We start from the raw sequence: 288,358 nt of genomic DNA, 5'->3' as shown, positions 1-288,358 counted from the left end.
GATTGGAGGAACAGTCCTGTCGTCTTTGCGGATCAGGAAAAGAGGATCTAATGCATATAATCTGCATCTGCCCAAGCCTGTTTGATATAAGGCAGACCTTACTTCGACCGACATTTAACCAGAAGGGCATAAGGTCCTGCAGGCAGGCAGTAAAATTATGTTTTAACCCAGAGGAGATCCCATTAAACTGCTGATTCACAACGTATGTTGACAAAGTGGTAGAAAAACTTAAGCTCTTGATACAAGTGACAGCAGAATAGAAGGCATCTGGCTCACCCTGATCGAGCACTTTAATAGTAAATAATAATTGCACTTTTTGCACAAGCACTTTATTTACGATTTTTTATATATGGTATAAGACTTGATCAGACACTGTGAAGCATTGGAATTTTGTTCATATTTTCATACATTACAAAAAGGCTGAACAGACAAAAATATTGAGACTTATTTCGACCTCTACCTAAAGCACAATAGTTGAAAGACTGGATTTTAAAGGTTACAGTGTAAACTGTGACAATGGCTTTTATCTGCCTTTGTTATCTTTTAACTTGTATTGTCTCAATGGGTTCTTTTTTGTCTCTTTTTTAAATTGTGAGTTTTAATTAACTGTACAATAAAATTACCTTACCACTGGGTTTGAGACCACATATTTTCAGAAAAACAGTACCAGAACCCAGTAAAAGACAAAAACTAACAACCTATCTAGAACATGTGTAACTCGCTAACAGAGAAAGGAATTTGATTTAACATTGACACGTATGTATGTGATGCTGATAAATAGAAGTATGAGCTATCACATAATCAAATTAGCACAACAAATTATGCTTGCTGCATAATATCGCCATGGCAACTAAAGACATACATCAGGCTTAGTTCTTTCAAAACCTGCATCTCAGATTAATTGCTCCTCAGTTGTTTCAGGAACAAAAAAATTACGAATTGAATTAGTAAACTATAAATTGAGTATTCAGAATGGATGTATTAATCTTCTCAAATGGGGCATTTCATAATAAGGAATACACATATTGAGTATTCACATACAAATATGAGCGAAGCATGTGCATTCCAGTATATGTATATCAAAAGTAAACTCAGTAAAAATGTTAGCTTGGATTTTACCACATTGAGTATCAGAGTAATCTGTGGTTGCTTAGGTAGCAATGGAGCAGTGTGAGAATCCCACAGATTAGGCACAAATAGCACCTGTTTAAAGAAGTACTCATATAAGGCAAATGCAATTCTCAGGTTCAGAACTACTGAGTTGGGAAACAAGGCTTTCCCTACAAGTTCAAAAACCACAGTTGATGGACAGAATGCAGAACAATGTCATACATTCACCCCAGTACAGAGATATGGGCCTAAATCCATCGTTTTTTTGCACTCCACACCACCCCAGTTCAGACATGGCCATATGCAAATCAGCCTGACCCTGTGCCTCATGGGAATAGTCCAGCCCGAACTGCTAAGCCATGCCTTCCCTGGACCGGAAACAAGCTTCCGAGGACCGGTTACTGGCATTCCAGCCGTCTTCAGCCCGGCTTGCTTGAATCCAGTGGTGTGGAGAGCATGGGACTCACGTCTGAGCATACCCATCCCACTGGGGGTGACAAATGCAAAAAACACAGTTGATGGACAGAATTCAGAACAATGTCATACATTCACCACAGTACTGAACTGGGGTGGTGTGGAGTGCAAAAAAACGATGGATTTAGGCCCAGATCTCTGTACTGGGGTGAATGTACGACATTGTTCTGCATTCTGTCCATCAACTATGGTTTTTGCATTTCCCTACACGTTAACACAGAAAGTACCAACAAAATATGTGGTGGGGAATCTGTGGGAGTAACAAGAGATGTCTGTCTTTGATATCATTTAAGTTGTATGCAGTCCTGGGTGTGTATCAGGCATTCAGTGAATTGCTGACAAAAACCTATAACTCTCCTGAAGTTTAAGATGAAGATAGGTATTGTCAATAAACATGTGGTAACCTAGTATATTGGTGTGTGTGATATTGGTTAGTGGGGACACATAAGCATTGAAGAGGTTTAGTGACAGAGCAAATCCCTACTGAGCTCCACGTGCTGCACTGGCTATTTTAGAGAGATATGTGTCGTGATGGTGTATGAATCAAGAATCAGACGAAGTACTAGGTTTAGAAGTTTGTTACAAGTAAAAGATAGAAGCATATGCCGAGACCCCACCAAGAGCAGTATGGTACTTGCTAAGCCCAGCTCTCAACTGACTCCTAGAGTCCAGCATCCCAACATTCCTATACATTACATGAATGTCAACATTCCACAGGATAACTAGACTTGCTAAGCAGAAATGCAAGGCGCTACAATATATTAACAAACTAATCCAGTGAATACAATATTCCAAGAATGTGAGAACCATTGTGTTGCATACCATGTGATGTTTGGGTCACACTCCTGAGCTCAAAGGTAAATTCTGATGTTTTTGAAGAACAAGTAAACTGGCAGTTGTCCCCCACCCCTCCTGCTGTGTTATGCACATGGAAAATAAGTGATGTTAGGAGTCAGATACACCTTTCAAAAATTCTCTTATACTTGCAGTTGATAACGTAGATCCCCAGCCTGAACTCTGACATAAGTGCCCATACAATTAATAACATTTAGTAATGGGTTAGAATTTGTTGTATATTATTCTTGCAGAAATAGGGTGAATGAGAATTACTACTATTATTTTAAGCATCTCACCAATTAAAAAAGACTGAAGGGTGAAAGCTAGATACACCCCAAACCTTGTTCATATTTGTGATACAATCCTAATTCACTAACTATATTATATCAGTCTTGTTTGCAGCAGGCCTAATAATTTAGCATAACAGTTTCCTAGTCATATAAAGCCATCTGTATATCTGTATGGCAGAAGGTGTCAATTTAGAGCTTGGATTTTCAACATATCTCCACAGCAACTGGTCCAGCTGCAAATCCTGCTCCGATTGTAGGATCTTTGATATCTCTTTTATAACATAAAGGCTTCAGGAGCAAGGGTGGAGTCCTGTATTTGCTACACATGCTAAAACAATGCCTCTTTTAATTTTTAGGAACCTGCTCTCTTGTGCCCTTTTAGATCCATTTTTACAGAACTTTGTGCAAGGTTAAATCTGCAAGCAGATTCTTTGGCCACTTTGCAGCAGAGGAACTGAAAAGCAAACTTCACAAGCAACAATACTGAAATCCTGTGCAGCAACTAGCTTACATAAGAAATGAAACTACACAGCTCACATTAGTAAAGGCCTGTATCAAGCCTAGGAGCCGATGTTGTAAAAATCTTAAGAGATACCATTGGCTCCCGATAGAGTAAAGAATCACCCACCTAATAAAAGTAATAATCTTTTGACACAGATCGTTGCCAAAAAAACTCTGGGGCATATTTACAAGCCAAATGTTCCACCCGTACAACACTTTTTTCCCATAGTAAAAGTGACACACCGGCTGTGCAAGGGGCTTCTAAATAAGCCTCTCTGTACTTAGCTAAATAAAATTACATATTCACCTGTACCCTAGAGGGGTTATAAATAATGATTGTGTATTTCAGTATCAATCTTAAAGTTATGGCACTTTCTCCCATCAGTAATTAAAACTGTACCTTTTTCTACATTGCAACATCCGAAAAACCTGCCTGTTTTGATTCCTCAAAGGTTGCCACTCACTGTGTCATATGTCATGTTAGATATTGTCATGTTTATACTACACATAATGTCCTGAGTTTATGGTATATCTTTAAGCATTTAATCAGACAGTGAAATTCAGGATGATAAGTCTTCGCCACAGGATGTCTATCACAATTTTAACCCTGAACCTTTGATTCAAGACCTCCAGTAAAACATCTTTACTCCAGTGACTGAGCTTTACACTAACATTTTGGGATATTCGAAGGCAATTGTCCATGAGATTCCTGATGAGAGAGTATTGACAATAAAAACAGAGACTTTGAACAAATATTTTTATTTGTTGGGCTGTAATCAATTTCTGAATGCCAACAGGCAAGCCCTAGTTGTGTCTTTCTTTATAGCAAAAGATGAGAGATTTTACAGGATATACTAATGAGACCTCTGAGTTAATGCATGTGGAAAAGAAAAGCAATGATGTGTTTCCTCCTATGATGAATCAACCACAGAAGTTTGATATGTGTGTATGTGTTCCAACACATCTTCTGGCAAGCTCGAATAAAATCGAATAAAGATCATTAATGCAACCCATGATCTTCTGTTCAATTTCTAAGCATGACAATTCTTTGGCCTCTACTAACATGTCAACAAGTTATCAATTTTATCCGTAAATTATGTTTTACTAAATGTCATCTACTTTCTTTGCTCCATTAGCTCTGGCATTAATTCAACATGAGGTTAACAAGAAATCTTCGCCCAAAATAATCCAGACCCATGCAATGAGACAAACATCACTGGTAACATAAAAGGCCACTTTATTCGTAAGATCAGGTAATTTCATAAATATCCATAAAACCTTCAAACACTTATATTTATCACTTATCTTCATAACCATATAATTTGCATATTGTACCAAAACCATATCATTTATTTATGAACTTATTTGTTTATAACTGTATAGATCCAAAACCAATATAACTTCATTTTTCTTGAATTCACCCCATGTTTCAAAATCTTTCCCTTTCCATCTTTTCTTTTCTTTTCCCCCATCTCCGCCGCACCAAGATATAGGATACAAATCAATTGCCTGTCCTACCGTGGCATATTGCAGGTATAACATCTCTGCTGAATCAGACAATAGTTTATTAACATCATAAACAAATTTATTTAAAATCTTGAGTCCAAGGGGTGGGTGGGCGGGCCTCGCCTAAAACGCTCCTACCTCCTAAAACTGGAAACTAAAATGGCGCCTCTCCCCTGCCTAACGCCTATGCAGCTCTCTAGCGCGCGCTGCCCTGATCTAACGCGTCCTCGCTCTGGGTCTGCCCATTTGGGCAAAAATCCGCGGGGGGAGACTGCTGCGCTCGCTCCCCCCGAGGATCCCATCGCCCAAAATAATCCAGAGCCATGCAATGAGACAAACATCACTGGTAGCATAAAAGGCCACTTTATTCGTAAGATCAGGCAATTTCATAAATATCCATAAAACCTTCAAACACTTATATTTATCACTTATCTTCATAACCATATAATTTGCATATTGTACCAAAACCATATCATTTATTTATGAACTTATTTGTTTATAACTGTATAGATCCAATACCAATATAACTTAATTTTTCTTGAATTCACCCCATGTTTCAAAATCTTTAACTTTCCATCTTTTCTTTTCTTTTCCCCCATCCTGTACCTCCCACCACCCTCTCTCAAGAAGGCCGATCAAGTCCGCTCTAGACCTTGACCTCCCCCTATTCCGCCACTCAGGAAAAACCATGGATTTTTCCTGACCCCCACCCAAAACCAAAAACCTTTCTTAACATTATTGTTCTGTGGCAAGTTTTTTTGTTTGTTTGTTTTTTATTCTTCCCTTGCGGAAGATACCCACAAATCCACTTTCAAAACCTTCAATAACATGTCTCTTATTTCGAGTATGTAATAAGCCATCCCCAATTGGGTTAGGTGGACACTGTCTTCTCTAAACAAATGGCCTTCCTTTCCAGTGATACTGTTGTGTGCGATGGTCTGAATACCCAATCCCACACAGAAAATCTTCATGGCCCTGTTTAGTTTTTTCCTCGCTTTTTCCATAGCACTGTGGCTCCTGGCATTCCTCCACTGTTGTCTAAAAACAAATTCGGTCCACACTAAACTGGTCCCTAACCAATTGCTGGAGATTACAGCTAAAACTAACTGCATGGCTTTGATCAAACTTAAACCTGATAATGCCACCAGGTCATTTTCACCAAGGTGGAGTATTAACATATCAGGGCCGCCTCTGTCATACCTGATCTTTGCTAATAAAGGAAACAAATTCTCCCAGCGCATGTCCCCTTTACTGCACCAGTAAAGTTCATGTCCAGCGCTGGGGATGCCTAAATTCCTTCCATAGATTTGATTATCAGCAAAAATCGCAGCCCACTTCACAAATGAATGTCCTACGATCCAAATTTGTTTTTTGGCAGGACGCAAACCCCGAATGTCACCTGAATGAAAGAAAAACATTCTATTAAAAAACTCAAAACAACCATATAAACATATGCTTACAACTCATGTCTTGTTTGTTTATTTTTTATTTTTTATTTTTTTTATTTCTTCACATAGCGGGCACAACAGTTTGAACTCCATCTGCCTATCCTCTTGATTACACTCCACCCCAGCCCCAAACAAGCTGCTTCTGATGCCGCCCCTATACAAAAGGAATGCGTTACATATTTCATGGGATTTAAACCTAATAATAAAAGCGTACGTCTCATGATCACCAGCAGCTGGTGGCTCGAAAGTTTTTCACCTGACTCATGTACAAAAATCGGCCCACCAAGAAAACCTTTAAAAGACTTAAAATCCCTCCACTCTATTACTGGGCAACAACCTTGTATTTGTGTCACATTTAGGTGTATCCACACTCCTTTCCCCATCTGATTCGTTTTTGATTTGCGTAACCATATTTTTAACATGTCACCCTCCAAATAAACATCTTTGCTACATAGCCCACATTCATTCTTCAAACCTAACAGTTTGGAAACTCTAAATGCTCCAAAGAAGAGCTATATCATAACTAATCTAAAGAGCCTAATTTCATGAAAATTGTAACAGGACTCAGGTAACGACCGCAGCAATTGCTGTAACAAATCAAAAGTTATTGGTGCTCTTGTATGTGGAATTGCAGCCTTCTCCCTCTGCAAACCTTTCAAAAGTTTTTTCACCAAGACATTATTATTTGGATCCCTTCCCCAATATACTTGACCGTAAAAGGAAATCCCTGCTAACTTTCCTGCTATGGTGTTATGGGAAAGCCCTTTATCAATTAATGTTAAAACAAAGCCAATTATTAATGGGATATACATCTCTTCTCTTTTTACAATGTCGAAAGTCTTGACATAACTTAGAAATTCATGCCATGCCAGCATGTAACTCCATTGGGTGGATGGTGCTATTGAATTCTCCACCAGCTGTAGGATCCTCAGTCCCCTATGGCCCAGACGCTGTGAGGCACAGGTGTTTTCTTGGCTGCTGCTCCCGGAGCCAGCCCACGAAATCTGTCCCACTGGGAAAGAGAGAGTGCATCAGCGATTGTGTTATTGATACCTGGTATGTGTTTTGCTCTGAAAACTATGTTCAGACGCAGACTCAACAACATGAAAGCCCTCAAAAGGCCCAGCACTCTTCTGTCTCTTGCTTTCTACCTATTTAGCAGGTTAACTACTGACATGTTGTCTATGTGGAAAAGGATCGTTCTGTTACAAAGCTCCTGACCCCATACCTGCAGAGCTACCAGAAGGGGGAAAAGCTCCAGAAAAGTTATACTACGGCCCTGAGACTTCCACACCTCTGACCACACCTCCGAGCACCAGCGCCCGTCCCAAAAAATACCGAATCCATTTGATCCTGACGCATCTGAATAAAGTTGCACCTGCCATTTCATGCCTTCTTCGATGAAAAATAAAGACACGCCATTAAACTCCTCAAGAAACAATAACCAAATTCTCAAGTCCTCTTTTTTGCTTCTGGTTAGCCTGATTCTATGGTGCGGCAGAGTTGCTCCCGACATAACCATGCCTAACAACCTGCAAAATGTCCTTCCTGCCCTCACCACTCTGCACGAGAAATTCAAATATCCTAATAGCTTTTGCACTTGCCTCAGCTGTAATTTGTCTGCCTGTAGCGCCTCTTGAATACATGACTTAATTTCTTCCAATTTTTTCTTAGGAAGTCTTGCCACCATCACCACAGTATCTATTTCCATTCCCAGAAACTTAATCTGTGTACTTGGTCACTCCTTCTTGTCTTGTGCCAACGGCACCCCAAAGGATTTGGCCATGTTCTGAAAAAATTGAAAAGCTTTCTCACAATGCCTAGACTGCGCTTGCCCCATGAATAAAAAATCATCTAGGTAATGACACACCTTACCTTCGCTGCACTCTTGTTGAAAAATCCACTGTAAAAATGAACTGAATAACTCAAAGAGGGCACAGGATACTGCACACCCCATTGGTAAGACTTTGTCAAAATAAAAATAGCCATTCAACTGCATACCCATGAGCTCAAAATCTAGGGGGTGAATCGGGATCAAACTAAACGCAGACTGAATGTCACATTTGGCTAACAGAGCATGATTTCCCAAACATTTTACCATTCTCAAAGCCTCATCAACTGTGGTGTAAGAGATCGCCGTGTCCTCGTCTGCAATAAAATGATTGATTGACCTACACTCTGGCCATGAGAGGTGCTGTATCATGCGGAATTCACCTGAAGCCTTCTTAGGAATGACCCCTAATGGTGACACCATAAAATGAACAAACGGCATATCCTCAAAAGGGCCTGCCACTCTACCTAAACGCACTTCATCTTCCAGTTTCTTTCGCACTACCTCCGGGAAGTCGTTTGCCGAACTTAAATTCTCTGCCCAGCGCCTACCTCTGGGGCCCCGGTAACCAATTCTAAATCCATCCCTAAACACCCAATATAGTTTGGCAGCCGCCTCCCTGTCCGGATACCTGTCTAACCAAGGAACAAACAATTCCCATTTAATTGGGGTAAAAGCCTTTTGGTATAGTAGGGAGTGGAGCTCCCCTCCCTCTTGCTGCTTGGCCTGGTTCTTGTGGTTTATGTGCAACTGCGTCTGTTGTTGGTGTAAGGCACTGAAAGAGCATGTGTCTACCTCCACACTGGGAACATTCATGCTTAAACCTACAGTATGGCCTGAAACAATAACCTCTGTTGTAGTTCCAACATGAGCCCATGCCGCTTGGATGTCCCCTTGCAAACGACACCGCCCCTTCCTGGGCGGCGCGCCCTGGAAAGGGCCGGTACGCTACCGGCAACCTACTAGCTGTATGTGTAGTTTGTGTATGTTGAGAGGATGACATCCATTGTAACCATAATTCCATATCTATGTCCCCGCATGGTTTATCAGGAGACATACTCATCCTGGCCCTGAACTCTTCGTCGCAGTTCATCCAGGAAAAGCCACCAAAATGCATATGTGCCTTCCGTACCACATCCATGTGTTTGAAAAGTGATACTGCCCTCGCCGGATATTTCTCGCAGTAAATGCTAGCAAAAATTAAAAAGGCCAATTACCAATTATCTATATTTCTAGGCACTCTAGGGTGTCTCGCCAGTTCCATCTTCTCCTCTTTTGACCCCTCTCTCGCTTGCACATCTCGATGCAGCAAGCAAAAAACGTCCACATATTCATGCTGCCATATCTTTTGTTTCGTCTTTTGTGACAAATGTGTGCCTAGCGGCATCGACATGCCCATATACGGTAACCTGTTTGGCACAGAGGATCTATCTTCCGTGCCTTCGTGCCTAAGACTGTGTGCAGTCTTCCCACCCTTCTCACCTGACTGTGAAACCACCACTTGACTTTGCCCCGAAAACATCCTGCTCCTGGACCTTTTTACCAGCAGCCTGTGAAGCAACATCCCATGCCCCCCACCAACGCGGCTTAGCCTTTGGAAGCTGTTCTTCTCTTCTTCTCAAATCTTCCTGAGATATCCGCTCAAGATTCTCCTTCTGCAGTCCAGAATCTGCCTCTTCGTCTTGAACCTGAAATGATTGAACAGATTTTGTTGTCCCCCTCCCTTTGCCCTCTGTTCGAGTTGTGCCCCTTTTTGTGCAAACTCATCAGTTGTTCCCCCGCACTCCGCTCCTCCGAACTTTGCACAAATGCCAATTTCCCTGCCCCTGTAGCTTGTGGGCGAAGACTTGCTGGCTTCCTCCTGGACACTCTCCATCTCCCACGCCCCCATCATATGTTGCCCAATTAAAAACGTGCCCTCGCTCCAAAGGCCTGTCCGCCTGGTGTGAATCCGCCAAAAATTCCACGTTACAACCACTCTGCTAAGTGGCCACTGCCATATGCTCGCCTGCTGCCATGTGCTGCCATGTGCTCGCCTGCCATATGCTCGCCTGCCTCCTGTCTGATTCCTACTCTGAACCTGCTCAACTATTGGACAAATAGGCACCCTATCTGCCTCCTCCGCTAGTGGCACCCTGCTGCTTGTAGCCCCCAACCTCCCTTTACTCTGCTGCTCTACCCACACCCATTGGCCATCTAAACTAGTGCCCAAATCCTGTTCCTCAGGCCCATAGCCTGTTGGTGCCTGGCGCGCAGCCGGGAAAATGTACTCACGGTTAAATCTGGTATGTTCCAAACCATTGTCATACATATAATGAATAAAGTCTTCTTGGCATTGTCCTGGCAGGCCGGCTGCCCTCCTCTGAAAACTCTCCTCAAAAACCTGCGCCTGAAGCCTCTCCTGACGGAGTACTTGTCTGTCTACAACATCTTCTGCAGTATTTTCAACAATGCTGAAAAACCCCCCTACCTCCTCAAACTCTGGCTCCCTGGTCGTAACCCCTGTGGACAAAAACCCCCTCTGTCCCCTGGGGTGCTCTTCCTGATGAGCCATGACCACTACATTTCTTCGCTGCCACTGGAATAGTCGACTAGTGGCTGAGGCTGTAACTGCTGTGCCTCAGAAACTGCTGTTGTGGGCAGGCGCTTATCAGCCCCCTTTACTGTATTGCCTTCTACAAATTGAGGCACACTGAATAAAGGCACTGGTCTGGGCCGTATTTGCCGTGCTGGGGCTGCTCTTGCTGTCCTGCCCCTCCCACTTTCTTGGAGCAGGGGACCTGAGCCAGGCCCGCCCTCTGCTAACCCCTCCCTCGAACCCATGGGGGTAGCCAACTCACCCAGCCACCTGACGACACAGCCAGACCCTCGGAGCAACGCTGGTGATAGGGAGCGTGAAGACTAACCTCTCCACAGCGCCAATTGACGAGTATGCACCATAGACTGCCTTGCTCCTCTAGCGGAGCGCGCCCTTCTTGTGCTTCTTCGCGGTGACGCTGGTGGCCTGCACGCCTCAATGGCCCTCCTCACACTATTCGCCGCCTGTCTCCTCGGTGGCCTGTGTGGGGGCTCTGCTGCACCGTCCACACCGACCGCTAATAGGTCACTTCTTCCCTCTGCCGCTATGACGCGGAGCGCCTCCTGCAGTGCCTCCTTTGTCACCATAGTCAATGCAGTGAGCTGTAATGTATAATAAATACCTAACTATTTATTTTTTGCCTAAAATGCCCCAGCCTCGCCTAAAACGCTCCTACCTCCTAAAACTGGAACCTAAAATGGCGCCTCTCCCCTGCCTAACGCCTGCGCAGCTCTCTAGCGCGCGCTGCCCTGCTCTAACGCGTCCTCGCTCTGGGTCTGTCCATTCGGGCGAAAATCCGCGGGGGGAGACTGCTGCGCTCGCTCCCCCCCGAGGATCCCAGTGTGCAATAGTGTAAGATAAACTGACTACCACATTTGTAGGAACGTCGATCTATATATATATATATATATATATATAGGAGTGATTAATAAGGCACTGATCACCCTTCTTTAGTCGTACTCCCCATCTGAATTATGTTACGACAGAATGATGATGGGACAGGGCTATAGTAAGGTTGGTTGACTTTGAAACTGAGTACTACTCAGGGGAGATGAAACGTGTCTAAAGTTATCTATGCTTATGTCTATTCAGGATGATACTCGGTAAACTACTGAAGTGGTGGTAAATCAGCGTACAAGCTCATGGAATATCACCAAGTTCGAGAACAACATGCTGAAAGAAGGTTTTCCTGTTTCCTACCCTGAGCAGAAGAAGCAAGAAGACCATTTAGGTAGCATAAAGATTTTCAGATATTTATGGGCTGACTGTCCATTTAATACAGTATTTAATAAAGGATTGCGTTGGTTGGACCTGAATCATTTTGCCTGAGGTCCATTTCCACATACTAAACAATGACAGTCTATACTCCAGGGCCCATATGTAGGTACTAGCAAATTACCGAATGGTAAATACCGAATTTTACTGATTCGGTATTTACTATTCGGTAATTGCTATGTAGGTAAAATATTCTGTAAAAATGCCAAATCGGTAAGATTCGGTAATTACCGATTCGGTAATGACCAAATCTGTATTTGCCATTGATTCAAGGCCCATAGGATTCCATAGCAAATACCGAATCGGTAATTACCGAATCGGTAAATTTACAGATTTTACAAGGGCGACAGGGTGTCATTTTGACACCCTGTTTCACCCCTGTTTCTGGCTTGTGTGCCATGTGACACACATACATGCCCTTAGGGCATGTCTGCTTGCCACATGGCACAGGTGTACATGTACACATGTACACTGGAATTCGTTATTTACCTTGGAATAGTATTCCATGGTAAATAACGATTCAGTAAGGGCCTGTGGCACTGATTACAGTGCCACCTACATATGGATTTACAGAATCGGTATATTTGTCGATTTGGTATTTTACCGATTCTGTAAAATTACTGAATCGGTAAATATACCGATTCTGTAAATATGAGGCCCCCTACATGTCAAAATCCAGATACCGGTAGGTAACGGCCAAACGGTATTTGGCGACCTACATCTGGCCCATAGTCTTTAGGTATTTATTTAAAGCTAGTGTGAGTTTTTGTATGCGCTAACCATTCAGAATTCTTTGCTACAACTCTATTTATTAAGCAGACTTGAAGTATGTACAGATATGTTTTGTATTATTACAGAAATTAGGAGGATGCAAACCAGGAGGTGTGTTTTTGTTATTACCAAATGTACAGGTGAGAGAGGTAAAGCAAAATATGGCCATAGGGAGAATATTTTACTGAAACATCTTGTAAATACCATCATATTGTTAATGTATTCCCCTAAGACTAGAAGTATTGAGCATTGAGTTCACTGTCCTGGCAAATATCTAGTTTTGTAGGAAATTGAACATAAAGGAGGAGACTTCTAATTTGTTCACGTAGTGCAACGCACAAGTCACATTGCCGAGCTGTGTGAAAGGGAAAGGGCAGGAATTTACTGTATTTAACATTACATGGTGCATTACTGTCCTTTCCTAGCGCTGGCGCACTGTTGGATGCCTAGCGCCAATGCAGGTACCCTTGCGTCATGGTGCAAGGCTTTTGTGCATGAAGGGACACCTTCCTGTACAAAAATAATCCTCAAATGCATTTTTCTTTTTGTATGTGTGCTGCGGAATGCAGCACACATCCCATAGAAAAGTAAACAATAAGGAGAAATAAAGATATTTCTTCCCGTTATGACTAAGGAGGCATAGAATTTTGACAAATCCCCAGGTATACCACTAATGGTTCCTCTGGGAATGTGCCAAAATCCATAGGTGGATGCATGGATACACTCACGCTCCACCCATGAAACTCCTCCCTGGGGCAGAGTAATGCAAGGCAGCGATTTGCGCTGCCTAGCGTTACTCTAGATTTATTAAGCCATGCAGAGCCACACAAGGTGGCCTTGCGCGGCTTGATAAATCTTACTTAGGTTTTACGTTGGCCTTGCGCCTAGTGTATGGTGTAATGACAAAGTTATTTTGAACTTCGGATTCTTGTGTCTTCATGAACTGTCTTCTCTCTCTTCTTGGTTAATTGTTCATATTCCCCGCATATTCCACTCCTTGTTCCATCAAAGTTACTTCACCACCCCCTCTCCTAGTCCCTCCGTCTACCCTTACTGTTTTCCCTACTCGGTCTGTTCTGCACATCGCCTCCTTCATATGCTGCCCTGCTTCCCTTTCTCTCATAACCGTCATCTAATCTGATGATATATTACCTAATTCCCGCTATATGGCTCCTTGTTATCTGATTTGATTGTCATTTAGTTTCCTCGGTCATCCCTGACCCTCCGCTCTTTTGTGCCGCTGTCGACAAGCACCCATTACTCTTACTGTTTTATCCTGCTCTGGACTCATGTCACCATACTGTCTGAACCTACCTAGATCTAGATCTAACCTCCCACACCCCCCCACTCATCCACATCACCACCCTGTACCGTTATTTATTTGGTCAAACTTATCTGCTCCTACTTCCTACACCTATACTTTTAATCATGCCCCCTCGCACACACCCCCTGCTGTCTCACCCTCACCTATTTCTAAATCCAGCCTGTTCTCTTAGTCTATCCTCTACCCTTCTCATCTCTCCAAACACGGTAAAAAAACCCTCAAGCACAAACTTCTCTGTCTTCACCCTGAAACCCTATTTGCAGACCATCATAATACCCTAAACTCCTCCATCATCAACAACTACATCTTCTACAATAAACGCACTTCTAAATGGAAAAGCCTTTTTCTCCGCCACCTCCCTATCACTAATTCCCGCAATATCCCACACGGTTTAATACTCTCCACGTCTCCCTCTCCCTCCTTTCCGGGTGATATCGATATCTCTATCTTTAATTCGGGGAAAATTCTTATCCAAGCCTCTGAAAACCACCTACTCATCTTTGAGCTCCACTTCAACTCTCTATCACAATCCCTCTCACAATCTGTTCCGGCCCCCCTGTCTCCCCTCCCCACCTCACCTTCAACACCTTCCTCTCTCATCTTCACTCCCACCCCACTCTCTCCTCCCCTTGATACGCCATCCCCCTCCCCCACACCCTACCCCATCGACCCCTCCCAACAACTCCTGACCTCCCACACCCCTTTCTATACTTCAATTAACAACACTACTCCTCCCCTCATACCTCGATCCCCTCCCTCCATCACACTCACCCCCGCCCCCAAACATGTCGACCTCCCTCAACCACCACCTACCTACTACGGCAATCCTGTCCCCATATCCCTTAACATCTCCCAATCCCCAAATATCGCACAATACCCAACTTTCTCCTTATCTTCGAATGCCTCCCAGCCCTCCAATGTTCTTGTCCCCCCTTTCTCTCCCACAACTCTACCGCCCCCCTCCATACCCTTGAATTCCCCTAAATCGCCATTACCTCCTGATGTCTCCACACCCTCTCAGGCCTCTTCCCTAAACTCTAATCGTCATTTCATGACTATTCACTCACCGCCTGTCGATCTCCCCCCGATTATTCCACCCTCTACCTCCGCTCTCTCCACCACCTCTACCACACCCCCAGCGTCGACTACCGACCCCCCTCTCACCCCCCTTCGCTAGCAATGCTTTCTCCTCTACCCTACCCCCTCCCTCTGACTCACCCCTTGTTCCCCCATGCTTAACTATATCCCCTAATACCCCCACGCCTGATGATCTCCTCTCAACCATTCCCCCATATCCTCAAGACCATCCAACCCCGCACCTACCCCTCCAGTCTCACCTAACTACCCTCTTTCATCCCCCCCTTTTATAATATTTCGCTCTCCCTTAATGCCATCTCTCCAACATACTCCCACTCTCCCTCACCCTTTGATCCGCCTCATTTCCTATCCCCCCGAAAGCCCCCCACCTCTCTACCTCCTCCCCGAGCGACGCCCACCATGCTCCCTCCTCTGTCCCCTCCTTCTTCCCACGTGTCTCCTTATTCACCATCCCTTACTGACTCTTCACCTCTCCCACCTATTGGTCCTCCAAAATATGGTCATCCTATGCCTACCTCTGATATACCCTCCTCCTCTATTAACAACCATAGTAAATTGAATTCCCCACTCACACCTACTTCTAATATATCCCTTACCTCTATTAATACTCGACCACCTCACTACATTCCCCTCTCCCCTCCAGGCTTTCCCCCCTTCCGCCCCATGCTTCCCCCCACCCCAATAACCTGTACCCCACCAATCTCTTTAATTTATCCGATACATGTTACGCCTCAATTCCATCCCAATCACTCCTTAATGTTGAACTTTTACTTTTGTCCCTCGTATCAGAACTCTCCGCACTCAGAACTGATATCTCTCTCCTCCTTAAAACTCACCCGTCTATTTCCGACCACACCTCTATGACATCAGAGGGCACCGTCCCGCTGCAAGTTGACACTCTCCTCATACCACCCCCTAGCAAACCCCCTATTATATCGACCCTCACCAACCCCCCTCTCCTCCCCTGTAAACTCACTACCCGAGTTAAGCTGAACGATCACCCCTTTAGCACCCCACCCAGCAACTGTAACTCTTTCTCTCCACCACATTCTGTTACTAGCAACTTAATCTTGGGAACCAACTCTCTTAATAACTCCCCTGACTCCCCCTCTCCATCCCCGCCTACCATCTCCTGCTCATCCACAATACCTGTTCTTGTTAACTCGAACAGACTCCCCCCTCAAACGACATCTCCCAGACCCCCCCAACTACTTAGATCTATCCCCCCTGTCCTCCCACCCCTCCTCCTATCCCCTCTCCCCTTCGCTGCATGTTGATAAACTGCAGATCCGCCTCCTGCCATGCAACTGAGATTTCTGAAACCATTCTCAGTGAAAACATTGACATCGCTTTCCTTACTGAAACCTGGCTCACCACCCACTCCACCCCTATCCTCGACCTGCTTATCCCTCCTGGCTTCTCTATTATCAGGAAGGACAGAATCAAACAACTAGGTGGAGGCCTTGCCCTCATCTTTAAGGAGAATCTCGACATTTCACCCGTCCTACTCCAAGACCATTCGTCTTTTGAATATCTCTGCGCCGACCTCTCTTTCCCTGGCTTTCCCACCACTCGGCTACACACCATCTACCACCCCCCAGGAAATTGCCTCCCCTTCACAGAAGAGATGACTGATCTTATTATCCAAGCCTCAATCTCCCACCCCAAAAATGTCTTCCTGGGTGACTATAACATCCACTGGAATAAGAAAGATGACCCTGCGGTCTCCCTTTTTAATGAAACCCTGGACATCACTGACCTGACCCAACTCTGCCTTGCCCCCACTCACATCAAAGGCGCCACCCTAGATGCTATCCTGGTGAACAAGAATTCGGCCTCTCTCTCGAACATAACACCTGTTGATTGGTCTGATCATCACCTCATCCTCTTCACCCTAAACAGCCCCTCCACTCATCCCGCCCGTATCAACACTTTCCCCAGTAAACCCACTCGTAACCTTCACCTCATCCCGCCTGAAGAACTGGAATCAGCAATTAAAACTTGCTTACTCCTCCCCCCCCCTCTCTTGGCACCAATGATCTCACCGATCACTATAACAAATCCATCCTTGATGCCCTTGACTTAATTGCCCCCATTAAGTTAAAAAAACAAAAAAACATCCCTCCAAAATCCTGGTTCAACGTTGAACTCAATAACGAAAGACGGACCCTCAGACAATCCGAACGCGCCTGGAGGAATCATCCCTCCTCTGAAAACCTGGCCCTACTGAGATCTAACAGAGCTCATTACAAAAAACATATCTTTAACGAAAAAGCCACCTTCCTCCGGTCTCAACTTGACCAGGCAAGAAACCGTCCCCGGGAACTGTTTAACATTATTAAAAAACAAACTTCCTCTGACCCTCCTAAACTTGCTGCCTCGGTCAAAAGATGTGAAGAAATTGTCAGTTTCTTTTCAAACAAAGTCAACTCCATAGAACAATCCTTCTCTTCCCCTCCTCTCTCGCTCCAACCTCCCTCCATCCAACCCACCTTACCAAATAGGCCCAACTCACCTCCTTCCCCCTCCCGCTCTCCTCCCACCTATCAACCTCCCCCCATCAAAAGCTCATTCCCCAACTCTCCCAATTCACCTACCTCCTCCTCCCTCACTCACCCCGACTCCACCCTACCCCTCCCTTCTCTCACCCCGCAGGACTCTTCCTCCACATTTTCCCTCCCTAAAAATAACGCTTCATGGAATGTATTTATTCCTACCTCGGAAACCACTATCATCAACATCATTGCCAAACTCAAACCATCCTCACATTCTAACAACCCCCTCCCCTCCCACTTAATCCAACAACTCAAATACATCATTGCCCCAATTTGGACCACTGTCATCAACTCCTCTCTTTCTTCTGGCTGCGTTCCTGCCTCCCTACAGCTAGGTCAAATCTCCCCTATTCTAAAAAACCAGAGGCAGATGGGGCAATAGCCCCTTACTTGCCCCCTCAGGGGGCAGAAAGTCCGCTAGGCACCAGTGATTTAAAAAAAATCTGAATTCAAGGGATGAGGCTCCCTAGAATGGCCAATAACCCCATCCCTCAAAAAATGCCACAGTCTTTCTGCCCCCTCCATGAGGCAGATGGAGGCAGTAACCCCTGATCTGCTCCCATGGGGAGGCAGAGAGCCCACTAGGCACCAGCGATTATGCTGGCTTTTTTATACGAAGGAGTGGGGGCTGCCCAGAATGGTCATCCCAATGCCCCAAACCCTGCAACAAAATAGCCACAGTCCTTCTGTCCCCCTTGGGGGCATATTGGGGCAATAGTCCCTGATTCCCCCCCATTCCAGGGAGTCAGAATGCCCACTAGACACTGACTTTTTTTCCCAATGTGCCTACCTGTGGATTTTGGGTCCTATCAAACCCGCCACCTAAGGAAACATAGCAAACATGTACATTTTTGTTAAAATTAGACACCAAGGAAAATCCAGGATGGGGTGACTTGTGTGCCTTTCACCAGGTTCTGTTACCCAGAATCCCTTGCAAATCTCATACTTAATTTAAAAAAAAACACATGTTCCACAAATTTCTGTGATGGAAAGTTCTGGAATCTAAGGGGAGCAACATACTTCCACGAACCAAGCATTCCCTCAAGACTCCTAAGGAGGTGTCACTTACGTGGACCCCCCAAGGTTTTCCTACCCAGAATCCCCTCCAAACCTCCAATTTTTCTGACAAAATCACTTTTCTCAAATATCTGTGTGGAAATGTTGTGGGATCACCAGGCTGACACAAATTTCCTTCCATCCTGCATTCCCCCAGCACTCCCGATAAAAATGGTACCTCACTCGTGTGCGTGGGTCAAGTGCCACTCACTCTAATAAATCTCTCCCCAAAGCCTCCATTGTAGGAGGTTTCACCGCCAACCAGCTGATAGCTATGTGCCTCTTTCACACTATGAGGCCTAGCATTGTGAATCTTCTGCTCAGTTTTTATCTAGGGTTGTGAGGTAAGAGTCCCAATAAACATTGATTAATTGTATGCAGAGCTTCCCACCCTGACACACGCTAGAGTTGTGGCAGCACCTTCAACCAATATGATGTGAAGATTGGGCAGTACCATACCATATGTAGGAAATCTGCAGCCACCACTCCACACCGGGGACATCTATGGTCCCTATTGAGATAGATGGCATGTAGTCTCTTGGAGGAGCTATAAGCAAATGTAAGACTCTTGAGGGCCTATCTGCCACCCTTTCTCCTTTGATCCTTGTAACTTCTCAGCCAGCACAGATGGTAGACCAGCCTTGATGTCCTAGAGGTAGGCTCTCCAAGTAACCCATTTCTTGTGTCAGTTCCATTGAAAATAAGCAATGGACAATGTTCCTTCACCATGACCTAAGGACTTGTGCTGCCTTCACATGATGTTGTTCCTCATTCATATAGCTGGTGGATCTACCCAGCGCTAGGGTTGTCACAGATGTTAGGTGACAGAGTAACCCATAGATATCAGTGGGAGAAGAATCGGTGGGGACTCAGGTGACTTCCTGCTATTGAGTAGCCAGTATTTCATAGAGCCACTAGAGCTGTTTGTGTGGCATGTTCCCTCATATCACTCTTTTGTGATCTGCATCGATGTCAGAGAGAATAGGTTTATATGGTGTCTTACAATACCTAACAGCCTGAAACAATATTAAGTCCACAGTATCCACTACCACTATAACATCAAGGTAAATAGGTGTGAAGTTAAGAATAGTAAATGTATACTTCCATATCAATATTTTGGCATCTGATATTGTGTCAATAATATTGTTGCAGGTTGTTATTGTCACAGTCGATATTGTGACATTCCACCTTGGGTGGGTTAACTCCCTAAATAAGGATCCATAGAATATTTATTACTGAATGAGAGAATCCCAAGCCCATGTGTGTATACTGATTTGGAGTGTGTGTGTATTTTAGAAGGAAGACATTATTAATTATTTCTGAGCTACTAATCCACTAGATGGAGGCAAAATGTTATGCTCAAGATTAGTGGGGAGAACCTTGTATGGAGAATACTGCTTCTGCATACCCCCTGTCTTGCAAACAATACCTCACTCTTGTTCACCATTACAGGTTGGGCCAGTCCAGGGGGCATATTATCAAGGGGGTTTATCTCTGCTTTTTTGGCTTTAAAAGCCAAGAAAGCGGAGATAAAATTATCTCCCTATTACCTAGCTGTCGCTAACACCAGTTAGCGACAGCTAGTAGGAGATAGCGACCATCTTGGGCCCCACTTTGCATGTCAGTGATATTTATCACTAATGACATGCAAAGTGGGCGTGCCAAGATGTTAGCGACTGAAAACAGTCGCTAACATCGCTATCTCCTATTACCAACTTTTGGAGATATTCGCGCTAAGCGCAAAGATCTCCAAAAGCTAACACCTGCCCTGAGCAGTTCTTAGCCATGTTATCCAATGGGAGGTGGATAACATGGCTAAGAGCATTAGCTCGGTAATGCATGAATATCGCGGACTTTTCAGCGATACTCATGCATTGCGGCGATTTTTATCGCTTTTGCGATAAACATTGGTAATACCAAGGTTTATTTGCGGTAAAAATCGCCGCAGCTCTGCGGTAAATTTTTGTCTCTAACCAAGCAATAACGATAATTATCGCTATTGCTTGGTAATATGCCCCCCAGGTTCTTTTGCAGAGGGCACATAAAACAGTGCCCTATCATGTGGAGCTTTTACTCAGAAGGAGGAGGTACCAGGACTATAAGGAAAACAACCAGTTTACCTATTTCACCATATCCATTTTCTGCTATTAGATGTACACGACAGGGTGGTCCTCCGGTGAAATCCTCTTGCACTCCACCGTTCAATATACAATTCTCAAGAGACACTATGCTATCTGAGTTCTCAGAAGGAAGATTTAGCATTTGTGTGCCGGCTAAATTCTAAGTTTCCAATAGCAATGGCAGCGTCAACAGGAGAGCCTTAACATCAATTCAACATATTTTGTATAAGCAAAGATAAACTTAAGATACTAATTCATGAAACAGATTTTGAGGCAAAAGCAGTGGGTCATTTTCAGAGCACTGAATTGCATGATAGCCGCAGTTAAGTGACGGAAGATTTAGTGCCAATTCAGTCTGCGTATTCGAATGCTTTGCATGAGTTGTACTGCCTTCATTGTAAAAAAAAAAGGCACATTTCTCTAAAAGAAATAACCCATCCTCTTTACTTATGTCTTAAAGGAGTCAGGAGCTCCATTATTTAGCAGACAGCACTTAAAAGAAACAAGTAACTGACTTTTTGGAATTATTGGGTTAAAATCAATTTAAGTATAACACATCACAATACTTAATGCTCAAACGTGCTGTTGTTAAATGGATATCAAGGCAGCCTCCTCTGCTTAGTATATCAATCAAGTTTGCTCCTCAACTTCAATTAACTCTCTTTTCAGATTTTGTTCATAGTGCTCACTTTTATAAAGCCTTCCTTTCCAATGTTCCGTCTCAATCCTGAAGTTCTTCATAAATTCGGATGACATTGACCTATCTCATCATTTCTACCATCAGCATAAGTGGCTGCGTCATACCCCTGGGTCTTCTTCATCCCAAAGCACCTGAGGCCTCATTTCAGATTTTGGCAGACAGCGTTCTCCATCATAATTGTGATCAATTTCCTGCCTCCAAAACCTGTGTAGTCTGGGACAGCCATGTTTCCAACAGCAAAAAGAAATACACTCTTTTCACTAGCAGAAACCTTTAGGCTACAGCCAATTGCATATTAGGTGTTATTCAAAGTATTGTTTTCTTTTCTTTCGAACTTCTTTAGAAAGCCTACATTTCTTGAACAAAGAAAAAGATCCCGCACCTTGGGCAAGAACTCATAGCATGTCAGGTACATATATTTTTTGATTTTCAAAAACAAGTTCCCACTTTGGAAGTTTGTTTTTAAGGAACAAAAATTTACTGAGCAGACACATTAAACATGGTGACCCCTAAGCAAAGTGTTAGTGGAGTTGCCATGACTCTACGTGCCTGGCAAACATTGCTAACTATGGCGGTCAGTCTTCTATTGGGACAAGAGAGTAAGTACATCCCTCCCATGCCCTGATAGATGTATGGGCCGGGTACCATATTTTAAATGAGACCTTGGTTTACACCAAGAGAAACACATTTGGAACAGGGTCAAAGATTGAAGAACACAAAACTGACTTGTGTCACTAAGTATGGTCCAGTGAACATCAGACTGTGCACATTTATCCAGAAAGAATGTCATCTGGTGAACAACATAGCAGGTTTAGGAGAACAACCCACATTTGAATGCCATAGACTTAAAAACATTAAAGAATATGTTATGGGTTCATCTACCAAAAACACAGAACAATCAGTGAATTTGTGAGGTATGCTCAGCCTTTCCCCAATAGAAGGCCATCACATCACCCTCCCACCACAACATCTCCACCACCTACAGGCACTAACCCACTTTCAATGGTCATGTCATTCCATTCAGTACCCAGGCCTCACAATTATGAACTCCTAAGAGCCTGGACGGAGCTAATTGGTTACACTATCGTAAGGCAATACTTGAAACCCTGTGGCGCTGGAGACCACTCCACATTTCATTGGCAGGTCGCTTCAATGTGGTAAAAATGGACGTTCATTCCTTGCTCCTATGTGTATTCCAATCACTGCCCACTCTCATTCCCTCCAATGATATCAAGCGACTGCAAGGGGATCTTCGCTTCTTCACATGGAAGGAGAGGTGACCATGTGTTTCTTCTGCCTTTCTTACGCTCCCAAGAAACTGGAGGGGCTTGCCTGTTCCCACCTCCAGGATAACTACTGGGCTACCAATCTACACTACATCTCTGAGTGGGTGTTGCAAGAGAGCAAGAAGCATTGGATACGCATGGATCGAGCCATCGCCTGCTGGCTACTTTGTGACCTTGCTTGGCTTTCGAAGTGGCTCTGCCCTCGCAGTGCTAACATTGCTACCCGGACATGAACAAAACTGGAGATATGGGATAAATTGGCCATCAGAAGGGGTCTTACCACATTCCAATCCCGAACAGTTCAATTATGCAGAACCTCGACTTCTCTCCTGCTCTCCCCCAGGATTCCTTCCCAGATTGGGTCAAGGGCGAGTGCAGACTCCTACTGGACCTATTTCAGTGCCAGTCTATCAAACACTTCGACGAATGCAGGGAAGAACTCCACCTCCTTGAATCTTGCAGTTATCAATATTTCCAGCTCTGAACCTCAGCCCTTCACCCCCATGCAAAAGTTACCACCCACCCTCTTACCCTCTTGTTCGCAGATTTGAAGGCACCTGCTGTCTCGTGTTTAAGACGTATGATATCCTACAACAGTCACGCCTCCTCCCCTGCCATCCACACCACTGGAAAAGGGCTCAAGACAATACTCCTGACATCATTCAGAAACAATGAGAGCTGATATAGAGAGAGATCCCATGAACACATAGAAGCATCTATCAGCAAGAGGCAGCCTACAAGGTAATGCTCCAGTGGCACTATACCCAGGCCCATCTTCACTCAATGTTTCCATGGGGCCCCAGCCACATGCTGGCACTGTGATGTGTGGGTGGGTGACTTTCATCACATATTGTAGGCGTACCCTTCTCTTATCATTTTTTTGGAATGAGATTCTGAGTCAAATAAAGGGCACCCTGGGCTATCCTATACCAGCAGATTATCTCGCAATTATTCTGGGTATGCGCCCCACATCATTAGCTGCATTGAGCCACGCAGACTGGTATCTCTTTGCCATATGACGGGTGTTGCCAAAGAGCTTATAGCTCGATCCTGGAGGTCTTACTTGGCAGTGTCTTGGTTCACACAGCGGTGGCATCCCATTGCCATGGAGCAGATAACACACAAAGTGTCCTTCACAGGTAAAATGTTCATGTGCCTCAGGACACCTTATTGATTACATGTCCTGCTTAGCATGCTTATGTTTCTAACCAAAGTTCAAGGCCCTATGCATTGCTTACAAAGCAATTCACGCTTCTGGATCAGCTTTTCTGCGACATTCTTTTCGACCCTACCAGCCAACACGAGCTCTCCGCTCCTCCACAGCTCGTTTCATAGAGGTCCCAAAAACTAGGAAGGTCTCATGGGGTGACAGATCTTTTATCATTTCAACGGCCAAACTCTGGAACAGCCTACCTTATTAACTTAAGACCAGCATATCTTTGATAATCTTTCGCAAACAGTTAAAGACGTGGCTTTTCAATCAATAAACTTTACTTCGCAGTCGATGTCTATTCATAAATGCTGAGACACCCAAGGGTATTTGTGTGCTCAATACATCCCCCCCAAAAAATAAAAAATAAACACCTAACTGCATGCCTCTCATCTGTTTGACACATCGCGGTATGGGGGAGTCTCCCCACACCCCCTCAGGGATCTCGCTGCATAGAAATTGCACTGCAACCAGCATCCCCATCCTCTTACACTTCAACAGCCAAGAGTGACCCTCTCTCCCTGTCCCTGTTTGTTGATCAGTTTCATTCTTCATATAGGCATGCACCAACAAGGAGCAAAGCACGCCGTCCTCACCTTACGTTCTCATGGTCTTGCTACCGGAAGCAAATCAGCAAACGTCAGGCCCTCCCCTTCACAGAGGGTTAGGAAAGCTTCAATGTGTTTCCTGCATATCTTCCTGTATGTGCTGCTACAGCTATGCAAATTCCTATTAATTGTTCTTTCAACTGTAAATGTGTTGTAATGTTATGGAAAACTCAATAAGCAGATCTTGAGTAATGGCCACCACACATATGGCAATCGCTCTGTGTGTGCACAAACTATAATAGGAACCATATTTCCGTATAAAGATCTACAAATCACTCATAACGCATTTACCAAATGCAACACCAAAGTGGTGGTATATGCAATACTTTGCACCTGCAATGTGATGTATGTATTACAAGGAGTGAAATCACGAATCATCCAACATAAATTTTGAATCTGCTGCAAAATTGTGACAGCTCCATTGATGTCACACTTCAAGGAGAAGGGGAACAAAAATAGTGATTTTAATGGATAGTCCTGGAAAACATGAGCTGCTCCACAAAATCTGGACCATCATTCATTGTAAGGAGAGGCAACAACAATACTGCGATTACACTCAGTAGAAAATGACCTGAACAAAATGAGCGGGATTCATAGTATTTGACCTTTTGATGAGCTCATACATCCAATACTAACAGGTAGCGACATTTCATCTCACACCACAGAAAAACCACAAAGTAATCTGACAGATCTGTGATTAATGACAGTTCTTATAGTATAATTATCTAATGTGTGGTACAAGAACGTACTTTTGACATCAAAGTTTGTCAAAACACTCTACTTGTCAAAGTCATTTTAGGAATTCTGAAATTTGTCTAAAAAAACATACTGGCACAGCCGATTTCACAATCCACAAAACAACCATTTTATACCTGCTGGCCCATCCCCCAGCCTTCTTCTTTACTAAGAGCGAAGCAATGACCTGTACAGCATCTTCATTCACAATACTGATCAACTCCTGGATGGTCTCTCAGACACAAATTATGAACAAGCTCAACAATCTTCAGTTTTTTGGCCCACTCATGACAATATTTAATCTACTTACTTAATTACTAAATGCTACAACTTGCACTTTGCCTTCTACCATCACAATCTAATAAACATATATGTTTGAGAAACTGTCTACCCTTATTGTCAAGCCAACACTGCTCTTGAAATACCCCGAAACCGGTCCTTGGATGCTTGTTTCCGGTCCATGGAGGACTTGGCTTGGCAGTTCGGACTGACTGTTCCCATGAGGCACAGGGTCAAGCCTGATTTGCATATGGCCAGTTCTAAACCGGGGTGGCGTGGTGAGCAAAAGAATGATGGATTTAACTGAGATCTCTTGACTGGAGGAGAATGTTTTGATTTGTTCTGCATTTCATCCATCAATGTTGTGTCTTTTGCTATTGCTATAACTGGGCAGATGTATTAAGAATTCACACAACGTATTGCAGCAAAGCAAGTTGGTGTGCTGTGTTGTGTGAATGAGAGAGAGACGAAAAGCACCATATCTACTAAGATATGATGCTCTTCAGTTCTCTCCCTGTATTACTACACCTGAGGCTGCCTAGCACCCAAGCAGGCACCCTTGCACCATGCTGTTTTACATCGACTTTCCTGCACCAAAACAACCCTTAAAGGCATATTCCTTTCTTTGTGTGCTGCACAATGCAGCAAACAGGCAAAGAGGAATCAACGGGGTTAAATAAAGCTATTTCTCATTGTTACTCCTCTGTTCTTTAGGCGCTCCATTTTGGGTCAAACCCAGGTTTACAAGTCTTTGGAAATCTAGGTTTGGGTCAATGTAACATGGGTGGATGCATGGCAAGGCAGATGCTCCACCCATGCAAAATAACACAAGGCAGTGCTATGTGCTGCATTGAGTTATTTTATATTTACTAAACAACGCAACGCCATATAAAGTAGCTTTGTGTGGCTTAGTAAATGCCAAAAATGATTTGGCGTCTGGTGTGAACCACAAAAGTGACGAAACCCTGATGCAAAATCTTAGTAAATCCATCCCAACATCCATAGATGCTAAACATACATTATTATTATAGTTTAATAAGCATCATGCTTTTGAAAGGGTAGTTTTACAGCAAATACAGCGCTGCATCGCTATCTGTCTACGACTCATCAGGCTGTCCGCCAATGAGTGGTACCAAGACTACCCTCAAAACAGTTTAAGAGGACCTTCTGCATCTCATTCATGTGTCCATCACAATCTCCTTCCCCTCTCCCATATGTCGAAAGCATTTAAAATTGCAGATCTCTCTATCTGCCTTTAGTAAGTAGTTTTCTAATCATAATTTTAAAATCGAATTGCATTTCGAATCAATATTTTGAAGAGTCCCCGGGGGAGGTGAGATACTGAGTTATCTGAGCCAAGTGTTTGGGACAGCAGCTAATCATGGCATGGAGTGCTTGGCCATTTTGGCCCTTCAGAGGAATGGACAGGGGAAGTAACATGATGTGGGAAAGAGATCATCTCAATGACTGGATCCTTCATGTGAATGGCTGAGCTAAAGGGTAGCAAGATGTATTATGGCCATTGTGGGTGACAGACAGAAGAGCACAGTTGACAGACTGCACATGACAGAGGGGGGTATTAAGAGCACAGTTCGAGCGTGCAGGTGACTACGCAAAAGGCACAATAAACAGGATTAGTGAGATTGCTGGGTGATGGAGGGGCACATGGTCAGGCAAAGACTGGTACTGGGGGCCTAGAGGAGGAAGATGTAAAGATATTGATGAGAGGTTTGAAAAAGGAAGAATTTTGGTAGAATCAAAAAATGGCAACTGGGGGTATTGTGAAGCCCATCAGATTTACAAGGGGACAGAGTGGAGGAAAGCTTTTTCAGCACCATGCATGTGATGCTGTCTGGCAGAGTAAGGAAATAAACGTTAGACTCAGTTGACAGCTTTAGGAGGATATCAGCAAAATTGGTGGCATGTGCCTCTTTCTCCCAAGAGGGTAAAAAGTGAACAAAAGGCGATCAGGGGAGGAAATACAAAGATTGGAAAAATGGCCAGAAAAGGGTAAAGACTCGAAATCGTTAACAGAAAGAGAATGTGGGTGTAGTGCAAACATTTCAAAGGGCTGGGCCTGAAGGCCACATGGATCCACACAACTAGGGCCCTGACTTAGTGATGTGAGGAACAGAAAGGTATTTTCAGCTTAGCTGGGAATGTGAGAGGGAGCACTCAGACCTGTAAGATGAAGAGGAAGGGGATGGGTGACTTTTCCCATCAGGTAGTGTACATAGGATGGAAAGGAAAGTAGCAAAGTGCGGCTGAAATTAGAGAGGCTGCTCAAGAAGAGAAAGGGACCCAGAATGGATGTTGGCACTGTCTCCGAGGATGAAACTGGAATTATGAAATATGAGTTTGCAGTCCACACTTGAAAGAAGGTATAAGGCAGTTGGAGGTGCAAACCTGTAACAAAGGTGGAGCTCCATGAGAGAGACAATTGGTGGTCAGCACGTGGCAGCACACAGAGGAAGGTTTAGTAGGGCAGACATAGACAGGACTAATTCCAAACAGGAGAGAAGGGTAAAACATGGTTTCAGAAATATACATATATAAGCACCTCCCACTCAACCAACACTAATTCAATTTCGGCCACATCTAGCTCTATTGGGCTATCCCTTAATTATACAGTATGAGAGAAAAAACTTACAGAGAATACATACATTATTTTTTCAATTATATTTCCTAAATAGTGAAACCATCATTTTTTCTATATCTGTATGTACAATAATTCAGAAGTGACAAGACATTGTTATACTTCTATTAAATGTACAGTTCTAAAATGATTAGTGTAATAAATACTTACAAAACAACTAATTAAAAAGTATCCTCATACCAAAAGCACATTCCTACAAACCTCACATACAGTCAAAGCACACCGACCAAACTCATACAAACATCACATAACATTCATCATTTTCCAGCTAGGAGTTGGCTTGCAACTAAGAACTCATGGTGAAAAAACCTTCGTTAATGTCCATGGTTATGCTGCCTGCTGTAAAAAATCAGGCCGACGCACGTTTCAGTGGATACATGTGATTCAATCCACCTTCTTCAGGACTGCTTGCTCTTTTAAATTTCAATGCAGTGGAAGTTGGGTAGGGGATCTAAGAATAAAACAGGGATGAAGATAATTCATAATGCACTGAGATAATTTCCTTTACCGGACAAAGAATTGGTTTCTACTGCTCTACAGTAAGTTGTCTAATAGTAAGAGTTTCCATATCCAAAGCCCCACACTGTGCATCAATAAGAAATATTGGGAAAAAGTGAAAAGGAAATTTGAAGAAAGGAATTTTTAGAAAATGTTTTTGGGGAAAAAGAGATGAAATGAAGTTTCTGCTCTCGGAAAGGCCATAATTCCTTATATCCCTACTGGAGCTATAGTGTTTGGCACCTTATAGCCCACATGTTTTATTTCTGTTTTTATGACTGACCCTTTAGTCTTTATCTTGCGTTATTATTTTCCACACTGACATGCCCATATTAATATTTCTCTTTTGTTTCACATCGGGCATTGGCTGTCCATTCTCAGTTAGTGCTCCAGCAGCAGTGGTCGCTATAACAGCAAAATGGACAGCAAGAAGTTGTTCTTACATCTATTTGTTTTTGTCTAGAGTGAAGATACTTCTTATGTTTGAGTGCTTATATATGTATATTTCTATTTTCCCCTTTTCTCCCAGACCACATAATCATAACTAAGGGGTACCTTTTTACTAGCATGTAAAACATGGTTTCATGTATGAAGACAGGAAGAATGGGAGCTGGAGTAAACTCAAGGGGATGATGAAAAATGGTAGCTAGTAGACAGCAAATGCCTCACTTAGGGGTCTATTAGGATGGCGACCGGGAAACCACGCAAACCGCCATGGTAGTGGTAAAACACCACCCACTAGGACCGTGGCATAACCACCGGCCCAATTAGTATGCTCCGCATTCGAAATCCGACAGCGGTGGTCGGATCGGGTCATTTAACATTGCGGCGGTTGCTGCTGCCAGCAGCACAGCCGCGATGTCCAAAAAAGCATGTCCTGCATATCCCTGCATGGCAGGCACTGGAACAGGGACATAACCCTCCCTAGTGCACCCACACCCCACCCCCAAACACATAGGGGGCAGGCAATGGGCCCCCAGAGACATTCTCTGCATGCCTTTCCATGGAGGAAAGCTGGCTACCGCCAGCATCATAATCATGCTAGCGGAGTCTGGCCCTGCACCAGCCCCATTTTAGTGGTCCAGCTCTGACCACCAGGCAAGCATGCAGACTGCTACTGGTGGAAAAGTGGCGGGCGGAAAACCTCACCGCCGCAGTCGTTACTGCCATGCTAATTATACCAGCGGTTTTCTCGGTTGCAATCGCGGGTGGGTGACCACTGCCGGCCCGGCGGCTGCCACCAGCGGCGGTCATCCGACCGCCATCCTAATAGACCCCTTAATGTTTACTATGAAATAACATATTTTGAAGAAGAGGGAGCTGGTATTGAGGCTGAAGTTGCCAAAAAGCATCAAAAACTGAATGTCAGCATACCACATTTATGCCAATGTGCATTTTCAGAGACTCACTGGATGAGATATCACCATGTTCAAATGTATGAATTGAATCGAAAAAGCATAGATGTTGTGTCCCTCAGATATGATGACAAGTTTAGGACTAGGCTGTGTGAAGATGAAGCACTTGTGTGAGGTGAAATTAATATGAACATATGTATGCATTGTTTGGCAACCACAGGGAGAATGTCACTTCGTGAATTACGCCTTTCAAGGGCAGCCCATCAAGTAAAGGGTAGATGGGTATGTTAAGGCCGGCCAGGACTGGTCTGTGGAACACACTCTGGGGAACGCATCCTCTTGATTGAAAAAGATTATATGCAATATGTGGTTGCCCTTTAACCCATAGGAATGTGGGCTGATAATTGCATCTACAGAGAGGTCGACACCATACCTATGCAGGGCCGACGTTATCTGCCAAACTGCCATAAAACGGCTGCATCAGGACTATAATGGATGCCAGAGAAGAAGATCATACATCAGAGTTGGTTGTAATGATCACCCCTTTCTCTGTGATTGGTCTATATAAAGGATACCACCAGTTGAGGTTGGATGAGCAGTCGCGGATACATGTGCCTCAGCTTCAGAGTCTCTTCAGAAAATGAGATCTTCTAAGAAACTTTCAGGAGAGGTACCTGCCCATGGTGATGACATTCTGGCGTTTTGCCGATTAAAGAAGAGCATGGAAGAGCTTTATCATAACTCTGTGTCTGAATGGAGGAAGTCGGGCTTATCAACAACATAGACTAATGCGAGTTACACAACACTAAACTGATGTTCTTTGGCTACGTAGTCCCCAGTATGGCATGCAACTAGATCCAGAAAAGATACCTCTCTGAAGACCATGCACAATCTGCATATATCTCTGACATGTAATCCTTTCTGGGCATGGAAAACTGTTGCTCTCAATACACTAGTTCCTTTTTGAAGGAGCTGCCAATATCAGAAAGGTCATTTTCCTGGTCACAGTTGTGTGAAGCTACCTTCTGACACATCAAAAAAAGATGCTGCCTCAGCTTATCACCTGGTATAGCTTGAGCTCGCTCTGTGCTCTGTTAATGCTTCTCCAGAGGTCTGGAGGTTATATAAAACAGCATAAGACTGGAAGAGAGTGCCCAAGACCCAATAGGCCTACTCGCAGTCCGGTAAAAAGAGCCTGAATGTGGTGCTCGGCTACAAACACCATCACATATTTTGTTTCTAGTTTGAAAAGCTCTTCACAATTTTAAATACCTTTAAGCTCTCCTAACGATCTATGGTAACTGTCAGGCCGTGATTCCTACTCACATATAATGGTGGGGATGTGTGTGAATGATAGGATTTCAGTTCAACCCAAAATAGCCCGATTTGAAGCCTATTAACATGAATGTGCTTTGTCCAGTTTAAACTGAAATGCACTGTTCTGCAGTAAGGCCATTCCAAGTTGGCCCCGGATATGCTCACTGTGAAGGGGGTTATCAGGTGAGAAGGGTCTGTAAGGGGCAACTGACACAGGTGCAGCCTGTGCGGGTAAGAGTGGTGGGGTGGTGGGGCCGGGTTGGGGGGGGGGTGTTGACAGACGATCTAGAGGGAAAATTAAATAAATATTTTCCTGCATGGATGTCTGTCGAAATCCCACCCGGCCACATCGCCCACCGCTCTTACCTGCATAGGCCGCTGCTGAGCTGACAGCAAGCTTGGGCTCTAGGAGAGGACAAACAATCTATTTGACTCATTCTCAAAGAAGCCGGCGCAATGGCAATGTGAGTGCCTTTGTTTATAATAGATGAACAATCCCCCTGAGCAACCTTCAAGCTGTGCTTTCATGCTTCTCAGTGGCATTAACAAAGGGGAACGGTGCAAGTGTGGCTTCTGTCTGGATGCTTAGGGTGCCATTGGGAATAGGAGTGAAGTAACAATTACTTCCTAGGCACTGTGCAATAATCACACCCATATCAAAGATCCATGCACCTTTTCTTTAGTTTGATTCTTGAAGGGTTGCCAAAAAACAAACAATATTTTTTGCTTTCTGCTAAAACATGACAGAGAACCAAACACCGATTATTGCAACATGTAATTTGAAACAAAAATGTAACTTGCGTCGGGAGAGGTCTTCTACAGAAATTAATTTGACACAAAACAAACATTGGAGAAGCCAATAGATCCCTTCCTTGGGACCTATTGGCTTTGTCAGTGGTTTTAGCTATGCTATATAGTGTACCCAAAGCTGTGCAGCATGGATAAAAAAAGAGAAAAAAATAGCTTATGACGCGCCAGCCATGTCATTTTGTAGGCTCATGCACCAGGCTTGGGCATGCTTACAACATTATGCAATCACTTTTTTAAAAGTAGCTCTAGAGGGTAGTGGGAAGCAATTTGAGTGGAGGGAGTAAAATGTATGAGAGAGACAGCAACATGGAGCTTGGAGGATGAAGCACACAGGTAAGAAAGCAATGCGGGGAGAAGCAGAGTGAGCACATCACAGAGGGGTGTGTGGTGAAGCACAAGGGCAGAGAAAAAGCAACATGAGCACATCAGCGTGGCGAAGAATACAAGAGAAACAGCGGGAAAACACATGCACTCTGGTGAAGTGCTTTGACAAAAAAGAAAAAAGCAGCAACTGAAAAGTGAGCAGTGGAAAGATACAAGCTCTAGGGAAGGAACAACTACATGAAGATGAAGTAAACCTCACACAAGCTAAAAAATAAGAGATAAACACGTGAAAATGAAACCAGCCAATGGTAAAACAAATAGGCGTGATCTGAGCCCACTGTAAACCGACAATACATTTTACAAACTTAGCACATGCGCTGTCTAGTAGATGAGACCTAAAAAGAGGGAAGCGGTATCCTACTCTGCATGTGTTAACATGTCTTACTAAGCACATTTTCTTGACAGATCAATAGAAAATATGCCAAATCACCTAATCTGTTTCATTATGGTATCAAAGCTCTCTTATTTATGTATTTATTTGAGTTTCCATATAGTAAAATGCATGCCTTTAGCAGACGTAATTTTATTTGTTTTTTAGCTCTCGTCTGATCCAGCTCATGCACTGCTCTTGCGAGACTTTTAGTAAGGGCTTCAGAAAATGCTACCACATGCATTTGGTGGTGGCCTAGAGCGTGCACTTACGAGCACAGGTGCCATCTGGTGGGCACCCTTACAGCGGCGAAAACTTTTACTTTCATGGCTGCGCGCCGCGTCAGTTTCACATCCGCACAGCTTGTTTAACTTTTAGTGAGAGGCGCGTGCGCTTGTCTCTTCCTAATGTTTAGAGTCGTCACAGAAAGGTAAGAAGTCCGAGGCCTTCCTTACTGGTCGCCATGTGGACCAATTCAGAAATTGCAATAAAGTATTGAAGGAAAGCTTCTCGTTGTTTGAGTATCTACTTCCTAGTGGAAGTAGTGCTGTTAATACCAGAACTGACTCGCCTCCTTTCTAGAGCAATTCACTTTACTACAACCCGAACACCAAAACCAGTTAACAACATTACTTCCCCTTCGCCTGCCTTCACGTCAAGATTTTCTGCTTTGTAATTCTTATCACTCCCCCACTCCCAAACTAGCCCGAAATTCCTAACGCAGGCAGGAAGGGCACTCCTAGCCCAGGGTGTTCTAAGGATCAACACTTTTCACAGACCTCACAGATCCTTTATCTCTTGTGTTTGGGTGTCTTATACTGTTTTTGTGTCTGCTACATATATTGACTCTTTGTCTCGTGGAATTTTAGTGCCCTATGCTACCTTACCAGCTGTTGCCAGGTTAACCTGTAGCTCTATCTGTGGAATTTGGGTGCTTTCTAATGCCATCAACCGCCACATATTCTGCAGCTATATCCTCCGTATTTGAATGTACTAAACAATGTCACCAACTGCCCAGTGTTTGTTACTATTATCTTTTGACAGTGGTTGCCTTATGATGTGACATTACGGTACGAGCTTTATTTTTGCGGTTTATGCCATTACTTGCTGCCAGATTTAAGATTTAATGAAAGAAGTAGAATATCCATACACAAGTATAGACCAGTTGGGATAGTAAATCGGACAATATATGACATCAGTTTGTGGTGTTACTTCACAGCAGCCTCAGGGTGGCGAGATAATAGGCCAGGCATATAGTCTGGATTCATTGAGAGGACTGGGCTGGGCTGCACCTTCCCCCACCTCCCAAACCTCCCGCCCCCTCCCTAAGCAAGAGACATTTTTGTATTTTGTTTGAGTTTTTTCGGTGTTTCAGTTGATGCGCACTGGGCAATTGACAGTGATTGTGCTGTATAACATAGATTGTTGCACACAAGTAACCAGAGGCAGCAAAACACCAAACGTTTTAATGCATGGTATTTATATTAGCACTGTACACAACAGAGCCATGTTCTTGAATGTTATGCAGAAACGAATAGTTGAGTCACTGATATGGGACCGCCAGTGGAGTTGGGGAATTTGCAGAAATTGTGCTGTCAGACATACATTTAGTAAATGTCCTCTATAGCATTTCTGAGAGGAAGAAAGGCGCCTTTGAAGATAGTTGTCAAAAAAACTTCCTCAAAGAATAGTGTTTTGTAAAGTTGAATGAAACTTCAGCTACCACATTATGCAGATGGAAAAACTGGGATTACTGGAAAATAGAAGTAAACTTGCTTCTTGAAAGACACTGTATTACAAATCTGAGAATACATAGTGCTGTTAACTAGAAGGCCAGGTCTCGTTAAAAGTATGAACCACTTTTCATCACTTTTAGTCTGATCTACCAGTATCCTTTATAAACTCGGATCACAACTGAAAATATGTGATGGCTAATCAGTGTGGACAGCTGGCCACCACTGTTTGCTTAATGTACTGCTGTTGACAAACCTCACTAAGCACTAAGAAGAGCCCCCCATCCCCTCCCTGCTCCATTAAGGAGTCCTGCCCCTCCTTTTGTTGGCCTAGCTCTGCTTTCACTTCCGCTATTTTCTTTCTCGCCTGTTTTCCGAACAAGCATTTGCAATGCAATAGGTCTCACATTTATGCGAGTTTGAGCTATTGACATTGCAGATAACAATGCCTTTTATTTTTGTTTTCTTTATTAAAACATAAATACAAAAACAAACCTAAAAACCATTGTCATTTACAATGCCAATAGCTAAAACTTGCGTACATGCGAGACCTATTGGCTATGTCAGTGCTTGTTTAACTAAGGGTGGGCAAGTGCGAATTTACATTCTCTATGTCATCCTCGTCCGCCTTTTAGCTTCTGTCTGACCCCTGACATGCCTCTGTCTGCTTCTGCCTAACTTCTGGGACGCCCTTTGCTACTAGTAAAGTCTTCATGAAAAACACAGAGTTGATAAATCTCTACCTGGGTTTCCCAGTCACCCTCATGACTCACTCTTGGATGCGTCCCTTATCTCTCCTGACCCCCTGTGCTATTCCTGCCTACATGTCCCTTCATGAGTCCAGTCTGTAGTTTATTTCCTTTCTACCCTAAACCCCTTCCTGCTGCAACCAACCTCGTGTTCCCTTTGTGCCTGCTAACCACTAGAGTGTCTCCTTTTGTTCACCTCAAATTAGATAGAACCTCAAATGCATTTCCACCCTACGTCCTGACAGAGAGCAATTTTCGATAAAAGTTTGGCATAGCAGCCTTTGCCACGTGGCTCTTTGCAATGTCTAGCACAATTATCGATCTGGTTTTGTAACCAAAGAACCCTGCAGAGTGAAATTCATAAGAGCACACTTAACATGTTAATCGTAACACTTCAAAGGGAAACCCACAATGTAACATTTTGCTTAATAAATATCCAGAACTGGCTGAAAGAACCACACATAACTTATGACATGGGGTACTTGGCTGTTGTGACTTCATCCACCTTCTAAATAGGTGTTTTGTGCTGTTTTTTTTAGACAAAACAAATGTAACGTGCAACAATTTTGTGCACTTTTTGCCTTATGGACAATATATATATGTATCTGTCTCAACAGTTGGTGCATTAAGATGCTCACTCTGTGGTTGTAAGAGAGTAGTTATTTTTGGGTCTCTATGAATACAGGGATTGCAGAGAAATCCTCTCTAGCTTCTTTGTGCAGTTAGAGTCATAATCGCTCGTGCTTACTATGTCCCTCCTCCCAGACCTGTCCTGATTCCTAAGAAGGCCAACGCCCCTCTCTGCACTAACATCCACACAGTCTCCTTACCTTTCCCAAGCACTTTCTCCACCATCACATGCCCTTATCAGCACTACCCGGTGCAACTAGAGTAGGACTGGCACTTGTTTTTGCTCGACTCCTTAGAAAAACACTGTCCAGGCCGTTAAAACCGACTAAAGTGGCAACCCTAATGTCGAGCCACCATTTACTTCAGACAGATACGGCAGAAATAGCCCCGAAACCTATTTGGCCCTCAACATGTGTGTGATGTAAGAGGACTGGGAGATTGAAATGTTATCTGTGAATATGTTTTGTAAACACTTCAAAAACATAGCCCAAGGGTCATTTTGTGGCACCAACGCTTATAAACACAATAACAACACAGTAAAAACTGTTTTTCAAAATTTGTGAAAACACTGTAATTCCCCAAAAAGAAACACTGGAAACAGTTAACCCTTCAGATAGAGTATGATTTCAGAATTACGCACAAGCCTGGGAAAGACTGGAATCCTTTAAAATCATTATTTATTTATTTAGTTTTCAAACTTTCACATGATACCACACAAATGTGCCACGGACATAGTGCCCATACCGCCATACGCTCCCGCCCGCTTGTACTGTACAACACATAATTACACTTCCCACCCAAAGGAAACTCAGGAGACATATTTGTGGGAAAGAACTGCTGCAGGTTTATTTCATACAACACAGGTATGACGTTATGGTGGGTCATCTTACAGGCAATCCAACGCAGGCACACCCAAAGGAAACTCAGGAGACATATTTGTGGGAAAGAACTGATGCAGGTTTATTTCATACAACACAGGTATGACGTTATGGTGGGTCATCTTACAGGCAATCCAACGCAGGCAGCCCCTCGCTGTCCAGCATGCCTAAGGAGCCATCTTGCACGGTGAGTCGATGCTCTGACGGTGCAGCACATTACCATGTTCGTTATACTCCCGCCCCCCCTGTCGGGGCGGAGCGGTGTGGCACACCCCCGATCGGTTCAGGCCCCCCGACCGCCCTAAGGACTAATGGGACGCCGTCGCGGTTTTCCGGAACCTCCTTTGTCTCCTGGTCCTTGGCTCAGGCACCCTTACTGTGCCAGGCAGAGGTACCCTTACTGTACCCTTCTGCCGCAGAGGTACCCTTACTGTCCCCGTCTGCTTCCAGTTCGCCCTGTAACTCCGCCTGCAATACAAAACCAGACCATTACATCGTTCAAAACTTCGCCTCGCCGCTCTAGCTGCTGGGTCAGGGTTCAGGGTGGGAACAGAGAAACGCCACGGGAGAATCAGGAAGGAGAGAGAGGCCGAGCTATGGCTGCTGCAGAATAAATAGCGAGGCGCCCCTCTTCCCCTTGGTGAGCCCTCCCCTTTGGCCAATGAGAGGTGGACGCGGGGAGGGGCACCTGATAGGTAGGCTCGCGCTAGCCGGGTGGGACTAAAGCGCTGCCCCACCCATGCTCCCCTGCGGGTCATGCGGTCAGCGGCAGTCTTTCAGTCAATAAACTACAAACAAAATCACTGTGACCCTCTTGGTAAATGGTACCTGTGGTATACGATTTCTGCTATTTTAAGTATCAATATTAGTGCCAACCCCCTACCTTCCTATAGTAACACAGGGCATACCAGCCACGGCCCGCACAGGTAACAGCAGTGGGGTGGTGGGGCCTGGTGGGGGAGGATTTCAACAGACGAACATGAGGGAAAATTAATTATTTATTTAATCTTCCCTTTCGGCCATCTGTCGAATCCCTCCACCGGCAAGGTCCCACCATCCCACCGTTCTTACCTACATGGGCCGCTGCTGAGTCATCCATTTCCAACCCTTTACAATTTCAGCCTTGAGTCCAAATCACCCCCGCTTTTAAAATATTAGATCTGTTTACTAAAATCACCTTCCACTCATTATTGTGAACCTTGTACAAAAGGCTTCCAAGGTATCATTCAACATTCTATAATGATATATAGACCAATCACATCCATTAAGATTTTATTCATTTCACCCATTGCACTCTTCCTCCCATTCCCACTTCAACATCATTCCATGAAAACCCCAACACTTTACAAAGGTCCATGAGGAAAGCGGTTTATTATTAACCCTGGGTGTTGTTCGCGGAGTTGCACTAGTCGGAACTCCGCGCAGTGCAAACCAAACTCCGCTGTAGTACGAGGAGCTCCACAAGCGGCGGAGTACAATAGAAAAATGCTGTTCGTGCTGATTGCACAGTGCCAGATGCTTGTCTGTTCTGTGCAATCATTGTGAACAGCACCTTGCACAGCGCAAGCGGTCCCTGCTTTCCTTTTCTGCCGCTCAAGTAGATTTTTACTTGAGCTGCAGCTTTCTCAACGTGAGCAGAACAGTTTCTTAACACGACCAGTCGTGAGCATTCGCAATGACTCGCAATGAGAAACCTGACCCCAGGGTTAAGAAATCTCGCCGTAAGGATGATTTTCCGCGCTCGCGTTCGGCAACTTGATGTTGACGATTGCAAATGAGGAAAAATCTCGCCTGGAGGTTGATTTTCCTCGCTCGGCAACTGGACGTTGAAGAACGGGAGCGAGGAAAAAAACTCTGCACTGCGAGCTCCGCGTAAAGTGGAGTTTGGAAAACTCCGCAAGCTGAGATCATCCCCCAGAGTTCTTTATTATATGGTGTGGTTGCGCAACCTCACTGTGTAATAAACTCACCAACCCATATCAGGCCAGTCAGGTTCGTATGATAAAACCTTAGCTCAGTCCTGGGTAGGTGTGACTCAGAGCAGTTAGGCTATATCAAAGGAACACGTGTAAAGCATTTAGATGTAAGAAAACAGTTGAATAAGAAGAAAATGCAACAGAATAAACATCTTACACCAATTTATAAATATAGGCTGTATTTTACTTTTTAATTAGACACCACAATAACAAAAACCCGCTGGATGGTTCCAAGATATGAATTTTTCAAGAATCAATAAAGCAGAAAATATCACTTAGCCCAATAAATCATTGTAATCTACAGTAATTCACAGTTTAGGATAAGCCGCGATAAGCAACTTGACAATGGCTATAAAGGCATTCTTGTATGAACAACTCCAGCAGGGAGTTAGTCACCTGGACCATTAAGGTCGAGTAAAGCAGCTACCACACGGTCAGAGCAATTTCCAGCCGAGTTCCAGGCTCTATAGGGGAACTGCCATAGACTTTAATATAGCAGTCCTGACACAGGGGATACAGGATGCTGAAAATGCTCTAGGATGCTGAGGATGCTGAGCCAGTAACTGCATGTTCTTGTGGCCATGCCTTGTTCCACGAAAAAGGTGGGGCAACTTTGGCCGCAAGGGTTGATATCCTTTGTAGTCTGGGTGAAGTTCAGCCAAAAGCCAGTTGCTACTGCTCTCTGGTTACAGGGAAACCAACAATTCCCTTTAACTGGTGATAACTTCGTTGTTTTGTGACCAAGCTGCACTCGGATGACTCTCCCAGGCCCATCTGATTTGGGTGCTGTTGGACTTGGCCATTTTTTGCAGGGTCATCCCTGAACTTTTTGCCTTCCTCCTAAATTTTAGCTGGCCTGTTGTTGGTGGTTTTAGGACTCTGGGCACTTTACCACTGCTGATCAGTGCTAAAGTGCAAATGCTATCTTTTGTGAATTGTTGTAATGGATAAGTGACTCAGTGATTGGCTATTTGATTTACTTGTCAGACCCTATGACAGTGCACCATGTGTGCTCAGGGCCTGTAAATCAAATGCTGCTGGTGGGCTTGCAGCACTGGTTGTGCCACCCACAGAAGCAGCTTGTAAAATGTGGCTCAGGCCTGCCATTGCAGCGCCTGTGTACAGTCTGGGACTGCCCTGTCGACTTGGCAAATGCACCGACTTGCCAGTCCTTAAACCTTCCCTTTTCTACATGTTAGTCACCCCTATGGGCAGGGTGTGTTGTATGTGAAAGGTAGGACATGCCCTGGTGTGTGTGGCATGTCCTGATAGTGAATTACAGCCAATTTCGTTTTTCACTTTTGCAAGGCTACCTGTTCCCATAGGCTAGAATGGGCAGTTTGATTAAAACATCTTATAATCCTAACTGATCCAGGGAACTAGGTAGAAAACCGAGTTTAGAATGCCAGAACTCAGAATGATAAAATGCATCTTTTAGTGTGGGTGATTTTAACATTCTGTGTTTGAAAATACCATTTTTAGAAAGTGGGTATTTTCTTGCCTAACTATCCTGGGTGCCTCTGCTAGGTTTGTGCTTCCCATGTCTGGCTTGTGAGTGACAGGAGCTGGGAGAGTGCTGCGGCTCCAGCAATCTGATGAGTCAGGGCTGGGCTGAATAGGACCTGCATTGAATAGAGAGTAGTGGGAGGAGAATTCCTTTCACTTGCCTGAGCCTTCATAAAATAGAGAGTAGAGGGATGGGATTTCCTTTCAGCTACCTGGGCAAGGTCTGCTTTCAACAATGCTGTCTCCACCTCATGCCAGGAAGCTGCGCCAAGGAGGACAGAACTTGTTTTGACTAGGTGCAGACACTCTCTGCTTTCAGAGAAGAACAGATTTAGTAGTTTAAATATTGGGGCCCAGACCCCAGAACTTTAGATCACTTCTGGGAAATCAAGAGGAAACCTTTGCCAAGGAGAAGAACCGGATAAGCTGAGGAGGAATACTGCCCTGTGCTGTTTGCTGTCTGGAGCTGGCCTGCAGTGGCTTCTTGCTGCCAAGGAAAGGAGAAAGAGGACTTTGCTGTTTTGCTTTGTCACCTGTTTGAAGAAAAGATCTCCAAGGGCTTGAAACTGAGAATGCCTCCTGTTCTCAAGTCTCAGGAACACAAAGACTTCACCCCTTCTGTCTGCCTGTATCTAGAACTGCTGTTTTAGCTGCTCCGACGCCGGTGAGCCACAACGTAACCTGCACAGAAGCCGTGCTGCTCCGACTCACAACATAGGCTCAACACCAGCTGCCGTGCCACATCGATGCCAGCAAGTGACGCCGTAACCTGCCCGAAGCCGTGAGCACTGCTCCAACTTGCAATGTGGGCCCGACGCCTGCTGCTGTGCTGTATCGACTCTGAAGCCGACCTCATCATCGTGGAGCCGATCCTAGACGCGAGTGGCCGTGAATCCATCGCCATCGCGCCATCGTAAGGAACAGTAGTTTCGGCGCCCTCGTGATGTCACCTCCCCAACGCAGTAAGGAACCGTAGTCTCGCCTCCCATGCGCGGCAGTAAGGAACAGAGGCTGCACCTCCCCTGGGGTCGTAAGGAACCAACGCCGCGCAGCGCCTATGAAGCCACACCTCCTCGATGCCGTGAACTATCTTTGTTTTCATCAATTCCAAAGTACTGTTCTTTGGAGGTCTGCTTATCTCAGGGCCCGGTGCAGCACACCTCGCGGTCAGAGCCGTTCTTTGGGATTTCCACAGGCCACGACGTTGTTATAACTCCAAGTGGAGTTATTTGTTGCTAGACACTTGATTTAAGTGAATAACCTAATTTTAAGGATAATTTGTATTGTGGATTGTTGTCGTTTGGTCTTGTTTAGATAAAGATTATTTATTTTTCTAAACTGATGTGGTGTCCATTTGTAGTGTTTTCACTGTATTGCTGTATATGTGTACACAAATGCTTTAAACACTGCCTCTGAGATAAACCTGTCTGCTCATGCCAAGCTACCAAGGAGGTGAACAGGGGGTGAGCAGGGGTTATTTTAGGAGTGTATCTCCCTTACCCTGACCAGAAGCAAGGGCCCCTATTTGGACAAAGGTATCTAACTCTGCCAACTAGAGACCCCCAGTTCTAACATGTGCACTTTAAGGGTCATGACTTGGTCTCCCAGACTGCACTTTAGCAGTCACTGGTGGCAAGTGTTCTTGGCTACCAACTCACAGTGGCGGGCCTGTTGAGCTTGTATGGCCTGTAGCTGTAATAGGGAGTCAGCCAACTGACCCTTGGAGTCGCCTGCTCTGTCTAGGGCTTAGGGATGGCTTTTCCTCTAGTAGGATACCACAGGCACAGTCCTTTCTTTGCTAGGCCGAGGTGCAGCATGTGTAGTCCAGTCGTTGATGCAGTCTCTCTTTGCTGGGTCCTGGGTCCAGCAGGGCAGTCCTTTTTTGTCCCCTCTCCGGTACAGATGTGATCAAAGGTGTGAGTGCCAGGGTTGCCACTTTTATGCCCATAGCGTGCCCTCAGTGGATGCAGTGACTACTAGCCAATGGGCTACCAGGCCCCCTTTGGCCTAGTGATGAATTCAATGGAAGTGCAGCATCTAGTTAGCCCAGAATGCACCATTCTGCCCACACCCAACACAGATGACCCCACTCTTGGCATGTGAAATTCCCTAGCCTATTCAAGAGGTGTGGCTACTTAAGGGGTAAACACCCATGGAAAAACTGGTTTGGCAATGGCTTCCTCCTCTCTATCTGAATGACTGCCTGTCTGCTGAAAATAAACAGCACAGCCCTCTCATGTGTGCATCCCATTTGCCCTTCAAAGGTGGCATCCACTTTGAAGCTCTGTTTTTGGTCTCGCACCCTGTTTGGACTTTCTGCCAGGAGGAGGTTACACCCCCTACCTTAGCAAATCCGTTGGGTTCCTTTGTGAGAGCCAGTTAAATCTTCCACTGGAGGGCAGAAGGCTCCTGGCCATCCTTGTAGCGCTTCCACACTCTGTGCCCCCGATCTCGCCTGTGGTATCGTATTTGCTGCTGATCGTATTTGCTGCTAAAATTAATTTGCGTGCCAGCCTGTGCATCGCGCATTTGCTGCTGATCACATTTGCTGCTAAAATTAATTTGTGTGCCAGCCTGTGCATTGCGTATTTGCTGCTGATCGTATTTGCTGCTAAAATTAATCTGTTTGCCAGACTGTGCTTCACGTTTCTGCTGCTGATCGTATTTGCTGCCTGAATTAGTTTCTGTGCCCCGATCTCGCCCTGCATCACCTTGTTGTTGTTTGGTGCCATTTTGTTGTCCCAGCCCGTCTCTCCTCCCCACTCCCAGCCGCTGCTCCCCTGCGGCCCCACACCAGCTCCCTACAGCACCTACAATCAATCCCCTCCCCACTCGCCACCCCGCTCCCGCCTCCCAGCTGCTCCTCCCTCGCTCCGCCCCCTTCCACTCTCCACTTATGACAGATGCACTTGTGTGCAGCGTTCACACGCAGCGTGCGTGCCCTATGCGCGCCGAAGGTGCGCCAAAGGTAATCCCGTCTATGCCCGTCCGCGCCTGGCCCGCGCCCAGCGCCAGACCCCTGGCCCTCGCAAAACCCACTCCACCCGGCTAACGTACGACGCCGCATCCCTCATTGCACTCAACACCGGTCGAATCCCCGACTGCCACCAAGCCAACCCTGGACCCACGGACCCTTCACCTGCCAATCCTGCAAGTTCTGCTGCTTCAGAACCCACACTACATCCACAAACGCCAAACAAAACTCTTACAACAGCCACCTGAAGTGCATCCTTTTCAATACCCGCTCGGTCCACAGACACGCCATTGAACTATGGAACCTACTCGACACCACAACACCGGACGTCGCCTTTCTCACAGAAACATGGATGAACGCCTCACCAGCGCCAGACATCGCCATAGCCATCCCGGACGGACACAAGATCATCCGAAAAGACCGCATCAACAGAACAGGAGGAGGTATCGCCATCGTTCACAAGAACACCATCCGCATCACGACCACCACCGACAACACCTTCTCAGCCACTGAACACCTCCACTTCCAGATACAGACCAACCCCAAGACCACACTTAGAGGCACCCTCATCTACAGACCCCCAGGACCCCGCACACAATTCAGCAAAGACATCGCTGACTTCATCAGCCCGCACGCCCTCCCCTCCGATGACTATATCCTCCTAGGAGACCTCAACTTCCATCTGAAGAATAACAACAACAGCAACACCACCACCCTGCTGGACAACCTCACCAATCTCGGACTCAAACAACTGGTGAACACCCCACCCACTACGCCGGACACACACTCGACCCAATCTTCACCTCCAGCAAGCACATATCCTTCAATCACGCCACGGGACTCCACTGGACAGACCACAGCTGCGTCCACTTCAGCTTCAGAAAGACCACGACCCACCACCACCCGCAACAAGTTCCCCGAAGAAACTGGAACAAAATTACCACCGACCAGCTCACCACATCTCCAAATCAAAACCCTCCCGCTAGACCAACGGACCCAAACCAAGCACCCATCAAGCTCGCACAAACTGTGCTGATGAACTAGCACCCTTGAAAAACCCTCCCAACAAGCAAAAAAGCCTCTTGGTTCAACGACGACCTCAAGTACTCCAAAAAGAACTGCCGCACCCTCGAGAAAGCATGGCGAAGAAACCCAACCACAAACAACATGACTGCCCTCAAGAACGCCACCCGCAAACACCACCAGCTGATCAGCACCACCAAAAAATCAGCATTCAAGGAGCGTCTAAACAACAAGGCCCACAACAGCAAAGAACTCTTCAGCATTGTCAAAGAGCTCACCAACCCCAACGCCGGCAACAACGACATCACTCCCTCTCAAGACCTCTGCGATTCTCTTGCCTCATTCTTCCACAGCAAGATCGCTGACATACATAACAGCTTCGGCGACCTGACCACTCCCCCAACCACAGAACCGAAGCCCCCCCACCACCCTCCGCGCCTGGACCCCGATCAGCACCAAAGACACCATCCGCACGATGAACTCCATCCACTCCGGATCGCCAACTGACCCATGCCCCCATCACATCTTCAACAAGGCCGACTCCATCATTGCCCCCCAACTCCGGGACATCATCAATTGCTCCTTCAACACCGCCACCTTCCCGGAAAGCTGGAAACATGCCGAACTTACTGCCCTCCTGAAGAAACCTACAGCGAACCTCACCGAGCTGAAGAACTACCGTCCCATCTCGCTCCTCCCATTCCCCGCCAAAGTCATAGAGAAGACCGTCAACAGTCAGCTCGCCGCCTTCCTTGAAGCTAACAATGCCCTAGACCCCTCACAATCCGGTTTCCGAGCCAACCACAGTACCGAGGCCACCCTCATTGCAGCCACAGACGACATCCGGACACTGCTCGACAACAGGGAAACAGTGGCCCTCATCCTCGTGGACCTCTCCGCAGTGTTCAACACAGTCTGCCACCGCACCCTTGTACAATGCCTCAGGGACGCCGGGATACAAGACAAGGTCTTGGATTGGATCATCTCATTCCTAGCCGGAAGAACCCAAACAGTCCGTCTCCCCCCTTTTAGATCAGACGCCACCGAAGTCATATGCGGAGTACCACAAGGATCCTCACTCAGCCCCACCCTCTTCAACGTCTACATGAGCCCCCTTGCATCCATCGCACGCCAACACAACCTCAGCATCATCTCCTATGCAGACGACCGACACCCAGCTGATCCTCTTCCTCACCAACGACCCAACCCCGCCAAAACCAACCTACAAGAAGGGATGAAAGACGTAGCCGAGTGGATGAAAAACAGCCGTCTAAAACTGAATTCAGACAAGACGGGAGTGCTTATCCTAGGTTCATCCCCCTCTGCCTGGGACGACTCTTGGTGGCCCTCGGCCCTAGGCAGCGCACCCAAACCAACGGACCATGCTCGCAACTTGGGATTCATCCTAGACTCCTCCCTCTCGATGACCAAACAAGTCAATGCCGTCTCATCATCATGTTTTAACATCCTACGCATGTCCGAAAGATTTTCTGCTGGGTCCCCACCGAAACAAGGAAAACGATCACCCAAGCACTCTCTACGCCGGAACCACAGCCAAACTACAGAATAGACTTCAACGCATTCAGAACGCTTCCGCTAGACTCCTCCTAGACATACCTCGCCACAACCACATATCTGGTCACCTGAGAGACCTGCATTGGCTCCCCGTCAACAAGAGAATCATGTTCCGTTTTCTCACCCACGCACACAAGGCCCTCCACGACCTAGGACCCAGATACCTCAACACTCAACTGACCTTTTACACCCCCACCTGCCAACTACGGTCGTCCAACCAAGCCCTCGCCACGATTCCACGCATACGAAGAGCCACCATGGGAGGAAGATCCTTCTCCTACTTAGCGGCCAAAACCTGGAACTCCCTCCCCACCCACCTCCGCCTTACACAGAACCATCTCTCCTTCAGAAAACAACTCAAGACCTGGCTGTTCGATCAGTAGCGAACCCCTCTCCCTTAAGCGCCTTGAGACCCTCTGGGTGAGTAGAGTGCTATACAAATTTATGACTTAACTTGACTTGTGAAACACCGTACATGGTCACTAGATTCTTTGGCAAGCAAAGTGGCAACTTTCTAAAATTGCCATTTGTTCAAAAGTTATATTAAATTTGACTTGAACAGCAAGTCGGGTTTAATGCACCGATTCTTTGGATATCTTGAAGTACCGTATTTTGTAGTCTCATCCAGAAGTTGACACTATTGAGTTGTCAGCATGTAACCCTTTACTTGCCAATGGGGCTACTAGGCTTTCTATGTAAAAATGAGAATGTGGGGTTTTTACTGTCAGGACTTGTAAACACACATGTACTACTTTTTAATATACAGCACCTGTTCTAAGTGTCCCTATTTGCATGGATATTCCTAAACTTTTGCCTTATTTCCCCTATTTTTCTTGACCTGTTTTTGTTGACTTTAGGACTCTGGGCACTTTACCACTGCTAATCAGTGCTAAAGTGCTTATGCTGTCTGTAAATTATGATTATGATTGATTATCCATGATTGGCATATTTGATTTCCTGGTAAGTCCCTAATAAAGTGAACAGTGTGTGCCAGAGCCTGTAAAACAAATGCTACTATTGGGCTTGCAACACTGGTTGTGCCACCCACATGAGTTGCCCTGTAAATGTGTCTCATACCTGCCACTGTAGTGTCTGGGCACACAGTTTTAAACTGCCATATCGACCTGGCAAGTGAACCCACTTGCCAGACCCACACGTTCCTTTGCCTTACATGTAAGGCACCCCTAAGGTAGGCCCAAGGTACCCCCATGGGCAGGGTGCTGTGTATGTGAAAGGCAGGACATGTACTGGTGTGTTTTACATGTCCTGATGGTGAAATACTGTGTATTTCGTTTTTCACTATTAAAAGGCTGTCTGTCCCATAGGCTAGCATAGGAGATGCACTCTAACATCTTACAAGTGTAACTTTCCATTGGGGCAAGATAGATAAATGAACTCAGAATTTAAAACCATATCTTTTAGTAAAGATGTTTTTTAATTTGTGTGTTTTAAAATTCCAATTTTAAAAAGGAGGCATTTTCTTGTTCACCCAGTCTATGTGCCTCTGCCTGTTTGTGTATTCACGGTCTTGTTTTGGAGTGATAGGGCTGGGGAGGTGCATTCACTGTAGACACTCCCAAGATTTGAGGTGCCTTTCCTGGGTGACTCATAGCTGGGCTGGATAGGCCTGTTCTTCATTTAGAGGGATGGAAGGAGTTTATTAACACCTGAATGTCTCCTATGCACAATGTTGTCTCCACCTCCTGTAATGAAGCTGGGCCAGAGAGGACAGGACTGGTTTCAACTGGGCTCAGAGACCCTTGCCACAAAGAGAAAAGGGGCATACATATGAGACCTTTGATTACTTCTGGAATGAAAAGGAGACTCTGTCAAGAGAAGAGCTGGAGAGCTGTGAGAAGGAGTGCTGCCCGTTTGCTGTATGTGCTTTGCCGGGTTGGCCTCAGTTGCTACTTCTGGGGCTGATGTGGGCTAGCCTCCTGTAAAGAAATCTCAGGGATCCAAAATACTTCCTGTAACTCTGCAGGTACTGCTGGACTCTGCCATTGTTGTGTAGTTCCTATAAACCTGCAAAGGATTTGCACGTTTAGACAACATACACTGTAGGATTGGTGTCCAGACTGATTCTAGACACCCCCACTGGGTATGTTAGTTTACATACCAGCTAGCTCACAGTGCCACTAGAAACCCTTCTTAACAAGGAGAGAATAGTTCTTGACAACTATCCAACATGACAACTCTGTCCTATCAGGGAGCATGGAAACAGTGCTATACTATTCGCTCAGTCACTCATGCTCACTTTGGGGCACATGCATCAAAATCAGAAATTGCGATTCCTAATTTGCGAAAATGAAGGATTTGCAATTTAGGAATCGCAATCTGCAATGCATGGCCTTCATAGTGAATAATCACTGAATCAATCAAATTTGCAATCACAATTAGCGAACATACGAGAGACGCCCAAATACCGATTTACCTAATTAGAGATTTAGCAAATAGCAAAATCACTATTAGCGAAATCACAATTAGCTTGTCGCATAGGATTCATGCTGATGACATCACAACCAGGAAATCACCTAGCCCATGTTTCATTCAGTACCCAGAGTCAGTGAGAGGAGGAAGCTGAGTGCAGGGGCAGAGCAGAACTAGCACCAACTTGGCTTGCAGACCTTTCCAGTGCTTAATAATGTATCCATCAGCATCAGGGGAGAGTGCAGTGAGCAGCAAAAGAAAATTAAAGTTCATTGAGAAGGAACTGGAAAACCTCATAGAGGAGGTGGCCAAGAGCCATGACAAGTTCCTTGCTAAACAGTCACTAAAAGTGCCTGAGGCGGTAAAAAGGAAAATATGGCTTCGGAACAAGAGCAAAGTCAATGCAGTGGGGGTCACACACCGCGCCATAGACGACCTGCGCAGCTTTGCCAAGGAGAGGATTGCAGACAGGCTAAAGGAGGCCAAGAGGATTGGAGGGGGCCCATCAACAGTGCCTGATAATACACCCATGGAGGGCCAGGTTGAGTCCCCAATCCAGCCAGAAGCAAGGGTGGAAGTGACCCAGCTGGATAGATCTGGAGCGGCCAGTGCTTCACAAGGTAAGATGCTTGCAACTGTACAATACAAAATACAAAGCAAATGTGCACATCCCCTCAGTTCAACCCCAGTGTACAGAGGCAAACTCCAGTCCACCTTTTCCCTCCAAACCCAGATGCATTATGGGAGGTACAGGCAGGTCAGGCAAGTGGGCAGTCAAAGACAACATAGGAAAGTAAAACACGTAAATAATGCATGTTAGTCAGTGATTGAAGTCAGTGATTTAATGAGACCCAAGTATGCCTAATGTGACACAACATTACCCTCAACTCAAATTAACATTGCACCATTTCACATCACAGATGCAGCAGAAGGAGACACTGAGGACAGTGAATGTGGTGACATCCAGGATACTCCTGCAGATGCTGTTGTGGAGACACCTGTGGTGCCACCAAGCATAGCCCCCGCACCCACAAAACACAGGGCCCCAGTTGCATCACTGTAGCCCATGGAACCTGAGCTGGAGCCTGAACCAGCTCCTGAGTCAAGCGAGCCTTGTGTTAGCCCCACAACCACACCCCAGTCACAGGTCCGGCAAAAACGGAGGCGCAGGTCAAGGTCCGACATTACATCACAGGATGACCAAACTCCAATTGTGTGGGGTGGCGTCGAGGCCCACATGTTGAGGGTGCAGCACTTGCAAGTGAAACATATGGGGTCAATACAGCTGCAAATGAGCAAGTTGGCAAGGAACATCACAGTCATGACTGACTGTGTGCGAGAACTCACTACAGCTGTGGTGGAGGGCAACAGGCAGACAAACGCAAGCATGCAGGAGCTGAGCCAGATGATTCAGGAGGACCAGGACATACAGAGAATTTGATGGTGTGCTTGGCTGGCTATACCAAGTCTAACCATCGCCTTAGCAACACCTCTGCACTGCTGTCACGTCGGTCAATGGCCATGCAGATTGACATGGGACATTGTTGTACGGATGTGGCCAGGGCACTAGCCCAGGTAGCCACTGCCGTGGAACAGATCCAGGCTGCTACTGCTGGGGGCAGCAATGTTACAGAGGAACAGGGAAGTGAGGAGGCATCCAGCTTAAGCAACCTGTCAGTGCCAGGTCCCAGTAGCAGGAGGCGCATTACCCGGAGCACAACACCTTCCAGGGCCCAGTGAGGGAGGGAGCTGATGCAGCCAAAAGGCATTTGGGGGTGCGTGGAAGGAAGCGATAGACTGACTTGCCCATCTTGATTAGCCCATGGTGACGTAACCATGGACAAGACCCAAAAAGGGACTGAGATCCAAACCCAGACAATGATTATTTTGGTCTTACTGCGTGATATCACTGTGCTACATTGCACCTTCTATGTGTGCCTAAACACTACTACAAGGTTTCATGGCAGTAAATACAATTCTGTTCAAACATGATGTGTCGTGTCTCATCATAACATACCTCAGAAATAATGTTGTATGATGTCTGCGGGTCTCCTTTGCCCTTCTGCTGTGCTTGCACTATGCGCCAGTCGTAGTTGTGCCGGTAGCTGGTTGTCCCCCTCAGACTCACAGTCGGACAGTTCAATGGGTATGCCTCCCCTGGTTGCAATATTGTGCAACATGGCACATGCAGCCACAATCCTGCATTCCGTGTGCTGATGTGTGCTGCATTGTACCACTGTTCACGTGGACTGGCTGGGTTAAGGTATGGTGTCAATATGTAGTTCCACACGGCGTATGCGCTGTCACCTACAGGGTAGTAAGCAAAGGGTTAGCAATAGTTATGCATTGCCATTTGGCCATTTAGTTTAGCGAATGAGTATATGTGTTTACCAAGCAGATGTCCTTCACCAAAATCACCCCTAAGCAGACGGGTGTGTATGCCACTGTGTCAAAATATATAGGAGTCATGTGTGCTTCCAGGGAATTGCGCCACTATGTCTGTTATGATATACTTAGCATTGCACACTAGTTGTACATTGATGGAATGATAGGATTTCCGGTTCCTGAAAATGTATTCATTACCGGCTGGGGGACAAATGGCAACATGCATACAATCTATGCAACCTATCACATGAGGGAACTGTGCTACCTGGTAGAAGTCCAGTTTTGGTATACATACACCATATCTTTGCTGAGGCGAAAGAGGAGAAAAAGGACTTCCATGCTGACACACTAACGCGAGACGCTGAGGTTCCTGCACGCAGACACTCCAGCTCGCAGTGGTCTGACATCCCTCACGGGGTGTCTATCTTGAGACCAAGACGGGTCCCATAATCTCTTACTTCAGGTAATGGGACTGGCTTTATCCTAGAGGGGTTCTTGGCTTTACACCTACATACATGCTGGGTACACTGAGGTACATCTAGTTAGGGTCGCATCGTAGGGGTACGCATCTGATACTGTCATGTATTTTACATATTTGCCTGTATTCATTTTTTTAACACGATGGTAGAAATCTACCATCGTTTTACTCTGTTAGTGCTTCTAATGATTTATATCTGTTTCTGTCTAATGGTTGTTTCAGCACACCTATTTTACACTAGAATGACGCTGGTTCACTAATGCTTATTGGAAATTGTCCCCATCATTTATTCTGTGTATTTCTATGAGACAAAGTGAGCATGATTGACTGAACAAAAAGTATAGCACTGTTTCCAGGATTGCTGATGGGACAGAGTTGTCATGTTCGATAGTTGCCAAGAACTATTCTCTCCTTAGTAAGATGGGTTTCTAGTGGCACTGTGAGCTAGCTGGAATACAGGCTAACATACCCGGTGGGGGTGTCTAGAATCAGTCTGAACATCAATCCTACAGTGTATGTTGTCTAAACGTTCAGATCCTATTGTAGACGACTCGGTTCGACTAGAGGGGACGCACTTTTGGATTTATCTAACGATCGCTGGTAAAAGGGTGGAAACTTATCAGGGTTCTCCACGGAGTGGAGCGTTGTCCGACAGGTTTACGGTGGAAGCAAAAATTACGTGACTTGGGAGAGACCATCCTTTAGGAATACCCATGGATGAGACAGTGGATCAGTTGGATGTGAGTGTGCACATTGGGGGTTGTGCAGATTCAACAAGCCAGCTCAATACGAAAGCTCAATAGCGATCTTGCGGAAAACTTAATATTAGAACAGAGACTGCTCTGCAATATAAGAAGTGGTCTGGATACTGGGCTTACTCCAAGCTTCATAGACACCTGTGGGGTCATAGATTTTATTGCTTGGACCGGGGTACTATCAATTGACAACCCTTTTGTGGAAGATATATTCATTTTGGACTAATCTTCAATTAATAACAAATGTCCTTGGATACTTGGAGTCTATCAGGATTCCACAAGACACAGCTGCGTGAAAGTATACTCTAGGAATATCCTAATTACCTCGTAATATCGCCTTGAGAAAGTCTATGAGTAGACGAAAACGTGTTGGCAAATACCTAATTCTTTGCTGGGAGTACCATAAAGAATAAACCAACAAGTGGAACACCGAAGTTTTGGACTTTTTGTGAATTTTTTAATTTGATATCAAGATATCATTGCCCTTTTCTGGAATATTGTTTGAAAATTATTGTGTACTAACATAATAACTTATGATGGTTGGATTTATCCAGTACATTTTGGATTATTGGAATTGTTGAGGGGAGTCCTGAATGAAGCTCTATGTTTACATATAAGTATAAATGTTAGGTTCTAATGTGTGAATAGCACCTTTGGCAGTAGGTGAATCGAGCTGTATTAGCACCGCAACAAATTGATTAGTTGCAATTGGTTGACTCACACTAGACTGAAATACTTTGATACATACCTTTTTTCTGACTGTGCAGTAATCTCCCATTGAGGGACCACTATTTCCCACCTTAACCTAACACTTCAGGTATAGATAGACCATATCTTTGCTGAGGCGAGAGAGGAGAAAATGGACTTCCATGCTGACACGCTCACGCGAGACGCTGAGGTTCCTGCACGCAGACACTCCAGCTCACAGTGGTCTGACATCCCTCACGGGGTGTCCATCTCGAGACCAAGACAGGGTCCCATAATCTCTCACTTCAGGTAAGGGGCTGGCTTTATCCTGGAGGGGTACTTGTCTTTACACCTACATACATGCTAGATACACTGAGGTACATCTAGTTAGGGTTGCATCGTAGGAGTACACATTTACTACTGTCATGTATTTTATATAATTGCCTGTATTCATTGTTTTAGCACAATAGTTTAAATCTACCATCTTTTTACTCTGTAGTGCTTCTAATCATTTATATCTGTTTCTATCTAATGGTTGTTTCAGCACAACTATTTTACACTAGAATGATGCTTGTTCACTAATGCTTATTGGAAAACGTCCCCACCATTTATTCTGTGTATTTCTCTGAGACGTACAGGCACATGCATCTAGCCAATCCCAATGCATGAACCCAAAAAGCGAAAAAATAGTAAATCACTAATATAAGGAATCGCAAAAATTGCGATGGCCAATTTAGAGATTCCATATTAGTGAGTTCCTTAATTGCGATACCAAATAGTGAATCGCTAACAAAGATTCACAAACCAATGCATGTAACATTGCAAATAGCGAATCGCTAAAAAAAAATCGAATTTTTGCGATTGCTAATTAAGGGGAAACACAATCAGGTGGTAAACATGAGTTAAAAAAATCACACAAGTGCAATCCCACAGAAACCTATTTAAACTGCCCCAGGAGGCCTCTGAACCTTTCCACAATGGCAGCGCTCTATGCGATGGCGAGGAGGATGAGGATAAAGTGGTACCCTCAGGGGTTCTACCTTACTGTGTCATGTTGGGCTCAGGATGACGGAAGGAATGACCCTTATGCATAGTTATTATGCAGGAGATGGTAGTCCTGCTGAGTTTCCAAAAATCATTATACATAATGGATGAAGCTAGTTTTCAGGGAAAACCTCACGTCCTGTAAGTAGTACCGTAACTAAGTAAAAGTTCAGTCCCAAGAACCGGTATGCAGTGTAATGGTAGGGGAGAATAAAGGTCAAAGGTTGTGATGCTACCGGAGCCTTTATTGGGATACCTATATGGAACATACCACCCACTCTCTATCCGACTAGAAGACATACTATAATTTTAACATACTTCTAGGCATTCGTATTTAAACAACTAAAAAGTTCAAAACATTAGTGTGTTTTAAAAAATATTTTTGAAATGCTAAAATTGTGTCTTAAGCAGTAGACGTTTTGCTGAAAATTTTTTCATAAATATAGTTCAAACAACCATTAGTGTCAGAAAGCCATGCAGTTCATAAAAAGTTTCTGTTTGTTGAAAATTCCAAATTTGGATCTTTTTGAAAAAAGGCCAAATTGTTCCCAGCACACGATGAGCCAAATGTTTGTGTCCTGGCTCGGAGACGCAACACCATTGTTGCTTGTCATCGAAGATGACGATCCCTGCAACACCTCACAGATTAGGTCAATCGAGCAGTGATGATCTTCTACTCTTTCCACAGCTGATGCTGGGGAAGTCTGTGTGACATCCAAGGCCTGAGTATTTGTTGAGGAGCCAGTATCTGTTCCAGCCGGAGCTGAAGCATCTTGTGGTGGCTCTAAGAATGCAGACATCAACATTGGAATATGCTGAAGACACAGCAGAACATGGGCCGTTATTGGGTCCAGTAAAGCATCAACAGCCCATGGCACAACCGATGACAGTGTTAGACAGAGATCCAATATGCATTCTTGTCTGCAAAACAGGCATCAGAGGACAGGCAGAATACAGGCGATCCAAACTGGTCTAAATGAGAGGAAGCAAGACTTGCTTAGTTCCCGAAGGCAAAGGTGTGCTCACTCTCATTATGAGATTACGGTAGCGGCGCTCCAAGAGTGTTTTTTCCATTTCCTTGGTGACTGGGCTGTCCATTGCGTTGCAGAAAAATGAAAATCAGGATTCCTGCTATTAGGAACAGGATCAGCGGAAGCCCTCCCAAAATGCTTTAGAATACAGAGTGTATGAAGTTCGGAATAACTCTGAAGATTGTCTGAAAGGTACTTAACAGTCCAGAACCTACGGTCTTTAATAGGTGTACTATACCCGTCTTATCAGACATGTTAAAGATACGTTGTCCTATTTCTGTGAAATGAAAAGGGCAGTTTGTTTGCACTAGTGCCACTTTCTCAGCTGAGGACCTTGCGACCTGAAGATCGTAAGTCGTTCGGGCGGACGTTAAGGGCACGGTTTTCTGTAAAAGCATGGCTTTCATTCAACTCAGAGTATCAAACCAGATAGAGGAAACTTTCAACGAAGGCCATAACAGCGTCTCCCTCACTGTATGGGTCAGTGGAAACAATACTTACATACAACAAATAACCACGGAGCTTAAAGTGAAAAGATATGCGATGCCCAGGAACATCCCACAACAACCTTGATTATTCAGCATCAAGTAACTCCCATTTGAAAGTAACTTAAACACTGAATTAATCACTGCTGCTGGGGGCCCTTTCAAGTGACAGGATAGGTTAGCTGCTGAACCAATACAGGCCTCATGAAGCATGATATCCTGGCATATGAGAGATCCACTTAAAGAATTCTCACAGTTTGTACCGATAAGAAACACTTCCTTGTCCCCACTCCTGCACCGAAATCTGTATGGCAATTCCCAAGATTCCTTGATGAATTCCCTACCCATTGCTTTATATCTGCCCGCCTGTTGTTGTTCTAGGCAATACTGAAACTGGAAAGTTGTGACTGGTAATGTTATATGTAACTCTGGGCATAGTTCGCATAGTAGCGCTATGCGAAGGTACGCGAAGTGCACTAGTGTGGTAGGGAAAATGCTGTTCACACTGATTGCACAGTGCCGGATGCTTGTCCACACTGTGCAATCATTGCAAACGGCATCTTGCACAGTGCATACAGTCTTTTTCTGCCGCTCGAGTAGATTTGTGCTCGAGCAACAGCGTTCTTAACGTGGACTGGTAGTTTCTCATTGCGAGCGGTCACGAGCATACGCAACCACTCGCAATGAGAAACCTCACCTCCCTGCGTTGAGAATCTCGTTGGGAGGTTTATTTTCCACGCCTGTGATCAGCAGCTTGATGTTGCTGATCGCGAAAGAGGAAAAAGTCTCGCCGAGATGTTGACTATGCTCGCTCGCGGTCGCCAACTTGACTTTGAGGACCGCGAGCAAGCAAAAAATGGTCGCTACACTACGCGCTATTGCACTGTGCTATGTGCAATTCGCGTAGCACGTAGTAGCGCAAACAACGCACGCTCCGCGAGCGAAGCGTAGGACTACGTCCGGGGTTAGTTATATGGCCATAGATGAACCATTCTGTGGGTGCTGACTCAGCCACAGTAAAAGGTAATTGGTCCAGTTTTTCAATACACAGCATTGTATATTTTGCTCCCCTTTGTGCCATTGTTATCTGCTTCTTAGTTAGATTGTATGCAGAAAATAGGGACGTACTGTTGATAAATCACCACGTTACATAACCAGCGTGCAATGATTGGAGTGTCCACCTTAATAACATAATAGAACGTAGTTAAGGTTGTCCGGGTTGTAGTATGGACAAGTCCTGTTCCAGTATATCCATAGCAGAAGATACAATGTTGCCCAGTGAATAAATCCTGGATGTTAATGTAGTCATACCATTGCCAACTACGGCTAACTCCTTTTCTAAGTTAATTTTATCTATTTCACAAAGTCTTTCCACAGCTTCTTGTTGAGATATTTTCCAGATTTCATCATAGACAGCGTATAAGAAACATTTCTGAAGTGGCTTTCGGGCGACCTAATAAAAAATCCTTTACATCCTCCTCATCTGAAAGTAAAGATAAATGCTGTCTCACCTGGGACAGTGTCAAGGTTTTAACCAGTCGAGGAACAACTTCCCAACACATCATGCAATGCTCTCTTTGTACATAGCATTGGTCCGGCCTATAGATACCAAACCCTTCGGTTTTACCCTTGATTCTTGATTGACATCTGTTTGTGTCTGTGGGCCAACCTAACCATCCCTTCCAATTGCGGTCTGAAGTATTGTACTGCATGCTGTAATCTATTGTGTTCCCTGCGAGTGATGTAAAATTGTTGTGTGATGGTGATGGAAACCGAGGTGTGTTCAAATCCTTGTTCTTGGCTCATCCAAGACAGTAAGTCTGTTGCACAGTTTCATTCAGAAATATTATCTGCTATGGAATGAGGCTGCTCTAAATAGTGCTTCTGTTCCCTGAACTTGCCATTCCTTTGAACCACAGACTGATTTTATGTTTATAGTGTCCTTCCATATATTAAAACCCTGTTCAGGCAGTTGGGAAATACAGGATGCAGAGAAAATCTTTTTGGTGTTAGTTAGCATATTTTTCTCTGCAGGTGTAGGTGCAACCCTATAGTAATATGAGGTTGGGTCAGAAGTTTTGAACCCTGAAAAGTAAGAACATTTCTGTGCAAACATTTTTTAACTACCTTTTGGTGGTGATGGGCAATGTTCCCATTGGTGGTATTTTAAAATATTTTGTGGGATACGGGATTTGTGTAAAAAGTGATGCCCATGATGGTAACATCATGATATATTTGTAAGCTCCATCTAATTACAGGGAGTCGCAGTGGTCCAAATAGACACAAGCGAGTTGTCTGTCTGATATTAGTAATGATGTCTGCGCTGGACGTGCTATGGTGGAACCCTTCATCTGCTGACAGATGTGGCATTTTAAGACAACATTCTTTGTCTGTTTAGTTAAACCAGACCACCACTACTGTTGTTTCAGTAAAGAAACTGTTGCGGTAACCCCTGTGTATGCAGTACCTAGACCCTTGTGTGCAACTAGAATTAAATCTAATTTGCGATCCATATTTGGTATTACTCTATCACCCACGCCTGGAATTTGAGCATACAGAATATTATTTGCATCTAACTTATAGGTCTACTTGAGTGGAAAGTCTTTGGGTAAGGCTGTGCTGTTTTATCGTGAAGCAATGACTGCTACCATTATCTGTCCGTCTATTCTCGTTTTAGAACGAGTGTTTGCAGCTACGGCAGCAGTCTTTACTGCCCCCTTTGTGGCTTCATCAGCCAATGTATTCCCTTCAACATGAATGCCATCACTTTGATGACTCAGCGTGTGTATTATGTGAGCTCTTGGTAATTAATTTTTCAACTGAGCTACCTGTTCCCATTGCATTCTATGCTTAATTATGCCACCTTTTGAGTCTTTAAACCCATTTTGACCCCAATAGTGAAGATATTCATTGTAAGACTGGACACAGTAAAAAGAATCGCATCAGTGTGGGGAATTCTCGAACCGTATTTATTAGTGCCAGTAAAAGGGCTTTTAATTCTGCCAGCTGAGCCATGCAGTCCCCAAAAGACTGTGTCTTAGTACTGCTAGGATGAACTTGCCTTCCTGCATATGACCCTTCACAATTGTACAAGCTGCGCTGTATTGCTGTTACTTCCTATAGCCGGCTGAGCAGATCCGTCAGTGTAAAAAATGTATTCATACTGATCTAGAGGCATTATTTCATTTGGGAGAGGATATCCTTGTTCATATTGAAGAAATGCTTGTGTTTTTAGTGTAGAGTTAAATCTGTATTCTACTTTGTTGCAGTGAGAGAATTGGCCCAATGTATCCATCTTGGATGTAAGGCTTTAGCATTAGGACAGCTAGCCTTTGTAACAGCCTCTAAGTCTGGTACTGGAGTTACGACAATTATTTGTTTCCCCTTAGCAAGTGCTCTTTCTCTCACTAGAGTGGTCTGTACTGCTGTCAGAATTTTTTTCTGTAGAAGCTAAAAGCATTTCGACATTTGTGTATAAGTGTGATTTGTATGCTATGGGTACTGTTTCGCCTTTATTGAATGTTAGGTAAGTATACCCATATTGACCCACTATAACATGGAACACCAAGTTGCAGACATTCATGCGTGTCTGAAAGTGTTTTGATGCTATCATGTCAGCTTGTAGGGACAAAGGGTATGTTCCTGTTTCAAATGCCTAACTGAAAAATCAGGTTTTATTAAGTCGTAGAAAGGTTCCATTTTACTGTGTAATCTAAAATGTATATTCAGGAATCCCAATATGGATTGTAAGTTTGTCAACAATTTAGGCGGTGGGAGCAGCGCACACTTTTCTAAAAAAGATAGCTGCAAGGTTTTTTCCTTCACTTGAAATCTCATATCCCAAAAATAGGACATTGAGGTGGGCTCGTATCGATTTTTTAAAGTTGAATTTGTAGCCCTCAGAGGCGAACCCCATAATTATGTTGCTCAAAAGTGATCCTTTAAACCAGCATCTGTCAGATAGATATCATCTACATAGGACAATGCCTCTTCATCCAAATTCTGAAGTAACCCTGTTACCCTAGTGGAGAACAACTCAGGGCTTTTCTTATACCCTAGGGGAGTCGACAACATTGACCTCGGGAACCGAGCACTGAGAATGCTGTCAAATATCTGCTCTCAGGCACTATATTTTTGCAGAGGAATCCACTTGAGATATCTAATATTGTTTTATATTTTTTCTGCACAATGTTATTCATCAATGCGGCACTGTGTGCATTCTGTACTGCAAAAGTTTTAGTGCATGTGTTCAGATGTCTGTAGTCTAAAACTAGACGGTATGAATTATCGGGTTTCATTACAGGAAACAAAGGATTATTCATTGAAGAGGTGCAAGTTTCAATTACACCCTGATATTCAAATTGACCTAGGATCTCCCTGACCTGTTTTTTTGCATCTGGTTATATTGGGTACTATCTCTGTGCAGTTGAAGTAGTTTTTACTGGGATTGTATGGTGAGGTGACTCAGCATCCCACCCAACATGGTTGCGATATAATGCTGGAGCAAGTGCTACTGTCCACTCCTGCGCGTAGGTATGTTTCAAGTATATTGGAACGAGGTCAGAAAAAGTTGGTAAAATTACCTTTTCTCCCTTTGGACAATCTATAACAATTTCAGGCGGCTAGTCTTTTTCAGCTAAAAGTATGTCATAGCAGTAAGTCAGGTTCTCCCAAAAGAGACCTTTAATTATTTTGGGTTTGTCCCTCTCCATTTGGAGTGTTATTTCATGTAACCTATGTGGACACATAGGTTACATGAATCAGGTATCAAGTGTTTCCACAGTGATATGCTCATTCAGCTCCGCTGTCACCAGAAATTCCATCAAGTTCTGCTGAGCTATTGTTACTTGCATCATCAGAGCCCATTCCCTGTTCAAGAGTTGAGTCCTCAGAATTCTGGGCATGTCTAACTTAAGACCTGCTACTTTCTTCTTTTTAAATTGAGGTTTTGATTTTGGATTTTCTTCTTTTTTTGAAGTATAGTCTGAAAGGCGTTGCGTATCTCTGGACTTTGTATGCTCTCCTTGTCTGTGTTCTGACCGTCCTTTCCTCTTGGAGTGTTTTGATGAACCTGAAAGGAATGAGAGGAACATGTATGAATATCCTGATACCTGTCAGGTTTTTTAATGTTGTCACGGTTCCTAAGGTTGTACCTCTTTTCGGAGGGCTCCTGTTGAGGAGACCCACCCCTGGATTGTGATCTATTCTCTCTATTCTTTTGTTGTTTATTGTTTTCCCATTTTTTCCTCGAAGAAGCAGGTGCTTGCTTAGTGTTCTCTTTTTCAGGACCACCCATGAGTTGAGGTTTTACTGTTCTAGCTCCCAAATTGTCTTACCTAATTCTGCATAGGTGTCTTCGATAATTTTAGGTAATTCATATACCTGTTGTAAAGGAGTGAAGTCCCTCATACTTTGGTATATTGCCACTGCTGCTGCCTCCCCTTTTATGTAATAATAAAATAATAGCTGATATCTGGGCAAAATTACCTAATAACTTTATCCCTAAGTTCAGAGCAGGTTCTGCTCCATTTTCATTCTGTATTTGTCATAATACTTCTGGTATTACTGCTAATGAAGGAATACCATGAGGTCTGTTAGATAAATGGCAGCGAAAACTGTACCCCAAGAGGTACAATCCTCTCTCAGGGGAGCTATCCCCATTGACAAGCGGATTGTTAGCATTCTGTGTTTTTCTTGAGGGCTATTGAGTGGAAATACTGCATCTAACTGTAATTTTTTGAGCTATCCAGAATGGCATTTGTTCACATTTAGTGGACATTTTACCCATAACTGCGTTTAGCGTTTGCGATGTTATTTTAGTTGTAGATCCCTGAATTTGTCCTGCTGGTGTAGCCCTTGCTGGCTGAAGTGTGAGTGTCCTCATCACAAACTGTGTCACGTTTCTGTAAAATTGTATTATTTCTTTATGAAGTGGACGTAAGTCTGCTCTGACATTGTGTCAATGTCTGGATGTGGTGTGAGGCTGCTAGGAGTGGCCAAGTCGCTCCATCTCTTCCAAGCGGACCGAGTCTCACTTTTTCTTTTGTGTGTGGGAGGGCACCTTTAAACCAGTTTATGTGCTCATGGTACGTGAGCGGAATCTCAATGTCCTCATACAGACGGTGTTTGTCTGGTGTTTCATCCTCATAATAAGAATGAAATGTTTTTGATTGTGCATCTGCTTGTGGAAATTTAACCCATGTCATGTTAAGTATGTTATGTTAAGTAAGTATTTATAAAGTGCATAGCTACTCAATAGAGTGTCCCGGTGCTGAGTATTATGCCTTGAATAGAATACCTCTGTTCTGCATGATTTGTGTGCCTCAATCACGAATGTCACTGTCCCAACCCTAGCTGAGACTCCATAGTCTGCTAGTTTTAGAGTAATTGCAGTTATAACATTTTCTGAAATGTTTATTCCTTCTTCCTCTTCTTCTTCCTTAACTGTTGCACGTTTTGCTCGCATAGCAGCTTCTTTATCAGCCATTGTTTTTTGAAAGAATACATTTTCACGGAAACTGAGATTAGGTTTTGTGCACAATAAGAACTGTTTGTCCCTCAAGCTTGATAACCATACAGCCAATACATAGGATATGCCTACTCAGCTGTGGCAGATTGTTCCCTTCCCACTCCAGACATCTCTGGGGAAATGTGGATAGGTGTCTCTGAGAATAGCACGACTGAACTACTCAGATTTGATCATTAAGTAAGTACCAAACCAATGTTGGTGCCGTCATGTTGTGTATTTCCTATAAACCTATATAGGATCTGCACGTTTAGACAACATAAACTGTAGGATTGGTGTCCAGACTCATTCTAGACACCCTCACCGGGTGTCTAGTATGCCACTTGCTCACAGTGCCACTAGAAACCCCTCTCACCAAGGAGAGGATAGTTCTTGGAAACTATTGAACATGACAACTCTGTTCCTTCAGCGATTGTAGAAACAGTGCTATACGTTTCGCTCAGTCACTCATTCTCAGTTTGTCCCAGAGAAATACATAGAATAAATGATGGGGACATTTTCCAATAAGCATTAGTGAACCAGCGTCATTCCAGTGTAAAATAGGTGTGCTGAAACAACCATTAGACAGAAACAGATATAAATGATTAGAAGAATTAACAGAGTAAAAGGATGGTAGATTTCTACCATTGTGCTAAAACAATCAATACAGGTAAGGATATAAAATACATGACAATAGTAAAAGCATACTCCTACGATGCAACCCTAACAAGATGTACCTAAGTGTACCTAGCATGTAGGTAGGTGTAAAGCCAAGAACCCCTCTAGGATAAAGCCAGCCCCATTACCTGAAGTGAGAAATTGTGGGACCCCGTCTTGGTCTCGAGATGGACACCCCGCGAGGGATGTCAAGCCACTGCGAGCTGGAGTGTCTGCGTGCAGGAACCTCAGCGTCTCACGTCAGTGTGTCTGCATGGAAGTCCTTTTTCTCCTCTCTCGCCTCAGCAAAGATATGGTATATATATATACCCAAAGTGGTACCCTCAGGGGTTCTACCTTGCTGTGTCATGATGGACTCAGGATGATGGAAGGAATGACCCTTATACATACTTATTATGCAGGAGATGGTAGTCCTGCTGAGTTTCCAAGAATCCTCATACATAATGGATGAAGCTAGTGTTCAGGGGAAACCCCATGTCCTGTAAGCATTACTGTAAATAGGTAAGAGGTCAGTCCCAAGAACTGTTATGTAGTGTAATGGTAGGGGAGACTATAGGTGAAAGGTTCTGATGCTACTTGAGCCTATTTTGCGGTACCTATATGGAACATAACACCATCTGTGAGTCCTACCCTTACCTGAGGTGCCTTCCTCCAGTTAAAGGGCCTCAGAGGTGGGATTTGCAGCTGATCCCTGCCAGAACTGGCGCAAAGCATTGCAAAACCTTGCAAAGCCTCTCGGAACTGATGACCTGAAGCTTTGTTGAGTCCTGTTGCATGGCTGCAAGTCTATCAGAACCGACGCTGGACTACGTGGAGCCTCGCTGAGTCCTGCCAAACAGCTGAAAGCCTCTCTGAACCGATGCCAGATGAGGCACAGCCTCGCCATGCAGACCCAAGCATTGATGATGGTGCGAAGCCTCGCAAATCGATGTATCACCTCCGGTGTGTCCCGCATTGTACCTGAGTGACAACCTTTTCCATGTATCACCGCAGACCAGAACAACCTTGGATGTCGACGCCTCACTTCCCCCTACAGTCCGGATGCGAACTATAACTTCTCCTGCGTGCAGCAGAACTGTCGCATCACCTCTCCAAGGACCTCTCTAAAGACTCAGAAACTGACGCATCACTTTGTTTTCCATTGCTCCCCTTTTTTGCGGCTGTTTGGCTAATTTTGATGCATCTACAGGTACATTGGTGTAAACACACGCATCCATAGTTTTCTATGGACCAAGTTGCTTGAAACCTTTTAAAGTCATATTTTGAACTGTGTATGTTGAATTTTTGTCGTTTTGGTCTTGTTTGGTTTGGATAAAGATACTTTATTTTTCTAAACTGGTGTGGTGTCCATTTGTGGTGTTTTCACTGTGTTACTGTGTGTTTTGGTACAAATACTTTACACATTGCCTTTGGGATAAGACTGTCTGCTTGTGCCAATCTACGAAAGGGGTGAGCAGGGGTTATCTAAACCGTGTAATCCCCTTATCCTGACTAGAAGCAAGGGGCCCTACTTGGACAAAGGTGCATACCTCTGCCAACTAGAGACCCCCATTCATAACAGCACTCTGCCTTGGGGCTAGGGGTATGTGAAACTCGTATAGGTTCACACTGCGGATTTCCGCAGTTACATAAAAACTCCACAAGATTCCACCATTCGGGTGGAAAATTTGGGAGGAAATAAGGGTGGAAAATATGCATGTCATGGAGTTTGTGCTACAATTTAGTGACAATAGCGTCAGCAACGCTGAAAACGCAGCCCAAATAGCACCATGTGGTGCGCAAAAGTGCACGCCCACTCAAGTTGATTTTGCAGTCATCTCAAGAAGAAACTCTACACGAGCGACAGCAAATCTACTTGAGAAGATTCCCTGTACTTGCGACCACTATCAACCAAACGTGACTGGCCGCTTTAGAAAATGGCACTCGAGGATGCCCAAATCTTGCACACATTTTGGTGCCTCATGGGAAAAAAATTGCGCTATGAACCAATTGGAGGAATTTGGCTAGAAATTCACGTTACAAGAGTAAAAATGTTTGCTACTTAGGGGGAGTTTTACCTGCCTTTGGAGTGTCATATATAAATTAAAAATTAATGTTTGGACTTTGCTATTACTTTAAATGCAAAGTCAAGTTAGCTGTTTAAAAATGCTCTGTCAGCCTGCAAACGCGCCTGCAAGTCAAGCTTTGCTTTGAAACACTCTAGGTGCAGTCCAGGAAGAACACTTTAATGTACAGGCCCAGGGTACCATTAGAACCGACTGTATGACGTTAAAATGCTTGCCTTTATCACACTTGCCTTAACGACAAATCGTTTACCACAAACACACCTCAAGACATCAAGGTGGGATTGTATTGTTTGGATTTGTAACTGCCATTAGGGTATTATCTGCTTATAGGAAGATCTTTGTAGAGCCAACACTAGTTGGTATGCTCTCAATCTCATCGGAAGCAGCTTTTAAAGCAATAGCAAGAGGCTCCAAAGCTATAAAAATTAAGAGCAGAGGAAGAGAGCAGCACTGTTTCGTGATGCACGTGATACTGATAGAATGTGATAGGAAGCCTCCGCAGCTAATCTGTGCAGTTGAGTTATTATACAACCATTTAAGCTCCAATATAAAGTCTGATCTCAGAACAAATCTTTCCATTAATCGGAAGAGGTACCCCCCCCCCCCCCCCCCCCCCACACACACACTCCACTTGTATCAAACGTTCTTCTGCATCGAGAAAGATGACAGGTAGCTCTCCATAACTGCCTTTGGAAAGTGACAATACATGTGCAATCATTCCTAAGTGATTTCTTAAACATTTTGCTGGCACTAGTTGGCATTGGTGTAATATAGATGGTATAACCTTATTGAATCTATTGGCCAAACATTTTAAGAGCATTTTAGGATCTACGTTCAAGAGTGGAATTGGCATAAAAATCTGTATTCAAGTGGGTCATTCACTTCTTTGAGCAAAGAGTTATAGTAGCAGCATAAGATATAGGGCCAAGTGCACCAGCTGTTTCCACTTTCTCTAATGTCTCTTGAAGCCTAGGGGGCCACCTGAGTTTTGCATGTTTTATAGAGTTCCGCTGCAATCCTGTTACTCACGTGGAGTTGGGGCTCAAACGCATGTTTTGCCCCTATGTGGCACACAGCCATGGGCTTTTTTAAGGATGCAAAGATAGTGTTGTACATTTAGGTATTAGAAAATAGAGAGATTTCGGCAGACAATGCATATGCATGTTTAACGAGTGATGTGAAATATCATGCTCTTCATGATGGTGCCAGCCGTGAATTGGACCCAGTCATTTGACTGGGACAATCAAGGACAGCAAACCATGAGCACTGCACAAGTGAAAAGTTGATTTGAAACTGAAAATACTGGCACCCTATGAAAACAAACTTGTGTTATATTTATTAATTTGTTATGCTACTATGTAATTTAACTGGGCATTTACCCAAAATACATTTTTTGAAGTGCTTGCAGCCCCTCTCTTATACCTTTCCTCAGGGGATCTGTCCTCCCCTGAGGATTAAAATTTAGGCAGCAATTATATTGCTTATTCTATCTCCTCTAAAGATATACTGCTGCTAAGTAGGACCCAGCCCTCATCACTAAATCTAGGTAATCTGTGTTTGCACATAAAGGTTGCTTCGTTCTGTGTCTCATCCCCTCCCTGTGTAGCATAACGTTCTAAATGGAATTGGTGAAATGAGTTGGTGATATCTTCCGCATGTATCAGTTCGAGCCCCCCCCCCACTCCCCATTACTGGCTGCTAGTATGGCCAATTGCTCCTTCCACTGTTTCAGGTGGAATGCCAGCATCCTACCAGGCTTCTCTCCCCTCTCATAGAGGTTATGCTGTCGTTTAAACAGTGCTTTCTCAGCTGTCGCAGAATACAAGGTAGACCAGTGTTTTCAGGTAGCAATAGCTGCCTTGTGTTTGATCTATGAGTTCCTCATCATTTGTCTCCTCTTGGTCACTTTTCCTGTCACCAATTGCAACTAAGCGGCGTTATTGGGGGTTGTGTTCTCCTTGCTAGAAACATAGATATGTGAACTCAAAGTTGTATTTTCCTCATTTTGTCTATACTGATGAACTTGCTTCCTCCATTAGGATGGAGGGGGATACCAATGCCCAGGAGGACCTCTAATAATACCGGGGTGTGAACAAATACCCTATCAAGATTGATATCTATATTTTGCAGTTTAAGTAGAGTGGTTCTGTCTCCCAAAAGGTAATCAATATGGAAACATGTCCTCTGAACCTGCAACATGAATGTTAATTCTCTGCTCTGCTGGTGCATCAAATGCCATGCATCATTTGAGTTGTGATGCTGGACCATATCTTTCAATATCGCCTTAATACCTTCATTATTTCTGTCTAGAGGCCCAGTCCTGTCCATGATCCGATCCATAGTTGGGGTTCCAGTCCGCACCCATAATGAAACCATTTGTAACAAATTCTGCCAAAACACAGTACGGCTTTATGAAAAGGTTCCTTTCTGTGAAATAGGCATGTATTCCAACCCCACAATAAATATATAGGTCATCACACTAGGTTTGGCAAAAATGCATCTGCCTTCAGAGTCTGACCATGTTTTAGACACCTCATGTGGAAGGTTTTCACGTTTTAATATTGAACTCCATATCACCTAGTGGGAGTGGTGTGAGTTGTATGGAGGTGATCTCCAGTGTCTAGTGGGCTATGACTGATTGCTCTTCCTATCCCCTCCCTATTCAATTTATCAGCCTCTTTCTGGGGGAGGTGTGTCTCCTAAAGTAGTGCTATGGCAGTCTTTTTATTATTGAGATAGCATAATACTCTCTTCCTTTTTATATAGCTAATACAGGGCCAGATGTACGACCCTTTTTTGCAGGCGCAAACGGGGGATCCTCCCGTTTGCGGCCACAAAAAAAGATAATAAAAATAATAAGGAAGCTTGTAAAACGCCTGGTTACGCCCACAGGCATTTCCCCACGCTGTAGTAAGTGAGAGATGCTAGAGCCCCTTGCCCAGACTAAGACGCCCAGGCCCATCAATGAAGAAACAAGTATGTTTTAAGCTCTCTTCTAAACCTGGTCTCGGAAGGTTCCAACCGAAGCTCGAGAGGGAGTTTATTCCAGCTCTTGGCCGCCAAGAACCGGAATGATCTGCCGCCCTTACTGGCCTTCTTGACTTCAGGGACCACCATCAGGCCAGTCCCAGTGGATATAAGGGACCGTACAGGCCTGTAGATAGTGATGAGATTCTGCAGGTACCTAGGACCATTGCCTTGGGTTATGCGGTGGCACGGGCAGAGGGCCTTAAACACAATTCTCTTCCTGACAGGAAGCCAGTGAAGAGCGTCCAAGGCCCTTTTGGAAGAAGCCCTTCTCGGTAGCCTATGGACCAACGAGCCGCCGCATTTTGCATCACCTGAAGCCGGTCAAGACTCTTGACCGTGGCACCCAGATACAGTATATTACCATAGTCTAAACGTGAGGTAACTAGTGCATGCACCAGCGTCTTCCTGGCTTCTATCTGAAGGAGGTCCATAGTTTTGCGTAGATCTTTCAGCACACCAAAGCAAGTCCACACGTCTGATATGAGGTTCAAATGTGAGATCAGAATCTACCCATACACCCAGGTTCTTAGCCTGGGAGCATAGCATAGGGGCTGGACCTAAGCTGGACGGCCACCATGCTGATGACCACACAGATGGGCCCCCCACCACGAGCACCTCTGTCTTGCTAACGTTCAGCTTCAGGCAGTTGTTGGCCATCCAGGAGGCAAGCTCCTGCAAGCATGCTCTGAAGTTGGATGCATCAAGACCCGGTGCCCGCGATAGCGAGATAACCAGCTGTGTGTCATCGGCATATGACACAATCCTGATTCCAAAACCCTCCACTATACTCGCCACTGAAGATACATATGAATTATATAGGGTGGGGCTCAGGGCATAGCCCTTAGGCACACCCTGATCCAGTTTCATAGCTTTGGAGTAGTGGGCGCCCTGTCTGACCTGAAAGCTCCATTCCGTCAGAAATTATTGTATCCATTTTAGCGCTGCGCCTGAGACACCGCCCTTGTTCAGACACTGTAGCAAGGTGAAATGTGCTACAGTGTCAAAGGCGGCGCTCAGGTCCAAAAGGATGAGAGCCATTGTTTGCCCCTCATCTGCTCCCTGCCTAATGGCCTCCGTGGCCATTAGTAGAGCTGACTCCATAGAGTGGAGTGACCGAAATCCAAATTGTGTGGGGTGGAGAAGATTGGCTTCTTCCACATGGGCCATGAGCTGTAAATTTACAGCCTTCTCAGCCACTTTTTCCAAGTATGGTAACAGCGAGATAGGGCGGAGATTATCCAATTTCTCAGCACTGACATTAGGTTTCTTCTGAAGTGGAAGAACCAAAGCCTTTTTCCAGTTATCAGTTACTAGGAGGAGAGGGTCCCAGTGTAAACACAAAATAATTTAAACATTTTAATGAGTGAATCAAAAAGCAATTATTATATCCACAGAGTTTTATTTCACTGAGGGATCAAATGTAATGAATACATATTGCGAACAATCAACTGTATTAATGGTCATACAGTGCCCCGGGAGGGAGAGGGGAAGTGATAGTGATAAGGATAAGGGAGTGGTAGGGTTAAGTGACAGTAAAATCAGACATTTGAAAAAACACCTTATAGCTATAATTTAGATAGCAGCGTTGCCATGAAAAATGGCGACCATAATTTGAAAGAGGCATACATCACAAGGTACAGTATATCTACATAATATTGGCGTGAGGTTGCCACACAAATAACAACAGTCGACGTTTCGACCCTCTTAACAGTGCAGGAAATATGATCTTTGCTGCGGGGTCTTCATCAGGACCAGGGGTAAGGGGCAGGTGGACCTAATAAGAATGGATATAAGTTAGAGGGGTACTAATCCAACCTCTCAAGTTTATCACAATGGTAGTATGACAATATGATTGTTACTGGTAATGACTAAATAGTTGATGATGAGTGTAAAACAATACCTAAATACACTATAAAAATAGGGAGTATAAGTAGGTATGATTGATCCAAACATGTTCAATAACATGGGGAACATTGGTACATGGTATCCAGTTAATTAAGAGAAGGCACCCGAGCATCCAGGTTAGAGAATTGGCACGCAGGTAGGTAAAACCACTCACAGTAAAGGCAGAATGTAATTGAATTACCTGAATTAGTACAAACGTTGCCTACCAGTCAGGCAACAAATTTTGATTGAAGAGCCTGGAATAATGAATGAAGCTATTGCCGGCTATGCTGATACATGGTGATATGACACATGATTAAAATAGGGAACGGGACATACCACAAGGTTGGAAGTTCTCCAGATAATCACTGTTAGATAGAGGCCTCGTGTGTGGAGCGGGGAACACACCTAGGAATTAATGATACGTATTATTTTAACTTTCTACAGAGAGCGGCAATCAGGAATGGACTTAATCTAAAGGGAAACAAACAGCTGAGGTCACGCGAGGTTAAGGCGCCTGAAAGAATGAGACTGTCACAGGCTGTGGTCCTACATGTTACACCATAACATTACAAAATATGGTTGAGTTGAGAGCGGAACATACCATGAAAGTTGAGGTCCTCCAAATAATTAATGGGTTTAAACAAGGCGACGTCAATGTGGAGACAACACCTGGGGATCAATATCACATATACTATTCCTTCTGGATAGATGGACAATCAAGAGACATCTCAGCGTAATTAATACACCCCCCGATTTCCATGCTTGTAATTTGCAATCACTACTAACGTTAGTCAGACCACAGTCTGTCTTCGCGCTCCACGGTTCATTCACGCACCATGTGACCGGTTACCCTGGTTACTTCATTAACCAGAAAGCTGAGCAGACACTGTTTGCCCACGCACGGAGCTCCTCGTTGACAATTGATTCAGTAAGTACTACTCCCTCCTCGTCCCGCATTACGCCCGATTTCGTGATTATTCACGTACTTATTTTGGCCTCTTCACTTTTATCCACCAGACGGACTGTGGATTCATTCCTCGAGATGTCGACAATTTGTTTAGCACCGTGTGAGTGCCTTACGTAACGACTGGTAAGCGCCATTAGCTTTATTTCAGTCTTAGACACACCGTGCGGAGATGTCTTTTTATTTGTCTCTCCAGAAGCCATACTAAATGTAACTATTAATTTCTAGGTGCTGTCTCCTCACTCACGCCATTTCATTAAAAATATTGATTATTTGGAGGACTTCCAACCTTCGTGGTATGTCCCGCTCTTATTTCTATATTTATGGCGACTCATAACATGCAATAGCACAACGTGTATTAATTAACGCCAATCTTTTTGTATTGTAGTTATATTAATTACGCTGAGATGTCTCTTGATTGTCCATCACACACTGGGCCTCTATCTAATAGTGATTATCTGGAGAACTTCCAACCTTGTGGTATGTCCCGTTCCCTATTTTAATCATGTGTCATATCACCATGTATCAGCATAGCCGGTAATAGCTTCATTCATTATTCCAGGCTCTTCAATCAAAATTTGTTGCCTGACTGGTAGGCAACGTTTGTACTAATTCAGGTAATCAAATTACATTCTGCCTTTACTGTGAGTGGTTTTACCTACCTGCGTGCCAATTCTCTAACCTGGATGCTCGGGTGCCTTCTCTTAATTAACTGGATACCATGTACCAATGTTCCCCATGTTATTGAACATGTTTGGATCAATCATACCTACTTATACTCTCTATTTTTATAGTGTATTTAGGTATTGTTTTACACTCATCATCAACTATTTAGTCATTACCAGTAACAATCATATTGTAATACTACCATTGTGATAAACTTGAGAGGTTGGATTAGTACCCCTCTAACTTATATCCATTCTTATTAGGTCCACCTGCCCCTTACCCCTGGTCCTGATGAAGACCCCGCAGCAAGGATCATATTTCCTGCACTGTTAAGAGGGTCAAAACGTCGACTGTTGTTCTTTGTGTGGCAACCTCACGCCAATATTATGTAGATATACTGTACCTTGTGATGTATGCCTCTTTCAAATTATGGTCACCATTTTCCATGGCAACGCTGCTATCTAAATTATATTTATAAGGTGTTTTTTTCAAATGTCTGATTTTACTGTCACTTAACCCTACCACTCCCTTATCCTTATCACTATCACTTCCCTCTCCCTCCCGGGGCACTGTATGACCATTAATACAGTTGATTGTTCGCAATATGTATTCATTACATTTGATCCCTCAGTGAAATAAAACTCTGTGGATATAATAATTGCTTTTTGAATCACTCATTAAAATGTTTAAATTATTGTGTGTTTACACTGGGACCCTCTCCTCCTAGTAACTATTGAACCCAGGTCCCAGTGACTATAGTTGGGTAACCCACTTATCTATAATCTTTTTCCAGTTATCAGGCACCGTGTGCATACTAAATGATACATCTAGAAGATGCCTGATATAAGGCTCAGAGTGGCAATACTCTCCCCAAGCAATTTTGGTGAGGCAGGATCCCTGGGTGAGCCAGACTTTATAGAGCTGCAGATTCTGGGGGAGGGGTGATAAAACTATCCAGCCTCTGGTTTTCCCCAACACCACTGATTGGTTCCACAAACTCTGCACCCGTTTTTTTTGGCTCCCGGAAAGGAAGAGTATATTTTCTCCACTTTCTCTAAAAGAAAACCGCGATATGGTCACAAAATTCCACTGAACCTTCAGTGGGAATAGCAGACGCTGTTAGGGAGGAAATCTCCTTATAGATCTTAAATAATTCCTTAGTGGAGTTTCCTGCTGCTCCAATTCTCTCTGCATAGTAATCGGCCTTGGCCCGTCTAATAAGTCAATGGTATTTTCTCTGCTTTTTTGATATTCCAACTTGGCCTGACTAAGAAAGCCTTTCCTCCATTGTCTCTCTAGACATTTACACTCTGTCCTAGCCAGGCGCAAATCGTCACTGTACCAAGGTGCAGATTTCTGTGGTCTATTCAACGTTTTATTCAGACGTAGTGGGGCTACAGTGTCTAGGGCTTCACTTATACGTCTTTCTAGATTACAGCAGGCTGTTTCGGCATCGGTACCCCGGCGACCCTCCTTGGATCAGAGCTTCATTAAACTTCATCTGTGAGAAGCCAGCCCATTTGCGACACGGGTGGTTTAGCACAGGTTGCTCGGGGGCTCTAGGTTCTGGGATCTTTACCACAAAGGGAACAAAGAAGTGGTCGGACCAGGGGATAGGGATGGGAGGGGACACTTCAACTCCCTCCCAATTAGTGAATACTGGATCCAATAAATGGCGATGCTGATGGGTAGGGGCATTGGAATTCAGGCCTAATTGCAGTGACTGTAGTTCCTGACATAAGTCTGCAGCCCCCCTATCGAGGGAATTCTCCAGGTGAATATTAAGGTCCCCCAACAATAGGAATTTGTCATTCTGAGTCCGTAATTCCTTCCAACAGGCTGGAGACAAATCGTGCATGTGGACCAGGAGGTCTATAGACCAATAGTCCTTTCACCGTAAGGTGCGAGCTGACCCCAATTATAAATGCGTCTGCCTCACTATCAGCTGTGGTCGTAGGTTCCAGTGAGCAGCTTAAAGGATGTTTAAAAACAATGGCTATCCCACCGCCTCTACGAGACGTCCTATCCAACCTAACTATCATGTACCCTGGGGGAGGGCCTCAATAATTTCTGGCTCGGAATCGGAGTCCAGCCATGTCTCCGTGAGGAATTAAAGGTCAAGTTTTTTATCTGCGAGTAAATCAAAGATGTCCAGTTTATGTTTGTGCATAGATCCACAATTCAGCAGAACACAAGACAGCCCTCCCGCCCCACGCCTTATCTTACCTACAGCGCTGTAGCTAAACGGACAGTGATCACATCCCATATCCTGATAGACCTTCATACTGAGGGTACACGCGCTAGGTATCTTGGGGCGGAGAGCATGTACAAATGCTATTTTGCGAGTCACTGGCTCGCAAAATAGCATTTGTGACTCTCGCTATTAGGAAGGGGGCATTCCTTCCTAATAGCGAGTCACCATGCTATGTGCTAATGTTTTGCAACCGCATTTGCGGCCGCAAAACACTCACCTTTTACCACCTACTTCAAGTAGGTGGTAAACCACTCACAAAGGGGGAGGCACCACCAAGGGACCACTTCCCCTTTGTGAGTATGTGAAAAAATATGTTTTAAGAGTAGGCAGTGGTACCAGAGACCACTGCCTGCCCTTAAAAAAAATGGAACTGAAAAGTTCAATTTTTCTGTTTTAAATGCATCCTGTTTTCCTTTAAGGAAAATGGGCTGTGTTTAAAAAGAAAATCTGCTTTATTAAAAAAGCAATCACAGAGATTGGGGACTTCTGAATCCAGCAGGCCACCTTCCCTGTGCGTGCTAGCCATTCCTAATGGGGTCGTAAATTGCGCCTGTATCAATAATATTAATGAGGCATGCAATTTGTGACTCCATTAGGAATCGCAAACAGTGTCTGAGACACTGTTGTGCATTCCAATTAGTGAGTCGAAAACTAAGAGTCGCAAATGCGATGCAATTTGTGACTCACTAACTAGCAGGTCGTACATCTGGCCCTAAGCCATTAACATTCATTGTTACTAGCTGTAGTGCCAAAGAATGTCATTTTTCACCACATGGGGAAGCCATTATAAGCAAAGGTGGTGTATAGAGCTCTAGTCTTTGCTTAAGTCAGGCTACTTATAAATGCCTGGTATTTTGTAGTACTACTTAATCTCTTAAGTCATTTTGGTGAGTTGTCTACATGTAGAGTTCCACCCACTGCCTCTGTTGACTCCTATCTCCTTCTATTAGGTTGACACCTACTTCCAAACCTTAAACTGTGGGCTTAAATACCCCTCAGTTGACTTAGAAGCCAACAGGCCCAGCAATGATACAATCGGGCCAGACTTTTACCAAGAGAGTCCAATAAGACTGCACTCCCCTTATAACATCCACCCCAACTTTGCCCTCCTCCACATATATTAGCAAACTGGTTTTAAGCCAAGTTATCAGTCCCCTATGTATTTCGCAAATGAATGGGGGTTTATGAATGTCTGAGTGGTTAGATAAAGCATGAGGTATGCTACACTTCTATACCATTTTTCAAAACTAATCAAACCACCTCTTACCACCCATACACTGACAATCAAGTAACTTTTTTCTGTCCATAGGTTTGCACTTAAGGGGAGAGCAGGATTTATCCCTCTGCCCCCTAAGAATTCACATTGCTTTATTGTGACCATACCGATCAGCCTTCCTGTTGTAAATGTGATGACCCCTGCTTCCTCTACCTTGTCTCTTGGTATCATCATGTTCTGCAGAGACTGGTCGAGTTGCACCAGTATTTTCAGTTACAGTTGGAGAGGCATCCATTGAGGCCACTTTTAAGTTGTCCAGAAGGTTACTAAGCTCCTCAGGCTTTAAGAATTCTAATGTTTTCCCTTCAACAGTAAGAATCCTTTCTGCAAGTTCAATCAAGCCCTATTTGATATTGCTTTAATGAAGTTTTGTCCGAAGGATTAGGAACTGTTTCCTTTCTACAGCTATATTATGTGAGAAATGTATGTGTATGTGTGTGGTTATTTCCTTTATACTGAAGGAACCAATATGTGGCATAATAGTCCCACAATCACTAGTCTTTGCCTATCTAACCTCTTCATGCCATTCCCTTTATTCTACGTGCTCTTTGAAACTCTAATGGATCCTAGAAAGTAATATTCAAATGGCGCAGCAAAAAGTCTTTCACAAACAATATAATATTGTCTTTCTCCATGTTTTCAGGAATTCTGTACATGCAAATATTATCCCTCTTTGATCAATTATACATATCTTTGAATTTCTGCCAAATTTCTGTTGTATTCAACAAATTTCTATTCCCCAATTATGGTGTTCAGTGAGTTGCCTCTCCACCTCCTCCATTCTACGTTCCGCTGAATCAAGTTTTTATGTACTAATGCCCCATCCATCTTCATGTTTTTCATTTCCAAGTAATATATCTGAAAATGTGGTACTGAAGGAACTCACTTTGTAGCTAATGGAGGTTTATCTCCCTCATAATTATTTCAAGAATAATTTCCATAATTACTGAGGAAGTGGCAGAGTGTGTTTGCTGCTTGGAGCACTTCCAAAATGAGGAGCTGCCTGAAGAACTTTGATGACATAATGTGATTGCCCCTTTATGTAGATAGCATTCAAAAGTGAAGGCGAAAAAGCCAATCAAAGGTGGTGTCCTCATTAAATGGCCTTGTTGATCTTCATGACAGTGTGTAAGACTATGTATTATATATTGCATGCACTCAGGATGGTGAAGTAACTGTTTCCTCCTATGTGCACCGTGGTCCACTAAGCAATACTGCAAACATTTTAGTGCGTATTCTCTTCACCATTGTTCCCCATCAAGGCTGCTCGCCTTTCTGCCTCCTCTCATTCCTCACATTTCAGTTTTGTCACATTCAACACCTGAAAGTTCTTCTTATCAAGCTTATCAAGCTGACTCGCCTTTCTACAGTTGCTATTATTCACGTAGAGTACCCTCACACACTTCTATTGCTATGGAAGCCAAAATGTTATGGCCAAAGTATTGTGGTGCCCGGTATTAAAAACTGTTCATGGAAGCCACAGGGGAATTATGCTACAAAGGAATTTATGGTATGAAAAGGTATGGCTCCAGGGACTTGATGCCCTGGATGATGCTTCAGTTCAGATGTGCCATCTATGCCAGAGCATTGACAAAAAACCTTCAACTTGAATAGCATGTCTCAAATGCGTGAACCTGTCTTATGGGCAGCTGCAGTTCACTTCTTTGGGCAGTCGGACTCAAGACACTATCTCCAGGCAGTGGTGGATGAATACTCCGATTTCCACTTGTCAGGTGATTCCTGTTAGTAGAGTTTCCTGTTAGTAGATGTTAGCCTACCTTTTGGATGCAATTTTTTGTACATGTGGCCTGCCACTGATTTTTTAATCAGACAATGGTTCCCCATTAATGGGAAAAAATGTGATTGACCCTGGAAGTACATGGGCAGAACACACAGAAAGATAAGCCAGCTGTGCCCTCAGACAAATGCCATTGCCTAAAGTTTTATCCAAGATAAAGAAAACCATTCAATGAGAAAAGCTATTGTAAATAATGATAGACCAATCACACCACATGGCCCCACTGAAAAATGACCTCAAATGATCTTTCTCATGGAATTGATCCACTTCACCTTATATCACAGCTACTTCAGATGGTGTGACAATTATTATGTGCAATGCTCCGGAACATCTAAGGGGAATTGTGCCGCCCCAACATATGCTAACCTGTTTATGCATCGTTTTGAGCTACCACATCCTAAACCAAGACGCATGGATACCCGATCTCATCTCATACAAGAGGTATATAGAAGACATTTTCATCTTATGGCCAGGTACCCAGAGGGAACTGACAGAGGCCATTGACTCATTGAACCTAGTAGATGAACGCATTGAATTTACTTCCACCATGAGCACACAACAGATTACCTTCCTGGACACTTGCATTGTCAATAACAAGGGACAACTGGTAACTACAGTTTACACCAAACCCACCCACAGGAACAATCTATTACATTTTTAGAGTTTCCATCAACCATCACTTAAAAAAGACCTACCATACTCACAAATACTCCGGCTCAAAAAGATTTCATCCAATGAACGGTTGTATAAAACAAGCATGGAAACATGCATTAAGAAATTCAAAGACCGTGGTTATCAAGGAAGAAATTTTACAGTTGACAATTAAAAAAGCAGAAACCAAACTACAAGAAGAATTACTTAGCAAAACTCGCCAAAATACGGATGAGAACCGGAGTGTATTTGTCTCAAGATTCTCGACGAGAAGTTATCAAATCAAGAGAACCATCCTCAAATTTTGGACTATGTTAAGCACTGAAGTTGACTTTAAGGGAATATTCAGCACGCACCCAAGGTTCGGTTACACAAGATCAAAGAACAATAAACAAATATTGAATAAACAGCCAAGTACAAAAGAAACAGAATACAAAGGCATGGTTCCTTGCTTAAATTGGGGGAATTGTAACTCAATAATTAAAGGAAAAAATATCAGACATCCGACCCAAGGAACCCCAATGAAACTCAGAGTTACAGCCAACTGTAACAGCCAAAATGTAATTTATATGCTTAAATGCCCACGTGGCTTAAATTACAGTGGTAAAATAGAGCGAAAGGTTCACATCCGACTCAATGAACACGAAAGTAACATTCAAACACGGAACCAAAAATCCACGATCGTAAGCCACAATATCGTATAACATCAGCCAATAGGGTCCCAAGGGAATCGCAGCACGAGCTGCTGTCCCCTTGGGGAAATTCGCGTAGTGGAACAGTCCACACAGCGCGTGAGGGATCTAGACAGGCAGGGGGCAGGGCTTATCAGCTCGAGCAAGGCAGGAGGCACTTAGGGAAAAACGGAGGTTAGGTGAGGAGATGGGAGGCTGTCTTTTTGTGACACAAGCTTTGTCTTTAACCCCTCATTTTCTGCTAGTTTTTGGTGGGTTTTTCTTTCGGCTTTGCTTTATGATGGCAGAGTCAGAGGCTGTGAAGGAGGCACTGCGCATTATTTATGATGCAGGTCGTGAGGACCTATTGCAGCCTGGCGTTTCAACAGTTTTAGCGGCGGTGGGGAGACGCCCGAAGCGGATGGCAGCTCAAAGAGTTTCAGAAGCAGTGGCAGCTTATTTACCTGCGAAGAGCTGGTCGCAAGGGGCTGTGGGTCGTGCTGAGGTGGAGCCATTGACGCTGCAACATAGAGGTCGTGCGGCACAACACAGTGGAGCCAGCAGGTCACAGGCTACCAGATGTCACTCGCTTCCTGACAAGTCTTCAGGTTGGTTGAGGGCAGTATCCGCTCTCCGCATGGGTCGTGCTAGGAGGAGAGTACAGGGGAGGGGTGGTTCTGTCTCCAGAAGCCTTACTACAACAAGTTCCCTGTCAAGCAGGGGGAAGGGGGGTTGTTATGACATTGGGGTGAAGGAAAATGTGTTTTTTCCGGCACCTCCATCAGTTTTTAGGGGAGCGCATGTCAGTGGTAAGGTGCTGACAAGATTGCTAATTGTGAAGGAATGTCTTCCATTAATATTACGCCTGCTTTGTCTTTTGAGGGACGCTCTGCTGTTTTGATGGATTATTCAAGTGACAGTGGTGATGACAGTGACGGGGTGCAAATTTTGGCAGCTGGAAAGCACAATAACCCGAACTATATTTTTGCTCAGGTGCAGGTTTCTGCAGGGGAGGGAGACGTTCCTGAGGTGTTTTTGGCTCCGGTCCCTAGGGGCCCGCCTTGGGAGTATGTCAACTCATATTTACAAGACAATGTGAACAATTTAGCTGATGATTTAACCGATGCAGCTTTTGAGGAGGTTCAGGATTTGGATGGAGTTGACTCCCTGTCTCATAATATATACCCTACGTCACGCTCTGAACCTCCTGGATATTCTTCAGAATTGGAGGCTATTTTTCCGGAGTCTCGTTCTCCTCCTTGTTTCTCACAGATTCACGTCGAGGGCAATGGGTCTGGGTGTATCATGCCACTCCTTCATCTTCGACAACGGGCTGTGTCACGCAGGTTCGGGATGGTGGTAAGTTGGTAGTGGCGTCTGGCACGAGCAGCTGGAAGTCTTCATCTTACAAGGCCCAGCAGATGCGTTTCCAAGTACAAGAAGGTGAAGCAGGGTGCGGCTGATGGTAAGGGTGTTGTTTCACAGAGCAGATCAAAGGCGCATTTTGCTGTGACCAATTGGGATTGTTATGATGGCGGGGTGGGTGATGGGGAAATGTGAGTGGGAGTAATACTGATTTCGTCATACCTGATGAAAATGCTGATCAAGGTTTGGTGGATAAAAATATGCAGGAAGGTTTTCTCGTTGATGATGGTATTTTTGATTCAAGAGCTATGGGTCAAGAACAAGTGTTGTCAAAAAAGGGGTCGGGTCAACTGTTGTTGCTAGTATTTTTCAGAGGTCACGAGTGGACAAGACAGCGGAGCAGGAACGGCTTTTGGGGCAACAACGGCGAGAAGATCCAAAGGAGTTCCAAAAGCAGGCTACTCAATTGACATCAGGTAGGCCTCAGTGGTGGTCTTCGTGGCCGCAACCTTTGACAGTCAAACCCAGTGTACGTAAAGTGGGGGTGGGTGATGACTCCGTGAAGGTAGCTTCGAGTTTCGGGGAGGGGGAGACAGTTGGTAAATCTGCAGAACAGGCGAGAGTGGGTTCAGGTGCTGTGGGATCAAATAAGGTGACAAACACTGATAAAGAGGTTAGCACTGATAAGCGGGTTTTGGATGGGTCTGAATCCTCATCTTGGCAAGTTTCAGGTACCGTTCACCCCATACATAAAAAATTACCTTACATGGGTTTGTCAATGCCCTTGGGAACGCATTTGGCTGAGAAAACAAGAAGAGGACTTGGGACCATGAATTTGTTGACGTATTCAAGCTCCTTCATATGGATATTCAGGCAAAGGAGGGATCCAAGGAAGAAGAGTGGGAGCTTTAGAGACGTCCTAGGGTTCCAAAAAATATCAAAAATTGGACGGCAGCATTTTTAATCTATGCAAGCGTCTATTGTGAAAAACATCAGGACAGGGCTGTCGCAATGTTTAAGTATATCGATATCATACGCAAGGCACACTTACAGTCCGGGGGGTTCGCATGGCTCAACTATGATGAAGAGTTTAGGGCTGGAGTAATTTTCTTTCCATGATAAGCCTTGGGGGGATGTGGATCAGGAACTGTGGCTTCAGTGGATATCCTCGACTCAAACGGCTGCGACAACGCATACTGCATGCGGGCTCCTAGTTACTTATCGGCCCTTTTTGCCTCGCCCCGCCCACTTTGAGGCGGGTGTTGTGGGTAGAGGACAACTACCAGTTACGGGATCATGTTGGAACTTTAATGGAGGTTCCTGCATCAGGAAATTTTGCAGGTTTAAGCACGAATGTTCACAGTGCGGTGGGAAACATGCCATCATCCAGTGTTTTGCCAACCAAAGGTTTGAGGATCCAGGAAAATCACCAAGAGGTAGGAGAGCTTTTCCTCAGTTTATCTCAAACGGTGCATACTCCAATTAAGTTATCGGTCATGACACAGTGGTTGGAAGGGTATCCTGATGCGGAATCCTCTTCAAAGCTCTTTTGGGGTTTCAAGGAGGATTTTAAGATAGGTTACCAGGGTCCTCGTTATAATAGATGGTCTGACAATTTAAAATCGGCTAAGGAGTTGCCTCAAGTGGTGCAAAAGAAATTGGATTTGGAGATACAGGAGGGCAGGATAGCAGGCCCATTTAAGCACTGTCCTTTGAAGAATTTGATGATATCTCCGTTGGGCTTGGTTCCCAAAAAATTGGCAGGTGAATTTAGACTAATCCATCATTTATCGTGGCCAGAGGGCCAGTCTATTAATGACTTCATTTCCCCGTCAGACTCCAATGTGTCTTATACATCTGTTGATGATGCATTGAGAATGGTACGCATAGCTGGGAGTGGTGCGGAACTCGCTAAATGTGATATCCAGTCAGCGTTTCGTTTACTGCCCATTCACCCATCGGACTTTGAGCTGTTGGGCATGTTTTTCAATGATGCTTTTTACATAGACAGAGTCCTACCAATGGGTTGTTCGGTGTCATGAGCACTTTTCGGAATGTTCAGTACTTTTCTTCAGTGGTGTTTTTCAGGAAAAAAGTGGTCACAAACAGGTATGTCACTATTTAGATGATTTCTTGTTTTTTGGCAAAGCCCAGTCACATCAGTGCTACAGATGCCTGAACATTTTCCAGGAATTGGCTGAGGAGTTCAGCGTTCCTTTGGCACCCGGGGAAAACTGAGGGTCCGGGTACCAAACTTACATTCTTAGATATTGAAATTGACACAGAATTTATGATGGCAAGGTTGCCAGCGACTAAGGTGAGTGAGATTAGGTCCTTTTTATTGGAGATCATTGACAAGGAAAAAATTCAGCTCAGGCAGGTTCACCGTCTTTTGGGCTATTTGAATTTCGCTTGCCATGTGGTGCGTGCTGGCAGGACCTTCTGTTGATGTTTGGGGATGGCGATGTCAGGGGCATTTCTTTCTCATCACAGGATTAGGCTCACCAAGCAGATTAAGGAGGATTTACTAATTTGGCTGCAATTTGTGAGGGATTTTAATGGAATCTATCTATATTTTGTGGAGGATGATACCATCTGGCATTTTCAATTTTTTTTAGACGCCTCTGGACCACATGGCTTCTGCATTTTTGGGGACGGTTGTTGGAGTGCGGAAAAATGGCCTTCACATTGGATAAAACAGGGCCGAAGCATAGCCTTTCTTGAATTGTTCCCTCTCATTGTGGCTGTTTTCGTTTGGGGGGAGGAGTTTAAGGCCAGGAATGTTCTTTTTCATACTGACAATATGGCTGTTGTGGAGCTAATTAATAAGCAAAAGGCAAAAGATGTGCGTGTATTGCACCTGTTGCGTGTTTTTATGCTGCAGAGTCTCAGATTAAACATTGTGTTTCGAGCTAGACACAAATCCAGGTGTTAATAACTCAATAGCGGATGGTCTGTCTCGATTCAATTGGCAGAAATTTTGCAGTTTGGCGCCGGGGGCGGATGGCTGCAAAACTTCGATCCAGAAAGACATCTGGGCGCTGGGAGAATGAGAATCGTTGATCTGGTGAAAAACTCTGTAGCCCCTTCTACTAGACGCAGTTATCGTCAGACCTGGTTGGAGTTTTTAAGTTATGTTAAGTTACACAAAATAGATTTTTCTACTGAGGGTAGCAGAGAGGTTATGTTACGGTTAGTTTTGCATTTGGTTAATTTGGGGTTATCTCATACAACAATCTCAGGAGAATTGGCAGGCATTTCTTTTTATAGTCAGTTGTGGTGGGGACAGGAGTTTACCGGGGATGTTTTATTAAGGCGTATGTTGAAGGGTTTGGGGAGGGAACACTCTTTTTCTTCAGAGTTGCGTGAGCCAATCACTTTTCCCATTTTGCAACAAATTTTAAAGCAGTTAACTGTGTGTTGTTATGATTTGTGGGAGGTTTCACGTTTTAGGCTTTGTATGATTTGGATGTTTTTGGGCGCTTTTAGAGTTTCCGAGTTGTTAGGTTTGCGGGATCAGAAAGGCATGCAGGTAGAAGATATTCAAGTGCAAGGTGGGTTGGTTAGGATTCTTTTGAGGAAGTCAAAAACTGATCAGTTGGGTAAAGGCACTTGTATCTTTTTAAAGGGTAGCGGAGTGCAGGATTGTTGTCCAGTAAAGGAATGGGAGTCATTTTTTGTTTCCTTAGGCCTGCAACGTGGGGACATATTCATTCACAAGAATGGGAGCAAAATGACTAGTGGACAACTTTTGGCAGTTTTACGTAAAAACGTTGGCATTGTTGGGTAAAAACCCCGCACTTTTTGGGACTCACTCTTTTCGGATAGGGGCAGCGACTGAAGCGTACAGATTGGGTTGGGGTTTGGATGTCATTAAAAAGATTGGGAGATAGAAATCTTATTGCTGCACACGTTATATAAGGAAAGGAGATTCTATTTACTATGTGGACTAATTTTGTTTTTTCCCACATAAGTCGTGTTAAAAGTTCAGTATCATCAAAGAGGCAGACATGGATAGTGGGCCATTCATTTGTAAAATGGTCCGCCAGCTTGGCTCAGCAGCAGATTTATGGCCGAGCTCTTGGTTTGCCTAGCAAGGGACATGAAGTTGTATGGCAGGGGAAAGGAGGGATGAAGTGGGATGATTTATTTCCTATTCTTTCTGAGCTGTCTTCTGCTAGAGGTTTCCCTGATTTATTAATAATTCATTTGGGGGAGAGTGATCTGGTGGCATTGTCTGGTTTATCCCTTTTGAAGAAAATGAAATTGGACTTGGTGGTGCTCAAGAATAACTGGGTAGGTACAACTCTGGTTTGGACTGAATTTATTTACAGGCACCATTGGAGGGGAGCTCGCAACCACACAGCGATGGAAAGAGCTCGTAGGAAACTGAATCAGGAAATGAAAATCTTTTGTTCTGCAATGGGTATAAAGTTTTTGGATCATGATAACATCACGGGGCGGAATATCATCTTTTCAGGGAAGACGGGGTGCACTTCTCACAAATGGGCCAGGCATACTATTTAATGGAGTTGAGAGATCTATTGGCGGATTTTTGGTGCGAGAATCTGTGGTGTTCCTTTAATATTCACTAAGGTAAGTAACAGCAAACAATTGCTTGTTTAAGGGGGTGGGGACCAGGAAGGTTTTCCTGGGTGGCGTTTTCTCTTGGGGGTTGGATGGTCTGGAGCGGGTTCATCCTTCCCTCTGGGGTGGGGGAGGGGGGTTGGAAAGGTTGATTGGGATTGTGCATTTCTTGGGGTATTTTTGATGAGAAGTATTGTGGGGAATTTTTGGTTGAATAGCAAAAGGTTTCTAGAGTTATGACAATGGGGTATTTGTTCCAATAATGTTTATTGTAGCAAGTTTATAATTTATGTTGCCTGGCCTAATAAAGTGACTTTTTATGCTAAGTGCAAATATTTTGTGTGGTTGTTCTTATTGCGCGATGAGGTCCCAAGGGGATCGCAGCACGAGCTGCTGTCCCCTTGGGGAAAGTCGCATGGTGGAACATTCCACACAGCGCGTGAGGGCTCTAGGCAGGCAGGGGGCAGGGCTTATCAGCTCGAGCAAGGCAGGAGGCAGTTAGGGAAAATGGAGGTTAGGTGAGGAGATTGAGAGGCTGTCTTTTTGTGAAATATATATAAATAAAAACTTTTTTAAAGTCACGTTAGGTCGGGTAGCATTTTTCTGGTTCACTGAATTTTCATTGGGTGGTGTTTTTTCATGGAGGTTGGATGGTCTGGAGCCGGCTATTCCTTCGCTTTGGGGAGGGGGAGGGGGGTTGGAAAGGTTGATTGGGATTGTGCATTACATGGGGTATTTTTGATGAGAAGTCTTGTGGGGAATATTTGGTGGAATAGAAATAAGTTTCAGGAGTAATGACAATGGGGTATTTGTTCCAATAATGTTTATTGTAGCAAGTTTATAATTTATGTTGCCTGGCCTAATAAAGTGACCTTTTATGCTAAGTGCAAATATTTGGTGTGGTTGTTCTTATTGCGCGACTACGGTTCCTGGTTCTTGAACAGCTCCCAATCATGTAGGGATGCAATAACACACAGTTTCTACTACGAAGGGAAATCTACTGGATGAACCTCATGGACTCCGTTAGTCCGAAGGGGTTAAAAGAACGCTGGGATTTAAATTGTTTTCTGTAAAGAACAGTTCACAATGTTTTTGTTTCAATGTATAACAATTTTTGAAGCACTAGGTTATCAGGCCCTCGTTTCACTAGGTTGTGCATAGAACCTATTGGGAAATAAATAATTGTGGTACGAATGCTATGTAACAACAAGAGACAGAGTGTACCATTGAAATTGACTGGACTTATTGTGTTCACGTGTATACAGACACCTGAGTATGACAGAATATACTTCCGATGATAGACACACTTGGTAAGGGTTTATCTGAAGATGTAACTATTACGTTCTGCCATTTAAACTCTCGTAATGAGTAACAACACATATTATCCAGTTCACGTTTCTTTTATTTATATGACACTTATTAATTCTTGACCAGAGCTGGTTACGGTTTATAATAATATGATAACATAACTTGCGTTTTTTAATTTCACGGACACTTGCCGCACATTATTCCTCTGGACTATATGGACCTTGAGTCTGTTTGCTATTTCTATTATCAGAACTCTTCAACACGGTTCACTTCCAGGACGCGCACCTGCTCCTATCTCACACTGTCTGTTTTGAAATTAACTACTCGATTCCATCACTAGTAATAATCGGACACACAACCGTTTATTCTTAAATAGGTAAGCGATCCAATATTCAAGCTACATTGAGCCAGTCTCATTACTTTATCATAACGAAAGGTACAAGAGTAATTTATTATTTGGTATTACCTGCAGCCCGATGTTACTATGTTTATTTATTCAGGATGAAAGCCACAGATGTGAGTAACCATCACGCGCCATTTTGAAATCAGCACCACACTATGATCTCTTTTTCACTCACATACCGTAGTGGCGTTCACATTGTAAATACATTGTTTAGCAACTTTCACATGAGAATAGATTCACTCCATGATTAATGTGTGCACGTATTCTTTCGCAAAATACACTTGGTGACAAGTCCATTTGAATTCTTTATGACAACTGATTAGCTGAGCATTCATTCATTACACGCCTGACCCTGGTTTCCACATGTTTTTTGCTTAAAATCACCTAGCCTATTTGGACATCCGTTGGACATTATGACTCTGAAAAATTAACCCACGCACAATCGAATGATTTAGATTTTACACATTAACGCATATGATATTTTTTGTTCTGAACCTGAAATGTCTGCTACATTACAGTTATAGAGACCCTGAAGAAGGGCTACCCGCCCGAAATGCATTGGGCATAGATTAACGTATATTTATCAATGATGAATGTTATGATGAAAATAACAGATGTTCAAATTTATTAGATGAAATAATCAAGCAAGATTGAAAAAATTAAAAGCTTTTCGAACAAATTGATTGAGAGACTGTTTATATTGTATACATTTCTATTTAGTGCACAGGGGTAATGCACCTCTGGGACAGAGGCCAGCATCCATTTGTATTCCACTGAAAAATGACCTGCTGAGCTAATGCTTGGAGAAGCGTGTCATATCCACCTGCTTCAAGTGAAAGCCGGAAGACCTGATTCACAAAGGTAAAATTACACTTTTGTGTAAGTTTACATATTTTTGGTATTCACAAACTACAAGTTATTAGTAAGTTTACGACTGTGGAGACCCTGCAGTTAGGGCAGAGAACTGTGTACTAAAAAGATAGGACAGGCCAATACAGAAACTTACACATAAGGGTAAGTTTACCTTTGTGAGCCAGGCCCGCACACCTGCGTGATTATGAGGAGATTGCTACCGATTACCAAGAGACAGTGATAACAAGTAAAACTACAATGGCTGCAAACATCATTCTAAGGCATCCTGTCTGAATGCAGGGTGATTAATACATCAACGGCAGAATTGAAAATCAGACACCCCATTCATAGATACACCCCTGCATGTGAGACAAGTCAAGTGAAATATGGAATTGACAACTTTTGACCACATGCTGTGCTTCTCATTTTAAGAAATATCAGACTGCAATGGAATCCTCTAACACTATTAATATGGTGCCCAGCCATATAGAGGTTGTTTGTTAAGCCATGGAAATGGTGAACTGGGAGTGCGTAATGCTCCACTGTCCAGAGATAAAGTTGCTTGATGCTACCAGTCTACCAAATATTCATCAGCTACAACAAACGGTGATTGAACAGATGGAAAGAGATATCATGTCCCCATTGCCCCAAAACTGCTGTAAAGGCAGATTCAACAGACAGGATTGGAAGTGAGATAGAAGGTAGAGGGACTCAAAATTGTTGGAAGCATCGCTGAGGAGTGAGATGTGGGGGACATGCTCTACTCTACATCGCTCATTGTCATTCATTCACACACTGTCACTAACTCATACTTTCACACTAAAATGTACTCTCAGTCAGTCATTCTCACACACCTTGACTCACTCCTTCCCACTCAGTCATACTCACTCACTATCACTCACATAATCTCTTTCTCACTATTCCACTCCCTCACACTCATTCTTATTCATCCTCCCTCACTAAAAGGCACTCTTACTGTAACTCACTCAATCTTATTCACTACTTGCAACTCTCACTCACTTTCAGTCACATGCATATTCATGCATACAGACTGCATGCTCACACGTACAGCCGCTTTCTATCACATGAACATTTTCTCACCAGCAGTCAATAACACTACATACATTTAAAGTCTTTTTTTACTAACCTCCACTGCCAAAAAAGATTCTGTTACAGCTAAGTATGCTCCAGTTTTTTTTATTACACTAATATATATTAGTGAATAGTAGAGTATTAGTCACTATTAGTATAATTAAAAGTGGGAAGGAATCAAGGGAGGTTAGTGCTCCAATGCACTTGGTACCATACGCTGATGTTGCCACATCTGAGGCCAGGGGTCCCAAATGCAGTGCCAGTGGGTGCAAGGCGCAAGTCGGGGGTCACAGTTGAGGCCCCTGGTGACCCTCTAAATGACATCCATGAGCCACATTTGAGAATAGAGAAAAAAAGGTATGGCAACAGTAATGCATTTAATCATCTGAGTTATCTGTAAGTCTTATGCACTGCCCTTAGATGCCCACATTCTACCAAAAGGACCCATGGCGGAAATCACCGGATGCACAAACTTACTTGTACTGCTTTTACTGCTTCTCTCACTCTCTCGAGAACATACGGAACAATGCAAAATGCCAGTGGGGCAGGGGCAGCAATATGCCAGTTCACAAAAGCACCGGCTATCATTTTGCATATCCCCCACTGAGGCATGGTCTGAAACCACTACCTACTCACACTTCATAGCGCAGTTACAAAAGACAAGTCTGTAGGTAGTGTTTCACGACAAAAAAACACACATTGTACATCGAGGACACAGCTCACAAATGGCCTTTTTCCAAATGTAAGTATCATATCATGGTCAGCTTTTGGGACTTGTGATCCTGCATTTAATCCAAAAGCTTTAAAATCAAAGAATCTGAAGTAAAAAAAAAACCAATGCTTACCTGGGACAACTGGTGAGCTGTCTTGGTGTAGGATGGTGGAAACACCACTTATTATATGTCGTAATGCATGATTCACAAAGTAATTTCTGTGAGTTGTTTACAGGAGTAAGACATGGAAACCTTGAGCAAGCCTGTCTTACTTCTGAAAATACATTCATAAATCACATTTAAGTCTGGGGTAAGCCACCTAGCCACAGAAAACACTTCGCAACTCAGGCTTGTATCTTCAGTTGCAACTGGCATCAGACATCTTTTGGAACACACACCTATTCTTACAAAATGGTTTGTTGAGGGGCCCCTTGGTGTGGGAGTAGTTGCTAGCATTGTAGAAGTGGGCACTTGCATGCTCAGTCATAATGGCACTACAATGCCATGAACCGAATCAACAATTTCACAAAAACGTCAGTTGTTTGTGCACTCACTGCGGACAGATCTGGGTGTTCCAGCATTCACACAACAAAATGTCACACAGAGAACACCAGTTTAGCGTTTCATTCTTGTGAAGTCAACATTTCCACTTGTGGCGATCAATATTTTCAAAATTACAAGGATAAATTCAGATTAAATAAAAGTGTGTCTGTTAATACACATTTAAATTACATTTTGTTTGCAGACAGTGCAATAAAAAAGAATGTGTGGAACAAAGCAATCAAAATTGATTGGTGTAGAACACACCATGCAAATAGACAAGCTGAATTGATTGTTAGACCCAAAAAATCGGGAATTGTGCTGCACTCACAACAATGACCTTGTTTGGGCCAATCCTAGTGTTACCTGTTAGACAGGGAAATATGGCTCCTATGTGGTATTGACGGTACACACCCCGAATAATAATATATAGCTACACACTCGACTCAGCAGTTTTTTTTTCTTCAAATTTCTTGACTGGAAGTTTTGACCTTCCTACGAATTAACTGATATTTTGACACTTTCTAAAATATCCCCTTAATTGAATTAGACGGGCTTTTCAAGCGCCCGACACTTTATTTGCTCAAAGTGTACATAAACAGGCATGTTTTCACAGCGTGTCATTTTCCACGCGCTCAGTGGCGCTTTGTGTCGCTCTGCATAAGCAGGCATTCACGGTTAAAATTCGGCATGACTTTCCTCCACAATGTTCCAGTGGCTATGCCAACACCTCCAGCACCCAGCCATCACCCCACCCCCACATTCACTCCTGTACATTTTACATATACCCCTCCTCTTGTCAGCCCCCCCCCCCCCGTGTCTTCGTCCATCTCCACTAGACCTTCAGCTCTTCCTGCTCTCCCCCTTTACAGGCAGACCCATCACCATTAGCACACAAATGCAAAATAACCAGCCGGCGCCTTGTCCCGGGACTACAAATGAGGGGCAGGTATGGATGACCTCAGAAAGCTGAACTGGCTAAATTCGCACCCAAAGGATGAATAGCCGAGAGACTGAAAGAGGGGCTGAACCACGCGGCTTTTGTTATTTAAATCGAGAACTTTAACTGGGCTCTGCTCTTCTTCCCTTTGTCATCTGCATGATCTCAGAGGGGGAAAGGAGGCCGAGCCAAATACAGATATGGGGATTTTTGGCGACATGTAGAATTCTTTTGGTCGTTGTGGTCTTTAACCACAGTATGAAGGTCAAAGCCTGGACGAAATAATACCACGGTTTGAAACTAGAAAATATTGTTTTATTTTTTATTTTTTTAAATGTTTCGACGTTTAATATAGGCGCAAGGGCATAGAGTTTTTTTATATGAGCACCAGATTACATTACACAAGGATATATTCAGTGATTTGCCCAGAATGCCCAGATGGTGTGCCTAGGCTAGGAATCGAACCTGGTTCACTAGTTCCAAAGTTGCCAGTAATGGTAGCAGGGAGTTGAAAGTAAAAGCAGGAGATACTGATCTAAAATATCTGCTTGGAGAGACAATGGGGCATATTATCAAGGGGGTTTATCTCCGCTTTTTTGGCTTTAAAAGCCAAGAAAGCGGAGATAAAATTATCTCCCTATTACCAAGCTGTCGCTAACACCAGTTAGTGACAGCTAACAGGAGATAGCGACCATCTTGGGCCCCGCTTTGCATGTCAGTGATATTTATCACTAATGATATGCAAAGTGGGCGTGCCAAGATGTTAGCGACTGGAAACAGTCCCTAACATCGCTATCTCCTATTACCAACTTTTGGAGATATTCGCGCTAAGCGCGAATATCTCCAAAAGCTAACACCTGCCCTGAGCAGTTCTTAGCCATGTTATCCAATGGGAGGTGGATAACATGGCTAAGAGCATTTGCTCGATAATGCATGAATATCGCTGACTTTTCAGCGATATTCATGCATTGCGGCCGTTTTTTATCGCATTTGCGATAAACCTTGCTAATAGCAAGGTTTATCTGCGATAAAAATCGCCGATGTGCGGCGATAATTTTTGTCTCTAAACAAGTTAGAGACAAAAATGATCGCTAGTTGTTGGTAATATGCCCCTAAGTTTTTTTGTTAAGGATCGATTGCTGGCTGACGGTCATAAATTAATATCTTTCACAAAACATTGTCAGGTTTTACACAATGGCGATACTCACACAGGCTCAGTTAATAGCATTGTGGTGGGGATTCCAACCTTCATGTGGGGTAGGCTTATACCGCTACCTTGTGCATCTGGTTAAGGCCTGCAGTCCGGCGGGCATGGGCTGCCTTCAAGCTCGCTGACTCTGCCATCAGGCAGCCCAAAGCGAGGAGCATAAATCCACCACTTGGTTCCTGATTGGGTGTGATTTCAGACCCTTTTCATGAAGCTTGCCAAGGCTAATGTCCCCGGGTGGCTCCCTCTTCTTCTTTTAATTCTTGAGCAGCCCGCCAAGTGCACAGCTGCCAGTATGTTTGCCCAAAATACCCTCTGGACTTCTTCTGAAAGGTGATCTCTGTCCTCTAGTACTCTGGCTGCCTTAGGCTTATTAATCCATATTTGATTAACTCACGCCTGTTGGCCCTACAATCTTTACTGACTGCTATGTTCAATTTCGTTCTTGATATGCCCACTGCTCTATTGCACTGACCCCCCACCCACCATCTCTGCCTCAGTATTACTTCTGACCACATGATAAGCCGCAGTGCGCAAGAGCCATGCCACTTCAGTTAAGACTCTTCTTATATTTCCCAGCATCTCCTGCCCCCTGACCGCAGTCAAGTCTTGTCCCCTAGGTGCATGATCGCTATGTCAGGAGACTGCATTCAACAGCTTCTTCCTTATGACTTTAACCCCTTGTTCTTCCTTTATTCATGGAAGACCTAGCCACGCCACTCCATGATAGTGTTGTGTAGCATGTCCTCTCTGCTGGACTTTAACCGGGTTAACCAAACTTGAGCCCTGGACACATATGAGTGGTCAATCAACCATACCCTCCTCGGCATGTTCCCTGTCAAAAACACAAACACTTTTAGCAGGCTCATGTGCTTGGGGGGGCGGGGATCAGAAGCGTGACTCATTGCATGTAGGGTATTATGTACATGCTATAGACCTTTGATTGCCATCTACCTAAAGCCATTATTCCAACCTCCTGCATGCCCTGTTGTGCCACAGTGGTTGTAGCACCTATGCAAAATGACTATGAGCCAAAGTGAGCCACTGAGAAGCGTGCTTCAGCCAGTGCCTTCTCATTATTTCTCTGATCTGAAACCTGCTGAGGTACCCCTCATCCCCATGTTTGAACAGTCGTAAACCCCTGGCAGCTGCGCACTCATTTACTCTTTTACAAGACATACCGGACAGTAACTCGAGTCAACTAAGCAAGGCAGCCGCACCTCTGTCCCTCTTTCTGCTTGGTCAGTCTTGGACCATCTCAACTTCACTCCCATGGCTGCCTCTCCTAGTCACTCACTTTATTTTTGTTTTTGCAGTTTTATATAGCGCAAACTTGACCCAAAGGTATGGAGCGCCTTACATGAGCACCAGTTACATTACAGACAGGCACATTAACTTTTTTTTGGCACGGAGAGAAAATGGGGCATATTATCAAGGAACAGCGTTAAAATTATCGCAGCTTTAGCGGCAGGTGACCTAGTTAGTGACTATTGTGTCTCCCACATTTCTTGCTGTAGGTAACCTCTGGACAGGCAAACTGAACTCGCCACTCCAGCTTTGTGTGCCCTGTCTTTGCTGAGCTCCACATCTGTGTTGGTGCCTGACTCTACTTAGTGACCCCCAACTCTTGGTTCGGGCCCTCTAGTGCATAACTTAGTTGTATAACGCAATATTGAGGAAAACAATGTTGAACTCCACACATATTGCCCCAAAATATCAATTACCTTAATATCACAATCCTATAATTAAAAAGAGAAAACAATAATGTCAACTACAAAAATATTGGCATCAAAAATATCTAAAACACCCAAATAACTTAAAATTATAGAAACATTAAATATTGCCAGCACAATAAAAACATACTAGAGATAACCACTAATATGAAATTAAATTAATAAAAATTAAATCTATCAGACTTGCCACTATTTACTGGAAATGGGTAATTCTAGGGGGAGGCACACTCTATGCAGCCTTTGTCGACTTGAAATCGGCTTTCGACTTAGTGCCACGCACCAGGCTGTGGAGAGTTCTAACGGAGCAAGGCATGCCAACGGAACTTCTTGCCCTCTTAGTAAAATTCCACGAAAATAACTATGCACAGGTCAGATGGGGGGAGCAGGCCAGGTCACTGACAAATTTCCTACTGAGAGAGGAGTAAGACAAGGGTGTGTCTTGGCACCGACATTGTTCACACTCTACATCAACAGGGTTATTGAATACTTCAAAGACTCACCTACTGATGCCCCTAAGTTAAATGGAGTCCCAATACCCCTGCTGATGTTTGCCGACGACACCCTTTTAATTTCCAAAACACAACAAGGGCTCCAGAGAGCAATAGGGTGTTTCGAGGCCTTCTGTACAGATTATGGCTTAACCATTAATGTTTCGAAAACAAAATTTATGGTTATGCATAGACACAAGACCGTGAAAGGAAGAGTGTTAATGAACGGAGAGCTCCTTGAACAGACCCAGTGTTTTAGTTATCTTGGAATTACTTTGGGGTCTAGACTGGAATGGAAACCACACTTGAATTATTTAACTACCAAACATGCACAGTTGGCAGGAGTGCTCCTAAGAGAATTACGATCCTCGCCCACACAACCAATAGCTCCGGCCCTAAAAATATATGACACCAAAATAAGGGCCTCTGTGCTATATGGGGCATAATTATGGGGGGTGTTTAACATCTCGGCCCTGACAAAAGCTCAGAATAAGTTCATGAGGGGCCTGGCAAGGCTCCCCCTATCCACACCGTTGATACCCCTTTACTTAGACCTGGGCTGTCAGAGAATTCAGGATGTTGCACGTTTCAGATCGATCGCATATTGGCGGAGGATCTGGGTTACCCCTGAACTTTCTCATTATGCTCAAGCCCTACTAGAAACCAGAGACTTGGACAAAGGGAATAGAATACCCTGGTTCAGAGAAGTGAGGCTGACTTATAAAGCAATGGGACTGGGGGATGTTTGGGACAATCCATTACAAAATCCATTCCCATCACGCAAAACCCTAAAAAAGCTTTACTGGGCCATGGTAATTCAAAGAGACTTCCAAAAATGTACTGCCCCATCAATAACAAGGGATTTTCTGGAGCACAAACATACACCGGTCTATGAACTATACTGGGATGTTATCACTATCCCACAAGACAGGAAATTGTTCTATCAGTACAGGGTGGGAAGTCTCCCAATTAACACATTTACCAGTAAATGGACAACTAACAACAATGATGTCCTGTGCCCTTTCTGCACTACACAATCGGAAAGTATAGCCCATGTCCTCTTTATATGCCCTGAGTACAAATTTCCACGCTCCAAATGGTTGAGGCCAATATGCATTCAGAAAGGCATCAAAAGAGGTACCGAAGCGCTTAGGATACTAAGAACAGACGGTTCTGAAAGCCTGGTAATCGCCGTGGCCAAATTCTTAAAATGGATGTGGGTAATTCGCAGGAACAAACTAAAATTACTGAACACTCCATCAGTTTAATCTGGTTTTAAATTCTGACTGTAAATTATTGCAAATGTAATGAAATAGTGTGTTTTTGATCCTGGTTTTATAATATTTATTCTTTTAACTAAAAGTGTATGGAACAATCAATGGACTGAATCAACGAAGTAGTATAAATGAGAAAATCACTTAGATCTTGTAAAACTAACAGGTGAAATAATCATCCCCTGTTCCACTATGGTTTTGATGCTCTGATTTTAATTTTAATTTTATTCTTGCTGTGTTTATTTTATATATATATATATTGTCTTTTATGACTTGTAGTCGAAATAAAGACTTATTTGAATTGAATTGAATTGAAATCTATCTATCAATATATTCACTGAAAAAAAAACACAGGTTAAAGTAACGTTATAGTTATGTGAATATATCAGTGACAACCTTAAAGTTTTGAACAAAATAAAACCTGAGAAATTCACCAGTTATAGCTAGCAGAGCAAACTATAACTTGCGCCCGCCATGTACTGCTTTGATTTCACATATTACACCACTGATGACATGTTCTATAACATAATTTATGACATCACTGTGTATTTCTAAGGTTTAAAAAAAAAACAGATCTTTTTATCACACCTAACTTTGGCCTTTGTTTTTTGCATAAAGTAATATTTTATTACTATACATAAAGCCAACCCCCCCTGCCACACATGGTCTTTGGCCGTGCGCGGCAAGTTCAAGTTCAAGGGCAGGGGCTGGTCACAGGTCCCTATGTTTTCTAAAGGGGAGAAGTCCACATGCCCTCCTCCCAGAGCTTTATTAGGCCCTGGAGAACAAACCCCTCAGCTTCTTTTTTTATTGGAGGCACCCTCCGCAAGCCTTATTAGGCCCAGGGGACCCCATCCCCAAAGGCCTTTCTTTTATGAAAGGGGAGGGCTACCACGTGGCCCCCTCCCCAAGCCCTATTATACCATGTTGCCCCATTCCCCAGGGCCACAACTTAAAATTAAGGGAAGGTGAGCCACACTGAACTCCTCCCTCAGTCTTGTTAGGCCATGGGGACCCCACCCCAGGCACTTTTGTTTTTATTAAAGGGGAGGGCACCATGTGGCCCCCTTCCCAGACCCTAATCCGGCCCTGGAGACCTCATCCCCCAGGGCCTTCTTTTTTATGAAAGAGGAGGGTAGGAGACCCATATGGCCCTGGAGACCCTATCCCCGAGAACATTGTTTTTAAAATAAAGGGGAGTCACTTGAACAACCTCCCCAATCCTTCTTAGGCCTGGGGACACCATTCCCCATGGTCACTAGTAAAAATAAAGGGTAAGGGGTATGCGGCCCCCTTCCTAAGCCTTGTGAAGCCCTAGGGACCCTAGCCCCCAGGGCCACTAGTAAAAATGGAGGGGAGGGGGCCACAAGGTCCCCCTCTTTGAGTCGTTATCTGCCCCAGGGACCCTATCCCCGGATCCCACACTCTTAAAGGTGAATGCCCACCAAGGGCACACACCATACCTTTGTGGGGTCAGCGGGAGGGAGCCCCAGGGCCCCACATGCTGCGGGAGCTGGCATTGCTCCTACCCGCAGGGAGCAGCTTCTAATGCTCCTCCCTTTGGGCAGGAGCATTGTTTTGATTTGTTTCCCTGCCTGCATCAGTGCAGGCAGGGAAACAGATCAAAAGTCTGCTCCCAATTGGCAGGAACATTTTTAAAGCTACCACAGGATGGGGCAGAATGTGTTTTTTCTCACTTAGTGGGAGTTTACAAAATTCTCCTGCCAAGTGGAAAAAACAAAGGTTTTCCTGCCCGTGTGCTGCACGTAGGGAAACTGCTGTGTCTGAAGGGTGGGCTCTTCGGGACATAGCATGTGAGCTGGCCCCGGGGGATTTGACTCCCAGGGCTTTAGAGGCTCAGAGAGGGGGCCAAATGGACCCCTTCCACATTTTGAAAAATGTTGGCCCCGGGCGTGGGCTCCCCAGGGCCTGCCAAGGTTTGGGGAGGGGGCATAGTGGCCCCCTCCTCTTTCTTATTGAAATCGGCCAAGGGGATGGGGTCCCTCAAGTCTCTGGAGGCTCGAGGAGATGGGTCGCATAGCCCCCTTCCCCTTATTTGTCATCTATGATGGTTTGAGAATGATACCCCTTTAATGTCATCGATGATATCATTTGAGAAGTCATTAGTGATGTCATAAATGATGTCATAGAACATGTCATGAGTGATGTAATATGCAAGGTCATAAGTTGTGCATTCTGTGAATTGTAAAGATTACAAAAAAACACCAGAACTTTTTATCACACATAATGGTACTTTAACCGTTAACTGTACTTTTTTAGGGTTTTTAAAGCAAAAAATAGATCTTTTTATCACACCAAACTATAATGTTACTTTATCCTTTGTTTTTTTAGTGAATGTTTAAGATTTTTTTTACGTAAATTCATTTTTTATTTTCAATGTATATATGGTAGGATGACTAAAGGATGCATCCTGTCTACACATATAATTTCCTAAAGGAATGGCTTTGTATTTTACCATAAGGGAAGAGAATGCTCAGTTTGGTGAAATCTCTGTAATGAAAGATGTCTGAGTGTAATAGGGTAATTAAAGACAATTTTTCAATTGAAGTTGTCTATGTTCTCAGTCCTTGACAGTGTCACATTAAGACATCTTCTCACCAAGTTAAGTAATAATGTAAGAGAAAGTTGCTCAAAGACTGTATAGGGGTTTTTACTTCAAAGACATGATTGCTAATCAGAAAAAGAGGGTGATCAGTTCTTTATTAATGTATACCATTAGTATTATAGGTACACAAATGAGAGAGCGAGGATTATATCGGGGTACGACCCTACCCCACAGGTAAGGTACAAATGAACAAAGTGGATGTACCCACTAACATCAGCGACTCACTCATATTTTGATTTGGATGAGTGCTATAAAAACATTAGGTTTATTAAAAGACCCCTCACCCACCAACCTAGTTGGTGGAATGCTTCATCATTGGGGTACCAACTGGACAGCCGAATGCCACCCAGTCGTTCTTCAATGCCTGATTACAGCGGAGCTGGTTGTGTGTATTTGTGAAGGCAGTGGTGCAAGTTAAAATTATCATGATTATCAACACACACGCTAAGGTGTGTTGTGGGATGGGTGGTGTCTGTATACTTACGGACCCAATGAGAAAAAACTTGCACGAAGGGAAAGCCAAAGAGACGAAGCACAAATAACATAAAATGCAATCTTCATAGCAGTATTAATGTGCCACTGTTTTAGTCTCAGGTGAATAGGCACAGGCGTGAGTCGATCAATAGTAATAACCAAATGGTTGTCGGTACATGCATGCTGTTCAGGTATACTGTGATCACTTGTCATACAACAATCTTCTAGTTGTGACGTACTTGTGGCATGCTAGTACACTGCAGTTTCAACAAAAGTAAAGGGCCGAAGAGGCCTGGTGGGGTGCCTTGTGTGCCTTTAGCTTTACCATTAAATACTTAGGGAGAAAGTGCAGTAGTCGGCACGGACAAAACATTCTAATACTTATGTGGGTGTGCCGAAGAGGTCGTAATAAGATAACACATCAAATCTGTGTCAAAAATTAAGTACATAAATAATTCAATGTAAAAACATCATAATTACACTAGCTACGTGTTACTTGTAGCTTTTAGCAGGACCCGGGTGGGACGCCCATCTGTACTCACACACTGTGGGTGAAAATGAAAGTAATATTAGTAGGGGCAGAAATGCTGACTAGAGTAGTTAGAAAACAGTGAAAGTGTGAGGCTCGACGTGGAGCTACACATGAGCTTGCCTTGGTTTAAGCAATATAGAAAGGACTTACTTTGTCAAGACAGAGCGTCCACAGGCAGCACATATTGCAGTCTCCTCACGCTCCAGGGTGTTACTGGGTGCTACCGTGTAATGGATATAAATATGGAAGCTTTCCCATAACAGGAGTGGCACAGACGTCATTGCGTCCACGTGGGAGTGTGGGATGTGGTGAACAAAAAACTAGAATGCTAAAAGCAGGGGGAGTCGTGTAATACGCATGTGTATCGTTAGACAAGTAGCATTGGGCACTGCTCGTAAGAAATTGTCACTGCGTCCACATGCATGCGTGGAGTGGTGCTAGAATGCTGTCAACAGTAAAGACCAGAGCTTAGCGCATATGTGTGATAAATAATGTGCATTGGGGGGGAGGAGCCAAGATGGCTGACAGGACGGACGTGTAGGCTCCCAGCTCCGCGAGCCTCTTCTTCCTACGCCGGTATCCTGCCACCAATCCTGAAATCTACCGCGGCGCCACGACCGCACGAGCACGCAGATCTCGACCGCGTTCCTCCGAGGTCTCTACTGGCCGGGTGGACGAGGATACGGTAGCGAGAGCCGCCCGCCATTGGTATCCTCCTGGGCTCTGCTTTGCTGGCTGCAACGAGACGACGGTGTCCCGGTGGATTGACACGGGAGACACTGCAACTCCCGCCAGAATTGCTGCTGGTGGGGTGGATTGACAAGGTTATTGCTACCTCCTCGGGGGCTCTCCAGACTTGGATGCGGTGGGCGCTGGCGAGACGGGACCCCCACCCCCTTTGTTCTCTGGAGTGACTCGGTTGGAGGGCTGACTCGGCTCCGGCTGGCGGCGCCGCCTGCGCCGGGGGCTGCCTTCCGACTAGCGGCGAGGGGTCGCCTGCGGTTTGCCTCTCTGCCCTGTGATCTGCTTCCATGCCGGCGCCCCCGCCTGCTGCATTTAGCATTTTGAACGTTCTTTCCCCCCACCCCTTGCTTCTGGACTGCGGCAGTGAAGATGGCGGTCCCGAGAGCAGGGGAGACGATCGCTTCTTTATCCCCGGGTTGTCCTGCCTTGCCTGCACTACCCTATTCCTGCCCACCGAGGACACCGACTCAAAAGCCATATTGTGTGGCTCCGCAGCGGGCCCCGACACGTATGGATGTTCTGGTGGCTCTCGAGGCTCTTGGCTCCGCATGTCGGCGGATAACCTGTGAGTTGAGCCGCAAGTTTGGGGAGGCGATATCTGTACCGGGACGCCAGCTGTCTGAAACTATCCCTGGTCCGGCTACTATGTGTCAGCAGTTGCCCGCCACGGAGCTGATGGTTCTTGGAGACAGTGTTGCTGCCTTGCCTATCGCCGCGAAGGGAGATACTTTGTTTCTCTCCGCCCTGCATTCTGATGCTCAGCCTCCGCCATTACTGTTTCCACCTGGTCTTTTGTCGTCCCGGCTGATGGACTTCCTTGCCGCTCCTGCAACTGGAACTTCGTCCTCTCCCCAGTCGGTGGTACTCCTTCCCGAATGTGTTGAGAAGCCCCCCCTTCTTATCAGTCGTCCCCTTGTAGACCGTGGTCCTGCACTCCCTTCTTCCAGATTTTCTCCTCGTCGGGGACGGCCATCTTGTCCCTTTGTTCTGCCTTCGGCATGGTTCCTGCGGTGGCCATTTTCGGAGGGACTGCAACGCTCAGGCCAGGGGTGATGTATCTTGGTATTGACTTTGTTTGCCTGGCTGCCAGATATCGGGACCCTCGTTCTATTTTGGAACTTTTGACGGCGCTTTGTTCTGACCGGCATGGGGTTGTACTTGGTGGGCACTGCTGATGATTTCTGCTTGAAGGATGGGGTACGGCGTGCGGGCGGGCCTGGTATAGGTGCAGAAAGGGGGATCCCTGCTGTGGTTTTCTTCACTTGATTGGTTGCATTTTGGATCGTGTCATTCTTTGATGTAATGGGAGGTTATTGGGTTGCTTGTTTTGTGTTGCATCAGATTTGGTCTCTTGCGGGTCGTGGTTGTCGGGTGGGAGATTAGGTGTGGGCTGGGAGCCCGGGTAATAATGTTCTTGGCCCTCCTCCGGGCTCCTGTACTATGGGAGTGGGATTGGATTTTCTTCTCTTACTCTCATACTTCAGTCACTATCGTGTTTCCTTTTTCTCCCCTTTTTCTTTCTTAATCTAAATTTCGGGTTTATTGGGCGACAGACACACTGCTGGGGGGGGGGTAGGCCGTAGCCTCTGCATGCGTGTAGGGTGGTGGGTTGGGGGATGGGTTTTCTTATTTTCGGTTTCTATGGTGCCTCGTTTTTCCTTTTTATGATTTCTCTCTTTCTTCCTGCTTTGGGCCTGTGTCGGGACTGGGGGCGGGTGGCCGGGGGTCCACACTAGATGGTTTACTGATCCTGATACCCCTGTTGGCCGTACTTGACCCCTGTGCTGCCCGCGGAACCTTGATTTCTATGTCGCTATCAGTCTGGTGGACATGTCGCCACCGTTGTGTTTTACTCCTGCACGGGCCCTGCCTTGTTATTTCCTTCTTTTATCTTGTGTTCTACATTGAAACAGTAATGTTGGACCTTAATTGCTGCGGACAAAAAAACCTTTGAAAATTAACCTCACAGCTCCTGTGGCGCGGTATCACGTTAATTAATGGTGTAACTTTTTGCTGTCAGCCTGTGTTCATTACGTGCTACCGTGTCCTTGTATTGTTTGCGACAGTGCTGCTACAGTCTCTTTCGTGGCCGGCCCGAGGGTTGTAGGCCCGTATATGTACTTCTGCAAATGCACAATAAAGGTTTTCCAAAAAAAAAAAAAAAAAAAATAATAATGTGCATTGAATACAGCAAGTGCTGCAGAGTTACTGATAAAGCGTATGGGGACTAAAATGACACCAAAGTAATTAGTCAGGGACTATCAGGGTGCGCCCTCCTAGTTCAAAATGAGGAGAGTGGAGAAAATGGATGCTGGTTAACAGTTCATTGGTTTGGCAGAGGTTTCCCAAATGGTTTTGGTTAACCTGCGGGTGCCCTGTTGCAGTGAGGAAGAGGTCCCTAAGTTGTGTCCAGCATATTACCGTATTGAAGATCTGTCTTGGGGTGCCGCCCAGGTGCAGAAATCAGGAGATGATTCCCTCAGAGATATCCTGAATTAGTACTGAGGGTGTTCCAGGGAATATTGTTGTGGAGGCCCATAAGGGGGGTGGACAAGCAGTATATCCACTGCTGTTCCTTCTCCAGAAGGTGGCTCTGTAGGGTCGGCACCTTGGTGTCCAGTGTTTCAATCACCACCCAATGCATATCGTTTGTGGTGTGTCCAGCCTCTAAGAAGTGGTTGGTCATTTTTGTAGTGTTTCTTTTACATCGGATGGTGCTACAATGTTCACAAATGCGAGTCTTGATTTTGCGGCTGGTCATACCAATGTAGGTAAGTCCGCAAGGGCAAATGATGCCGTAGATAGCCTTCATAGTATTGAAATTGGTATGTTGTCGGAAGTACCATGTCTTATCAGGTTCCAACTGCAGGCTTTTGATGGGATCCGTCAAGTGGGAAACGCTGCAATTCCCACATGGGATGTGGCCTTCGATGTTAGGGAGGCCCCAGGCATTCCAACGGTATTGACTGGTCTGGAGAGCTGTGTGGGACGTGTAGATACACATTTATCTTTGAGACTTCTCGCCCATTTGTAGGAGAACAAGGGTTTCTTCTAGTTGAGTTTACCTGTGTTCGGTATTTCCAGTATTTTAGTATGATACGGGAAACTCTGTTGGAAACAGAGTTGAAAGTGGTAACACATGTTAGAGGGTTTGTGGTGGTAGTTAGGTGTGTTACTTTCAGCAATCCTTCCCGGTTTTGATTGCGGGTGCGTTTTTTTGCCTTTTCAGTAATCCTTTTTGGGTAGCCGTGTTCTAGCAGTTTTGTAGTTAGTGAGTCAGCTTGGTCCTTGTAGTCTTGAATTTCACTGCAATTTCTTCACAGGCGAAGGTATTGCCCAAATGGTACGTTCTCACTTAGTGTCCTGGGATGGAAGCTGATGTAATGTAATAGGGAATTACATGCTGTAGGCTTGAAATCTGTCTTGGTTTTGAGTTTACCATTGGTGGGTTGCATGTTAAGATCCAGGAAAACAATGTTTTTCCTATGTACGCTGTTTGTGATCTTTAAATTGGGGTCACAACCGTTAATCCATTGAAAAAATATTTGTAGTGAATCATTATCACCCTCCCAGATGAGAAAGATGTCATCTACGTAGCGTTTGTAGAATGTTATGTTGGCAACGTGTGGCATGTTGGGGTTGAATAAGTGTGTCATCTTGAAATTATAGACATAGAGTCCAGCCACACTGGGGGCAAAAACGCTCCCTAAGGAAGTTCCATACTTTTGTAGGTAGATGTCTCCTTCAAGCTCAAAGTAGTTATCTGTGAGCGCCAGTGCCGTGCATTTCAATACAAATGTTTTTGGTGTGTTATAATTCCATGCAGCAGTGTCCAGTGCCAGTTGTAATATTGCCAAGGTGTCATCCTGTGGTAAACTGGTGTACAGGCTCTCGACGTCTAGACTGACTAGGAATGACGTCTCAGGATTGTATGTGAGGGTGTTTGATATGACCGAGTAAGTCCTTTGTGTCCTTCAAGTTCTGGTGGACTGCACTATTGGTTGGAGGAAAAAATCGCAGTAAAGTGAGAGAGGCTCTAGTAGAGACCTGATGCCCAATACTATGGTGGTGGTGTCTTGTTTTTGTGGATTTTGGGGACTGTATAGAAAAACTGTATCTTTCCAGCAGTGGTAGTGAAAAACTGGGCTTCTTGTTTGGAGATGTGGCCCGAGTTTTCTGCGTCCTCCACTAGGTTTTGGATTTTGGCCTTTAGGTTTTCAGTGGGGTCTTGTTCCAGCATTTGGTAGTTCTTGGTGTCATTAAGAAGGCGTTTGCATTCTTTGCGGTAGTTATCCATGTTCTGAAGGACAATGCTGCCACCTTTTTCTGCTGGTTTTATAATAATCCTGTCCTTGGACTTGAGGGGTTACAAGACTTCGAGATCCTGGGCACTGGTATTCTTGAATGGGTGGTCTTCCTGCAGTGTTTCGATGTTGTTGAAGATCGCTTGTTCGAAGGCTGTGATTTCAACTGGTATGGCACTGGGGGGAATGAAGGTGGATTCGATTTTGAAATTGGTATCCCCCTGTGTTTCTGGGTTAGTCTCAATAGAGGGGTTTTGAAAAAAAGCTTTTAATTTGAGTTTGCGGAAAAACTCCACCAGTTCACAGTGTAATTTGAACTTGTTGAGTTTGGCTGCTGGAGCAAAACCGAGGCCTTTGTTGAGGACTGTCTCCTCTATGAGTGCTAATGTGTGGGAGGAGAGGTTCATGACCAGGCTTAGCTTGCACTGGGTCTTGGTTGGTGTTCCTTTGTCTTGCTCCTTGTGTGAGCTCCAGGGTTTTGATCTTCCTCCCACTGGACTTGGGCTTGTCGTCTTCGTCTGCCTCTTCCGCGTCGGCCGTTCCCTAAAAAAGGAAACCTTTGGTTTGTATTCATGTAGGGTGGTGGTTGAGGTTCCGTGACAATTGTAAGTGGTGTTTTCGACTCGCACAAATATGGTCGAGTCTGGTATCTACGAACTGCAAATGACGAGTTTAGTAAGTGTGCGCAGTTTCGCTGTGCCAACTTAAACCGTTCGTTTGTTACGTGGGTTTTTCATCTGTACCCACGGGTTCCATCTTAGATACGGCATCCATTTTGTCTCTTGCCCTCAAGTAGCCAGCGAACGGACGTTGTCCGTTTCGCGACCCTGGGATTCCCAAGACATCTGCGGAAGACACATGTTCTTTGAAAGTGTCTTTATGACGAGGGGGATGATATTGTAAAGCAGATGGCCCCGCTCGAGGCTCATCTTGCCGTGCCGGTCTATTGTCTCAGCCGTGCATCTCATTAAGCACGTCCCTTTGATGCCTGTAGCTCGTGTTTCCTGATATCTCCCCTTTTACACCCTTTTCGAGCTCCCCACTGTTTCCATCTTCCTCTGCACCTGTCCTTGTTCCTTCTTCGATCTGTTTTACTGCCGATTGGAATGTATTAATGGTGGGAAGATGGGTTTTTACAGTTGGGAACCGCCAAATGTTTCCGCACTTATGCCCCGGACCTTGGATGTATCAAAGTGACCAAAGTGACCCCTCTCGGGGATAATTATGGGAACCGAGTTGTAAACCTTTGTGTACCATGCAACCTTATGGGAGAAATTTGTATAAAAGGAGCGATCCTCAGTAGCAATTTGAAGCAGTCTCCTCGAACCTACATTCGTTGTACTTCCTGTGACTTCTGTGTTCCCTGCAGTAAATAAACCTTGAATCTTTGACGCCGAAGGAAGTGTCCCGTGTCTCTGTCATTCGTACGCCGGAGCAGGTTACCCACGAAGGTTTCAGGTGTTGTCCCCTGGCACCGCTGGGTCTTAAATAACCCAGTCCTTCAGTTGGCGCCCAACGTGGGGCTGCATCAGTGGTACCGGTCCAAGCCCGACGATCGTGAGGAACTTCGTGTGAAATCTTCGAGGGAAGGTGCACTCCGCTTCATCGATCCTGTTGTCGAAACAAGTGGCCCGAAGACTTTTCCCGCGAAGATTCCCGCCTCCTGACGGCTGCGACGGACTGCTGCCCTGACTGTAGACCTGTTTTGGCGCCTGGCGTAGACCTTGGCATAGCGAGACTACTGACGGGCCTTCCTGGTGACGCCATCGATCTTTGAGTTAAGTATTTGTGGGTCGCTCCCAGAGTTCTTGGTTGTGGTTGCTTAGTTGTTGCATGGTTCCATTGCATTTGTGGTTCTTGGTATTTTGTTGTGATATTTGACGACTGCAGCCGCCAAAGACCGAGGGTTGTTGCTCTTTGCAGGGACTTGGTAAATCCCGTAACCCTTGACGTTTGTGAAACTCGGCTAGTGTGCAAGATGCCTGGTCGCAGTACTTTGTTTAGTTGTTTCAGACGTTGTGGTACGGATTCCCGACTGGAGGACTCGTGTCCGATACCTCCGGTTGGAACTCCTACTTATGAGCTCTACAGCAAACACGGGCTAGGCCCGATTACTTTTAATGATTACTGGATTCGTTATACCAAAAAGGATGGTGCCCTTAGTTGGCCACCTCATGGTAGTTTTGAGACAACGATTTTAGATAATCTTGAGGCTAAATTGTTTGAGAAAAAGTCAAGGCCGGCCATGTTTGATGCCTTTCGGTTGTGGCGTAAAGAAGCCCGACAGAAAGAGATCAGACAGACTAAACGTAATCAGAGAGATGGTGTTGCTACCATTGTAAAGAAAGCAGAGCAGTTTCAGCGTGATAAGGAGGATAAGGAAAAGGAAGTGTTTGATAGGCTACAACGTATGTCCATAGACAAATGCTATCCTGCTTTGCCAACGGAGTCGGATAAGAAGGAAGAATCAGTTGAGGATCCTCTAATGTCTTATCTTATGAAGTCGCCACCTCCGTATGTACAGGGTACCGCAGCTCCTGTGGTCCCCCCTGTACCTGTTCCTCAACCTGTTCCTCAACCTGCACCCGTTCTTCCGACTGTTCCCGCTCCTTTGCCTACTGCTATTCCTACTGCTCCTTCGCTTCCACATACTCCTGCTCCCGCTACTGCTCCTGCTTTACTTACTCCTGTTGCTTCTTCTGTTTCTACCCCTTCTCTTGTTAGTCCCTTGTGCTATACTTCTCCGTCTACTCGAAGTCGTACTCCTTCGGTTGCGGCTAGTTTTTTTCATTCTCTTGGTCCTGTTCTTGGGTCCGCTGGTTCGGACGGTCCTCAAAGACGTAGTCAGCTTCCCGGTAACAGGGAACGTGCTGCGCTATATAATATGGCAATGGGTTGGATGACGCACCCTCTTAGAAATCCTCAACGTGCCGTACTTAATACATTCTGTCAATTCAATGTACCGACACAAAGATACGTGTTCGAAGAAATGTGCAAGACTCTGCGTGATCAGATATCGGCCGATGCACCTGATGATGTGTTGACCGCTTTGTCTGATCTCCAGCTTCAGTTCTCGAACGGACTGATAGTAGATACTAACGTTCGACGTGCTGTTGAGCGGTTGTTATCTTTCCGTCCCACTCCTATACCTCAAGCCTTGTTCGTTGAGGATGTTGAGAGTCAGTTAGATGCGTCCGGTCAGTTTCCCATGCGTGAAGTTCCACCAGTGTGGATGCCAGGCGACGCTACTACTGCTCCACCGACCTTGCCGCATTTCCAGAGAGTATGGATACATCTCCCATGGAAACGCTCTGAAGTGTTGCAGGTGAAGCAATCTTTGCCTGACCCTCGCAAAAATCCTGCAGGGTATTATTAAGAATTGTCGCAGCTTGTAGATGCTACGATAATGAATCTTGCCGATATCGACATGCTGTTCGGCAATGTCGTACCTCAACCGGTATGGGCTAAGATTCGTCAGGAAAATAATGCCAACGCATTAGGTGGTGATTGGGCTGCCATTATAGCGGCGGATGGGTTGCAAACTGGTGGTGCTAAACCCGAGCAGTTGATTGCTGCTCTCCCTCAGAGAATAATTACGCTAATGAAAACTCTTATGCCAGCTATGAGGGTGAACTGGGACAAATTGTCAGCTTGTAAAAAGAAAAAGGACGAGAGTGTCTCTGATTTCTTTACGAGATTTGAGGAGGCATTCATCGATCATAGTGGTCAGGATATGGGTACTGAGGGTGGTCAACGGTTGTTCGTGGACAAATTTGTCTCTAACTTATTGCCCGATTTGAGCAATAAATTTAAAAACTCTGAGAGTGCGTGGGCCGTTTCTACCTCGGCTCAAATATTGGCTACGGCACAGTATTATGAGAACAGAGAAAAAGAGGAGAACGACCGCGCTGATAAAAAGACGAAAGAACTTAAAACAAAAGTGTTGTTGCAGCAGGCCTATCCTCCGCGTTCAAATCAGAATGCCTCTCAGCAAAATAGACCGCAGTCGCAATCGAATAGGTCACAACCTCGAAATGACTCCTCTTCCCAAAGATCTTCGTTAGGGTACAATCAGTGTGCCTATTGTAGACAGGAGGGTCATTTAAAATTCAACTGTCCCGTTCTAAACGATCGTAACAGTGGTAACTCATCTAGAGGAGGTCGTGGTGGTTCTCAGCAGACATCACGTGGTAGAGGTCGTGGTGCTCAAAATGATCGTTCAGATAATTCATCAAATTCCAATAACTGTTTTGACCAACGTGGATCATCGCAAGGACGATCTGCGCAGTACAATGTAGATGATTATTACGTCGATCAGGAAAATGACGACAGTAATTACTAGGACAGCCATAGACAAGGAGAGGGAGTGGTATCAGTTCCGGTTGATCAGAGAGGGCCTTACGTCGCAGTTGCTACATCGGGCGTCGTTGAGCCTTTTCTGTTGGACACTGGTGCAGCGAAAAGTTCCATAATGCATTCGAAACTCCCTGGCGCACCTTTGTCTGGCTTAACCAATGTTTCCGTTGGATTCTCTGGCGCCCCTGTTAGCAATCCAGTTTCACGCCCTTTGCCCCTTACAATTGGGCCTCGTGAGCTGAAAGCTCCGTTGATTTTAACTACTGGTTGTGGTGAAAATCTTTTGGGCCTGGATTTGCTAAAACATTTGTATGCGACTTTGTATTGTTCTCCTGCGGGTGTAAAGCTTACGTTAGGAGAGAGGGTTGTCTCTCCTATGTACTTGTCTCTCGATAAGCTTCCACCGGAATTGAGTTCTCTTCCTGCATCTTTGTGGGCAACAGGTCCCAACGACGTGGGCCTGCTTGACATCTCCCCTTATGTTGTTCAGCTGAAATCTAATGTACGATTGCCACGTATTCCCCAGTATCGTATCTCCCTTGATGGTGAATGAGCGCTGTTAGCGATCATTTATGATCTAATTGAGAAAGATGTTATTGAAGAGACGCGGGGAAACGTGTGCAACAGCCCTGTACTGCCTATTTTAAAACGTACTGATCCTTCAAAACCACCTGTTTATCGTTTTGTTATCGATTTACGGGAGGTAAATAAAATTGTGATTCCTCAGTTCCCTGTTGTGCCTGACATCACGGCGCTACTGACTCTGATTCCAGCTTCTGCATCATGGTTCTCATTGATCGATTTGAAGAATGCTTTCTTTAGCATTCCGATTGCCGAAGAAAGCAGAGACCTTTTCGGTTTCTCTCTTGGTGGTCGCAGCTTCCGGTTTAAGCGCGCTCCTCAGGGCTACTGTGAGAGTCCATCGATTTACAGTCAAGCCTTGAAGGGTCAACTGGATGCGTTTTAGTTGCCGGCTGGTGCGGCCTTAATCTAATATGTCGATGACATATTGGTGGCTGCGGATACTCAGGACATTTGCAAAATTGCTACGGTGTCGCTGTTGCAACATCTCTGTGACTTACATCACAAGGTGTCACCTTCTAAACTCCAATATTGTTGTCAAGAAGTAACCTATCTAGGTCACTTATTGTCAAAGGAGGGAAGACGGTTGACCCCAGAGAGAATTGCAGCAATTGCACGAATGACTGTGCCAACAACCCAACGAGATGTGCGTGCCTTTCTAGGTATCACGTCGTATTGCAGGCAATGGATTCCAAATTTTTCATTGCTAGCGAAACCATTGGTGGCTCTTACGTGCAAGGATGTTTCAACTCCTTTACCATGGACGGAAGAATGTCAGAAAAGTTTTTCTGAATTACGTGACTCATTGTGTTCGGCTCCTGTGTTAGGTACCCCTGACTACAGCAAGCCGTTTACATTATATGTTCACGAGAGGGAAGGTTGTGCTTTGAGTGTCTTAACGCAACCTTTTGGTGGTAAGCAACGTCCATGTGCATATTTTTCCTCGACCTTGGACCCGGTAGCTAGAGCATTGCCGAGTTGCTTGAGAGCAACAGCGGCAGCTGCGGTGTCCATCCGACAATCAGCAGGACTGGTCATGGATAATATGCTTACGGTGATGGTTCCGCATGCAGTCGACACTCTTTTGAATCGTACGAAAACTCAGCACTTGACGAGTGCGAGGTTGTCTGGGTACGAGTTGACGCTGTTGGCAAGTCATATTCAGATAAAACGTTGCAATGTTCTGAATCCGGCGACTTTGTTACCAATTAGCACAGAGTCAGATGAAATAGCAGCCCATGACTGCTATCTGAGGACTGAAGAGGAAACAAAAGGTCGAGTGGACCTTAAAAACACTCCTTTGGAGAATCCAGACGGAACTTTGTATGTGGATGGTTCATGTTTTAAATTGCCGAATGGTGATGTGACTACTGCGTATGCTGTCGTGACTTTGAATACTGTTGTGGAAACTGCAAGATTGAATCAGAACTCTGCTCAGGCTGCAGAGCTGATCGCTCTAACTAGAGCGTGTGTGTTGGCGAAAGGGAAACGTGTGAATGTGTTTACCGACAGCCAATATGCATTTGGCGTCGCGCATAGCTTTGGACGGTTGTGGAGAGAGAGAGGTTTTATGACGTCGCATGGTACGAAGATTCAGCATGGACAACTTGTGAATGATCTTTTGGATGCACTTACGTTGCCTAAGCAGGTAGCGATTGTTAAATGTAGTGCACATCGTAAGGTGACGGATGATGTTGGTCGTGGTAATGCATTTGCGGATGAGATTGCTAAGGAGAATGCCCGGAACCTTAGCACTAGAATGTATGTGACGAGTTCGGTTAGGTGGCCTACAGAGACTAGTATGTGTGAGGACACTATCGAGAGTGTGAAAGCGATTCAAGATGAGGCCACCGAGACTGAAAAGACGAAGTGGAAAGAAAGTACGGGAAGGTTGGATGAGAATGGTTGTTGGGTTGATTTGTCGGAACATAAGAGATGGATGTTGCCGGATGCGTATGTGCTAGCTGTTGTGACAATGGCACATGGGTTAGCACATATTAGTGTGAAAGGTATTTGTAAGCTGCTGTCCCATGTGTGGAAGAATGATGGTATCACGAAATGTGCTGAACGATTGGTTAAGAATTGTATGGTATGTATGTTGTACAATCCTGGTAAGGGGACCCCAACTCCTCCTGGCCACTTTGCTCCCCCTTCATGTCCTTTTGAGGTGATCCAATTAGACTTCATCCATATGGAGCGATGCAACAACCTGAAATACGTTTTAGTTGTGGTTTGCGCGTTCTCCCGATGGATCGAAGCCTACCCTCTTAAAGACAATACTGCCCTGTCGACTGCGAAAATCCTACTGAAGGAATACTTTCCTCGGTATGGAATGCCTCGGATTGTATGGTCTGATAACGGAAGTGAGTTTGTGGGGAGTGTGATGAAGAGTGTGTGTAAGGGCCTTGGAATTAATCAAAAATTCCATAGCGCCAATCATCCCCAGTCAGCTGGTTTGGTTGAAGGGTATAATGGCACCCTTAAACTGAAGCTAGCGAAGATTCAGGCTACGACTGGTCTTTCGTGGCCTGATGCTTTACCCCTAGCTTTATTGTCAACTAGGGCAACCGTACACTCCCGAGTAGGGCTTAGTCCCTATGAAATAGTGTTCGGTCGTCCTGCAAATGTGTGGGGGGTCCCTAGACCGGGTGTGTTCTCCAGTCTTGAATACACAATGTTGATTGACTATCTTCATGATCTGGCTGCTAAACTGAGGTTAATTCACCAACAGGTTTATGAAGCATTGCCGATGCAGACGGAGGGTCCAGGCCACCAGCTCCAGCCCGGAGACTGGGTGGTAACCAGAAATTTTGCCCGCAAGAAGAATTTGGAACCCCGGTTTACTGGACCCTACCAGGTCCTCCTTGCCACGAGAACTGCCGTCCGTTTAGAGGGCCGAAAAAATTGGGTGCATGCCACCCATACGAAGAAAGTTCCTATTCCTTCACCGGCAGACTCGTGGGTGAGGAGGGGCATTGCTTCAGCTGAATCCGAAGGATTGCCGGCGTTTGTACCTTTTAGCGACGCACAACCTGTCGGAGAATCCTCAGTGCAGCAGAAAGACACTGTTGAACATTTGTCATCAAAAGACTCGAGACCAGAGCATTCGACTGATCAGCAGGATTCTGTTCCCTCATCGGATCCTTTGTTTGATGAACATACACGTCCTGGGAAAACTCTATACTTTTTGCGTTCCAGCACTAAGGACAAATAAAAAGATTTCGTTCTGTCCCTTGACAATTGCATTATCCCGTTTTCCACGATCAGTCTGAACACCCGTATTATTGTAATTATTTTTGTATATATTGAGTTTCGTTCCACATGTATTTTGCTTCCACAGCTGAGAGACATTCTGCATATACATTGTGAATAAAGGCCGTAGGGCCGCGCGTGTACTTCCTTCTGGTTAGTAGGTCTTGACGCTAGGTTAAAGACCGTCGGTTCCTGGGAACTCCTAGGGATTGACTATTGCTACACAGAACGAAGTGCGTCAAGGAACGTTGCGGACGGTCATAGGGGATGGCGTTTTCAAAGCTGATGGACTTGGAAGAAGCTCAAGCGCAAGGGTTCAAGCTACAACAACTTATCCGTACCAAATGCGTTATGTTTCAAATGTTCGTATTGCTTTTGATTGTTTCTGCACTATTGGCGGGTGGGGTGTATTACATGATGTCGTACTTCTTACCTTCTGCCATACCTACTCCTACTTCTGACCCTAAACTTACCTCCACTGCATCCCCTCATTCTTTTCATATCCTACCTGAACACGAGCAGGCTAGACGTGCAGAATTCCGAAATAATTCCTTTATTCAGCTCCTTCATCAGCACCAGTTAGTGGTTAATACTACTAATTGTTGGGTGTGTGGACTAATGCCACATACCACTGATAAGGGAATTCCATATCTGGTCTTACCGTATAGTTCCCAGGGTTCAGCTCGAGCATTCCAAACAATGTTTCGAAGCGCACTAGATTCTTATCCCAGTCGAGAGCCACGTTCTCCCTACTTTGGCCCTGGCTCGTATCATAAGCCTTTGTCCATAGCGATAGAAGATTTAGATAGAGATATCTATGAGCCGTCGCTCATCCCAGAGGAAGAGGTACAAGCCTATAGGGTCCTGAGTAAGGTCGAGTACAGTGCGCTCACGAGTGAAAAACAGCTTAAAAGCTCGCCTCCGATATGGGTCGTACCCCACATTGGTAATTTTTGTCTAATGGGTCGTGGCCGAAGATCGAAAGCCCGACTTGGAGAGAGTGCTTGCACCGAGAATTACATTCTGCCGATGGTCTCGTCCCCTGTGTTTCTGGCTGCCAAGGGTACATACTTTATTTGCCATGATCGTGCGTATGCATGGTTGCCCTCTGACTTTATGGGCTCATGTTTTATCGCAAATTTGTTGCCTCCGACGTTCACTGTAGACGCAGACTATCACAAAACTAGAGTTGTGAGAGGCGTAATTAGCGAAGAAGATACTGCCGGTCAAGAGGCAGGAGACTTTTTCAAGGGTTTCCTCCCGTTTTGGGGGCCTATGGTTAATAGTAGGAACCTGAGACAGTTGACTCGAGTGGTGGAATCGACAGCTAATATTACTGCCAGTGCCCTTGGTAATATCACCACAGAACTTCAGGCGGATAGACTTATGACGTTACAAAACCGTATGGTTTTAGACGTGATCTTAGCAGATCGAGGTGGTGTATGTAAGGTGATCCATTCGAGCTGCTGTATTTTCATTCCAGATAACGCTCCGACCGTTTATCAAGCTATCTCAAAGTTGCATATGATCTCTGAATCCATACACGTGGATGTAGGGGATTGGACGCTACTTGGGTGGTTTTGGGGCCTGATGTCGACTTGGGGTTGGAAGATTCTGATGATCATCGGAGTTGTTGTGGCGTTCCTGTTCACGTGTTGCCTTTGTGTGCAGTGTGGTCCTGCCTTATGTGGCCTCTGCGCTACAACGTGTATAAGACAGCCACCTGTTACCAAGGGGACTCGGTTGGACAGAGCTATGTTACAGCAACATCTAGATGGTCTGATGAATATCGAGTATGATTCCGACTAGTGCTTGCCTACATGAGGGCAAAAGGAGCGTCTGAGGTCCCGTGACAATTGTAAGTGGTGTTTTCGACTCGCACGAATATGGTCGAGTCTGATATCTACGAACCGCAAATGACGAGTTTAGTAAGTGTGCGCAGTTTCGCTGTGCCAACTTAAACCGTTTGTTTGTTACGTGGGTTTTTCATCTGTACCCACGGGTTCCATATTAGATACGGCATCCATTTTGTCTCTTGCCCTCAAGTAGCCAGCGAACGGACGTTGTCCGTTTCGCGACCCTGGGATTCCCAAGACATCTGCGGAAGACACATGTTCTTTGAAAGTGTCTTTATGACGAGGGGGATGATATTGTAAAGCAGATGGCCCCGCTCGAGGCTCATCTTGCCGTGCCGGTCTATTGTCTCAGCCGTGCATCTCATTAAGCACGTCCCTTTGATGCCTGTAGCTCGTGTTTCCTGATATCTCCCCTTTTACACCCTTTTCGAGCTCCCCACTGTTTCCATCTTCCTCTGCACCTGTCCTTGTTCCTTCTTTGATCTGTTTTACTGCCGATTGGAATGTATTAATGGTGGGAAGATGGGTTTTTACAGTTGGGAACCGCCAAATGTTTCCGCACTTATGCCCCGGACCTTGGATGTATCAAAGTGACCAAAGTGACCCCTCTCGGGGATAATTATGGGAACCGAGTTGTAAACCTTTGTGTACCATGCAACCTTATGGGAGAAATTTGTATAAAAGGAGCGATCCTCAGTAGCAATTTGAAGCAGTCTCCTCGAACCTACATTCGTTGTACTTCCTGTGACTTCTGTGTTCCCTGCAGTAAATAAACCTTGAATCTTTGACGCCGAAGGAAGTGTCCCGTGTCTCTGTCATTCGTACGCCGGAGCAGGTTACCCACGAAGGTTTCAGGTGTTGTCCCCTGGCACCGCTGGGTCTTAAATAACCCAGTCCTTCAGTGTGGGCCAAAGGGAGGATTCCAACCATACATCTGCTGTGGGTTCATCTGTGGATAAGGGGTCTGGAAGTGCATGTTGCCCCCTGGTGGTAATTGTGGCCATGGTTGTTGCCAGTTGCTGTTATTTCCTCTCCTGCGTTGTCTATTGCGGTAGCTCCCAGTGCTTGAGCCACTGCTCACAGATAAATACTCGTCGGATGAACCTCCTGATGTGTCAGAACGTCTCGCTGGTTTGTATTCTGCATCTGCATACGGAGATGTCTTTACATATGAGAATTTTTTCAGATCTTTCTGACATTTTTGTATTTTAGCTTGGGTGAGACCTTCCTTGTATTCGTTCATTTCCCTGTTCACTTCATCACGCTTTTTTAAAATGATATAAGTGTGGTCTTCAAGTGGGTCTCTGTGGCTTGTATCTCAATTAGGATGGCATCCGATAATCTCTTTGCTGTTTGTATAATGAGAATTATAAAATCTCTCGTACAGTGTCACGCTATCTGGGCCCAGTCCTTACGAAAGCGGCATCATTGAGGAAAATGCGCAGGCATAGGTCACAATTAAGCCCCTGAGGGCAGTATTGTTTCTCAAGTATTCCATGAGGATTACACCATGAAGGATAGTCCTTATTCGATTACGCTTTTTCCCAGTAAGATTTTCCCAATCCGCGCACTTTGCTTTTGATTGCGCTACATTACGGTCTGCTAATAGGGGTGAAGCTGAGAGGATGAGGTTGACATCATCCTCGGTAAAAGTGAGTCCCGAGTCCTCTACCAGGGTAAATATGAGGTGGCGATCTGGTGGTAAGAAATACTAGCTCTCACAGCTGTGCGCTGTTAATTATAGGTAAACAAGAGAGAGCGAGGATGATTTTGGGGTATGTCCCTATCCCCAAAGGTAAGGTACAAGCAAACAATGTGGACGAACCCACTAACATCAGCGACCCACTCATACTTTGATATGGATGAGTGCCAGAAAACCATTAGGTTTATTAAAAGACCCCTCACCCACCAACCTAGTTCATCATTGGGGTCCTAACTGGGTAGCCGAATGCCACCCAGTTGTACTTCAACAACAAGACCTTTCTATATCGCTTAAACCGAGGCAAGCTCATGTGCAGCTCCACGCCGAGCCTCACACTCTCACTTTCATTCTGACTCCTCTAGTCAGCATTTCTGCCCCGCTAATATTAGTCTAAACCGCCCTCAGTGTGTGACTACAGATGGGCGCCCTTCCCGGGTCCTGCTAAAAGCTACAAGTAACACATAACTAGTGTAATTATGATGTTTTTACATTGAATTATTTACGTACTCAATTTTTGGACACCGATCTGATGTGTTATCTTATTACGGCCTCTCCAGCACATCCACATAAGTATTAGAATGTTTTGTCCATGCCAAATACTGCACTTTCACCCTGAGTATTTAACAGTAAGGCTAAAGGTACACACGGCACCCCACAGGGCCTCTCCAGCCCTTTACTTTTGTTGAAACTGCAGTGGACTAGTATGCCACAAGTATGCCACAACCAGAAGATCGTTGCATGACAAGTGAGCAAAGTATACCTGAACAGTATCCATGTACCGCCAACCATTTGGTTACGACTATTGATCAACCCACGCCTGTGTCTACTCACCTGAGACAAATACAGTGGCACATTAATACTGCTATGAAGATTGCATTTTATGTTATTTGTGTTTTGTCTCTTTGTCTTTCCCTCCCTACAGGTTTTGTATCAGTGGGGCCATAAGTATACAGACACCACCCATCCCACAACACACCTTAGCTTGTGTGTTGATAATCACGATACACGTGGCTGATTTTTGCCACACCCTCACTTAACTCTCCTGGTCCTGACGAAAGCCTCCCTCTTTTTATGGGCCTAAAACATGTTGACCTATTACTGTGACAACCCGGATCATTTTTCTCCAAAGCTGTCCTTTCCTCATTTTAACCTTATCCTGGGCAGCTAAGAATAAAGTTTATTTAGTAAGGACTCCCAGAGATCATTTTAACTTGCACCACTTCCTTCTCAAATACACACAACCAGCTCCGCTGTAATCAGGCATTGAAGTACAACTAGGTGGCATTCAGCTACCCAGTTGGGACCCCAATGATGAAGCATGCCACCAACTAGGTTGGTGGGTGAGGGGTCTTTTAATAAACCTAATGGTTTTCTGACACTTATCCAAATCAAAATACAAGTGAGTTGCTGATGTTAGTGGGATTATCTACTTTGTTTGTTTGTACTATTAGTATTAACCATATAAATACATTTTTATGAATGCTACTCTAGCGAGAGTCTCGAGAGCGGCTCGTGGGAAGCTCACAAGATCATAACATCATAAATTTCATTTTATAGTGTAGAAAGTTGTCATTCTTGTGTTGACTTAGTTTTTAATAATAAATGTATAATAATGTTGTCATGTAAAAATGTATATTTAATTTAATATTTTTATTAATGAGTGAGTCCCATGAGGGACTTGCGGGAGTCAAGAACACAATCCCCAGCGTGGAGTCTGGAGGGGCTGTACTGGCTGTTTGGCTCTAGTGGATGGCTCGTGAGATTGTATATTTGGAATTTTGTTGATAAAAGTGTTTTATTGTAATTAGTCCTGGCCCCTTGATATACCGCCATCAAAAAATGGTTGTCCAGTTGAAGCAATTTAGTTTGAGTAGACATTCTTAATCAGCCAGGATTCTTTTGGACAACATTTTTTAAAATGGCGGATGTGTTGTAGTGATGATGTAATATTTCAGGAACCATGAGACCTATATAATTCATTTTGGGGTCAAGTAGTCTTAGAGAGACAGAAACTCCTCAGAGCAACCTTTCGCCATTTTCCAAAACGGCATACTGTATAATGATGTGTTTTAGCCATCATATTGGTAATTTATTTTAATTTTGTTTTTCTTTCAGGTTTTCTGTTGATTCAAATTCGTAAGCGTAAGCGAAAAAGTTGGTAGCAGAGGATCTTTACCACCTGACGGAGTCTTGTTGACTACAAAATCTGAGGACTCCTTCAAAAAAGAAAAATGTGTCATATGCCAACAAAAGAAAAGCTAACATCAACTGTGGCTGGACAGAAGAGAGTTGGAGATGCTGCAGAAATAAGGCAAGTTTTCACAAGGACAAGGGAACCCAGAAGGTATGCCATAGGGACCTTGGGCGGTATCAATTTACAAAAAACAATGGTCCCTACATGTGGACAAAATAGCAAACAAAAACAGTAATCATACACCTAATAAGTAGTATGTTTTTATGTGTAGCCGGACAAGAATTTTATTTTAAATGTTCTGGTTGATAAAGTGAATTTTAAGGCCAAGATAACAAGTGGGCACAGCCGTGACCCACAACAATCAAGACAAAACAACAAAGAAATGGCCAAAAAGGCAAAGCGAAAATCTGTCTGTATACTTGTGTTCAGTGCTACAGACTCAATCTCTTAAACATAACCATACCATTGCATCAAACAATATAGCATTATCATATTGCATATGGGGTTTTTTGTCGATGACGTTTCGATGCCTTTTTTACTTATGACATCATCATCAGGACAAGAATTATCAACATTATTGTTTTGTACAACAGTTATTAACACAATGCCTATTATCGCATTAATGTGGGTTTCCTCGTTGGTTTCCTCGTTCAGGATTACTGATGAGTAACCGCGGGGACGTAGGCTTTCTTATCTGTATGGAGTTGCCAGGAAAAGAGCGTGATGGCTCAATTTGTAATGGCCGGAGCGCTATGGCGAATACGGCAGTCCGATGGGAATGATCATTCCCATCGGACTGCCGTATTCGCCGTAGCGCTCCGGCCATTACAAATTGAGCCATCACGCTCTTTTCCTGGCAACTCCACACAACCCTGATGGAAGCCCTGGACTTGTTTTATAAGAAAACCTAAGTCCCCGCGGTTACTCATCAGTAATCCTGAACGAGGAAACCAACGAGGAAACCCACATTAATGCGATAATAGGCATTGTGTTAATAACTGTTGTACAAAACAATAATGTTGATAATTGTTGTCCTGATGATGATGTCATAAGTAAAAAAGGCATCGAAACGTTGTCGACAAAAAACCCCATATGCAATATGATAATGCTATATTGTTTGATGCAATGGTATGGTTATGTTTAAGAGATTGAGTCTGTAGCACTGAACTCAAGTATACAGACAGATTTTCGCTTTGCCTTTTTGGCCATTTCTTTGTTGTTTTGTTTGATTGTTGTGGGTCACGGCTGTGCCCACTTGTTATCTTGATTGTGGATAAACAATAGTTTATTAGTTTACCCCGACAATGATTTATGTCTTTAAGTCATATCTTAGTTAGCGAAAATTCTCTTCATTGTTTTCAAACAACAGACATGAGATCGCCATCAACCTCATATCTAGCCATATACAATTCAAAAAGTGATTTGTGCATATATACAGTGCAGAAGAAACAATCCAACACAATTAAGGAAAAAACATTCATACTCTTTACATGGACAAGAATTGTCATGAACAAAAATCAGAAAAAAGAACAGTTCACAGAAGCAAATCACAATTAAGGGGCGAGCGAGAGAAAGCAGTTTTTTATCAAAATTCAACCCTCAACTCGTCAAACACAATCAATATGTACTCTTGAGGAAAGAAAGCCCATTTTAGGCATCAGTCATATTGACCCTTAGTGACAGGGAAAATGGCATTTTCCCTGTCACTAAGGGTCAATATGACTGATGCCTAAAATGGGCTTTCTTTCCTCAAGAGTACATATTGATTGTGTTTGACGAGTTGAGGGTTGAATTTTGATAAAAAACTGCTTTCTCTCGCTCGCCCCTTAATTGTGAACTGTTCTTTTTTCTGATTTTTGTTCATGACAATTCTTGTCCATGTAAAGAGTATGAATGTTTTTACCTTAATTGTGTTGGATTGTTTCTTCTGCACTGTATATATGCACAAATCACTTTTTGAATTGTATATGGCTAGATATGAGGTTGATGGCGATCTCATGTCTGTTGTTTGAAAACAATGAAGAGAATTTTCGCTAACTAAGATATGACTTAAAGACATAAATCATTGTCGGGGTAAACTAATAAACTATTGTTTATCCACAATCAAGTGTTGTTTAACTTATAGTTTGGAGGCATAGGTAAATCCAATTTGTTTCATTTTAGTGTGGCCCTACCTACCCTCCCTCCCATTGGGCCCAGCCACCCCTTTGTTTCTACACTTGTTATCTTGGCCTTAAAATTCACTTTATCAACTAGAACATTTAAAATAAATTTCTTGTCCGGCTGGACATAAAAACATACTACTTATTAGGTGTATGATTACTGTTTTTTGTTTGCTATTTTGTCCACATGTAGGGACCATTGTTTTTGTAAGCAGAAATAAGGCAAGACACATTTCACAAACGATTGGTTGAAGAGGATCGAATATTTTATCATTGTAACAACCAGTGCTACAAGTCATATACAATGGTAAAAAGCCTGGAAAACATTTTTATAAAAAAAATTGCAAAAACCAGTGAATCACAACAAGAATCAGACTCTTCTGTAGTAGCGACAACAGCCAAACCCAAAACCTATCAACTTAGAAGATCGATGGCTACCCCTTGTCCACCTCCAACAACTGACCAGAAAGCAGAGGATCTTCAATGTGTTATCTGTGGTTTAGCTAGAACAAGGGTCAAAGGTACTGACAAAACAACAAAGTACAGAGTATTTGAGTCTCAAAAGGCAAGCATGTATTTATCTGTAGCTAGTTCCTTCCTAGATGAAGTTTTCAACCGAGTAGCTGATCTAAACAGTGAGGTGAATGTATTTGCAGCGGATTTCTATGCATACCTGAACTGCATGAAAGCATACATTCAAAAATATGAATGTACAATGAGCTCCCAGGAGCAACATCACCACCAGACTTCTGCTAAGATTGCACACTTTGAAAAAGCAAATTAAGTTTTAAAGCCACTCTTGAGTGCTGGCTACGGGTTCACACTCAGTGAGATCAGAGAATTAATGGTCAACATTGATGAAACTGTATTGATCCATGATAATGAAATGTAGATTTTTTGGGTGAAAATGTACAATGACAGAATTCCTTTTTGTCCGTCTAACAAAAAGAATGAGCCACTTATGGTGTGTCTCAGCTGATTTGACTCCTTAAGTTCTTGTTTCCAAAATAAGATCACAGAATGAAGTAAAATCAGTAGGAACCATTTTAAGAAACGTCCTGAAAGATTTAGATTTTGGACTTAATGACAAACTTTGTGATGCCCCGGAGCTCTGCAAATCATGGAAGTAAACAAGAATGCCTGATGGTGCCTTAACATTTTTTACATCATTTTTTCATATCAGCAACGCAAACTGTTACAAACTTAAATCCTTGAGTTCAGAATAGAAGTCAACAGCATTAATGATGGCTTTGAAGAGATAAGCGAAGAAGTGGAAGAAAATCCCATGCTTATGCAGTGTAAATGTACTGTCTATAGCAAATCATGTTCTGTAAATTACATCACGGCAAAAGGAAAACTCCGCTAGACATGATGACTGCCCAAGCATTCAATGAGAAGTGCAAAAGTAGAGAACCAATCACTTCAATTAATAGGATTGGGTTATCAACAAGTTGTAATGACAGAGTATGGAGCAGGAACCTGTTAGCAGCTCATACTGTAAAATCCTGTGAATCTGACAGCACGCCACTTCCAAGTCACTTTACCACAAAAAGATTTACAATTGCTGCTATTGATCATTTTGATTTTGAAGATAACTGTTCTGAATATCCAGCAAAAATGATACTGCCAATGAAGTAGCTTCTGGAAAACAAGCTGTGTCAGCTGTATGCATAAACAAACGAAGCTGCAAATATATAACCCAACTGCCTTGCCAATGTGTGCAAAGCACATCCCAGGCTACCCGAAAGTTTCAAAGTGGCTGAGGACATGGATCTTCTTTTACCTGATGCAGGGGCCCACAAAGCTGATTTAACTGAATTTATCATATCGCTTTTCAGTGATGAAAAGCCAATTTCTCAGTGGGCTGAAATTAAGGATCTGATCTCCCACAAAATCATCCCACTGAATAAGGTTGGGGTTTTCCCAGTAATACCATCTCAAGTCGCAAACTACGCGACAGTATACACAGCTCTAACAAACTTCCAAAATGTGCGCGCTTAGCTTGAAGACCAGCCTATCTTGCCAAATTTCTACCAAGGTGTTTTCCGTATTGTAGATGACATTTTTGTAAGCAATCCAGTAGAATTTATCCAATGATTTTCTACATGACAAAAGTTGTGTTGCAGTGTGTAGGAAGTTATCTCAGTGAATGTGGCATAGATGATGCACTTATTGAGGCTAAAATCTTTGAAAGTAAACTGTCCAGTCAGTATTGAGCAGAATTAATTATGTTTGTTTGTTACAAGGTATGTGCACCGTATATGAAGATATAGAAATATTGTGTTGGAATGCTTTCTGGAAAAAATAATGACAATTTAGTTTTTGCATATCTCATCTCAGAAGTGAGCAAGGCACATGGTGCACTTAACTCAGAAGGTATAATGCAAAGCCATGAAATGTTCAATACACTCAGTTCAAAATCAGAAAACCTGAAAACCAAGTTCATACAGGTTGTCAAAGAATATGAAGAAAAATCAGAACTTGGCAAGTTGTGTTGAAATGTTTTACGCATGATAGCTCTAGAAAAAAACTTGGTACATGCTGTGCAGGGAGTAGATCGGGAGCTGCATGTGAAGATTGTGGAGTCACTGATTACTGTGTTTTGTGAATTCGATTACATAAACTACCTGAGATATGGGTCCTGATATTTGTAAAGAGCTAAAGGTGAAAATCCATACCTCTACAGAAAATTCTTTCAAAGACCTTTTGTATAGAAAGACAGAGAGGGAAGGTTCAATACTGTGCTCCAGATATGAAACTGGAAAAGATGATATAGAGATCACAGAAAAGCTCCATGGGAATTGTTGGTCAGACATGTTCAAGTGAATATGTTGCCTAATGGAAGCTAGTTTACCATTAAGTCCTTTCTATTTGCAATGTTTTCAGAAAGATGACAAATTTAAAATTAATGGTCCATCGTGAAACTGTTCCTCGCCACGAACCTGTGGGAAAGAGAGGGGATGATTTTAATAAACATGTTGACAGCTTTCTTCATTTATTGCAGCAGCAAGGAAACCCCTTTTGAAATGAGTGAGCCTGTGCGACTACACAGCTTCATGACCAAACAATATGTGGATAACGATATAAAGACACGTCTACTGATCGAAATTATACGCAGAACTGAAGCAGGAGAGATTTGTTTTGAAAGGGAAAAGGCTGTTTAACATAATCACTAATGCTAAACTTCCATGCTTTAATTGCCATAGTAAGAGTTTCGTACAACCAGCCACTACAAAACAGGTTACAAAAAAACAACTTTCGCAAGCACATAGAGAGATGGATGTAGAAAAAGAAAGGGGTTAATTTATTATGGGCATCCTGTTGCATGATCTTCTTCTGACAAACGCATTATTTGATGGAGGTGCTGCAACGAAATCAGTGAAGCACAAACTCGTACAAGAGCTTGAAAAAAACCTTTCACCTGAAGAATTTCAGTTACAAAATGTGTCTTCATTGAAAACAGCTGTTGTTGTGTCACAGTTGAGAATGGTCAATATTTCATCCATGAAAACTTTGACAACGCCATTCATACTGTTCTTCAGATATCAACGTCAGTGTGCACCTTGCAAGAACAGCACATTGTCTTTGACAGTTATCTTGAACTATCTGTCAAAGAATGTGAGAGAATCTGGCAATTGACCTTGCCTGCATCATAAATTCGACACCTATACCTGTGTAACTTGACAAATTCTAGCAATCAAAATACGAAAGGGTATGGAGAAGAGGGCCCAGAGGGAAAGTTTAAAGACTTAAGGACTCAATCCCGCATCCAAATTGAATCATACACCTACTAGAGTCCAAAAAGTCTATTCACATAGAAATGTTCAATAGCTAGATGAATTGTGAATTGTGCTAGATTGAAAGTGCTCAAATGTAGCTCCTACAATCTCCTATAATGTATCGTGTCCAGTGTCATCCTCTGGGTTACCAAAATACCATACCATGCCATCTCTCTTACCATGAGTACAAGAGGCAATTGTGTATAGTAGTACCCTCGTTATAGAATTTCTTAACCAGAGAGTAGTAAGCGAGGGTAGATAAGTGGTGCAGTGAAAGAAAGAGAAACGTGAATTAAAAAGGGATAGCCATCTAGGCAATGATATCAAATCCAGATCAATTGTTTCCAAAGATGGCTTCCTATATTAAAACAGTGCAAATAATCTAGAGTAGTTGAAGTATGTCACTACTGAAGTGGTTGACATGTTTCAGCTATACTGGGGTGAAGAAACACTCCCTAGCTTTCTTCAGGACCTTAATGCTTTTAAATCCAGCATCATAACTGTCACCATCTATGATATGTAGATACATACAGTTTTGTTGTTTTCACAAAAAAAGAAGAGTTTTTTCAGAATTCGTAAAACTCAGTTGCACCCATGGTTTAGGGGTACCAATTTGTCTGGATTTGATATCATTGCCTAGATGTCTATCCCTTTTTAATTCACGTTTCTCTTTCTTTCACTGTACCACTTATAATGTATGGTCCCGTATGGAGGCAGGGGGTGTGGAGTCTGAGAGCGAGGGAGGAAGCAGGGCACCGGAGGAGCCGGCCGCGGAGTCGGTCGGGGCTGCAGCAGCTGAGGTGGATCAAGTTGACTCAGTCGGGTGGAAGAGGGTTGCCCAGCAGGTAGGGAGAGTTCGGCGAGCTGCAGCAAAAATCGCCCTTAGAGTGGTTGGTGGACGCGGAAGGGGGGCAGATGTAGCCTTAGTCCTGCCCAGCAAAACTATTAGTGACAACAAGGATAACAGGGCAGAGGCTAAGCGGGGGAGTCAAACAGGAGGTGTTGTCCCTGGAGGAGGTGTAGCTGAGTTGGCCAAAGCTCCCTATACTTTGAGGAGTGCGGCAAGGGGAGTGGGGGGCAAAGTAGTAACGAATGATTGTGCAGTTAGCATTTTGAAGAAAGCGCTTAAGAAAAAAACCTCTGCTAAACAAAGCGGTAAACTGGAGAAACATAACGTGGACTACAAGATTAAAGCATCCCCATCCCTCAACTCTTATTTTAAACCTATCCCTAAAACACTGTTATTAAGACCTGACCCCGTAAAGCTGAGTCCAGATTTAGAAGGTCGGCAGGATTGGTCTCCCCACCTGAGTCCCAATAGGTATCAAATTTTGGGTACAGATAAAGATATGGAAGGGCTGGGTCAGGAGAGTGGAGACATGGAGAAAGCGGATACTGTAGACTTAGCCACATCAGGTATGGCTTGCCTGAATGTCTCAGGTGGTACAGTGGAGCTTGGAGCTTTCACTGCTCAACCTGTTAAATTCCTAAAAGGATTTTCTGAGACTGAAGAAGAATGTGACTTTAAAGACATAGAACAATACCTTGTGCATGTCTAGAAAATGAGTTCTGACTATCACACATTTGATGATCTTTGGTACAGTGAGTTCAAGAGCTCAGTCCCGCTAAGTGACATTCCACCAACATAATATTCTGTCTATGGACAAATTAAAAGAGCACTCCACTTGATCAGAAAATGTGTAAATGTTTTGGATCATGCATATGTAGAGTAAGATCTGTTTGAATTTGGTTGGGAAGATATTGATAGGGTGCTAAAACCTACAACATTTCTAAAGTCCCTACCCACAGAAATTACCCAAATATGTACTTGTAAAACCTGTGCTACAAAAAGATGTCCCTGTCGATATACTCTTCTAAAATGTTCAACATTCTGCAAATGTACCACAAGCGATTGGCGAAACATAGAAATAAAGTGAACTGTGAAAATGTGTCTAAAACTGGAGTGATAAACATAATTTTTTTCATATTCAAATCATAAACATTGTTTGGTGTATACATAAAAGGATTAAAAACATTGTTTGTTTCATTTCTATATATGCCTCTTCGTCCTTTATGATAGCCGCCATTTTGGAAAATGGCAGAAGGGTTGCTCTGATGAGGTATTTTCTTGACCCCCAAAACCTATGTTTTGACACCAAAGTGAAGTATATATGTCTCATGGTTCCTGAAATATTACACCATCCCTGTAATACATCTACTATTTTTTAAAATGTCAACCAGAATATTTCGGCCAGGATCAGCAGTGTCTACCCAAGCTAAAATATTTCTCGAATGATCCAAAAACACAAATCAAATATGAAAATATCTTGACAATTTTTTAACAGAGGGATATCAGGGGGGCGTAATTAAATTCTGAATGAAGTATGACGCTAGAGATTTTGTAAAGCTAACAAAGATAAATTATGTATTGCCCATTAGACACATACATTAATATTTTTTTATGATCCCACAAGACACTTGTGAGCTACTTGCGACAGGTCCACGAGAGCAAAGACGCACACCCCAAGAAACCCATTATGACTGGTTCATATCAATGTCATTACACACAAAAGGAAGAATGGATCCGTTTTTGCTCAATTGCATTTTGGATTTTGGTGTGGGGAGTTCTTGATTTTCCTTATAGGAAACATTTTTTTCAGACAACACAATCTCTTCCTCTGATTCAGACGATCAGACATGAGAAGTTCCACCACCTCAACCTGCTTATCTTGCCAAAGAATGTCTCAGAGCTTCAACACTTTTCAACCGGGGCACACTATACCTGCTCAGGTGCATTCCACTCAAGTGGATAATTATGCTGCATATTTAAATGAAGCTCTTATTTGATGCTTGTGTAAGCAGATTATGTTTTAATCTGAGATCAGCAAAGCTGCACAGGATATGCTCACATAAAACCAAAAGCGCCCCGCCAGCAATAGTTATTTTTTTGAGGAATTATATTTTTCCAAGTTATTTTCCTGTTTTTTTTAAAAGGAAAAAAGGGTTCCTTTTTTAAATGTTTTTGAGCCAGCATTATGTATTAATTCTTCTCTGTTTTAAAATAAAAAAGACAAACATTTTTTTATAAAAGTTAACAAATGCAAAAAAAGTGAACATTTTTACAGACCAGAAAAAGGGCTCTTTTCAGAGCTGCCTTTTAGTGTCATTATCTACAGTTTTATTATAGGTTCCCCTTTTGAAAAAAAAAACTTCTGTGAGAGTCTCATGAGAGCTCAAGAACACAATAAACCTGCCACAAATCAAAAATCAAAATGTTGGGTCTTTTTTAACCTGAAAATCTGAATCACAAAACAGCCTTTTTTGTTCTTTTCTAATGGTTTTGTGGTGTTTCTTTGTAACAATCTTGTGTGTTATTTACATAGTACAAACAAGAAGTAAGGGGATATCAGATGAATAACAGATTCTAAACTGAGAGAAAAACTATGACCCCCCAAAAAATTCTAATGCCTGGGAGGGCATTTGTGATTGTCACTGGCTGCTGCATTCTCTTCCGAAGAGAAAATTATTGTCTTGCAAAGGCAAATAAAAATGTTTTATTCGTGTAGGCTGGGTTGTTCATAGTCTGAGTTGCCATAACCTGATATGGCGCCGGTTGCCCTGGTTGGAGAGATGTAGAAGCACCTGAAGAGGCTTCTAGCTCTGCTTTCCTCTGCATCTCTGCACAAGTTAGATGCTCGGGATGGATTCCCCTTAGGTGACCCAACATTCTTTTTTTTTTTTTTTTTTTTTTTTTGAAAAACCTTTATTTATAGAAAAAGTACACCGCTATTCAGCCATACATCCCGGAGGCCAGGCAGCATTGCAGTAGCTGGTAGGTTCATGTACAAAAACAGTGCGCAGAAGCAGTCAGGTTTAATTTTCAAGAAGTAACAACTTAAGAAGGAGAACCAAAGAGCAGGAGGGCCCCGGAAGGCCTTCAAAGAGCAAAGTGCCTAGGCACGAAGAAAGGTTGGAGAGGAAGAAAGAGGAGAAGAAAGTGGCTGAGGACAGTGCAGAAGTATTGAAGGGGCGCAGCGGGAGGGGGCCGGGGGCCACACACCCAACTCAAATCAGAATATCAAGTGCAGCACAAAGTAATGGGGGGGTATCACAACAGGATGTTCCGTCTGGAATCACGGGAAGGGTTGCTGTTTACGGGGAGGGCTGGACTTCCGGGTCCGGCTCCAGCGGGGGTTCGCACAAGTCGCCCCGATATGAGTTCCAGGCACCCCACACTGATCTCCACATTTTAGGCTTGCCCCTGGTCACGTACACTGTTTTCTCCCGCAACATGCACCAGTCCATGTTGGTCTCCCAAAGGCTAAGGGAGGGGGGAGCGGACGCACCCCACTTCTGGGCAATGTCCCTCTTAGCCACCATGTTGCCTAGGGTGACCCATCGGGTCTGGGCCACATTGTAATCATTCGGACACCACACATTGAGGAGGCAACATCGAGCTTCGGCCGGCAGGGCCACACCAGTCACCTCCTCCATCACCTCATGCACTCGCTTCCAGTACCGAGCCACACCGGGACACTCCCAGATGATGTGCAGGAAAGTAGCAAGCATACCACAACCCCGCCGACACAGGCCATCCGTGGAAAGCCCCATGTGGATGAGCCTGGGGCCAGTTACATACACTCTATGGAAGATTTTCAGCTGGACCAGACGGAACCGCGCCGATATGGCCACCTCTCTGGGGGAGGAGGCAGCCGACTGCCATTCCTCATCATCCATTTCAATGCCATCATTCACCCAGTGCATCCTCAGTCGTTCAAGCAAGTCCACCCTCACGTTGATCAGTTTCTTATAAGTCAGGGAAATGGCGCTGTCCGGCATGTAGCCGTCCAGCACCCTATCCTCCAGGGGCGACGATTCGGGAATGGTGCCACCATCCGGCACGTGGGGGGAAAGAGCGTGTCTGAGTTGGGCGTGTCGGAAATATTCCGTCGATGCCAGCCGGTACTCGAGCTGCAGCTCGGCAAACGACTTAATCCTGCCCCGCGCAACCATATCTCCAACTTTAGATATTCCGATGGTATCCCACCGGTCAAAACCTTTGGTCTTCCACAGTTTCCCCAACACGTCCGAATCGTACAGGGGAGTGGCCAGAGTAACCTTATCTTTCCAGCCGAGGGTGTCAGTGACCGCACGCCACACGCGCACCGTTGTTCTAGTGGGGCCCGTCAATCTACGATCCAACGACCTGGAGTAAAGAGCCCGGTAATAGTTGCCGTCGTTAACCAGCCACCGATCCATGGCGTAGCCCGGACTGACCGCAGGGCCATAAAGGCCATGGTTAACCGCCGCAAGTTGGGATGCCCAGTAATACCGCCGCATATCCGGCAGTGCAATACCACCGTCATAGCAGGGAATAGTCAATTTGAGTAACGAGATTCTCGGCCGCCCATCCCACAGCAGTGTCCGCTGCAGGGATTCGATCTCACCGAAATATTTGGTCGGGATCGGGTCTTGAGAGTTCTGCAATGCGTAGAGGAAGCGGGGCAATGCCATCATTTTGAACAATGCGGCCCTGCCCATCAAAGAGATAGGCAGTTTCTTCCAGATCTCGACATCCCTCCGCAGGCGCTCGAGCGGTGGCAGAAGATTAAGCGTGCATCGGACACGGGGATCGCGCGATATGTAGATGCCCAGGTACCGGAAGCCCTGCTGGGCCACCTGAATCGAGCACCCACGGGGGAGGCGTGGAGTATCCCCACACAGCGTATACAGTGAGGATTTAGACCAATTAATCACCAGTCCCGAATAAGATCCAAAGGAGCCCAGCAGGTCAAAGACCACGATGAGCGAGCGGCAAGGGGAGGTGAGATAGAGGAGGATGTCGTCCGCGTAAAGCGACACGCGGTCCTCAAAGCCAGGCGACCACGTGATCCCCGAAACATCAGGGTGCGTCCTAAGCCTTGCCGCTAGGGGCTCTAGCGCTAGCGCAAACAGGAGCGGCGAGAGCGGGCAGCCTTGTCTGGTGCCTCTGTGCAGCGTAAAGGAGGCCGAAAGCCTACCATTAACAGCCACATTAGCCAGCGGTGCCGAGTATAACAGTCGGACCCAACCAATATAGGAGGGCCCGAAGCCCAGTTTGGCCAATACTGCCCACAAGTAGTTCCACTCTAAGGAGTCGAAGGCCATAGTAGCGTCAAGCGAGGCTAGGACCGCCGGTTCGCTAAGCAAGTGGGCGCGTGCCATAACTGCGTGGAGCCTCCTCAAGTTAAGTGCAGTGTTCCGGTGCGGTATGAACCCGGACTGGTCCGGGTGTACCAGGTCTGTAATCACGCCCACCAGCCGGTTGGCCAGCACTTTCGCCAAGATCTTGGGTTCAGCGTTAAGCAGCGAAATGGGCCTGTAGGACCGGGGCAAGTCACGCGGTTTCCCCTCCTTGTGAATCACCACAATAGTGGCGAGTCTCTGGTCGGGGGGGAGTTCCCCCTGCGCGCAGGCCTCGAGGAACATTTTGCGCAGCGGTGCAGCCAGCGCATCCGCCTTCAGTTTGTACAACTCAACCGGGATACCGTTGGGACCCGGTGCTTTGCCAGAACGCAATGAGCGGATTGCCAAAGCGACCTCGTCATCCGTCAGGTCGCGATCCATGTCCTCACGCTCAAGATCAGAGAGGCAGGGGAGGTCAATGTCATCCAGAAATGAGGCCGAGGCGGACTCCGGTAGGGGAGTCGCGGAGGTATAAACTCTTTCAAAATATTCAGCGAAGGACCCGGCTATGGCCGCCGGGTCCGTCAAGGTTAAACCATCCTCACCCACCAACTCCGGGACCACCCGGGACGCCAATTCCCGCTTGTCCAACCAGGCCAGGAGCTTACCGGCCTTGTCGCCGGAATCGTATATTCTGCCCTGCTGTTCCCTGCTCAAAGCCTTCGCTGCGTCAGTGGCGGTGGCTCGGAGTTCGGACTGCTTAAGCGAGATGGCATGGATCAGGTCAGGGGACGGGCCCAGTGCCAGCCGGGCGTTCAAGTCTGCGAGATCGGTTTCCAGCCGCACCACGTCTTCGTCGCGGCGGCGGCGTGCCTCAGCAATCAGGGAGAAGGCCTCGCCACGAAGAACCGTCTTGAAAGCCTCCCAGAGGGAAACGGCAGAGGCAACGGAGCCAGTATTTTCAGCAAAGTACCGGTCCATAGTCTTGGCCAGGAGAGATCGGGTTTTCGGGTCGCGAAAGTACCAGGGGTTAATGGGGGCCACTCGCGAAGACGCAGGGACCTGAAAGTCAAACGAGACCCAGACCGGAGAGTGGTCCGAGATGCCGCGGGCCAGGAGGCGCGCGGTGGACCAGTCTGTGCCTGGGCCGCCGGGGCCAGGACGTAGTCCAGCCTAGAAAAGCTGCCATGAGCACCCGAGAGAAAGGAATACTGTCGCTGAGTAGGGTGGAGCAAACGCCAGCAATCAACCATCCCCATGGAACACACAAAAGCAGACATCCAGGACTGGGAAGGGCGAAGATCCCTGGAAGGAAAGCGGTCCAGATCCCCTGAAACAACCGAATTAAAGTCCCCACCCACCAGTAACAGTCCCTCAGGAAGACCTAAAATGGCGCCACCCAGGTCCCTGAATGTGGTCTCCTGCAACCCCGGGGGAACATAAACCGAAACCAAAACTAGCGTGCGGCCCTCCCATTTACCCACCAGTGCCACGTATCTGCCCCTATCATCAGCCAGGACAGACTCCACCTCCAACGGAAGAGACGCGCGCACCATGATGCCCACCCCCCTGGAGCCCGAGGAGAAACCCGCATGAGCCACCATTTTGTAACCCCGTCTATTCAAGGCCTTACAAGCGTGCCCCACCAAGTGCGTCTCCTGTAATAAAATGACATCCGGCGAGCAACGCTTAAGCATTTGTAACACAACGCCCCTCTTAATACGATCCCCCAACCCGTTTACATTCCAGCTCAGCAAATGAAGTAATTTACCCCCCATCATCAAGGACGCTCCGCGTCCCCCCCCCCACCCACATCAGCGCCCGCCATAGCAAAAAGACAAACCACAGGCTCCTCAGCCAGAATAAGAAGCAAGACAGAAAGAAAATACAAAAGAAACACACACCCCAACTACCCCCCACCCTGCACCCCTGCATCAGACTAAAATCCACCCCAACTAGCAGTGTGCCTGTCGCCCCTTAACTAACCTACAAAAAGCCCACGAAGGAGAAAGGAGGCATCCCATCCCCCCCGTCACCCCCCATATCAATAACAAAATGAGTCAATTTAAGCTACCATGGCAAAGGCCAAAGCACCTCACGGCTACCCAGATCTCGGAAGACAAATAGTCAAGAAAGTCACTCCTGTGGTGCCGCGCCTCCGGTGGTTTCCTCCGTCTGTTCGGTCGATTCAGGCCGTTCCTGTGGCAGGGTGTCGAGCCAGTGTCCCACGTCATCCGGAAAGTCAAAAAAGAAAGTCCGGTGGTCCCGTTCAATGCGAAGCTTGGCCGGATAGAGCATAGAGTATCGCAGGCCCATCTCCCGAAGTCGCCGCTTCACCCCGGTAAAGCTCTGCCGCTGTTTCTGTACGGCCTGGGTGAAGTCCGGGAAAAAGTTCACCTCCGAGTTCTGGAAACGGAGAGGGCCCGCGGTCCTCTATGTCTGCAGGATAGCGTCTCTGTCCCTATAATTGAACAGCCGCGCGATGATGGGGCGTGGGGTAGCTCCCGACTTGGGCGGCCCACCAGGGATCCTGTGGGCCCTCTCCACCGAGAAGAACTTGCTCAGACCCCCCGGTTGCAAGTGTTTCACCACCAGGTCTTCCACAAAGAGTTCAGTCGAGTCCTCCTCTGCCTTTTCCGGTACTCCGGTGATGCGAACATTTTGGCGCCGCGCGCGGCCTTCGAACTCGTCCAGCCGACGCGCCAGCACGCCATTTGCCATCTTCAGGTTGCGCACCTCCGTCTGGATGTCGGATACATCCGTGACCAGACTGGATGTCTTAAGGTCCAGAGATTTCACCCGGTCATTCGTTTTCCCGAGGTCTGTCCTGATGAGATTAAGTTCAATTTTCAAGGAGTCGACCTTGCTGGACAGCTCCTCGCGAAGTGTGTGCACCTCCGACCTCACTCCCGATATCGCGCCCATGACGTCCCTGAGCGTTATCTCGGAGTCGTCTGGCGACTCATCTCCCCTCGGGTCTTTTGCACGAACCACCTGCCCCGGTGATCCCTTAAACTGGGAGAAGCGCTCAGGAATAGTGGACTGGGAATGAGATGGTTTCCTGCTAACCCGCGGAGTCTTGCCCACATCCGAGCCACCCTTGCCCGCCATGTTGGCAATCACGGGACAAGGGGAATGCCAGGGGCCGAAGAGCCCCGCGGGGCACGTCCAATGTGCACCTTAATGTCCCCAAGGTCCAGGTCTAGGATCGCCCAGCAAGGCGATCGGAGCTCAGGAGCACACCTCTGGGACAGAGAAGCTCTGGCAGGGAGGAACTCCGTAGGGGCACCGCTACAGCCCACCTCGGCACAAGCGATGCGGGAGGAGCCTCCGGGAGTCGTCGACGCCACTAAGGCCAGGAATGTCCAATTTTCATTCCGAAAACGGGCGCCGCATCAGGCCCGGCTTAACTACCGATTCCCACTATCGTGGGACAGGATAGAGAGCAGGATCAATTCGGAGGATCGGGAGGTCTTCGGAGCTCCGAGCTCACGCGGCCATCTTGGTTGGCAGCGAAGCTCCTCCCCCCTGACCCAACATTCTTGTTGTCCCCCTACAGTACAGTTTTGTGTGCCCCTACTGAACTCCTTATGGTACAGTTTATATTTAACATGCTTGGCAGAAACCTTTTTTTCCTACAGTTGCCATATCAAAGAACTATCATGCAAGTTATTTCTTGGGTGGTTTTGCAGGTTAGGGCGTTGTCCAGCTTGTCTCTTATCATCAGTGCAAGATAAAAACCAATATGTCAAACTCCTGAGCAATAGAAGAGAATATCTACCTAAGGGTTGATAGATGTTTCCACATGCAAGAGCTCTTTATTAGAAAAGAAGGGAGACCACCACCTTCAAAAATTCATGGTAAGTTTTAACCAATAAAATGTTATTTTCTGTGTGTGTGTGCTGCAAGATGCTCAAAAGATAGTATAGTTATTAATTCAGTTTTACAGTGTTGTATATACAGATTATTCATTAGTTGTATTTAATGCAAATAGTGAAGAAGGGTGTGATATATTATTGTTATGGCTATTTGATTATAATTGATGACTCTCAAGAGAGGCTCATGAGAGTCAGGCCCACAATACCCCACGTGCAGTCCGAAGGGGCAGAACTTCCTGTTTCATTGTTGCAGATGACTCATGGGACCTTACTTTGGTAATGCAGTTTACAGTAACATATAATAAAAATGTTGAAGAAAGTTTGATCCTACTATTTATATAAAACACACATAAAGGAACTGTACATGACAACATTACAAACCTACAATAACTTTTTCTAGATTTTTATGATCCTGTGAGCCGCTTACGAGTCACTTGTGAGAGGACTGCGGGAGCGGAGGGACATTGGTTAACATTAATGCCTTACATTATTCCAGAAAGTAGCCACCCTTCTCTGCTCCTTTGGGAAACCCTTTTGGGTGTGTTCATATCCACTGCTGGTCTCAGGATTTCATTTCACTGTTTACTGGAAGATAGGTTTTTAGGACAGAAGCTGAAAAATCATGGCTTCTTCCAGTGATTCAGCTCAGGAGGCAGGACCATTCATTTCACCTGAGCCTCCATAGATAGTGACATGTAAGTTGTGCCACAAGGAATTTTCTTGTGGCATATGCAAATATTTTTTTTTATACTAGTGGGTTGTGGTGCCATATGCATTCAATGCATGCCACTAGACTGGCTAGTGCAGAGTTGCTGAAAAGTGCTGAGGCATCATCTAGCACAAGTGTTACTGCAACAGCACAACCTGCAGATGTAATACCTCCAGAGGCTCAGGCTAGGGAGGCAGACTGCAACACTGCCTCTCTGAATAAGGGGCGCTACTGTCTTCTTTGTGGGGGAATTATTTTTGCCTCTGAAATGAGCAGAAATGCTCAAGACAACCTTGTTCAGGCACAACGATGCCTACAAGAGCAGTAGATTTTGTAGCTTTTTTGTCTTACTTCCAAGTTTATATTTCCAGTTTTCCTTCACATTTTCTAGGTGAAGATATTTGTTTTTGTTTTTCCCAGAAATATCAGAAAACAAAAAACTTATCACATTGTTCAAAAATAAAAAAAAATTAAACTAAACTTCAAAAATACAGACAAAAGGCTCTTTTAAGAGCTACCATATATTATCATTATTATCTCCGCATTTTCTGTGGGAGTATAAACCCTCCCTTTTTTTGGGAGGGTTTACACTTCCACGGAACTCACAGTAGTAGCAGTACCAAAACAACACCATTCCCACGCCATTTGCTAGAATGAAACTTTTGTGTACCTCTCACAAGCTCATACATTTCATTGTGCTTAGTAGGCAGTGAGGAAGAACTGGCTTCTTACGTGAGAGCTCCTTCTGAGATGATAGATGTGTGAAATAGAGGATGGAAAGGTGCTTTTTGCTAGCAACCAGCCTCTTTATTGAAAATTCTATTTTGGATAATGAATATACAGAGAAGGGTGCAGGTAGGGACTTGCTTCTCTGTTAAGATCTCTACCTTGTATAACTTAAGATTTTTATTTAAAGACTTTGCAGCTGCTATCTCTTTCTATACATCCTTCATATTTGTCTTTTCTGACTTTGTTATGTATAAAGTGATGTATTGAGCTATAGTAATAGAATTGTTTTCTACAAACTGAAAATCCATGTTGGCATTTAACATGAATAGGATTACTGGATTGTAATAATTGATAAGCTTTAAAGCTTCACTTCTTTTTAGGTTATCTCTTCCTCAGATATCCTCCCAAGGTGACATGTGTGCATAGTAGTGTGTGTAGAGAGTAGATGTTTCATTGGCACATGTACACAGGGTGATAATCATGGTTAGCAGGGTATCAGTAGGGAGTGGTCTCTCTGCTGACATCTCTCTCCAAGGTGACCTTTGGTATTTTAAGTGAATTTCTAGGGTTTAAAAAAATATAAAGTAATATTTTATTTCCAGGTGAACACACTAGGATGGGGGGAGAAGCAATCTTGTCTACACACAATTCTTCCAAAGGGAATTCCGTTGCATGATAATGTATGGGAAAAGACTGCACTGCCCTCTGAAACCTCTCTATTCATAGATATATAGGCATAGTAGGGTGAGATGAAAGTCTAATTTTTCTGCTTATAGTCTTCCCCTGACAGATGTATATCTTTCAATGCTAACAAGTGATGCTCTGTGGTAAAATCTAGGCCTTATGTAAAGAGTGTACATATTAGAGTATAGGAAGAGACTCACCTCTCTGCAGAGTCGTCACTCTTAGAAAACAGCGGTGCATTAAAGATTGTGGAAAAGGACTGCCTTTTACAGTAAGGGCTTTCTGCTGGATGGGTGGGTGTGTGTCATTGTGTTTGGGAAGATATTTATTTCTCTGTTCTTTGGTTTGTAGCCCACTACTAAGGACTATATCAGTTGCACCAAGTCCTGAACCAGTGTTATGGAGCTGAAGTCGCACAATGGACTATTACAAATGAGAGCCCGATTATCAACTGGTATAGCCTGAGGCAGAACACTTGTAAGTATGTCAATAGATTGCACTAAAATACATTAAAATGTTTTCAATCCAAAAAGAATATCCAGAAACACAAATATTGGATAGTTTACCAGAAAACATTTTCCTGCTATTATATTAAACTGTAAGCCACTTTATTCTCTTCAATAGAGTTCCTTACATTCCAAAGTTGTAATATACATTTATACTCCACTGTAGTAAGCTATACCAGCCATTTAAGGCATTGTCCTGTGTTACAAAACTAACCTGTGGACGAGGGACCTTTACAATGGAGTGGGATTTTAATGGTTAGTATAGTTCATGTACAGTTTACTATAAGGATATTAGAACATTCCATCCCTTGAGGGTAGACCATTCTAATTACTGAAACAAAAGCTTCAGAGTTGAAGGTATTTAAATCTTCCTCTGCAGTCTTTCTTTCACAGCTGTCCCTGTGATTGCTCCACATATAACAGCACCTGTAGGGACACACTTGTTATTTGTTGATCATTCACAACATTAGCTGTGAAAGGGTTGTACTTTCTAATTCAATGATAAATGTATGTAGTAGAGTACATAGAGTTAGTAATATCTCCTATAAAACCTCTCTACATCGTAATAATTGCATGTAGTATAGTTTAGATAGTAAGTTCTATCTGTTGAAAACTGTTAATTCAATCGTAGATGTACATCGACGAAGAATGGAGATAGAAAGTGTTCTCTCTGATAAGAAATTTCCGCAGTATATTGGGCACATGTGGAAGGTTGTATGCAGAGATTGTTTGTCATTGACACCTCCTCTTAGGTATTATCAGCTAAAACATATAGTGCTAAAGAAATATCGTGTCAGGGATATCGGGACTTCAAGTATACCATGGCCAGGAATATTGAAGGTAAAAATATAGTTTTAAGTGTTGTGTTTAATATCGTTGTAAAAAATATGAATATAGTAAAGATCGTAATGTGTTTTTTTTGTGTTTATTTTTGATAATTTTTTAATTCATTCAGTTTAAATTAGTATTTTAAATTGTATTAATATTTTTGATCAAGAATTGAGTTTTTTTGTAGTTGGATGTTAGGTTATTGGGGGATACGGGTAGGGAGATTTTTAAGAATATATTTAACATTTTAAATTAATAATTTTAAAGATATGTAAATTAATTGTTTGGAATTTTAAAATGTATTTTATTCTATAATTTTTCTAACATTTTTAAATAAATGGCCTGATTACGATTTTGGTTGTTGGATTGCCTGAACTCTGCAACCGTGGCCACCAGAAGACCACAACGCTGGCGTTCTTCTGTCTGCCGTATTATGAGTTCACCATGCCACCAGCGGTGAGGCTGCTGAGATCTTGCAGCAGTGGTGATTCGTTTTCCATGTGTATCGATGCCTGTGTGAACATTTCAACTGCATATAAGTTGCATGGACACTTATAAATGACACATGTGGAAAAGTACCACCTACCCATTGCCGAAGTCTGGCCCATATGTGGGTAGTCCAGGCAATGGGTATATGATACAAAAAGGACTCACCTGTATATCGTTGCAAACAGGTTTGTAATCCTCGGGCTGAAGATGCTGCTGTGAAGGGGGGATGTGAAGAAAGAGATCCCTGTAGAACTCTAGCTGAAATAACAGAAGAGGGGTGTGTATGCACCCCAAATCATTCGGTTACACTGACTTGAAGCTGGCAGTCCTACCACCGCGGTTGGCTTGTCGAATAGCCAGTTCATATTAAGGATGGCAGTGACACTCCTATGTGCCACCCTATGGCATCTGCTTTTCCTCGAATGCGACCCCAGCAGTTTGCAATGTGCTGGCAGTGTAGGCGGCTCAGCCGCGGTCTTTGCAATAGTAATCCACCCATGTCATAATTCGGCGGTCGGACCACTGAGCACAGTTCCACTGCAACCATGGTTGCAATAAGGCCCTTTATGTTAAAAAAGATATATAATTATGGAATTAAAAAAAGAAAATGTGATTATATTTTAAAATACTTAATTACATGTTTTACTTTTTCATAAAGTAGTATATTTGGATTTATTTTGATGCTTAAATTAAAAAAATTAAACAAATTGAAATTGGTATAGTTTAAAAAATGTAAATACAAGAATTATGTTGAACATGTAAAACATTTGTTTGCAAAACATTTACAATGTAAAAATATAAGAAATATTTTTAAGATTTGTTATTGATAATTGTGTTTATTGTTTACTATTTACTTGTATTTTTTCATAGTTTATGAATGGTAGGAAATATTTTTTTTTAATATTGTAATTTTTTTCATCAATTTAACTTTCAATTTTTAAATTACATGGTTAATAGTTTAAATAAGTGTGTTTTAATATAATCTTTTTGATAATTTTGTAATTTACTAAAATGTGAGACTGTGCAGTATTAATTGTGCATTTTATATTTTAATTTTATAATATTCTTGGTAATTTGTTTTATTTTGAACTGATTTATAAAATGTGAAGTTTTTAGTGTCCAAAGCCTTCCCTCAAATTAGTATCGATTGGAGTAAGAATAGTAAACTTCACCCTTTCAGTGTACAACACCTTCCTCAAGTTGGTTTAGATTACACTGGGAATAGTAACTGTCACCCCTTTAGTGTCCAACAGCTTCCTCAAGCTGGTTGAGATTGAAGTGGGAATAGTGAACGCCACCTCTTTAGTGTCTAACACCTTCCTCAAGTTGATTTAGATTGGGGTGGGAATAGTAACTGGGACCTCTTTAGTGTCCAACACCTTTCCCAAGTTGGTTTAAATTGGAGTAGGAACTGTAACTGTCACCCCTTTAGTGTCCAACAACTTCCCCAAGCTGGTGTAAGTTGGAGTAGTAATAGTGCATGTCACCCTTTTAGTGTCCAAGATTTTCTCCACATTTAATATTATAAAAAGATGTCACACATATTTTTAAATGCTATTCTTATGCAGGTTAAATTAATTGTACAATTTTATGTTTTTACAAAAATATTTTGTTAAGGAAAAATAAAAGCAATTATAAAGTGAATTAAATAAAACAATTGTTCTGAGTTTTTAATAGTAAAAAACAGAAGTAAATCGAATTATATATATATTTGTAGAATCTTAGTTTTCAAATGCTAATTGTTTTATTTTTATTCTTATTTTAAATACATTTTTAACATTATTTTAACATATTCTTTATTAAATAATTGTATATATCGTAGTCTAATTGATACTTTACAATTTTTCCAACATTCTTTACAACATTGTATGACATGTTTAACATTTACAAAATGTTTTACATTTATTTGACCTTTTACTATATTTCCCATTCACCTTCCATTTTGTAGTCTATTCGTCGTATTTTGGGTCATTTTTCCAGGAATCAAGTTGCGGTTAGTTTTTGCTGTTTATTGGAACGGGTAAGTCCTTTTTTAATGATTTTTCAATAATTTTGTCGGTAGAGGAGGTTTAGGATGCATGATTAAATCTTGGGTAAGGTGTTGTTTGTGACTTTTTTGTATATTTAAATGTGTTTTGCACTATATTATTGTTTTGCATTAATGTATGAATGTTTTAAGTTAAATTATGTGATGTTTTGAAGATTACATGTTATTTATGTATATTTTGGGACTATTATGCAGGTGGGGGGTTAACATTTCTTTTACAGGTTTTTGTTAACAAACAATTTCTATGGGAATTTGGAGTTAATGATTATGTTTTTTAAAGCAAATCAGGTTTTTACCTAGATTTTGTAATTTTTTTGAGTTTCCTCAAGTGGTTCTTTTTTTAAAACACTTTTTTCGATTTTTTTATGGAACCTGCAGAATTGCGATTGCTTCAAGGGATTTCGATTGGATTGTTTACATTTTTGTATTTTTTGGGAGGCTTTTTGGATTCCTTTTCATTGTCTTTTTGTAGATTACTATTTTTTGTTATGTGGAGATGGAGAAAGATCTGCAGCTACAAAACAGAACGGGCTAATTACTAGTTTGACGGTCCATGGACTGCCCTGCCTGAGGGAGAGGTCCGACCACGGTGAGCTTGGCGGTCCGACCTCCCTGTTACAAGTTGGGCCGATTGGCTTGCTGAACATGGCTACTGATCTGTTGACACTGCCTCCAGCGTGGAGGGAGTGGAGCGGGACCAATGAGGCTGTGAGAGGCACAGACCACCAGTGAAACTACCTGCCCAGTTATGAGTTGTCTCACAGCCGGCTGGATTGTAGCATTCCAACCACCACTTATGAGAAGGTGGAAAAAGAAGGATATAAGGCCCAAACTCACCTCTACATGTCCTTTGCCGCTATGGAGGTGATCATACCTGTCCTGCCACTGCTGTACCTGCTCGATCACATCCAAAACACATAAAGTCACAGATTAAATTGGCAGTAAGTCACACAACAATCTGTTGCCATATACTTCTCTGTAAATCGATGCACTGTAGTGGATCAGGCAAGGGAGATTGGGTACCCAATTATTTTACACATTTACAGTGACCCTGGCTGGCATTGTTTCATAGCGATCATCCTAAACAAAGCTTTAGGATGCCTTCCCAGGCCCAAATATTTGTACTGCACTGGCATACTGTTTACAAATGGACATGTGTCAGCATGGTATTTAGAGTGAGAGCGATGTCGAAGTTAATATCTGTTCTTCAACACCACCTCATCCACAATATCACACCTATCAATCTGTGTGTCACATAACTCTAGACCATTCTCACCTCTTGTGCAGGTCACCATTTTGCAAGGCTTATGAAAGGGACATTGAACTGACTACAACTACCAAGAGGCCTTGGGAGTCTATCTTCAACCAAAATGCTGCACTCCTTCTGCCATTTCGCACTTTCTGCCATTTCACCACTGACCTACTCTAGTCGTGCAGCATAATATTCGCAAGGCTTGTGAAAGTCAGATTGAACTGACTACAACTATCAAGAGGCATTGGGAGTCTAACTCTAACCATGATGTCTTAGTGAATTTGACATGACCCCAATGCACACATCCCTGCTCCAGTTGTGAGGTCAAAGAAAAATCAGTATGGATGTTTCCTCAAAGTCAAACACTCCTTCCCAGCTACAACTTTGTAGTCGACTCTCGCACATATTCCACATCAAAAGGCAATGTCACTCAATGGCATAGTATAGAAGCAGTGATAGAAACATTCAAAGGGCACAATGGAAACATACTCTGCAGCATAACTATGCTGCAATAGGGGGAACCCGGAAAGCCTGGGGCAGTGAGCAACAGTTCCATTTAGCACATGCTTGACAAACCTCATGAGCACTGGTCAGGCTTACGCCATTTTAGCCGTCGTGTTTACAGTGTTTCTGACATGCTGAAGTGCATCACCACTACCATGAATGAGTGTTGAGATGTTAAAAGTTGAAATGCTTCATTTCTAGGTTATGTCCAGTACACCACTTCACCTGTGTAGTGCATTGCTGGGCACCTATGTACAATATACGCAGTGCTAGGTACAACACGTTTTCTGATTACATAGGTCGTGAACGCCTCGCTATAGTGCCGATTTATCAATTTTGATTTGATAATGTGCACTCTCATGTTACAGCTCTGTGAAGAACTGCTTGTGTATGACTGGTGGACGAGTCAGATTGGACTTTTATCATGTCAAATGTTTAGTGCTTCATAATGCTTAAATATTCAAATACATGACTTTGCCCTTACAGGTCACATATACGTGCACACTGAGACCAAATACATTTTACTTCTACTTCTCACATAGGTAACCTGGGAAATGGAGGAGAGGCCAGGCTCCAGTGCTCCGCCGATTCCCTATACACCATGCAAGAACTCTGCATCATACAGAGGTTCAGATTGGATCAGCAAATAATCCTGGATCTCAGCCATATGTTGGAGCTTGACCTCCTACCTCATCTCAATAATCAATAATCCAACTTCTATACCACCACTAGTGAAACTAATCTAAGTTTTGCATTTTCTTTCAACAGGTTCCTTTCAATTTACTGTTGCTATTTCAGGTAGATTGCTGCAACCAATGCTCAGTCGTGTCCTCACAGAGGTGCTTACAGCAGTGTTGAAACATGTGGGCAGATACATCCAGTTCCCTAGATGTGAGAATATAGCAACTGTGAAGGCAGATTGCTATGGATTTGGCCACATCCCACATTTAATTGGATCAAAAGATGGCACCCATATTGCCTTGAAACCACCATGCAATAAGTAGTAAGTCTATCTGAACAGGAAGCATTTCCGCTCTATCAATGTGCAAATTGTCTGTTTAGAAGATTTGTAAATCTCAAATGTTTGTGCCCACTTCCCAGGATCCGCACATGATGTCATAGTACTGTGGAACAGCAACATACCACAGCTGATGTCACAACTACTACTGAATAGGGCCTGGCTTGAAGGTAAGCATGATGTATTTAAGCTCTGTTTTGTGAAAAGTGAGGTAGTATGATTTGATTGTGTATCATTACATGCTGCCCTTCTATCTGTCTCCCATCCAAGAGACTCAGCATATCCCAACAGGCCGTGGTTGTTGGCCCCGCTGAGGAATCCTACAATTCCAGGGGAAGTCCCCTTCAATGAGGCTCATGGAAGGACACAGCGGCCATTGGAGAGGGCTTTTGGGCTCCTGAAAGCCAGATTCAGATGCCTGGACAGGAGTGGGGGAGCCCTCCTCTACTCACCTGGGAATGTGTGTCAAATCACTGTGGCCTGCTGCATACTCCCCAACATTGCCCTGTAATGGAACATCCCTTACAATGTAGATGATGCAGGTCATGAAGACCCACCGGGTGAGAACCCTGAAGTGCCAAACGAAGATGATGATAGTGGCGAAGATGAAGGAGCTGATTTGCGTTAGGATCTCATCCAAACCTACTTCTCCTGAGTGTAAGTATGGTGTCAGATCTGATGATAATAGCAATCTAGAAAATCTTTTAATGATGGTTTGATGCTGATTTTTAAGCTAGTAACTCTGACTATGTCAGTATGGAAAGATCTTGGGAAAGGTTATGTTTTGGTAGTGTATCTTTTTGCAGATGTGTATGCAGTTTAGGACTGTGGTCTCTAGAAGTAGCCAATGTGATGTATGTAATGTGTATTTGTGAACTTCTATTACTCTTTGTTAGTCTGTTTTAGGTATTGTCACCATGTCATCTTCATTTGGACATTTCAGAGTTGTGACATCAGTAGTTATATGTTGCTGTACAGCCATATGATGTGGATATGGATTGTTGCTTGGAATGTGTGTGACATAGTTTGGATGTACAAAGACAGTACCAAGACAGCTTGCACAGTGATAGGATGGAAGTTATCTGCCTTCCATTGGACTTTTTTCTTGTGTTGCATTGGTCCTGATGCTACATGTGTGCTTGTGTGTGATCCTTCAAATTGATGTGTTGTCCCAATTCATGATATCCTGCCTTAACATTGTCTGATTCCCCATTCTCTATGAGCTAGATTTAGCTATTGCTGTGTTTCCTTATTTTTTTAGATCAAAGTGCTTGTACTGACATTTGTTTGTGACATTCCACCAGATGCAGGCAACACTGGATTGAAAAGACCCTGTGATCAGAAACTGTGAGCTGGCGTTTGTCTGTGTACCAAATTATTTGATGTAGTATTCATTTTATGAGGTGATAAACATGACTCTAGCTGATGATATAGACCAAATTTGTTGTTGCCTATTGTGTGGGATATTGTAAGATGTGTCCCCTCCTACCATGTTGTGTGACTCTGCAGGTGATGTGATTGTTGACCCTGTATAACAGAGTCAAGTGTTATTTATGTTATGACTGGCATCATGTCAGCCTATGATATGAAGAATGTAATACAGATGTAGTAAGCCCAGACACTTGTATATATACCTGGTTGTGACATGGTACTGTTCCAGATCTGTTCCTTTTTTAATGGACAACATATTTTATGCTTTCAGTATTCCCTGATTTTGACATTTTAAAATTCACATGGTGGTACTGTCACATTGTCATATGTGAGAATGACAACTGGATTCAAGGCTTAGGTGACATGTTTTTTATTGAATGAACAGAACAAAGTAAGAAACTGAAACATAATGAGTGTTAAAACAAAATAACAAAGTGAGAGATTCACTCATGGTGGATGAAAGCATTGTAGTAGAGTCCATTAGTTCAACATACTTCTCACATCAGATAAAGGAAAGGTGGGCAGGTACAGTCAACAAAGTAATTGTGTGGCACACACAGGAAGACATTAGGGCTGATGTTTATTTCTGGTGGTGGTGGTGTTCTTGGCAACCTTGGCTCCTGATTGTGTACAGGGAAGTCCCCTCTTTTTGACAGAGAGGGGATCTGGAGCTGAAGATCTAGGGGTGCTAGCAGACATATCGCCCTCTGTCAGGGCCTTCCTTTCTGTGGCTGCAACAGATGTTGATGCTCTGGAAGTACTGGGACCACAGGAAAGGGGAGATGCAGGAGGGAAAGCCCTGCGGAGGGTGGTATTGATGTCCTGCAACACCCCAAACTCGGAGGCTACCTCGGTGCGGAGGTCAGCCACCTCAGTGCGGACACCAGCCATCTAAGCACATAGGCCTGGAACCTCAATGTAGATGCCGGCTACCTCGAGCTGCACCAATGAAGGATTGGTGCAGCTCCTTCATTTTCTGCTCCTCTGTGCTGACCTGGCCCAACACACTGTGGGAGTCCTGGTAGAGTCCCAGAACTTGTGGGATAGCAACCTGGGGGGGCATATTTACAAGCCCCTAACGCCACCAGAGCATTACTTTTTCTGACACTGCAGTGGCGTTGCAACTTTTTCCATATTTACAAGGTGGCACTAAACCACTCAACGTGACTTAACGCCACCTTGTAAATATGCCCCTTTCCGCCGCAGACTGCGGCAAAGCGGCAGGCAATGGGCGTTGCATTGGGGGTCCCATTGCAACACCCATTGCTTTTTGACACTGCCCCAGATTTACAATGCTGGCACAGTGCCAAAAACTAAGCCAGGTAATACTTGGTTTTAGAATGTCAATACAAGGAAAAAAGTATTAATTTGTTCTCATTTTTGCTCCTATGTGTGCTGCATTTTACAGCACACATAGAAAGAGCGAATCACCATTATTGATTGTATATGTGCAGGAAAAGTTGCCTTCAAGCATCCAAACATTCACCCCTTGCAACATGGTGAAAAGGTGCCTGCGCTGGAGCTAGTCAGCTTTTTTAGCACCAGCATGAGGGGAAGCACAGGGGTGCACTGTATTTCTGTAAATACAGCATATCCCTGTGTTTTGAAAATGTCAGAGTGCAGCGTCGCCAAATTTGGCGTAACACCGTGCCCTGGAATTTTCTTGTAAATATCCCCCTGGGTGTTCATACCCTTAGTGGGCTTACTCGGGTGCCCACATTTATCCTCCCACGACGGCTAGCCCCGCTACCCTGTGCCCTAGGCACAGACTGCACCATTCCACCGGGTACTGGCTCCTCACTGACTGGATTGGTGGTGGCCATCTGGGAGTCCAGGACTGGGGGCATGGGATTGAACTGACAGTGCTAGGTGCACTGGATGTGGGGCCAATTGTTAGCTGTGTTGTTGCCGCTGTAGTGGGAGGTGTGGGCACAGTGAGCCCAGCTGTTGTCATCTGCCTAGGCTAACCAGAAGGGCCAGGACGGTCGTCAACTTCCACTGCTTCAGGTGCATTGTCATGACTGAGGGCTTGTTGTTCCAGAGGTGGAGAGAGACTCTGGTGGCTCTCCCACCTCTGATCCAATGCAGTGGTGGATTAACCTATTGAGAATTGAGAAACATAGTCAATGGTAAAATTGATGCATGTACATCCAAGTTATTTGTGTCAGATTAATTGTGCTAGAAGTTCAAAATAAGTTAGTATTTTGCTTCAGTCAGTGATTTGAAAGGCGTTGTATTTGGTTACTAGGCATTAGGTGAAATTCATTTTATATGTCTGAATTCATGCGCTCATTGGATGTGAAGCTGTATGTTATTTTGGGTTTGTGGATAGATGTTACATCTCCAACATTCAGCTATATACACAGTGTAGTCATATCAATTGTATTGGTCCATTCCAAAGCCTATTCAAGTGGAATTCTGACAAAGAGCCAGTTTGGTTGTATGAGTGGCATTGTTCATCCTGTTATGGGTCTATAATCAAGGGGTCACTTGGCCTTGAAAATGAGCTGTGTGTCTTTGATGGCTGAACTATATTAGGGGTACTTTGTTGGAATGGCGTAACTTGGGCCATCAGTAGTTTGAGATGATGTGTTCAGGACACTATCAACCAAAGTGTTCAGACATGTATTTCTGAGGAACATTGTCTGTACTTTACACATTTCATGACTACTGTAGCTCAGTAGTGAGATGGCCAACAGGTGAGAAAGGAGTGTATGATCTTGTTTGGAGTTGGAGTGACAAGACCTCCTTGTAGTTCTAGTGAGTTCAATGTCACTTTAACAAGACTTGAGAGTTGCTAAGCTGCATGAGTAGTGTAGCTCAGTAGTTCGATGGCCAATAGGTGAGAAAGGATTAAAGGAGTGTAGCATCTTGTTTGGAGTTGGAGCGACAAGGCCTCCTGGTAGTTGTAGTGAGCACAATGTCACTTTAACAAGACTTAAGAGTTGCTGAGCTGCATGAGTAGTATAGCTTGGTAGTGAGATGGCCAACAGGTGAGAAAGAGTAAAGGAGTCTAGCATCTTGTTTGGAGTTGGAGCGATAAGGCCTCCTGGTAGCTGTAGTCAGTTCTATTTCATTTTTGCTACACTTGATGAACATTAAGTGTACCTGTTAGAAACAGACCATACATTTCCACATTGACACATGTCATGGGTCCTGGTTTGTTATTTTAATGATGATGCACTTACAGAGAGCATTGCAATGTGGCAGGTCAAGGATTTGTAAGCATATGGTGTCATATGCACCAATACTCATAGCTACAGACTAACACACATCTCAAATACTTTCTATGTTGCATGTTATGTAAGTAGATGGAGAATATGATAGAAAATGGAGAGTTGTTAGCTAACAGTACATTGTGATTTTGTGGCAGTTCTTAAACTGTACCTTACCAGAGCCCAGTCCCACAGGTATTCCTGACATGCCCTTAGTATGCAGGATGGCCAAGACCTTTTCCTCCCATGGTAAGAGTTGTAATGGTGCACTAGGAGGGCTACCGTCAGTCCTCTGTGCCTCCAGGTTGTGTTTGCTGTACTTGCCATGCACCTTCTGCCTGAAGTGGCCCACCTTTCCTGATGTCTCTTTGTGTGTGCAGGGTGTTACCAACAGCATTCAGCTATGTATTTTTGAAATACATCCAATGGTCAGTGTTGTGTTTTTTTTGGGGCGTGTACCGCAGAGGACATGTGCCTTTGGGTGACTGCTGTTTGTTGGGCACCACTGGGAGACTGCCATTTTGAACGTGAAGTCGTAATATGCTCGGCGAATGGACCACAGACCTGGCAGTGTCCATCAATGCACTGCCGAAATGTTGGACTGCCGTGAGACCACTGGGTGGACTACAGTGCCGGCATTTGAGTTTCAGACTGTACAACTCGTAATAAAGCAGTAGGTCGGGCGCCAGCACAGCTGTGGCGTGGATTACACAAACACGGTTCTCGGCAGTCCGACTGCCAAACTCATAATCAGGCCCTAAGTTTTATTTCTTTTATTTTTTTGTTGGCGGAACATGTGATATTATTTTGTTTATGTTATGTGTATTTTATTATACTGTGGAATTGTTTGGATTATGTGTTGTCTTTATTTGATGTGATGAATTGAATTTGTTTTAAAGCTGGTTGGTTGGTTATTGTTGCTTTTTTCTAATTATTAATATAATAATATGTTTATTATATGAGTGTTATTAACTTCTGATTTTTATAGTTGTTTCACTTATGCAATAAAATACATATTTTTTTAATACAAGGATCTGATTTGTTGGTTTAGAGTTGGTGTAGTTTTTGAGGTTCATAGTGGGTTGATATTTAATTTATAATATGCTTTTGTGTATCATTTCTAAGTAATGTTTTGTTATTTGTGAAGAGTTTGACTTTAAATTGTAGCATAGTTTGTTTGCTAAGTTTAGGGCCAATTTGGGTAACAGATTGCTCAACTCTTAGTTCTTGGTAGCCATGCTCTTTTTTGTAATGCTTCAATAAATTTGTATAATGTAGGTTGAGTTCTGTCTAGTTTGGATTGGATGGCATTGTGCCATCCTTCCAAGCATTGTTTGTTTTGGCTTCTTGTGCCAAGGTGCTGTTATAGACATTCCAGCAAGCTATCTGGAATTTGGTTTGGCATCTGTGTCCTGACGATGCAGTTTCCCATCACAAGTGCCTTTGAAATAGTCCATTAGGGGAATAGGTTTGTCAATGTTGGTAAAAAGGACTTTGTATTAGTAAGTTATAGTGGCATAGGCTAGTGATTAATTTTTTTCATTTCAAAAGTGAATTGACTGTTAATGGAGTATTCTATTCTTAGGGCCTTATTACAAGTACAGAGTCTATAGGACTGCCGTAGTCACACTGGTGGTCTGACCACCGCCACCAATACGGATCCACCTGCAGCAATCTGAGTGTGGCTCCCACGACAGTTGAACAGTAGAAAGGGGCAGGGATATGCTGGCTGTGCCACTGTAGCACTGTTGAGTATATTTCGAGGTGCCTTTCCACCACCGATTTTATACCGGTGAACCTTCCATGATCAGGGTGGCAGAGAGGCAAGCTTCTGGTCATAGGAGTACATGCGGTAAGGCGTACATGTTATGAAGGAATGTGCTGCAGGCACTGCCATAGCAGCAGTCAGCTGTTAAGGCTCCCCTATGAGCCTGACACAGCCGCCACTGTGAGACTGCTGCAGCACCGCCCACCCTCCCTGGATTTCTCTCATACTTCAGTGGGCAGGTGCACAACGGGTTTGGCGTTTCTTCTGTCTGTGCGGCAGTGGCAGGCCACAAGGACCACCAAACAAATATTCCCCTAAGTGTAGATTTTTCGAGGTGACACAATATACTTTGATTATAGTGATTGTAACAGCCTTGTATGGCTTTGTGGGGGTATATTTTTAGAATTGTTTGAATCATGGCTTGTTCAAAGTCTATGTTTATTTTTTGGAGGTAGTAGTTATTTGTTTTTTTTTATATATAGTTTAGGAGTTTGTATTATGTGCTGCTTTGTTTTTTTGGTAGTAAAGCATATATGAAAGAGGTATTGGTGTGCTAATATTCACCATGTATGGTGTGTATCTGAGTGAATGGCTTGGGACACATTTTGAAGTTCCCATCCATCATCCAGGTTTGATATTGGTAAGTGTCATTAAGCTGTTTGCTGTAGAGAAGATTAGGATTTGTTTTTCATTATTTAAATTGGCATGGCTCGGCACTTAGTCATACTTTGATCAATGTGCGCCTTACAACCTTGGCGATGTTGGTGGAATCTATGGGAGCCAAGGTAATCTCTTATGCCGATGACACCCAGCTTCTCTTCTCCTGTGGGAAGAGAGAAGAGTTAGCTGGAGAATGCATTAAAAATTGCCTTTCTTGACAACACTAGATTATTTTTTGATATCCTTAGCAAATCTAAATTTTATAAACTTTCATTAGCAGCTATCTCTTTAGATGCTGAAAAGGCATTTGATCGTGTTAGCTAGCCTTTTATATGTTCTACTCTATCCTGGTTTGGTTTTGGTCCTACTTTTATTAATTATATCTCTTTGCTGTACTCCTCTCCTACTTCTGCGATCTTAGTGAATGGTCTAATTTCTCCAACCTTTCTTTATATCGAGGCATTCTACAAGGTTGCCCTCTTTCCCATTTTCTGTTTCTTCTTGCCCTTGAACCTTTTCTGATAAAAATTCGTATTAATTCCCAAATTACAGGCTTTCAATATAGTGATAATCACTTAAAACTTATAGTTTATGCTGATGACATTTTACTCTGTATCTCACATCCACAAATGTCATTACCAGCCTTTCTATCGAAGCTAAATCGTTTTGCCTCTGTATCAGGACACAAATTAAATGCTGACAAATGTAAAATCCTTCCTTTAAATAAGTTCTGTTTTCATGCAGATTTTACTTTTTCTAATTTTAGTTGGAATCCGGTTAAAATTAAATATATTGGCTTATGGTTTATATTTATGCTTATTTGCTTATGGTTCTATCAAAGAAACTGTGTCTCTTATTTTCAAAGAATTACAAACAACATTAGAATCTCTTACGTCCAGGTGGAATCCTTAATTTTTATCCTGGTAGGGTCACCCTGACACGATAAAAATGATGTTAGTTCCTATTATAGTTTTTTTTATCTTTCTAATATTCCTATCAATATTCCTAAGTCTCAATATAAAATACTTTATTCTAACTTATCTAATTTCTTATCTAATAACAAAAAAGCGCGTATGTCTCTTCATAAACCTAAATGTCCCAAAAATTTGGGAGGAGTTAATTTTCTAGTTTTTCTCTCCTATCATCTAGCATTTTCCCTCAAACAATCTTCTTTGTTATTATAGCAGGATGATTCATTTAACTTACCCTTATGGATTGATATTGAAAAATATAATTTTCAGCCGTTTTCCTTTAAAAAATTTCTATTGCTTACACAGTGTCCTTTGTCACTATCTCTTCCTATTTTTAACATTACATGTAAAAATCTACATCCTTTTATTTTATTTCTAATCCTAATGCTAAGAATCCATTTTTGCAATCCTCAATATGGTACAACAAGCATCTTCATATTAATAACACATTTATATTCTGTAAGGATTGGCATGATAAAAGAATTGGTTTGGTTTACCAACTTTTTCATGAGGGATTTTGTATGCCTTTCACAATTGCTCAAACACAGTTTTCCTTACCTTCTTCCTATTAATCTAAATATATTTCTTTAATCTCAGATATTCAATACACTCATAATCAACTTTCCCCTATTTCCATATCAACCGGTTCCAAACCTAATATACTTTCGACTTCTCCTTCTGTGTCTCAATCATATAAACATTTAACCTCTTTTCCTGATACTTGAAATAAAACAGAGGTATACCTCTCTTGGGAATCTGACTTTCAAACTTCTTTTTCAATTTCTGTTTGGAACAGGATTTGGACTACAATAAGGAAGTCTTCTAGAGCAGCTAATACCATTCAAACTTTATTTTTCTTTTACAATCACCTTATGTATACTCCTGTTTCATTACATAAAGCTAATTCTACTCGTTCTTCCTCTTGTTGGTCATGTAATGCTACCTCAGCAGATCTCAAACATATGCTTTTTGAATGTTCCCATGTTTATACTTTTTGCGTACAATGTCGGCAACAAATTAATGACATTTTTCACACACAAATCCCTTTTCATTTTAATAATATTTTTCAAGGTAATGTTTCTGAAGATTGGGCTTGTCAGTCTAGTGATTTTCACATAATATATTTACTTCTCACTGTTGCCTTCCAACAGGCTTTAGTGCCTTTCTAACGCTATCTTACCAAGCTTGGTGGTATGGTGTCTGTTAACCACAGAGTAGATAGGGCATCTGTTTCACCACTTTCTCTAGCTATTAAGCAAGATTTTTTATGGATACCCATAACTAATGTTTTAGATCTGCCTGCAAGTATAACAGTTCTTCTTTACCACTGAATTGAGGTAGTGCCTAAACCCCCATGAATACTTTTTCTACTATGGTTATTATGTTTATTATTCATTTTGTATCCCCTTACTCTCTGCTTTATAATAATTATTACACAGTGGTTATGTTAATTGTTAATTATAGTTATAGATGATTGCCATTATTTCCTTTTTCTCTTACTTATTTAGTGATTTAGCAAATATTATATACATGGAATTTATCTTGTGCTCTTTTGCATTGTATTTTTTCTATTCATTCGTAAATAAACTTTTCGTTTAAACTAAAAATATAAGTATTACTTACTTGATTATGTAGTTGTTGTGATGCATTATTTCTTTTTTAATCATTTGTTGTGAGAATCTGGGAGATTTTCCTCCTCTTACAATGTTTGTGTGTTTTGGAGTATTTAGCTTTTTTAATTAGTGTGCCCACCTTTTAAATTGTTGGTTTAATTGTTTATTTGATTTTATTGGATAAAGTTGTGTATAGTGTAATTTTATTGGTTGATTTAGTATAGTTAGAATTATTTTTATCAGTTGAGTCCTTGTTTGATAAATGCTAACTTATGTTTCCTTTTTGTAGTATAATATATAGTTTGTTTTATTTACAAATGAATTTATTTGTTTATATATATGAATTTATATTTATGTTTGTGTTTAAATGTGTATAGTTAATGTTATTGTTTTTGGTGTTTTAATTGTATGTATTTTAGGTGTACAATTGTTTTGGGATGAATGTTTAATTTTTGGTTGATAACATACTTTTATTTAACCCCTTCGCTGCCAGTCTTCCCGTGCCACACCGTTTTTTGGCAATTTGGGGTAGTTCACTCTTAGGCCCCAATAATGTTTTTGTCAACATAAGGTATCCACACCATTTTCTTCCTTTCCTCCCAAACATCCTCAGGATTCTGAAGGTACCCAGGATCTGAGGATTCCCCTAGAGGTGACCGAGAAATTAGACAAATTACAGCTACATTTATTTTTGGGAGGGGGGCAATGGGAAAAAGGGCTGCAGAAGAAAATGTCTGTTTTTTTCCAGCAAATGAACAACAAAGAGTTTGTGGAGCTAAAATCACTATTTTCCCAGCTTTCAGGAACAGGCAGACTTTTGTCAGAAAATCAAAATTTGCTAAACAGTTTTTGCATTTTACTGGGACATAGCCTATTGTTTTCAACCTCCTTCCAGCTAGTGGTAGTCATGGGTGTGAAACCAATATTGGATTCCCGAAAGCTATACATTTCTGAAAAGTAGGTAAAATACTGAATTCAGCATTGGGTCATTTTCATAGATAGTTCAAAGTTTTCCTATAGAAACTAACAGTTGAAATAAAAAAATATTGAAATTGAGATAAAAATACAGCCATTTGTGCCTACAATTTCACCTGTAATCTCTTCTGGCTATGGCAGATTTTTTAAAGCAATATACGATTACATTTGTGAGATACTTCTGGTTGCGGGATATATAAGGCTTGCAGGTTCACCATTAACCCAAGATACCCAGAGCCAATAACTGAGCTGCACCTTACAATGGTTTTTCATTGTGTACAGGGTAATCAGCAATTAATGTGGTAAAATATAAACAGTGAAAAATAGGCACCAAGAAAACCTATGTGTTTCTGAAATGGGATTAAGATATGGAGTTTAGAAGCAGTGGTTATTTTTACATCTCTTATTTTGTGGGTATTCATACTAGCATGTGAATTAGAGGGCATTTTTCAAAAAGTCTTCTTTTTTACAAACTGTCTTACATTTGGAAGGTAGAAATAAATTGAAAAACAACTGGTAATAACACTTGTCATACTATTCTGTGTTTCTCTATGTATCCATATAGATAAAAATGGTGCCTCACTTGTGTGGATAGGCCTAGGGCCCGCGACAGGATATGGCCAAAAACGCAACATGGACCCATCACATTTTTCCACAGAAAACTGACCATTTTAGTGCAATGTTCCTAGCTGTGAATTTTGAGCCCTAGCTGGGCCGGCACCAAGGGAAACCTAGCAAACCTATACATTTTTTTTAAACTGGACACCCAGGGGAATCCAGGATGGGTGACTTGTTAGGCTCTCACCAGGTGGGGTTAACCAGAATCCCTTGCAAACCCCTTTTTTTTTTTTTTTTTTTTAAACACATTTTTCTCAAATTTCTGTGATGGAAAGTTCTGAAATCTGCGGGGATTCACATACTTCCACCCAGCCAACATTCTCCCAAGTCTCCCAATAAAAATGGTACTTCACTTGTGTGGGTAGGCCTAGTGCCCGTGACAGGAAACAGTCCAAAACACAAAGTGGGCCAATCACATTTTTCCACAGAAAACAGACCCTTTTTCGGTTTCGCCTCGCTGAAGGCTGCGCTCTGCGCAGCTTTTCGGCGCAGGCGAAATCTATTGTTTACTATAATGGCTACAGGAACGTCCCCCGGCTCCCATTGGCTAGCTCCATAAATGGAGGCTAGCCATTGGGAGCCGGATCTGTCCGTCAAGGCGGGACCAGATTCGGGGGTGTTCCCGCGATTTTTTCCCTCTCCGCCCCTCTGTGCGGAGTCATCTCGGCGGTGGGCGTGTTGTTTTTTTTTCTTTCTGTCAGGGCGTGTTTTCTCATTCCGCCGAAGATGGCGCCGGGGCCCGTCGACCACTGTTTCCCCTGCTCAATGCTCAGGTAAGCAGCATTTTTTTAAAATTGTGTTTTTATCCCGTTCCCCCCTCCCACTCTCCGTGTGCCCGTTCCCGCCCCTGCCCCCCCCTCCCGCTCTCCATGTGCTCGTTCCCGTCACTGCCCCCCCTCCCGCTCTCTGCGCTCCTATAGTCTGCACAGCATCGCACTGTTTCCGTAGCCTGTCTGCTGGAGCACCCCCCGGGGGCCTGAACAGGTCTGCAGAGACACAGCACCCCAGTACACGTCTTGTAGACAGACAGCCCCCTCCCGTGCACAGACACTGCACCCTCCCGAGCCCTGTCTGCAGAGACAGACACAGCACTTCAATGCACGGTCTGCACAGACTCAGCAGCACCCTCCCGAGCACACCCACAGCACCCCCAGGCACACTGTCTGTCCTCTGTACCCTGTCTGACGAGCCTGGCCCGGCACAACTTTACGCAGTCCTGTGCACCTTCCATTCGCCGCCAGTGCAGCCCTTTCGTTGACTACATCCCGTTTGACCCCCCCCCCTCGATCCTCGTGTCTGCGCCGGTAGCACGGTGCCGTTAGTGTTAGTGCACATGCATCCTTCACATTCCGTCGTCACAGCCCCTTACTACATCCTAATAAAGCCCCCCTCTGACCCCAAGTACTATGCCGGTGCAGACCTTCCTGCGCAGTCCTACCCCCCCCAGTACTCGCACAACACGCCTATGTGCTATGTGCACACTCTTTTGGGGGGCACACTGTCGATACACACACATTGTCCGCAGCTCTGCCCTCGCCCTCCTCCTTTCATCTCCCCAGCCCCTCCGGGTACCCCACCCCCCACATCACGCACGCATTCAGACAGCACATCACCCCTTCTTTCCCCTCTCCCTCCAGGTACTGCTTCCCATGAATGTAAACATTCAGGCGGTGTGACACCCCCTCCCTTACACCCCCTCGGGGCACACCTCGCTATCCATGCACGCACCCAGACACTGTGTCGCCCCTTGTCTCTTACACCCCCTCTGCCTCCTCTCCCTCGCCCCTCCTCTCCCTCAGGACACACTTCCCATCTATCCATGCACACATTCAGACGCTGTATTTCCCCTTCTCCCCTGTACGCCCCCCCTTCCCAGCATGCCCCCTCTCCCCAGCATGCCCCCTCTCCCCAGCATGCCTCCCCTCCCCAGCATGCCTCCCGTCCCCAGCATGCCTCCCGTCCCCAGCATGCCTCCCCTCCCCAGCATGCCTCCCCCAGGACTTCTTTCCTTACAGGAACACTTCCTGCCTCAGTGTCCTCTCTGCAGGACACGTCTCCACCCTACATACAAACAGCACCATCTGGGTGGAGGGCGGGATGCACGTGCGCATGAAAGAAAAGTAAGGGGGGGTATTCTGCAGGAACCAATCCATGCAGTTGTGCAGGCAGTGCAAGCCGCCACAAAGTGATGCAACCAAGGCATTGTTTTCAGAAGGCAGTCCTTCGAGGCAGGAGAGATGCAGGAATCACTGCATGCAGTTGTGCAGGTAATGCAAGCCGCCATAAAGTGATGCAACCAGTGTTTCGTTTTAAATTGAGGCCCTGCGAGGAAGTAGAGGTGCAGGAACCAATCCATGCAGTTGTGCAGGCAGTGCAAACATCCACAAATTGATGCATGCAACCAGTGTGTTGTTTTAAAAGGCGGGCCCTGTGTGGGAGGAGAGGTGCAGCTGTGGTAGAAAAGGCCTATGGACCTGTGACAGGAGTGCATCCGGTGACACGAAACAGCTGTGCACGTGGGCGCTGCACACAGCTGGGCTAGAATACTGTAAACAGACTTAGGCATACAGCAATGAGAGGGAGCTAGTGACTTCCTGTTCCTGTAGAGGCGCTTTAGGTGTAAATACTGCAGTGTTGTGTTTGGTATAGGATTTAAGATGCAATATTAATTTTTTTTGTTTAAATCTTGTACAGATATTGTATTGTTTGCTAAGAGCTGATTTTCGATAATAATGTTTTGAATAAACACAACCTGTGTGATGAATCCAAATTAGAGATATTCAGTATTGTCAGTGACTCAGCTGAGTTGGAGGGTGCGGGATCCAAATTGGGTGTCTCCCTCGCCCAAGCAATACAGAGTGTGTTACTGATTCTTACTCAACAAGCTGGCTAACAGACATGTTGAATGCAGTCATCTTATCCCCAAACATCAGCTGATCAATTTTTGAAAATAGCCATATGTTGCTATCAAATACACATTTTCTTTTTGAAAAGAGCAAACAAAATGACAAAAACTTATTAAGAAAAAATAAAATAAAATAAAACCTGTTTTGCCACAAATATCTTTTCATTTTTCGTAAATACACATTTGACAATCAAACTTCAATTTGTCATTTTCATCACATACTCACATGCATCACTGCCACACATTAATGCCATGTATCACTATCTCATGCCATGGAGGTCTACAATATGCCAAGAATCATCATGCTTGGATCAACATTAGACCAAGGGTGGGAATCCTGATGCCATGTGTGCCAACAACAAGAAGCAAGTAATTGCCATGGTAATACCTTGGCCACCACTATACTAGGTTGAGCAATATAATTCAGTGGTGGAAACCAATATTTCAAAAATTGACATCAATATGTCAGAGGTGGCATTTGCCAGCGGTTGCCATCATGAAATTGATTCTCACATTATGCAAAGCATTTCCACCTGTATGCCATGGCCACCAATACCAAAGGTGGGAACCATCAATACGCTAAGAATTCCAATCAATATGCCCGGGACAACATTTTGCCAGGAGTGGGAACCATCTTTTATATTGAAGCCCACAATATGCAAATAATGAGTGCTAGGGAGTGAGAGTGACTAGGCAGTGCTAGGGAGTGCAGAGTGACTAGGGAGTGCTAGGGAGGGCTAGGGAGTGCAGAGTGACTAGGGAGTGCAGAGTGCTAGGGTGTGCTAGGGAGTGCAGAGTGACTGCAGAGTGCTAGGGAGTGCAGAGTGACTGCAGAGTGATAGGGAGTGCAGAGTGACTGCGGAGTGCTAGGGAGTGCAGAGTGACTGCAGAGTGCTAGGGAGTGCAGAGTGACTAGGGAGTGCTAGGGAGTGCAGAGTGACTAGGGAGTGCTAGGGAGTGCAGAGTGACTAGGGAGTGCTATGGAGTGTTAGGGACTGCTGAGTGACTGCAGAGGCTAATGGCAATGTAAATGACAATGCCATTTATTTATCTGTTTTCAAAACCAACACATAAATACAAATTTTGTCATTTACAATACCAATAGCTCTAACTTTTCCAAAGGCGAAACCATTGCATTGTAAATGCTTGTTTCGCAGTGTGCCTAGCTGTGGGTTTTGCGCTCTAGCTCAGCCGGCACCTGGGGAAACATAGCAAACCTGTACATTTTGGAAAACTAGAGACCCACAGGAATCCATGATCGGGTGAGTTCTGTGGCTCTCACCACGTTCTGATACTCAGAATCCCACGCAAACCTTAAACTTTGTCAAAAAACATATTTTCCTAACATTTCTGTAATGAAAAGCTCTGGAATCTGTGTGGAACCACAAACTTTCACCCATCTAGCATTCACCCCAAGTCTCCTAATTAAAATGGTCCCTCACTTATAGGGTAAGCCTAGTGCCCGTGACAGGAAATGGCCCAAAGCGTACTATGGAGACTTAAAAATTATCTATCACAAAAAGACCTGGTATTGCGAGGGAGTCACCGTGTTTTTGGCTGCTATGTAGGGAAACCTAACAAGCCCAGATATTTCTGAAAACTAGACATCTGGGTAATCCAGGGAGGTGTAACTTGCATGGATCCCCCAATATTTTCTTACCCAGAATCCCCTGCAAACCTCACATTTTGCTAAAAGAAAATCAAATTTTCCTCCAATATTTGTGTGGGAAAATTGTTGAATCACCCGGCGGCACACATTTCCTACCACTCAGCATCATCCCAGGTCTCTCAATAAAAATGGTACCTCACTTTTGTGGTTGGGCCAAGTGCTTGCTACAGGGAAGGGCACAAACTTATTTTGGGTACATCACAATTATCTATCACAAAATGGCCTGGCTTTGCAAGGGGAGGACCTACGCTTTTGGTCCCAGCCTCGTGGCATCGAGGGAAACCTTGTAAACCCAGACATTTCTGAAAACGAGACACCCGGGCCAGTCCATGGATGTGCGGCTGAGTGGATCCCCCAACAATTTTCTACCCAGAATCCCCTGAAAACCACAAATTTAGCTAAACAAATCTAATTTTCATACATTTCTGTCTGGGATCACGGTACTGCCAGATATTTCCTACCATCTACACATCCACAAAGGACAAGGGTCTAAGGGACAGTTTACCGACCAATTACCAGATTCAATCCCCAATTCAGCTACATTCAATACATAGAAATCTGGCGGTCAAACACAAAGAAGTTGAGAGAAAGCACATACATTAGCCATGTAGCCTACTGATTCTATATAGTATTTCAAAGGGAATATTACATTCCATAATCAAAACTACCATCAGAGACAGAGACCATTACGAAACAGTCAGATTTCCATCAACTGCCAGACGTGGCCAGTGTCATCATCTGGATATCCTTCTTTTCTTACCATTCAACCTTTTTAACATAAAAGGAGATCATGTGGTATAGATTTCGTATCAGTCCCTGTGACCTCCGCATGGAGTGATAGAAAAGGACCAATGACCAGTTGGACTACTTGATCATACGATGTAACTGGAGGATATCTACTAAATGTAGTGATGGAAAGAGATTAAGTGCAGTGCAAGTGAAGAGGTGATCTAAAAAGGATATGGAAGAGAAAAACCCTTTATTCTAATATCTCTCCCAAACCTAATAAAACTAATTGCAGATGCAGCGTGAACCAAATATGCCGCTGCTCGTGAAAAGTGGTCGACTAGTTTCAGCCCCAAGGGCTTATAGCCCAGACTTTCTTCAGGACCTATAATGACAATTAGCTACTGCACACCTAAAAACATACGATTGTGTATTTGTCACATTACCTCCATACAGGCCGAGTCACACCTGGAAGACAAAATTATACAGAAACATAATAGTTGTGAGGATACATAACAAAAATGAATGCTTTCTCTTTTTCACGCTAATTTTAATGGCTTAATCCATATATAAAGAGAACAGGTCGACTCACCTGTCCTATATGAGGTATTGGCCTCACCTCACCCAGTAACCACTCAGGTGCATGAGACCCCGCCCTGTAAACGAGGTAAAATACGCTATTCAGGGGGGTATCCGAAAAAGAAACAAACTGGTTGGAATAAAGTCCACAGACCAGTACTGTATACAAAACAACACACTCGATCTCGGTGCGGAAGAACACACCCATAAAAACACCTCATCCCATGGCTAATCCAGTCAGTGGAGCAAATCATGACATGGAGTCTATGTATGTAAAAATACAAAAGTTAGCATGCCAAATGAGATGTTTCCATAGGCATTGTAAAGCTCTCTGTATCATAACACTAGATGAACAGCCCTGTTTCTGTCATGTAATGTACTTGCTCATGTAGAAGGCATGCACTGTCTCTTGTTGTATGCCATGGAACATGTCTTTATCTATCTGTGAGAGATAACCTATCTGTTAGAGATAACCTCTCACTCGAGTCATTCTGTTATATGAGTGTTGGAGGCACCTTGCATGTTTCTTCAGAACGGAAATAGAGAGCATCAGTCACCACCCTTCACGAAGAATCTCATGAAGCATACCGCTACACCAGCACCTGTAATCTTTAGCCCTCCAATTCCGTTTTTGTCGGCAGCGGGGCTCATCTGAAGTTTACCCGTGAGCCCGGTCTGTATGTAATCATGTGTGCTTAGCCCCTATATTTCAACACACATACTGCAATGCTCAGGCATTCATAAATATGCTTCAGCACCTCAAGTCTTGAAATTCTCACAGTTGTATCTAAGATACTCAAACCTTCGCAAATGCACTCGGGTGCTTTTTACGCTAAGCACACTCTCGCAGCCTCACATCTCCGTTGGTGCCTCGAGCTTCACCTAATTTCGTGGGAGGTCCCGAAGCACCATCTTCGCCACCATTTTGAACCGGACAGGTCACTTTGTTTCGACGGACTACAAGATCACGTCATAAACAGCAATTTTGTAGTTCCTTTGCTATTTACTTGTGGAGCACTGCCTCTTTATCACAACTAGTTCTCACTTGTGTTGTGTATGTAATTTCAAAGTTATTGGACTATGCATTTGTCCACTATATAAGAAGTGTCTGGGGGGGGCGTGGCTTGGCGCCCGACGAGTATGGCGACACCGGGTTGAGCGCTCCGCCGATGCTGGTGAAGCCCATGGTACGAGATGCTCCTTGGCCTCACAGACGCTGAATCCTGCTGTCGGAAGGTGGCGGGCATGAATTGGGCTCCACTCTGATGCTTGTTGAGGCTCCTTTATCCCTGTATTGGCGGAGTAAGTTCAGTCGCGGCTCTCTACCGGCCGCAACCGACATTTTGTTTCCTCCTCTCGCCTCTGACGAGATGCACTGGATTTAACTCTTCGGCTCCTGGCGGCCTCATTTCCAGGTTCGCTGGCCCAATATGCCCATATAATGACTATTTTTTCTCCTTGACAGCCTTCTACCGGCATTTTGGTCTTTCTTAACAACTGCTGCTTCGACATAACGTCTCCAGAGCATTTCTTCCTTTCATATGGCGGCCATTTTGAGGATCCTCACAGCCTTCTTTACCTCGCATCATTGCATTGCCTTTATGTATTGCTCTCTGGATTTTGAAGGTGGCATTTTCTTTTTCTCTTCAACATTCGAAGCTTCAGCAGTCCCTTCTGCAGTTAGCCAATTTTTATAAGCAGTTTTCTGGACTCACTGCATAGGACTTTGCTCTTCTCCTCACGTGCCAGCTCACCTTTGCCTTGGCCTTGATCTTCAGTCCTGCATTTGGATATTCTCTTCAACGTTCCTATTTTATGGACAAGAACAGGCAGCACTTTGTTTTTACTACTCCGAAACGTATCCTGCTTAAAAATTCCAAGCTATTTTCCGAATTCACCAAGTTTGAGGCATCCCAATCGTCTCCCATTCAAGCCACACATTCCACGATGGAACCGTCTCTACCAGCTTCAGGGAAAGCCACTTCTAAAAGACTGAAAAAGGACCCTCCTTCTCCTCCCAAGCCTTTATCTTCAGTATCTGTGGAACTTTTATTGGAGGAAATTAGGGCTCTTCGTCCATTCATGGAGGAAACCAACGACAAATTACAAGTGCTAACAGATAACTGGTCGCAAATGAAAGCAAGCGTTGCCTCAGTGGAGCAAAGTGTTTCCTCACTTCAAGAATCTTCCACCAAAGTCTCACACTTGACTTTGCAGGTCTCTTCCCTTCAGCGGCAAGTGGAGGAGCTTGAAAATCGAAATAGGTGCAACAATTTGCGCATTTACATCCTGTTGGAAGGTTGTGAGGGGAACAACCCCATCACTTTCTTCAAGTCTTTTCTCCCAAAGCTACTACATCTACCAAAGGGTACTTTGCTTAATATTCAGCGTGCTCACAGACTTGGCCGACCTCCCTCTTCAACCTCAACTGCATCAAGACCGAGGGGAGTCATCATGTATTTCTTGGAATACATGGACCTTTTGAAGGTTCTATCAACAGCTAGAGCTTCTCCTCAGCTCACTTGGTCTGGATCTTCTCTATTCTTTGCACAGGATTATGCCAAGGCTACAGCAACTCGACGCAAAGCCTTCCTGGACATGCGAGCTGATCTTCGATCTATTGGGGCCAGATATGGTCTCTTCCACCCGTGACTTTTTAAAGCACATATAATAACAAAACAACAACAAATCCCTTTCTTACTCCTTAGTTGCTACAGTCAGATACTGATGGCAGATGGTTATATGTCAAACTCTCTTTAAGGGGTGTTCCACTCTCTCTTTTTAATGTATATGCCCCTACAGGTGGTGATCCTACTTTTTGGCACAGGATGGCTACTTGTATTACTAGATTTATGGATGACAATTTCATCATGGCAGGAGATTGTAATCAACCTCTCGATCCCTTTCTGGACAGATGGTTCAAAGCTGCTTTCATCCCTAACAAGCCTCACAAGCTCTTTGCTCAGGCAATTTCACAAAACAAGCTTATTGATGCTTGGCGTTTGTGTAATCCGTCAACTAAAGAGTTTACTTTGTATTCACCTTCCCATCACTCCCAGTCACAGATTGATTATATTTTTGTTTCTCATCACATTTATCAAACTCTCACTAATGCAGAAATTGGCCCCATCTTATTATCTGATCACGCTCCTGTCTCGATCAATATTGATATTCTACATTGCGAGACCTAAGAGGTGGCGCTTTAATAACACCCTTCTTTTAGACCCCAAATTTAATACCTCCTTCATAAATTTTTTTTGCTAATTTTTTTAGATTAATGATACCCATTCTATTCCCAAACACACTATTTGGGACGCTTTTAAAGCTGCAGCGAGGGATTTCATAATTGGCTTGGTTGCCAATAAGCGGAAAATTGCTCGCAAATTTACTGGTGATCTCTTTCAAAAAATTAAGAGACTGGAGCACTCCTATTATACCTCTCATTCACAAGACAGTTTGACAGCTCTCATTGATGCCAAGATGCAATTCAACAAGAGATCTCCGGAAGATGCTACTCTATATTTGTTGAAATCCAGTGAAAAATTCTATGGGGGTAAGATCAAAGCGGGACAATTCTGGCTACTTATCTGAAAGTTAAACATAATAAGTTAAATATTGAATCTGTTTTTTGATGATAATTCAGACCTTAAGCATAAGGATGTTGACATGTTGACTGAATGTTCTCGTTTCTATACCACTCTCTATTTTTCTGATACCCAACCCACCGCCCAGTCCCTATCAACTTTTTTCTCCTGTATACATCAACCTCACCATTTTCCTCTTGACTTAACCTCTTTAGAATCTGACATATCTCAACAAGAATTATTCACTGCACTTCAACATCTTAAAAAAGACAAGGCCCCTGGACCAGATGGGTTCACAGTCAAATTTTACCTTCAATTTTTTAAACTCCTACTGCCTAAATTACATTCCCTCATAGGCTCATTTGTCACCATGGGTAGCTCTTCAGGTACCTTTTCTGACGCTCACATCTACCTCATACCTGAAGAAGGGAAGGACACCAGATACTGTAACAACTATAGGCCCATTTCATTGGTTAACATTGATTACAAAATATTTGCTAAGGCACTTGCTGCAAGATTAGATCCCTTTTTACCAGACCTGTTGGGTCCGGAACAGTCTGGTTTTGTCAAAGGGCGTTTTATCACTGATAACACTAGACTTTTGTTTAATGTTCTATCCAAATCTCCGCGTTTCCAACATTCCATTGCAGCAATTGCATTAGATGCTGAAAAAGCATTTGACAGGGTTGAATGGACATATCTCTTCTCTACCCTTAAACGGTTTGGTTTTGGCCCTAAATTTATCTCTTTAATTTCCTTTCTTTATTCTATTCCATGAGCAGCAGTCTGTGCTAATGGTTTAGTTTCCTCCTTTTTTGATTTAGGCGGGGAGTTCGCCAAGGATGCCCTCTTTTCCCGTTTCTCTTTAATTTAGCTTTAGGACCCTTCCTTTCCAAGCTTTGTCAAAATCCCAACATATCTGGTTTTCAGACACCACATTTTCACATCAAACTCGCTGCGTACGCAGATGACATTTTACTTTTTCTGGCCAATCCTGTTGAATCCATACCTGCTTTCCTAGAAGAGGTGCGTGAATATTCCCTGATTTCCGGCTATAAATTGAATGATAAATGCAAAATTTTACCCTTAACAAAATTTACCTTTAAACCTGATTTCAATGCTTCTAATTTCACTTGGAACCCTTCTCACATTAAATACCTAGGACTGCATGTTATCCCCTCAATCTCGGGCACAGTCTCGCTTTGTCTTCATAAATACATTCAGAAACTTTCTGATCTAACAACTAGATGGCATCCTCTGTATTTATCATGGTGGGGCCTCCTTGACACCATTAAGATGATGTTACCTCCCATAATTCTTTATACAATCTCTAACATCCCAGTCCCCATTCCCACAAAGTTTTTTAGGAAAATTAACTCAATTCTTTCTACTTTTCTTTGGAACGGTAAAAAGCCTCGGATGTCCATTCTTAGACTTATACGCCCCAAGTCAGAAGGCGGAGTTAATTTTCCGGACATTCCAACATACCAAAAGGCTTTCCTCCTGCAGCAAGCCTCTTTTTGGTTACAAGACCCTAATAACAACTGCCCTCTATGGGTGATGCTTGAACGTCTCTCCCTCTCCCCTTTCTCCTTTGCTGAGTATCTCTCTTTTTCGCGCAAACCACATATGTTATCCACTCCCATACACAAGTTTACAACCAGGTTGCTCTTATCTTCTGCTCCCGCTCCTACTAATACAGCCACTGATTTTCTAAACTCTACCATTTGGCACAGCAAAAATTTGTTAATTAACAATAAACCCTTCTATTGGAAGTCTTGGAGGCAGATAGGACTAATTTGGATCTCCCAGCTTCTCTCCAATTCTACCTTCCTACCTTTCTCAACTCTTAGTCAATCTTTTAACCTGCCTGCATCTTTTTCTCGCAAGTACCTTTTGCTTAAAGAGGCGGTATTGCTACATTACACCCATCTTACACAATTCCATGCTCATCCTATTTCTCCCAATCCTACCTCACAGCTCCACTCTTTTTTACTCATCACGTCCAAAGCTTCCTCTATTTATAAATACCTCCATACTACAGACTCTATTCGACCTAACTCTAAGGTGGCAAAACAATGGGAGTCTGATTTCGTTACTTCCTGGCCCATATCTCTATGGGATAAGTTATGGACCAAAATTCGTAAATCATCTAGAGCAGCTACTATAACGCAGACCCTTTTCTTTATTTATAATAGACTTCTGTTTACACCACACACTTTGAGTAAACAGTTTTCCACTGTTCCAGATCTTTTTTGGTCTTGCTCTTTCCCGCATGCCACTTTATTTCATATGTTATTTTCATGTGCTGCTGTTCATGATTTTTGGAAACAAATCTGGTCCCAAATCAATGCAATTTTTCACACTCACATCCCTTTTTCTTTTACTCATATTTTTTGGGGAAGTCTTTCTTCCTGTTGAGATGATATTGCATTAAATGTTAAGATTAGTGATCTATTGATAGCTGTTGCATTCCGACAGATCACAGCGAATTGGATTTTTTTCACAAATATTTATTTTAGAGCATGGTGGTACAATGTTTGTCATAATCATAGATTGGATACTGATTTTGTATTTTCTATTCATATGGCAACAAAACGTATGGATTTATGGCTTCCTATTACACTATACCTTGATGTATGTGCTAAACGTTCATTTCATTTATGCCAACCCAACAAGAAGTCTCAAAACCCCCTTAATTGACCTTAACGCTCCTTCTTTCTTCACTTTTTATTATATTTCACTATTGTTTACAATTGTTTCACTCATCTTATCATAATTCATTTTTTTTTCTAGAGCCCATTTTAATTACTAATATTGATGCAATGCTTTATTTGATTGTTATTACTTCTCTCTTGTATTACTTTTCTTTATTGTATTGACACCTTCCTCTTGATCAATAAATTCCTTTTTGAACTGATAAAAATAAGAAGTGTCTGGGCATATTAATATAATGTATTGTAAATTATTTAATGCCCTTTATAAATAGTATATTGTTCTTTGTTATCCTTCGTAATGAACAATAAAGTTTGAATTGAGGCCCGATGCAAATTGCCCTAATGAGCACTCCTCATTTTGCTAAGCTAAGCTCCTTTCTGTACGGTGAAACATAGTACCACTAGGGTCAACCTTGATAAAAGCTATTTCACAAATGAGGACGTTAATGAGCCTCAAAGACCAGAATTAGAAAACTATATTCCCTGAAAACGCTACTCATACAGTGTTCTGATGGAAATGAAAGAATAACAAATAAATACATTTCCACCATGAGCGGCAATGATAGCTTAGTCTACCCAACAGTTGAACTGTTATCTTTGATGCAGATAACTAGTAATTCATTGTCAGACAAATCTCGTTTTTTGGTTTAAGTTTCTCTTCACGGCAGAGTACAGACATACAAAGCAAAAAACTCTGGACATATTGTTAGTGAAAGCTATTTTCTGTGGGTAAAAATCCTCTAGCTAATGTATACCCACTAGACAAAAAGGGGAGTCAGTTAAAGGCCAAGAGGTATTTTGTGCCTGGTAGTAACAGTTTAACCGCATAATTTATCACATCAAAGTCCACAGAATTGTATCATTTAGGCCCCTGGTGTCACTGCAAAGTCTGAACACCCATTTCTGTTCCTTATTGAAAAGGTACTTGGCTCTGTCACTTACAGGAGGTGGTATGTAGGGTTTTTCTAGCACTGTCCAGAAAAAGTTATCTGGCGAATGATTGAATTAAGCAAAGTGTCTTGTTAATTTAGTGTTAGACTATCTACACGAAAGGTGCTTTTGTGTTCTAGCATCTGTAGTTTAACCTTTTGAGTGGTCATACCAACATAGTGACATCCACAAGGACATTTGATCAAATAGACAAGATTGTCACTGTTGCAATTTGTGAAAACAGTTTGGGTCCATGGTCTCGATGACCCAATGTCTACTGTTTTGGACTGATGAGTTTGTGGACAAATGGCACATGCTCCACACGGGAAGTGGCCTTGAACAGGTGGAAGATTCCATAAAGTGGCAGATGTTCTTGGTTCCTGTTGTCTTGGGCGTATGTGTATTAAACTGTCCCGTAGATTGTGACCTAGGTTAAAAGCAAAGAGTGGCATTGGTATCTTCTCCTTGCTTGTGTTCAAGAAATGCCAGTTTCTTCGTATACATTTCAGGCGACCCAGAGCCGGTTTCACAGTCTTAGTCTCTAGAAGCGCTTCTCTGTGATTATTAGTGGCGCACTTACAAGCCTGTTTGATGAGTTTTCCAGGATACTTCTTTTCATGTAGTTGTTTAGACAAATCATCTGCATGCTTATACCATTGTCAAGCAATTCCGACTAAGACGTAAAAACTGACCAAATGGCAAGTTGTCTCGCAAAGACTTGGGATGTTGACTGTCGTAGCGTAGGAGTGAATTACATGCCATCGGTTTACGGAACAATTCGCTCTCCAATCCTGTAGATGTCACATAGATTGATAAATCAAGAAAAGCTAGCCCGTCTTTGTTTACTTCAAGGGTAAACCTCAAAAAATCGTTACGAGTATTGAGCCATATTTGAAACTGTGTGACTGACTCCACATCTCCACGACAGATTACTAGAATATCATCGATATACCGCTTCCATCGCCTAATTGACTGATGGAAGGGGTTATCGTTAGTTAGTACATATTCCTGTTCAAAATTAGGAACGTACAGGTTCACGAGACTTGGCGCAAAAACGCTTCCCATACTAGTTCCAGAGACCTGGAGATATATGGTTTCTTCAAATTTAAAGAAATTCTCTTTCATGGCCAACTGTGCTAGTGTCATAATAAAATGAACTGGCGTGATTGAGTCCAGAGAGCTCTCATTCAAAATAGTAGAGATGGTGTCAAGCGTCACATCCTGAGGAATGGATGTATAGAGAGACTCAACGTCAAAAGAGACAAAAAGATCTCTTTCAGAGTCGAATTCTACTGTAGGTAACAGGCGTAATACATCCTTTGTATCCTGTAGATACTTGGGCATTTGCTTAACAAGAGGTCTTAGAAAGAAGTCTACGAAGGTTGATAAAGGCTCCAACAGTGAGCCTATTCCCGAAATTATCGGTCTCCCCGGTGGCGGTCTCTGGGTCTTATGGACCTTTGGCAAGTTGTAAAAATAGGGCATCACCGGGTGTGCAGTTTGGAGAAATGCTGATTCATGAGATGTTATCCAGCCTTCGTTGTAGGTCTCTTCAACTGTTGTTGTAATGACTCTGCTCAATCTTTCTGTGGCATCCTCTTTAAGGGGGCGATAGGCCTTCCTGTCGTTCAATTTTCGTAGACACTACGGTAAACTTCGGTGTCTTCAATCACAATCACACCACCTTTGGCCGCGGGCTTGATTGTAATAGCATGATCTTCAGTCAACGCTCTAAGAGCAATCTGTTCTTTCTTTGGAAGATTCCTTTAATTTCTTTTCTTGTTGGTGCATAAGGTGGTAATCTCTTCCTGTACCGCTCTTTCAAAAGCTAGTACTTGAGGATGTACACTATGTTGAGGGGGGTTAAAAGCGAAGCGATTTCTAAGGCCAGTGTTGCTGATATCCACTGGGGGTTCTGTTTGGTCTTTGTCGTTAAAAAAATGATGTAGGCGAACTTTGGGAAAAATTGCGCCAGTTCGCGCTGAACTGTGAAATCATCACCATCAGAAGTAATTACAAATCCCAGGCCTCTGTTAAGGACCATTTATTCTTCTGTTGTCAACCTTTTTTTACTCAGGTTGACTATTAGGTCCCGTCTGGGTTCGACATTGATTGTTGCAGATTTTGGTTCAGTTTAGTTTTGCTGCAGGTGCCAATCTGTGGGGGTACAGGCGCAGGTTGGTACCAATGGACCTGTGCCTGTCGGTTTCTTTGTCTGCCTCTGGTACTGCCCTGGCCTACCCCTAAAAAAGACTGATTACCAAAGTCTTGCTGAAATTGTTGAAAAGGTGCCGGTGGCTCGAAGTGCTGTGGCAGATAGCCCCAAGGTGCAGGCGGCCACCATTTTTGGAAAGGTGGTGCCATGTATCCTATCCAGGAGGCCCTTCTACCCCTCCCTCTAAATGGTTGTCTGTTAGTGTCAGTGGCTTCAGAGTCGCTCAAGGTATCATCTGAGCTACTACCTGAGTATTTAGAGCTATAGCGTTTGCCTTTGGCATTGAACTCAGGAGGAGTGTAGTCATCACTCGTATATGGGTAAACCACCTCATGTTTGAACTTCGCCAAGTCCTTTCTAAATTTCTCTATTTTAGAGTGGAGAATTGAATCCTTAAATTCCTTATTCACCTTATTCGATTTGTCCTGATTCTTTTTGAATATGATGCCTGTGATGTTTGTTTTTATCTGTGCTTCCATCACTTGTATTTCTATCAGGATAGCATCCGCTATCCGTTTAACAGTACAAATGATCAGGAGTAACCAATCGCGCGTGCAGCGCCAGGCTATTAGCGACCAATCTTTACGAAAAGCCTTATCTTTTAGGAACAGGCGTGGTGCATTGGTGACTATCAGGCCTGGAGGTGCACAATTGACCCGCAAATACTCTGCCATGATAGCACCGTGTATTACTGTCCTTGAGTGTGACTTCTTAAGGACCGTGACTGAATTCCAATCATCTACATTTGGACCTGTAGAACTAGCGATGCTGTCTAGTATACTTGGTGTATTTTCTAATATACTCTGGAGTGTTGCATCATCATAAGCCAAACCACTAAACTCAGCCATAGTGGAGAGGCTCAAATGAATGTGTTGTACTTCCAACAGAGAGATCGTAGAGAATTGTAAAGAATTGTAACAAATTGCTCACATTGGGGCAATATGAACCATATGGGCGATCCACAGAGTGTAGGCCACTGGTAGAAAAATAAGAGACCCGCAGCCATCAGCTGCACACAAATACTATCTGCACATCCACAAGGGACAAGGGTCTAAGGGACAGTTTACCGACCAATTACCAGATTCAATCGCCAATTCAACTACATTCAATACATAGAAATCTGGTGGTCAAACAAAAAGAAGTTGAGAAAAAGAGAAACCACAACCATTAGCCATGTAGCCTAGTGATACTATATAGTACTCCTGTATGGAGGTAATGTGACAAATACACAATCATATGTTTTTTACGTATGCAATAGCTAATTGTCATTATAGGTCCTGAAGAAAGTCTGGGCTATAAGCCCTTGGGGCTGAAACTAGTCGACCACTTTTCACTAGCAGCGGAATATTTGGTTCACACAGCATCTGCAATTAATTTTATTAGGTTTGGGAGAGATATTACAATAAAGTGTTTTTCTCTTCCATATCCTTTTTAGGTCACCACTTCACTTGCACTGCACTTAATCACTACATTTAGTAGATATCCTCCAGTTACATCGTATGATCAAGTAGTCCAACTGGTCATTGGTCCTTTTCTATCACTCCATGCGGAGGTCACAGGGACTGATACGAAATCTATACCACATGATCTCTTTTTATGTTAAAAAGGTTGAGTGGTAAGAAAAGAAGGATATCCAGGTGATGACACTGGCCACGTCTGGCAGTTGATGGAAATCTGACTATTTCGTAATGGTCTCTGTCTCTGATGGTAGTCTTGATTATGGAATGTAATATTCCCTTTGAAATACTATATAGTATCAGAAGGCTACATGGCTACATGGCTAATGGTTGTGGTTTCTCTTTTTCTCAACTTCTTTTTGTTTGACCGCCAGATTTCTATGTATTGAACATATTTCCTATCACCCAGCATTCCCCTTGGTCTCCCGATAAAAATGATACCTCACTTGTGTGGTTGTCCAATGCAGAGTCAGCCTAAAAATGTATATAAAACATATAGCACTTAAAGCTCACTGTGCTAACACCATAATCCCTGCATTTTTGGCCTTTCCCAGTCGCAAGCCCTTGACCCACCCACACAAGTCAGGTATAATTTTACTAGGGAGACCGAGGGGAATGCTTGATGGTAGGAAGTCTTTGCTGGCACAGTGATCCTAGGCAGAAATGTAAGATAATTCGTTTTTTACCTAAATATGAGATTTACAGGGGATTCTGGGTACGAAAATATCAGGGGGTCCACACAAGCTACACATCCTTGAACTGCCACTTGTGTCTAATTTTCAGAAATGTCTGGGTTTGGTAGGTTTCCTTAGATGCTGTAGAGCACAGAACCATAAATGCAGGTGCCCCCCTTGTTGTTTTGTGATAGATAATTTTCATGTCTCCAAAATATGTTTTTCCGTGTAGCAGGCACTTTGTCCACCCACACAAGTGAGGTAACATTTTAATTGTTAGACCTGTGGGACTGCTGGGTGAAAGGACATTTGTGTGGGCTTGGTGATTCCTCAACCATACCACACAGATGGCAAAATTTGAGATCTGTAGGGGATTCTGGGTAAGAAAACGCTGGGACATCCACACAAGCTACACCTCGCTAAACTCCTCCAGGGGTCTAGTTTTCAGAAATCGCTGTGTTTGGTAGGTTTCCATGAATGGCCACTGAGCCCCGGTCCAAAAACACAGATGCCCCCCTTGCAAAACCAGGTTCTTTTGTGATATAATCCCCCACCCTTGTTTTTGAAAGGAAAAAAAAATCTCTGGTGTCTAGGGGACTTTCTGCAATGTGTTGGGGTGAGGGCATTGGCATGCTCATTATGGGCAGCCCACACCCCTCTATTATTTAAAAAACAGTAATCCCTGATGCCTAGTGGGCTTTCTGCCCCCCTGGGGGCATATCGGGGGCTATTGCCCCCATCTGCGCTCAGGTTGCAGAAAGACTGTGACAATTTTTCAGAGGGGTGGGAGCATTAAAATGCCCATTTAGTGCAGCCCCACCCCTAAGCTTTCCCCCAAATAATAATCCCTAGGGTCTAGTGTGCTTTCTGCCCCCCACCCCCCCACAAGGGAGCAGATTGGAGGCTACAGCCCCCCGGTGGAGGCAAAATGATTGAATATGGCCAAATGTATATGGTAGAGTAAATGCGATTGCCCAAGGGGCTGCTCCCCCTCCCTGGTGTCGATTTGATGGATACCTGCTTGGGGAGCCACTAGGGAAGGGTACCATTGGAAAGGGGAGATTCTCCCATTTCCAATGATCCCTCCCCCAGGAGCACTTAGGCAGTGAAAGTGTAATAAGCCAATCAGCTCATTTCACTTTCCCTTTCAGTGTAATGACGTCTACGCGCATGGCCCGCTGATCGTCAGCACACTGAAAAAACAAAAAACGCCTCGGGCAGCTGAAAAATCTGTTCCCCAGTTCCGGTGGCTGGAAAAAAAGGGAAATCCCTCTGCTGTTTGCAGCAGAGGGATTTCTAAATGGTGTGCCTTGAGCGTAAGGGTTACGTCCTTGGCACCGGAGCGCCACAACCTTGGATGTAACTGTTACATCCAAGGCACGAAACCGGTTAATTACAGATGTTTATTACAGTTTTGTGTTTATTTGAAGCAATTGTTTTATGTTATAATTTGTATTTTTGGCATATTGTTTAAGCATTTATTAGTTATGTTGCCAATAATATTGTAGTCAATATTGTGGGAATCAATATTTTTGACATGTAATATGTTTATTTATAAGTGACGATATTTGTGTTTCTGATATTTTTGTTATTGATATATGTAAAAATCAGTGGGCCTGATTCACAAAGGTAAACTTAAACCAAAAGTCTAAGTTTAGACCTGAAGTCTAAGTTTAAATCGAAAGTCTAACTCTACCACTAGTAAAGTTAGACTTTTGGTCTAAACATAGACCAAAAGTCTAACTTTAGTAGTTGTAAAGTTAGACTTTAGGTCTTAACTTAAACTTCAGGTCTAAACTTAGACTTTTGGTCTATGTTTACCTTTGTGAATCAGGCCCAATGTTTTTAACAACGATATTTGTGTGCCTGATTTGTGATTTGCATAGTTAGGTATACGGAGTCAAAATTTTTGTTCTTGATATTACATTTCTAATATTTGTGTATTTCCACATATATTGGATCGATAATATGTCAGTGATGCCTCCTCTCAAGGTGATGGGTGTCCGTGCGAGTGTGTCAAGTGGGTGTAATTTCCTTCTAAGAGCTTTCCTCAGGCTTAAATAATTGTATAATACAGTCGTATTAGGAGCAACAGTAAAATATGAGTTAATAATGTTGTATGGGTCAGATGTGTTTGGATGAGTAGTGTATATAGTAGAAATCCCTTTGTTTTGGATATTGACACCTGCCAGACTCTCGCAATAGCGGGAGTACCCAAATGCCTGTCTCCACTTGTATATTTGTCTGACTCTTATGAGAATCTCATGAGCTCCAACTTTTAACCTATACCTCAAAGATGACACCTGTGCATAGCAGGGTGTGCCTAGTAGAGTGTGCAAACACAAAAGCCTCTGCTGAGACCTTTCTCTTGAGAGAGATTTTCTCTAACCCTTCCTACATTTTTACACTCCTATGAGAGTCTTGTAGGATTGGAAAATGTTTTTTTAGAATGAATTTACACTCTTCTTCCTTACAACGCTTATTGCTTATAGCCCTCACTAGTGGTTTATGGAGAGAAAATGGCCTTTCCACTGAGAACTTTCCACAGTACGACAGGAGTGCATAGTAGGGTGTAAAGAGAGACTGGGTTCTCCTCTGACACTTCTCCCCAGGGCAAAAACTGTGTATAGTAGGGTGTGGGGAGGTAATGGCCTCTCCACTGAGACTTCACCTCTAGATGACCAGTATGCATAGTAGGGTGTAAAGAGAGACTGCCTCTCCACTGACACCTTTCCCCCGGGTGAGCAGTATGCATAGGAGGATGTGGGGAGGAACTGACCTCACAGCTTAGACATCTCTTTTGCATAGCAAGTATGAGAGGCACCGCTCCCTAGGGCAATAACCATGTATATTAGGGTGTGGGAAGGGATTTGCCTGCCCACTGACACACCTCCCTGGTATGAAACCCATACACAATAGGGGTAGGGAAAGGGTATAGGAAAGATTGTTCTCACCGCTAAAACCTATTTCCTGGATGACAATGATGTGCAGTACGGTGTGGCAAGGAGTGGCCTCGCTGCTGTGACCTCTCCCTAAGGCAACAGGGATGCACAGTAGTGGGTAGGAAGAGAGTGGAATGTCCACTAACACATCTCTCCAGGGTGACAGGTGTCTGTAGTAGGCTATGGAGAAAAACTAACCTTTCTGCTCATACATCTTCCCATGCTGACAGGTATGCATAGGAGGTTTTGGGAGGAACTGCCGTTTCTGCTGACACATCTGTCTTGGATGATGAGTGTGCGAAGTATAATGTGGGGAGAAACTGGCCTCTAATTTTGACCTGTCTCTTGTATGATGAGTTTGCAGATTAGAGTGTGAAAAGGAGCTTACATCTCTGCTCACAGCTCTCCCTAGGGTGAAAGATGTACAGGTAGGGAGTTGTGAAGGAATTACCACTATGCTGAGAAGTCTGTCTTGGAGGATGGATTTGTATAGTTGAACATGTGGAAAGACTGATCTCTACCTGAGACCTCTCTCCATGGAGACAGGCGTGCATAGTGGTATGTGCAGAGGGACTTGTTTTCTGCTAAGATCGCTCCACAAAGTGACGAGTGTGCATAGGAGAATATCCATTTGATGCACATACATATTGTCAGAGTGCCTACTGAGACCTTTCCTCAAGCCAACAGGTGCCATTGTAGGGTGTAAAAAGACAGTGTCCTCTCTGATCATATCTCTTTCCATGGAGATCATAGCTTTTCCCAATGTGACAGTTATACAAAGTAACAGGGGCGGTGGGTGACATTTGAAAGTGGTGGGGCGCAAAGTGATTTGCATACAGCACCGTAGTGAGCGAGCGCAGCGAGCGAGCACGAACCCCAAAAGGGGGGTTTGGGGGGTTCCCCCCCCAAGAAAATTTTGAAAAAAGAAGAAAAATTGTGCATTTTCAAGCAAATTTGAGAAAGCAGGAAGGAAGGTCGTTTTCTTTTTGACAGTTATCCATTTTTCTCCTACAAAAAGATAAAATAACCTAAAAGGTAAAGTTGCATACTGCTTAATAAATGATAATAGTGTTCATTACTATGTTGTCTAAATATTTGTACATTTTTCACCCACAATAACATACCTATATCTAATGTACCACTAACTTATTCCTTTCTCCTGAAAAATTCCACAGCCTAACCCAATGTGTCATTCCTTTTTTTACAAATTGTAGCATAGCTTCATATCTGTAGTTGTGTTACCTACAAACATTTTGCAAGATCAAAACAAATTTAACCAGGAGCTTTATAATTCATACCTGCACTGTTTAAATTAGCTAGCTTGAGAAACTCATCAAGATCATCAAAAACATATTGTACACAGCTCAAAGTGACAACGCAGGTGGATGCACCTACATTGCATGACATACACTTCAACTATTAACACCTCTATACAAGGTAAAAGCTAGATCCATAAAGGTTTATGGAGTAACACATTCCTCTTGACACACCTTTGCTAACAGTGAGCATGCTGTTACCCTGTGGAAACAGCAATCTCTCCAATGAAACCTCTGATAAATGTAAAGGATGTCTATACTAGGGTTTAGGAAAACACTACGCCTGGTCTAACACACTCCAGATTCTTTTTTTCATCATTTACAAAACACTGCTTCCTTTACATACAACTGTATACAGGGTGAGCACTTCATTTTTTCCACAACATGCAATTCCTGCTGATATCTCTTTACAATCTAATATCTACTTCTAAAAAGCTAAATTGAGAAACCAACACCTCTACAAACAGTTTTCCCCTCAGTAAACATGGTGTACAATACGTGTATAGACAGCAGAGTGCCTTCTGACACTTCTCAATGAAGTAAAGGGCCTGTGTTCAATATTTCAGAGAAAAGGGAGGCCCTCTACATTTTTCTGAAATGTTTCATTACTCATTTTCTTACTATTCACAATTTAAATTTGACAAATAACCACCAATCCCTTAAAACGCGCACAATTTAAAAACAGATTAAAATCACCTCTGCTGAGCACAAGTCAAAGAGACTTTCTTCTTCTATCAAACACCACGCACAATCTTAGCTATCTGTAATTGTGCAGCCAATCACATCACAGCATTTCTTGTAGGTAGGGACCATTTTCTCCACTGACAGCTGCCCCCAGGTAGAAGGGTGCTACTTACACCTCTTCCTAAGGTGATGGGTGTGAATACTAAGCTTAAATACAGAACTACTATTTCAAGTAAGACTGCCTTCTACAGTGACAAGTGTGCATACCAGAGCGTATTCAGAGAGCGCCTATTCCTTTCTTCTTTTCATGATCCCATAAGAAGCCCATGAGATAACAAAATAAAAATATAACAAAATTACATTTTATTCATCGCAGTATCATACCTTACAAAAGAGTTTTCTCAATAACTAGGGAAAGAGGATACCTTTCTCCTAGAAGAGTACACTGAGAACCTACCATCTTCTTTTTATTTTTCACAATCCCGCGAGCGTCCAGCGAGATCGCAACATTTTTTATAAACAATATACATTTACTTTTATCACAGTAGTTACACCTTAGAGACCTCCTGTCAAAATCCAAGAGGACAGGATGCCTTTCTCCTAGCATAAAATCATGTGTTAATGTCAACTCTAGGTACATATGTGATATCAAAAGTACAAAGTACACCTATTTGTCAGCTATTCCAACATTCTAGGTCCAAACACACACATCAATAATAACCCACACTGAAATACTTCATCAATGTGATGCATGAACAATTTAGTGGCTCAAGTTGTCCACATTTCCTGTATCTCAGTCCATCAGTGTAAAACTGACACAGACAATGAATATGCTGTGAAATATGTCTCAAACTAGGAAATAATATAGGAGGAAATGCAGATAAGGTAAGGTATCACAGTGTACTCAGGACCCTAAACTGAACCCTCTCATGCTCAATGATGTCAGAATCAAGACATATAAGTACAGAATCACCTACAAGGTGTGTGGCTTGATAAGTCCAGTTTAATGCAACGCAGGGCACATTGCTGCCTTGCTATACCTTGTACTAGGGGCCATTTCCATGGGTTGTGCGTGGGTGTTCCCAAATAAACACACATGGATTTAACAATAAACATGTCATGGACCTTTGAGGTAAGACGGGACCACTATTGGCCCATTACAACATAGCCACGGCCGACAGGAAAGCAAAGGTGGAGTCAAAGCAGGTCAGACCCCAAAACAGCAGTACCAACACAATTGGTGTGTGGCAGACTCCAGCACAGGTCAGCACACAGGTCACAGCGGGACCACCAAGAGGATCTCACCAGACAGCCACACAGCAAAGGAGACCCAGCAGTGCAGGAGCCTCCACTTTTTATTATCAATATGTTCGGCAGATATGGACACTGGACAGGAGGGTGGCTGGGATAGAACGGGAGCAGGCCAGCGTAAGGGAGATTTTATTAACCTGTCATAGGCCTTGGAATAGATTGCCAGACAAATATGCCTGTCCCTGAAAACATTCCCTTTTACAGTTATTTTTGGGGAATATTTTTTGTAGTTTCCAGGCATTGTGTTAGTTAGGGTTTAGTATAGGTATAGGTTTAGTGCAGGTAAGTTTTAGATCATTTATATTATTGTAGATAGTAGTTTTTTGTAAAGTATATTTTGATTGGAATTTTTTATTTTTTACAACATATAACATATAACATACAACATGCACTGTTGTTGCTGGGTAGTAGCCCAAACTGTCCGTGTTGGTCGCGAACGCATTCTGGTTTGCATAAGTTTGGGTGTTCCCCTTATCCACTGTCCTAGAAGATGGGAGGGGAAGGGTGAGAGGGAGCAGGAAAGGTATCAAGGTAGAGAGAGAGAGGTAGTAAATGTGTTATTATAATGGTAGTCTTTTAAGTGGGGGGTTAATGTTTTGTGTGTATTAAAATATATATATATTTGTTTAGGATTATATGTGTGGATAGTATATGTTTAGGATGTTGTTTATGTTTGTATTGTACCAAGCATTGTGCATTAAAGGGGTGGGAGAATGATTTCAACTTGTCGTGTGCATATAGTGTTTAACATAGATTAAGATAAATTAAGATAGTATAGGCTGGTGTTAGGGTTAGTTAGTGTAGGCTAGGTAGGTGTAGGTAGCTTTAATACTTAATAGTTTTTATACATTAAATATATTTTCTTTATTCTAAAGTTGATTATTATTCAATTGGGAAAATTTAGTACCATTGTGTTAGGTGAGTTTGGTACATGACCCCCATTTGAGAGGGTGAGCATCAAAACTGTAGGGCCCATAGATCCCCTGACAGCCTTTGGTAACAGACTTATCCTTTTCCTGGTGGATCATGCCCCAAGATACCCGAGGCCATATCTCTGAGGAATGCAACCACACCTGCAGTGGCTGGGGCCCTGATGGGTATTTTTTTACAAAGTGGGTTTTTCTTCAAGGAAGTGGAGTCTGACAGGGGCACCAACTTTATGTCTGCTTATATGCAGACAATGTGTAAGGAGTGAGAGTTACTTAAAAGTTCTCCACATCAACATATCCTCAAACTAATGTACTTGTTGAGAGAGTCAACAAGACCCTCAAGGGCATGATCAAGGGCTTGCCTGCACCCATGAGGCAAAAGTGGAACTCCCCTTACCATGCCTGCTCTTTGCTTACAGAGGTACCACAGAAGTGGGTTGGATGTAGCTACTTTGAGCTTCTGTATGGTCATCCTGTAAGGGAACTTCTCGGTATGGTTAGGGAGGGGTGGGAGTAAGCTCCCGAGAAACCTCCCCAGGATGTGGAGAGCTACATGCTAGCCCCCCCGGAGACAGATGGCCGAGTTTTCAAAGAAGCCTTCTGAAAACTTGGAGGTCAGCCATGTGGCAATGAAACAGTAGTATGATCAGACGGCTACCCCAGTGGAATTCCAGCCTAGACAAAAAGTGTGGCCGATGGAACCTGTGGAGCCCAGGGCCCATTGGAATGGGCCTTATGAGATTGTGGAGAGGAAGGGGAAGGCCACCTTCTTGGTGGAGATCAAGATCCTCATGCACCCCCTAAGGGTTCTCTACTCTTTGAGACAGATGGTAGGGAGGAAGAGGAGCGTGAACCTCTCACTGACCTCCTAGCATCAAAAGAGAAGAATTGGTCAGTGGAAGGTGTAAATCTCTCCCTTACCATGACTCCAGAACAGCAGACGGACTATCATTACTTGATGGGACAGCTGTCCCCTCATTTATGGGATTGCACATTTGTTTACCCATGACATTGACACAGAAGACAGCTACCCTGTCAGAAACAAATGTGGGAGTTGGGGATGGGATGATTGAGTCCTCCAGTAGCCCCTGGCCCATCCCTATGGTGCTTGTACCAAATCTGCACCACTGGGCATTATCCCAGAAATCTAGTTCTGTGTGGATTACAGGGGGCTCTACTCAGCCATCAAGACTGATGCTTACACCATTCCCCAGGCTGATGAGCTAATTGGTAGGTTAGGAGCTGCCAGTTCCTGAGCACCTTTGATCTGACTTCAGGGTACTGGCTGATTGCCCTAACTGAAGGAGACAAAGATATGACATCCATCTCCACTCCAGAGGGCCACTACCAATTCAAAGAGATGCCCTTTGGAATAAAGAATACCCCTGCCACCTTCCAGAGGCTGGTGAACCAAGTTTTGGATGGTATGGAAGCCTTCAGTGCTGCTTACTTGGATGAAACGAGACCTGACACCTTTATGGGTTAATGGTTGGATATGAAGAGAAAAGGAGTGGAAAATCATCATTAGAGAAGTGCCCTCACACACCCATAAGAGTGCCATGCTGCATCATAGGCGTTGCTCCTCATGGGTGTGGCCCTGCTATCCCCCACGGGTCCAGCGGGAGGGCTCTTTGATGGAGATCTTTTCAGAGGAACGCCACAGTGGGGAGTGTGGGTGTGTGGGGAATAGTGCGAGTGAGTTAAAAATATCGTACTGGTACCCTAAGAAAATTTTATTCTGGGGTCCATGCGCAATGGTTAAAATAAAGCAAACAGGGGTACTCGTGACCTGGTTTTCAGAGTTGGGAGTATTTTCCTCCGCGAATATCAGTGCAAGTGGTGATAATAAACAAACAGGTTGTTAAGTGGGGAAAATGGTCATTTCAGGTCGACATGTTTGAAACCTATTGAGGTCCCTAATCGATCCAATGGAGATTTTTCAGGACCGTACTAATATTTAATAAAAAGAGAGAAATAGTGATACAGGGGTTCAAGATGGTGACACTCAATACACCCTGTAGCCATACCCAGATTAGAATGTGTGTGGTCAAGGCGGCTCTGCACCTATACGAAATCGACCACCTTAGTATCAGTATCCAACCTGAGAAAAGGAGAAATAAGCACAATGTATAGGTCTGAATAAGTGTTGTTATTCCTGTAATGATAGGTCTAAATTATGCAAATGTTTGTTCAGGCATGTCTTATCTTCACATTTGCAGTGTTTAGACCTATCGTTACAAGGCCCCTGAATTTTCGAGGGAATTAATTATACAAACTCATGCCTCAGAGCTTGGCATAGGGGAATTTCTTTCACAGCTTAATGATGAGGGCCTGGACCAACCTGTAGCTTTCATCTCTAGTAGGCTAGTTCCCAGGGAACAGAAGTGGAGTGCTATTGAAAGGAAAGCCTTTGCTGTGGTCTGGACACTCAAGAAACTGAAAACATACTTGTTTGAGACTCACTTCTGAATTCAGACAGACCAGGGCCCCTCAGGTGGCTGATGCAAGTGAGAGGTGAGAGTCTAAAATTGTTGAGGTGGTCCATCTCCGTACAGGGAATAGACTTTACGGTGGAACACTTACCTGAGTTAGACAATGCCAGTGCTGATGGTCTCTCCAGGTTCTTCTGTCTTAGAGATGAGAACTACCAAGAGATTGGATAGTTCTCCCCACTTTTAGCTGGGGTGGATATGTGTTAGACCTGTCAGCCTTAGCGTGGTCTTCCACCATACTTTTCGCCTGCTTATCTCCAATTTCGCTGAATTTGTTTTTGTTTGCTTTAGGACTCTTTGCACTTTACCAACACTAACTGTTGCTAAAGTGCTTGTGCACACTCCTCTAAAGATGGTTTTATTGGAATATACCTAAATGGCATATTTAATTTACTTGTAAGTCCCTTGTTTAGTGGTATACCATATATCCAGGGTCTGTTAAATTAAACAATACCAGTGGGCCTGCAGCAGTTATTGGGTCACCCAAGCAAATATCATAACATGTCCCAGGTCTATCATTGCAGCCTGAATGCAGTATTACACTGCCATGCGACTTGGGATGTAAAACCCCTTGCCAAGCCTTAAACACCCCTTTTGTTTACATATATGTTACCCCTAAGGTGGGCCCTAGGTAACCCATAGGGCAGGGTGCTGTGTAAGTAAAAGGTAGTACATGTACTTGTAAGTCTTACATATCCTGTTAGTGAAAAACTCCCAAATTAATGTTTCACCACTGTGAAGCCTACCTCTCTCATAGGCTAACATTGAGGATTGCTTATTACATTTAACAATATATGTAATTCCTAATTGAGAGGACATGGATCTGTTGTATTTGGTACCCATGGAACTGTAATGATAAAGCCTCTTTAATGGCAAAGTCAAATTTATTATTACAATTTTGAAAATACCACTTTTAGAAAGTTGTCACTTTCCTGCTCTTAGCCCTGGGTGCCTACAGCTTGTCTCTGATTGCGTATCTGGGTTGGATGACAGCTGGGGTTTGTATATTCCCTTTAACCAGCCACACACAATAGGAGCTTAGTGTGGCTTGATGAAAAATCCTAGGAGGATGAGAGGGAAGAGCTGGGCTGAGCCTCACACTTAATCTTGAATAGTCTGTTTCATGCCCCCACAAAAACGGCTGCATATTCCCCCCGTAGTGAGCTGTCGCAAGGTCAGGAAGAGGGGACCTCTGTGTACTTCAGAGTCCCTTCTTGGAAGTCTCCTCCACTTTAGAGGCACCACTGGGTATAAGAACTGGACTCCAGACCCTACCACTTCAGTACACCTCTGGACCTCTGGATAATCTGCCAGGAAGAAGGGCAGCTGTGCTGCTAAAATGCTGCTACTCTGCTGGACTGCTGCTCTAGAAGAACTGCTTTCTGGCTGTGCTCACCTGCTGCCTTCCTGCTTTCAGTGAGAAGGACTGGACCTATATCACTTGACCCCCCAGAACCCAGAGTGACTCCACAGGCTAGCTGGCTGGCCTCCTAATCTGAAGCTTCTGGGACATAAAAGCCTTCCTACTATGCTGCTTCTGCACCTGGACCCTGCCATCTGTGAGTCTACCGTGCCAATGGGTGCCACCCCAGTCCTGGACATTTGAAAGTGGGCCTAAAGTGCTTGCTTTTATAGAACCGAAGCATCATCATCACTGCAAGGAACTGTACCTGCGCATCATCACCACTGTGGGGTCAGTACAGACGCATCACTGCTACTGCATCGATCTGAACCTGCGCATTGCTCCTGTTGTGTGAGCCAGAACCAGTGTATCGCTCCTGTTGCGTGATTCAGAGACACCACTTTACGTTTGGAACCATCACTGCATGATGCTCTACTAGAAGCAAGTCGTTGCATCTCTGTCGACGACAGCCTCAATGACAACTCTGAATCTCTGCATCATAGCCATCTGCTCATCTGAACTAATGCATCGCCGCTGTTGCACAACCAGGACAAGCACATCGCCGCCGCCTCATAGATCAACATCAATGCATTGCCTTGTCTCCGCTCTGCATCACCACCATCAATAGGATCCTCAGGGAGCAGCCTCAGGCATCCTGGTCAGTGAGCCACTCGCCTTCCCCCATGCAGCTAAGCCTAGTGAGTCAGGTCCTTACCCCCTTCTTCGAGAATGCCGGTTCAGTTCCAGGTGACCGCTGCCACTGACGTCCCCAGGTTGACACTCAATCTAGCCTCATTTTATTTATTTTTCAATTTTGGTTTGTTTGTGTTAATATTTGCTATGGGGTTTAGAAATATTTTCAGTGTGTATGGTTAGGGTTGCTGGTTGGGACCAGTCTAGTCAACATCCTGCTCCAGCCGTTCTTCCCTCTTTCTGCTGTTTCCCAATCCCAGGATTCCCACCTCCCTGCTAGTCCCTCCCACCTACAAGGACAACAAATGGAGGGGGCTGCATGGCTGTGCCGCTGGCACGCCAAAGGCAAGCGCTTCTGCGCCCATCCGCTCCTGGACCGCGCTCAGTGCCAGGACCCCTGGTTTTCCCGCAACCCACCGATACATCACCAAGGAGCTCCTGGATCTGGACCCCCAACACCAAAATGGCAACTGCTTCACCTCCTCACCTCAATCAACCAAACGACCCTCCACCCACCAACACTGCTACTTCTCCTGCAACACAACCTACGAAGGACCACGCACCACTCCTGCCCAGAAAATCACGAACAACCCGGAGCTGGTCCAGTGCATCCTGCTCAATGCCCACTGCCTCTGCAAGCATGCCACGTAAATCTGGGACAGTCGCCTTCATCACTGAAACGTGGCTCAACCCCTCCTGAAACACCGACATCACCATCGCCATTGTCCGACGGCTACAAGATGATACACCAAGACTGCACCAACAAACAGGGGACGATTCACCATCATCTTCAAGGAAACCATCCGATGCACCATCACAAACGATGACCCCACGCCTCTCAGGTAACACATTGACTTCCAACTACAGACAGACATAAAGACCATGCTAAGTGGCACCCTCGTCTACAGACCCCCGGGATCTCAACCAACTTTCTGCGATGTCATCTCCAACCTCATCACCCCCCTGGCCATCAACTCCCACCACTACATCCTACTCACCAACTTCAACAGCACCCTACTGGAGAACCTGAACAACATTGGTCTCACCCAACTGGCCAACTGACCCACCCACAAGGCCAGACGCACACTCAACTCCATCTTTACCTCCAGCATCAGATTCAAAATCAGCCACACCACAGAAATCACCTGGACTGGCCATGCCATCATACACTTCACCATCTCCGATGCCTAGCAGATCATCACCAAGCGACACCCCTCTTCCCACCGTAGCTGGAGCAAGGTCACCAGAACTCAGTGGACCCAGACCCTCACCACCACCCAAGCCAAAGCTACCCGAACTTCTCCACCTGGATCACCAACTGTGCTGACAGAGTCACCCCACACAAACCAACCAAAGCCAACAAACCGTAAAACAAGCCAGCTGGTACACCCCTGAGCTTAGGACCACCAAGCACAACTGTTACCAACTGGAGAAGGATTGGTGCCCGATGAAAAACTCCACTGACAGAGCTGCTCACAAAACAGCCCTCATCTCCTATCACCCACATATCAACCAAGCCAAGAAAGCAGCCATCACTGCCCGGATTGACACTGCAGCCAACCACACTAAGGGAACACAAGGAATTCTCCATCCCAACTGCCACAGAGAAGACCATCCACCCCTCCCAAGAACTCTGTGACACTCTCTCAAACTACTTTCACAGCAAAATTAAGACCATATTTAACAATTTGGACCTTCAAACCACCACCCTCAACCAAACAGCGACCCACCAGCCAAATGATACCCACCTGGTCTCCTCTCACTACCCAGACCACCACAGACATCACGTCTTCCATCCACTCTGGGGCGCCCACCACTTCTTCATCCTCGGAACATACTCTATCAGCTTGGAACTCACCAGCATCTTCAACACCCCCATCACCGCATCATCATTCCCAAGCAGATGGAAATACACAGAAGTCAGACCCCGCCTAAAGAAACCCTCTGCCGACCCTGTGATCCGAACAATTATCTATAGATCTCTCTGATTGCATAACCAGCCAAAGTACTTGAGAAAGCCATAAAACAACAACTCACCAAATACCTGGAACACAACTACCTACTGGACACCTCAAAATCAAGATTCTGTGCCAACCACAATGTTGAGACCGTGGTGATTGCTGCCACAGACAACAGCAGGACTCTCCTTGACCATGGAGAAATTGTGGCCCTGATCCTCCTCATTCTCTCTGCAGTGTTCAGCACTGTCTCCCACAACACCCTCATCAACAGACTCCACAACAATGGCATACAACAAGACGCCTTCAAGTGGATCACCTCCTTCCTTACAGTACAGGATCCAGCTGCCTTCCTTTACTTCTGCACTCAAGAACATCATTTGCGGCATTCCCCAAGGATCATTGTTCATCCCACCTAATTCAACACCAACATGACCCGCCTCACAGTCTTCGTCAGATCCTACAGCCTGAACATAATCTCCTATGCCGGTGACACTTAACTTACCTTGTTCACTGAGGATCCCACCAAAACCAAAATCAACTTCTCCAATGCCATGACCAATGTAACCAACTAGATTAGAGACAAATACCTCAGACTAAACTCCGACTAGACAGAAGTGCTGATCTTCGGGACCACAGCTGGTGGCGAGCTGACCTTGAACCAACTCCACCACCAACAGACCATGCACGCAACCTAGGGATCATCCTCAACAGCCAACTGACAATGAAGCTGCAAGCCAAAGCAGTCACCTCCCCCTACTTCCACACTTTTCACATGCCCTGCAGAATCTTCAGATGGATCCCAATCGACTCCAGAAAGACTATCACTCAGGCCCTCATCACCAGCCGCCTCGACTACGTCATCGCCCTCTATGCCGGCATCTCTACTCAGCTCCTCACGAGACTCCAGACCACATAGATCACGGCAGCCAGACTTATCCTGGACCTTTCCAATCGGTCACACACCACCCCACCTTAGAAACCTCAACTGGATCCCAATCAGGAAGGGATGCCAGTTCAAGATACTCACGCACGCCTACAAGGCCCTCCATGATCAAGGACTATCCTACATCAACCATTGATTGAAATTCTATGAACCCTCCAGACATCTGCGTTCCTCCTCACTCGCCCTCGCCCTCCATATCCTCTGCTTCCATCTTCTCCTACATTGCCACCAAAACCTTGAGCGACCTGCCCCTCCACCTCCAAACATCACCCTCCCTAACGGACTTCAGGAAGAGACTCAAGACTTGGCTTTTCAACAAAGACACTCAGATACCCCTATGGGTGACAGTGCTGCCCTTTACAAATGCTATTGATTGATTGATCCTCGATGTTGACGCAACCCAGACTAAGGTAATTTTGCTCAGCAGGCCCAACCTCGGCCCTGCAGTGGTCATCCTGAACGTTTGACTTTGTCCTGTTCCCATATGACCAGACATCCCTTGTTGGCGCCTTATGGGGTTATTTTCACTTAATTCTTTAAAAATCAATATCTCTGGTTCTACTTATTGGATTTATGTCATTTTGGTCTTGTTTTCTTTATTAAATCATTCACTATTGTTCTGTGGGATCTTTTTGGGTGGTTTTTCTCTAGTTCTACTGTTTGAAGTGTTGCACAAATACTTTTCACAACACCTTTAACTTAAACCTGACTGCTCTGTGCCAAGGTACCAGGGAATACGCACCGGTTAATGTCGGAATTGCTGGTGATTGTGTTTGCAGCTTGAACAGTGCTAACCCCCCAATCAAACAGGAACCCCATTTTTAACAGCAAAAAAATAAATAGTTTATAACTCAAATGGATCAAAAGTTACTAAAAATGCTGTCATGCATGCTCTTGCTCAAGAAAACCCCTTTACAAAAATTAACTGGTCATCTTTGAGTTGCTGATTGATCTATTATCAGGGCCACTAGAATTATGCAATTATGCTGCCATGGATATTTTGTGCATTATTATGGATTTGCCGCTTTTGCCACATAATCCATCATCTATTGCATAATCGGTAGATTTTAACAAAAACATTTTGTTTCTAGCACAAAAGGATCAAGTGCGCTTTCGTGTGCGGTGGAAGGCTTTTTGCAAACATGCCCTCTGTGAATACAAAAATGGTAGTAAGTTTAGGATTTTGTCTTAAGTTAGTTCTGTGAATCGGGCCCAGGGAGGTTAAGTAATTTGCTGAGAATCACAGGCTAATGAGCAGAAGGCCAGGATTCAAACCTGGTTTCCCATTTCCAAGATGAGCAGCTCTTGCGAATAGGCCACATCTCCTCCCCTAGGAACAGAAATAGAATACAGGCCTTCATTATTTGGTTTCCAGATTAAACACGAGCTCTGGTTGATCATTATGGGTTTTCTCGACTCTCGCATACAGTCCCAGTAACAGTAATTACTGTTAAATATTTTCCTAATAGCAACTTGTAAAACTATCCTTTCCAATTGGAAAGATACTGCATCCACCTCCTTTAAATCCTGGCTGAACTGGATCACACCTATTAAGGGCACTGATGGCATTGCTTTACAACACTACCCCTGGAAACCACAACATAGATACTTATGGAATAGGCTTGACATTTACTTTGCTACTAATAAACCCCTATGAGCATGCATAGGTTGTCTGTTTCTCTCCTACAGTCTAGCTTGATCTGTGAATATTGTTCCAGGGATTACTTGTGTACTGTGCCTTTTACGTTGCTCCTTATGGCCGAGTTATCGGCACTTTAGCACTGCGAAAGTGTCAAAAGAATTATCTCCCCAATCTCAAGCTGTTGCAAACTACCAATATCGCCAGTTTTTCAATGATAGCTTCCGCAAAACAAATCGCCACGGATGAGAGCGACAAATAACGCTGTGGAAAAACACACAAAAACACCACTTCGCGATATTCTCAACAACCAGCCAGATATGCGATACGATCCAAAAACATATGATAAGGCGCATTAGCAGCAGGGATTTAACACCTGCCTTTTACTGGTGTTAAGCAGGCCGACAACCTGCAGTATGAAAGGGAGCCCCGCTCAGAGCCACATCTGAAGACCAACAGATGCCATGGAGCCAATGATCATGCAGCTTGGAGACCCAAGAGGGGCACAACACCCACCGCCACTGCCCCCAGGACCACCCCCACCCTCAGGACCCCCTCCGGACTACCACAGAGGCAGCGCAGAATGAGACAGCGGACCTTCCGAAAATGCACCAGCCTCAGAGACTAAACGCCAGAGGATGTCATTGCCCACTACAGTCTCAAAAGGACAACCATCCTCCGTATCCTGACCCACATTGTTCACAGGCTGACGGTACCAACACAGCGGACAACTAACATCCCTCTGCAGACAAAGCTGCTGGCTGTGCAGCACCTGTTGGCCTCTGGTACCTTCCAACCAACAACTTCCTCGCACATGTCTTGGATGCATGTTCACAAAAGCAACGGCGGGCCCCTGTATCCGCACTAGATGCTAATCCCAATTCGTAGTGTTCCTGCGCAACCAACCCCAACTGCAGCCATTGCCTGGCGCCTCTGTTCTCCAGATCCAAGATTGTGGTTTCTGAATTGGGGTGCGCCCGGTCAAGAAGTGCAGTAGTCAACAGTAGTGGAAAAACAGTTCTTTATTACAAAAACATAAATGAACAACACGAAAAAATCAGCCAACGCGTTCTATTCCCAACGGGGAACTTCATCAGGGCAACTTGAGGATTCAATTAACTGCAAATCGTCCGGGAAATCCCCAATACAATTCCATATTCCGAAAGTCTGTATTCAGAAACCTGTGAAAATGGTGACAATGGTCAAGGATCGGTATGGTTACAAATGGAATCTGGTACAGTGTATTGCACTTGGACAAACCGGAATGCTTACAGGTATGATCAATCCTGCACAATTAGACCGTAACAGAAGTTCGTGTGGTCATAAACTTTCGTAAGAAAGAAAAGGAAGGTTACACCTACACGAACTTCTGTTACGGTCTCATTAGGCAGGATTTATCATACCTGTAAGCCTCATGGTTTGTATCAGCTTGATACCCCTGCACCTTCACTTCCCCCACACTGCGCAGGAGCAGCAGGAGACCAATCAAGGGAACTACGCCATAGCAGGCTTCCCGCACGTGTTTGGGGAAATTGACTACACACATGTACTACTTGTGCCCCCTGCCGACACTACACACAATCAGTGCAACAGAAACCACACGCATTCCATCAACGTGCAGTCAAAACTGGACCACCAGGGCCTGTTCACCAATGTCGCAAACTTCCCAGGCAGTGCGCATGATTACTACATCTTCTGCAAGCACCCCAACCATGGTCCCCAGACCGGTCTGCCACCCAGAGATGACTGCCCGACCCTGCACACCCAGGCCTCAATGCTCACCTGCAGCCATCAGCGTGTCTCCAAGAGGGCCCACCACGTGACGGTGCAACCTCAGCTGTCGCTGGATTCTGCAGCACAGGCCTCCAGCACACCCTGCTGCACCCCAACGTGTAGTCATGTCTGTGAAGCCTGCTGCCTTCAGCGCACACTGCGCTCCAGCTGGACTTACAATTCAAATCAAACCTTGAATGGCAGGACAGCATATCGAGGCCTACGCATCATCGCGGGCTGCACACCCGCTCAGCTCTGGGGCCACTAACTCAGTGCACCACAAGTCACCTTCTCGTGGCTGGAGGCCCGTGCCGGCCAAAGTGCCTCAGCTGCCACCAACCCTGTGCACTGCAAGTCATGGGCCCTTTATGATTGAGTCTCGTGGTGCGGACGCCATCATGTCACCTCCGGCAGTGGGGTATGTGATGTGGTAGGGTCCTAGGCCCTCATGCATAAATAATAACCACACAGACACACTCAGATAGATTGTGGAAATGGCCTTGAGCATGTGCGCCCGGCTCATTTTATTGGCAGGGTCACATGTCCCGTAATGCCTGTGCTGGATAGCATTGTCCCCCCCCCCCCCTATAAGCGTAAGTGCAGTGGGCTGGCTTGGCGTATGCCAGTCCAGCGTAGGGGTGTGAACAATGACCCCAGGGCTCTAGGCGTGGTTCCGTTCTGGGCTGGACAAGGAAGTAACTAATGCATGTGTCTCTGATGTTGTGTCGGCGCCACCTGGACCGCAATCGGTAATATTGCACCCTGTGACTCAAGTCCCACAACATGAGCAACCTGGATGTAAGGGGGAATCATTGACCCTACATTCATCCATACTTCCATATTTGAATGATCACAGACATGACACATCTGTGTGAATTTTAATGTTTAATGCACATTCAGTGGAGTGTTGTAGCTGGAACAGTACAGGGCCATGAAAACCCCACTTTACATTGTTTCCCCGTGTAGGGCCAGCCAGAGTCCTTTAGAGAATGACAAGTTCATCGGAAGAGGAAGAGTTCAGTCTGCAGTCTGATTGCTGTATCATTGGCAGCCAAACATAATATGGCAGTCTATGTCTAGGTCCAAGGTGAGTGTCGCAGAGTGTATCGGGGACACTGGAAGGTGATGATGCAGAGGGCTAAACCAAGCAGAAACAGGCAATATGTCGGAAATGAATGCTACTGTGTCCTTTATGACACTGAGGCAGACACTTTCACATGTTTGTCCTCTAATGTATCATGTGCCTCACATGTGGGTGGTGCTGTTTTGTCTGCATCACTGTGTGTCAGTGAGACATCAGGGGCTGGAGGAGGAATGTCTGCCGCACTGTGTGGTACTGACACTTCATGGGGTGGAGATGTGGATAGAGAGGTAGCAGCAGCATTCATCCGCGCCAGGCCTTTTGGCAGCAACGCCATGATGAGAGTCTGCAGGGCATGGAAGAACCTGGCTACCTCTCGCTGGTGTGCAGTAGTGGTAGCCGTTCTTTCCGCATGAATCAGCTCCATATTTTCCGTGATCCTCCGCATGTGTCCCAACTCCCAGCTGACATCACTGGAGCCAATCTGACTAGATATTTGTCCTTGTCTCCGAGTCATGATTCCAGCGATGTCAGCCATGGATCATTGGAGAGCATGGAGCAGACTGTGGGTATCCGTTAGGGACTGTGAGTGGTCCCTGATGGGACCTAGACACCCACACATGGCATCCAGTTTGGATGCAAAGGTCAAATCCCACCCACACCTGTTCAGCCATCTTCTCCTGGCACCACAACACACGGCGTTGGGAGGCCATGTGTTGTTCATGGGGGTCCTGGGAGGGGGTGGGGTCTCCTCGATGCAGTCGGGCTGCCCTGCTCCTGGGGGTGGGGTACCGAAGCTGTCCATGAGCTGTTGGAGGGCATCGGTGTCGAAAGGTGGAGAGGTCCTCTTCGTCATCAGTGAAGAGTTGTTGGGTCTGCTCTGCAGGAGTTGTTGATTCACCCTCTGCAATGTGAAGAAGAGATGCAGTATAACATTGTGCTCACATGTATGTTGAAGCATTGTACATGTTTACATACAGACTGCATGACAGTGTACATTGTGACTGTTTGGGAGGACCTGCCTATTTGATGCGGGAAAGTGGACATTTAAAAAAAAGCACAGATGTGTGTTTGTACTTGTACATTATCAACTCACATTTCCCTGCTATGCCAAGTGTGATTGGCCAGTTTCTACACACAGGCGCCAGCAGTTGTGTCCTCTGGTCTGTTGTGAACGTTTTGCAGTTTGTACCACATTGTTGTCAATGTTGATGTGCTCTGAATGTTATGTGTGTATGCTGCATTTTGCTGGCCCTTATCCCTTTCATACAGTGTGCCTTTGACTTCTGTGCTTATACAGTGCTGAGATGTTGCATACTTGGGTACATTGGGCTCTTGGTGGGAGTTGGGAGTCCGGGGCTTGGTTTGTCCACAGATGTGTTGTTGACGTCACTGGTTGTTGGTGCACGTGGATGTGTCAGAGTGTGACCTGCTCCTTTACGGATGTGGTCCACACTCAGCCACCCCAGTGTCGTGGCGTGCAACCTTTCATGGTATATTGACTGCAGCAATGCTATTCGTCATGCAGTATCACTTGCATTGTCAGTGTTGCTCAGTGACATGCCTCTTTGCTGGGTTTGGCACATGTGCATGGGTTGGTTGTGAGATTGGTGGTGTGTGGGAAGGGCCTCCTCTGGGCACATAGTCGACGGGGCCTACTTGCTGTTTCTAGGTGTGCTGCAGTGTACCAAGGGAGTCAGGGACATGATCCAGAGTCATTGTGGGTGTGCACTGTGCTATACTTAATTGTGCACGTATGCCATTGTGCCCATCTCCACCCATCCCCCCAGTCCCTGGTCTTTACTCACCCTGTTGCTGTTGTGTCAGGTCATGTTGAGCAGTGCCGGACCCCCAACTCCTGCCACTCCTGCTACCATCTCCCCACTGATGACTGTGGACACCATTTCCTCCATCTCATCCAGCTCCTCCTGTGGCGCTGGACTCCCATCTCCAGTCTGCATTTCTGCCTTCTGGTTGTTGCCAAATTTCTGCTTGGTTTTGCACTTCACATCATTCCAGCGCCTCTTGACCTCTTCCATTGTCCTCCTCAGCACTCCGACTGCATTCACCTTGTCCAGGATAGACTGCCATATTCCATTTTTTGTTGCCAATGACACAGTGGAGGTGAGGAACAGTAGTTATCAGGATCCTGTTTCCTGCGGACTGAACTGCGTCTTCCTCTTCTTCTTCTTCTCCTTGCCCTTCCCCGACCCAGAGGTCCCAGGCTGGCCCTCCCTGGGGCTTGTGGGGTACTGGTTGTCCTCTGTACTTGCTCCGCCTACTTCCATTGTGCTTCGCAGTTTTTTTTGTTGTGTTTATTTTATTTCTTCAACTTTTATAGTGATTTTTCCCGCCTGACGTGTGTGAATTGCCGGCCTGGCGAAGATTATCGCCGATTTTTTTATCGCAGTTGGGCCCATCACAACTTTTTTCAAGTTCGGGTTTAGATTTTCATTGCGTCCCGGTGACTTTATTACGGACATTTGACGCGTTATCGGGAAACTATCACATGTTACCACCGTGTTGTGACTAGGACGTTAAAACAGAGTTATTTTCCCGCGATAGACAAAGATATGAAACATTGCGTTAACCGATTTTGGTGATGATTATCGCACGTTCTTGAGTATATCCCCCAATATGTTTTGTAAATTGTTATATTTATTATTTGCATTCCCTTCAGTTGCCGTCTTGCTCTTTTAACTGACCTTTTGGAGCCTTTTTGGGTACATACACTTTGCCTACAGTCCTCTTCGATTACTTGACATTGACCAATGTAATTTTGCATATGATTCATTCTATCACTTTCATGTAGGTATGCTTTTTTTGTACTTCCTTGCCCTTTCTTTCATTGGATTATGTTTTATATGTTTTATATGTTTTCTACATGCACAATGTTCAATAAACATGTTGAAATAAAAAAAGAATATATGCCTTCAATACAAAATGAAACTGAAATTAGGGAAAACCTGTACTATAAGCACAAATTTGTCCGATAGATCCTCATAACAAATGAGCATTGGCAAACCCAAAACAGAGCGCATTTACTACTTGGATTGGAGACCAGGACCTACAATTATAGAGGATATTTCAAATTATTACTACCTCCAATGTCTAATGAAGACGTATATTCAAAGTGATATAGTTAGTGTATCCCAGTACATAGTTGTGTAACCAGTAAATGCTAAGAGGAACATTGGGTACACTATCCAACATGGCACTATGTTACATTTTTAATGTGTTGAAGTGTGTTTGCGTGAGTATGGCGGATGTTTGGCCGGTGCCAGTATGAGTGTGAAATTTTTGAGAGGCGCCTGTCTCGCATCTACAATCGCACTCGAGTATACGGCGTGAGGATTGTAGACGCGAGATAAGCGCCTCTCATCGTTTGAATAGGATATTGGAAACCTGGTTATTGGCCATATGATTAACAGTACCTGAACCATTTTGAAGATTCTGAAAGTTCAAACTCACGCCACGGGACAATGTGGCTTGGAATTATCGCCATATGAGAGAAGTTGTGATAGGTTATGCGTACAGCCGTGAACAAGTCGCATGTTCTAATTTGTGCAAGAAGCAACGAAACACGTGTTGGCTTGGCTTGGAAAAAACGTGAACCCCGAACTTCGGGAAGAGTGAAAAAAGAGAAGAAAATAATTGTTATAATCCGTTTCTTTGTGTTGACTTTTTAACTGTTTTTATCCGTGTTGTGTTATTCTGAATGTGTTATTCTTGAAACCTGTTCACCTTACCTAAAGCGCCGGGACACTCTTTTTGAGTAACCGTTGCGCTATACAAGAAAATAAATAACATAACATAACATAACAATCCATCAACTGTGTTGTGTATTTTTACCAACTTCTGAAAAGATTGTACCTTGATTATCACGTGTGCTAGGGTATCCCACTTGTATTGTTCTGTTGGTTTACCACAGAGTTTCAGGGAGGCAGGTGGCTCTCCCCATCCCTGTAGCACCGTAACAAATAGTACTATTTGCATTAAATATCCAAAGTGAATATCCCAACAGCGCCTACACACCTATCACTCAGACCACCAATTTTTCTCCCCAAAAAACACTTCATATTGTCACTCTAGGCCAACTATCCCCTCTCCATGCCATTTATTTGGTGTTAGGTGATTTTAACTTTCATGTGGACGAACACAACAATAAACCTGCACAGCAATTTCTGACCTCCTGGGAATACTGTAACCTAGAACAACTTATTAAGGCACCCAATCACAATGCAGGTCATACACTGGACCTTGTCTTAGCAAATCCCTTGACTGCGGTGGTACAACCAGTTCTGAAACTCATTTGGCCTGACCTCATTCTAGTATCTTTTAGCTTAGTTTCCTCAGCTCCTTGCGGTTTGCAAAGACTGACAAAGACTGCGTCCAGACCATGGCATAACATTTTAGACTCCCTAACTATGTAGTCATATCTGTCCACTCCCTGTTAGGGGACTCAGAGCAGGATGCATCATGCTCTAATAACTGGTTGTCAAATGCTATAGATACCATCACACCTATGAAATCCCACTTCTCAAAGAGACTTAAACTATCCTCCGCTCCTTGATTCTCAAGCGTGCAAAAGTTTAGAAAGGTATTGAAGATCAAAATATGACAAGGGCGCAAAAGCATTTTACCAGGCTGCTCGGAAAAAATACCAAGCTGCTATTAAAACAGCCCAAAAAAACGTTATTGCCTCATCCATCTCTGAGGCTATAAAGTAACTTTGAGAGTTGTTCAAACGTTTCAACTCATTTCTCTCTCCCACAGCAACATGAACCACCCTCTCTCCTTCTATGGAGTTATGTAAGGGCCTCTCTGACTTCTTTTTTTAGAAAACTCTAAGTCCTTTATAATCAATTTCTGGTGCAAAATTATTTTAATCAAGGACCAATGTCCTACTCCTTGACCAGCCAGTCACTTTCTAGATTTGTCCCTATAGCCCTAGAAGAATCAGCAGCTGAACTTGTAAGTTGCAAATCCGGCTCCTCGCTGGATCCTTGCCCCTGGCCATCCTCAAACTTGCTGCCCCTGTGGTGAATCTTATCTTGAACAGACTACTAAATGATCCATCGACTGGGCACTGGTTTCTTCCATTTGGAATCAAGCTCTACTGCTACCCCTGCTTAAGAAGCCATCGGCTGACCCTAAAACCTTTAGTAACGTTAGACCAATTTCACTCCTTCATGCGGTTACTAAACTACTTGAGAAAAATATAAAAAGGCAGATATCATATTTTCTGGAGTCTAATCAGCTGCACCACGACTCCCAATCCGGATTCCATGCTGGCACAGAGACTGCTCTGCTTGAAGTCTCAGAATATATTTTAAAAAATTGGATTCAAGAACTCTGGTCATGGTAATGCTTCTGGACCTCTCCTCCGCATTCAATATGGTCTCTCATGCTATTTTGCTTCAGAAACTTTAAAAGATCGATATTATGGTTGAAATTCTTCATTAGGGAAGGCTCCCAGGACCGTTTACTTCCACCTTTTACCTCAGCTTTAAAGCCACTAAAGTGTGGAGTGCTTCAGGGTTTGACTCTTAGCCCCACCCTTCTTAATATATATTTGGAGTCTCTGAATAAAGTAGTCGAATCTTGGGGAGTGAGAGATGTATCCTACGTGGATGACACCCAACTCCTCCTAGCCTTTGAGGAAAAAACGTATTGGACTATTTCCAACTCTGTCTCAAATCAGTTGCGGATTGGATGATTGCAAGCTGTCTAAAGCTTAACTCAGATATGACTGAGATTCTTTTCTTTGGTGGCAACACTGCTCCCGAATTCAGCTTTTGCTGGCCTTTGGAAATAGCCCCCCCTCAGACCTCTGTGGCAAGAAACCTCTGGGTGAAATTTGAGTCTGACCTTACCTTTGAGCCCCAAATCAAAGCACTATCTGCCACTTGCTTCTGCACTCTGGTGTCCCTAAGGAGGATGCTGCATCTCATACCCATGGAGTTTCACAAGATGACAGTTCATGCCTTGATCACCTCAAGGTTAGATTAAGCCAACAGCTTATATCTGGGGCTGCCTGCCTTTCTGATTCACCGTCTTCAAATCATTCAGAACACTGCTACCCAGTAATTTCTCAAGATTCCCTTTGGAATTGTTGTCAGGTCATTTACGTCATCCACACTGGCTTCCAGTGAATAAAAGAATCCAGTTCAATGCACTGATTCTTGGCTTTAGGACCTACTTCCACATAGGTCTACTCTATCTCAGGTGGCGCTTTAAGCCGTACGTCCGGGAGAGATCGTTTGGATCTAACAAACTCAAACTCTTCCAAATCCCCCGTATTCATAAGACCAGAAGAGGAGGTTGATCATTTGTTTTCCTGGCCTCTAGGTCATGGAATGCTCTTCCACTTAGATTGAGAAGTAGACCATCAGAAGTGGCTTTTAGAAAGAGCCTAAACCTTTTACTCTTTGACTCCTGCCTTGATGTCATTTAGAATCTTTCTGCTAGGTTTCCTGTAGGCTAGTCTTTCGGCTAGCACTGGGACGCCTCCTCCGATGTAGCTGTGCTTTCTACCGATGCATTGTATTGCATAAAAATGCTAAACATCTATATTACCATATTGAGAAAGCTGCTTAACTACAGCCCGATTCACAAAGACATTTATGGTCAAAAAATATTTTTATGCCAGAAAATAGCTCCTTTTGCATCCATTGTCATATGAACTTGTGACAAGCACAAATGGTTTTACTACATCATAGTCCTCTTTCATAAATTACTAGAATTTTGAAGGGAAGTGTATGGCTCAGTGTCTTTTTTTGTAGGTTTGTAAACAATCACAGATTTGTGAGTTTGTTGGCACCGGAAATTGAAGTGTATTTGTCTAAGTTAATTAAAACCATTGCATTACAGTAAAGTAACATTTAAAATAAAAACCATAGTACTTGCACTTGGCCCTGCTGTGAGGTTTAAAAGTTCTGATAAAGTGCAAGTGTTATGTGCCGTCATGTGGCTCAGGTCTTGTTTTCATAATTACATTTGACCATTGCTCAGCGACCAGCCTCAGTGAAAATTGTCACCCGTCTGGCACGGTTTTCCAGATCTTCCTTCCCATTCTCCTAAAGCACCACATGTTCTACCGTTGGTCCTAGATCTCTAGTAAAGTGCTTGCGCTTTGCGACTTTGTAAAAATTTAAAACAGACTTTTGTTTGGTGAAATAGTTGAAGATCTCCCATTTCGGTTGTTTCATCCAGAGCATGGTCTCAGTTCTGTCAGTGTGCTATACGCTCCATCTGCAGTCATATAATTAGATAGATATTTAGATGTTTACCTATTTTCATTTCTGGTCAGTGAGGGGTTCATACTGGCTTTCTTTTAAGATAATACAGGATCAGCTTCTGTACTACACATGGGCGAGGTCGAGGCCAGAGCGGGGCTGGAGAGCATCCCTGATAATTTGTATAGTTCGTCCACAGCTGGCCAGGATGTGGGGTTCATTTTGTGTAAAACATATTGCCGAAGCCTTGAGGCAGGTACTTGTTTTTTAACTCAGATATAATTCCCTAAGAAGAATTCTTCTTTCATTTGCTATGGCAGGGCAACAGCACAGAAGGTGCAGCCATAATTCTCGTTTATAGTCACACAGGCATGGTCCTCTGTTTTTTTCATTTCCCATAGCCTGGATGAATTCTGCTATCGGCAGTGCCAGCAATCCCATGTTCGCAATCTCTCTTCTGGTTTTGGGATTGAGAGCAGCAGAGAAATAAGACCGAGGTTTGGTTGCCAGATATGAGGTATTTAGCAGGGCCAGGAAAGGTGATTTTTTAATGTTGCCTGATCTGGCTGGAACGAAGCTGGTTGCACTTGTTTGTTAAAATGCTTTTTCCAGATAGATAGCATATGAGATAAAAGGCAGGTTGAGTGCTGGTTTATTTATTTCTATGATGGCAAGGGCTCTATTGAGCTGAGTATTTCCAAGGAGAGACAGTTTTTAGGTCGAGCCTAGACGTGCAATCAATGCGAAGCATTGATTGCTGTCTGCTCGACAACTATTGTCACCCGTTTTTGGGAATGTGGACACAAGAGTGGCACGAGCGCAGATTTGGGCAGATTTGACCTCGTGGGCGCGCACGGCGCCGTGCCCATCTCCTGCCTCGGAAGCTCCAACACCACACACGCATGCGCATACACAGAGACACACACACGAGAGCCCATGCACGCACGCACCCACGCACCCATACATACAGAGAACCTACCCCCGCCGTCGCATACACACACGCGCGCACACACACACACTGCATACACACACGCTCCCCCCCCTCGGAAGCTCCAACACCACACATGCATGCGCATACACAGAGACACACACACAAGCGCCCATGCACGCACGCACCCATACATACAGAGAACCTACGCCCGCCGTCGCATACACACACGCGCACACACATACACACTGCATACACACACGCTCCCCCCCTTACCTCATCGGGCTCTTTTCTTGATGAAATCCCTGTTTTCTTGTGGGCTCCTTCTGCCCGGCTCCCAATGGATGGATGGGCGGGCAGGCGGGGGCGATGCGGCCAGGGGCTCCAGTGCTGCTACGGCGGGCGGGGGCGACGCGGCCAGGGGCTCCAGTGCCGTCCATCGCCTCTTGTACGCCATCAGCAAGCGGACCCGTAGAAGCGGCCAAGAACACTCTGCGCCTGCGCGGAAGTGCGTGCGCCCGCCTAACGTCACTTAGAGGGTGAACCTTACGGTAGGCAGGCGCGGGCCGCAGGGTCCCTGTGACCAGATTCAGATTATCTTTCACCGCCGCTCCTGTCCAAATAATCAGATCGCGTTGCGCGCGTACAATACTGAACCGTGTACGTTGTTTTTTTTTTATTCGGTTTTCAATATATGATTTTAAATAAAACTATAATCTTGTTTCAGGCCCGTCCGTCAGCAACTGTTTCCCAGGCAATCACTCATTTCAGGCTAATCTGGTGGGGGATGTCAGTGGGTTATGGAATATTTGTTGAATTTCTTTCAGGTCCGGATAACCAATCGCTAGCAACTGTTGGATATGCATTCACGTTAAGGGTATTGCTGAATTAAAGTAGGTGTTCGTCGAATTCGCTGCAGGCCGGTAATAAAACCTTGCACTGTTCCCACACATCACAGAATTCCCTCTCTTCCTTTTTACGTCAGTTAAGTAAGAACACCATCAAAATGACGAGAACAGCTTGGTTTGGCTTCAAAGATGCATGAGACTGAAGACTGGAGCATCCCTCACATGCTCGTTCCCTCTGCACACCAAGCATGGCAAGTGTACAGCACATTACTGTATTCAAAGACTAGTCAAAGTAGGGGAGGCTATTGGCCAGGGAGCTCAAATGCAATCTTTCAGGCACCACCCTTCTCCCTATACACCCACCGTTCTTCTTGCCCGGCTTCTCACCCTCCCCCACCCAATTCTATCACAGGTCAGGAAGTCTGAGAGTGGTCAGAACACTCTTTAGAGCTGACTTGGTTTACAGAATTGCCCTGCTTGCCCTATTGACATATTCATTTGATTCTGGGCAAATCACTTAATCCCCCTGTGCCTACCAAAAAATGAATATGTCTTTGTGTAATGTATCTGGCGCTCATGTACGGCGCTCCAATACTTTCAGGCCGACTTCGCGCTGTATAAAGCTACAAAAAAAACTGGACATTGTAGTACTCTCTTTAGCAAATAAAAGAAGAGCAGATAGTTAATGACAGCGTTTCACCATTTCAAATATAAATTGCAGAGCTGGCCTGGTTACTCATTGACTAATACATCCACAGCAGATGTCTGTCTCTGTGTAAATTGTGTGGATCCGGGTTCATAAAGTGGAAGGTTCCTTCAGCCTTTCATCCTTCTGAAATATATAAAAGGAGCACTATTAAGGACTTTGTTACCACATCACTCACGGAACACCACCACATCACTCACGGAACACCACCACATCACTCTGGGGCACCACCATATGACTCAGGGACACCACCACATCACTCACAGACACCACCACATCACTCACAGACACCACCACATCACTCTGGGACACCACCACATCACTCTGGGACACCACCACATCACTCACAGACACCACCACATCACTCACAGACACCACCACATCACTCACAGACACCACCACATCATTACAAATGCTATAGGTGTCACATTTGAAAAAGTTAAAACTATTGGCATTGTAAATGACAAAGCTATTAATTTCTCTATTTTCAAAACCAACACATAAATAAAAAAAATTTCATGTACAATACTAATAGCTCAAACTTTCCTAATGCGAGGCCTATTGCATTGCAAATGCTTGTTTCAAATATATCTCTGAGGCAGCTCTTTAGGGATTGCTCCGGGGATTTCAGAGTTTGAATAGAATATTTTAGGAGGTCAGCATCAAGTGTTAATGTTTGTTTAATCAGTCTGAGCTCCAGCCTGACTCTCGCCCTGGAGAGGTGTTTTGGTAGTTGAAAGATCTTTTTATAACCCTTGCACTGTGCCCACCCCAGAATTTCCAAGCAAGCGCCCAGGAACACATGATGCCCATATGAGAGTGCTGGAAGGAGGGAAGCTTGGATGACTTTTCTTATGCCCGCTGCTGACACTGACAAACTCTGATCAGACCTTGAAAATGGTTGGAGTTTCACTTTAGCAAAGCTCGAGAGTAAAACCCCCAACAAGGTGGGAATGGGAATACTTTAAGTAAACAAAGAGAGGGACTGATAGGGCTTAACAAAGTCCAGCGTACAGGCCCTAACCAATCTCAAAAGAGAAGAAGGGTATGCAGTTCCTTAGTAGTATATAAACCAAAATATTGTGCTCTATGTGGTGAGGAGGAAAGGGGATTCCTCTGTCGGAACTAAGGCCCTCACACACCCAGCAAGCTAGGTGTCATGCTACATCATATGGGTCTGCTCGTCGTCGGGCCCACGCTGCAATGCTGGAGTTTCACTTCAGCAAAGCTCGAGAGTAAAACCCCAACAAGGTGGGAAGGGCAATACTTTACCACCCAAACTTGTTGGAGGTAAAGGGGAAGGGGGTTCTTCACTATGAAAAGTGATTTTCCTGTGGAGAAAAAAAAGATAAAAAGAAAAAAATTACATTTGCAGCCTAGTCTCCATCTCCCCTTTACATAACTGAACTCTTTGTGCAATTCTCCATTGAAGAAATGGATGACCGGAAATATGTAAAATGTCAGTCACAGTAGTCTGCTTCGAAACCTGTAAATGGTGCAGAGTTCCAGGTTCTACTGGAAATTTTTGTGACTTTGAAAAAAGTTGCATATTGACACCTGTGCACAGGACTAGTCTACAGCTATTAATGTATAACTTTTCCTTGTGAATCAGGCCCCCAGAAGAGTCAAATAGTGGAGAGTATATGAGCATGCAACATTGCCTTTTTGTTAGGATATTATAGGAGCTGTCTCTTTAAAAATTCTAACTATTCTTTTACCTTAGTTTTTGTCTGAACTTTAATGAATTGTTTTATTTTTTGTGTCTCTCTAATATTTTTGTTTATTTACATATGTAAATAGAACTGATTGTTCAATTAATGTGCCATGCTAATATTTTGAGATTTTTCTCAACCGGTATTCTTCTTTGAGTAATACTGTAGTTAATAAAGGATTATCAAACAAATGTCTGGAAAAGTAAGCTAGAGCATACTAACAAATTGAAGAACTACTTAAGTAATTATATTCATAAACGTTTTTATTAAAATCAGTAATTGTTATTCCTGGAAAAGATTTTTTTTTTAGCATATATGGCCTCTGAAGAGATGCTTCTAATTTCTTTGAATTCATGCATAATAACCTGAGGAAGCATGGCACAGCTTTTGACACAGGCTGTTTGGAAGGGTGTCAAAAATGAACTTTAAAAACTGCTTAACTTGTAAATTTTTTAGTTGACAACTGTGCAATTGAGAAGAACTTTTTTAGACATTGATGCATATTTTGCCAATGACCTAGATGGAACAAATGCAAAATAAACAGCCGCGGCCAGTGCAGGTAAGAGCGGAGGGGTAGTAAGGGTGGTGGGGCGGTGGGGCCGGGTGGGGGGGGATTTCGACAGATGACGATGAGGGAAAAATAATTATTTATTTAATTTCTCTCATGGTCGTCTGTCGAATCCCCCCCAACCCAGCCCCACTGTCGCATCGCTCTTACCTGCACGAGCCGCTCCTGAAAATAAATTAATTAAACTTAAATCATCTCAGAAGTTGTGCGACTGTGTTGCTATGTGAATAAATCAAGTACAATTTCCCTCAATCTTAAAGCAGTATGAGGAGGACATTTTCCTTAATCTTTAAGCAGTATGAGGAGGAACCCAATGTCCAAAAACATGAGTGGCACTAGCTGTCAGAAAGCTCTAACCTTTTATTTTTAATTCAATTAGAGTGATGCACTGTTCCAACCCTCACTTCACCCACTAGTGACCACACACAATATGATATGCGGATAACTAGTAGAAGTGGGAAAAGGAGGTGGGAAAATAGAAAAAATAAAGACATGGACTATCAGTATCTTGGGCCTCATTTATATTTTTTTGCCTTAGGGCAGCGCAGCAGGCCTTGCTGCTGCGCTGCCCTACGCCAAACGAAAAGGGCAGGAATGCACTGTATCTAGTAGATACAGCACATTCCTGTCCTTTTCACCTGTGCTGGCACACCATGGGCTGCCGTGCGCCAATGCAGGCACCATTGCACCATGGTGCAAAGATGCCTGCTGTGTGGGGATGATTATTTTTGTGCAGGAAAGGAAACGCAAGTGGCTTTTTATGCAACACACATATAAAGAGGAAATATGAGGAGAAATAAAGATATTTCTCCTTATTGTGCTTCCCTTATGCATCTTCTGGGGAAGTGTACGTTTTTAGTGCTGCCTCAGACTTACGATTTCTCGTAAATATGGGACAGTGTCAAAAAGCCATGGATGTTGCTGAGAACGCCACCAGGAACACCAATGGAACGCCCCTTTCATGCAGTTTTCTGCGTGAAAGGGGCGCCTATTTATAAGGCCATGAAAAGCCACGTAATTGGAACATCAAACAAGTGACATTCCAGCAGCGCAAAAATTATGCCCCGAGTCTCTTCCTGAACGCTCTACTGGCCTCAGACATCTGCCTTGTATTTTAGCTTCAGGAAGGTCCCCTTCATACTAACACTGAAAGAGTTAGCTATACAAAGATGTTCTGAAGGTATATCCTTTCACTGTTGAAGTTAAATGCAAAGTGTTTATGCCATATACTAAAAGCATCTTTATTTGCCCTTAGCTAGCTATTCCAGTCTGGACCCTGTGAAACTTCAGGGACTCCTGGGGACTGTATTTCCTTTTCGATTGTCATCGCGTAATATGATTTCCAAGAGTAAAAAGCCTTTTACCAGGTCACATCAACACTTGATTCACACTGACAGCCTCTCCCCCCCCAACACCGAAAGCACTCTGTGCAGGCCTGCCCACAGCGTCCATGTGCTTTCCAAAGACCCAACGAAACACCGTACCTCCTGACACTTCCAAGTAACCGGGAGGTACAATTTCATGGGACTAGAGCAGTTTTATAGATGTAAATCAGTCAGTCAGTGATAGGCATGAGTAATGTGATTGATTCAATTATATTCTAATGCTATTACACTTAAGTGAAAATAAAACTTGAATGGAAGCATCATACAATAAACAATAATGATGAATAGGTATCCTGATGATAAGGATTTTAAGCCATCATACCTCTGCATTGTGATTGGTATGAGCGCCACCTGTGTCGTGTCGATTAACTGGGTTTCTGGTCCTGGGACTTGCAATCTGCTGTTCCAGTCCCTGCAGGAAATACAACAGTTTTGTGATAATTCCTTTGCCCTTGTCTCACACAGGTAGTGCTATTCACATGGGTGTGCTAAATGTGGCCGTTGTTTGAATAATGTACATCATGCAATCTTCTCCTGCGGGTGCCTTGGGCAAACAGACCCTTCTGTCAGGCTTTGTGGAGGACATGCAAGGCAGTGACATTTTAAGGCATGGACAAAGTGGAAAATTCCTCAGGGCTCCCACCTTTCAAAGGGCCCTCTGGGAAAGTAGCACCTTTCTCTATCTTGTTCTCCTCCTTTTCCATATCTCATCCTCTCACCCATCTGTCTGCCTCTGAGTCTGTCTCTTTTTTACTCAGTGGCATCTTAAGGATTTTAAGGAGCTCTGGAAAGATATATCTCAACTGTTTTTGTGTGAACTCTGTTTCTGAAAGTTTATTTGGCATAATATGGGCTTCAATTAGCAGAAAATGGGTAAGATCATTGAAAGTTGTTATGGACATCGGCCTTAAAATATGTGTTGCCCAGAGCCCAAAAAGCTTTAAAATGACACTGGTGCAAGGATTTGTTTGCTTCTTCTTGCTATCTTTCCCTGGTGATTTTCACTATAGTGCTGGTTGTAAGGTCCAGATGAGTAGATCCATTTTTAGGTCTCGGCTAGCGAAGGCTGCGCTTGCGCAGTCTCGCTGGCGAGATCTTATGTTTTCCAGAGGGGGGCTTGAACCCGCCCCTCTTCTCCATTAGCTGGCCTCCTAAATGCTGGCCAGCCATTGGAGAAGAGGTTCGTCCTTTAATTTAAGCCCTGTCTTCTTTAGATTGAGGGGCGTGTTTTTTAGTTTCTTTCTCTCCTCTTCCCATTGACTGGAATTTTACATTCAAGACAATGGGAAGAGGAGAGAAATAAAAACATGCCCCCAGTCTGAAAATGACGGGGCTTTTCTGAGAGTCATTTCTGCTTGACCGCCGCCGAAGAAGTAGAGAAGCCGCCGGTGCAGGGCTCCCGTGGTTAAGGGAGAGCCCCGCAGACGCCCCTGGTGCAGCCTGACGGCAGAGGGGGCTCGAGGCACATTGCCGGTGCCTGCCCCCACCACGAGAGAAGCAAGGGAGAACATCCTAGTCTTCCGCCCCAGCCGGTGAGTGCTCGCTTTTCTTGCCTCTGCCCCCTGTTTGGGATCACTTTTCTTGCCTCTGCCCCCTGTTTGTGATCGCTTTTCTTGCCTCTGCCCCCTGTTTGTGCTCACTTTTCTTGCCTCTGCCCCCTGTTTATCTTCCTAATCCTCATCGCCTCCTCTCCCCCCACTCCTCTTCTCACCTCCTCTCCTGGGCTCTCCCGTCCCGGCCTATGCGCTCCCTGGCTGCTGCCGCTGCTGCTGGGCTGTGTGTGGAGGGTTTGCATTTACCCTCCTTCTTCCTCCTCCTCCCCATCCCTCCCCGCACATCCCAGCCACATTCCATGGCCCCTTGGAGTCGCGCGCGCCAGTCAGCCCCAGTACGGCCTCCCTCGCGCTAGCGCCATAGAGTTGGCGCCCACCGCGTACAGAGCAGCCCCGTCGTGCAGTGCTCTCTGGTATATGGGGTCTCTGTCTGGGGCAGTTCCAGATTACCTGCTGCGGCCCGAGTGTTGGTCCCAAGAGGTGAGGGGGGCAGCGGGGCATGGGGCAGGCTGAGTGGGGGCGCACTGCGGGGGTAGAGGCCTTGGAGGGGGCTGGGATGCTGCCACGCCCCTGTGCCGCGTGGGCAGCGGTTTATGCAGCGCATTCCGTGCATACCAAACTATGCGGCTACCACAGCCACGTCTCACACTCTGGGTTGGGTGCCGCTCGCCACCAGGAGGCCCACTGACACTACCAGGCACTGGGTGGGTTTGGAACCCTCCAGACCTCCGTCACCCATCCCACAGAGGGAACCAAGGCCTCTGTCACCCCCGGGACCCCCTAGTCTCATGGCTGTGGGCAGCATCCTTCAAGGAAGAGAGGGCGGGGTGGGGGAAGGGTGTGGAACTGACGGAGGTGTGGGGAAAGGGGGGGCAGGAGCCTGGGGGTGAGCAGATCTAGAGAAGCTGGGGTGGGGCAGAAGCTTGGAGTGTATAACTGCGTTTGGTTGGGTGGGGTATGAACCCAGGGTGTAGAACTGAAGGCTGAGGTGGGTGTGGAACTGAAGGTGGAGGCTAAGAAGAGGGGGACAGAAACCTGGGGGTGGGAAGATCTAGAGATCAGAAGCTGGGTCAGGACAGGAACTTAGATGTATAACTGCGCCTGGGTGGGTGTGACTGAAAGCTGTGGTGCACGTGGAACTGAAGGTGGAGGCTGTGGTGCACGTAGAATTAGAGGCTCGGTGTGGGTAGAAGTTCAGCAGCCAGAGCGCCACTAGTGTTGAAAATGGAGAGCTGGGGTGGATGGGGCTGATGTGGGGTGAAGGGCAGAGCAGAAAATATGGATTTTTGGATCTGGCCAGAGTATGGCTGGGGCTGAAAGTCAAGTGTCCTCTTTTTTGTTGTTGCACAGAGTGACTGTATACTTAAAACATTATTAAAAGGGACTACAGGATGCCACATGGAATATGGACAGATTGTCGGAATACTTTAAAATACGTTCATATTTTGTTTTGTTTTCTAAATATATGTTAAATGTGTTATAAGTATTTAGATATGTATTACTACTTGTGGACCGGTTTTAGCTTATAAGGGGCCTAATCAGTGAAAATCAGCTTGATACCTTTACTGGTGTACACGGCGCGCTGAGGAAAACATAAAAGGTGATGTGTGGAATGCTTGAATTAAACTCCGCACTGGAAATTACTTGGGGCTGTATTCCAGTTCATAGTTTTGGCCTCTATCCCGCTCTATGCAGAGCCCAGCCTTGATCCTGCTCCATTAGCAACAGTTCAGTTCAAACGCACTAGCTAAATTCCCTCTATAATGGAAAGCAACATACTCCAGAAGGGGTTTGACCTAATTCTGGCCTCAAGGATGAGGGGCAACATCTATATTTTTGTAATTGAGGTGCTTTAAGTATGCCGAGGCATAAGTCCTGCGCTATAGACGTTTGAGCTTGTAGCGGGCAACGCTTTTTCATTATTGGGGACATGAACAGTAAAAAACAGCAGACCACAAAGCAGGCCCTCAAACAGCCCAAAAACCGGTCCACGCACAGACCCGCCCGTCGGGCAGTGCCCTTTGCACTACTGGCCACCCCTGGCCTGCATGACGGGCAAAGAAGGAAGGCTCAACAAGGGGTGCATGGGGGCGGGGTGTACACCGGGTAGGCAAAGAGAGGGCACATCCAGTGTGAAGGGGCGACTGTGGCGTTACTGGGCAGAGGTGGTCGTGTGGTTGTAATAGTTTTTCTTGCCTCTGTTCCCTGGTTGTGATCATTTTTTCTTGCCTCTGTTCCCTGGTTGTGATCATTTTTCTTGCCTCTGTTCCCTGGTTGTGCTCGCTTTTCTTGCCTCTCTTCCCTGGTTGTGATCGTTTTTTCTTGCCTCTCTTCCCTGGTTGTGATCGTTTTTTCTTGCCTCTGTTCCCTGGTTGTGATCGTTTTTAATTGCCTCTGTTCCCTGGTTTTGCCCGTTTTTATTTGCCTCTGTTAACTGGTTGTGATAGTTTTTCTTGCCTCTGTTCCCTGGTTGTGATTGTTTTTCTTGCCTCTCTTCCCTGGTTGTGCTCGTTTTTTCTTGCCTCTCTTCCCTGGTTGTGATCGTTTTTTCTTGCCTCTCTTCCCTGGTTGTGATCGTTTTTTCTAGCCTCTGCCCCCTGGTTGTGCTCGTTTTTTCTTGTCTCTGTTCCCTGGGGCGTTACTGGGCAGAGGTGGGCGTGTGGTGAGGGACAGTGGGTGCCCAGGGCATGGGCGCCAGCGCACCGGCTGACCTGTGTCTCTGTGGCTCTGTGTGTGTGTGGCTCTGTGTGTGTGTGTAGCTCTGTGTGTGTGTGTGGATCTGTGTGTGTGGCTCTGTGTGTGTAGCTCTGTGTGTGTGTGTGGTTCTGTGTGTGTGTGTGGCTGTGTGTGTGTGTGTGTGTGGCTGTGTGTGTGTGTGTGTGTGTATGTGAGTGTGTGTGTGTGTGGCTCTGTGTGGGTGTGTGTGTGTGTGGCTCTCTGTGTGTGGCTCTGTGTGTGTGCGTGTGGCTGTGTGTGTGTGTGTGTGTGTGTGTGTGTGTGTGTGTGTGTGGGTGTGTGTGTGTGTGTGGCTCTGTGTGTGTGTCTGTGGCTCTGTGTGTGTGTATGGCTTTCTGAGTGTGTGTGGCTCTGTGTGTGTGTGTGGCTCTGTGTGTGTGTGTGGCTCTGTGTGTGTGTGTGTGACTCTGTGTGTGTGTGTGGCTCTGGGTGTGTGTGTGTGTGTGGCTCTCTTTGTGTGTGTGGCTCTGTGTGTGTGTGTGTGGCTGTGTGTGTGTGTGGCTCTGTGTGTGTGTGTGGGGGTGACTCTGTGTGTGTGTGTGGCTCTCTGTGGTTGTGGCTGTGTGTGTGTGTGTGTGTGTGTGGCTCTGTGTCTGCTAATACTCTCTGCTACTCTCTAATGCTCACATATTGCCATTGTAAATGACAATACCATTTATTTATGTTTACAAAAAAAAGTGAAAAAAATGCCATTTGCAATGCCAATAGCTCTAACTTTAACAAAGACGATAGCATTGCATTGTAAATGCTTGTTGTGTAGATAGCGTCATTTTACTGCTGTGCCTTGGAGGACATGTCCCTTCCCACAGACTCTGCAGGTAGCAGGATCATCCAGCAGTGAATGTTCAGTCTCTATCTGAAAAACAAAAGTAGACATTAACCGTAATCAGGCAGCTCTCATAAGACACTCATGACTAAGTTGTGATTACTCGAAAGAGATGCTCCAAAAACAACAAGACATGAAGCAGAATATACAATCATAATCTTAATTCTAAAACAGGGTAAGAAAATACAAATATTCTTGGGACGTGTCATGGAGGTCAGGGATGAGTTAAGTATGCATTTGAGGTTATCCACGTTTATCCAAGATTTACTTTTAATATGCAGTAAAACGCTTTCCTGACATAAGTGCACACACAACCACTCACACAAATGCATTTACTCGCATACACACACACACCTACACGAGCACATATCCACACAACAACTCTTATAAAATTACAAAGATACACAATAACAAATGCAGACACACTTACACACTTACATGCACATTGACACCTACACAATGAAACATTGATATGACACCTATGTACTTGGAAACAGCTACACACAAAAAATATATACAGACAGACATATGCACATTTCCCATATTTGTCTCTCAAATGAAAACTAACATTTAGGCTAAGCAACCAAGGAGCTCATCTTTATTTTAAATACAAGTGCAACCTATTTTTATCTATTTAACCCCAATCTTACTGATTTTTCTACAAATAAGATTTTGATTGTCTTTTTTTTCAAAGGGCGTTGACCAGTAATACACACCAAAACAAATGCTGGACCCCATCAAATAAAATCTTTTGGCTGAAAATATCGAATTATGGTCGGATTTACATCTGCTAAGTATTCACAAAAGCATACTTTGGAGTACCTTAATTTTACTCCACCATAACTGTGCTCCAAAAATACATTAAATTATACCGGAATAACTCGCATATAAGGGGAGTGAAATAGGTATTTCAGGGCCTGGTTTGGTAGGTGATTTTGAGAAAATCCACTAACGTGTGAGTTTTGAGCCTTCACAAACTACTCTCTTACCCTTCATACTCTGGAAATGGTTGAAGGTTTGTTCCAGTTGGGGTCTCTAATGGATACATTTCCTAGGTGGGAAGTGGAAGGGAACGCCTGAAAACTTTGTGCGAGTTTGGGAAATGATTTCTTTAAGTTGGTAAAAAAAAACAGAAAAATGTACAGTTGCTCATGACTCTGGTTTACCCCTATGGGGACTTGTACTGTGAATACAATTTTGCATTGCGGAATTACTAGCATCAGAAAATGTGACGTGACTTTCCGAGTAGGACACCTGGAAATCTGTAACTGGCACAGATTACAAGATGTACTACTGAGAAGGTCTGTGATTTTAAAAGAAGAATCTCAGAAGTACGTTCAGACTGGGAAAGAAATCCTCGCATGTATGTTTACACTTTTTTGCCGAATAGCGTTAGTTTGAAGCGTGCAAGAAGGATACATATTCTGCTATACACTCAGCAAATTCTTCGTGTATATTTTTCTCTTTGCAGATCTTGTCAGAAGCCTGCAGGCAGTCAATTGATGTCAACAAAGCCCTGTATCCTGTACAAAGCATATTTTTAATCCATGACATTATAGTCTTTTTCCACTGCTACATAAGATAATCAATGGCATTTATTTATGATTATGTAGCTCTTTCTTATGAGTTTTCTCTACTAGACGTTGTTGATTATTTTTAATTTCTGCATTTATTTGTGGTATTTGTTGCATTGCTTTTGCACATCACTGTAATGTTATTGATGCTATTAAACTTTTGTGTAGAACTTGGCAGAAGATAAGAGGTTTTCAGCCCAAAGTAATGTTTATTAGCCTAGAGCTGGTGCACCAAAGGCACCTATTATCAAAACTCAAATTGGCCCAATTCATGGAGATCTCATAATGACTTACCCTTGACTTGCTCATGAAATGGAGAAGTGATCCAGGATTACTACAAAGTAAGCCACACCCACGCTTAGCAAAATCATCATCAATCGTGCCCACAAGAGATTTAAATTCACAAGTGTCAGTCATGGAACATTCGGCAGTTTATATATAGAAATAGTAGTCCGTCTCATCTTAAACTTCACATAGAGAGGCTGGTACCAGAACAGTCCATACTTTTTGCTGTTTCCTTAACCTAACATTTGTGGTACCGAGATGCAGAGGGCACTAACAGCCTGATTCATCAAGCCGAAATCGGATCGCAAAGGGCCAGATTCTGAGAATCTGGTCCTTTGCGAGCGCTATTTTTGCATTTGGGATTCATCATCCCAAATGCAAAAATCGGTAATAGCGATTTCGCTATTTTGCGATGAATTACATTTAAGGAATCTCTATTTGAGATTCCTTAAATGCAATTCATCATCCATTTAAAATTTGCGAATTCGCAATTTCGGCCCGCTATTTACCGCGAGGTCAAACCTCGTGGTAAATAGCGAAAACTCAGAAAAATGCTTTTAAAAGCATTTTTCTGAGTTGCATGTTGCACACACACATGTCCTTTGGACATGTGTGTGCGCAACACCTGTTTAAATTAGCAATTCAGGGGTGCTACAGGGTGTCCTCTGGACACCCCTGGCACCCTTTAAATCGCTATCTTATTTGCGATTAGCTAATTGCTAATCACAAATAAGGAATACTCCCCATTCATTCCTATGGGTCTTTTGGCCCATAGGAATGAATGGGGAGTTATTCCTTATTTGTGATTAGCAATTTGCTAATCGCAAATAAGGAATCAGTAGGAATCGCAAAATATTTTGCTATTCTTACATGAATCCCGTTTTGCGAGTCTGTAATAGCGATTCCTTATGATTCGCTATTTCAGACTCGCAAAACCTCCCTATGAGGAATCAGGCTGTAAGACCCTGCACAAGAAGAAAGGGATGGGCCAACCACCGGACACCTGTTCAGGGCAGCGAGCGGGACGGGGCAGAATTGGGAGACATGGGGCATTTGAGGATGTGCCTATGAGCACGGTTAAAGGATGAGAATAAAGTAAACGAAGACCCCTACCTCTGTCCTGGTGTTCCTTGGGGTCTGGGAGAGACGCAGGACACAACAGTATTATAGCCAAAGACCTCAAAGATTTAAAGCAGATTCGGCCCTTGAATTCAGAAGGTGAGTTTTGTATTCATCTCTAAGGGATTGCATAAAGAGGGTGCCTAATTTGAACGATCTGTGTGTATACCCTGCTCCTTCTGATGTATACCCTTCTTATGGCATCACGCTGCATGCTTCAATAACACTGGGGAACACTGTTACCCTACAGTATTTGACTCTGTACTGCACCGAATCTGACAGTGGTGTAACACAAAATGATGGAGACCCCCATCAGAATGGGAGAAGGGCCCCTGAGTTTCATATATCTTACAGATGTTCATTGAGTCTTGATTGAATAGGGAGCCCACTGAGGGGTTGGGGAGCCCCTTGGAGGGTTGCACCCGCTCCCTGCACCACAGGGCTGCATGGGCCTGCATTACACCCCTAGATTCCAAGTTTTCCTCTTAGTGCTAGGGAACACTACCCAAAAGCAGTCTTTTCAACCATATTTTTTGCACGGTATTCCCTTACCCCCTCACAGCGTTGCCTGAAAGAAACAGCACATGCAAAAAAACCAGGGTCCAATCTCAGTTTGCATTACACCCATGATTTACATCGGGTGCAAATAAGGTATGAACTCAATTTTAAATGATGCATTGCATTCAGAATGAGACCTGGTTCAATCCTGAGGTAAGCCAGATGTGAGCTAAGAGTACTCCTGGCTTACGACTGACCTTCATGAGTAACCCAGGAGTGCTGCCGGAGTAAGTCTCACCTGCTCATACACCAGTCTTTGTGAATTGGGCCCTTTGTGTTGTAGTTTACATTGTTATGTCGATTTTTAGATCAGTATGACGTGTGATACTGACACGAATGGCAAGCCATCTGCACCCAGGACCAGTGCGTGATCACCTGTATATCACATCTTAAAATGTGTTGGATGAAGATGTCAATAAGGCAGCTAACACTGTCTTGGCGTCCTAAAATAGAAAGTATTTCTATTCGGTATACAACTGGAGAAACTGAAGGGAAGGCCGACGCCTGGAATGTTTTTATGTCCTATCTCTGATATTGTCGCCGCCCGTGACCACTCTTTTTTCCGCCACCTCGGACTAGCCTCCTCGTGCCCCCATCCCGATGAGGAGAGATGTCAGTAACACCTCTATTTCGAGCTCTCACTTAAGCCGGGAATGCGGAAGCAGATTTGTTGAGATGCGTGAGCTGTGAAGAGCTCTCTGTATCTTATCACACCAGCCCTCTGCGAACTGCATGGCCTGCCTGTGAAGTAAGATATTAACTTCCAGGATACTATGATACGGACAGCTCAGATTGCAGGGCGCACAATACATGCAAAACAACATTCACTCATCTGTGAGAATTGGACAGCGCTGACGTGCCAATCCATCACCATCACCATCTGCATTAACTAAGCAAAGAACTTATTCGCCAGGGCGCTTGTAGATGCGCTAAAACTGTGAGGCACTTACATGTGCTCTATGCTGGCATCGTTGTGTTATTTTAAGATGACAGGTACAGGTCTCATTGGGGGAGGGCCATCCAGGTGTTACCTTGTTTATCGCATGTTTCAGTGCCAGCATGGAAGTGTTGCAGCGCCATTTTGCCCATCCTTTACAGGTCACAATTTCATTACAGGTGCATGACATCAATCAATCAATCAAACAAGCTTTATTCGATTTCAAGTAATCAAATCATAAAAGCATACAACAGATACAAATTAGTTCATCATCTAGTAATACAATAAAAATACATCTAAATACAACAATCCGCTATAATTATACTGGTGAATTCATGCTATACTTTTAATCATATAGTTCTTCATTTGGAGAGATTATCTATTAGGCTGGAATTCACTGATTATTAGCTTTCCTAGTCCTAATTACGTTCTTTAAGAATCCCGCCATGGAGCCAATACAGTAACAGCTGTCCACCATCTGCAAATAAATAAAAGCAGGGCGGCATTGCTTCCACCCTCCCTTTTTAGGTCGAGGACTCGTCACACTGCTGTAAGTAGTGAGGGCGGAGCTCCAAAGATTTTATGTTTTTTAGTAAGGGGGCTTGAACCCGCCCCTCTTCTCCGTTGGCTGGCTTCCTAAACGGAGGCCAGCCATTGGAGGAGAGGGGTGTCACTCAGTTGAAGCCCCGTCTTTTTCGGATTTAAGCTTCTTTCTATTTACTTTCTCTCCTCTTCCCATTGGCTGGAATTTTACCTTCCAGCCAATGAGAAGAGGAGAGAAAGTAAACCACGCCCCCAAATTCCAAAATGACAATGCTTTCTCCGAGGCATTTCTGCCTCGCCTCGGAGAAAGATGGTGGTGTGCATGGCGTCCCCAGAGTCGGTAAGTTTTCTTCCCTAGCTGCGCTCGTCTTTTTTTCTTGCCTTTTTACCTAGTTTATCACCCTGGACACTCCTTTTCTGCCTACTTCTTCCCTTTTCCTCTGTTTCTCTTTCCAGACTTTCGCTCTCTTCCTGTTCCTGTTCTACACTAAACCGAGCGAGCACTCCCCGGTGCCCGCACCCATTGTGCTTTGTATTGGCACTTGAGGCCTTCTTACATAGTGTTCCATTGCTGGCTTTTCCCTGCCTTTCCTTCTCGTTGACTTCGCTTGCGCTCTCCGCACAGAAGGCATTTCCTAACCAAACAACCCCAGGAGCCAGCCAGCCGGGATGGCCTGCGCGCAGACGAGGTAGGTAGCAGAGGACCGCCCGTTCAGCTAATTAAGCTAGAATGGGCATCAAAGGCCTCCTGTTAGCATGGCACACTCCTAGCTGTACAGAGGCCTTTAGAGTAGTATGTCAGGGAGGGCATGTGATGACCCCCCGCCGTCACCCCCGCCCCTCATCCCTCGGTGCCTTTGGCTTTTATTTCGATGTGACGATGGGAAATCCGAGCAATTTACCAACCACATCTTACTTCCTAGAATTGTTTTTCTCGCTGCCTATTAACCCTCAATCTTTATGTAACTCATGTAATCCTTAGTCCTTATGTTCGGGTAAAGTTCGCGCTATATAAAATCGTATCAAATAAATTAATTATGACCCGGCAGTTCTGTCTGTTGTCTCGTTAATTAACCTCCGCAATCCCAGGAGGGTGGGGGCAGCTCCCTGGTGGCGACCTACCATGCTCTCGTCCCAGCCGAACCCACCTCCTCCCCTCCTCCTGTTGTCTCGCCCCTCCCCTCAACAGCATTCAAGGCATCGGGCTATCTCTGAATGGCACCAACTGGTCATCCCTCGCCCGCTCTGATCCTTATCTCTATAATTCCCTATCCTGTACAGCCCCCTCCCCCCAACCCCGTTCCTCCCTCCTTTACCCTGCTATCCGACCCAACACTGCCTCTTCCATGGTCTCTACTTAGTCCCTCTGGCGCGTTTTTCGCTATCTTTTACAGTGACCTTAAAGGGGCGTTCTCACGCATCTAATACTCACTCAGCACTTTTAAACTAGCAAGTTATTTATCTCCATCGAACTTATAACGCTATGCCTGAAACATATTACAGGACCCGTGCGGTGTCTTATCTACCCGGCGTTCTTGCACCTTTGCCCACCTTAACCGGCATTACTGAGTGATAATAGTTAAGAGGTGAAATCTCCCTCTTCTTCGAATGCCATTACCGACCTGTGTAAATAGCAATCGAGGCATATGCCCGCATCTCACGCATATCCATCCCGATCCCTTGCAACAGCCCATTTTGTACTTTTTTTTCTAAAAGTAGACCCCACCCTACTGTGACTTGCTACCACTGCTGCGTGCTCCAGACCCCCACCCCCGCATTCCTTCACTTTCCTTGAACCCCCGCAGTCCGGGACACCCTCACTTTTCTCACCGGCGCCCACCCTGCACCCATCCCCCTACTTCCCTCAGACATCTGAGCCCCAGCTCCAAGCATAGCCCCCCGTCTTGTCACGCCAGATCCTCTGCTCCTAAGCCCCAGCCCCGTCTCCGCAGTCCTAAACAAGCCTCTCTAACCATTCGCCAGCGCCCCCCTTTTCCCGACCACCCGCCACAGGCTGCGCACCTCCCCACCTATCTCCTGCCCTCCTGTCTCCCTCCGTGCCCAGCATGCCCACCCCAAATGGCAAACTTATTCCTCCACACTACTCTTGCCGCTGTCATAACTGCCGCCACTACACCCTTCCTTAAAACCATGCTTTAGACTTTAATTTGTTGCTCATTACGCTCTTAACTGCCAGTATGAGGAGTGGAATCCTTGGGTAGAGGGGCATTCAGTTATAAGCGCTCTCCCCCCCCCTCGCCCCAAACCCAAAGTACAGTTTTACCGGGACAGCGCATCTAGGCTTCAAGGCGCTGTACACTCTATCGGACCTCCATTTACGGCCCTTTTGAGCTGCCCCGCTCGGCACTTTTAATGCCCATCACCACCTACAGCAGTCAAGGGGGGGTGGGGGCAAGTCCTTTACCGCAACTAAGTTACGCTGGGGGCTTTTAATGACTACCTTACCCTATTGTACTCGAGAAAAGCCTGCCGGACAAGAACCACCCCAGTCTGGCCCATTCAAAACTGCATGCGCGGCCGCCTGGCACCCCGTGGCTCCGACCCAGTCCATCCAGCACTTTTAACCAAGGACTCCGTCCACACTTTTAGCGCACACCCATCTCTTCACACCCTGTGCCCCCTCCCAGCACCCTGCACGAAGTTCGCACCCATTGCGGTGCATGGAGGCCACACCCACATTTACACGTGAACCTTCTTGCACACTTTGTATTGCGGAGTCTGCACTTTCTCTCCCAGGCTCCCCCGCCCTCTCTGCAGCTTTGGCCTTGGAGGCTCCCGCACAGGTGAATGTATTAGCCTTCGGATGCCATCCTGCGCTTGTGGCGAATGCCCCCCCCACCCCCACTCTTACCATTTGCAGAGTCCTTGCCCCAGCCTTCTCCCCGCATCCCATCCATCTAGTATTCCATACAATTATTTCCTACATCAAGACGACCCCCCTCCTTGCGCCCCCTCCCGAACTCCCAGGCCCCTCAAACCCCACCTGCCAGCTGCCCCGCGCATCTCCCCCACCCTTCTGTCATTTACTGTCCGCACTGCCACCCACCCAGAACCCCCCAACCACCCCCACCCCACCTCACCTAGCACTCTGTAGCAGCAGCACCTCTCTTCTCCTGACACAATTCCCTGGAGAAAGAGGGCCTTGTGCCCGGTGCCCACCTTTAAATACCCCTACCCCCTTCCACATTCCTAACCTTAGATTTACAGCTGAGCTGGCCCAGCCCCATTCTCTGGTGGGCCCGCTTTTTCTCCTTCCTTATCTCCAGCCACTCCTCTATTGGTGCTCGGGCTCCGCTTCCTGGGGGAGGCCTCCACTGAGACCCCCGGTCCAGCCACTGTCCCTCTCTCCATGGGGAGTGGGGGGCTGAACCAAGGGGCACATCTACTTTACATAATTTTTTTAGGTCAAGGACCGTCGCACTGCGTAGCAGTGGACGGAGCCCGAGATTTAATGTTTCTTAGAGGGGGCTTGGAACCCGCACCTCTTCTCCATTGGCTGGCCTCGTAAATGCTGGCCAGCCATTCGAGGAGAGGGGCGTCACTCGGTTCAAGCCCCGTCTTTTTAGGATTCAGGAGCGTTTTTTTAAGCTTCTTTCTTTCGCCTCGGAGAAAGATGGTGGTGTGCATGGCGTCCCCCGAGTCGGTAAGTTTTCTTCCCTAGTTGCGCTCGTCTTTTTTTCTTGCCTTTTTCCCTAGTTTATCACCCTGGACACTCCTTTTCTGCCTACTTCTTCCCTTTTCCTCCGTTTCTCTTTCCTGTCATTCGCTCTCTTCCTGTTCTTTTCTTCCCCTCGTCTCCTTCGTCCTGCGTGTCTCTTCTCTTGCCCCTGCACCTCCCATTCTCCCCGCTCCCCCCTTCCCTCGTGAGAAATGTTTTTTCGCAATCCTGAACTTTGGAAGCCGTTGGCATCCCGGGAGCATTATCACACACCCTCGAAATAACCCAGAAAGCTGGAAGCTACATATTAGGGAAAGAATAGCTGTCACAGAGCTAGTGAACACAAAATTTATTGACAAGGGAGTGTGACTGGAGGCTGCCTGTACACACTCTCCGAGCGCGCATCCCACCCCGCACGTTTATAAATTTAGCCTGTTTGAGCCGAGTGCACTTGTCTCTGTCCGGCCACATCCAGGGCAGCGGCTTTGCCTCCTGCTGCCTGCCGCGCTGCCGATGCCTCTCCTATTCGCTATCCTAACGTCCCAGCAATAACGCGCTTTTGAGCTCAAACTACCCCGAACCAGGAGTTGAGGGAATCACCCTGTGCACAAGAGCACAGGTGAGTCTGCACGTGGAATGGGGTTCGTGGGAACATGCAATATAACCTGCCCCGCCGCAGCGGCAGCCTTGTGCATGGCCCCTTCGGGACTGCACAGGTGCGAGGAGGGTACTGGAGGACACAGGGTATATACCCCCTCCGAAGTCTGCATGTGGGGTGGGAGCCCGCGGCGGCCCACGATGGGAGACAGGCTCTCTTAAAATATTATGATATAGTGGCCGAGGGTGGGGAGCGTCAGCCTGGGCAGTTATATCATAATATTTTAGGAGAGCCCCCCCTGCCATTAAAGCCAGCAAACCAAGGACCCCAGCAGCTCCCCCCATCCTCTGATGGCCCCCCTGCAATGTCAATGGTCGGCTGATATTGCGGGCAGTTACCAACAACTTTTGTTTCCCCTTCCACCATATCCTTTAGCTATCCCACCAACTCTTAACCTTTACTCGCATTGCCCCTCTATGCACGTCCCTTCCCTCTCCTTGTTCCTCTGACCCATTGCCGAGCAGGACCCAAGCTGATCTCCAGATGGCGACCCCCCATCCCCTTGCGCCTCACTCTCAGCACTACCAGCCCCTACCGCCCCCGTGCCCTTCACCCGCCCATTGCACCCTCTGCGTTAAAGGACAGTAACTCACCCCACCTCTGGACTAGCATACAGCTATTGAGACAACCCTTTCAGGGATTCTCGGATATCCTCGCCTGTCCAGCGGATTTTCACAACAGTTAGTACGATGGCAACAAGAACACCTCTGCCCACTGTGAACGAGCGGGACACGGAAAATGTGAGTATTCTGTGGGGAACTTGTTATTAGTGAGCCATCCGTCTTTGAAAATAGCTTGGGTGACCTACGATATGGTATATTGAGATTAGGAGCGCTCTAACGAGGCTGTTCTGGAAATTCTGGCATAGTTTGAGCTTCATTTAAACAGCACTGGACGTGAAGAGAGTTTTGTAGTTTTCTGCTTGAATTGGTTATGTTATTTATTGATTGCACATGAGTATCTGTCAATTTAAATGATAATTTGATACCAGTCCTCCTGAGTGCCTTAAATGACCTGAGCCAGTGCACTTCCATCTTTTGTAACCTGAGCATGCCGCTGTCTTGTGTATACACCCTCCAGTGTAACCTGAGCGAGCCATGACACAGTGTATGTCTAACCTATACTTCCTGGGTCTGAGTATGATTATTTCTTTTGAAGCTAAGTTGTCCTGCTCTGTGTGCACTCTATTCTCATGCGTATTGTGATCAAGTGTGTCTTGTGCAGGCATCTTCCTGTTGTGTATAAGTTGCATGGAAAAGTAAGTCTGTGCTATCGTTCTAACATGCTCAGTAGTATGCCTCAATATCTGGGAGGCTGTCCCCCGGGCTTTTCTTGCTCTCCTGCCCCCTGGCTGTGCTTGCTCTCCTGCCCCTGGCTGTGCTTGCTTCCCTGCCCCCTCGCTGTGCTTGCTTCCCTGCCCCCTGGCTGTGCTTGCTTCCCTGCCCCCTGGCTGTGCTTGCTTCCCTGCCCCCTGGCTGTGCTTACTCCCCTGCCCCCTGGCTGTGCTTGCTCCCCTGCCCCCTGGTTCCCCTGCCCCCTCGCTGTGCTTGCTTCCCTGCACCCTCGCTGTGCTTGCTTCCCTTCACTCTCGCTGTGCTTGCTCCCCTGCCCCCTGGCTGTGCTTGCTCCCCTGCCCCCTAGCTGTGCTGGTTCACCTGCCCCCTCACTGTGCTTGCTTCCCTGCCCCCTTGCTGTGCTTGCTCTCCTGTGTGTGTATTTGGCTCTGGGTGTTTGTGTGTGGCTTTGGGTGTGTGTGTGTGGCTCTGGGCGTGTGTGTGGCTCTGGGTGTGTGTGTGGCTCTGGGTGTGTGTGTGCCTCTGGATGTGTGTGTTGCTCTGGGTGTGTGTGTGACTCTGGGTGTGTGTGTGTGTGTGGCTCTGGGTGTGTGGCTCTGGGTGTGTGTGTGGCTATGGGTGTGTGTGTGGCTCTGTGTGTGTGTGTGGGGCTCTGTGTGTGAGTGGGGGGGGTTCTGTTTGTGTGTGGGGGCTCTGTGTGTGTGTGGGGGGGGGCTCTGTGTGTGTGTGGGGGGCTCTGTGTGTGTGTGGGGCTCTGTGTGTGTATGGGGCTCTGTGTGTGTGGGGGGGGAGCTCTGTGTGTGTGTGTGCGGCTCTGTGTGTGTGTGGGGGGCTCTGTGTGTGTGTCTGGGGCTGTGTGTGTGTGTGTGTGTGTGTGTGTGGGTGGCTTTGTGTGTGTGGCTCTGTGTGGGTGTAAATGCAATAGGTCATGTATTTGCGAGCGATTAAGCTATTGGCACTGTAAATGAAAATGCCATTTATTTATGATTTTTTAAAAAATGTAATGCCGAGTCCATTGCATTGTAAATGCTTGTTTAGTAGTAGTTTTAACCATATTTGCCTTTCGGGGGAATAAAACTTACAGAATAAAACCACATGAATCATACTTTATAGTGATACATTGTCACACAGGCATTCGCTTAACTCTCTTGACCAGTCATTGATGTTTGGGTACGAAATTAAATTGTGGAAAAACCCGAATCTAAATCTGGTCAAGAGATATCTTTCATATCTGCTCAGGACATATTGCAAGTATGGTTGCATATTACACGTGGTTAGAATCAGTTGACGATAGAACACTGTAGGTGCATGACATAAATGTGGAAAACATCCATTATAATGCAGGCATTACAACGCAATGCCTTTACAACGCAGCCAATACAATGCTAGTCCCATTACAATGCATGCTATTACAATGCTTCTCATTACAACGCTGACCAGCACCTTCCCAGAGGTAAGCACCCGGCGGTGTTAGAATGGTAAATTACGTTGTAATCGTGCATGCGTTGTATTCGCTTGCATTGTAATAGCATGCATTGTAATGGAAGTTGCTTTGTAAAAACCACGTTGTAAATGTATGTGTTGTAATAGTTTGCATTGTAACATCATACATCTCATAAACGTGCATTCAGCACATGTTTCTCGTGTGGTCGAACAATATTAAAATAAGTGTTGGATTAGTGAACTTACTCATATTGTGTGCCTTAACCCTACCAATTGATATATCCCCTGAGGTTTTGATAAATAAACCACCCTTACTTAGTAGACATGTACTCACTATAGAAACAAATTCGACTTACAGGATGTGAGGTTTAAATGCATTATTAGATAATTATCATTTAGATGTTTGAGTAGAAATGAAACCATCCTCGCGTTATAAAATCTCATTTACATTAGAAACGAATTAGGTTTATGTAATGTGTACACCAATGTCTCATATGTATTGCATTAAAATGTAGTTCTTAGAAATTCTAACACATATACATTTAAGATTATGTAATATGAATCGAATGTACTGCTGATTCATATTCATTTGTATTTAAATGTGCGCACGCTTATTTAATGAGCACCATTGAGTTAATACTTAAAGTTGTCTTTAGTAGGCCTGTTTAAAGTGCTGCATAAGACATTGTTTTCCATTTTCTGCTAGCATGACATTTCTTGCATGTATTCACACACATTGTTAGTTGAAGAATAGATATGTTACTGTGCATGTGATAGAAGGAGAGACCTTGACTAAAGAACATCTAGAGCATTAACTGAAAGGCCTCTTTAGCAATGTTACAACCTGGTCTGTGTGTGAGAAGATGGTGTCGTTCTCATGTCCAGTGTGAGATACATTGTGAAAGTTGCAGTCTGCAACATGAGAGTGGAGAAAGACAATGGAACACTGATAATGCATACAAAGGGTTGATACCCAGGAGACTCTTGTGTGTTATTACTTAAGGGCCGATTACAATGTAAATCAGTTTCGGAATCGCTTCCTACTGAATCAGGTTCTGCGAGTCCGACCGGCCGATTATGATGCTTTCCAACATCGTTCGATTGGACTTGCATTGACTTCAACGTGAGCCTGTGTTCCGAACAGGAACACGGGCTCCCATTGAATAAAGGGGCGTGGGGAAAATTTGCACCCTGTGGCAGGCACCCTATGGTGCCTGCCACACTGTACATGGTTGTAAAGAGGGGTCCCGTGGATACCCCGTGGGCCCCAAATGGAGGCCTCAGGGCAAAGGGGGACCTGTCAATTGGCCCCCAAAGTCAGATTCTGACAGCCGTTTCGTGTCGGACAGACTGATTCAAAACGGCTGCCAAAATCGGCGATCGTAATTGCTTGGTCAGAAAACAGGCTCCATAGAGATGTACGATTCTGCTCCTAACGACTCGGGCTGTCTGAATGCCATTCGGAAATGAATCAGACAGCCTGAATTGTTTCCCTGCATTGTAATCGGTCGGTCGGAAATGTATCTGATTCGGTCGGAAACATAGGTTCCCGATTGGATTTGGAGAATCCGAATCCCGTTTAGAGCCTTTCCGACCAACATCGTAATCGGCCCCTTAGTGTTCATACTGTTGGAGAGCAGATTCCTTCAGACTTTCCCCAGAAGGATTTTAGAAACTTTCCAGACCCTTACCACACTTTCCTTTGGATCTTAAGAGGTTCAAACCTCTGTGCTACCTACGATTCTTTGCTAAGTGTGACTTAGGCTAACACTTACTTTCCTGACCCAAGAACAATCTTGAAGAGCTTCTACAACGCAAACATCTTCCTGCCTAATCTCCTCCCCTATTCTATTTTCCTTTATGAAAATCCCTTGATTTTTAAGATCCTTTAAATTTAGAACCATCATCATAGCTTGGATCCTGATGTAGGAGATTTAGATTTACTAAAGTATAGGTGAGAAAACCTGGGAGACTTCTCTGAGCATTACATTGTATTGTTAGTCTTTAGTTTTGATGTGACTGGATTTCTTGTTTGCCTAATGTTGGTACACCTCAATTTCTTCTGGTGGTTGGGCTTCCCCATTGGATTTTCTGTATCTTTATAGCACGGTGTCAAGAACTGTGTACCTTAATTTTATTGCTAATTTGTAATGAACCTTCTTAGCCATAGTTACTGATTCCTGGTCCTTAATATGCAGCCAAATGGGTTGCATTGTTAATTAAAATTGATTGACAAAATTTGAACTCCCATCACCTCTCAAGTGGAAAATAAAAGATCAATCGGAGGGCCAATGGTAAGAAGGTAGGCCCAAAATGCTGGATCAGAAGTCAGCCTTTCATGCTCATGAGGTCAGTACCACTAACTTTAGTGTAATAACACTTGAGCTCAGTGAACAAAGAATTTGCTCTGACTTACTTTTAGAGTACGAACAGAATTCATGAGTAAGTCCGCAGTACTCCACGAGTAAGTGAGACATTTTCGCATCAAAATCTTTAACAATCAGCCAAACTTATTTTAACGCAATAGACTAGCAACACTGATACAACCTAGGGGCACATTTACAAGAAACTGAAGCATCTGTACAGATGCGCCAGTTTCCCTGCGCCTCCATAAGAAACCCTTGTGCCACCTTGGATGCACCCTACCATAGCTAAAGGATTGACAGATGCGTCAGAAATTCTGACACATCTGTTGGCGCAAAAGTGACACATTGCTGGAGTTGCTCATGAAAGTGTTGGAACTCCAGCAATGCACCAAAACAGATATGTGAGTCCCATTTAAAAAGCCTTGTATCACTCCTTATGCCTGGCCTGAGAAGGTTTAGGGATTTTGACGCAGTGAAGGCGTAGGTGACGCAGTGAAATATTGTAAATTTCACTGCATCAGTTCTACATGGCTTTTTGCATGGGAACGCCCACCCTGCATACATTATACCTGACTCAAGTATAATGTGGCACAGGGCCTTTCTCGGTGATGCATCTCCCTAGATGCGTCTTGTTGTAAATTGGCCACAGCGTGGTGCATTGTTTACGCCACTGCTGAGTCACAAAAAGTGAGGCAACGGCGGCAGAAAGGTGTCGCAAGGGGCTTGTAAATCAGCCCCCAAGGCTTTCTAATTCCACTGGTTATTATAATAGGTCCTATGTTTTTTTGTAGATTGCAGTGTTTCACTCTGAGATTTGTGCCAAGTATTCGAAGTGTAAAAAAAAAAAAAAAAAAATAGAACTGTGCGATAGGACGCAGAACTATAGGGGTGGTGAGGGCACGTACAAGGATGGTGTCAGCATGCTTGGCGTGGCAAGAAAGAGGCAGGAGCCTAAGTATTCTCCGTCGGCTAGCTGTGACATGAATAAAACTACATGCCCCAGAATGCACGCAGATAGCCAAAAATCCAGAAATAATTAAGATATAAGGAATGACATGGCACTTTCTAGTAGAATACTGCACATAAACCAAGCTGTCACCGATGTTAACCATGAGAGACCACGTTCTTGGAGGAATTCAAAGATGGTTTAGAGTAGTGGGGGTGAAGGCACAGATGGCCTTGAACCTGTAGAAGTGTGCATCGTAATGCTAATAGTCCAACACAATGAGCGCCCCAGGGGAACAGACCCTAGGATAAAACAACGTGCAACCCACCGCTCCTATGATAATGTGCACAGCAGAAAAGGTTCTGACACCCTTTTCCATGCTGAGCACGGGCTTGTAGGGAATTCAGGGGCTGCACCTGCCAGAGATCTCAGCCGTTCAGAAACGCTTTCAATTATTTCAGAGTTATAGGAAATTATAGGAACGCTTTTAATTATTTCAAAATTATAGGAATGTTTGTATTAATGAAAAATATGTTTACGCCAATCCGAGTAGTTCCCACAATCTTCGACCGCTCATTGGGCCACAGTGAATACAGAACATTAGTGTGTAAAGAGGGTAAATGGTATAGTACACTCTTTTGCTAATCAGTTTATATTCGTCATATGCAATATGTAATGCCCACATAATAATGAACTGAAGACATTGGGCCAGATTAACAAAGGTTTCCTTTTAAGACTAGTAGGAGATGCATTATACCCACATCCACAGAAGCTTGCACCAGAGCAAATATGAAAATGTGTGGGGCATATTCAAGATGTACATGAGAAAATCCCTGTGAATTTCATATGCCTTTCCGAAGCTCGATAATGTTGCAGACATTCCCAGATGTCTCTGTGGCTAGGCCTGTGTGTGTGTGTGTGTGTGCGCACAGGCTGGCATGTGTGTGTGTCTGTTTGGGTGTCTCTCCCAGTGTTTCTGGCTCTGTAGGTGTTTAGCTGTGTGTGTCTCTGTGCATGCATGTGCGTGTCTCTATTTGTTTTATATTTGTTTTACCTGCAATCATGTAGGTTCTTGTGGTGCATGTATGTGTCTGTGCATGTGTATGTCCATGCATGCATGTGATTACATACGTGTGTGTTTGCGTGATTTGTGTGTGTATAGCTGAGAACGCATTTCCTTATCAATTTGATGCCCAGCACAAGGTTGTTTATTGAACCCACTGACTTCCATGGACCTGCTTCGAATGTCGCTGTTCCAGTATCCCTCTCATGCCACGCAAGGCAACACACAAATCTATTCAGGGCGTGAAATAGGAGTTTGGTGAAATTGGATTGGCTCAATGGGTCGGGAGTGCAGGAAAATGTAAAACAAGCACTGGCAAAGCCAATAGGTTGCTCCTATGCAAGATCTATTGGCTTTGTGTATGTTTATTTTAGTACAAGTCTCTGTGCCACATAGATTTTTGTTTAATATTAATCTATGCAAACAAGTTAAAATTGCTAAAACTGTTATTTATCCTATACTTTCCCTAAACTTAATATGTAGTTTATATTCTTTCAACATACATGACTGCGTACTGCGACCTGCTTGCTCTCTCAAGAGTTCAGCACTTAATTTACACCAATATTACCCAAAGAAATAAAATAAGTTCAATCATCAATCGGAACTATGTTGAGGTCTTGTCTCTGTACTGCTGCCAGGTAAATGCTGCAATTGGATAAACTTAAAATGAAAAAAATAGAAGTGTTTGTTTTTATTAATTACCATGACATGTTGATTTATAATCCGATCTTGGGCGCCTGTCCCATCTTCTGCCAAAGTGCTTTATTTGATGAGTAGCACCGTTCTAGAGTGGCACCTCGCCTCAAAATCCCAATATACAAGGAAAAAAACATGGGTGGCACATCCTTCTCTGTTCAAGCAGCCAAACTGTCAAACTCTTTACCCCCAACATAAAACCCATGACTAACCATCTTATCTTCAGAAAACTACTCAAGAATTGGCTCTTTCCCACTTAACCACCATACATAAACAGAAATATACAGCATATCCCTCTGTATATAAGCATTTATTTGTACAGTAGATATATACCTATATATGTTTATTTCTTTGTATAAACGTATAGAATAATTATGTTTTAAAAAAATATATTTATTAGTTCTGCTTAACAAATGTACATATTACTGATGGTTCCATTACTCTGTTTGTAACATGTATATAAGTGACTCCATAAATAATTTAATCTTTTATTATAAATATTTATCTACAATTGCTACACTATTGAATTGCAAAAAAAATGTATTTAAAGTACAACAACACTTGAAAGCCGGATTTTTTTTTAATGCATCTTTAATCCACATATACTAACTTCTTTTATGCATCTATATACCTTCCATGTACTTATGGAGCTATATATTTATTACTTTTCTTTTAACTCAGCATATACAATGCACTACCCTATTTCTCACCTTGTACCTCTATCAATATACCCTCTACCTCAGCATACTCATTCATCCCAAACTCCATTCCACTACCATGATCCTCAAAATAACCCTTTCTAGACTCTTCCCTACTCTACCCCTCTTTGCATCATCTCACACATCTTTTACTATTCCAAACACCCAAAACAAGCCTTTCTAAACCCTTCCTTCTGACTCCTCCACCTCCCTTTTACTCCATCCCAAGTCTCCTTCTACTCGCAGAAAAAGCACCTCATCAGGGGTAGCAAGTGCTTTATAAAGGAAAACCGTTTTCCCTCTTCTATCCCTCCACTATCCTTCTCAAACCTAATAACTGATGAACATATCCACCACTCAAATTAATTTGATATCACTATACTAATTCACCACTAATCCTTTATGGGTTCCAGAAGAGCGTGCTACTCACCGAAAGAGCGCTTTAACACCCCAACTACCATATCCACTACTAAATTACTTTAGTTTTTCACAACACTAATACACCACTAATCTTTTATGGGTTCCGGCGTAGCATGCTACTCACTGAAAAAGCACTGTGACGCCTCATCAGGGGTAGTAAGTGCTATATAAATGCAATTACAATACAATACAATACAATACTGTGGTGAAGTGTTTGGTTGGAAGATTGATGACTTTCAGTGTGGTCTATATACAGAATGTTTTGAGGTTGTGCGTGAGCAGGCAGAGGAGTTATCCTGTTTTGAGTGGCAACACATATTAGTGAAATGCAAACAAGAAGAGTGGCAGACAAAGCATGCTCCGTTTACACTTATTGTGAACTTTTCTGCAGGCCTTTATCGAATTCTCTCCTACAGCCAAAATCACCAATCAACAATCGTTGCTAGATACAGCAGTCAAGACAAATGCTTTGTAAAATTCCCGCTGAGGTTGATCAATGGCAGGAGCGAGAGACCAATATAGTTAGACTATATGAGATCATCCATGATAAGGATTTTGATGGTCCCGTCCGAAGAGGATGAGCTCACAGGCCTTCAGTGGAAAGTGGCACTTCTCTAGGGGGCCTAGGTTTGCTTTATAGATTTGCAAAGAATATAGGAAGGGGCGTAGCTTTGGGGTGGGAGGAATATATTTATTGATAGATAGTTGGGTACAAGTGCTTTCAGTCAGGTATTGTGAGATTTCTATCTGATTTCAGCAGGAATGTTTACACACACACACACAAATGTACTCACACTCACTCTCTGTTTTTAAAGTCCTCAAATATATTGGATATTTTATATAATATTGTGTTTTCTCTCTTAGTACTTCTACCAACCCTCATTCTTCTCCCTTTCAACTGCTCCTTAGGCCCATCTCATGCACCCTGCTTGTCATATAAAGTATTTAAACATTATATACTAGCCTGATTGTCAGAAAAACTGAAGCTCACCCCCTGCCCCCATTCTTACTGACCAAGCTACGCCCCTGATTATAGACAGCCTAAGTAGAATTTCAAAGGAGTGCCCATAGGAGATTCTTTTCAGAAAACCTACTGTAGTTTAAAGTTTAGGGGATTATGTAACGCTTGAGTTTACAGTGAAGATTAATTATTGATACAAGATAGTTCTGACACATTTGCTACCTTTTAGGACTCTCTAAAAGCCTATGTTGGAGGCACATGAAAGAACTACGCTACTAGTGAGGCAAAATACACACACATTTACAGTACCAAGCAACTACATACCAATGAAAAGTTTTCAAACTCAGCACAGAGAAAAAAACAGGTTCCAAAGTAATGGAAATAAACAGTTAAGCAAAGTATTATTCCAGGCTGGATTTGCATAGTGTGTTCTGTTTAATGTGTGAATTGTGTGGGGAAAAAGTGGAGCTCTACACTCAAACTTCATCCAAATTCATAAGGCTATGAACTGTTGATATTTACATACCAGATGACAGTAACGTGGAAGATACGCCAGGTGTGCACATTGCTAAAAAGTGTTAAGTGACAGCTAGGAATGAGGAAGTATATGTTGCGAAACGAATATCAGAGAAGTGGGCAATGGATATAGTAAGAACACCTGCAGACAAACAATGTAATTCATTTTAAGGACATTAACAAAGATTTGCATTGCCTTTCAGACACTTTTTTAATCTTAATAACGTATTCATATATTGAACAGTCAGCAGTAATGCAGGTATTTTTGGATAGTTCACGTGACAACCCCATTTTGCAAAAGGTGTAGGGAAAGGTAGCTCTTGACACATAAAGTAAAATGTTCAAATGTATGTAATAAAAACACAGAAATTCAGAGCAGGTCTTATGCTTTACTTGTAGAATTTCGGAGATATGGATCATCGCAGACAAAGAGGCAGAACTAATGATATACAGCAAAAAAGCAGCCGCTGCCCATGCAGATAAGAGCAGTGGGGCCGGTTGGGGTGGATTTCAACAGATGACGAGGAGAGAATATTAATTATTTATTTAATTTTCCCTTGTGGTCATCTGTCGAATCCCCAACCTGACCCTACCGCCCCACCCGTCTTGCCTGCACGGGCTGTGACTGCAAACAAGTATGACATTTTAGTTTTCACTGATGTGTATCTGGGGTTTGAAATATTAGTTGAAAGTCAGTAATCTCCATATTGGTTAAGTGTCCTCCTAAGCCTTCGGGGATTTCAGACTTCTTTATGGACACATTTAAGACTCAATAGGGGAATTTTAGACTGGTATGTGTTAAACTTGATGAAAATGTACTTCTTCCAGTTTTAGCACTTGCTCTTATTATGAGATGAATGTAGCGAACTCTTTCATTGCCCGAATGTCTAATACTTGTATGACATATTTCTGCATCACTGACAAGGAAAATGTGTGCCATCATTTAGGAATAGGTGTTTTTTCAGTAAAGGTTCACAATTGTTTTCAGAATCTCCTCTATATTTGCCTATGGTTTAACTTCAGGTATTCTTCTTTGGCTTTACCTTGAGGTAAATGGTAGTTATGTATTTGGACATTTATCATCTATCATTTATCTCAAATGGTATATTTTCTGTTATGGAGACAAAACAAAAGAGTAGGGCTGATTCTTGTGTAGGCATTTCATCAGATTGAAAATATGTCTGCTTTTATGCGCTTCCGATTATGAAATAATTTAAGCATTGTAGGTTGTACAGTGGTGGGACAAGTGCCACAATATAGCACGCTAAGATTCACACTTAAGTGAATCTCTGACACATCAATTAATTTACTCGCAAGGGAAACTGATGTATTTTCTAGTGTTTGGATAAGACCTCTGGTGTTTGCTTTATAAACTATTATGTACCAACATTGAAGCGATAACCTAACAAATGTATGATCTACTATTGTCTTTTTACATATAACCCATTATTTAATCTGGTTACTTAGTAAATATCATAGCCGAAAGTAAACATTTTATACTATTGGTGAGGCGCTCTGGGCCAACCCTACTTATCATTGGTTATCCAATTAATCTTTTCATCGCCGACTGAGAGGTGAAGGGAGTTAGCATTTAATCAATCAATTTCAATTAACAGTGCGTCCAATTTGGCTACACAACAAAGACCAGGAATCAGTGACCATAGTTAAGAAGATTTATCACAAGTTAGCAATCAGGTTAAGGTAAACACATCTCAGTAGCATGCTATGAAGATACAGAATAACCACTGGAAAACTCAACCTCCTAAAGAAGTTTAGGCGTACCAATTGGAGGCAAACAAGAAGCTCAGTCACAGCCATACATATGATCAATAACATAATTTGCTGCTCAGAGAAGAGTTTCTGATTCTCTCTTCTATACATGAGTGAAGCCTAAGATCATCTAAGTTAAAGTCCAAACTAAGAGGGGGGAATGCAGAAAGATAGTAAAATGTGGGGAAGTGAGGGAAGATATAGGAAGGTGTCACTATTTCAGAAGCTCGATCAAGAGCCTTCTTGGGTCAGGTAAATGAGTGTTAGCCTAAAGCACACTCTGCAAGAGTCAAAGGAAAGCATAGAGGTCTAAAATCTCTCAAAGTCCAAAGGACAATGATTTGCACCAGAATCTACCTTCCCATCATGAAGGACTCCATTGTCCTTTTCATTCTCACATTGTAAGCTGTAACATCAACATTTTCTCCCTGGCAAGATATAGGAACAGTATTGTCCACTGTCATATATTAGCCTTTGTAACATTAATAAATGCAAACTTTCAATTGATGCTCTGTCTCTTCATGTTCCTTGCCAAGGTCTTCTTCTCAGACTCTCTCTCTATCATTATTACAGAGTTGTATCTATTCTCAGAGTAATAAACCATGTGAATCCCACCTGCAAGGAAAAACATGCAAGCAGAAAATGTAAAACAGCATTTCATGCAGAACGAAATACAGGCCTAGTTAGTACAAGTTAAAGTATTAAATCAATGGTGCACTGTAATATATGGGTGCACATTCAAACACAAATGAATAAAGCTGTCAGTAGATTGAATTCATATTAAGGTTCATAAAGGTAAAATCATTTTGAGCATATGTCTCCCATGTGACTAAGAGCTACATCATAAATGCAAAGGTGAATCAATCAATCTATCAACTTTATTCTGTTTCAGCATATAAAACCATAAACGTTATAAAAACATAAACCTTTTCATAAAAGTAATAACACAATTCATCGCAAATAAATTACTATCCACAATAGTCCATGTTAATTCAAAAAGTAAAGTACAAAACTGAGTACATGTAACCTTAATCCTCAGATAAAAAAATTCAACAATTAAAAGAATGAGTCTCAAAGCCTTCTCTAAAGTGTATGTGTTATGAGATTAAATATAGACCCAGGCCATTGCTAACGTTTAATCAAGGCATGCCCTGGCCTTCACAGCAGATTTCCGGTAACTGAGAACAAAAATAATGCATTCTTCGTGCAATAATTGTAAGTAAATGAGAGCTGTGCGGGCCTGTATAAAATTCATCCTCTTTAAAATTGGGGCGATAAAGGTCTTCCGAGGGACTTCATAAAATTTACGGAAAAATATAACATGTAGCAGATTCTGTCGAGACTCACCGTCGTAGCCACAGGGTGCTAACGGCTGCCCTCTCCTACACCCCCTTCGCATAGCCAGCGAAAAATGGAAAAAGTTCAGGTGAAACCTGGTTAATAACATCCATTCATAAATGCTTAAAAACCCCAAGAGATAAGGCTCAGCTGATGGGGTTCTTTTCAGCATTAGGAATTTGCGGACAGTAGGTTTCCTCAGGTCCAGCTCTTTCCTCTTAAGTTTCCTCATACCCCTAAAGGACTCCCTAATTAACCCCTCATCCTTTTTGGTTGCTGATTCAGGGATGGTGTACAGTTCAGAACTACCAAACACTGCAAAACTGTTCTTAATGTATATGAGCCATGGTATGTGGAGGGCATGGTCAAGGGTCATACACTCTTTTAAAATCGATTGACTCAACGAAGATCGTGCACTCAACCAAATTTTCATCCAAAAGATTAAGGGGCGGAGGTGCCAATGTATCACTTAAGTAAGGTACCCCCAGTTCTTCATGTACCACTATTTTGGACATGCAACAGGGAACGCCCAGTAAACGTTTCAGAAATGCGTTCTCAACTACTTGAAGATCATCTGTGGTAATGTGCCCCCATATTTTTCTACCATAAGAAGCTGTTGCAAAACTCTTAGCCTGATAGGTCTTTAAGAGTGCCGCGATAAGCCTCTTTCCTGGCTTCGAGGCAAAATTAAAGATAGCTGCATTTGCCTGCACCAGGTCTCCCCTCTTTCTTTGTTTTAAGGGGCCCCATTTCATCTGCTCATCCATTACGACCCTCAGGTACGAAAAGACATCAGTGCGGGGTTCTTTAGTAGAGCCTACCCTGAATTGAAAAGATTTTTTGGGGCGAATACCCACCTACATAACATAGGATTTAGAGTCATTAATCAAAAGATCACCATCCGACATAAAGGCAGAGAATGCGTCAAGCAGGGTTTTTAGCCCCCTAGCGATCCTTGATACAAGGACCGCGTCATCCGCATATAGAAGGACTGGGAGACCACGACGGCTAACATGTGGATAATCTATCTCCATTAACAATAGGCTTTATCTAAATTATTGATATATAAATTAAACAAAAAAGGGTGCTAAAATACATTCCTGGCGCACACCTCTCCTGATGTTTAAACTTCGTGAAACTCCTAAATCCTGCGAAAATCGTACTTGGGCCTTCGTTGCACTATGAAGATCTTGTAAAAATAAACAATATTCCTGTCTACCTCAATATCTATCATTGACTGTCAAAGCTTAATCCTGTTCTCTTGATCAAACTCGGAAGACAGGTCCATGAATGCTAAATAAATAGTCCCCGAACGGGCAACCATGTATTCATTAAGAATCATGGTTAAGTTAAGGCACTCGGCCACCGTAGACCAGTCTGGGTGAAACTGATACTGAACGTCTGATAACGAGGAGTGTTCCTCTGCCCAGCTGGTCAATCGTTCTAGGAGCACTCGGCCCACCACCCTAACCACTGAGTCCAACAGCGAAATAGCTCTGTAGCAATGTGTGCTATCACGGTCACCCTATTCAAAAACTGGCACTATGGTCGAGGTCACCCAGGATGCAGGGCATCCTGACCTAACCGCGGCATTGGCTACTGTAGCTAGGACCGGAGCCCAAAAAGTTGGGTCTGATTTAAAAGATCCAGGGGAATATCATCAGGTCCTGGGGCTTTATAACTTGTAAACCCGAGTATGCCCTCCTCGATCTCTTCTATGCTGAAAACCAGGTCAGAGATAACTGCCTCAGCATGGGTTGGCAGGAAGCTAAGCTCAACGGGGCTCGCAAACATCATTTCAAAATAGTGCACCCACTCGTCCTCTGTGATATGTGTGCCAACTGCACTGCCTTTATTATGGTTTAAGAAGGGACTATTAATAATGCTCCAAACTCTAGAGCTATTCCCCAATGAACTGGTCTCAACTAACCCCCTCCATGCTTCTTCTTCCAAAGTGATCTTGCATTTGGCCAGTTCCAATTTGTAGTCTCTTTGACACGATCTAACCAGGGTCTGATTTCTTGAAATGCTGTTCAGGGTTTCCCTCAACCTTCTTGCCGCCAAAGAACAAGAGAAGTCAAACCATCTAGGGGTCTGAGTTACTGGGCAGCGGGCCAGGATGCTTAAAAGATCACCTACTGTGGCAGAGATGATGTCAAAGCACTAATCACCTCCCCCGGGGTTGTGTGCAATGAAGTACACAGAGCTAGCTCGCTAGCACATGCGTCTTTCACTGACTTGTAAAATTCATCTGGGGAGATCTGTGACCAATTTAACCTTCTTCTATTATCTGTGGGTCTTAATGACCCGTTCTGCCCAACTCCCTTTTTGGGCAACCGTAGAGGACCAAGAAGTTCAACACATAGAGGATAATGGTCACTGTAGGTACTGGCTTAAATCATGAATCCCACAAATAAAGCTTGTACAGATGATGAAATTAGTATAAAATCATAAGTGAACCACCACCTCTCCCTTTAAATGAAGGGACACCAGCCTTGCTATAGGGGTCACGTAGTGACAAAAGAGACATTAAATCAAATTCATTGAGGATGTCATTCAACAGGTCCCCCTGAGGAGAGTGTTCAAAATGAGTTTCCCTCACACGAGGACACCCATGATCAGCTAACGTTACTACCCTAAGAGCTCCACATGTGTGGATGTTGAAGTCCCCAGCAATCATAAGGTTTTGGAGAGCAGCATTACAGTGTTGCCTTTTGAAAGAGCCTAACATGGTGATATTACCCCAGCCCATAGAGCATGATGGTGAATTGTAAAAGTTAATGAGACCCAGTTTATTAGTCCTCTTACTTAATACCAAAGACTGTATGCACAAACTCAGTGTGGGCAGGACCTCTATCTTGCATTCCACGGATAGAGAGATGTAAATTGTGAGACCACCCTATGGTCTGCCTGCCAGGGAGGGTGATGCTGGAACAAAAAAAAAGACTTGTATCCTTCTAAAGATAAGCTACAGTCCATCAGCCATGTTTCCTGCAAACATATGACACAAAAATTGCTTCACAAATGTGATCCACAACGGATCCGAGAACTTGTTAGCTAGACCTGCAACATTCGAGGATATAATGTTTCTTAACATGTTCACCCAAACACCCCTGGCTTTGCCGTGGAAGAGCCTGCTGATCGTTTAAATTCTCTGTGTACGTAAGAGAGGGACCACCCAGTCAGTCACAGTCATCGGTTGTCGCCAGGGGAGTAAATTGATTTGACAGTTCCAAAAGGGGTGGACCAAAAGCATGCTGTCTTAAAGGCATCTGGGTCAGGTGAGCTAGGGTGGAAGGCAGATTAAAGTTAGTGTTCCAGGTGGGTCGATCTGACAGCAGTAATCTGTTAAGTGGAGCTGTGTTGACGTTATTAATGTTATTCATAGGGTTACGCCCCATTGACTCTGGTTTGTAAAAGAAGCCAAGGGGTAAGACCATGATGGACGGCTTGTGACCAGAGGGAGAAAGGTGTAAATATGTAACTAGGATCCTTTCCACAATGTGGGGTCTGTTAAAGTTTATAATAACACAGTCACCTGTACAAGATTTAAAAGAGCTACCGATCTAATTGACACTTCGCACCATGTTAATATTTTTCTCCACCCTCAATCATATGGTGGTGTTATACGACATCTAATGTAAGACTTTGTTCTTTAGTTGGGAAAAATCCTCCTTTGTGCCCAGGGGGGAGTTGGCACATTCCCCAAAATTATAACATAGGGAGTGGATTCTGCTGGCAAATGGATGACCGGTAGGTTCTGCATAGGGGCGTTCCCTCCCTCCTGTGAATGCCCTCCTGATAGATGGTTCTCTGGGGCTAAATGATTCTGTGTGGCCAGCCTGTTCATATAACCATTGGAGACCCCTGAGACGGACACTAGGTGGCTATCGGGTGCCTCTTCCCAAGACAACTGTGAGTGTCCCCTGGTGTGTATAAGTGGACCTGTCAGAATGGGTCTCTCTAAAGTTAGGGGACCACTGGAGGAATTGGTTCTGGAATAGCAGCTACCCCTCTTGTTGATACACAATGCTTAGCCTTTTTCAGTCAAGTTCAAACGTTGAATTAGCGAACCCAATTTAGAGTCCAATAAAGTCCTCATTGACACCTGAAAAACTTCTAGAGCGCCCGTCAATTCTACCTTAGTCAGTATTTTTGTGGACGACGCCTCATAAGGTATCAGATTTAGTCTTGATCTTTTTGCCTTCCCATTTGTAGATTGATTTTTCCTTTTTGTACCTGTCCCTGAGCTGCCCTTCTCAGCCACTAATGAACTCCCTCGTATTATAGGGCCAGCGACTTTCAAATTACCTGGATGCTTGCGGAGAGTAACTATCCTGTGCCCTTGATTAGAGGGTACGTTATCATCTCCCTGGTTGTTTATTATAATGGCCGGGGAAACAGGTGGCTGTTGGACTAAAGGATGGCTGTTTGTCCTAGTAAAATCCTGCGTAGTCTCTCGCAGCCCAGAGGTGTTTTATAAATCCCCGTTAGCTCTAAAAAAAGGCGGATGATAGTCTGCAGGCAAAAGGCACGGAGAAGTGACAGGTGACCTGGAGGGACATCGATTTACCAATTCAATCTCCTTGTCCAACACAGCTGCGGCTTGTTGGAGGAACAAGTCCATGGTTACCACTGGGGCTGTGGTCCCTGCCGGGATCCTCCCAGGGGCTAGGGTCACCTTACACCTCACCATGTTAAGTCCAAATTTAAAACGCGTAATTGCGGTGCTCAGGACTGAAGACCAAAAACTGTTTAAAACTACAGTTGATTGACTTAATTAGCTTATATGGGTTAAAAAGATGTCTTGCGGAATCAAGGTGCCGAACCCCACAACTGGCAAACCCAGCGTGTGCTTCACACCGAGGTCTGACCAATGCAGATAAGGCAAATTGCATTCCTACCTTATCCTTGTCCACTGCAAGTAACAATGAGAAACAGGATGTAAATTGCTCAGGGTCTTTGAATCTGGGCCAAAGGTATCCAGATGAAGTGGAGGCGAATGTCCAGTGGCGAAACCAAGGGTATATGCCCAGCCCAGCCTCGTCCAGTCATAGATGGGTGCCGACGGACATGTCCCGGTTGCGAGAGCCCTGGCAGGTTTAAAAGCGCCTCCTGGCGCGAACCGAGTTATTCTGCAGTATCCTTGCCGCAAAGCTGACTCTGAGTTGTAGTTTCCTGCCCCCTAAGCAATGTAGCAGTGGTGGCAGGATTGAGAGCGCACAGGCTCCCCACGATCCGACGCAAAAGCAGCAGCAAACAGGTATGGCCAAAGGGGAATCATTAGTATACACATTACAAGAATCTTTTCATTTTCAAGGGAAAGACATTTTAATAGTGTAAGGATGGTTTCTATTCAATCACCTAATCAGTAAATGCAATTTAATGAATTAAGGCACACAGTATATATGAATTCTCTAATTCTACAGTGAATGCACTTTAATACTGATGCCAAATGCAACACTTTACATTAATATCATCAGGCCACACAGAAAACATGTCCTAAGTGCAATTTTATATTCCATATTTGTGATGTGTAAGGGTGGATTCACAATTACACTGCTTCAATCCCCCATGTGATGGTGAATCAAGCCATCACATCAAGATAAGCTTCTCTTATTAGTTGGACAAATCACAATCTAGTTGTTTTCATCATTTTTCTTCTGAATTCCTCCAAAAACTTCATGTAATAATATTTGCTCTGTCTGCTTTCCAGTTCTATGTCTGCTCTCTTTCTCTTCGTTCCTCTTTTCACTTGCACACATTTGTATCCTTTATAGATTACAAACAAAAAGTATCCACAAAGAGCAATAATCAATAGAGGTTTCAAGATGCTTTCATCAATTCTACTCCCTAGGTTTCCAAAACATCTTCCTACAACAGAAAATCCATTCCGTATTGCTTCTTATGCACCTGTTGCTTCCAACCCCTTCAAATCTCTCCTTAAGTCAGTAATGTTCTTAATGTATTTCTTCAAGTCCTTACTCTTGTAAGGAATTTAAGTACAACATTGTTAAACTTTTAACATCTGAGAGACTCCCTCCTCTTTCGTGAGAAGGATGCCTAATGCAAGTCTATTCTGCAAAACCGTTTATCTAATCGCTACCATCTAACTATCCATACCTAAAAACCCTCCAGCTGTACTAGTGAACAGCTTATCAAATATGTGGAAAGCTTTCTAATCTTACGGAAATTCAGTATCACTTCTACAGATGGTATTATTGCAGCAATGCTGTCTCCCAAAGCAATGGCCCCTATCCTAGTTCTCAAATGTTGTTTTCCTGTTGGATCATCAAGATGTATGACATGATGGATTTTTGGAAAACTATCCCCATATAATATGTTCCATACCATCTCGGAGGTAACCTGTAATATGCATGTTTCCCAGACATATAATAAACTCCAGGAATAATGGGATCTTCTTTATCCAAGTACAATTTCCAAATTCTACCAATTTCAAAAGCATGATCACATTCACTGTTTCCCACATTATTTGTGTCTGTCTTGGATTTTCTAATAAACAGGCACAATGTTCCTTTTTGTTGTGCCAATTTAGAGCTAATGCTGCTAAATTTCCCACTAGCCTCTGTTCCTTTTCCTCCTTGGCCCATTAGGGTACATTTGAATGATTTGTGGTTCTAGTCAGGAACATAAGTACAACATTGTTGAACTTTTAACATCCAACAGACTCCACCCTTCTTTGGGGAAAAACGTCTAATGCAAGTGTTTTCTGAAAAACCATTGATCTAATCGCTCCCATCTCAGTAGCAATAACTAAAAACCTCCAGCTGTACAAGTAAACAACTTATCAAGTACTGTGAAAAGCGTTCTAATCTTATGTGAATTCAGTGTCAATTCTACAGATGACATTATAGCAGCAAAGATGTCTCCCACAATTTCACTTGCACTGGCTCGTCTCTTAGTTCTCAAATGTTCTTTCCCTGTTGGGTCATCAAGATGTTACACATGACAGAATTTTGGAAAAAGTATCCCCATATACCATGTTCCATACCATCTCTTAGGTAACTTATAATATGCGTGCTACCCAAAAATATAATAAACTCCAGGAATAACTGGATCTTCTCCATCCAAAAACAATCTCCAATTTCTATGAATTTCAAAAGTATGATCACATTCACTGTTTCCCACATAATTTAGATTTTCTAATAAGCAGGCACAATTTTCTTTTGTGTTGCTAATATAGAGCTGAGGCTGCAAAATTTCCCACTAGCCTATGCTCATTTTTCTCCTTGGCCCATTGAGGTACATTTGAATGATTTGCTACTCTAGCTAATATATCCTTTAGTCTGCCTTCTACTGAATCTACGAATTTCTTCTTTACACCTGTTAAAGAACAAGTTAAATTATATTTATGCGCATAAGCAGTGTCTAATGTTATGGTAGGTTTAAAGAAATGTCCAACTATCTCAGAGGTTTTAGCATCAGGCTTGCGATTCAGATGCTTCAACACAGGAACTTCTAAAAAGACTACGTCATAATTTGAATAATAATATTGAAGGGGACCCTTTCCATAGAATAAGCTCAACTGTAAAACTACAGGTAACACCATATGTCAGGCGAAGATTATGTTAAATAATACCTAAGTAAAACCCTCAGCAACTGAGGCAGGCAGTTTATGAACACAGAGCATCCAAAGTGTCCACATATTCAAAAAATAATTTAGAATAAACATGCAATGAATAGTCTCCTTTAGATGCATCTACATGTAAGTCTTTCTCATCTATTGAGGGCAAACTTCTGTCAGTAGGGAATGGCATTTTACGGGCACTTGTAGACTTAAACTCCTCTACATGAGAAGGTGTGGGTAAGCTCAACATTACAAGCAAAGCAGTCAATACTAATATTACCACAACAAATAACCCTACACACAGGTATTTTTATTTATTTATTTAAGGTTATATCGCGCACAGCTACCCACAATGGGTTTCCCGGCGCCAGGGATAGACTATAGAAGAAAGGAGTGTGTATCACCTGACTTGAGGCCACAACCGACTATTGGCCACGCTTAGTAAAAAGCAGAGTCTTCAGAGCCTTACGGAAGCGGAGTAGGTTGGTCTCTGATTTTAATGCCAGTGGGAGGGAGTTCCAATATTTAGGGCCCAAAGTAGAAAAGGAGCGGCCTCCCATTTTTGTCAACTTCCATCTTGGCTCTGTGAAGTTACCAGTGTCCGATGACCTTAGTGAGCGCAGGGGTCTGTAGGGTTTTACCAGCCCTTGAATATAGGCTGGGGCGCTACCCTGCTTGGCCTTGAACATGTAACAGAGTGCCTTAAATTTAACACGTTCAGGGATGCTCAGCCAGTGAAGGTCACGCAAGGCGGCAGTGGCTGAAGTGCGTCTAGGGATGTTCTTTAGCAGGCGCGCAGCCGCATTTTGCACAACCTGCAGCACATGTATGGTGGCTTTATCTGCGCCCAAGTAGAGAATGTTGCCATAGTCCAGGCGTGATGTTACAAGTGCCTGGACTACGGTTCTGCGGGAGGAGAGGGGGAGCATCCACAGAATCTTATAAAGCCACCGCAGCGTTGAGAAGCAAATGGCTGCAACCTTAGTAGCCTGTTGCCTCATAGTTAGCCTGTCGTCAATAATGACACCCAGGTTACGAACTGCAGTAGATGGTGTTGGCGCATTTCCCAGTTCGATGGGCCAATGGCGGGGACCCCAGAGATGTTTGTTCCGACCCAGAATGACCACCTCGGTCTTCTCCCCATTCAGCTTGAGACAGTTTCTCCGCATCCAGTCGGCCACAAGAGTGAGGCCCGACTTGAGTGCGGAGATGTTGTTCTCGTCTCTCCCTGATAGGGAGAAGACAATCTGGGTGTCATCTGCGTAGGAAAACAGGGTTAGCCCAGCCTGTTCAACTATGGTTGCCAAGGGTTTAACATAAATATTAAATAATAAAGGGCTAAGGATTGAGCCTTGGGGAACGCCACGGGTAGATGGGCAGATGGTGGAAGCTGCTTTAGAAGAAAACACTTGAAAGCTTCGGTCGTTGAGAAAAGACACCAACCAGGCCAGGGCCTGGCCTGCCACACCTAGAGATTTCAGAGAGTCAATGAGGATGGAATGCGACACGGTGTCGAAGGCTGCGCTCAAATCCAGCAGGATGAGCGCCATGGTGTTTCCCTGATCGACACCGTGCCTAAGACTCTCTGTTACCCCCAGGAGGGCTGTCTCAGTTGAGTGCCTAGGCCGAAAGCCCGACTGAGAAGGATGGAGAAAAGCAGTGTTTTCGACCAGTTTAGAAAGCTGGGAATGTATATGTCTCTCCAGTATCTTCGAGAAGATTGGCAACAGAGATATAGGGCGAAAATTGGCAGGGTTGGAAGAATCTGCACCCAATTTTTTCAATAAAGGTACAACCATGGCGTGTTTCCAAGGTTGGGGGACATGGGCCTCACTCAGAGAAGCGTTTAGTAATTTGATAATGATAGGGTGAGTGAGGGGATCTAATTGTTTTAGTATATTTGGCCGGGAGAGCATCCCGTGGGGAGCCCGATTGCCCACTGTTTAAACAGGAGACAAAGGAAGTGGCATCTAAAGGCTGCCAGGTAGTGATTACTGCATCAGTGGCGGTATTCTCCGGTTCCTGGACCATATCAGGGGCAATGGAAGTAGTCCCTGGGAGTGTAGTAAAATGGTCGTAAATAAGATCAACTTTATTTATAAAGTAATCTGCTAAGGACTGACACTGGGTGGCGTCAAGTGCCGGAGGAGGAGGAGTAGAATTTGCACCCGTCAATTTTTTAACAACGGAGAATAGCACCTTTGGGCAATTTTGTGCATCAATCACAGTTTTTTTAGTGTAATCTGCTTTAACAGTTTTACAGCTATTGTGGTACTTTTTCAAGGCTATCAAAGTCTACTAGTATTAATACTAGGCTCTATGACTTTTCTGAGGTCAGACTGTTTAGGTGGATGATGGAAGCACAGGTTCTTGGTAGGTTTCTACCTGCATAAACAGTACACATGGTTAAGTGTCTTTTCAGGAAAAGTATGTACAAAGTATCTTAATGAGACGTCCTTAGCCCTACTCTGTGCTCTTTTAAATGACATTATGCTCCTTCAGCAGACTTCTACCTTGCTACTCTTCTTAATAGTTTGTAGTAAAATCTATTAAGTCCATTCTAATGAATGAGCAGTTCAAATTCACTAATGATCACATCCATGATAAATTGACTCAATCTATGTAATGGCAATTCGATTTCAAAACTCAGTTCAGCCTCAAAGTTCAGTTCAAGGAGACTTAGTTGAATGGGAATTTTATAGCAAAATGTTCAAAACGCTCTCTCCCAGTCATTGACAACAAGGTATATCCATTCAGGTGAGGAGTAACTCTGACAGGGTACTCTTGTTCTCTTTGATCTCCTCACTGCTGGGCCTTCCTAATCATTGTCCCTTCGGCCAGATCATTCAGCATCATCTGGGACAGTGCATGAAACATCCACTTAAAGCAAACTGCATCTCCCTCTCTCCTGTCTTCGTGAACACCGGTCTCCAGGCACAACTTGCATTACTGCTGCAATAGGTCCTTCGCCGTCGTCTGAATCTGCTGCTGTCAATTCTACAGGATGAGACCCCTTGTCTCACTGTAACCACCAGTACTTCAGGGGTAGGTGCTGTTTTATCATCAAGAGAACAAGGGACTCTGTGAGTATGGGCTGCATGCACCCAGTTGTGGAGACCTCCGAACTTCTCAGCTGTTAAAGTGACCAAGATGACTTAGTAGGGGCCTCGCCACTGAGGTTCCATGCACAACTTGTGCACGTGCTTTTTCACCATAACCCAGCGGCTGGGACTGAGGTCATGGCACTGCTCCTGTTCGGGGGGGGGCTGTAGCCTCTCCAACCTGAAGAGGCACAGAATGCACTGCGTCCTCCAGTCCTTTTCTGCATTCAAGAATCATGTCATCTGTAACGTTTAGAAGGGCATTCACAGGCACGGCTGGAAGTTTCATGGCTCAGCCCATGATTGTCTCATGGGGAGACAATTATGTACTCCTATCGGATGCTGAGGTCAATGGGAGTCCCCTCGCGGGAGCTACCCATTGACTGCGGTTTGATCCATTTCTATTGTGGGCACTAGTCCCAGCCACGCAAGTGGTGCAGCGTTTTTATTGGTACCAGTGAGGTAATGCTGTGTTGTAGGATTTATGTGGATACCTGTGGATTATGGAAGTTTCCATCAAAGAAATGTAATGAAAATGTGTGAATTCATGCATAGGTTGAGGTTTGCAGGGATAGGGGTTAAGTAAAACTCATGCGATCCACGCAAGGCACACCACCCTGGAATCTCCTGGTTGTCTAGTTTTCAGAAATGTCTCTGGTTTGTATGTTTCCAAGGGTGGCAGCTAAGCTCGGCCCCAAATCCTGCAGCAGGGGCTTTTGTTTTCATGGTCTCTTGGCATTCCCTCACAAGTGAGGTACCATTGTTATCAGAAGGCTCTGGAATGCTGGGTGGTAGTAAATGTATGGCTCCCCACAGATTTTAGAACTTTTCCTCACAGACATCTAAGGAAAGTGTGTGTTTGCCATCAAAGTTTGCGGTTTGCAAGGCACTGTGGGTAAGAAAATGTTATGGGATCCATGCAAAGTACAGCACCCTGGACTGCTCCGAGTGTCTGTTTTTCAGAACTGTCTGAGTCTGGTAGGTTTTCTCAGATGACCGCCTACCCAAGCCGAACAAGTGCAGTCATTCACCATTGCAAGTTGAGCGATATTGGGAGTTAGCCACACTCTACTGGCCCATATTTGAAAACAACACCCAAAGGGATCAGATGTCCTCTTGTTTGTCATTGGGACGGGATTTCTTTTGTCTGCAGGGGAGCAGAAAGACTGTTGAGGCTTTAGGGGTGAGGGTGAGGTGGATGTTCGAATGGGCAACCCCCCCCCATTATTTTATGGAGAAAAAAAAATATTCCTGCCATATAATGGGCTGTGTGGCACCCAGGGACAAACTGGGGCAAAACTCCTGTCTGCCCCATGGGGGGGGGGGGGGGGGGGGGGACTGGTTTGCTCCTTTTTGGGTTGGGGTATGGGCAATGCCAGAGTGCAACACCCACACCATTTGTTTTCCATAAAGGCAAAATCCCTGGTGTCAGGTGGACTTTCTACCCACCGGGGGATATTTGGGCCAATCTCCCAAATTGAAATGAACCTCCTACCTACCCCCAGGGAGCACAGAAAGAAACAATTGCTTCTTCTGGGGTTGAAGTATGGCTCGATGTCAGGGTAGGCCGCACCCTTCATTTGCTTTGACTCCTTTTTTAAATGCCTGGTGTTTAGTGGGCTTTCTGCCCCAGGGGGCAGATTGGGGGTGAATACCCATATCCCTCCTCTGGGTGGCCAGAAAAACTATTAGGCAATGAGTTGGGGGAGAGCAGGGTCTATGCCCTGTGGGGGCACTCCCCCCAAAAACCAAACACTGCATACAAGTAGTCCCTGGTGTCTAGTGGTCTTTCTACCCCCAGGGGGCAAATTGAGGTAATTGCCCCAATCTACCCCAAGACAGGCAGAAAGATTCTCTGGCTTCTTATTAGGGTGGAGGGGGGTTAGACATCCCCTTGGTGGGCAGTCCGCAACCCTTTACTAATTTTTTTTACAAATAAAAACTTTCCCTGATGTATACAGGACTTTCTGCCCCCAGTGGCCATATTGGGGTAATCACCCCCTCTGCCCTCAAGGGGAGAGGCAGAAAGACTGTTACTGTTGTTTTTTGGGGAGTGTGGGCATTACCCCACCAACACTGTATTTATTTTAAAAATAAACCCTGGTTTCTAGTGGTCTTTCTCCCTCCCCTGGGGGCAGAAACGCTGATATCATATGGGGTGAAGGAAGCATGAGCCCTTGCCCAAGGAGCTGCACTACTCCAGCAGGATAGTGGGAAAAAAAGAAAATGGCGGCTGCCCTTATTAAAAAAAATTATATGTGAAGAGCACATACCCACCCGTAGCCCATTCTGGGCAACAGGGACCCCATCCGCAGGTGCTGTGAATGTCAACTAAGGGGAGGGAGCCTCGTGGCCCCTTTCCCCAAACTTTAGTAGGCCCTGGAAACCTCATCCCCATGGCTGATTTCATTTAAAAAAGGGAGGGGGCTCCCTCCCTGAGCCTCAAAAGACCCTGGGAATCCCAACTCCCAGGGCCGTAAATAACTTTAAAGGGAGGGGGCCTGCTTGGGCCCCATTTCTGAGCCTTTAAAGGCCCAAGGAGCCCGAACCCCCATGGCCTGCTTAGTGGCTTTAAAGGGTGCAGGGGGCCCACTCTCTGGACACAGTAGTTTCCCTGCCTGTACTACAGTGGGCTGGAAAACATATGTTTGCTCCCGTCTGATGGCAGCATTTCCTGATTTCCCTGCAAATGGAAGCAAACATCGAAGTCTATTCCTAGCCGGCGGGAGCTTTTAACATGCCCCCGCTGGAAGCAGACTTGTGTTCTGTTTCCCTCCATGTGCTTCTTTGGCCGTACACAGCGTGGGGCTGGCTGCCTGCAGGGAGTAGGACGCAGGGCCAGGCAGTCGGTCAGGATCTGTGACCAATCTCACACATGAACAAAGGCCTCAGGGAGGCTGTCTGGGGGGAGTTAAATGCAGGGCCTGGCTTCAGGCAAGACACTGTGGCCAACCCTACACCACACATGTCGAAAGGCTGTAAGCAGTGTGGAGTTGGCTGCCTCTGGGTAGGCCTAAGGCCATGCGCAGTGGGGCATTGCCTTTATTGTAATAAAATATTACTTTACATTAAACAAAATAGAAATTCACTGAAATAAACAAGGTTAAAGTGATGTTATAGTTAAGTGACGTGTTCAGTAACAACGTAAGGTTTTAAATAAAAAAAAAACACTCACATTCACAAGTTATAGTTATAGTTATTTCAAGTAACTATAAGTCATTCCCATAGGTAACTATAACTTATGCTCTCGCCATGCACTGCTAATTACCCCACATATTACATCACTCTTGACATCTTCTATGACATCATTGATAACATCAATGCAACGTTTGCAATGAAAGTATTGATGAGAAAACTGCGTAGATGTGATGTTATGAACAGTAAATCTATATTTTTTTGTGCGCTTACCTTTTGATATTTTTATTCCTCAATATTTTGTAGAGGATATTCTTGTATTCAATATTCAAGAGTACTATCTATAAGCAGCAATGCTAATGGAATGGGTGAGCCCTCTTTGGTCATGGTTGGGCAGAAGCAGTTAAGGCTCATGGCATGAAAATACTACTCCATCTGCCACAATTGTCTGCTTACTCACAATGTATGTTGAAAGCAGTTGCCTTGGAACTGGGAATACTCAGCAGTCTTTCTCTAGTGGCAGAATCTGTTGAGGCCAACAAAAAAAATCAAAGGCCCCCAGTGTGCAAATATTACAAAAGGAGCGGGAAAAGCTTCAGCGCCTGTGAGATGAAGAGGTCTATTTATCAAGATTTAATGCTGTGTTTTCACCACAAAAGTAATGTAACACAACACTAAATCATTTTTTTGCAATTTACTTTACAGCGCTAAACTTGTGTAGCCCTGGGAATACACTTGAAAGTAGTGCAAAACAGCACATAGCGCTGCTTTGCATTACTTAGAGCCAAGGGAGCGTACCATGGATGGTGCATGGGTGTTCCCATGAAACCACCCTATGGTTCTGGTGCGAAACCCTATTAACTTAAAAAAGTAGACAGGGTTTAGAATGAGAACATAGGGGCATATTACCAAGCAATAGCGATAATTATCGCTATTGCTTGGTTAGAGACAAAAATTTAGCGCCGAGCTGCGGCGATTTTTATCGCAGATAAACCTTGGTATTACCAAGGTTTATCGCAAATGCGATAAAAATCGGCCGCAATGCATGAATATCGCTGAAAAGTCAGCGATATTCATGCATTACCGAGCTAATGCTCTTAGCCATGTTATCCACCTCCCATTGGATAACATGGCTAAGAACTGCTCAGGGCAGGTGTTAGCTTTTGGAGATATTCGCGCTTAGCGCGAATGTCTCCAAAAGTTGCGATAGCGATGTTAGCGACTGTTTCCAGTCGCTAACATCTTGGCACGCCCACTTTGCATGTCATTAGTGATAAATATCACTGACATGCAAAGTGGGGCCCAAGATGGTCGCTATCTCCTACTAGCTGTCGCTAACTGGTGTTAGCGACAGCTAGGTAATAGGGAGATAATTTTATCACCGCTTTCTTGGCTTTTAAAGCCAAAAAAGCGGAGATAAACCCCCTTGATAATATGCCCCATAGGGCCCATTTCAAATAGATGCTATCAATGAGAAATGCTTTAATTTCTCCTTCGTTTTCCGTCTTTGTATGTGTACTGCCCTGCACGGCACCAATACAAAGTGGGAAAAGGTTTGAAGTTAGTCTGAACATAGTATTTTTTACTGGAAGGCTATCCTTCCACTACAAAACCTATGCTAGATTCACATAGACACCCTTGCACTATGGTGCGTGGCACACAGCAGCTAATTTCAGAGCTAGAGCTAGGGAAGAGGGACGAGAGTGCCATATTTTTGTAAATTTGGTGTTCTTCTGCTCTCTTCTCGCGCAACGCAACGTAGCTTTTTTTGCCTGCTGAGCTGTGTTGCATGAGATTTTAGTAAATCTGCCCCGAAGAGTGAAGCATGGGCAGTAGAGTTCTGCTGCTGTCACACTAGTGCCTTAAACTCCCAAGAAAATTTTTAAAACAGGGGGAGAAAGGCAGTGATGTGTATATATTCTGAAATCCCAGAGGTGTTTGGGCAGTGTGGAAGATGTGTACAGCAGTTCTAACTTAGTCTATTTCATTTCTGCAGCTGGCTGTTCTAGCCACAGCTGGTCAAAGAGCTGTGCTCGCTAGCTACTTTTTCTGAGGTATCCTTTCCTTGAAAGAATACACTGCAATAGCTGCTGTTTCTTTCCATAAAATAGTATGACAAACAAGGGGATCCCACTCTATGAGAACTAATCTGACTGCTGCACCCAATAAATTGCTGTACAGGTATTCTGGTGCACTGGAAAGAATCTGCACATGATGAATGACAGTTGCAAATATCTATTAGTTGTGGGCCAATATATGAATTAACCTTATAATAACAAATTGTTGAATGGGGCTGTTCCTTTTTTCCTTTCTAAATGTAGATCATATCAGACTAGCTATTAAAGTATCAGTCTAAAATTGGTTCCTAATAATAATTCCTAACACCTATAGCCCAATGTGTAATGTTTAACGCCTTTAAGTCATCAATATACATGTTTAACTGTGGTGTTCCACAAGGATCTCACTCTTTCCACGCATCCTTAACCTGCATATGGAGGCACTGGGTGAAGTGGTAAAAGGGATCGATATGATAATACATCAATACACTGATTGTACTCTGCTATACAGCAAGTTATCCAATCATGTGAACTGTGGCGGCTCCTCCGCTAAAGCGGAGGATCGTTGCCCCACTGCTATTTAAGTAGTGTACAAAAAAAAAATGATAATGACAGGACATTATTATCATTTTATTTTTCTATGCGGCACTCGGAGCCAGGTAGGGGGCGGGGATGGGCTCCGTGACGCCAAGCAGAGTGAGGAGTGGTTTGCACTCCTCTAAGTGTACTTGACAGTTTGGCCGAAATTGGCATGTTCTCCATTGAGCTGTGTTGCACAGCCCCATGGAGAACATGCCAAGCCTCCCCAGGCACTGCCTGAGCGTCCAAACAGATGCTCAGACCAATCAGGACGCTGCTTCTGCAGCGCCATGATTGGCTGGGAGAGCTCGGAAACCTGAGTGCTTCCGGTGCTGTAGCAGACCTGAAGAGGATGGAGGAGAGGTGTTGGCAGCGCGTCAATGAAGAAAAAGGTACGTTTATTTTTTTATTATTGTTTTTTTTAATCCATTTCCACCACCCATGCCCGTCCCACCACCCATGCCCGCTTCACCACCCCTGTTCCGAGGCAGCCGCCAGTGCATGTGAATATATTCTATCTAAAAAACTACCAAATTAATTGAATGAATTTCAACATTTTCGTTGAAACTGAATCCTAAAAGACTTCATTTGTCCTTCATTCTAAAAATATGCACCTCTTTTCGAAAATGGCTTAAAGCTCTGGGACCCTCCAGCAATTTTACATATAATTACTCCAGTAGTAAAATCCTTGGAATTCATGATAGACAAGAACCAAACTTTTATTGAGTATGTCCATACTTCCAATGTCCCCAGACTAAAAAAAAATAGTGTTTGCCAGGTTTCAACATGAATTATAAGTGTAATAATGCATCACCTGAAAATACAACACAAGACCCTTGAAGACAGCATGGAAAATAATATTGCAGACAGCACTGCTATATCTCATCTTAAATGGGTCTTAAAATCTTACATGCCAAACAGCAGACCACACAGCTAACTGCAGTTTTATACACCCATCCTAAGATCTATTCCTTGGATAAAAACAATGTCAAGCTCAAATGGCCAAGTTATTCCCAGGTTGCCCCCTCATACAAAAACCCCACTGGGTACATATTATATACTCAAGCCTCAGGGATGTCCATCCTTGTACATGAAGATGAAACTACCCACTCACTTCAGAATATAGTAATGAAGAGATATTTGATCTTTGTTTCAAATCAAAATCAGAATCCAGCCTCAATTAAACTGGTTATCCCCAGACATTGCTACTTTACCGGTCGGAGTAGCTGCAGGGTGTTGTTGCTATTAGACATGAACAGTAACAAGCTGGGTCTATCTGGCTTTCTTAGCTACCTTTCCTCTCCCTCTCTCCATTGCTCATTACTTTTCTCCCATTAACTTTATTTCTTCCTTGTCTTCTGCTTACTCTTTACTCTCTACACCTTTCTTAATTCCACAATTTCCATTTCCCCCTAACAATTCATTTTTTTGATGCTTTGTCCCGTTCCATTGCCTCTATATTTAAATTTGGTTTGAAATTGCTCCGAGTCAGATGTGAGTAGGCAGTCCATCCGCTTTTCTTTGTGTATGGTACTTGTAGTTTTTGTATTTATTTCATGCCCATCATTTTATCTCTACTCTAAACCCTTCTAAACACACAAGATATTAAGAGCAGAAGCCTAACAAAACTAACAGACAAGAAGAAAAAAAAAGAATTACTAATCTACTAACTATTAAACTCTAATCTTGAGTTATGAAAAAAAAGTATTACTCATCTACTAACTATTAAACTCTAATCTTGAGTTATGAAAAAAAAGTATTACTCATCTACTAACTATTAAACTCTAATCTTGGGTTCTGAAGTAGCATGCGACTCACTGCAAAGTGTGTCAATTCCTCATCAGGGGTAGTAAGCACTATATAAATACTATTTACAATTACAATAACAATTTATAACTAAAAGACAGAACTCCCAGAAGGCAAAGCGAAAGCAGTAGCGGATGATTTGGAACAACTTTAATGTTCCAGTCTCATCCCATTTTTTCCTGCCTTCTTTCACCATTCCTCTGTCCTCCCACCCCTTTCAGCGTCTTATCCCCCTTCCCCATCCTCTCTCACTATGAACCTCCATGTAGTGTTGTGATATTATGTGGGCTAAGACCCTTACAGTTCTGGGAGGACTCTAAACAGCATTTCCATAATATGCTGGGAGGTTCTAAGGTGTGGTTATAAACACAATGATGCACTGCATGCAGTATGTGGTTGTATGCTGAGGAATAAAGACGTCTGTATGGAGCTCCGTGTGTGGTGTATTCACTTGCATGATCCCGGGGTGGGGAAGACGCTACAACTGGTGACGCTTAGGGGATACGTGCCCCAAAGGGAAAAAGGACTGTTCTCCCTGAGAGTTTGAAACGGTGCAGAAAACTGCTTGCGAATGCCACGCGCACCCCAAATCGATGCAAAGCAGCCTGCGGTTGGCGTATGTGTAGTCAAAGCTCTGCTCCTGTCCATACACGGCCATCAAAGAAGTTTAAGGCCCCGCAGAGGAGCACATTCAAGAAGCCCACCAGAAACTTGCTAGTAAGGCTGCCAGCAGAGAGGTCACACTGCGCCCAAACAAAGAGGAATTATTCATACAATGCAAAAAGACATAAGAAATAGAACATTTACTCACTGCACAGCAAGTGAAGTGCTATGCTACCTTGAAATCGGACAAGACAACCAGGCCCAAATAATGGGGGTTCTACGTGGAGAGGTTGCCGGTCCTGCTTTGCATGAAGAATGCTGCCTCAACAGCATGTGCTCTTTAAGGGACAGAAGGGAGCACAATGTACAACATGGCTAAATTCCTGAACCCACCACCTTTGTTTGCCATGGAAAAGGAACAGAACATCAGTGCCAGGTGGGCTAGATGGATCGAAACATCCGATGACTTCATAGATGCACTAGAAGAAAGAGACAAGAAAAAAATCATCAAATATTTGAAAAATCTTGCTGTTGATCGAGTGAAAGTGGAGCTACAGAAAGTCTCAAAAACTGATCCAACATAGTACCAAAAGATAAAAGAAGCATTGGAAGCCAAGTTCTAACTGATACCAAACATAGACTATGAAAGGTTCATCTTCAACCAAGCATGTCAACAGGCTAGTGAAACAATGGATGGACTTAATAAACACTGTAAGTTCTGTAACCTCAATGATGAAGAAAGCATGCATCTCAGAGTCATTGATGGCTGTCTTTCAGATACCTTCAGAAGATACCTGCTGAGAGCAACACACAGCTTATGGCTGCAAGAGCAGAAGTATGGGTAGATCTACAAGCTGCTGGTATGGAAGCAGAAACAGCACTCAATAAATTAGCGTTGATTATGAAAAGCAAGCATAAGCACCAAATAGACATATAAGCACCAAGTCAACGTCTTGGACGAAGAAAAAGATATGCTTCCGATGTGGGTTTTCATTTCCCCATGAACGTAAATGTCCAGTCATAGGACAAATATGCAAAGGTTGTGGGAAAAAAACATTTCATAATGGTCTGCAGAGAGTTAAAGAAACTTTGTGTGCCACAGCGAGAAGAGAAAATGGATGCCAGAAGGTTCCAGAAGCATTCTCACCACTCCCCCAAGGCCAAATTACAACATCAGTTACAACAATTAGAAACCAAGCAAAGTTGATCGCCATCAAGGTCATCATATAAAGGCTCTTCAATGGCATTATCAAGTGATAGTAAAGAAGACAGATGTGTGTTGATATCTACCAAAGAACGACATGCACATGTAGGATTAGCTGCTTGCAAAGAAGATCAAAAGTCAAAAGAGGAGCACCAAACAGCGAGATAAATTTCATTTGAACACTGCCCTAAAATTACAATAAAGGTGAACGGTTGCCCCATAATGTTCATTATAGATAATGGCGCTTCAATTCATATCATGCCAGTAGAGAGGTTTGATAGCTTATTTCCTCTGCCATGCCTTACCCTGTCAAACACGAAGGTATACACGTGGGATGCTTCTATGCTGCTACAGAGTCACGGGTCATTTACAGCAACCATGAGACACAAATTTATGTCAGTGTAAGTGCCGATTCATGGTCTTCAGGGAACTTCATAGAGTGCATGCCTACTTAGCTTTGTCACTGCTGCTAACATGGGACTGATATCTCTCAACTACACATCCGTGCTCAGTCTGAAATTGTGAGTCAGTTCCCGTCATTGTTTCATGGCCTAGGTAGACTAAAGAAAATCAAAGAGCAACATCATAGTAATGAAGACATTCACCCGGTTGTCAAATGACACTGCAGAGTCACTTTTCACTTGCAAGCAGCAGTGAGAAATGATTAGAAACACTGTTGAACAGGACATTATTGAAAGCCCCACCGGTCCTATGCCTTGTGTTTCACCCATAGTTGTGGTGCCAAAAAAGGACAGAGGAAATGAAGTGCACATTTATGTTGATATGCGCCAGGCCCACAAAGCAATCAAGAGAGAAATCATGGTCCCCATATAGCGGACAATATCATGCAGCTGAACGGTGCCAAAGCCTTCTCCCGTCTTGACCTGAACAACGGATAACATCAACTTGAGTTGGAAGAAAGCTGTAGGTACATTACTACTTTTTTGACTCATGATTATTTGTTCAGATACAAAAGACTGATTTTGGAATTTCTTCGGCTGCGGAGATATTTCAGGATGTTATTTGCCAAGTAATTCAACCTGTTACACGTGCTTTCAATTACAGTGATGACATACTGTTATATGGGACCACACAAAAGGAGCATGGCAAGGCATGTATGCCAATTGCTTGCTGATGCAGGTCTCTCTCAACTGAATGCAGCTAAGTGTGAGTTTCACAAAACTAAACTTAAATTCTTTGGGCACATATATTCTAATGGGGAAATGTCTCCTGACCTGGAAAAGTACAAGCATTGTCATCTACTTGCCCCCGCAAGGTGTAACCATGCTGTGATACTTCTTAGGGATGGCCAGTTATTGCTCAAGATACATTTGTGACTTAGTTAAAGTGAGTGCCCCATTGAGAGACTTAACAAAGCAAAATTTCCTATTTCAGTGGTCTTCTGTATGTGACTACAGTTTGAGATTAATAAAACATGTGATTGAGATGCAACAGAAATGTCCTATTTTGACCCCAATTTACATGCTGAGATCACAGTAGATGGGAGCCTGGTGGGGCTGGGGGCAATTCTTGCTCAACACAATGGCCATCTAAATGCTCAGAGACACATTGTGGCCTATGCCAGCAGAAGACTGTCTGAAACAGAACTTGCCTATTCTCAGCTGGAAAAGGAGAGTCATGCTGTAGTGTGGGCCTTTGAACATTTTAATGTGTTTCTATATGGAAAACGTTTCACTGTCATTGCAGATCACCAGGTGTTGCTCACTATCTTTTAAAACCCAAAAGCTAAGATGGCCCCTCGCATCAAGAAGTGAGGTTTGCGACTGCAAGACTATGACTGTGATTGCACACAGTATGTCAAGAAACAGTAGTTCAAGTGGCAAACAATTTAGTAAAGTAAATTATATATATACTCTGCACAATGGCATTCAAAAAATGGATCATGTGTATGTCAGGCAGAGAGGTGACCGAATACTGTTTGATTGAACATTTGCAGTTTATAACCGTAGTTCAAATTGTTTTCACATATATACAAAGAAAATAGTACTTTGTGTCCCCAGTGTGTATTGGAATCAAAAACCAAAAAGGAAGTACATTTGTGACAACAGCGCTATATACAATTTGGTTTCCTTCATATGAGAAATGATCAATAAAATATTATTTATCCAAACACTGTATTAATAAACAATGTAGGGGTGGTGATTAATTTCTCTTTATAGTCGACGGCGTTTCGGCCCTTCTGCGGATATGGGGTCTCTTCAGGACCTAATAATGTAGGGACATCTTAAAGTCAATAATAGGAAAGTGGCATAAGCTTACAGTAAGGGAAAGCATGCATATTGTAATGTATCAGGTAATAAAGGCCCAAGAAGTTACCTGAGCGAATGGAACAATTTGCACAGCCACGTGTGTGAAGTGAAGAACAACGGTGTATGAATAAAGAAAGAAGAAAACTCACACTGGACCCAGCCGGGTGCTACACGTGTGAGAAGGAGAAAGTAAGGAATTAGTTTAAGGAGTTGTGAAAATAATTAAAACACTGGTAAAAAGAGGGGCGACAATATATCTGATGGAGCTTACCTCAGTGTGAGGCAGGAAGGGATGTGTGGACTGGCAACTCGTTGTGTATTGTGGGCAATGCCGCTGTCTGTGAACAGGGCTTCTCCTGGTATCTAGATAGCAATAATGGTTTCACTGGAAATGCAAGGGGTGTAGCCTTGTTGATCACAATGGTAAGTCTGTATGGAAAACTAAAAGCGCCATGAGCTATTACTGAAGTGTGATTGGTGCGAGCCTTCCTATAAGTGTCTTAAAACTATGTGCTGTGTTATGCGTGTATATCCTATGTAGGAAGATACAGTGCGCTGAACAACGGGCCTGCATACATGGGGAATAGTGTCACTTATATCAATTACGTTGATCGATGTCCTGGGGGCTCAATGAATGGTAGCCACCCAAGGCGATCGTTAATCAAGGGCCGATATTTATACAATGGAGCCGCTAGAAATGGGCCTGAATAATCTGTGAATTTAGCCATGCGTGCTGCTAGGTAGAAACTCGACGCTCCAAGCGATCATTACTAAAAGGATGACAATTATATAATATTACGCCGAACTTGCTGCTCTTCACAATCAAGAAGAGATATGTGTGCGGGGCTCAGTAAATTATCTTTGCCCACGGCGGTCATTAGTTAAATGGGGGCAATCATACAGTCGTCAGGGTGATTGTACACAAGCGGGGAAAGGTCAATACCTGCAGATTACTTTTCATGAGTGCTGATACATCGCCACAATTCAACATCCAAAGCAGCTGAAGAATATCTCAACTTCATTGTGAGGACCAGCATGCAGCAACTCTATCCACTGAACAGATTATTACCACTACCAATGCAGATAAAAACATGCTCATCCTCAAAGACCTCATTATAATATAATTATCGAAGAAAAGTATTTGCCCCTTTGATGGTGATGTTGAATGCAAAAAATTGCAGGTTGAGCTATCCGTCACCCAGGAATGTTTAATATTGAGAGGCTTGAGAATCGCCATACCTGCAAGTCATTGAGCTGGCTCATGAAGGACATTGTGGCACTGTAGCAACCAAGAGAACCCTAAGAGACGAGTGTGGTTCCCTCATCTAGATGAACGAGTTGAGAAAGAGCTGGAAGCGTGCAGCCTTTGTCACTGTGACACAGTATGCATTAACAATCTCTGACCTTCCTGGCAGGCTTGGGAGACAATTGCAGTTGACTTCTTTGCGCCTATAGTAAATGGACATCTCCTCATGGTTGTCATTGATGAATATTTATGTTTTCCTTTGGTGGAAGATTTATCATCGACAACCCATGACAAAGTAATCAAGTGGCTTGATGACTTATTTGCAGTGTGGGGCATCCCTGCTATTCTCAAATATGATAATGGCCCACCTTTCAATAGCAAAGAGTTCAAGGAGTTTCTTGTTTGACACAATGTCAAGCATCACAAGAGTTCTCTTCTCTGGCACATGCCAATGGGGTTGCTGAAAGATTCATGGGCACCCTCAAGATGGCAATTCAAAGAGCATCTAAGGAATCAATCTAAACTAAGCCATGTGCCAAAGCCCTTCGTGCATATCTATCAACTCCTCACTCCTGCCACTATGCCATTTGGGAGAGCTATCAGAACCAAATTACCACAATGGACATTGGACCAATCGATGAATGCTGATAAGCTTTGTGTCACAGACACTTCTCGAAAGTGCAAGATGAAAACAAATGCTGATCAGTGCCTACATGCCCAGGAAACAGTCTTTGACAAAGGGAACTTCATACTGGTCAAACAGAAAAGGAAGCAGAAAACAGACACTCCGTTTGATGTTGAAACTTTGAGGGTTGTAACGTGCAAAGGACAAATGGTGACAGTTCATTGTCCTGGAAAGTCCATCACATGGGACTCGTCACACTTTAAATACCTACCTCGATGTTCGGTAGCTCCTGAGATCAGGAGTGAGGCGACCCTGCCTGAATGTTCAGATCAAGCATTTGGTCCTATATCATCGCTACATAATCAAGGTGCACCTCAACTACCTCATACCACCCGATCTGGCCCACAAGTGTGAGAGCCTCGATGACTCATTGAGAACCTATGATACTAATGATTTCTGCACTTTTAATTTGACTAAAAGGGGAGATGCAGTTTTGTGATATTATACAAACTAGGACCTTGATGGTTCCGGGCAGACTAAACAGAAATTACGTAATATACTGGGAGGGGTAAAGATGTGATTATAAAAGTGATGCCACATTGTGTGCAGTGTGTAGTTCTATGCTAAGGAATTAAGACATCTGTTATAGAGCTCTGTGTGGGGCGTGTTCACTGGCATTCTCGCAGGCTGGGGAAGATGCTATACCCCACTGTCCACAGGAAACAATCAAGCTTCATGAAAACGTATGCATGATTGCAAACCTGACGCCACTTCAGACTGAGGCAAAAAATAAACACCAGACATGTAGAACATTAGTTTATTTGCATATTTCGCAAGCATCTATCTTTTTAAATTTATCTGCCTTTGATATTAGAACTTCTCATTCCCCTTTTAAGCTGGAGAGTGATACTAATATGGTAAGTAAGTAAGTAATCAGTGCTATAACTGTTCCAGGAATGGGCCTGAAATCCATGATGCGGCTCCACTATCTAAATGTTGCATTTAAAACCTTTTCTCAGACCTTTCAGTTTTTCCTGATTTGTGATCCCTACAAAATGTGCAAAAATTGTACATTTTAATAGAGACTGGGAATGTGCAAAGGCAGAGCACAAAACAGCATGGAACAGGCAGGCATACCCAGACTTTCTGCCTGCAGTGCAGGTGGCACAGTGCAGTCATATTACCCAGTCTCAGCGGTTGCTTGGCCCCAATCGGAGTAGCCCTCTGCTGGTCTGTAACCTGGATGGGCTCGCACACTTCGGAAGGGAATAAGCGCATCCAAAAGCTCATGGGAAGACAGCAAACACCCAGTGTGATCTGAGACTTGCACAGTCTAAAGCGAGATAGTACTGGTAAGCCAGAAGTGTTAATGGAGAACAAAAGCGGTGTGACAAAACAATGTAGAGGGGGAGGATTGGAGCTGACTTCGAATCCGAGGAGAGTTTATACTGGAATATGCAGAGCAGCAGGTAGGACTCGGAGGTGGCACCGGTATAAGGTCATTGGGGAGCACGACATTGACAGCAAGTTCAGTAAGCCCATGGCGGCTTCCAGAGGATGCGAGGGAGGGGTTCTAACCGAGGCATCCCCAGAAAGATGTTGTGAGCGAGCTCCTGCCAAGATAACTTTAGCTCAGAAAGGCCGGATGTGAAGCTGTCAGCACTCTTCTGGTATGCCATGTTGGCCGATGATAGATTAAATGGCCTGGCTGGTTGAAGGTGCCAGCATCCTGCAGGGCATCACGCAAGCAAGAGCATGCACGGTCTCAGGTTAGGACTGATCCTGCTATGAGAAAGAGCTCCCTTTAGGATATGGTGGCTGCACGGTCTATGGTTATAGATGGCTGTTGTAGGGATTTTCTGCAGTAAAAAGAGGTGAAAAATCTCAGATATGTGTTTGTATGAGGCCAGGGGATGGACGTGATATCAAGTGTGTATTAGTATAGCTGGAGGGCCAAGGTGTCAAGGATGGTGGGGGAGGGGTGCGTGTGTGTTTGTGTGTGTGCACGCACTCGTGCGTGTGTGTTTGTGTGTGTGGAAGGGGGGTATGCGTGTTTGTGTGTGTGTGTCCGACATGCGTGTTTGTGTGTGTGCGCACACATGTGTTTGTGTGTATGTGTGTGTGAGTGTGTGTGCGCATGTGTGGGTGAGTGTGTGTGGGTGTATTTGGAGGGAATACTGCCAGGTTTGGACGTTGCATGGACAAAGAGATTGCAGGGTGACTGGTCAGGGGTTTCCTCTGGAAGGTCAGGCAGAATGCCTGCTATGGGAAGAGGTGCAAAATAGCAGTTATGTGTATGTCTAGGGGACAGACTGGATATCAAGTTTGTCTGTTGGGGGGCAGCACACCAGATATGAGGAATGTGTGGAAGGGGAGAGAGGACAGATCGGCAAGTATATGTGCATCACTGGGAAGAGAGACAGAATGGAGTTTCTTTGGGAAGAGTGGCAAAATGCTGACTTATCTAGTGGACATTTGCCAATCCTTTCCGCATTGTCCTGGCTTGGCCCATGCTCAAAAAATGTTCATGCATTAAAACGTGCTCTTTCTCCTGTGCAGGGAGAGACATTTAGATGAAGAGAGACCTGGACTGCAGAGTTGCTTGGTGCCGCAGACACCCTCTATGAGCATAGAAGAGCTCATCTGAAGCAACGGCTCTGATGTTTCGCCCTCTTGCTTTCAGCTGGGAGCTGCTGTCTCAGTGAATGGATATTTGAAGTCCATTACCCTTCAGGGTCAATCCTACCACAATAGGCCAGGCAGCGCTGCACACCATAGTAGGCTATTGTGAGAACTTGTGATAAGGCCTTCAAGTATGCAAAGGCCTTAGCAAGTAATTAACAGAACAGCTAGAAATCACCCGCAACTCTTAAAAAACATCAAATATTCCATCCCACCAGAAGCCCTCAGATCATCTCCTTAAGCTCTGTCATTCTACAATGCCAATGCCATTTTAGCAGGGTTAACTAAATCCACAACCTCCCCTCTTTGAGCCACACTACTGCAGCACGGTTGAAAGCAAAATGCAAGGAAATCAGACCACATAACTCAATTCTAAATCAACTAAATTAGCTAGAATCATGGGTCAATTTAAAAATAAATCCTGCATAACACACAAGGCGTTACAAATCTAGGCTCCCACGCTGCTTTCAAGAAATACTTCACACCACAGGGAGACAAAAACTAACAAGAGGTGAGACTGGCACTGGTGTTCCCAAAAATGAATACAAGATTAATAAAACCAAAACTGCAAAGCAGGCCTGTCCTGCCTAGCCCCCGGACTACAGGAGGCCTAAAGGCAGACGAATAATTTTTCCAAACCTTCTGGAAAATCTTAAAACGCACCATTTCAGACTCTTTCTATGGTAGCATTCTCCTTTGTGGCTCGGTCCTAGTTATGCAGGTTTCAGCAGAATGCAGCTGGTAGGTTAAGCTATAAAGATGTACTACTGTGGCCGAATTATTATATGTAAAGTGCCCCTCTGCCCCTGTAGCTATGGGCGCGTTCTAAAAATGCCATAGATAGAAAATACTACAAGCTGTCTCTAAATAAACCAAACCCATACAATGGCGTCTATACATTCTCCATGGAATGTTACCACTTCCTTTCTCAAAACATTAACTAAACCTGTACCTATGGCAAAAGAAGTATGAGTACATGGAGTGGTTTTAAATACATTTCCAGAATTATTGTTAGAGTAAATGTGACTTTTCATTGACTTTGTAAATTGCATTTTTAAGGCCTCATGGGTAATGAAGGAGGAGAATGAAGTAGTCTACGACAAATTAACACCAATGTCACATTATTGTCTGGTGGCACTACTTCTAATCGGCCATGGGCCTTACTCAATCAAAGTTAATCACAGATCCGTCACTCAGGTATACCATTCCGATAGCAAAATTCCTAAGGTGGATGTGGCCTGAAACCTGAAATTAGGAACTCATCCATTACCATGTATGTGCACTTGGCCTAACGTGAAGTGTGGGGTCCAACTTTCTTTTTTTATGCCTTCCTTGTGATCATTTAAGAACTTTTGTAAATATTGCTTTTTTATGGCCACTCACCCATGAGCTAAATTTCTTGGTTATATTGGAATTTCTAATGACTGCCTTTCTACTTTTTCACAATTTTTTAATGCAAGTTTTATCTTTATACTGTTTTTAACTTTGTATCTGTAACGCTTTTATGACATGAACTGTCGAATAATTCGTCTTTTGATTGATTGATTGTTAATCACTAGGGGCTGGCGTATCAACGGGGTTTACCCATTCTGTGTCTTTGGCGAAATGCATTGACACATACAAGTCTAGGGGGCATATTACCAACAACTAGCGATAATTTTTGTCTCTAACTTGTTTAGAGACAAACATTATCGCCGCACATCGGCGATTTTTATCGCAGATAAACCTTGCTATTAACAAGGTTTATCGCAAATGCGATAAAAAACGGCCGAAATGCATGAATATCGCTGAAAAGTCAGCGATATTCATGCATTATCGAGCAAATGCTCTTAGCCATGTTATCCACCTCCCATTGGATAACATGGCTAAGAACTGCTCAGGGCAGGTGTTAGCTTTTGGAGATATTCCCGCTTAGCGCGAATATCTCCAAAAGTTGGTAATAGGAGATAGCGATGTTAGCGACTGCTTTCAGTCTCTAACATCTTGGCACGCCCACTTTGCATCTCATTAGTGATAAATATCACTGACATGCAAAGTGGGGCCCAAGATGGTCGCTATCTCCTACTAGCTGTCGCTAACTGGTGTTAGCGACAGCTTGGTAATAGGGAGATAATTTTATCTCCGCTTTCTTGGCTTTTAAAGCCAAAAAAGCGGAGATAAACCCCCTTGATAATATGCCCCTAGATCCCTGTAGCAGTCTATCAAAAATACCCTTCAGCTGGTGTTGTGCTTCACTCTGGGTTAATGTACCAAAACAAACGATAAGCCAGTGTGGTGTAGCAGATGCCCAGGGCTAGAGGGAAGGTCATGGGGAGAGCCAGGTTTGTATTGCACTATTTAGAAATTACATCTGCCTCCCTGTCCTGAGCTCCAGGACCACACCCTTCCCTGCCTGAAACATACACCTTCTACGTCCCAACATGTTCCTTCCTATGGCAACAGCTCCTGTTATTAGAACATTCTGCTCAAAAGAGCTCGCGCGCCGGGTGCCAAGGGTGTTTTTCTCTTTTTAGAGGATTCCCCTGTATTTTATGGGTAGATTACTCGTCATGTTGCAGCACGATTACTGATGCCAGGCCAAGCTTCTGTGCCATTGCCTTCAAGGCGTGCTGCCTACTGCAGAAGCTGAGTGAAACGCACCATGTGGAGTTCAATCTCTTACTGTTCACAACTGATCTAAAACAGTGAATAATAATAACAGAAGCACCAACAAAACAATAATAACATTTAGAACTTTATAGATGGGCAACAGTGAATAATAACAAAAACAGCTATAACGGTAGCAGCAAAACAATAATTATAGATGGGCAACAGTGAATATTAATAATAAAAAGAAACTACATTAACAGGAACAACAAAACAATAACAGTCATAAAATATTAATAAAAATAATATTAGCCATTGACGACTTTGCGAGTCTGATTCCTTTAAATAACAAGGTGATTGTTCTACCTAGCTAAAAGGTGCTCATCTTTTTGCCCCGAGAAAGACTGCTTGCCCTTGAACCTTGGACTTTCAGGTTACACACAGACCTCTGCAGAGGGTACATAGCGAATTAAACAATTAACTGGACTCTTCCCACTTAAAAAATGCTGCTTTTTGGACATTTACTCTTTTTTTTGCACGATTTACTCTGCATGAACCAGGCTTTTCATCTGTATTAGCTTCAAAAAATGTAATTAAAAAGTTGTATTTCAGACCCCTGACACTGCCTGAAATCGTCTGCCTCTGAGTGGTTAGCTCAAAATGTCTGTGCTTGAGGCCTGGATGTGACTTTTGTCTAGAAGGTTTATTTATTGGTATATTATCGAGCTATACATTCCTTCCAATACAGGTATATAATTGAGTCTTGTTATACATGCGCCTATCATTTGGTGTCCTACTCATAAGGACAGTTGTAAATCTCTTGGTGCATGGTTTGCTGATGTAGTGGCTCCTAAAAGAACTTTTAGGTATGAGAATGTCATCGGTCATTCGATTGCATGTTTTTTAAATTAGACTCTTCTTGGCTCCATTCTTGACACTGTAGCGTAGATATAGCACCCAGAGTGGATCTTTGTAATACATGTATCCAATTTGTATTGATATCATTCATAACATAAGGCAAGGGTTGGGTGTAACTGATAGACGGGCTTTCTTGTCAAAGTACCATCTATTAACTGTGTCTCTTCTACTGATTGTGAGCAAATTTCTCTGACTCTCACTACATCCCTAACTCCATGGTTTTGGCTCTCCTAGTGCACTGTAGCAGCCTATTCCTGCATTTGGTACTTTCCAACCCACCAGTAAGAATAGTAATAATACATAAAATTGTGATAATAATAATATTAAAAGACATTGTGAATATCATGGATTTCACAATTTAAAAACGATTGATTCTTCGAAGGATCAAGAATCAGCATTTTTGCCTAAACAAATTGTAGACCTTTTTGCACTTAATCTCATTAATTTCTTCAGTAATATAGGAACTGTACCTAATATGCGAAAGGAAGGCCCAGTGGTACCCATGGTGAAACAAACAAGCATTCCCAAAGGAAATAGGCCTTGCATATGTGTGATCTATTGTCTTTTTAGCCATGTAGTATAGCAGCGTGACTGCTCTGCAGCATGTTTGAACTTTAAAAAAAAGTATGACGCGGTCAACACTGCCAGCATCATAGCGCTCTTTCTTTTTTACTTTCAATCATGTTGTGCTGTACTCATAGCTAAAAAATACATTAACAAACGAGAGAGCTATTTGGCTTTATCAATGTATTTTTTTGTGGCAGGAGGGGTGATTATGGGAAGAGGCAAGCAAAAATGGGTGGTATTTGGGAGTGGGCAAATGGGACGAGCAAGGAACCACAGGTGGGAGAGTGGTGGTGGTAGTGCTGGTCACAGTTGAGCAACAACAAGTATGGGGGACAGAGATAACATGACTGGTATATGCAACAATGAGCAAGCGATGAAGGGGCAAGTAAAAGTGCAGGAGGGGCACAAGGCTTGCAAAAACAACAGGCAAGCAACAACACTGGAGGGGATTGGATGGGTGACACAACCATGACAGAGCAAGCAACAAAAAGCAAGCAATGATGTGAGGAGGGGCATGCAACAATGGGCAAGCAATGATGGAGGAGGACAGATAGGGGGACAAACAACAACAACAACGGGGAAAGAAGAAAACTAAGAACCTCAATCCCAGTGAGAGCAGTGGGAAGACACTAATCAACAATCATTACTTGGTCTATGCTACAGGGGAGGAAGAAACAAATGAAGAAGAAGTAAAAGTGGTACACATTGACCAATGAGGAGCCAACAAATAATAGTGACAGTGAAGCCAACTAATGATCATTCAAAGGGTGGGCTCCGAGCTCCCCTACAGCTAACAAAATGTCTCTTAAACAGCAGCATATACACTGCCTCGCGTGAGATGAAAAGCATTTGACAACTAATGTGTCAACCAAAATTAGGCCCATGGCACCTTACCAGTTCTCTAAAACATACTACTGAAAGCTGTAGTAGGTGGGCCCCAAGATTTCTTGACTCGCATGTTGCTCTTCTCTTTTTTCAATCTGGCTTAAGACCCCAACATCACAAAGAAAACACACTTCTCAGACAATACATTGTGCTTTAATGTTGAAGGAGTAGCCAACCTACCAGTAAATGAGCTATCTAGGCCTTTCGGCTCACTTGAGGTTGTACCACCTAGCATCGACTGTTTGGCGTGTTCTTGGCTTGTGTGTAGGCTCGAATTAAGTGCCGCTCCTCTCGGGGATTAACACTTCTACCCATTTGCAAAAAACACATTTCACAGTTGTGACAGACATATAAACTGGACATGAGTGCTAACAAATGTATATTAAGATTGAACATAACATCTGACATTGTTTTACAGATGTGCCACCAACTTATTAAATGTATCAAAATGAATTATTAACAAACACCTCGAAGAACCTACTCAGCCTGTGTGGCTTGTCTGAGACATGTGTCAGCTATGCAAATGTACAATTGAGCAACTCATTTTCTTTTTGTTATTGTGAATGTATTTAAGGATTAAATACAAGCCTACAAACAAGTATTTATATTAAGGACAATAGCTTAATTAATACACAGATGCAGAGTTGCACTAACCCCTTAACTACATGGATCCTAATAATAATTTTTTATTTTTCTGCTGTGTTCATCTCCGTGGACAAACATATGTTATTAGATCTGTTGGGCACTCTCTAGGATAATTCCAATCCTTTCTAGAAAAAAAGTACAGAAGGTCATCCTAAATCATCTGTTTTCTGACATAGTCAGTCTCATATACAGATTCTCCCGGATTTTCTGGTGTCAGAAGCTCACTTAAATGGGCCTATTTCCTGTCTTTCAACATATATAATAACAGCTCACGGTATAATGACAATATGCAGATGTGCACTGAGGTTTTCCAAAAGCATGCATTGATAATGATTAAGAAATAATTTCGGGTCTCATTTAGAGTTTGGTGGACAGGGGTATCACCATAAATTGGCAATTCTCCCAAAGCTGCGAATCCCCAGCCTCATTTAGGCTCTGAGGAGCCACAGTTGTTTTGATGGTGGTGCCTCAACTGGCTCCACTGTCAGAAACCCTTGAAATAGTCAACAGCCCAGATGTGCAAAGCGAATACCCAATGGAAGTCAGGGTCATTGTATGCTTGTTTAACTGAAACAAAGACCTACTGAGAGTTTAGTTCTGAAAAACAAACAAGGATGTGGCCACCACTTAACATTCTCTTCTGCCTTCACTATGTTTGCCACACTAGCAGATGCACTCAAGGCAACAAACTTCTGTCAGGCATGCATGAATCTCTAATTAGATGGGCAGTCCATCACAAGGGAAGCTGAGGTCAGGTTTTTGCTGATATGAAGGGCTGATGGTTCACCTGCCAAATGTTAAATGAGTTTCTCTGTCTCAAATCTGCTTTTACTTAAAAGTAACTCTCGTCATTTAAATAGTTCCAAAAGAAAAATTTTGCTAAGGAGTATCTTCCTCATATTTCTCTTACACATACTCTCCTTTCATTGGCCTGATTTGTCATGCTTATACCAAAGACAGAAAAGTTAGTTTTTTTATACTGAAGCCACCATGGTCTCACAGGTGAGGGCCTTTCTGGTTTTAACATTAGAGCTGTGAAAGAAGAAACTTTTGATGCCACCAGAAGATATGGCTGCTAACCTCCAGCTCTAGGACCATCAAACGACAATATCTGGTGGCATCCAGACTGTAACACAGTGCCATGAAACTCATGGAAGTCTTTCAATTAATGGGAATTCTGTTGTTTAGATTTACTTACCTGTCAATATTTAATTTTGTGGACTCAATATTGAGTGAGCACACTGTTTAAATGTGGCAAACATTTAATTGCTGTGGTGTGGCACAGATCGTAACTCAATGGCCCTTCTGCAGTAAAAGCCTATATTGGCCTTTTAAAAACCTCTTACCGACACTAAGCATCCTGATCTAGATATTGGGTCAGCTATAAGTTTCCATCTGAACTACTGTGCAAATTGTGAAACTTCAGAAAACTCCAAATGCTGTCTGCCAGTGTTCATGTCTTAGGAAGGGACTTCACTATCAAGGAGACTCTTTACGTGGTTTCCCTCCGCTGACAGAATCAGATTTAAAGTGCCCCGTTTAGCATATACATTTATTTATGGGTTGGCACCACTTTATCTTACTTGGAGAATATGGTGCAAAAGTGTTAACTAGAACAGTATTTAAGTGGCTTATATTTGGGACTACCTGCAGTGTGAGCCAGGACCAGCAAAGTGTGAATTTAGCCTGTCTGTATCCAAGGAGATTCTGTTCTTCAGTAGCAGCTCACTGCCCCCTGACCATCAGGCAGGGGGACCCTCTAGCTCTCATGCAACCCTGAACTCACCCCCACCTGTAGTATCCCTCAAAGTGTGCAGGAAACCCTAAAACAGCCACCTTCATCTTGTAGCCTCAGCCTCTCTGTGGCCTACAGAGCCCAGTGAACAAACAACAGAGAATGTGTTAAGAAGAAAGACTTGTGCTGTGTTTTTAATCTTTAAATCTTCTATTTTTTCTAATCATGACTTTGAATTTAATCTCTTGTCCTGTGTGTAATTGGTACTTTTAAAAACTGAGTTTTTGCTTGTGACTGTTTGAATTGAACTCTTGGTTTCTTTGAATTTGGCCCTGTTTTAAACTGCTGGTTTTTCTACCTGTGACTGTTTAAAAATCTGTCCTACATCCCATGTACTGTGCCTTCCTCCTTTTGAGTCTTTAAAAATTAAAAAGGTAAACTGCACCCTCAGCGACTAAACCGAGTGTGTTTATGAGACTGCTGAATCTGCTTTAAGGTTCAAAACTGTGTTTAGAAAGGGTATGTAACCCTAGTTTTTTGGCTAGATAAAGGGAATTGTTGAAAAGCAGTATGAAGTGGCCTAGATTTGGGCCTACCTGCAGGGTGAACCAAGACCTGCAAAGTGTGGATTGAGACTATCTGTATCCAAGGAGATTATTTTCTTCAGGAGCAGCTCACTGCCTCCTGACCATCAACCTGTTCTTGAGGTCACATGCTCCTTATATAAGTTTGCCATTAGATGTCACAGCTGTACATTGATTGACTGCTGTATATGTTGTTTCTATTAGGGTTAGGTTTTTGATTGGCCGATAGGTCTGGGGTTCTGATTGGTCTCTGGGGTAGTGATTATATTAGACTTAGGGCTTAGAGTTAGGGTTCTAATTTGTGGATAGGCCTAGGGTTTTGATTGGTTCCTGGGGCTATGGTTTCTATTAGACTCAGGGCTTAGTGTTTGGTCTCTGATTGGGAGGTAGGACAAGAGCTGTGATTGGCTTTAAGGGCCTGACCTCCTATTGGTCCTAGGGCTTAGAGCTAGTGTTCTGATTGGTTAAGACTAGGGTTCCCATTGGCCAAACATTACCTGACCTAAGGGTATATAAGCTTAGGGTTCAAGGCGTCTCAGCTAAAGGCATCAAGGCTACGCGTGGAGAGGACAAAGGCAGTTGCCTGTTTGGGCCTGTTTGGGACTAGTCGCACCTATGGCCAGAGATGCTGCACTTTTTTCCTTTCACCAGCACCCACCTTAATCCATCCACATCCACAAACATTTTAACACACTCACACCAAATGCACTCTACTCATACTACAAACAAACCCTAACCAGTTTCATTGTCACAACAACCACCAAACAACACCACAAACCATACTACCAAACAATGGCACCTTCACTCACACATAAACACCACTCTACCCTATACTACTAACAAATTCACACATCACCAACACAACCCAAATCCACACTATTTATATCTATATCCCATCCATACACACACACTCTGCTCATACAAAGCACCAGCTCTACCCTCGACGTACTCCTAACAGACCCCTTTCTGTCACCACCAGCAAACCTGCACTCAACCTTCCATCATTGCATTCACCAACACACACCTCTACTTTCTACCTAAAAAAAACACAACCGCAAAACCCTTACATTCCACTCTACCACACATATTACCTCTTCCAACGATCATATCAAACATTCTTAACTCTTGTCCATCCCCTCTCACACACCACATACACTTCTTTCCAAAACACATCACCACCCCTTTAACATTCAGCTTCCATTCACGAACAATACTTTACATACAAATACTTTTCGGAAAACAACTACATCATCATCTCCTCTCACTACTCTCAAAATCAAAACATAACACACACACCCTCCTGGCTACACAAATAATACACACCCTAATCCAACTCTACTGCCAAGTTTTCTCTCTTCTCTCACACCTAACAAATACACAGCAACTCTCTTTCAACCGCCTCTCATCCATTGGACAATTTAGAACCTTGCTGCACCACCACCCCAAACTCAAATACCTTCCACCCTAAACAGACATAAACAAAATAAACAACATGACATTCTTCACAACTTTGCTTCTCCATATCTACTGCACAACAAGGCTACTGTACGAAAACAACACTGCTCACCAACTCACTCTCACTACCAGCTCCACCACCTACACATGCAGACCCATCAAAATGCATTCTTAGCCTGCTATAAGAGGAATACAATACAGAAAAGCTACACTGCTGCTATCCTCATCCAGCTAATACCAGCACTAACAACACATCTGCTTCAAGTCCACAAAATGGTGCTTAGTCTTCTTCAAAACAAAGTCACACCATCACCAAAACACATTCTCTAAACTACCTACTTATAAATGATCAATCACTCTCTGAAAGCAAGCATCACATCTACTACCTTCGCACTGTCACAAAACATAACTTACTCTTCATAGCTGAATCAGTGTTGGGAGATGTCATGGCTCCAGTGTTGCATGAAGCAGTTCCTCTAGGCTACCAAAACTATCACACAAATTCTTATAAGCAAAAGAGGGGGTGTCCTAGCTGTTTTATTTAAGCAAACATTACATATCACTAAAACTGGCAACGTCTCCATACAAGGCTGTGAGGCCCTCTCCATCAGATGTAACACTGCACCATCCTCCTCCTGTAACTGCTTACTACTTTACAGACCTCCATCTAGCAATGCAGAATTCCCAGACACACTTCTAGACAGTTTCTTACCTGAAAACACTATACTCCAACCTATGCATTCTTGGTGACCTAAAATTGTGGTTTGACAAACCCAATATGCTCCATCCGAAAACACTCATCACTGGCCTAGACGCACAGAATGTCCATCCGATTGCCCACAAACCCCACACATTGTTGGACACGTCCTAGATGTAATTTTTGCAAATACAGATCTATTTACCTTTCAAACGATGATGCCAGTCATATGGTCAGACCGCCAGTTGCTTGCTTTTCAACATAAAACAACACAAAGCAACACACCTAAAACCACCTTGCATGCATCTACCTAATGACCGTGGAACAAACTCAATTTTGAACACAACTAAAAACCAATACAGATCTAGGCCCAATAACCTTTATTAAATAACTATATGAGTGGCTTCTGGAAGCTTTTGATATCCTAATACCAATAAGGACAGCAAAACAGGACAAAAGAAAACAGGCACAGTGGAGAAATACAGAGATAAAAGAGATAAAACAGCAAATTATAAATCTGCAACGCACCTGGCTCAAAACAAACACCAATCAAGACAAACTTTACCTACAGAAACCTAACAGATTACAAAAGTCAGCAATCAAAAAGGTAAAACAAGATACTATTCAGACTGAATTCAAAATGCTAAATGTGCAAATAAAGAATTCTATAAAATTCTTACTAAATTTCATAAACTAAATTGCGTATCAGGAACTCATCCCATTACAAACATTCTACAGACAAAACAGGCCAATCATTCCACAACCAAAGCAGACACATTGGACTTCTATTTAAAACAAATGAAAACCACCAGCACCAACCCTTTTCCAAAAACAACTTCAAGAGTAGGCTACCAAAGCCTCTGCAATCCTTTCAACAAATACCATACAATGGTCAAAGCAAGCAAGCCTGCCAGCAGACCTTCTGACCCATGTCCCCCACCACCCTTCAAGAGAATTCTTCTACCTACCTCTGCCACCACACCAATAAGAAGAATCGTCATCAATTCTTTAAGTGCAGGAATATTTCCAGAAGACCTCAAAAAGGCAAAAGAAAATGAACCTGGACCCACCTAACCATAACAACTACAGACCAACTACAAATGGGTCTTTCTTGTGCAAACTGATAGAAAGAGCAGTATTCACCCCCAGATAATTCCATACTTTCAGACTTCCAAACAGGATTCCGTTCAGGAAAAAACACAGAATCTACCCTCATTGCCATCTGGGATGACATTAATAACACAGTTGACATGAATGGGGTTGCATCACTACTTCTCTTGGACCTCTCAGCTACCTTTGACACAGTTGACCATGACACTCTAATACAAAGACTCTATGAAGCCAGCATATGGGGGACTGCTCTCGAATTGATCACATCCTACCTTCAATACAGAACAAATGTCATCCATACACCCACTTTCTCAGATAAACTGTATTTCCCAAAAGCAGGGGTCCTTCATGGCTGTATCATCTCACCCATGCTTTTCCACATCTCCATGAAGTAATTACTAGAACTGATCAATGATGTTCACCTCAAATGATATACCTATGCAGATGACACACAAATACTCCTTAAACTGGAACGCACCAAAGACATTGGAAACGCACACATTTTCAGTTGCCTCAGAGCCAAGGATCGACGGATGACATGGAGCTATCTCAAATGAATGGTTTAAAACAGAAATACTCCCACGTGGCAAATGGAAAAATAATTACCCACTCCCCGCCTGTCCTGACAACCAGGGACCATCGCCTAAAGTATCTAAACAAATAAACCTCAGAATTACCATGGACTCCAAGCTATCAATGAATGCCCAAGTGTACAAACTAGCAAGATCAAGCTGCATTACTACAAAAACTCTGCAACACATTTACCCCACCTGGGATTTCCACACAACTTCAAGGCTACTATCTCTCTTTTACTGTCTAAACTCAACTACAATAGCCTCTACCACTTATTATCTTTAACAACTATGAAAAGACTACAATGGATTCAGAACTCTGCTGCTAGACTGCTCCTACAGGTAAAGCCAAAAACCCACATCTCCAGTTCCTTGAGGGTCCAACATTGGTTACCAGTTGCCAGAAGATCCACATTCAAGCTTCTTTGTATCACCCACAAAGTGATACATGGAACATGTTCTCTCTTTATCAGGAGAAAAATCACCAAATAGATTCAACGAAGGAACCTCTGCTCTAATTTGGCACCTGGCCTCAAATCCCACTATAAAAGATTAAAACCATAGAAGGCACATCCTTCTCTGTTCAAGCAGCCAAACTATGGAACTCTTTACCCCAAACATAAGATCCACAGATAACTATCTTATCTTCAGAAGACTACTCAAGAGTTGGCTCTTCTCCGCATAACCACTCTACTCAAGCATAAATGTACAGCAAATCCTTGTGTATATAAAACATTTTTGGGATTATATGTATGTCTCTAGATACATATATTACTTTGAATAAATGTGTATAATAAGTATGTTTATAAATATATAGCTATTCTTTAGGTCTGCTTAACAAATGTACATATTACTTATGTTTATATTATGTTTAACATGTATAGAGGTCACTGTATGAAGAAGTACATATTTATCATAACTTTCTATATTTGCTTCACTATTGAATTAATAAATGGAAAATAATAAAAACAAATGTAATTAGCTTAAAGTACAGCAACACATGAAAGTCTGAGTATATTAAATACATCTTAAATCTAGATAGATTACCTTCCTCACACTTCCATGAACTTAGGTATCTTCATATTTATTACTTTACTCCTAATTCAGCATCTTCAATCTACTACCCTATATTTCACCATATACCTCTCTCAATATATCCTGTACCTCCACTCTCTGAATCATCCCAAACCTCATTCTGCTACTTTATCCAATGCACTACACGATTTCTCACCTTATACCTCTTTCAATGTATCCTCTACCTCCACTTGTGGACTCATCCCAAATCCCATTCTACTACTATGATCCTCAAAATAACCCTTTAGAGACTCTTTCCTCCTTCACCCCTCCTCGGATCATCTCAAACCTCTGTTACTATTCAGATCTCCCCAAAAGACCTTTCTAAACCTATACTCATCCGATACATCATCTCTCTCCCTAATCCACTTCTAGAGACTCTTCCCTCCTCCATCTCTCCTTTGCTCATCTCAAACCTCCTCCTTCTGCTATGATCTCCAAATATACACTTTCCACACCCTGCCCTCTTCTATTCCTCCACTATCTTTTATCCTTTTCAATCCAACTAAGAGACTTACGTCCACTGTCAAATAGGGGTGGGCGGAAAATCCGTTCCGCTCGCGGATTTTGCGGATTTTCGGGAAATCCGCAATCCGCGAGATTTGCGAATCTCCCGCAAAATCCGCAAATCCGCGAGCAGCGGATTTTGCTCGCACTGCTCGCACTGTTCGCGTGAGTTCGCGTGAGTTCGCGCCCCGCGAATAAGTGCAAAATTGCAGAAATACGATCCTAGCAAAACTGAAAGTAACTACTTACCAGGTTCAAAAGTTCAGGCTCATCATTAGTAGCCATTTCCTGTAGTGCTTCCTGAGGGGCCCCTCCAGAGTTCAGTTGCCAGTTGAAACTATTATGTGACCCTGCTCTGAACCTCAGAATAGTTACACATATGCCACAAAGGTCCTGAATTACAGCTAAGGGAGACAAGCAGGAGCCAGGCTGGAAGTTAAAATCCATTAATCAGCCCCTAATTCATTATTGTCAGTTGGGGCAGGGCAGGTGTTGTAACTAATTTTGCAACAATGAAAGCACTTAGCAAGTGCAAAAGATCACTAATCAGGGCGCACTAAGGAAGCAGGTGCCAGCTAAAAAAATATTCCGTGACACATTAATCAGCCCCAAATTAATTCAGGTCACTTGAGGCAGGGAAGGTGTGCTTTGCTTTGCCGAAAATAATGTACACTGGACAACCAGAGGGTGTGGTGATGAAACAGAGGGTGGCATGGGTGGGCCAGAGGGTGGCATGAGTAGTCAGAGAGTGGCAGTGGTGACAGAGAGTGGCAGTGATGAAGAAGAGTGTCCCAAACAGGCTGGACACGTAGAAACAACAAGTTCGCGAAACTTGCGACCCGACAGGTAAGTTCGCAATTTGCGAAAGTGTACAAAACCCTCGCGAACTGGCAGAAACACGGGCGAACACAAAAAAAAAAATCCGCAAATTCGCGGGAATTCGCGGATTTTGCGGATTGCGAATCCGCAAATCCGCAAAATTCGCGAACGCGAGATCCGCAAAATTCGCTCATGCCTACTGTCAAATTAATTTCATATTTCCCTATACTAATTCACCACTAATACTTTTTGGGTTCCGGAGTAGCGTACCTCATCAGGGATAGTATGCACTATATAAATGCAATTACAATTGCAATTACAATCCCAAGTTGTGCAGAAGACGAGTACTTGCTGAAAATTACTGTTTAAAACCTTCTCTTTATTGTAGAGAGTCCTAAGTTTGGAACATGCATTCTACTCAACTCTGGCAATTATCTTTCTTATCCTCTATCCAAAAACCCAAAAGTCTAACCTTTTGAAATAGCTGTAGTATTCATCCCAAGAGACCATATGGAGTGGTGAGCACTTTCGTTGTGATGAAGTTAGTCATTTGAATTGGAAAGATTTAAGTCTGCTACCTTCTTTACAAAACTCCAAGGAATGTGTGTCATATGTTCATGAACTTACTTAGGGAAATCAGGTACATTCAGATACATTTCTGCTGTATGCCAGTTTTCTTATGCATGACATGTGAGATTCAGCCTTCTTAAGTTGTGAAATGTAGAACCATTTGAAAAATGATTTGAGCGTCTTCTACATGTGTCTTGAAAATAACTTTCTATGAAAAGTATCCCTTTTTTCAACAGCACATGTAACTAGAATGCATTGGTGTGCTTTTCCACACTTCTGTATCACTTATTCCAGAACCATTGAAGTGTAAATTTGGACATTCAAATAAGACTGACAAATATTTGTTTGCTCAGGGTCTATCTTCAGTGCTGTGACATTTCAGTCCGGTACAACCCAAATGACACCATGCACCCAATGACTACTGATGATACCATCCGATAGGCCTCATGTTTCTCCAGTCATTTCTCAAGAGCATCTATTTGATGCTGAAGAGTTGCGGGAAGGGAAAGGAGTGAATACTGTAGTCTCCCACAGTGTAAATACCTTTCTATTCCTGCTTCTGGTTTCATGACCCTTGAGATAGGGGGTATTAAGGAAAGTGCCAGGTGTCCCGAAGGGCAAGGCAATGATGGCAGAAGCGGTCACGGGCTACCCATAATTGCATCCATGAGTGTATTCTTAAAGAATGTTGAATACACAATGACATTATGTAGAATCTCAGTCTGGAGAAAATATTGGGCTAAATAATTTTTTTGCAGCTAAAACTATTTACAAGAATATGGTTCTGGCAACTTCCTTCACTGGTTAGTGGGTAGGATGAGGGTTTGGGCTTCATTCCGCTATCAGTGGGACAAACCCTATGTTGAGTTGTTACTCATTTTATATAGAAGAATTGGATATATACAATCCACATCTTATTTAAAAACAATAAAATAACTCTTATGAGGGTGTCTTTAAAGTAGCCACTGACATCCTCACCCAAATTCTTTGACCAGAAATAGGGTTTAAGGCAGCAATAGACCTGGCGCTTCTGGTAAGACATCGGATGAACAGGTGATCCCAAAATACAAGAGATCCCTCCAAGATATTCTTACTTCTAAAACTTGTCCCTGACAGGCATACACCAAAACAAATTCAGCCAACCTTGAAATCATACAAGTCTTGCTGTAGACTGGGATCATTATTTATAATAAAAGTAGGTCTTCAGCATGCCCTAGACATGTATAATTCACACTCTACATTCTCACTGTATTAACAATTGAATGTTGTATATGCCCCATTCCTTTGCACACATTCCTTACCTATAATATATGTAGATCTTCAATGTGCTCTACACATGTATAATTTACGCTCTACTGTATAAACACTGTATATTTCTTATGCCCCATTTCTATGCACGCTTTCTTTATCTATGATATATTTAGGTCTTCAATGGGCCCTATGCATGGGTAATTCACACTGTATTAACATTGTATATTTCTTATGCCCCACTCCTATGAACACTTTTTTTATCTAATATATATATATGTCTTCAATGTGCCCTACATTTGTATAATTCACTCTCTACATTATTTCTGTATTACCATGGTGTATTTCTTATGCCCCATTCGTATGCATGCTTTTGGGAAGCAATAAGACACATAATTATTCAGAAAAACTCTGTATAAATCCCCATTGTTTTAGAAGCAAGCTAAAGAGGAGTTTTCTTTGCTGGGAGGCTAGCTGAAGGGCAACCGAATGACAAACCTCTACTGTGGCATATCAGGTATGCTTAGGCCCTTTAGCAACAAGGATAATTGGTCCCCTATCACTTAGGCTGGTACGTAGAAAACAACCATAATTAGGAAGCAGTGGCCCTTCAGGCTGCTGGACCCTTTATCCCCTTCACCTTCTGTGCTAGTAATAGCTATTCATCTAGTACACAACCTGGTGTAAACCTGATGAATTTCCTCCTTGTTCTTGTGATAGCTTCTCTATCCAAGACACTATGCATTTTACCATGTTTTGTGGGCATTTTTTAGCAGAAAGGAGGAAGTATCTTGTGCCAATCTTAAAAAAGGTAGGGTTTCTGCAAGTTAGACAAGCACTTCTTTATTTGCAGTTGTTAAAAGACCCTAGCACTGTCTTTCACATAGCCAATTACTTGGTGTGTGCGGTGCGCACCAAGAAAGGACTCATGGTGAAAGAGAGATCTGACACATTGTCATGAAGTATTGCACCTTGCACTTTAGTGGTCAAACACTATGATTAATGTATATCAGGATTAAGGAGATGGCGGAACGATACTTTTTAAAACTTTTTATGACATAGTTTTTACACAGTGATGATTTTTAAAATTTCTTGTATCTTTGTTTTTAGTTAAATCATGATATGTGGTTTTTACTTCGGAAGTTGTATATTTTTAACCATTGTATAATGTGTGTTTTTTAATCATGATTGTATGTTTCTTTTTGTACCGTGCCTTTTTTTTATATTCATTTATCGAAATAAAGATTTTGACTGACTGGCTATTCAACTAGCCCCTGGACATAGATGTTTAATAACACAAGCACAGTGCTCATATGAGGAAAGGTATACAAGATATCCGTCATGTTTGTGACAGAGCATGGTATCTGCCAAACTCTAAATCAAGCTCTACTCTTCTGATGTTTGCCATCTGTAGTTCATAATATGTGATGTTCTTTTGTGTTACATACTTTGCAGTTTTATTTAATGTGTGGGTTCTGCCTCTGTGGACCTGTGGCAATTGTGTCTCTATTTCCTCATTTTGCTTGAGTAGCTGCGCTGTACAAAAAGAAATGTTTCATTTATGGATTTTTTTTATTTTTTATTCCCTGCTCTGTGTCATTTGGTTTTGTACGATTTGCTCCAAGTTCCAAAGGATATAATTGAATTGCAATATGGCAGACAGGATATCCGTCACGTTTGTAATGGAGTAACCTGTCCGTCAAACGCTAAATCAGGCAGAAAGCCTGAACTTAAAAATCTTCACTGCGACTTTGTTGAGCGGCTCCCCGACGATTACCCCTACCCCTCAGACATTGCCGGTTGCCTTGCCCAGCGGAACTTTTCGCAGACATTTTTCTTTAAAAATTCTTTCAAGTCTGAAGGTGAGTGGTGACCGGGTCCAATACACCCCATGTATCCGTACCATGCTCTATGACATTTGACTTTGACCCGGTCTCGTGTGACTAGATGTCTGCAGTCAGTGCTTTGATTTTTTAGGCACAAGTTTTCATCAAAAACTTTTAAAATTCATAATTCCGGCTCTACTGATTGGATTTTTGTCATTTTGGTGTCAAATAATGTATTACATTGTATTCTATTTATTTTAATTGGTGTCGGAATTTTCTTGTGTTCTTTTTTTACTTCACTTTATTATTGTTTATGTGCTGCAACCTTTACACATTGCCTCTAAGTTAAGACTGACTCCTTTTCTGCCAAGCCACCACAATGTTAAGCACAGGTTAATTTAGGGAATTTTTGTGGTTTACCCTGACAGGGATTGTGGTAGTTGCTTGAGGAGGGTGCACAACCCCCTCAACCAAAAACCCTATTTCTAAAACAGTAATGTGAAGTGCGTCCACATGAACACACACCAACATCTGTGACAATCTAGTAAAGGTGACTTATAGAAGAGGATTTCATAAACAAAGAATTTATGGTAATCAATGTGACTATCAACATTCATCTTTTGCAGGATGGAAAATACTACCTTATACATTTCTAATCTAGAAAGTGATGTACAGTAGTGGGAGAAATCATAGACCAATGAAGAGAAAGATGTTCACCTAAACCAATAACAGAAATAGGCAGAACATGGACAATGCATACAACAGTAGACATAGGTAAATGAGCAAACTCTTATGCGTATCATTACTCACTCTACAATGAGGGTTTATTGGACAATATTACATTGTTGAAATTAGAGATGGCTCATTACTAATTGATGAGTACTAATCAAGCAGCATAAAATAAAATACTTACCCCTCTTCACTGCAGGACCCAAGTGCCACAATCAGCAGTGAAGACGGAACACAAACAAATTGCAAAATGGTTAGACAAGTGTTTCATTGTTTGGGAAAATTCAGTTCCCAGTTTCGTGGAGGCAGAAATTCACTTTGAAGATGGGAATGATCTGTAAATCTAAGAAATTCTGAGAGATTATACTAGTTATAACTGAGTTATTGTTATTTTTATTGTTATTGTTATTGTGGTTTTATATCGTGCCTAATCACCTACAGGTCTCTAAGCGCTTGGAAAGATGGTAACAGACAATAACTTGGCAAGGTGGAAGCTGAGGCCCCATGCCAATTCTGAATAGTTCACGCAGCCATGGATTGGGTTTTGTATTCTGGTCATTTGGTTGTGTTTTTCCAGCTACAAATTCAGTAGGTGAATGCAGCAAAAAAGATGAAGTATGCATGCATAACAGCAATGGAGATACATGGGATCTGCCGCAACATCGAGAACTTTGTTGAATCCTATTATTGGGAGGCTTCTCTCCTTTTTATTTTGAGTTTTATACAGGGGGAACTCAACCCAGAGGCTTAACAGAGTGCTTTACATGAGCACCAGTTGCTTTACAGACGAACACATTCATTTTGTTAGGCACGGGGAGATTATGTCATTTGCCAATAATGACAGGATGTCGAGGTCGACTGCTCTAGCCTATAGGCCACATTCTCACTCCACATCATTCTTCACTCCTTCAACGGGTGGAAACCACCTTGGAAGGACTGGGCCCTAAACTGGAAATCAAAAACATACAGCTGATTCAAACTACAGCCAGTGCGCAATGGTTTTGCGGTTTGCTCACACTTGTGGTATATACCAGTGCTCCAAGGCTGATGTAAGACGTCATCCAGTGCACAACACACCACCTTTATAACGCAAATAAATATAGGAGAGTATGGATGGCCCAAGGGCTGGCTTCATACATTGTTCAATAAATCTTCAATCCATCTACTTGTGTATAGAAATTAAAAATATTGTCCTCATATTTTATGTCAACTATCAAAAGCCTTATTTCAAATGGAGAGGTAGCTGTTGTTCTTTACGGTGTTCCAACTATAAGGGCACACAAAAATCTTCATTCGTTCTAGAAACATGGACATGCTTCAACCCACAACAAGGGTTTATTGAGAAAAAAGGTACTGTTAGTGAAACACATGCTAAATGTGTCCTTATCCAGAGATCAACTTCCTACAATACAGTGATAAGAATGAGGCACATAAGTGAAGCTCCTAGCCTTCAACATCTCTTTAATGTAATCAAGTAGGATTGTTTGCTAGGTGGCAGGGCCATCCTGAATACTTGCAAGAGAACTTACAACTACATATCATGCCATGTTTGGAGAAGTTCACAGATGATGACCCTACCATGAACAACAGCGGCATTGAGCCCGGTAGTAATAGTTGAAGCCAGATCATCCTCAGATGACAGCTTGCATACAATAGGAAAAAGCTTGCAGTGTGACCAAAATATATGTTTCCCAGGCTAGGTCTAATGCAATAAAGATGACTTACTAGGTCAAATGCCCAACTAGCTGACAACATTGAGAACTCAAGAGCAAGTGTCTTATCCATGACCCTGGACAGAGGGATATGATTTTCAGAAAATGTTATGGAATTGTCCTACCCAGGACATTTCTTGAACAAACGTGTTCAATAGAGTGATGAAGACAGTTTGATCAACATCCAAGAGCAAACACATATTTATGCTTCACAGAAATTAAGGGATTTGTCAAAAATGTCTGAGACTTCACTTTCTGTGCACCTGCACACTGGAACTTCCTGGCCACGTGAAACCACCAGAAATTAAGGAGATAAAGGTTTGTAGATTCTGTGGCTTTAAATTCGAGTCTGTAGCCCACTTCTTAATGAAGGTACTGATTGTCTCCAAGATTTAGAATTTAGGATGTTGTCATCTATATAATTATGATAGGTGACAACACCTACCGAGTGGCCAGAACTGTTAAGCTCTTACAGGGGTCAGTAAGATTGAGGGGAGAGGGGGTGTGAGTTTAGACTTTCCTACAATCACGCTGCCATATAATGTAAACAAAGTAAATAAAAATACATTATACGGGGGTTGGGCAAAAGAGAGGTGCTAATGGGCAGTGGGAAGGGAGAGGTAGGGGTAATAAGTGAGGGAAAACACAGTATTTTGTAAACTTACCAACATTTTTGAAGGTTTTCAAAACACAGAAAGGGAGAGAGCGTGTGTGCGTTTTTGTCTGTGTGTATGCACAAATTCCTGCTGAAAACCTACAGACACCTCATCATATGTGACTGGAAGCACTTGTACCCAACTATTTACCAGAAAATAAATGTATTAGTGGAGGTGTAACACCATCCTCTGAGCATGAAGTTTGTGCACTTTTGGGACTGTGAATGTTTGGAGTTTTCATTCCAGTTCAAGTCATGCTAAATGACCTACTTTTCAGCAGTTGTAATTTTGGCACTAATTTATATTAATTTATGTATACATACGTGACTTATTATACGAAATTTACTGCTTTCCAGTTTCCGCATGAGTAAACGCAACATGCAGAGTTACAACATTTCCTAAAACATGAGGATGCGTTATTTCTCAACAGCAATTCTGAATCTGGGTCATTAAGTTTTTGTGACTATAGGTTAAATAATAGCCGTTGTTCTTTCAAAAGACCTAAATTCACCATAGCTCTCCTACTTGCAAGACCTGATTTTAAAATCTAGTATTATCTACCCATACCATCTTATGAAGCTATTAAAACATTTTACGATTGTGTTTGCTTTTCCATTGTTTAACTGCTTTGGTATCCATGCATTTCAGGCTTCACAATAACAGCAAAATAAGAGGTAGTCAGTCAGTCAAAATTCTTTATTTCGCAATATTTCAATCACTTAGAAAGTGCATAAAATATAAACATCATTAGATCATTAAGATGATAAAACATGAAAACAAGATTCAAAACAATAATTTCCAAGACAAGGTATAATAAATAATGACATTATAAACCTTTTACATCATACCATGCCTGTTTATGGTCTCCACATGCTCCCTGGAGCTGCTATCAAGTCCTCATTCATGTGAGGTTTTTTGATGCTCAGTCAGAGTTCATGAGTGTTGCGTCCTACACAGCACAGAGCATTTATTAGCCATTGTATTTTCATCCAGGGTATACGCTGTATAGTTTATGTGTTGTTGGTATCCAGCCAGAGGACTAACTGGGAGAGGAAATGTTTGTATCATAGAAGTGTTTTCCACCCCAGAGGCAGTGTTAGATGTACTGGTTGAAGTCCTTCCTAAGTAATGTCTATGATGTGTGTTTCGACCCTTGCTTAACAGATTGTGGGACCGTGTCAGGATGGAGAGTCAAGAAGCGACTGTGTGAGATATCCGTATCAAGATACTGGGCAGGTATGCTAGAACAAACTTCCTTAATTGGGTGAGAAGTGCTGCTTTGTCCAGCTGTTCGTAGGTGGGAGTGAGTGGTTGAAAACTCAGTCGTTTCTTTTTACCCAAGGACTAGCAGCCCGCCCCAGCGTTGCCTGGGGCATAAAGGGGCTGGGGGCAGTACACCCGCTCCCGCCCCGACCCCCTCCCGCACCGACACCCTCCTGCCCCGACTCACTCGCGCCCCCCTCCCGCCCCGACTCACTCCCGCCCCCCTCCCGCCTCGACTCACTCCCGCCCCCCTCCCGCCTCGACTCACTCCCGCCCCCCTCCCGCTCGACTCACTCGCACCCCCCTCCCGCCCCGTCTCACTCGCGCCCCCCTCCCGCCCCGGCTCACTCGCGCTCCGATATTTTCATTTACTGCTGCCTCCTTCTTTCCTCCCCCTGCATCACACAGTCTCACTTTCCTTACCTGTGCCGCCGCTCCTCACTGCACAGCCGCTCGTCACTGCACCGCCTTCCTCCTTCGTCGTCATCACGCACGTCGCGTCGCAGCCAACGCTAGGTCCCGGCCGGCACTACTTTCAGGGGACTACTTTATTTACAAACTTAATTTTTTTAATTTAATTTTTTATTTTTATTTATATAGCCTATGTCCATCTACACATGCTGACATTTTCATAGATGTATTGGGTGTGTAAATTGGCGCTGTGGTTCCCGAGTTTACCTGGCCAAAAGGTGCAAGTTCTCTCTTTATAATAGTAGTATAGATGAGAACACTTAAGACAAAATAGTTTGGCAGTAGTCTATCTTCCTTTGTAGTAAACTCAGTGCAGCAAGTCATTTGTGTTAGCCAGAGTGCTGGCAGAGGACCTGCTGGTTGTGGTTTTCTGCAATCAACTTTTCAGTTTCTTTTTTGTTTTCCACTTTTATTACGTTTTTGTGTGTTATGTGATTGAATAAATACCTGCATTTTTTCGAATTGAAAGTTTTTCTGTCATAGAACTTTTTTATCTTCTATGTTCATTGTTCTGTGCAAATTCATACTAAGGGATCACATGTTCCTTTATAAACATTCATACCCTCGGTCCCTTATATACCTCTGGGTTCCCTTGTCCCTGTAAACAAGTGTTTTCAAGGTCTGGCAAGCTCCTCACAGGTTCAGTTGCCTAGATCTTCTGAGGGGGGATCTTTAAAATACAGGACTTTTCTCTGTTGCAGAGCTTCAACATTCACACATGCCTCATCTCATCCTATAAGCCCCATTGTTATGTTTTTCTCGTGTGGCAGTACTCACTCACAGTAGGCCACTATGCATTGGTCTGTGGCACCATGGTGCAGCAACAAACCAACTGAGACTACTCGTTCTCTTATGACACTAGTCCAGAGGGAAAGCTCCTAGGCTCACTCAGAGGGGATTCACTATCTGCCCAGGCAAGATTACTGGAGGCTTAAAAACTCGAAGGTATTCTCTGTGTTTCGTGTAGTAATTGCAAGATTGCAGGCCCAGCCGGTATTTAGATAAGTTGTGGCCTTTGCTTAGTGCTGAGGAGGTCTTATGACTGCCTGTTTATAGCTACTTTTGGAGTGTTTCTGGCCCACACCATTCCCTACAATGTAGTCGCACATCTACAATACTATATCTTTCGCCCTCAACCTTGCACTACTCATTTTCGGGCAGATGACAGGAGGCTCCTAATTTCTACCCAAACTCTGCTAACAAACTTAGACACCTATTAACTGTACAACAAAAAAAGGCCTACCCCATACCTTGGAGAACTTCCCATTTTCTGCCTGGGCCTAGACCTTTTTATTCATCAACTAGCAGCCCGTCCCGACGTTGTCCGGGTATGAATTGCTGCCGGCCAGTAGTATATTGTTTTGTAGGATTTCGTTTTGATAGCATTTCTTATCAGTGACAGGCCTGTGAAACGCTCCGATTCACAGTGCACTGCTGATGCACTTAAGAGTGCGCGTTCAGTAGTGTGTGAACTCGAGTTTCCCTACTTTATTTTTCCTTGCAATATTATATAGCGCAAACTCGACAACATGGCATGAGCACAATTTACATTACAGAAGAACACATTAATTTGTGGTAGGCATGGGGAGACAAAGCGATTTGCCTGGAATCACAGGATGCTGAGCTGATGCCGCGATTCGAACGTAGCTCCCCAGCTCTAAAGTTCACAATTCTATAACTTGTGGTGGGAGGTGTGTCTAAAAGTGTATGTTGGTGCTGGCCATCAATGAGAGAGACCTGTGCATTTTTCAAATGGGTCGTGAAAAAATATGAATATGTTGCTGGAGATGTGGGCCGCCATGCCACCAATGTACTTAACGGGGGAGGGTCAACACCCATTATTCCGCAACTTTCTTTTCGCATACCATCACTCCTCATACTTTCATTACGAAAGTACCATGACTCCGCAATGCCATTATAACGCATGGCATTACATTTTATATGCTTTTACCACGCATACATTTACAACGAAATTCTTTGTAAATGCATGAGTGGTAAAAGCATGTTTTTTTAATGTTTGGATAAGGTAAGTATGGGTATAGGGGTATATGTTTTGGGGTACTGAGGTATATGTTTTGGGGGTGTTTGGGTATTTTAAGGGTTCTGATATAGTTTTCGGTTATGGGGTACAGGGGTAGTTTTAGGGTTTAGGGATAAGTATGGGTTTTGCGGTACAGGGTCTTTTTAGGGTTCAGGGCTAGGTTTGGGTTTTGGGGTATAGGGGTATTTTTAGGGTTCAGGGGTAGGTTTGGGTTTTGAGGTACAGGGGTATTTTAAGGGTTCAGGGCTAGGTTTGGGTTTTGGGGTACAGGGGTATTATTAGGGTTCAGTGCTAGGTTTGGGTTTTGGGGTACAGGGGTATTTTAGGATTCAGGGGTAGGTTTGGGTTTTGGGGTACAGGGTTATTTTTAGGGTTCAGGGCTAGGTTTGGGTTTTAGGGTACAGGGGTATTTTTAGGGTTCAGGGCTAGGTTTGGGTTTTGGGGTACAGGGGTATTTTAAGGGTTCAGGGCTAGGCTTGGGTTTTGGGATACAGGAGTATTTTAGGGTTCAGGGGTAGGTTTGTGTTTTGAGGTACAGTGGTATTTTTAGGGTTCAGGGCTAGGTTTGGGTTTTGGGGTACAGGGGTATTTTTAGGGTTCAGGGGTAGGTTTGGGTTTTGGGGTACAGGGGTATTCATAGGGTTCAGGGCTAGGTTTGGGTTTTGGGGTACAGGGGTATTTTTAGGGTTTAGGGATAGGTTTGGGTTTTGGGGTACAGGGTATATTTATAGGGTTAAGATGGGTTAGTGTTTAAGGGTGTTGGGGTATTTTAAGGAGTAAGGGTGGGTTATGATTATGGGGTGCAAGGGTATTTAAAGGGAGCAGGGTGGGATTAGCACACAATATGAGGCATGGCATGAAGGGCGGAACGTACCACTCACCCCCAGCGTTTGTCACGCCCCCAGCACACACCCACAGCACAACCCAGACACGCCCACAAGGGACTACTTTGCTAGCACGGCTCTCTTACCTTTTAAATGTATATGGTGGGCGTCTGCATAGCCTATGTCCTTCTGCTGCAACAGCCCTTTCCAACGCTGTATTGGGTGTTGTGATTGGTGCAGGGGTTCCTGAGATTACCCGCCTCAAAGGTTTGGGCTCTCTCTTTATTATATTAGTATGGATGTGTCAGGAAATAGGGAAAGGGTGTGCGCTGCTGGGAAGGGAATTCAATACTCTTGAGTGCCTCGTGAGCCTTGTGTTGTTGCATGGTTCCGCCTTGTATTAACTCTTTACTCTTTGTTGGTAAAAACATATTGTTTGATTTGTAGGCATACACTTTTATGGTAGCTTCTTACTTGGACATTTCTAGTGCCTAATTTTGAATGTTCTCCTTCAGGTACCTGTTGATTAAGTATGGGCGGAAAATCCGTTCCGCTCGCGGATTTTGCGGATTTTCGGTAAATTCGCAATCCGCAAGATTCGCGAATTTCCCGCAAAATCCGCAAATCCGCGAGCAGCGGATTTTATGGCTTGCTCGCACTGTTCGCGTGAGTTCGCGGCTTCCTAGTTCAACTTTGCGCCCCGCGAATAAGCGCTAAATTGCAGAAATACGATCTTAGCAAAACTGAAACTACTTACCAGGTTCAAAAGTTCAAGCTCATCATTAGTAGCCATTTCCTGTAGTGCTTCCTGAGGGGCCCCTCCAGAGTTCAGTTGCCTACTTGCAACTATTATGTGACCCTGCTCTGACCCTCAGAATAGTTACACATATGCCACAAAGGTCCTGAATTACAGCTAAGGAAGACAAGCAGGAGCCAGGCTGGAAGTTCAAATCCAGTGACACATTAATCAGCCCCTAATTCATTATTGTCAGTTGGGGCAGGGCAGGTGTTGTAACTAATTTTGCAACAATGAAAGCACTTAGCAAGTGCAAAAGATCACTAATCAGGAAGCACTAAGGAAGCAGGTGCCAGCTAAAAAAATATTCTGTGACACATTAATCAGCCCCAAATTAATTCAGGTCACTTGAGGCAGGGAAGGTGTGCTTTGCTTTGCCACAATAATGTACACTGGACAACCAGAGGGTGCTGTGATGAAACAGAGGGTGGCATGGGTGAGCCAGAGGGTGGCATGAGTAGTCAGAGAGTGGCAGTGGTGACAGAGGGTGGCAGTGATGAAGAAGAGTGTCCCAAACAGGCTGGACACGTAGAAACAACAAGTTCGCAAAACTTGCGACCCGACAGGTAAGTTCGCGTTTGCGAAATTGTACAAAAACCCTCGCGAACTGGCAGAAAACCGCGCGAACACACAAAAAAAATCCGCAAATTTGCGAGAATTCGCGGATTTTGCGGATTGCGAGTTCGCAAATCCGCAAAATTCGCGAACGCGAGATTCGCAAAATTCGCCCATGCTTACTGTTGATACCTTGGACTCAGCTAGTCCATCCCTCTATAGGAACACTTCCTTTGGTATTGAGACTCACTTGCTTCAGACTCTAACACTAAGGTGGGGAACCCTATGCAAATGCATGTGGAGGCACTACGTGTTCTTTCCCACACCCAAAATGTCTATCCCTCGCTGAACAATCATCTACCTGAGATGACGGTGTGGAGGAGGCTACTATGTACACAGAATGCATTGGAATGCAGTAAATAATTTATTTTTTCTCATAAAGTGCTTCAAACTGTGCTTCTGGCATTTCAAAGCACTGTAAATAAAAGGTACTCAGTATACCAATTTCATGAGGCTGGAGGGCTGATTTGTGGCCGACCGATCAGATCATATACAATTGTAAACATCTTGTGTCTTTATCACCAATGCTTTGAGTCTGTTTGTGCCTTTTAGTACATTGCATCCAGTGTACTCACTGGAATTGGGAAAGTCCTTGCTGCAATCTTTTCGGCATAATTAAAATTTACTACAGAAACAAATTTGTTTCTTATTCAAACTCATCAAAAGTTACTAAAAACATACCAATCATGGTGTTGCGCACTGACAGAATCTTTGCAAAGGTAAACTCATCAGCATTTAGTTGCTGGATGCTACTGTCAGGTGTCACATCAGTATTAACGATGTAAAATGTTTGGCCAGACAGTATTGAGGTATGTTAAAATAACAAAATAGTGAACCTACTGCCACAGTATGTGCTGCTTTCTGACACATAATTTGTGTTTTCTTGCAAAGTAATTTAGTAAACCCTGCCTCTCAATGTTGCCCTTCCCTATTGCATTATTCTACTGGCCCTGAATAAGATACAATAATTGTATGTGTGTATGCATGCATGTATGTGTTATGTGTATAGAGAGAACCTAGCCCAAAGGCATTGAAGTGCTGCTGGGTTCTTGGAGCAGAAGGTTACAGTTACTGATTGATGATGTAGTGTTTTTAAAATAGTTGCGTCGTCAACTCTTTCCTAAATTGGAGCATTGCTGGGGGACCAGTATGCTTAGATGGAAGTTGATCCAGGTTCAAAAACAAGTTCATTTAGACAATTGTCCATAAAACATTCTAAAAAGTACATATTATTTAAAACCTTTAAATGAATCCCCCTCGTCACCACCCCATCCCCATTACATTTCATTTTTTTAAATTCTATTTAACAGATCGTAGGAACCGAGCAATCCCAACTGCCACATCTAAGTATTGCATCTCAGACAGTAACTAAACTGCCTTCTGCCTATGAAGAGCATCATATTTAAAAAACAGTGGTCTGAAAAACCTGATCTGATTTGCAAGATAAAAAGCGCAGTTCATGAGAATATGCATAATAGTGCATTTGCCTTTCAAAGGGCAGGGACAAAGACCACTATTATTTTGCATCCCTATCTTAATATGGGTGGGATGAATGAATTGCATTACATCCCACCTGAACCCTTAGGATTTCTTTTCTAAAACCTGGATATGGTAGCTGTGATAAGTAAGGGAAAAAACCATCCTAGCCAAGTAAAGCTAACGAGATGATTTCTTCTTTAGATATAATAAATCACATTTTTGTGACACCATAGCAGCAGATTGTCTCAATTTTCGTTTGCAGGAAAGGTGAGCCAAGATGTGACTAAACCAGTATTTAAATGGCAATTCTTCATTGCAGTCATTCTGGTTCTAACGGCCCTTGCCCACAACCTTTTGCTGCTTTGGCTCTCTTCCCAGCACAATCTGAATACTTTAGCCACCTCATCATTCTCCAGCAGGATGTTGGAGTATCTTAGAGCCCGGGTGGCGGCCGCCATGTTCCAAGGTACCAGACTGAACTCTCTCCTTATAGCCTGGACCATGGTACCTTGTGGGAGTGATAGAGGTCTTTTAAGTACTGCCTCTTCCAGTCTGTCCCATTCATAGGTTGGATCAAGAGAGAATATCTCTCCTCCATACAGGCCTATTGGTGGAATCTTCCCTTCATAGGCCTATAATAATGGGATATGGGATAGGCCCCTAAATCTACCATTAAATCCATATAAACAGCTTTCCTGCAGAAGGGCCTTCTGTCTAGTGGCATTCCAATGTGCACCCCAATTCAAATTTGTCCTAAAAGTTCAACCCAGGTATTTATACTGATCCACTTGTTTCACGACCTGAGAATCAAGATACCAGGAAAAACTCTGCACTTTTTTCCCAAAAATCATAATTTTCGTCTTTTCCAGATTAATACGAAGCTTGTTCTGCTTACTATAAGAGGCCAATGCGTTGAGTTTCCTCTGCAGACCAATTGGAGTGTAGTCCAATCCTCTGCAGAGAGCAGACAAGCAATATGCTGATCACCAATTTGAGGCGAAAAAGTCTTTGATTGGGAAATAGCTGTTGCGAGGTCAGCTAAAAATAGACTAAAAAGTAGGGTTGCTTGATCCAGATGCAGGTTACTTAGACCGATTAGACCTCTTGTCTTTTTAGGTCTCGCCTGGGCAGCGCCTGTGCTGTCTCTTTGAGACATGCTATATCCAGCCGTTTGGATGTAACAAGTCAAGAAAGAGCTCAAGAAAAACGTAAACAAAAATGACAAACAAACCTTTTGGCATCAAAATAATTTGAGATTGATGTCTACGAGGAATCACCAAAAAATTGACAGCAGTTTGAGCAGAACTACCGAGACTGGCTTCTACCAGGACTTGTTACAAAGAAGACAGCAGTTTGAGAGAATAGAAAACAGAGATTTTAACACTAGCAGCTTTTTCTATAAAAAATGACTAGCTGATAAATAAATCAGGATATTGACTGATGCTTATTTTGAATATAGACTCGTTTTATAATGATTGTAATCGAACTCACACAAATAAATTGTATGTAGTGTATTATTAGTTAAGTTTTTGTGTAAAAGTTTGACTTAAATGTATGTTTACTAAGGGAAGTTTGATGTCTACCCCTTATTCTGACTTGAATACCAAATGATTTGAATGTTAAAAATAATATAAAATGATAGGTAAATAAATACTAGAGACCATTTAAATGATAGAATTGCCTGAGTCTGTTTGAGTAAAAAGCAGCAATCTAAGTGACGACTAGGTATTCAGTTGTTTTGAATTTGATAGGCCCTACTTAGTCGTCGGTAAAAGGGCCCAACCCCTTTTTCAATAGCATATTCAGGATAAGGGCATGAAGCTCTGCTCATTTTCCGCCCATCTTTTTAATTGACTCCTGTGACTGTCCTTTGTAAATGATGGCTTTTCATTGGTCAATAGGCTTAGTAGTCCCTCCTTAGTGCCGCCTTTTCTCTTGTCATAACCTCCCATGCAGTCGGCGCAATGTTACCTGTGTTGTTACTCTAAATTTTTAATTACAGCTTCGATCACTAATTTGTTAAATCCCTTTTTCAAATACGCTCTCCCCAAGAGCTTTAAAAAAATATATATATATATTAATTTAACTAGTGCAGCATGCCTGTGCTATGATGGAGGGCTTGCCTGTCTCTTGTTATTTGCGGCTCACCGAACTCGGCCGCATGCCTTTTTTCTGTTTCTTTACTTTTCTTACAATGGT

The sequence above is a fragment of the Lissotriton vulgaris genome, chromosome 8 (genome assembly GCF_964263255.1).
Source record: "Lissotriton vulgaris chromosome 8, aLisVul1.2, whole genome shotgun sequence".
Taxonomy (NCBI): Eukaryota; Metazoa; Chordata; class Amphibia; order Caudata; family Salamandridae; genus Lissotriton; species Lissotriton vulgaris.
This window is presented reverse-complemented; position numbering follows the sequence as displayed.